At 33.7% G+C, this 249,172-nt stretch overlaps 18 protein-coding genes, 8 long non-coding RNA genes, 3 other non-coding genes and 1 pseudogene across 36 annotated transcripts; 15 read left to right on the top strand and 15 right to left on the bottom strand.

The window, feature by feature from the left end:
- Nucleotides 1–26,357: 26,357 nt before the first annotated feature.
- On the bottom strand, nt 26,358–28,730 carry LOC146959431 (GATA transcription factor 5-like). The gene is made up of 2 exons (XM_085736831.1): nt 28,572–28,730; nt 26,358–26,939 (listed from the first exon to the last, which is right to left on the bottom strand). Exons 1-2 carry the CDS (start codon nt 28,728–28,730, stop codon nt 26,358–26,360), a joined length of 741 nt encoding a protein of 246 aa, XP_085592957.1.
- Nucleotides 28,731–30,089: 1,359 nt separating this feature from the next.
- LOC146959430 (uncharacterized) lies at nt 30,090–30,968 on the bottom strand. Its single transcript, XM_085753729.1, has one exon. It carries the CDS (start codon nt 30,966–30,968, stop codon nt 30,090–30,092), a length of 879 nt encoding a protein of 292 aa, XP_085609855.1.
- A 5,531-nt stretch (nt 30,969–36,499) lies between these two features.
- Nucleotides 36,500–37,646, top strand: LOC146959429 (uncharacterized). Its single transcript, XM_085740958.1, has one exon. It carries the CDS (start codon nt 36,547–36,549, stop codon nt 37,441–37,443), a length of 897 nt encoding a protein of 298 aa, XP_085597084.1. The 5' UTR covers nt 36,500–36,546; the 3' UTR covers nt 37,444–37,646.
- Nucleotides 37,647–40,094: 2,448 nt separating this feature from the next.
- LOC146959428 (SET domain-containing protein) lies at nt 40,095–52,374 on the bottom strand. Of its 4 annotated transcripts, none has more exons than XM_085740956.1 (13): nt 52,067–52,374; nt 51,874–51,984; nt 51,723–51,782; nt 51,474–51,581; nt 50,536–50,605; nt 48,927–49,000; nt 48,771–48,851; nt 48,220–48,255; nt 42,053–42,136; nt 41,773–41,906; nt 41,059–41,147; nt 40,763–40,911; nt 40,095–40,560 (listed from the first exon to the last, which is right to left on the bottom strand). In XM_085740956.1, the coding sequence occupies exons 1-13, from the start codon at nt 52,313–52,315 to the stop codon at nt 40,552–40,554; spliced, it is 1,254 nt and encodes a 417-aa protein (XP_085597082.1). In that variant the 5' UTR covers nt 52,316–52,374; the 3' UTR covers nt 40,095–40,551. The 4 variants fall into 4 exon arrangements, with proteins under 4 accessions (XP_085597082.1, XP_085597080.1, XP_085597083.1 ...); XM_085740954.1 differs by having other exon boundaries at nt 40,095–40,523; XM_085740957.1 differs by having other exon boundaries at nt 48,927–48,967.
- A 6,260-nt stretch (nt 52,375–58,634) lies between these two features.
- On the bottom strand, nt 58,635–60,544 carry LOC146959427 (uncharacterized). 2 transcript variants are annotated; one of them, XR_015024954.1, is made up of 5 exons: nt 60,325–60,544; nt 60,053–60,146; nt 59,694–59,757; nt 59,436–59,608; nt 58,635–59,342 (listed from the first exon to the last, which is right to left on the bottom strand). XR_015024954.1 is itself a non-coding variant. In XM_085740948.1 (5 exons), the coding sequence occupies exons 2-5, from the start codon at nt 60,059–60,061 to the stop codon at nt 59,179–59,181; spliced, it is 396 nt and encodes a 131-aa protein (XP_085597074.1). In that variant the 5' UTR covers nt 60,062–60,146; nt 60,325–60,544; the 3' UTR covers nt 58,637–59,178. The 2 variants fall into 2 exon arrangements, 1 of the variants encoding a protein (XP_085597074.1); XM_085740948.1 differs by having other exon boundaries at nt 58,637–59,342; nt 59,450–59,608.
- Nucleotides 60,545–62,779: 2,235 nt separating this feature from the next.
- Nucleotides 62,780–66,433, bottom strand: LOC146959426 (uncharacterized). 2 transcript variants are annotated; one of them, XR_015024953.1, is made up of 6 exons: nt 65,980–66,433; nt 65,535–65,801; nt 64,884–64,953; nt 64,310–64,410; nt 63,252–63,688; nt 62,780–63,107 (listed from the first exon to the last, which is right to left on the bottom strand). It is a non-coding gene; the product is annotated as an uncharacterized LOC146959426 (long non-coding RNA). The 2 variants fall into 2 exon arrangements; XR_015024952.1 differs by having other exon boundaries at nt 64,884–64,948; nt 65,980–66,431.
- Nucleotides 66,434–67,563: 1,130 nt separating this feature from the next.
- On the top strand, nt 67,564–74,898 carry LOC146959425 (eukaryotic initiation factor 4A-III homolog A-like). Its single transcript, XM_085740953.1, has 8 exons — nt 67,564–67,879; nt 72,041–72,281; nt 72,359–72,439; nt 72,931–73,038; nt 73,117–73,236; nt 73,350–73,517; nt 74,299–74,385; nt 74,496–74,898. Exons 1-8 carry the CDS (start codon nt 67,623–67,625, stop codon nt 74,532–74,534), a joined length of 1,101 nt encoding a protein of 366 aa, XP_085597079.1. The 5' UTR covers nt 67,564–67,622; the 3' UTR covers nt 74,535–74,898.
- A 478-nt stretch (nt 74,899–75,376) lies between these two features.
- Nucleotides 75,377–78,360, top strand: LOC146959424 (uncharacterized). Its single transcript, XR_015023204.1, has 2 exons — nt 75,377–75,896; nt 77,901–78,360. It is a non-coding gene; the product is annotated as an uncharacterized LOC146959424 (long non-coding RNA).
- A 587-nt stretch (nt 78,361–78,947) lies between these two features.
- LOC146959423 (uncharacterized) lies at nt 78,948–80,875 on the bottom strand. Its single transcript, XM_085736750.1, has one exon. It carries the CDS (start codon nt 80,818–80,820, stop codon nt 79,927–79,929), a length of 894 nt encoding a protein of 297 aa, XP_085592876.1. The 5' UTR covers nt 80,821–80,875; the 3' UTR covers nt 78,948–79,926.
- A 3,351-nt stretch (nt 80,876–84,226) lies between these two features.
- On the top strand, nt 84,227–89,931 carry LOC146959422 (uncharacterized). 2 transcript variants are annotated; one of them, XM_085740950.1, is made up of 4 exons: nt 84,227–84,296; nt 84,898–85,161; nt 85,275–87,976; nt 88,121–89,931. In XM_085740950.1, exons 2-4 carry the CDS (start codon nt 85,138–85,140, stop codon nt 89,505–89,507), a joined length of 4,113 nt encoding a protein of 1,370 aa, XP_085597076.1. In that variant the 5' UTR covers nt 84,227–84,296; nt 84,898–85,137; the 3' UTR covers nt 89,508–89,931. The 2 variants fall into 2 exon arrangements, with proteins under 2 accessions (XP_085597076.1, XP_085597077.1); XM_085740951.1 differs by having other exon boundaries at nt 84,227–84,415; nt 88,121–89,696.
- LOC146959421 (uncharacterized) lies at nt 88,650–91,852 on the bottom strand. The gene is made up of 2 exons (XR_015024955.1): nt 91,545–91,852; nt 88,650–91,495 (listed from the first exon to the last, which is right to left on the bottom strand). It is a non-coding gene; the product is annotated as an uncharacterized LOC146959421 (long non-coding RNA).
- Nucleotides 91,853–104,807: 12,955 nt separating this feature from the next.
- On the bottom strand, nt 104,808–105,562 carry LOC146959420 (FKBP-type peptidyl-prolyl cis-trans isomerase). The gene has a single exon (XM_085740949.1). It carries the CDS (start codon nt 105,531–105,533, stop codon nt 104,961–104,963), a length of 573 nt encoding a protein of 190 aa, XP_085597075.1. The 5' UTR covers nt 105,534–105,562; the 3' UTR covers nt 104,808–104,960.
- Nucleotides 105,563–109,653: 4,091 nt separating this feature from the next.
- On the bottom strand, nt 109,654–112,462 carry LOC146959419 (ABC transporter G family member 1-like). Its single transcript, XM_085740947.1, has one exon. It carries the CDS (start codon nt 112,156–112,158, stop codon nt 109,888–109,890), a length of 2,271 nt encoding a protein of 756 aa, XP_085597073.1. The 5' UTR covers nt 112,159–112,462; the 3' UTR covers nt 109,654–109,887.
- Nucleotides 112,463–126,302: 13,840 nt separating this feature from the next.
- On the top strand, nt 126,303–133,605 carry LOC146959417 (uncharacterized). The gene is made up of 4 exons (XR_015024951.1): nt 126,303–126,624; nt 132,979–133,077; nt 133,234–133,274; nt 133,361–133,605. It is a non-coding gene; the product is annotated as an uncharacterized LOC146959417 (long non-coding RNA).
- On the bottom strand, nt 130,017–131,579 carry LOC146959418 (uncharacterized). The gene has a single exon (XM_085740946.1). The coding sequence runs from the start codon at nt 131,577–131,579 to the stop codon at nt 130,017–130,019; it is 1,563 nt and encodes a 520-aa protein (XP_085597072.1).
- A 26,432-nt stretch (nt 133,606–160,037) lies between the features above and the next one.
- LOC146959415 (uncharacterized) lies at nt 160,038–162,512 on the bottom strand. Its single transcript, XM_085740945.1, has 3 exons — nt 160,797–162,512; nt 160,589–160,669; nt 160,038–160,507 (listed from the first exon to the last, which is right to left on the bottom strand). The coding sequence occupies exons 1-3, from the start codon at nt 161,442–161,444 to the stop codon at nt 160,217–160,219; spliced, it is 1,020 nt and encodes a 339-aa protein (XP_085597071.1). The 5' UTR covers nt 161,445–162,512; the 3' UTR covers nt 160,038–160,216.
- LOC146959416 (protein FAR-RED IMPAIRED RESPONSE 1-like) lies at nt 161,829–162,386 on the bottom strand. Its single transcript, XM_085753718.1, has one exon. It carries the CDS (start codon nt 162,384–162,386, stop codon nt 161,829–161,831), a length of 558 nt encoding a protein of 185 aa, XP_085609844.1.
- A 5,056-nt stretch (nt 162,513–167,568) lies between the features above and the next one.
- On the top strand, nt 167,569–167,675 carry LOC146959414 (small nucleolar RNA R71). The gene has a single exon (XR_015025207.1). It is a non-coding gene; the product is annotated as a small nucleolar RNA R71 (small nucleolar RNA).
- A 5,648-nt stretch (nt 167,676–173,323) lies between these two features.
- On the top strand, nt 173,324–173,430 carry LOC146959413 (small nucleolar RNA R71). The gene has a single exon (XR_015025206.1). It is a non-coding gene; the product is annotated as a small nucleolar RNA R71 (small nucleolar RNA).
- Nucleotides 173,431–175,149: 1,719 nt separating this feature from the next.
- LOC146959412 (uncharacterized) lies at nt 175,150–177,104 on the top strand. The gene is made up of 2 exons (XR_015024950.1): nt 175,150–175,375; nt 176,806–177,104. It is a non-coding gene; the product is annotated as an uncharacterized LOC146959412 (long non-coding RNA).
- A 9,681-nt stretch (nt 177,105–186,785) lies between these two features.
- On the top strand, nt 186,786–186,892 carry LOC146959411 (small nucleolar RNA R71). The gene has a single exon (XR_015025173.1). It is a non-coding gene; the product is annotated as a small nucleolar RNA R71 (small nucleolar RNA).
- Nucleotides 186,893–201,251: 14,359 nt separating this feature from the next.
- LOC146959410 (protein RDM16-like) lies at nt 201,252–207,460 on the top strand. 2 transcript variants are annotated; one of them, XM_085740939.1, is made up of 6 exons: nt 201,252–201,784; nt 202,335–202,622; nt 202,766–203,212; nt 203,302–203,496; nt 203,605–203,765; nt 206,212–207,460. In XM_085740939.1, the coding sequence occupies exons 1-6, from the start codon at nt 201,326–201,328 to the stop codon at nt 207,092–207,094; spliced, it is 2,433 nt and encodes an 810-aa protein (XP_085597065.1). In that variant the 5' UTR covers nt 201,252–201,325; the 3' UTR covers nt 207,095–207,460. The 2 variants fall into 2 exon arrangements, with proteins under 2 accessions (XP_085597065.1, XP_085597066.1); XM_085740940.1 differs by lacking the exon at nt 201,252–201,784 and having other exon boundaries at nt 202,335–202,418; nt 202,501–202,622.
- A 3,825-nt stretch (nt 207,461–211,285) lies between these two features.
- LOC146959409 (cationic peroxidase 1-like) lies at nt 211,286–213,605 on the top strand. Its single transcript, XM_085740941.1, has 4 exons — nt 211,286–211,664; nt 211,875–212,066; nt 212,168–212,330; nt 212,985–213,605. Exons 1-4 carry the CDS (start codon nt 211,449–211,451, stop codon nt 213,404–213,406), a joined length of 993 nt encoding a protein of 330 aa, XP_085597067.1. The 5' UTR covers nt 211,286–211,448; the 3' UTR covers nt 213,407–213,605.
- Nucleotides 213,606–216,189: 2,584 nt separating this feature from the next.
- LOC146959408 (chalcone--flavanone isomerase 2-like) lies at nt 216,190–219,290 on the top strand. The gene is made up of 4 exons (XM_085740943.1): nt 216,190–216,624; nt 217,253–217,520; nt 218,513–218,742; nt 218,891–219,290. Exons 1-4 carry the CDS (start codon nt 216,466–216,468, stop codon nt 219,077–219,079), a joined length of 846 nt encoding a protein of 281 aa, XP_085597069.1. The 5' UTR covers nt 216,190–216,465; the 3' UTR covers nt 219,080–219,290.
- A 4,958-nt stretch (nt 219,291–224,248) lies between these two features.
- Nucleotides 224,249–225,732, top strand: LOC146959407 (chalcone--flavanone isomerase 2-like). The gene is made up of 3 exons (XM_085740944.1): nt 224,249–224,563; nt 224,955–225,184; nt 225,318–225,732. The coding sequence occupies exons 1-3, from the start codon at nt 224,302–224,304 to the stop codon at nt 225,498–225,500; spliced, it is 675 nt and encodes a 224-aa protein (XP_085597070.1). The 5' UTR covers nt 224,249–224,301; the 3' UTR covers nt 225,501–225,732.
- Nucleotides 225,733–225,936: 204 nt separating this feature from the next.
- On the bottom strand, nt 225,937–234,621 carry LOC146959405 (chalcone--flavanone isomerase 1B-1-like; annotated as a pseudogene).
- On the bottom strand, nt 228,756–232,819 carry LOC146959406 (uncharacterized). The gene is made up of 3 exons (XR_015024949.1): nt 232,430–232,819; nt 231,567–231,840; nt 228,756–231,268 (listed from the first exon to the last, which is right to left on the bottom strand). It is a non-coding gene; the product is annotated as an uncharacterized LOC146959406 (long non-coding RNA).
- A 145-nt stretch (nt 234,622–234,766) lies between the features above and the next one.
- LOC146959404 (uncharacterized) lies at nt 234,767–235,863 on the top strand. The gene is made up of 2 exons (XR_015024948.1): nt 234,767–235,109; nt 235,469–235,863. It is a non-coding gene; the product is annotated as an uncharacterized LOC146959404 (long non-coding RNA).
- Nucleotides 235,864–238,119: 2,256 nt separating this feature from the next.
- LOC146959403 (cationic peroxidase 1-like) lies at nt 238,120–239,859 on the top strand. The gene is made up of 4 exons (XM_085740942.1): nt 238,120–238,494; nt 238,806–238,997; nt 239,089–239,254; nt 239,385–239,859. The coding sequence occupies exons 1-4, from the start codon at nt 238,267–238,269 to the stop codon at nt 239,768–239,770; spliced, it is 972 nt and encodes a 323-aa protein (XP_085597068.1). The 5' UTR covers nt 238,120–238,266; the 3' UTR covers nt 239,771–239,859.
- Nucleotides 239,860–243,254: 3,395 nt separating this feature from the next.
- Nucleotides 243,255–244,514, bottom strand: LOC146959402 (uncharacterized). The gene is made up of 3 exons (XR_015024947.1): nt 244,407–244,514; nt 244,211–244,299; nt 243,255–243,582 (listed from the first exon to the last, which is right to left on the bottom strand). It is a non-coding gene; the product is annotated as an uncharacterized LOC146959402 (long non-coding RNA).
- Between the last annotated feature and the right edge of the window lie 4,658 nt (nt 244,515–249,172).

Genomic DNA, 249,172 nt, shown 5'->3' with positions numbered 1-249,172 from the left:
TAAAAGTAACTCTATAATTTGTTCTCTCTGGCATTTGTAAGATCTGCAATAAAGTTTATAATTAAATAAATAATTGACTTTTTTTAAAAAAATTAAATAAATAATTGTTGAAATGTAAGAATATCAAGCTAACATAAAGACTGATTTAGTTTGTACACAAAAAAAAAAATCGACTCACACTTAGTAAGATATAGCACAACCGGCCAAGTTGATTACTAAATCGACTCACACTTAGTAAGATATAGCACAACCGGCCAAGTTGATTACTAGGTAAGATACTTTAACTCGAGTTTAAATTCAAGACCTTATTGTTGTGTGTATGAGTTTCAAGTGATACTTATCATTTTGTCTACAATTAAAAAATAAATTAAAAGATAAACTCACTTAATACATTTGTAGGAGTGCTTTATAAGATACATTTTCTAATTCATTTGAGTTGGTTTGATGGTGTTGACTTGAGACTTTAGAGACTTCTCTTAAAGGTTTCAGGTTCGATTTTCCCCGATGTAAATTTGCATGGGCTAGTTTAGTTTATTTTTTATTTTTATAAAAAAAAAAATACTTCTTATGACCTACGATGAATGACAACTTTGTAAAAAAAAGTTGACTCAAAATAAATGACATTTAAGTTTCAGCGAAATATTAATTTCTTTTTTTTGAATTATTATCTAATTAATCCTACATGCATCACTTACAATTCAATATCTTTCTTTTTAAATTAATCATAATAGTGAATAGTACCTCATTACTTGATAAGGGTGAAGTAGTCACACGAATCACTTATTAATTAAATAATAATAAAATTATGTGCACACACATATCCCATTCACACATCTAAATGGAGGAGCTTCATTGAAGATGCACCGCAACGATATTAGATATGAATTTTTAAGCGATTCTTTAAAAAAAGTAAGCGCTAAAAACTTAAAATTCATATTTTATTCATCCTTTGTTAAAAAAGTTTAAGCTTCCGCATGTGAGATTTCTATAAACATGGACTAAAAGTCGGGCGAAGTTGAGTTCACGTGGTATAAGTTGACAAATTCAAAAGATTAATATGTAGGAAGATTATTTTGTTTGAAAGAATATGTAAAAAGATTATTATATGTTATTGATTAACACATACTCAAATAAACACGTAAAATGGGAAAATATGGTTCCCTAATTTTTTTTTGGGTGGAAATACAGTGGTACGTACTTAGCGATATCTTTATTTTTCTTCTTAGAGGATTACAACCGTGCAAAGACAATCAACCATTACCTTAATTATAGTTAACGAGTAAAAGTAACTCTACAAATTTTGTTTTTTTTTTAAAGAACTCTATAATTTGTTCTCTCTATCATTTGTAAGATCTGCAATGTTTTTTTTTAAAGAACTCTATAATTTGTTCTCTCTATCATTTGTAAGATCTGCAATAAAGATTATACTTAAATAAATAATTGACGAAAGGTTGGAATATCGTCAAGCTAGCATAAAGACTGGCTTAGTTTGTACAAAAAAACAAAAATGACTCACACTTTAGTAAGATAAAGCACAACCGGCCATGCTGATACAAGATAAGATACTTTAATTGAGAGTTTAAATTCAAGACCTTGTGTGTGAGTTTTAAGTGATATACTTATTACTACTTTGTCTATAAATAAAAAATAGTAAATTAAAAGAAAGACTTACGTATACATTTGTTTTGTTGGAGTGCTTTATAAGACCCTTCTTTTGACTTGCAATGAATGACAACTTTGTAAAAAAAGTTAACTCAAAATAAATGACATTTAAGTTTCAGTGAAATATTAATTTCTTTTTCTTGAATTATAACTATCTAATTAATCTTACATGCATCATTCACAATTCAATAGTTTTCTCTTTACATTAATCATAATGGCGAATACAAGATGAGACCTACATTACCCCTTGATGAATTGGAGATAATTTACCTCTAATGACAAATATGATTTGATTATGGAACGAAAGAGATAAAAATCATATGTTGAATGAAGGAAATGAAGAAGTTTGATGTTTTTGAGAAGAAAATGGTAACTAATTCTAAGAAAAAAAAATCATTTTGGTGACGCTTTCATTATCCCTTAATGAATTGAGGGTAATTTACCCTGATGGTAAATATGCTTCGATTATAGAACAAATGAGATGGAAATCACTTGTTAAGTGAAGGAGATAAGAAGTTTGATGTTATTGAAATGAAAATGGTAATTGATTGTAAGAATAAAGATGAAAAGATGAGATTATTCTTTGATAGAGGTAAATTACCCCAAATTCATCAAGATGTAATGTAGAAAAAACCCGAGCACAACACTAGTTGATAAAGGTGATTATGTTGACATAGTACTCCCTCTTTCATTTATACTCTATCCGTCTCATGTTATAAGTCTCAAAATATTAATATTTTATAGTTGTTCTAAAATGACCTACAATTTGAGACAATATTTTTTGTTGTTGCAAAGTGACATATAATTTTGAAAGGAGAGAGCATATGGATGTCAAAAACAAGGTTGTCATCAAATGGATGTCAAAATATCATTACTCTAAGAAAAAAAGTAATGATATTTTGACATCCATTTGATGACAACTTTGTTGACAACCTTGTTTTTCTCACTTCTTATTGGTCAAAAACAATGGAGAGAGAAAAAGGAAGAGAGAGGATAACAACATCATGTGAGTATGAGAGAGAAAGTTGTCCAAAAGTTGTCAAAAAGTGGTTGTCAAAATATCATTTCTCTTTTTCTTAATATGTGTGAAGTGGTCAAATGAATCACTTATTACATAACACAAAAATTATTAAATAATAATAAAATTATGTGTACACACATATCCTATCTACGCATCCAAATGGAGGAGCTTTGTTGGAGATGCATCGGACCGATATTAAATGTTTAATATGTATAATAAAAGTTTTTTTTCTTCAAATGGTTTAGTGATTGAAGCTCACATATTTTAAATGTGGAGAAGTGAGGTGTTTGGGGTTCGAACCCGACCTCTGCATATATTATGCAATGTCCATATCAATTGAGCTCAATTCATAGGGACAATGATAGTATTTTTTTTATCGTTCAATAAAAATGCATTATTATATCATAAGGGCAATTCATATTTTGTACAAAAAAAAAAGTTGTTTGTCCTTATAAAAATTTCAAATTTCATTCTTAGTGGTTCTAAAAATTTTCAACAAGTTTTGGTCCACCGAATATTTTTCCACTCGACTTTTGGTCTCTTCTTTAAGTCAACTAATATGCATCTTTTATGTTTTTGATTAAATTTTTATAGAGATGTTTATAATAGTATAAAAATATTTCTCATAACAATTTATATTTTTTCAACAAAATATGAATTGAATATGAAATTTCTATAATGTACTAACGTTTTCTTTTTCTAAATTTTGAAGAAGATGCCGCATGAATTTACATATGAGCATGGACTAAAAGTCGGGGAATTTTTTTTGGTGGTTGCTGGGGTTTGAACCCCAGACCTTGCATATTTTTATGCATTGTTCATGCGAACTGAGCTAAGCTCACGAGGACAAAGTCGGGGAAATTGAGTACGCGTGGTATGAGTTGAGAAATTCGAAATATTATTATGTAGGAAGTTTAGTGTTCAGCTTCTATGACTAATAAATTCCTTTTTTTTTTTTTAGGGATTTCTATCTTCCTAGCAAATTGCAAGTAAATAAAATATATTATATATTATGCATAAATAGAAGTAGAACACTCTTCATTCATGTAAATTAACATTAAGGTTCCACACAGGGCCGGACCCTGGGGGGTGCAAGCAGCGCTATAGCACCAGGCCTCCCCAAGGTATGGGCCTCCAAAAAATATTTACAGCCTAGTACCCCCCACTAACATATCAGTTCCTATGCTGTTGTAGCATGCTTTGCTGTTGCTGTTTCGGTATTTTGGGAGGGATTTTGTTTATTTTTCTTTTGGTGTATGGCTTTTTGGTTTCTTTCCTGTTGCTGGCCTTTTTTTCTGCTGTGTCCTTTGCCGCTGTTTGCTTTGGTATAGTAGGCTGGGCACCTTATTTTATCTGTTGTAACAGTTTGCCATTTAGTGCACTCCTGGTGCTTGGCACTTGAAATATATGCAGTTTCAAAAAAAAAATTAGCGTTTTCCCCTTTCCAAAACACATTGTATGAATGAGCCTCATTTTACTTCCGGCACCGAGCCTCCAAATTCGTTGGAACGGCTCTGGTTCCACACTGTAACACCATTGAAAAAAGAAAGTACATATAGTAGAATAATAAGAAATTAAGAACCAAATATTTATTTATTGGTACAAGAAGAGGGATTAACAGTGGTACCAAGTTGACTTACGACTCCATATGCCGCTATCATCCAAACTGTAAAACACACCTTGGTTAGTTACCATAAAAACTATGTCATGATGGTTTCCATCAATCTTAGGATCGTACACATGAAAAGAGGTACAAAATTGATCCATATACATTACACATGTTATAGGATCAAGATTCGAAGTTTCAGTTATCATTTCTCCAGGAGACAAAATCGTTCGAGTAGTAATTAAGCCGTTGAAATAGAATTCCACGTCCTTACCAGACATACGATTGTAAATGGAAAACAAGATTGTGTTGTTGTTTCTGTCAATAGACTTGGATTCGAAATGGATAGGGGTTGTGAACCTATTGAGACAATTTGAGAACCCTAAGTCATTGATACTCCCTATAAGAAGAAGCAAGAGATTTACATATTGAACGTTCTTCATCTTTTTGTTGAATATTAATTATTGATTGATTTCTCTATTGACCTTCACTAATTAGCATACTAAACCTCTATTTATAGTTGTAAGAGGTTTAGTAAAAAAAAAAAAACTACAATTAAAGGTGACGACAAAAATGAACACGCACACGATGAAACGTTTGAATTATTTTTTTTATTTGATAAAATATTATGACATCGTTTTATCTATGCAATCAATTTTATTTAGTGGGATAAAACACGTCTTTTTTTTAAGTGTGATAAAATGTTGTTGGTGCATAAAAATTTTCAAATTTTAAAATGTACTACCTCTATTTATTTTTTTTTGACAAACATACTACCTCTATTCTTGTGTGTAAGATTTCAACGATCAAATTAAAATATTTAGTAATTTTTACATTAAATTTGTCAATAACGTGTATATTCAGTTATTAAGATTGAGAAAGTATTGGACTTTTTACTTTTCTATTTAATTTGTTTTGACCAGCTATTCTTTTTACCCAATTCGATGTATTTTTATCAAAATAATAAGGGTTAAATAATGTTTTTTCCTTGTCAATTGGAAGAGTTTTGGTTTATCCCATATAAAAAAAAAGTTTTAGATTTTCCCTTGTCATAAAGATTCTTCGAATTTAACCCCTCATGACATTTGAATGTGTAATGAAGCCGACCTGGCGCGCTAATTGTGTAAATTTTAACATTTTTAATTAGTCAAACTGTCATTATAAGAATAGTTATTCTAGAGGAGCTCAAATAAGATCCGCGTCTTATATATATAGTGGAAGTACATAGCAAGCAATGTTAGTGTGAAGTGAAAAACAACCGTTTGGATTAACTTATTTTAGAGCTTATGTAAAACAACTTATGCAAATAAATAAGTTTTTATGTATTATTTAAGTGTTTATGGTAGTTTATGAAAAAATTGTTCATGTAGATACAATTTTCGTTAGTAAGAGCTAGGGGTGTTCAAATCCAAACCGATCCAAAATAAAACCGCAAACCGATCCAAAAAAACCGAAAACCGCAAAAAACCGAATATATTTGGATGCGTTTGGATGTTGTTTTGTAAAAACCGCTAAGATCGGATCGGATTTCGGATCACTTTTTCAAAACCGAACCGAACCAAACCGAACCGCAAAAATAAATATTAATACTTATTTATTCTTTTATTAGTATTATAGATTGCATTATTACGTTGTTTGTTAAATTTTAATCTTATACATTGCACTAATTTAATCTATATTATTATTACTTCATATGTTTCAAAAATAATCGATAATTTTCATACTATAATTTTATTTTTTTAATATATTTTGCATCAAACCTATTATTTTACCGTGTTTGTGTAATATTAATATTAATAAAAAATTACATTCTTCAAAAAAGAGTAAATAAAAAAATATATTTTGCATTTTGGACATCCAAAAACCGATCCAAATTAAACCGCATATATTTGGATCGGTTCGGTTCGGATTTTTTTAGAATACTCATCCAAACCGAACCGAACCGCATGTGATTTTTATTTTGGATCGGTTGACATTTTGCCTCAAAACCGATCCAAACCGCACCGCGAACACCCCTAGTAAGAGCTTATAGATTAAAATAATTTTTTTTATTGACATAAGTTATTTTTCATAAACTCAAACCAAGCAGGACCAAAATGTCAAATTTAATGCTTGTGTCAATCTTGGTACTTGTGTGTTTGAAAATTTCAACAACTTCATGTGAACAAAGGAGTGTGAATGGGTCAACAACAAGTCCACCCATTTATGAACCTCATCTAAACGAATCCAAAATCAACATACTCTTTGTTTCAATAGTCAATGACCTACCCCTTGCTCCACAAAGTTAATGATGGTTTGTAACTTTGACACATGAATAGATCGCCACTATATGGACAGGACAATCTTATTCCATGTATTCTAACTTTGATTTAAAAATATATGATTTGCACATGTTTCAACAAAAAATATCATTCGATTTTTATAATTGTGACAGAAGGTGGATTAGCCCATCAAAAAGTATTTTCATGAATTATAAGATTTTTCTTCTAGTTTTTTTTATCATTTACAAATTAAATAAAAGAACAAATTATCATTGTTCTTGTATGTATGAAAGTGATCGGTGTTGATGTGTGTTTTCTTAGGTTTTGTTCAATTAATCATCAAATAGAAAGCACACAGATCCAGTGTATAGCTAGTAATCTTGTGAATGTTAACACACACACACACACACACACATATATATATATATAGAGAGAGAGAGAGAGAGATGCATGCACACACAAAAGGTGTTTACGATGTCCGCATATAATGATGATTCGAAGTGATCATCTCAAACAGGACCAAAAGAACATGATTAAAATTTGAATGAATAGTCAGTTTAATCTCCAAACTATCCTTATCTCTTCAATTTGATTCTTGAACTATTAAAATCAATTAAAAAGTTCTTAAACTATACTTTCATCCGTTAGCTTAGTCTTTTCAATTTTTTTAAGGCACAAATGGGATAAGCTAAGCCTAGAGCCATGCTCTTTTTTGTTGTTGTTGATAAACCACTTTTTATTTCCTAAAGGTACAAGACACCGTCACTTTGGTGATGAAAGTTTTAGATTTTTAGCCATAGATCACTAGATACAAATTATAGCATATCATCAATAACAAAGAAAGAACTAGCGATTGTGTACCTTTGAATTAGGTTGATGAGGATAACCGTAGACAACGCCGACAACTATGAGAGGGGTAACTACCCTCATTCCGTCTAGCTCTAGGTTTTCACCAATATTCAGAATAATTAACTGTCTAATGGGATGACGTTTAAATAGCTAAACGGCTGAGGGCAGGGACCTCTCATTGGGCTTATCTAAATGGTCCAACCCATCACGGTCCATTTAGTAACAAAAGCCCAATCACTCAAATTCATCATATAATTAGTGCTTAACACAATAGACCATAATTTATATTATGACATCAACTTATAATAATTGATTATTGTCAATCCATAATTGATTAATTAAATAATTAATCCAACAATCTCCCACTTGGATGACAATACTCAATTACTGAAAGAATAAAAAATTCACTTGTCATAAAGAATTTAAAATTTAAAATTACATGTATGGTCAAAGCACTAATCATTCAAAAGAGAAGTAAGCTTTAATGCTGCAGAAATTGAATCCGATAGGGAAAACAAATCATACAGATCAAAGACTCACTTTTCTAACAAATGATGAATCTATAGTGACACGTTTGAATTAAAAAGAATATGTCACTAAAGAATAGCCCAAACATTTTAAAAAATGCTATAACAAACTCCCACTAACCCAAAATAACATAGACTTGATCAAATCATTATGAGTTACAATACTCATATATATAAGTCTGTGGTTAATGGTTCTGCCAATGAGTTTTCAATTCCATAAAAGTCATATATCCACATAGGTATAAGAATAGTAATTACTTATAGGGATAGCCTATAAAGAGAGAGTAATTACATTTAGTCAAAGTCGATAAATGTTCTATGACATTCAATTAATCCAAGTTTTATTAAAAAAATGTGACTATGAAAATCCATAAAAGCAAAATAGGAAATTCAATAATCCCCAAATTGGATTAACATAGACACTTAGTTTAAAGAAAAAAATGTGGATTAATGTGGCCACTAGAATGTCAATAACAAAAGAACATTTATGATTATCTCAAATTATAAGTACCACAAAAAACACAATATCATACTCGATAGGAGTATTGATATTATACATTGTACTTACTATTTATGACCTCATAAAATGTGGAATGTTGGTAAAACAGAAGCACAATGTATATTTGCATGCCAAGAAATTATTGTGCATATTCCAACAAAATTGACTTAAGCATCCAATTATGATGCTCATTGAGATCGATAGAATTTTAACATATATCTCAATATAATAGAATGAGACTAAAGTTTAAAGTCTCTTAAACTATGCCATATTTTATAGTGTGCACAAGAGTATATGGCGATAACGAGAATAATATTGTGTACACATTTCTCTTGATCTCACATATATATAAACAAGAGTGAGATTTCTCATTTTAGCTCATAATATATAATGTTGTGTACACACTCCCACTGATCCCGCATATATATAAACAAGAGTAAGTGGGATTCTCATTAGTGATCACTGATACAAAAAAATATTATAATAATGTAATATTCAACAGTGGGATACTTAATTACCAGTGCAAGATTATCAACATAAGTGGTTATATAATTTTAGCCAATAGAGTTTCATGAACTCAACCACATATTTTGCACATGAGCATAGCAGAATTATTAACACAAGTGGTAACTCAAGAATAATATGAAACCCCCATAAATACATATTTTATCAATAGCAGATATTATCAAGAATTGGGTTTCGTAGTTAACCACATATTCTGCATTTAGAATTAAGGAGAACGTAAATTTTCATTTAAGAATTTTATAACACAAAATCTCCTTTTTCACAACTAAAATTCCAAAGAATTTTATAAATATAGTAACCTCTATACGACAAATATGATGATTATATAAAAGGTTTATCATCATATGAGTGAGATAAGTCACTATTATTATAAAATAGGATATGAGACTCTATTCACAATTTTAATAACTCACTCAAAACTCAAATGTTATAATTATACTTACACAAATTTGAGAAACAATTAGGTTACAAGCAGCGGAAATACACAAGACTTATATTTTATTATTATTGAGGATATAAGAGAAAATAGTCACAAGCTTCCATAAGTATTAAAGAATAGCAATAGCATAACTAATATCCTCAATATAAGTCTCTACAAAAATTTCATATCTAAAAATATGAAAACAAATAAATATATTTGTTTATGAGATATAGTTAGTTGACATGTAGAATTTTTCTCACTTGTTGAAGAATGATATTTTCTCCACTTGGTGGAGAATGATAGTTAAACTATCTTACCCACAAAAGGATGATTATGTTAAGTAATGTCATACCGATAGGGTATGTCCATCACGTTACACAATACATAGCAACGATTCTCCCACTTGATAGAGAAAAAACAATGATAGTTGAATTAAAAAGTTTGAAAATATTTAAAATAAATTATTCAACTATTTCTCTATCACAAAATGATATGTTAAGTAACGTCACACCGATAGGGTATGTCCGCCACTCACATAACAAAGGGATAGTGGCAATCCAAAATATATTTATATATATATATATATATATATATATATAATCACATATAGTTATAAATTTAATTCAAAATATAATAATATTGGATTGCAAAATTTATACAATTTTCTACATGTCTTTTAACAAAATAACTTACTTATATTAATCTCATTCAAAGATCTTAAGGATAATAAGTAAGAACTATATCATCACAATGTACCATTCTTATGTCTTACAAAATTTAGACATTGATAGAGTATTATAATTGACATAAGTATAAACATTTTAGGTACATTGAATAATAACAATTATATTAATAACAACACACTGATAGGGTATGACTGTTACCAATATAATGCTAATCTATTTAACAAAATTCGCATAATTGTACCCACGATAGGTGAGATTACAATTATACAAATAAATAATTTTTATGCTTAAGAGAATATGATATAATAATATCATGCATAAACAATTGTACTTAATTTACTCAACTTCGGTCATATTCAAACGATAGAAAAATGTGCTTAACAAAATTTTAAATTAGCACATCATAAATATGACTTTAGAATTTCTTTTATATGAAGTAGTATAATAACAAAAATTGTCATTTGGAATAGAAGCGTGTCAAATAGTTTTCTAATTTATCCAGAATAGAACTCTTAGAATAAAATTTTCAATACTCCCACTATAAATTAGAAAGAACACAGATACAAAATGGAGCATTATAGTAAGAAAATAGTATATAACAACAGAGATCTGTTTAGAATATTCTGAAAAAGGATTTCACTTCTATATAGGATATCATAATTGCTCAACAAAAGAGAAGAAAGACTAAGTTTCTTCATATATGCAATAATAAGCAATAAGTCACAAGAGGATAAAATAATTAAATCACAACATACCTCGGAGAGTGTGGCATTCATCCTTATACTTAGAGTCAATGACTGTTGATGACTTAACGAGAATATCTTATAATATAGTCATCTCAAAATATTCATCAATGGAGAATAAGCAATTGTAAATAAACATATGTGAGACTCTAATTATAAATCAATATGATTTCTATAAGACTTCAGATATAAGGATGATACATATTTTCAAAATTGCCTCAATTCTTAACAAGTTGTTATGATAATAGTTAACAGATAAACAACAAATAGGCTTACAAATTTTAATTCATCATTAGAATTTTAGCATAAAAAAAAATGTAACCACGCCTCATTCATAGTTCAACATAATTGTGATCCAAATATTTAATTGCGACAAGACACATAATTAGATAGTTAATGGTGTTTCTCACAAAATTTAGAGTAATAAATTAAGGGTCTAGATTAGAGAGTATAGCAGAAAACATAATGTATATTAAAGAGAAATATGTCAATTTTAGATTCAATTAATATAAATGACATATATAATATACAACTTACTATACTCCTTTTGAAAACAAAATATTATTAAGACCCTTTAAATCAATTTGTGACAAGAATCAGGCATAAGTGTCTAAGTTCAAATATGTCGCCAAAAGAATGATCAATTAGTGAACTTTGGATTTTTATGCTAAGACAATATGAATTAAAGAATATATTAAATTCAATATATTTGGCATTAGAATTAATAAAATTGAACCTTCTAAAAATTCACAATAGTTTAAGCTCAAATATTGAGAATACATGATTTGAAATAAATTATTCTCAATTTAATTGATATCTAATCCTTACAAGATTTGACAAAATTTTGAAATTCATGCATCAAAAATACAATATCAACAATTCTCAAAATATATTAGTTTATACAAGATATTTGAGACAAGAATATAAGACTGAGTCTAAAGATTTTTCACAATACTAACACTTTAAAAGAATAATTTACATAAGTGTTATATTTTAGACTCAAATCTAAAGAATGCATGATTTAAAAGAACATATGATTCTCATATCAATTTACATAAAAAAAATTAGAGATTTCAAAAGTAATTTAAATCCCAAATTTTAAGGGTATAAAATAAATCAAATCTTCCGAATATTTTGGGTACAAGATAAATTATATTTTTATCCCAAAATAATATAATCTTTACTAATTAATTTAGGGATATAAAATTTTCCATTGACACATTAATCGCATATGAGAAAGTGAGATTTCTCATAGTGTCAAATAAGAGTAAGGAATCTTACCATAAGAGAAAGAGAATATGATATTTTAGGAAACAATTTATCCCAAACAAATTACATAAAACACTCCGGGGTCATAAAATTCCAAAATTTTTACCAACATGTGTAGAATAATAAAAATAACCATTATTTGGTAAATAATACATGAAATTTGGAATTTTCTAGCTATCTCACGCGCCCCCATAAAGCTGAAGCGCGCGCGCGGCTATTAGCAATTTTTTTTTTAAATAAAAAATAAATAAACAAACTGGTCTTCTTCGCCCAGAAAAAGGAAACGGGTCGAAACGACCCGCGATTAACCCGATTCGATATGGTGATTTGCGTGGTTAAACGCGGCGATTTTTGTATGGATCTGATCGAAATTGAGAGAAGAAAAGAACCCACATATCAATTTTACGGATTATCAACTTAATGGCAGTTTTAAGAAATTAGGGTTCATACCAAAATCTGAAATTGAAACTGATTTCTCATAGAATAATACACAGCGATCTACTAATTTGGTTTTATGAGGAATACGATCGCATTCGAGAGAAAATTTCAGATTGAAATTGCAGGGTTGATAATATCGACAAACATCGATTTCTTATTATTCATATAATATACTAGAAACTGCCGATTTCAATTATGATTTATGTATACAACATCAATTGACAAAAACACTCAAATGATTTTTCTATGAAGGACGTCGATAGCAGAATAAGTTGGCATAATAAGTCGGCGTTCAACCAAAACTGTACACAAACACATGACCATATATAGATTTTTGTGCATCGTAACAGTTTAAATAAAAGGCATAAGAAAGCTTTATGATTTAGTGTATGATGCCTCTATGCTTCTAGCAATAAAACAAGAAAAAAAAATACGATGCACATAGCATATAATCACAAACAAGAATCATCGATCTACGACAGTAAATAACAAAATAGGATCGGTGTTGTGACTTAACAATAGCCATAAAACGTATCTAGTAGGCTCTGATACCAATTGATGAAAGTTTTAGATTTTTAGCCATAGATCACTAGATACAAATTATAGCATATCATCAATAACAAAGAAAGAACTAGAGATTGTGTACCTTTGAATTAGGTTGATGAGGATAACCGTAGACAACGCCGACAACTATGAGAGGGGTAACTACCCTCATTCCGTCTAGCTCTAGGTTTTCACCAATATTCAGAATAATTAACCGTCTAATGGGATGACGTTTAAATAGCTAAACGGCTCAGGGCAGGGACCTCTCATTGGGCTTATCTAAATGGTCCAACTCATCACGGTCCATTTAGTAACAAAAGCCCAATCACTCAAATTCATCATATAATTAGTGCTTAACACAATAGACCATAATTTATATTATGACATCAACTTATAATAATTGATTATTGTCAATCCATAATTGATTAATTAAATAATTAATCCAACATTTGGTCCCAAACCCTATTATAAACTTTGACAAAAAAAAAGACTCTACTATAAATCCAAATCAGTTATACAACAGTCATTAAAACATCAGCTAGTTTAGCTCCTGACATTATAAAGCTCTGGGTCTATTTTAATAAATATATATATATATATTTTAGAGAATTTTATGATAGTAAGTTGAATCATTCATGGACTTTTTTGATGATTTGAGGACCGATTTTAAAAAATTTCCCGTCCTTTTAGACCTTATCCAACCATCTTCACTTTTAAACTTACAAACATCTAGCCATCATACTCAAAAAATCTTCATCGCCTCTTTAGACCCTCACCAAGAAATCTTTCTTACCAATGAGGTGTCTACTAAATAGGTCTGACTTTATAAAGTTAAGAAACAAAAGATCACATTTCATATGAGACACTATTCATTATCCAATTATTAAAAAAAAAAAAAAAAACTGGTTGACCGACGTTGTAAAAAATCAATGATTACCGTACATTTAAATTAGGATCCCCAAAAAAAAAAATTACGATCTCATTATTCTTGCATGTTTGAAATTTACACCAGTTTTTTTTTTCTTTTTTTGTTTTATACATAGAACCCTCTAAAATCGGTGATCACATTTAAAAAAAGGAAAATGCTACTTCTCAAGAAAAATAGCTTCAAGAATTTTTCAAGAAATAGTTGGCAAATTTTAATTGGATGATTTATTTGTCCACTTCCTATTTTTCAGCCACACCTCCTTGAATTGTGGCAAATAGTGCATTGTGATTGGCTATTCTTTATTCTTGAAGAATTCTTGATGATATTTTTCTAGAGATATAGCATTGCTCTTAAAAAAATTCTCGCCCCTTTCTCTCCAACCCTCTTCACTTTTAGACAAAAAAATTTATGCAAAGGAGATGAAACCTGAGCACAGCAACAACACCTGACTGTAACTTTCAAACATGCAAGAATAATGGAATCCTAATTTATATGTACAATCAACATTGATTTTTTACACTGTCGGTCAACCAAAATAAAAATTGTCTCATATGAATTGTGATCTTCTGCCTCTTAACATGACCCAAATTATAAATTCAAACCTATTTATACTAGACACCTCATTGGGAAGAAAGATTTCTTGGGGAGGGTCTAAAGAGGCGAGAAAGATTTTTTTGGGTCTGGTGGCCACATGTGTGTAAGCCTAAAAGTGAAGAGGGGTGAAGAGGGTCTAAAGGGGTGAAACATATTTAAATTGGTCCACAGATCATCAAAATAGTTCATGAATGATTCAATTTACCAACGTAAAATTCTCTAAGCACCAAAGTAACAATATCTTATACATTTAGGAAATAGAAAAGTGGTTTATCAACAACAACAAAAAAGCACGACTCTAGGTTTAGCTTATCCCATTTATACCTTCAAAAAATTGAAAAGACTAAATTAATGGATGAAAGTATAATTTAGAAGCTTTTTAATTGATTTTTAATTTAAATATTTTAAGAATCAAATTGAAGAGATACAAATAGGTTGGAGATTAAATTGTTTTATTCAAATTTTATTCAAGTCCTTTGGTCATGTTTCTGACGATCACTTTGAATCATCATTATATGCGGATATCGAAAACGCCTTTTGTATATATCCTAACATTCACAAATCACAAGTAGATTACCAGTGATACACTGGATCTGTGTGCTTTCTGTTTGAAGACTAATTGAACAAAAACCAAGAAAACACACACATCAACACCAAGCACATTCATACATACAAGAACAATGATAATTCGTTCTTTTATTTAATTTGTAGATGATAGAAAACTAGAAGAAGAAAAATCTTATAATTCATAAATCAACCCAATTTTCCCTTTTATCCCAATTGACATTATCCCAACTATGATATAGACCATCTTTCCTCACGGACCAAAATACTTTTTGATGGGCTAATCTACCTTCTTTGTCGCGATTATAAAAATCGAAAGATATATGTTGTGGAAACATTCTTAAATCACATATTTTTAAATCAAAGTTGGATACAAAGGAATAAGGTTTTCCTAGTTCTAAATGGTGTGGAGTACTCCCTTTGTCAAAGCTACAAATCATGGTTAACTCTCCGGAGCCAGAGGGTAGGTCATTGACTATCGAAAGGAATAGTATGTTGATTTTGGACTCGTTTAGGTGAGGTTCAAAAATGGGAGGACTTGTTGTTGCCCCACTCACACTCACTGATTCACATGAAGTTGTTGAAATATTCAAACACACAAGTACCAAGACTGACACAAACACTAAATTTGACATTTTGTTTTCGGTTTTTCACTTCACACTAATATTGCTTACTATGTACTCCCCCCTATATATAGGATGCAGATCTTATTTGAGTTCCTCTTCTAGAGTAAGCATTCTTATAATGACTAAGTAATTACAAATGTTATTCTCTTAGAAACCTGGAAACTTTGGTTCACATTGTGAGAGTTTATCCTTTATACTCTCTTGGGTCTTTGTTACTAAAAAAAACATCACAATCAATATAATTATTATTTGTTATTAAGAAATTTAATTAATTTTGTATGGAAAATAGATATTATGAGTTGGTTTAAAAAATTATCCTTTAAAAATGGTATGGAAAAGGTAAATTAAAGAATTGAAAGAAGACAGAGTAATAAATAGTTAAGGGTGGAATAAGAAAAGTAACATTAATTTTTCATTGGTATTGTAAAACAACTTATAATTTGGAACGAAGAGTATTATTGTTTTTTTACAACATTTATGGATTACATTTACTACCTCCGTCCCTAATTATAAGACCCTTTTGAGAAATTTTTTTGTCCCTTTTTATAAGACCCCTTTGCTATTTCCAACTACATTAATTATTTCTTTACATACATGCCCCTATTTATTATACATCTTTTTCTTCAATCAACAATAAATAACATGTTGAAAACATAAACAACCCTCTCTCTTAAAGGATAAAATTGTAAAAACAATAGTAATTACAAACATATTTAATACAAATATCCACTATCTTAATTCCCGTTATTTTTTCAAAATGGCCCTATAATTAGGGACGGAGGTAGTAGTAAATTAGTGTTTGTCAAACATGTGCAAGATTGCACTTGTTAAAACAACTAAAAGTATCAAATTTTTTATTGAAAAACAACAACCATTTATTGAAAAGTTATATATTTAATATTAACATAAAACAACAAAATGCATAAGCATACAAATACGACTATACTTAATTGTCCGGAATACCCATGCCTATGTCAACATTGGCGACAACAAATTCATTGATTGGATCTGACAATCTATATCAAACATACATTGTAACAAACGAAAAATAAAAATAACGCCGCACAAAGACAAGAAAACAAAGCAATGTCGCACCCAGACGACAAAATCACGAAAGAACTAAATATATGTGATATTCACTTATTTAAATAAAAAATATATGGTAAAAGTCTCTTAGAAAAAACTAAATATAAGTGAATATCACATATATATGGTAAGACTATTACCATATATTTAGTAGTGTCTCTAAGAGACTTTTACCATTAAAATTAATACTAATAATCATTTTTAATGGTATTAGTATTAATTACTAAATACATTAAAATTAAAATAGTCTCTAAGAGTCTTACTATATTTTAAGAGACTTTTACCATATATTTACTATCTCTAAGAGACTTTTACCATTAAAATTAATATTAATAATCATTTTATAATAATCTCATAGTAAAAAAATTATAAGTGAAGTTTACACAGCAAAACGATTACAGAGTTGGATTGGAGTTTTTTCAATTAGACCTTTAAACATATTTGTTTATATTGTTGGTGTCATTCAAAAAGATAAAAAATTAAAATTTATTTGTTATATTGTTGGTGTCATTGAAAAAAATAAATATAATTTATTACAATATGAATGTGCAAAATAGCTATACATATACTTCTAATCAAATTTAAAATTTCATAAAGATTATTATTCGTAATCAATGTGCATTAGCACGATAAAAATGACGGACAAAAAACCACATAGTGCCAGCCATAACACTAGTATAATATAAAAATGGCGGACAAATTATTTGTATATAATTCATATGTACGCACAGATATATATTTATATATGTGTTATATTAAATTAAAGTGTGGTATATTATGTGTATTTTTGTATTGAATTTTTATATTAAGAAAATGGTGTGGTATATTAAATTAAGATATATCAATTTTATGTAGGTTCAATAATGTCATTTGCTAAATATATCTCTTTATTTTCTTTTACTTTCTACTCACTTTCACTATTATTAAATAACCAATAATTCGTCCTCATGAGCTTATCTCAGTTGGTATGGACAATGCATAAAATATGCAAGGTCCGAGGTTCGAACCTCGATCACCACAAAAAAAAAAACCAATAAATCATCTCACTTTCTACTCACTTTCTTCTTACATTCTTTATGATTCAAACAAAGTCTTAATATGTGAAATGAAAAACCTGAAATGAAAAACCGAAAAGAAAATATCAAATTCATTGCCTATGTCAATCTTGGTACTTGTGTGTTTGACTTTTCAACAACTTCCGCCGAGTTTTAGTGGATCAACAACAAGTCAATGCATTTTAGAAAAATTGTCATTATTGTTTGATTGGATAATTATTTATGGTCAATTAATTCAAATCTGAAGAATTTATGTTACTCCATCAATCTCAAAATAAATGTTCTTTTAATTTTTCTTTGTTTCAAACTACTTATCTCTTTTACGATATCAATACACAATTTATTATTCTTTTCACTAACATACTTTTATTTACTCCATCCGTTTCAAAATGAGTGTCGTTTTAGGTGTTTACACACATATTAAGAAATACAATGATTAAGAGAAAGAGAATGACTATTTTACCAAATTATCCTTATTAACTATTGGTTAGTTTTAAAAGTAATACTTTGAAAGTAGTGTGCAGAGTATTAATTGGAGGGTACAATTGAAAAGAAAAAGTTATTATTACATTGGAAACTGAAAGCAACACTCATTTTGAAACGGAGGGAGTATTTCATTTTAATCATCTAATTAATCCACTAACTATAATTAATAAGATTGTTTTATTAAATGAAACATATTTTACCATTAGAATTAGGCTAATGTTAACTTGTGCCCTCAAGACACATGTTAAGATACTCATTATAGAAATACACATATCAAAAGACGTGCATTCAACTTCTTAAAAGTTGTTATATTGTGTTTTCCAATGCAAAATTGCTCTATTTAGGTTGCTTAACATGTGCCCTAAGGGCACAAGTTAACATGACCCTTAAAATTAATACTAACAATCATTTTTTAATAATCGTTTAGTTTAAAACTCAAAAGAGACACCTAATATGAGACGTAGTAATAAGACGCGTCTTGCTAAAAATTACCGTGGGACACTTGCCCAAAATCAAATATAGTAAGATTATTTTGAAATTTGTCTGGCCAACCTGTTAAAATTATAAAAAATGATCTTTTCAATTCAATTTTGTATTTGTTTCTTTAAAAAGTCTCTCAGAGACACTAGTTAGCTTGACATTTTCTTTTTAATATTAGTGAAAATATTCGATTATTCATCATTTTCTATGAGAGTGAAATTATAAGATTATCAAAAATGCTATATCAATTAATGATTACATTAATTTTGTTATTTTTACCATGTAACTGATTTTTTTTAAAAAGTTTCCTGAAAATATAAAAAAAATTACCAACACGTTTGTGATAATTTTATTGTAATAGAATTCTTAGGAAAACTAATCCTATGAAAAAAAATTATTAGAACTATATGTAACAAACACACTTTTGTTTAGAATAGAGTTGTATGAATTTAGCATTGTATTGTTGATGTTAATTTCTTATAACTTATAGGTTAAGGAATCCAATATTAGAAACTTTGTCTTGAAAATATATATATATATATATATATATATATATATATATATATATATATATATAAAGAAAACTACCCCTTTCAGCACACTTTTGGGTTGGACTTTTCTTTCCAAAAATACCCTTAATTTTTCATTTTAATTTTATATACAAATAACACATGTAACTAATCTATACTATATATAAAGAAAACTACCCCTTTCAGCACACTTTTGGGTTGGAATTTTCTTTCCAAAAATACCCTTAATTTTAAATACAAATAGCCAATTATAAAATAACATGTGGATTAATAATCAATGTCACTAATCGTCACCGTTAACTTTCTTTTACCACCGTTAACAACAGATCAAACTCACAAAAAGTTTAAAAATTATATTTGCATTCTTTATGTCTGTTCTCGTGAATTCAAATTGATCCAGAATTCATCATCGTACCCTCTGATCACATCTCATCACCTCTAAAAAATTAGAAAGTTCCAAGGCTCACGAACTTGATTAATACTTCTGAAGCACCATTGAATGGAATATCTTTCTGTTTTATCCTTCGAGCAATTTACTTTCCGCCAACATTACAATTCAAGCTTTGTTTTTACTTTTTTTTTTTGTTAGAAGAATGAATGAATCAGAATTTGAGAAAATCAAAATTGAACAATAATCACTTATGAAAAAAATAATCCAAAGTTTATGTTTTTTCCTGCTTTATTTCTCACGAGTCTATGAGTTTTTTTAATTTTTTTTAAACAAAAATAATAGCCGATGAGGATTGGACTATAAATCCTATAAAAAAAATTAGTAACAAACGTGAGCAAAAAATATTGTTAAAGATTGGACTTTAAATCCTCTAAAAAAAAGATTAGTAACAAACAAGAGTAAAAAATAATGTTAAAGATTAGACTTTAAATCCTCTAATAAATGATTAGTAACAAACGTGAGCAAAAAAAAAAGATTAGTAACAAACTAAGCAAAAAATAATGTTAAAAATTGGACTTTAAATCCTCTGATAAAAATATTAGTAACAAACGTGAGCAAAATATTATGATTCAAAATCTTTTAGAAAAAGATTTGTTAGCACTATATTAAATGAACTATAAATCCTCTAAAAAAAGATTACTAACAAACGTGGGCAAAAAATATTGTTAAAGATTGGACTTTAAATCCTCTAAAAAAATATTAGTAACAAACATGAGCAAAAAATAATGTTAAATATTAGACTTTAAATCCTCTAATAAAAGATTAGTAACAAACGTGAGCAAAAATAAAAAAGAGTAGTAACAAACATGAGAAAATAAGTAACAAACGTGAGCAAAAAAAAAAAAGATTAGTAACAAACATGAGAAAAAAATAATGTTAAAAATTGGACTTTAAATCCTCTGATAAAAATATTAGTAATAAACGTGAGCAAAATATTATGATTCAAAATCTTTTAGAAAAAGATTTGCTAGCACTATATTAAAAATATTAATAAGTAGGGTTCTCACAGTTCATAGTTCGTTCCCGCATTGTTTAGTTTTTCTCAACCTCTCTCCGCCCTCTGCATAAGAATTCAGAATTAACCTGTAAGTTTTTTTTTTCTTTCATGTTACAACTAATCAAAGTTGATTAATTTTATGGATTATTTGACTTTGCTGGTTTATAAGTGATTATGATTCAAATTATTTACGATTAATTTTAAGAATTATTTGACTTTGCTGGTTTATAATTGCTTATACAAACTATGATAGTGTTTTTTTTTTTTTTTTATCTATAAGCACACCTTTGGGTTGGACTTTTCTTTCCAAAAATACCCTTAATTTTAAATACAAATAGCCAATTATAAAATAATACGTGGATTAGTAATTGATTAATTTTATGGATTATTTGACTTTGCTGGTTTATAAGTGATTATGATTCAAATTATTTACGATTAATTTTAAGAATTATTTGACTTTGCTGGTTTATAATTGCTTATACAAACTATGATAGTGTTTTTTTTTTTTTTTTTATCTATAAGCACACCTTTGGGTTGGACTTTTCTTTCCAAAAATACCCTTAATTTTAAATACAAATAGCCAATTATAAAATAATACGTGGATTAGTAATCTATGTCACTAATCGTCACCGTTAACCCTCTTTTACCTCTATTAACTAAAGATCAAACTCACAAAAAAAATAGCACAAAACAACAACTCATGTTACTTTTTTATCAACCGCTTTTATGTTGTACATCTGTGTTGTTCCCCTCAATACAACCGACAAAGATTGTCAAGTATTTTCGCATCCCTTCCACAAAAAACAGTATTCCATATTATTTTATTGATATAAATTACTCATTCTTAGTCTTTGATCAATTCTAAAAAACGTGAGTAATGAATAATGGAAAAGATTGGACTTTAAATCCTCTAAAAAAAATTAATAACAAACGTGAGCAGAAAATAATGTTAAATATTGAAATTTAAATCCTCTAAAAAAAATTAGTAACAAACGTGATCAAAAAATACTGTTAAAGATTGGACTTTAAATCCTCTAAAAAATGATTAGTAATAGACGTGAGCAAAAAATATTGTTGAAGATTGGACTATAAATTCTCTAAAAAAAAAGATTAGTAACAAACGTTAACAACAGATCAAACTCAAAAAAAGTTTAAAAATTATATTTGCATTCTTTATGTCTGTTCTCGTGAATTCAAATTGATCCAGAATTCATCATCGTACCCTCTGATCACATCTCATCACCTCTAAAAAATTAGAAAGTTCCAAGGCTCACGAACTTGATTAATACTTCTGAAGCACCATTGAATGAAATATCTTTCTGTTTTATCCTTCGAGCAATTTACTTTCCGCCAACATTACAATTCAAGCTTTGTTTTTACTTTTTTTTTGTTAGAAGAATGAATGAATCAGAATTTGAGAAAATCAAAATTGAACAATAATCACTTATGAAAAAAATAATCCAAAGTTTATGTTTTTTCATGCTTTATTTCTCACGAGTCTATGAGTTTTTTTAATTTTTTTTAAACAAAAATAATAGCCGATGAGGATTGGACTATAAATCCTCTAAAAAAAATAAGTAACAAACGTGAGAAAAAAATAATGTTAAATATTGGAATTTAAATCCTCTAAAAAAAATCAGTAAGAAACGTGAGCAAAAAATATTGTTAACGATTGGACTTTAAATCCTCTAAAAAAAGATTAGTAATAGACGTGAGCAAAAAATATTGTTGAAGATTGGACTATAAATTCTCTAAAAAAAAGATTAGTAACAAACGCGAGCAAAAAATAATGTTTAAGATTGGACTTTAAATACTCTAAAAAAAATATTAGTAACAAACGTGAGCAAAAAATAATGTTAAAGATTGAACTTTAAATCCTCTTAAAAAAATATTAGTAACAAACGTGAGCAAAATATTATGTTAAAGATTGGACTTTAAATCCTCTAAAAAAATATTAGTAACAAATGTGAGCAAAAATTAATGTTAAAGGGCAGACCATTCCCAATGTCGGAATCTATCTTCCACGACATGTTTTTAGTCATGGTCAATTATATGTAGCTTTATCGAGAGGAGTTTCTCAAAATTCAACAAAAGTTCTCATTAATGAAGGAAAAATTGAAGGAGAAGATGGAGACTTTACGAAAAATATAGTTTTTAAAGATATTCTTTTATCGCAATCATAACAATGTTTCTTTTACATAAAATGTCATTTATACATTTATGTTATGATGTTACTAATTACTATTAGAATAAACAATAAAAGATCATTATTTTTTCTTTATTTTATATGCAGACAAACTAAAATATGTTGAGTTCAAATATTCAAAAAAAAAAAAATATGTTGAGTTCATAAATAATTGTTATATAACTTGACAATATTTTGTTTATAAATCAATATATCAATAATTTCCATTAATATTTAAAAATTTAAAAAATTTAATCAAAATTATACAAACAAACATAATAAAATAATCACATGCGTTAGCGCAGTAGTCGTGCCCGTCTTTCCGCTAGTGTGTGTGTATATATATATATATATATATATATATATATATATATATATATATATATATATTGTCAAGTAGCCTAGTGGCTAGAGCCCACACAATTTAATTGTGGAGAAGTGGGATGTGCGGGATTCGAACACCATTTTTTTTATGCAAATTTATTTATTTTATTACTTTAACCAATTAATGCACCAAGGACACAACAATAACATTCTCCTTATATTAAATAACACAATTAAATATTCCTTAAAAAGAAAAGCACAATTAAATATTATTAAATATGGTCATTAGTTATTTTATTTTTGGGCATGATCATCACCTGCTGCAATGTTAAAAAATAGATTTTAACATTCATTAACTTAAATATTCATTGTTCGAGATTTTACATAGTAAAAATCACATATTTTTTCAAAATGACATTTTTCAAAAATGATTTTTATGAAAAGCTATTTGAAATAGCATTTTTTTAAAGATTTTTTCAAAATTTTAGTATCCAAAAAAAAATATAACCAAATGATGAAATACTTAGAATGACATTTTAAGATAAACTATTCAAACGGATTTTTCATTTGAAGCTTTCCTTACAAATTTCTTTGTTAAAAAAATTATAACAAAAACACATTACACTACCAAAATCTATTTTAAAAAAAGTTATAACAAACGGGCCCATATTAGTTTGGAGTAACTCTAGCACATGTTACTTGCCCCTCAAGGAAGCCTATTTGTATAAAGGGTCTTGTTAAACTAGTGCCCCGGGGCACTAGTTAAGGAAACAAAAAAAGAAATATTTGCATTGAAAACATAATTTTTTACACTTTTTTAACTTTGACTATACAAGTTCCAAGGTTCTTATACTATATTTGGTTTCCTTAACCAGTGTCCCGGGGCACTAGTTAACATTTTCCTTGTATAAATGATCAGCAGAAGGTCAAAAACTTCATTGGGACAAAACCATTTGGTCCCCTGACTTTCCACCTTCTAAGTCTCTCATTGCATGGAGGATTATGCATATGATAGGATGCCTACTGAATCAACATTTCACTTACTCTTTCAATGTGCTTTTGCCATCAAACTTTGGTCTTGGTTTTGCTACCAACAAAAGTTTCTCTAAAAGAAAAGAAAACACAATAACTGACATGTATGATAAAACTTCTCTAAAAAAAAAAACAAATTTCATTAAGATTATTTGAACTTACTAAATGGACTAGCCAAGAAGATCAAGTTATGCAATGCTCTCAGGAATGTAAATAATCTATGAAAACCAGTCTCTAGCCATTAACCTTCCATCTTTTTTTCACAATCAACCATAACTGAACTGAGCCTGGAGACTATCAGACATAATATTTAGCATAAACGATTAACTTACTGCCAAATCATATGGTTGTGGACAGTCCTTTTGTTTCTTGTCTTGCGTTTTCAGCAAATTGCGGACCAGTTTCCACAAAGGATTTCACTGATGACACACAATTGTTAGAAAAAAAAAAGTAAGCATAAAATTTGAAAGATACTGAAGAATACAAGTGAAGGATGATGGTTGAGCATAAGGTATAGAATCAGTGATTACATGATCATCACCTTGCATAAATGCAAATCCCATTGCAGCAGGGCATGTCTTTACTACCTTAGAAGCTCCTGTGCTAGAAACATTTACCTCGAGCTTGGAGAAATCTACCTCAGCTGAAACCATAACAGACCGAAACAAACCAAAATTGGAACAAGCTAATTAGTTCACAATGAGGCAAAATCCTAATCAATATATAGAAACTTGGAGAATGCTCAAAAATCCAATCAAACAAATGATCAATCTCTTGAACCTTGCTCAAATAAGAGTTAATACTCAGAACAGAAACAAGATGACCAACAACATCCAAAGACTCTAAAACACAAATAGTCAGAGAAACCGCTCGACAAAGCTACTGACAACAGAAGAGGAAGAATACCATTCAACAACTGCCTCTCTCCTTCACAATACGCCACATAATTAGCAAAAACACACCACACAGAGACCTAAGACCAAAACTAACAACAGTACAAGGTCCACGAAATGAGGCACCCAGAGAGCAAAAAGCCGCTCCCATGAAAAATAAACTCCACATCCCAGAAATGCAAACTATAGTCACCATGCAGTACAGAAACCCAAAAGGCTAGCTGTGCAACACCAGAGACGAATCCCCTTCAAAATATAAGAGAAATCAAACACACCAGCCTGCAAAGAACCAACAGCGCTGCACTTTATTGGAGATTTAGGTTTTTTTCACTGACTTGGAAACTTGTAATCTAAGGAATTGGAATAGATGCTAATTAATCTCTATCAATTTTATAATAATTTAACTGATCAATTATTATGTTGTCATCTTCTATTCAAAGAATTGGAAGAAGTTGCTCTACTCAGACCTACCCCAGTATGATAGAAAACTTGAAACAAACTTGCATTTGAATAGATTGGTTATTAGACCTAAGAGGTTGGTGATTAAATTTGAACATGCAGTGTCTCCCAATATAAGTAACTTGCATTATAAATAAATAACGTCTTTTTCTCACACTCCCTATTGAAGGAGTCAAATCTTAAATCAATGTAATGATCCCTACAAAAAAATATTGTTAAATAAACTCAAAAGCTTGTCACTATTTCTCACGTTTTGATTGATTAAAACAACATATTTCCTAGCACTTGGAGCCAACTAGCACAGTAGAAATGATTTGGTTATTAATGATTTTATGGTACATTTCTTGCACCACTGAGAATATAAGCAATACGACAAGAAATTAATACTTGCATGCAATCATCAAAACAATCTCCAATTTTCAATGTCAATAAAAAAGAAAAAGACATACGTGACACAAACTCCTGATTACCTAAGTGACCTAAAATTACTAGACATAAAACCCTAATTTGTTTACCAAAAGAAGTAAAATTCTTTAAAAAAAAAAAAAACCTAAGACACGACACTAGATAAAGAGACGAGAGAGAAATATCCATATATAACTTGGATCATTCTCCCTTCACACGTATTCCAAGGCGAGAATACCAGAATTCTTATCCTTGCGTCTCATCACTCTCATTTCAAGGATCTTCTTATGTGAGTTAGAGTGAAGATCCGGAGAAAATGTTGGGCTAGCAGCAGGCCGGTATTCAGGGCAAAGTCGGCCTGACTTGTACCGAACGCCGCAAGCATTGCAGAGTGTTTTCGGCCCCTCTGGTCCTGTCCTCCATTGTGGAGTCTTGGTCGCCTCACAATGCATGCATTTCTTCACAAGTACCAAAGTATTATGATCTCCTGAAGCAGCAAGAAGAGGCGCCTTTGTTTTATTTTTCTTCTTGGACTCTAGAGAAGAGGAAGTGGGAGAAATGAGTTGCATGGTTGAATGATGGGGGCTGAAGGTTGCAAGACGTGTACGCTTGGAGCGTGTATGTCTCACAGTGGTATTTTCACAAGTGGGTGAACTTATGCTTTCAGGGAGCACAAAATCCTCCTTGTTCACTGACGATGATGGTTGTTGCTCAACTTTTTTCAATGTGAGGCTCTCATCAAAAGAATCGTCCACAATATCGGACTGCCATTCCAATGAAAGAATGTCATTTCCCTGTAATAATAACAAGGTTGATCAAAATCACACTTTTATTAAAACTAACAAAGCTTAGGCTCAGATTTTCATACTATTTGTTAAGCCTAGTTTTATGGTGCACAAATAAGATAAGTTTTGCATCAAACACAACTTATTTTTGACCATTGAATCAATAAATCGCATCATGGTATCAACTAAGATATGATGATATTTATTGATTTACGGATGAAAAATCACACACGTGCGGATGATGTAAGACTATTTTACTTGTGCATATTAAACAAAATTTGTTATTACGACTTCTAGTATAATTCAACAATGGATATAACTAATATTCACAACAAAGATTTTTTGTAAATGGTAAATACTTCTAAACTCCAACATATAATTGATTTTTTTTCTTTAATAACTGTATTAAATTTAAATTCTTCAACAAATGGATTGTATATGCAAAAGTATAAACACAGCCATTTATTAGAATACTGCTTAGTAGAGCATATAACACAAAAGAAAGTATATTAGTGTTTATATTCAATCAAGAATAAGAATTAGTGATTTCCTCTAAAAAAAATTGTAATTTGGTATGAATTAAAATAAAATAAAAAATTGTGATTTGGTATGAATTAAATTATCATTGACCAACATTTTGAAAGTTCAATATTTAGTTAAGGTTTGTGTCCACTTCACGTAATCATCACATGCAAAGTAACATAAAATCACCCGGAATATTTACATAGATATTTTAGAAATCTATTAAAAAAGTGATAGTATAGTGTGATATGATTTTTTTTTTACAAGTGGATACAATTAAGTTATACCAAATAAGTTTTCATAAAGATATTTTAAAAATTAAGTTAAAATAGCGACGAAGTGATTTGATTGAATGCAGTATAAAAAATTTAAATTGCTAGAATATATAATGGTAACAAGATATTTTTATTTTTTTTAAAAAAAAAGACATTTTTTTTTACAGAAGACATTGAAGCTTACTGTTGTTGAGAGGTAGTTAAACTTAAACTTAAATATGATGAATGATGAAATAATCTAATTAGCAGCAATTTTTTGAGAGGTAGTTAGCAACAATGGTGAAAGAAAAAGAATCATTTTGGTGTTTTGATTGAATGTGTGACTTTTTTAATGCAGTTTATTTAATTATGGGTGGTGAATGGTGATAACTGACTCAATCAACCATAAGCATTTTTTTTTTACCCTAAGTAAGAATAATAAGTAATAAAAACGGGAAAAAAAAGGAAATGATTGATAATGAATTTATGATAAAGATTTTTTGGCCACTAAGATACTAAAAAAATATAAAAATAAACTAAACCCCTAAAAGAAACCATTTTGTACAAATGTTATTAATTCTAAAAAAAAAAAACGATTCTTGATAACAAAAAATGCTTTTAGGGGTTAAAGGGCAACACAAAACAATGTCCCTACGGAAAAAAAAAATCATGATGAGTCAATAAAAAAGGGAAAAAAATAGTCTTTCCAAAGTTTTTGTGCACCAAACAAGTGACTTTCTCCGTTTCTTTCTTCTTTCCCTCGTCTCAACTTTTCTCTTCGGTAAGTCACTCAAAACAAAGACATCCATCATGTTCAAACAACCTATTAAAAAAAATGCAATCAAGCTAGGTAATGCATACTCACTGGAAGGGAGAGCTCTGCCGAGAGGTCTGAAGTATTGAAGTCATACTCATTCGGCCAAATACTCGTCAATGAAGAAGTGTCAACACTGATGGGGTGGTCGAGGAAGTCGTCGTCAAACAAGTTGTCATAGTCTAAGGCGTTGATCTTTGTTCCAACCATTTTAGCAAAGTGAATTTTTTTTTCTGAAAAGCTTCAAAGATGGTAAAGCAAAAAATTTAGTTTGTAGTATACAATATGAAACAATGGATTGCTTCTTTTTATAGTGAATTATTCCGCGTATATTAATTAATGCCCTTTACTCTTATTTAGTTTTTTTTTAATGTCCAAATTCATGTTGTCTCTTTCCTCACACTGTTAGAGTCATGGCTTGATAAAGAAAATCTTGTTTTTTCTACACAAAAACAATGTTTCCAAACAGAAAACCTATTTAAAAAAGTAAATAATCTTTAGGCTAACAATGTTCCCATAGAGATCCTTTAGAAAAAGAAAAAACGTTTCAATAGAGATACTTGGAAAAAATTAATCCTAAGGATAACAACAACAATGTTGATATTTTGAAAATAGACAGGAGTTTTTAAAATTTGATCATATCGACTTTCTAATATATGTATATAAAAATTTGTTTATGTAGATATAATTACATAAAATCTGCAACTGGTGCGGTGCAAACATTAAACATTGTTTTGCTAAAATAAGTTTTCAAAATTTTTATCAATTTGATTTCCTCACATATGTACTCCCTCCGGTGCTATTTACAAGAGACAATTAATTTTTTAGATACATTAAATAATTTATGTATTTGGTTTAGATTCTTGACTAGATACATAAATTACTCAATGTATCTAAAAAGTCAACTTTCTCTTGTAAATAGGACCGGAGGGAGTACATAAAAATTTGTTTTAGCGCGCGCGCGCACACACACACACACACACACACACATATATATATAAGCAAATAAATTCCACAACTTACGCGATTAAACTATTTAACAAATTTTTGTATATATAAGAGAAAAATATTTAATAGAAACATTACATTAATACTCATAATTTTCATTTAGTTTAAATAGAAAGTTTTTTTTGTTTGTTACATTAAAAGGGGGGCAACACTTATCAGAAACGCACCCATGACCCATCAAGTACTACTCTCGTTCAAACATGTTTAACAGACATTCAATGGGATCTGACATTAGTGTTGATATTATCGTATTTGTACATAAAGTAATTATAAAAAAAAAGGTTTTAAAAAAATTGATAGAAAAGGACTCATTTAATATCCATTAAAAAAATGTTTTTTATGGAAAATATATATATTGTAAACATGATTAACATATCTTATTTACCGTTATTTTTTATGAAATTTTTTCCATTAAATACAGATGAAAATTTTATTATGTCTAGAAATTTAGGAAAATTCTTTCCATATATCAACGGTGAAAATTTATATCAGTTTTTTTTTTTTGGTTACAAAGCTAATCAATAACAAAAGGAAAGAGCAAAAAAACAGGAAAAAGAGAAACTATGCCCTAGGGAAGAAGACTCCTGAGGCGTCGCTCTGGATCAGAGGGAGGAGGTCGTCCGGAGGAACGGAGAGGATGACGAAGCCAACATCTGAAGCGGACCCTAACTTAGCCATGAAATCAGCACTCTGATTACCTTCTTTGAAGGTATGATGCACTGAAAAACTATTGGAAGCCAACATATCCTTTATGTCTTGGATAAGGACATCATAAATATGATAATGCGGAGTGTCCCCCTTTATGAGATTAATGGAAAGGAGGGAATCCGAATAACAAACCAAATCATATATGCCCATATCAATAGCCATGCGCAAGCCGTGATAAATGGCAGTCAGCTCCGCCAACAAAATGTCGTCAGAATGGGAGATCATACCTGAGAAAGCAGAGAGGAATATGCCCCCATTGTTGCGGAAAATTCCGCCAAAACCAGTACGAGTAGGAGTCCCGTTGCAACTTCCGTCTACATTTAGAATGGTGCCCATGTGGTTGTCGCAATTCCATTTGACATAGCGATCAACAGAGGCTGCTGCTGCATCATTTTTGAAGGCCGAAGTTATTGTGTTGACTGAATTATAAATGTTGGTTGTAATGCGGATTAGGGACCAAGTTTCATTATTGAGGCACATGAGATTCTGATTCCTCCAAGACCACCAAAGAGTAGCAAGGAACAAAGCATAGTGAAAAGTATTAATACCATGACGGATCCAATCAGAGGCACTAGAATAAGAGAAAAAATCATGTCCAGAGAATCCGACTTTGTGCCAAATGATTTTTGAATGTCTGCAATCACGAGCGCAATGAAGGAAAGTTTCTTCATGGTCTCCACAACGGGTACAGGTGGCCGAACCAGCTATACGGCGATGGTGAAGTAAGTACATAGTTGGGGCAGCATCATGGCACGCCAACCAAACAAAAATGTATACATGCATAATCATTCTTCATTATTCGCCATATTTTTATGGACATTACTTTCATGTATTTAAATAAAAATCTAAAATGTTCTTGTGAGCTTAGCTCAGTTGGTATAGACAATGCATAATATATGCAAGGTCCGGGGGTTCAAACCCCGACCACCACAAAAAAAAATCTAAAATAGTTTACTCTCTCCATCTCAAAACAAAAGTCGTTTAAAGTTTGTATGCGATTTTTAAGAAAATGATAGCGACTAATTTACACCCACCTAAAAACATTAAGGAGTAAATTAGCAATGAAAATAAATTACAATTGACACACTATTGTTTATATACTTCTTCCAGTCATTATTCTAAAAAAATTAAGTACTTTGAATAATTGATGTACCTATACTATATTATGAATCAGATACATTAGTTATTTCATTAATCTAAAGAAAAAAATTTATTTGCTTATAACAGTGACTAGAGGGAAGAGTAATATGTCAAATTCTAATTCAATCTAAATAAAGTTATTTTTTAATTTATGAATTTAATTAATATACATTGTCAGCGTATACATGTATCCAATGATATGTTTCACATTAAATAATTAATATGATAATATTAATTGATGAATATAATAATATATGAGTTGTCACGAATGACAACTAGTGACAACTATATATGGGTTGTCATGAGTGACAACAAATCACTAGATGCATAAATAAGTTTACACTTTTTCCTTAAAAAAAAAAAGTTTACACTATTACTGCACACTAATTAAACTCTTTATTCATTTAATTTGTTTAATTATATAAATTTAAACATAAAGTTATAAATAGGTTTTATAAAAAAGTTTTTTATGGAAAATAAATATTGTATACATCATCATTAACATATCTTTATTCACCATATGTTTTAAGAACATATCTTTATTCACCATATGTTTTAAGAAATTTGTTCCATTACATACAAATGAAAAAAATTTAATTAGTATAGAAATTTTCGGTAAATTCTTTCCATATATCAAATGAATATTTATATCCTCATCAACGGACAACCGATACTTTATCATGTTTATGCTACTATCATCCAGGATATTAAAGACATGCTGCTTCTCAATAACATGGCTGTTTTGCACACTCTTCGTGAAGGTAACCGATGTGCCGATTTCCTAGCTAAATTGGGAGCTTCGACAGATTCTCCACTGACAGATCATGCTACTCCACCTGCTGGATTGTTGCCGCTCATTAGAGAAGATGCTTGGGGGATTTATTTCCCTAGGGGGCTAACTTAGTGTAGCTGTTTGTTTTCTTTTTCTGTTTCTGTTTTCTGCTTGTTTTTCTTTTCCCCGTGTAACCAAAAAAAATGAATATTTATATCATATTAAATTTGTATATGTATAAACCATTCTTCATTCACCAATCACCATACTTTAATTGTAACCAAAAAAAACAATCACCATACTTTAATGTACATTAATTTCATGTATTCAAATGAAAATCTCTTAAGTTTTTGGAAACATTATTCACTATCATGACTATTGCTTTGAATCGTAAAATAACTAGTGTGTTATGGTTTGGGAAACAAATTATTATTTTTTGTCTTTAAAAATTTATTATTATTTTTATTTATTAATAAAAATTATTTGTTTCGTGTTTTTTTTTTATATTTATTAATGAAAATTATTTGTCTCGTATTTTTTTATGCAATAATTACAAATGTCTCTCGTGTTTTTTATGTTTAATATTGATAAATATGTACACCATTGTTATATTTGATAAATATGTACACCATTGTTATATATATATTTTGTGGTGGTCGGGGTTCGAACTTTGGACCTTGCATATATTATGTATTGTTCATACCAACTGAGTTAAGCTCACGATGACACACCATTGTAATATATCAATGAACAATATATTTCCCTTATTTTTTTTACATTTATCAGCGGAAAATATTTGTTTATGTTTTTTATTTATCTATCACAAGTATTTCTCCTTTTTTTTAATAAACAAGTATTTCTCTTTTGTTTTTTAGATTTATAAATGACAAATATTTCTCTCAATTTTTTTAAATATCAATGACAAATATTTTTACTGTTTTTATGTATATATATTTTTTTAGGAGTGGAGGGGGTTTGAGGGTTTTTTATTTATATTTATCAATGACAAATATTTGACCCATAATATTTTTTACATATTGAAAATAAATATTTGTCTTATGTTTTTTTTTATATTTATCATGACAACCATTGTCATTTTTTTTATCATTAACAAACATTTTTATGTATCAAAGATAAATATTTGTCTTATGTTTTTTTAATATATTTACCAATGATAAAGATTTCATAATAAAATGAGAAATACTTGTCTAGTGCTTTATTATGTATAAGAGAGAAAAATATTTGTCCCGTGTATTTTAATATTTATCATTGACAAATATTTGTCTCATGTTTTTGTAAGTATCAAAGACAGATGGTAGTTTCATGCTATTTTTCTTTTATTTTTCAGTGACATATATATGTTCCACATTTTTTATGTATCAGAAAAAAAATCTTAGATTCGTGTTTCTTTATAAGTATGTGACAAATATAGATCTTAAGTTTTTTTATTGATAAGTGATAAATATTTTTCATGTTTTTTAATAAGTGATAAATATTTGTCTTATATTTTTGACATTATTAGTAATAAATGGTTGTCTTGTGATATTTTTTATATTTATCAGAGGCAAATAATTATCCCATATTTTCTTTATGTGTCAACGATAAATATTTATCATACGGTTTTTATATTTGGGATTTGCTAGAACACACCCACTAGTTTTTATGTGGGAGTGTTTTAGCAAGCTACACCTTAAGGTGTGTTTAACTACTTTTTAGTTATATCTTTGCTAAAACACACCTTCTAAAATATAAGTGGGTGTATCCTAGCAAATGCCTATAGGAGTTGCTAACATACACCCACTTATTTTTTAGAAGGTGTGTTTTAGCAACGTTCACCTTAAGGTGTGTTTAACAACTTTTTAGTTATATCTTTGCTAAAACACACCTTAATAAAAACTAGTGGGTGTATCCTAGCAAACCCCTTTATATTTATTAGTGGATCCAACATATCTTAACTAAGTATGTTATCCGTAAAGACAATATATATGTGATGTTGTCATGACTTTTTGTATTTCATTAATACGGACTTAAAATCATATGAATGGTCTATAATTTCTCAAAACTCTTTGATCTATTGATTTTCATAGCATAACAATTCTAGCAAAAAAAACACCATTTACTTTTGTTACTGTAAATTTCAATCGGTGAATCATAGTTGCGAGTCATTTTAAAAAACGAACGTAAATGTATAATAATATAATATTAATGGAAAAACAAAAGGGGGACTTAGATTAGAATAATTGAGTGAGTAGTACAAAATGGTAGAGAGTGAAACTTATTTATAGGATGAATGGGGTAGGTGCTAGAATGGTAAAGAGTCAAGCCAATTCGTGTGTTGTTGTCAGATGTATAAGAGCATCTATAATGGAGAACCTCAATTTAAAGGTCTTAAACGGGTCTCACTTGTACACATAACTTTTTTATTTTTTAATAACAGTACCTAATAGGTACTCATTCACTCCAATGGAGACCTTCTTGCAAAAAGTCTAAATGGGTCCCACAACTAACTCTTCCTCATTTACATTCCACCACTAACATATTATTTTAATAAAAAAAAGTGTGTTGGGACCACTAAAAGATGGGGGTCTTAACTTAGACCCTATGTCTTATAAGACCCTCAAAAAAATTTCCCACAATGAGAGTACCTATTAGGTACTAGGTCTTAAATGGTGAAGACCTCACCATTGTGGATGCTCTAACAACATTAAGTCAGGTGCCTAATAAAATAACAGTGATATGTAAAACAATAATGTGTAATTAAAATCATTTTTTTATGAGGCAAGAGTCCAAAGATATAAAAAAAGGAATAGAAGAGAGTCCAATATAGTTGGAATGTGTTGCAGATTCCAGACTATATCAGGTGCTCATGTATATAATTAAAAAAAAGGAAAAAATAAATACAAAAAAGAATTGGGGACATAAACCTAACTCAATCAATCCACACAAAGTGCATGTCAACCCAATCGGGTGATACAACGAAATAAAAACAACACCGGTGAATGTCTAATGTGTGGTGTATGGACCAACCGTCAACACGAAATGGATCCAAGCACCAACAATTCCTTGCGACAACAACAAACATAACGTCTCTTTCAAACCAAACAGTCTAACATCAAAGACTGGTGAGGATTTTGAAACCTCCCCCAAGATATAAACTGCCAAACTTCGTGAAGGCGAGAGATTCGACCGCCAACACGGATACACAACCCCACGCCTACAACCCACTATGTTGCGACATAGTTTCACGACCATTTCTAGCCAAATCCAATAGAAAACAACTCAAATCCAATTGAAGGCTAGATTGAGGGATGGTCAATCAACGAGTCTGAGTACCACGAGGACCGCCAACACGGTAAGAAACTCCTTTTTCTCATTCGATCAAATGGTATTTTAAGTACGTCACATAACATCTCCTAAAACAATAATAACATAATATCAATTTTTCTAATAGTATTATAATTGCAATAAAAACGTATATTTAACAACGGAGAGAGTAATAATTATAATAATATTATTTTTTTATGAAGTTAAATTAATCAACTGAAATTTGTTTAGGAGAATCAAATCTGAAATTTTGAAAAGAACACACTCCAAGAACTAAATAGTATGAGAAATGATAACGAGTGTCCTGAACATTTTTTAAAAACCTTAAATGATAAGTTTTTATGAAAATTTATGAATTTAATGCATTGAAAATCAAATTGTTTAACTTTTTAAAAAAACTATTTCTTAATTATGAATGCTTAAAGTTTGTCCCAAAGACACTTATTAGTCAGGCTTTTATAATATTGATAGGAAGAGTTGGATAGTTCAACTTATTTTAACTTCAACTAAAAAAATTCTAACAAATGGACACTTACTAAGAAGTTTAAAATATAAATTTTGCCTTAAAAATTATGTATTTAACAAATTAAAAAAAAGAGTAATTTTTATCTAAACAAAATTCATCGATAATTTCTAATTTTGAATCTAACCGGTACTAAGAACATTATCTCCATCCACAATGGAGACATCCATTTTTTGGTACTTAAATGGTCTCACATGTACAGATCACTTATTTATAATTTTTTAATAGTAGTACTGGGATAAAAGAGTAATGGTCCCGCTTAAAAGTGTGGGTCTTAACTAAGACTTCGGGTCTTATATAACCCTAAAAAGATTCTTCTCAATGGGGTACCTATTATGTCATTAGGTACCGAGTTTTAAATGATTAAGACCCACATTTAAGACCCTCGCGTCAAGATGGTCTAACCCAAAAACTTTGCCGTTTTAAATAAAAAATATCAGTATAATATTGATATTGACAAGTAGCAAAGTGGAAGGAAGCATAGATCTTATAATTGATGATGCATTCATTCATTCATTATACGTGATTGTTAACAACGAAAAGAAAAGAAAATGTTGACAAAAGGAAAGGGTGGTTTTTGGACAGTGTTAGAAGCAGTGAGAGTTATTCACAACAAGAAGCTCGTATTCTTGTTCATCTCATTATTCACAACACTTCCACTCTCATTTCTCTTCTTCACACTCTCCATCACCACACACACCCTCCGTTCCCATATCTACCACCTCGAAGCCCTCGCTCTTTTCACCTCCACTCTCATGGAAGCACGTCACGTTTGGCACGAATCACGTGACAACGCGGTTTATCTCCTCCGTATCAGAGCTCTTTTCTTCCTCATCTGCCTCCCGCTCTCACTCGCCGCCGCCGTTTCATCCGTGCACACCACATACAACTTCATTAAAGGCAAATCGGTTACTGTTAACTCCGTTGTTAACGCCGTTAAAGATAATTGGAAACGGCCGTTGGTCACCGCTATTTTTGTTTACGTCATTCTCTTCGCGTTCTCACCCGTGCCACGTATCATCGCTTCGGGATTCTCATCACCGGAATTGCGATTCATGGTTATGACGATCGGGTTGGGTTTTGAGGTTTATTTGATGGGGGTTATGGGTTTGGGCATGGTGGTATCCGTCGTGGAGGAAAGAACCGGTTGGGAGGCTATCACTGTCGGGTCGGGTTTGATGCGGGGAAAGAGGTTAATATTTGGGTGGTTACTTTCGGCTTTATTCGTTTTGGTTTCAGGTTTTATGAATGGGAGAGTGGAAGTGTTGTTGGAGGGTCCGAATTCGGAGATTAGTGTCTGGGATAAAACGGTTTTGATTTGTTCGTATGGGTTTATTGTACTTTTCAGTTATGTTGTTACTACTGTTTTTTACTGTCATAGTAGAATTCTTCATTCACACGAAATACAAAATGATGATGATTGTATTTCACTCTCATCCTCACTGTAATTTTTATTTTATTCTTTTAGATTAGAATTAATTACTTTACTCCTTCCTTGTTATCTAGATTTGAGTTAATTTGTAATAGTATAGGAGTAGCATATCTTTCTTGTTCTTTAAGTGGAAAAAAGTTACTACATTGTAATTGTACATGATGTAAACAATGGGTCCAACACTTTGTTGAATTTCATCCGGCAACTACTTTGTTGTAATTTTGATTGTCTTCGATCCTCCCAAACAAAAATGACAGACAGACAGACAGACAAAGTACTGCTATCCTATGCACTTTAACAAGATCAGCTGTTTTGGAAGAACCCAAAAAACACACAGCACCTATAATATAAAGAGAGAGTAGATTGTGGTTTTACATTTCTGGAAGAAAAAAACAACTGATATCTAACTTCAATATTTTCTGTATCTAATGCGATATAAAATGAGGGTCACATAATGCATGAATTTGAAAACGGTATGAGCTCCTAGCAGGCCTAAATCTCATCTTCGGGCCGGTTGTAGCCATTAACTGACCATCAGAGAAAAAGAGTAGTTCTCCAGCCAGTCAGAAGTAGATTTGAGAATGTAGGAAATCTTGAGTCATTTGTCTTCTAACATTAATTAAATTCTTTCATACAAAGGAGGAAGAATCACAATCAAATGGCTACATACAAGCGTGGAAAGCTCATTTTATGTCCAAAGTTGGATAACGGTAACGTTTGAAGTTAACATATGGAACATAAATTTTTACAATCCTTATATTTATTAGACTAGCAATCTCAAAAATGGCAGTTCTTCGGTTGCCACGTTGTTTGGATGTTTAACCAGTAACCAATACTTAGAAAACAATAAATTAGTTTATATCTTTGAATATTTATCATAAGAGTTGCATTTGCGCTCCTCAATTAATTGGATGGATAATGAGGATAACATCTTAAGTGCTTGTATCTCTTTGTTCATATGGCGCCTGGCCAGCCTACCATCAGATTGTGCAGCCTCATGACTAAATGGTTAAGCTCTGATATTCAAAAGTGAATAATGTTGGCAGAGGTGATATTAGAAGCTTGACCAATATTTAGGGTAGGAAGATCTGTAACAACTAACATTTCAAAAAAAAAAAATCAAAAAAATAAGATTTTTACCCACACTTATGCGTGGTACAAGATAGAACAATTTTGTGATCAAACCTCCATCAGATTGCCAAATACCATGTAAGCAAAACTTTACGGAAGTGTCGCATCAGAAATCCCATGATATCAAGTATAAAAAAAATATATGAAGGATTACAATTATTTAACATGCACATTCCATGCATCAAGACACAGATAAAGCCTAAGGCAAGAAAGCAAAAGGAAATCTTGTGCATGTAAATGTGAACGGTTTGATTAAGGAATCATAAAAAACAGATCAAAAGTAACATTGTTTGCCATCATCACTCATTACAATTGCTTCTGAAATCCCATCATGATTTAAGAAATCTTCAGATGGAATCTATAAAATAGTTTTAGCAAATTAATTAATAGGGGTCAAACATAAAAAAAATTAAAAGAAGTCTCCATTCAGTAACAATACCGGAGATAAACCCTTTGTGCTTCCCCGTGCTCTAGAGCCAACGAGTCGTTTGAAATTGAAGTGGTTAAATAGAACTAAACAAATTTTCAATGCTCAAGAAAAATTCATGAGAGCCAAACATTGGACTACGAGATTGAGAGCTAACGAAGTTCATAATTTTTTAAGGTTCAAGATACTTGAGCTTCTTTGGCTATTGGAGTGACAAGAAGAAATAAGTTGGGTTCGTCATATTCATCGATCAGTACCAAATAAGGCATCTAAATTCTAGGTTCTAATACAACTTATAGTGCTTGATACCAGACCACTGACTTTTGAGGTGGTAAGTTATAGTTGCACGGTAACATAGACGGTCTGTTAAAGTTTGAATTTATAAAACAAATTTGCAGTTGGTAGAATTTATTTTCAGATTAGTGCAAAATTCTAAAACAAACCGATACTTAGCCTTCTGCAACATAAGAGGGGGCAAGAAAGGCTTGCAAGAAACTTAGTATCCCGAGATTTGAACAGTTGACACAGCTGTGTTATGTTATCTCTTTTGATAATCACTGCTATCCAATAGAAATAAATTTTAAAATTCAAGTTGAAACTTGACTATAAAATGACAATTCTCAATAATTCTGAGCCTATTACTTAAAATGCTTGGGGATATATAACTTAAGCCAGAAACTAGGCTAGATAGCACTATGGAAAAGTAGGCCATTTTGATAAATTGTTTTCAAAGTAGAACATTTTTATCAATTTTTTTGGAACATAGGGCATCAAAAAAACAATTCCACAATGGGTCCAACAATTTCAAGTTGATATTTTAGTTGACTTTCTAACTAGGGGATAAAAAACCGGTTTTAAAAAATGGGGTATCAAAAGTTAAGAAATTTAAAAATAGGGGATCAAAATTGCATTTAAGACATTTAAAAATGAATGAAAATACAGGGTGCCCAAGTTGGTCGCCACTTTGCATTTAAAAAGAATAAATAACTTCAGTATAGTATTTAGTTTTTTTTTTTTTTTTAAGTTCCCTAGAGGCTAGAAATTCAACCCCGACCCATGCATATATAATGCAATGTTCCTACCAACTCAGATATACTCACGGGGACGTATTTAGTATTTACTTGTCATTAAATAATTATACCAGTACGTACACTAATATGTAAGACCAGATATATATCTCTCTGATTGTGATATCAAATGGAGGAAACACATCATGCATGAATTAGAAATTACAAAACTAGTAACATTGAACTACACAAAATGGTAGATTACAATATGTAACATCCCAAAAAATATAAGAATTCCCAACCCAGCGGAATTCAATCTCACCTTCCATTTGTGTTAATTCTGGCCTACTTCATAGTCCTCCTGTGGCTGTAGCCATTTACTGACCATCAAGTCAAGGAAAAACAGTAGTTCTCCAGCCAGGTAGAAGCAGATTTGAGAATGTGAAGCTCGCCGTGCAAGAGATCTCGAGCCATTCGTCTTCTAACAGGAAGTCTTTCACTCGAGGATGAAGAATCGCAAGAATCTAATGACTGCATACACGTGTAGAAAGCACATGTTTCATGACCACTGTTGGAACAAAAAGATCTTTGAAGTAACATATGGAACATTGTAACAATCCTTATATTTTTATTTGACTAGCAATCTGAAAATTCTCGTGTGATTAAAATGTCCAACCAAATACATACACACTTAAGTAGCCACCTTGTTTGGATATTTAACCAGTAACCAATAGTAAACAATAAATTAGATTAAGTCCTTGAAAGTTTACCATAATAGCTGCATTATGCTCCGCAATTAATTGGATGAATAATGAGGATAACATCTTGTGTGCTTGTATCTCTTTGTTCATATCCTGTAAAGGGCGCCTAGCCAGCCTACCATCAGTTTGTGCAGCCTCCGTGACCAAATGGTTAAGCTCTGGCATTCCATCAATACAAATTCCAAAAGTGAATATTGTTGGATATAGGTGATATAACAAGTTTGACAATTTTTTTGGGTGGAAAGACCTGTAATTATTAACAAATAACTCCTAAAAAAATTAAAAAAATAGTATTTTTTACACACCCTGAAGAGTGGTACAAGAAAGAACCCGAGCAAGTGCACGAAGTGATTGTGGCACACCCTTCCCTTTTCCTCCAGCAGACTTCACCTCCCTATGTGATCACAGCTCCATCAGATGGCCAAATACTGGCAAGTATGTAAGCAACACTTTAGAGAAACACCACATCAGAAGGTCCAAGATATCAAACATAAAAAATATGCAAAGGGTTACAACAATTTAACATGCATGTTCCATGCATCAAGACACAGACAAAGCCCAAGGCAGGATAGCAAAGGATGTTCCATGCGTCAAGACACAGATAAAGCTCGAGGCAGGATAGCAAAGGATGTTCCATGCACAAGTCACAGATAAAGCCCAAGGCAGGATAGCAAAGGATGTCCCGCACACGTAAATGTCAAGATGTGATAAAGGGAACAGATCAAAGGTAACATTGCAATTTAACCATTGAATGTCGCTAGCTGGGTTCATTGAATGTGCTTAATATTGGTTGAAAGGGAAGGGAAAGGCAATTGACACACACACACACACACACACACACATATTGTTTTTCTGCGAGAACTACACCCATGAGCATTACGGACAGTTTGGACTCACAATGCAAAATCTTATTATTATATTAGCCAAAAGACCCCACTGCCAAGAATCAGGAAAAAAATCAGAATATATTATCTAAATTATTCAGCAAAACAAATATAAAATTAGGAATAAGTGCAAACTTGATTGTGAAGGAATTCACAGAATACTCCGAGCCCTTTGCATCTTTGGTTGGAGGCACAAAGTATTGCTGCAAGAGTTCCAATTTTGTGTGACGCAGAGGATCATGCTTAGGTATATCGTACTGGATCTGAACCTGAGAAGTGAGAATGATTAGCATTATTATGAATCAAGATAGCTGGTGCAATCAAGTCATATTAACAATAAAAGCCACAAGCCAAAGGAGAAAAAAACACATCAGCCCGCATTGTATGATACTTGAAATCCAATTGAAAGGAATACCTGATCATAAATGTTGTATGGAATTGTAAAACCAAAGTCCAGCATCAATGTAGCATTTGAAAACTTTCCATATCTTATAAGCACCTGAAACAAAAAAATGCACAAAATTGTCAACTAGGTAACAAATTTTATAAATTGATAATCAAACAATGACAGGTGATTTGAATATCAGATTGTTGTTTAAAAATATAGTAACAGGAAGCACAGGTGGATAAAAAAATGTAATATCACAAAAGTCCTCTACTACCATATCGCCTAGCCACCTATTTTTGTAGGTCGCTGTGAAGAAAGTACATGATGTTTGAAGTTGAATTCCATGAAAACAGTTAGAAAAGCTTGAAAGAGAGAGAGAGAGAGAGAGAGAGAGAGAGAGAGAGAGAGAGAGAGAGAGAGAGAGAGAGAAGAGAGAGAGAGATTGTAACAGAATTCTGTTATTGTGTTATTCAATTCACAAATGAAGAGGGAATACAATATTTATAGTATGTTCTAATGACAGCTGTACAATATAAAGAGCTTAGTCATTAGCTTAGAATACTAAACTGTATTAGCTACTTAAGCTGACTTAGCTTAATCTACATACTCTAACATTCCCCCTTCAAACTGAGGGTGTCACAAACCCTCAGTTTGTCTCTAAGATAGATGAATCTGGCAGTGGACAGAGGTTTAGTGAGAACATCTGCCCACTGATCTTGAGCAGGCACATGAGAGACCACCAGCTCCTTTTTGATAACCTTTTCTCTGACAAAGAAAATATCAAGTTCCATGTGTTTTGTTCTTGAATGAAGCACAGGATTGTGAGCTAAAGAAACTGCACTCAGATTGTCACAAAAGATTTGAGGGACTTTACTTTTTACTTGTAGTTCCTTAAGTAAAGACTGTATCCAGATTATTTCAGCAGAAGCTTGTGCAAGACTTCTGTACTCAGCTTCTGCATTGGATCTAGCAACAAGTGTTTGTTTCTTTGCCCACCAAGATACCAGATTAGGACCCAAAAAGATGCATTCCCCAGAAGTACTTCTCCTGTCATCAGGGTCTGAAGCCCAATCAGCATCACAAAACCCTGTGATTGCAAGTGGCTCAGTAGTACTGGCAGGTGTGAGAAGCAGGCCATGATGCAGAGTTCCTTGTAAGTATCTAAGAATTCTTTTAACTGCTTTCCAGTGCTCCTCCTGAGGTGCAGATAAAAATTGACACGCCTTGTTCACAGAGAAGGAGATTTCAGGCCTTGTAATAGTGGCATACTGCAGAGCACCAACTATAGACCTGAAGTAGGAAGGATCAGAAACATTGTTGGAACCAAACTTTGATAATTTTGTGTTGGATACCATAGGTGAGGCCATACTGTTTGCATTTATCATGTTGGCTCTTTGAAGCAGATCCTTAATGTATTTAGATAGGGACAAGAGTAGAGAACCTGATGGTGAATGGTGAACCTCTATGCAAAGAAAATAGTCCAATTTTCACAAATCCTTGAGAGAAAATTCTGAGTTAAGCTGATGCACCAGTTGTTGAATGGCAGTGGTAGAGTTCCCTGTGATGATAATATCATCCACATATACTAGAATAAAAATACATTGAGTTTTAGTATGTAGGGTAAACAATGAAGGGTCACATCTGCTTGACTTAAAACCAAAGGTAAGAAGAGTTGCTTTGAGTCTTTCAAACCAAGCTCTAGGGGCCTGTTTCAATCCATAGAGTGCCTTATTTAGCTTACACACCAGGTTCTTGTCAGAGGCTTCAAAACCAGGAGGCTGCTCCATGTATACCTCTTCAGTAAGCAAGCCATTGAGAAAGGCATTGTTTACATCAAGCTGTTGGAGAGGCCAATGTTGAGTAATGGCTAGAGTTAAAACTGTTCTCACTGTGACTGGCTTAACAACTGGTGAAAATGTCTCTGTAAAATCAAACCCAGCTTACTGATGAAACCCTTTTGCAACCAGGCGTGCCTTATACCTATTAACAGTACCATCAGGGTTCTCTTTGACTCTGAAAACCCACTTGCACCCTATAGCATGTCTGTTGGCAGGAAGAGACACAAGTGTCCATGTTTGGTTATTCATCAGGGCATTAAATTCATCTTTCATAGCCAGATGCCACTTAGGATCTTTTAGAGCAGTTTTGTATGATGTAGGTTCAACATGTGTGAGTAAGAGAGTGGGATGAAGTCTGGCTTGGACAATACCAAGCTTGCCTCTTGTTCTCATAGAATGAGTGTTGTTAGGATGAATTCTATGAGGAACAAGAGGAGTAGACAAAGGACTAGTAGAGTGAGAGTCAATAGTGGTAGCAAAAGACTCAGGAGGAGAGTTTTGTGAAGGAGAAGGAGATAAAACAGTAATGGGAGTGGGATTTAGCACACTCATAGGTGTGTATGAAAGAGCAGGATGATGAGATGTAGCTGATGAGTTGACAGGAGTATGAGTAATAGGGGATGCAGGTTCAGATTCAATAGATGGAGGGTGGTGAGCAGACAAATCTGAACCAACAGATGAAGAAGAATGAGAGTTTGAACTGACAGTTGAGATAGGTATTGAGACAGGTGTACGTAAGAAGGCAGACAAAGTTGGACCATCTGGTTTAACATGGTAATCTGATTGAGAAGGAAACAGTTCATGAAAAGGAAATTTTGCCTCATTAAACACCACATCTTTGGAAACAAATATTCTACCAGAAGCATCTAGACATTTGTAACCTTTGTGATGACTGGAATACCCTAAGAACACACACTCCTTGGAATGAAAATCAAGTTTGTGAGAGTTATAGGGTCTTAAAAATGGGAAACAAGCACACCCAAAACTCTTAAGAAATTTATAGTCTGGAAATTGGAAAGTGAGTAAAAAGAAAGGTGACTTGTTAGCTAAAACTGGTGTAGGCAGTCTATTAATGAGGTAAGTGGCTGTGAGAAAAGCATGATCCCAGGATTTGAGGGGCATTTGAGCATGGGATAAAAGGGTGAGGCCTGTTTCTACTATGTGCCTATGTTTCCTTTCAACAGACCCATTTTGGTGATGAGTATGAGGACAGGTGAATCTGTGTGATTCCAAGATCATTGAGATATTTGGTGAAGGGCAAAAACTCACCACCTCCATCAGTTTGAACAAATATGATTTTGTGGTTTAATTGAAGCTCAATCATAGTCTTAAAATTCTGAAATGTGTGGAGTGTGTGGGATTTAAGTTTCAAGGAAAATATCCAAGTGTATCTAGAGTAGGCATCTACACAAATAAGGAAATATGTATATCCACATGATGACTCAACAGGTGCAGGACCGCACAAGTCACAGAAAATTAACTCAAGTGGTTTAGTATATGTCATTTTAGATGCATAAGAAGGAAGTCCATGAACCTTACCAAGACAGCAAGCATTGCAAAAATCTGAAATATTTTTATTTGGTAATTTGACATTACAAAGTTTGATAATGCTTTGAAGCACCTCATGATTAGGGTGTCCAAGCCTACTATGCCAAATGCTATACAAAGAAGGAAAGGACTTAACAGAACTACTAGTTGAACCATTTGATAAGTGTTCAACATTATTACATTGAAATTTTTTAAAGCTGAGACTATGATTGACTTCTAAAGGAGTAAAAGTTGAAGAAGTATATTGAGCTGAAACTTTATTGCTGACTCTAGGAGTATGGCAGATAGGAGCAGGAACCTTGAATGACTTGGTGTCCTCAAACTGATAGAGGCCATCAGGTCCAAGAACACCTCTTAGGAGCACCTTAGAAGAGTCCTGAGATTTTACAAAACAATGATTAGCATGGAATTCAAAGTAAACATTATTGTCTTTTGCAAACTGACTGACACTAACAAGATTTTTGGTTATAGAAGGAACAAGCAACAGATTATTGAGTTTTAAAGTAGTAGTAGGGTGTAAAGGAGAAGGAAACTGTAATGAACCAACAGAGGTGATGGCCAGACCTTGTCCATTTCCAATATGAACTTGATTAGAACCTGAGAGGGACATAGAATCCATTAGGTTAGAGGCATCTGGTGTGACATGATGAGTTGCACCTGAATCTGGATACCAAACATTGTTGAAAGAGTTGTGTGCTTCAGAACCTGTCAAGTAGGCTTGAGCAGGGTATCCTTTCTGACTACCAGCTTGAGAGGGTGGCCTAAACTGACCAGGTGCTTGAGCACGAGGAATAGGCTGCATCCACACATTTGAAGGAGCCCCATAGGTTGAATTTCCACCATAACCATAGCTTCCTGGCATTCCATAGGGACTGTAATAGTCAGGTTGAGGTGTGGAGAAGCGAAAATGGCAGTAACTGGCATCATGTCCAGTCTTGAAGCATATCTGACATTGAACATAGGGTCTACCACCAGAATTTCCAGCAAAACGGCCACCACGGCCTCTAAACCTGCCTCCACGGCCACCACGACCTCTGAACTGACCTCTCCCCCCAAAATTAGGGTTAGGATTGGGAAATTGATTATTTCCATGTGCATCAGAACTGAAACCTTGAGAATTAGGTTCAGGAGCACTTGTTTCAGTAAGATTAACAGACACAGGTTCAATAACAGCAGCTTTCTTAAATTTCTCATTGCGAGATTCCTGAGCGAGAAGCTGCGATTCAAGCTCGTCAAGGGAGATAACTTTGGAGTTTACGCTAGCAACAATAGCGTTGAATTCTTCAGGAAGTGCTTCAAGCACAGTTTCAATTAGATCCCTATGAGATATAGGATCTCCAATTGAAGCAAGAGACTCTGATATGGTGCGAACACGAGCAATAAACTCAGCAACGGTGCGTGAGCCTTTGGTGATGGATCGGAGCTCCGATCGGAGTTGACGCGAACGCGTCTTCATCTGAGTGTAGCAATAGGTATGGATCTCATCCCAAACTTGATGCGAGAAACGAAGATGAACGAACCGCGAGAGAAGCGATGGCGAGATCGTTGACAGAATCCACGTACAGAGCAAGGAGTCTTGCTCTTCCCATGCGGTGTACGCCGGATTTTCGTTTCCGGCTTCACGCACCACGTCGGAGAGGAAAACCGGTGGAATCGACGGCAAGACAACGTGTTTCACCATTTTTGTTCCACGAAGCACACCTTCCACCTGCTGCTTCCATTGAAGATAATTCGTATCATCAAGTTTCACCGAAATCACTTGTTTGAAGGTTTTGGATGCTGCAACGGTAACGCGCTGCGTAGTAGCATCAGAAGAAGAGGAATCGTTTTGAGAGGCCATGGCACTGGATCAATAAGCTCTAGATACCATGTTTGAAGTTGAACTCCATGAAAACAGTTAGAAAAGCTTGAGAGAGAGAGAGAGAGAGAGAGAGAGAGAAGAGAGAGAGAGAGAGAGAGAGAGAGAGAGAGAGAGAGAGAGAGAGATTGTAACAGAATTCTGTTATTGTGTTATTCAATTCACAAATGAAGAGGGAATACAATATTTATAGTATGTTTTAATGACAGCTGTACAATATAAAGAGCTTAGTCATTAGCTTAGAATACTAAACTGTATTAGCTACTTAAGCTGACTTAGCTTAATCTACATACTCTAACACATGATTCCGAAGCACTTTGAGTCTAGGATTCTCATTTAAGTTTTAGTAGGAACGAGAACTAATCTTTTGAAGCTCAGTAAGAAGCTTGTGGGGCTCTAAAAACCAGGGCCACATAATGGAATTTATCTTTTTCTTTTAAGTTTCCAGTTCTAAGTGAAAAGGACATTTACCATTATTATTGAGCTATACTGGTAGTTTGGTTGAGCTTCTATAATCGGCTTATGCAATAGCATATTTCAAAAGTCTCCAACGTACATGCATTGACAGGGGAATCGTTGACAGTTTAGCTTGGCGTACTATAATACTTTACACTATATCTTCTTTCTATAAATTTTATTCAAAAGTGAGATACAACACAGCACAAAATTTAATGTAGTGCTGGTTTGTACAATCATTAAACAGAAGGAATCAACTATGAGTTTTTCAGAAGCAATCCACTGGTTAATTTAACTGAGAAAAATAGGGAAAAGACAAATATGAGAAGAGGCTGTCCAAATCTTAATGGTAAATTATCCAATAAAGATTCAATATTCAAGCTTGCAGAATAGAGAAAAAATAGGTACAATTTCATCACTCAACTACTAGTACAAATGCAACGAGAATAGGTGACAATATATGCCATATAGTTTTCAATAAAATAGTATTTGACCTGTTCACCAGGAACATAATCACGATCAGAGATCACCTGCACATAATTGCAAAATTAAAATTGAAGTGTTGGAATATCTTCACAAAATCATATCATATGTATATTGTAGAATCTAGTTATCATTTATTTGAGAAGCAGTGTATTGTGTACTTTGCATATTTAATTAGATTTAAGAGTCTATTCTAGCGATCTTAGGCTTGTACTAGTGGTAGTATAATACTTGACCTAAATTATTAGAATACATAAGCGTTGATGCTAACCATTTAGTTTTCTTTTTCTGTTTCATTTTTTGTTTTGTATTTTATACATATCAAAATATCAAATGATTTGAGTATCCCATCTCTCGTTTTCTCCTACACAAAATTTTCGATCTATGTTCTAGAACAAGAATAACTGTGTAGCATGAGATTTAATATGACAACGGTGAAATATTAACGTCCAGGACCATACCGATGGAATTTGACTTATATGTAGTGGGAAAAATGTTAAACAACCAATTAATTAAGCTTCAATAACCATTGATAGATATAATGAAAGGCAAGAGAGGGTACTTCTGAGCATTTATTGTCGTCATCACTCATTACAATTGCTTCTGAAGTCCCGTCATGATTCAAGAAATCTGCAAATGCAATCTATAAAATGGTTAGCAAATAAATTAATAGGGTCAAACATAAAAAATAAAAGAAGACTCCATTCAGTAGCAATACCAGAGATAAACCCTTTGTGCTTCCCCATGCTCTAGAGCCAACTGGCCATTTGAAATTGAAGTGATCAAATAGAACTGAACAATTGTTCAAACTCAACAAAACAAAATAAGTTATGTTTATAAACACCTTTTAGAGTTCAACTTGAGTAAAGTTACAAAAGAGCCAAAAATATGGAACTAGCATGATCAGGAAGGTCAGACGCCACCAAACAAAGTCAGGACATAAAAGATCAAAAGACTGTCAACTAGGAAAACTAGGAAAACTAGGAACACCCTTTGTGCCTCTATTAAAGGAATTCTCTAAGAAATCTCAAAACCAGAGTTCGAAAGAGAAGCCATAAAAACTAAATTACTCCAATTTGAATCCTAGCTTTACCCAACAACACAATTTCATCAAGAAAACATGTTTAGAAAACCCCGCCCACCCTATTTTTACACTGTTAAAATCCAATGCTCAAGTAAAACTCCTGAGAGCCAACACGGGACTATGGGATTGAGAACTACAGAAGTTCATAATTTATCAAGATTCAAGATATTTGGCTCTGTTTGGCTTTGGGGTGAAAAAAAAAACAGTAGTGTTCATCATATTATCAATACCAAATAAGGAATCTAAAATTTGAGTTCTTCTAATACATTTTAATATTTTATAGTCTGTTTGATACCAGAAAAATCATGTCTGCGGTAGTAAAATAGAGCTGCTCATTAACACAAACGGTTTGTTAAAGTTCAAATTTTTAAAAACAATATTGCAGTAAGTAGAGTTTATTTCCAGAGATGTGCAAACTTTTCATTTTGCCATCGAGTATAATTTATTGAACGTGGGACTTATAAATTTATTCTTTTTTTGAAGGAGTTATAAATTTATTCTTATTAATACTTTAAATTAATTTGCTCATCATCCAAACAAAATTGATTCTTTAAATTCATTTTTAAAATGTTATTTCCAAATACAGTTTTCGTTTAATCTCAGTTTTTTCATAATCAACTCTCTCAGTAGTAATTCTTTCAATGTCAGTTCTATCAAGATCTAAAGCAAATGGATACTTGGACTTCTGGTACAGATAAAGTTGACAGAGCACAAGTTGACACATGTGTTTTGACATATTATTCCATATTTCACCACTGCTACCCAATAGAAAGAGAGTTAAAAATTCAAGCTGAAACCTGATTATAAAATGATGATTCTCGTAAAATTCTGAGCCAATTAATTAATAAAATATTGGGAAAAATATGACTTAACCAGAAACTAGGAAACTATTGAGTCAATTTGCTGATATAATAGTCAGATAATCTGGCACGTGCCAAGTCAAATGCACAGTGAGGGAGGGTGTGGAATGATAGAATGCAAATAAACAGTAAGTAAATGAAAACTGCTCACTAAGATGTTACAATGGCAACAAATTCCAAGGCAGTGTTTGAGGTTTCACAAGTGATGATGTTAACAAAAAGATATGCAGAATTTTCAAGACATCAACGACGTGAGAGGCTCTAACTAATTCAATGTCAAGCTTGCTTGTTTGCAGCTCTTTCATATTCTCATTCTCATACACAAAGAATGTACTTTATCAAGCATACTGGAGAAGGACAAATTTTTCAAGTGCCTGATTTACCTAGTGCGCATGCATGCATGAAGTCCTTCCAAGTAAAATCTCCAAAACATTGACAAAATGATTGAAAAACCTGAAATAAAAGGACAAAATTGGTCGTAAATAGTATTCAGAAGCTAGAATATTCAATTAGCATCTTTCAACTCAGAATAAAATAAAGAGCAACAGCCAAGCTTTTTCACACTAGCTGAGCTTGGCTACATGTATCAAAATAAGACTATAATACCCAGTCGTGAATCAAGTCCAAACTCTCAAATAATAAACTGACACACACACACACACACACGTACAGGACACACAAGATTGAGAGATGAAATATTTCACTAAAAAGATCTCTGAGGAGAGAGAACAAGGGATATCAAAATGTAAAAAGCTCATTGAATGTTCACAAGTGAATTAGACACGCGTGCTCGTCTTTATACTATGAGTTCAACTAAATACAACTTGATTGATTGTTTTCCTCGAGCTGTTAGGCAGTCTAACTATAACCTACAACCTGAAGCCCAACTCCAATATGCTAAAAAAATGCCTAGCCTAGGCATTAATAAGGCTAAAAAGTGTGCTGAATGTTGTAGCTCTTATATTAATTACACACAAATCAAGATTTAGGAGCCAACTTAATTTATATACTTAAATGAATGAGATTCTGAGTGTCTGACCCAATCCTAATTCCTATAACATTGTAAAGTCCATTTAATTTAATTTCTTCATTCTAATATAAATAATCATCAGATTTTCTATTAAAAAAAATTAATTAACTGTACGAGAAAATATCTTGTTATATCCCAAGATAGGTAATGCATTACTCTAGCCAACTGCATAACTACAAATGCAAATAAATGCAGACATGGACAATATATGATAGATAGAATCATAATTCACGTATATGGATCAAAACAACTCATGCATTCAATAGACAGGTAAGTATGCAAAGTACTCACGGGCTTGATTGCCAAAAAGTCCTTTTCAATTTGAGACTTTTGGTAAATAGTTTCCTGATAAACTGAACTTCGACGGATCATCTCCAACTCGCTTTCATTCCAAAATATCTATAAAAAAAACAACCACAAACATAAATAAATTATTTGAAAACATAAAATTGACATTTAAACAAATAAGCTGGTATTAAAATAGCTTATAGTAATGCCTTACACCATACATTGTAAACATAAATAAAGTAAAAAACTTGCCGTATTATGCATCTCGGCTTGCGGGGGAAGACAGCTGACATAAGGATGCCATTCAGAGTCCTGTCATACAATGGCATGTTGTTTTGTAAAATTTGCAAGAGCTCGAAAACTCGCAAAAATGTAGATGAAAAGTGTGATACAATACAAGTACCTGGCCCAAATTCTTGTGGATTAAAAGAACAGTAGCAAGTTTTGCAATATTTCCAACATGTTCACTGATAAAAGGTTTGATTTCAGGAGGGAGATTATCCGGAGTTAATTGCTGCAAAATCAATCATTGTGTTGTGAAAGTGATGTACTATATGATAACAATTAACAATAGAGAATTGAAATGGGAAGCGTACCACAGAATAAGGAACTTGTAAAATGCAATCACCGGGGTGTATTGATTTAGAGGCAAACAAGGAGTTTCCATATGAAGAATTGGAAATGGAAAGGGAAGAAGAAATGGTGGAAGAAGCTTTGTTCTCCAACCATGGCAAAAAATTGTGGAGAACGGAGTGAGATTGAAATTGGGGAGAAGGAGAAGAAGAAAAATTGAAAACAACGGTATGCAGAGACCAGCGACGAAGGGTTGCAACGCGAAATGACATTGCAATGCGTTCAGTCACAGTGAGATGGAGAGTGTCTCTCGGTCAAAATGGATAGACATGTTGGATGGATTGATGGAATGCGTAATTTATAGAATTATAGTAGTTTTTTTTTTTTTTTGATACATAATATAATATGGTTTTATTGTATTAATTAATTGTCAAAATATCTTTGATAATAATTATAAAATAAACAATTTATTTAGTCATTTTTACTTTTTAGTCAAACTATAATATATTTTGTCAAATAGTTAGTTGTTAAAATTCAACATTAACATTTAGGTATCCCATGAGTTTAGCTCATAGTTGATAGGGACATGGTCGTTCCTATGAATCCGAAGGCTCGACTTTGTAAGCGAAAAGAGACCCGTAATAAAATAAAAATGAATTTTTTTTAAAAGAACAATGTTCTATTTAAATTTTTTAAAAGATAAATACAAGGTGTTGTATATATGTTGTACACGCAAAGATGAAAATCACTCATGTATACATAAGGAACCTCAAACTACCATCCCAAAAAAACACCCTTTGGAGACCCATATCTTGGGGAGGCCCAGTTCCATTGAGCGGTTTGCACACCTCAAAGTCCGGCTTTGGATAGGACATTACATAATATACATAGAGACTAGAGAGAGTTCGAACCTTAAACTCTTCACTTTTTCATATTTAAAATGTGCGAACTTCAGCCACTATATTAAAGTCATTGTGAGCATAACTTAGTTGTTATATGTGAGGGATGAGGCGACTCGAAAAAGGAAGAAAAAAAAAGGCCGAATGAATATATATTCGGGTGAAAATTATCTTTTTCTTTAAAAAAAATGGGATAAAATATTTGAGTAAAAATAGAAAAAATAATAAAGGGTTAATATGTCTTTACCCCCTGTAATTTGGGCGAGTTCCGGTTTTCCCCCCTGTAAAAAAGATTCTTTCGATTCCAACCCTGAAATATGAAGATTCCGTAGAAAACCTCCCTGATCCCATTTGACACACTTCAGCTGATGACGTGGCATGACGTGGCGCGCCACTGTGTTTATATAAAAAAAAAATTGCCTGCCACGTGTGCATTTATGATTTTTTTTAAAAAAAATTAAAAAAATCTGGAAAAATGAAAAATAATGAAAAAATATTAAAAAATTCTGGAAAAATGAAAAAATAAAAAAAAATTAAAAAACGAAAATCATTTTAAAAAAACATTAAAAACTGAAAATCTTTTAAAAATAACAAAAAATCAGATTATTTTTAAAAAAAAAAAGATTGTTTTTTTTTAAATTTTAAAAATAACAAAAAATAAGATTATTTTTTTCGAAAAATAAAAGAAAAAAGCAGAAAAGACATTTAGATTTTTTTCAAAATTTAAAAAATTAGAAAAAAGTTCGAATTTTTCTCGAAATTTAGAAGATATTTAAAAATACTGGAATTTAATTTTCAAAATACTGAATTAAATGCCAGTGGAAAAAAATCTGAATTAAATTAAAATTATAAAAAATTGAAAATATATTATTATATAATTATTTTGATTTTGAAAATTAATTTCTAGAATTTTATTTTATTCGAAAATATAATCTAGATGAACAACAGGATACAATGGATATTGATTGACACCAGTATATAAGTCATGTTATACAATGGATATTGATTGACACCGGTATACAATTAATTTCATGATCTAATGTTATGTTTTTTTAATTATGAAAATACTTTCCAATATTTTGATTTTTTGTATAAAAAATAAAAAAAACAAACTTTTAAATTTCGAAAGAAAAATCTGAACTTTCATTTTTAATTATATTCTTATTATATTTATAAATTTCAAAATATTTTAAGTTCCTGAATTTTTCATATTTTTATAAAATAAAACTTCTTACTTTCGAAAAAAAATATATTAATTTTTTTCATTTTTCCAGAATTTTTTAATTATTCCGCTATTGAAAATAATATGGAAATATGAATTTTTTGAAATATATTAATTTTTTAATTTTTTTAATTTTTCTAGATTTTATTTTATTAAATTTTCTAGATTTTTTTTCATTTTACCAGATTTTTTAAATTTTTCCAGATTTTTTTACTAAATTTTCTAGATTTTTATTAATTTTTCCTTAATTATTTTCGTTTTTTAATCATTTTTATTAATATTTTTATTTTTGAAGAAGTTATTTAATTTTTTTGTAATATTTTTTCAAGTTTTAAATTTTTTTAATATTTTTTTTATTTTTTCATTATTTTTCACTAGCGGAAAGACGGCCACTATCGTGCCAGTCTGTCCGCTCTTTCTACTGCGCTAACACATGTGATTATTTTATTATGTTTGTTTGTATAATTTTGATTAAATTTTTTAAATTTTTAAATATTAATGGAAATTATTGATATATTGATTTATAAACAAAATATTGTCAAGTTATATAACAATTATTTATGAACTCAACATATTTTAGTTTGTCTGCATATAAAATAAAGAAAAAATAATGATCTTTTATTGTTTATTCTCATAGGAGTAATTAGTAACATCATAACATAAATGTATAAATGACATTTTATGTAAAAGAAACATTGTTATGATTGTGATAAAAGAATATCTTTAAAAACTACATTTTTCGTAAAGTCTCAATCTTCTGCTTCTATTTTCCCTTCATTAATGAGAACTTTTGTTGAATTTTGAGAAACTCCTCTCGATAAAGCTACATATAATTGACCATGACTAAAAACATGTCGTGGAAGATAGATTCCGACATTGGGCATGATCTGCCCTTTAACATTAATTTTTGCTCACATTTGTTACTAATATTTTTTTAGAGGATTTAAAATCCAATCTTTAACATAATATTTGTGCTCACGTTTGTTACTAATATTTTTTTCTAGAGGATTTAAAGTTCAATCTCTAACATTATTTTTTTCTCACGTTTGTTACTAATATTTTTTTAGATGATTTAAAGTCCAATCTTTAACATTATTTTTTGCTTACGTTTGTTACTAATCTTTTTTTTAGAGAATTTATAGTCCAATCTTCAACAATAGTTTTTGCTCACGTCTATTACTAATCATTTTTTAGAGGATTTAAAGTCCAATCTTTAACAATATTTTTTGATCACGTTTGTTACTAATTTTTTTTAGAGGATTTAAATTCCAATATTTAACATTATTTTCTGCTCACGTTTGTTATTAATTTTTTTTTAGAGGATTTAAAGTCCAATCTTTTCCATTATTTTTTACTCACGTTTGTTACAATTGATTAAAGACTAAGGATGAGTAATTTATATCAATAAAATAATATGGAATACTGTTTTTTGTGGAAGGGATATGAAAATACTTGACAATCTTTGTCGGTTGTATTGAGGGGAACAACACAGATGTACAACATAAAAGCGGCTGATAAAAAAGTAACATGAGTTGTTGTTTTGTGCTAGTTTTTTTGTGAGTTTGATCTTTGGTTAACAGAGGTAAAAGAGGGTTAACGGTGACGATTAGTGACATGGATTACCAATCCACGTATTATTTTATAATTGACTATTTGTATTTAAAATTAAGGGTATTTTTGGAAAGAAAAGTCCAACCCAAAGGTGTGCTTATGGATAAAAAAAAACACACTATCATAGTTTGTATAAGCAATTATAAACCAGCAAAGTCAAATAATTCTTAAAATTAATCGTAAATAATTTGAATCATAATCACTTATAAACCAGCAAAGTCAAATAATCCATAAAATTAATCCACTTAGATTAGTTGTAACATGAAAGGAAAAAAAAAACATACGGGTTAATTCTGAATTCTGATGCAGAGGGCGGAGAGAGGTTGAGAAAAACTAAACAATGCGGGAACGAACTATGAACTGTGAGAACCCTACTTATTAATATTTTTAATATAGTGCTAACAAATCTTTTTCTAAAAGATTTTGAATCATAATATTTTGCTCACGTTTATTACTAATATTTTTATCAGAGGATTTAAAGTCCAATTTTTAACATTATTTTTTTCTCATGTTTGTTACTAATCTTTTTTTTTGCTCACGTTTGTTACTAATCTTTTATTAGAGGAATTAAAGTCTAATATTTAACATTATTTTTTTCTCATGTTTGTTAGTAATATTTTTTTAGAGGATTTAAAGTCCAATTTTTAACAATATTTTTTGCTCACGTTTCTTACTAATGTTTTTTTAGAGGATTTATAGCCCATATAATATAGTGCTAACAAATCTTTTTCTAAAAGATTTTGAATCATAAAATTTTGCTCACGTTTGTTACTAATATTTTTATCAGAGGATTTAAAGTCCAATTTTTAACATTATTTTTTGCTTAGTTTGTCACTAATCTTTGTTTTTTTGCTCACGTTTGTTACTAATCTTTTATTAGAGGATTTCAAGTCTAATCTTTAACATTATTTTTTGCTCATGTTTGTTACTAATCTTTTTTTAGAGGATTTAAAGTCCAACTAGAACATCGACCCGTGCATCGCACAGGTCAAACCAACCAAAAAAAGTCATGAATAAGTTTTACCGGATAACTAAAATGTAATTGAATATATATTTTTTTTTTAGGGGAATTGAATAGTTCACATGATGATTATGATGTATTACACAATTCATATTAAATTGACATCGTTAGAGTTTGAGGCTTGAACAAAGAGAGACATTAATATATTTTAGAAAATTGCTATTTAGAATGATGCAGCCACAAATTTTAAGCGCGATACCTAAAGAAACTTATATTGAATAGTTAACAAAACTTAATCATTTTCCGTCACTTCAAATAAGATATTCAAAACATGGTAGGGTTTACAAAACTTGAAACTTAAAAGTAAATTTGCAAGTTGTTACTCGTTAATCATTCCAACACATGTAACCAATAAGATCAACATGCCTCAATGACTTATAAGATTCCAACTGTAACCAATATCTTCATTCTTATGTGGAATGTGTTAGGATTTACTTTATTATTTACATGATATCAAATCCTCAATGACTTATAGTGACACGCAAAGCAATTTTAAAAATGAATAATAGTATCATAGTAAGCTTAGAGAAGGCATCATACTATGAATATAACTCGATCAACTTACTATTAACGAAGCCTCAACAAATTCACATCTAAACCCTACAAAATATTCCTTTGGATGACTTAAAAATACTAAACCAATTGCCTTCCACAACCTCATAATCTAGGGTTATATACAAAACAATCCAAAGCACTACAAATGGAAAACTTCAAAATACTGTAAAGATCCAATATGCAGACCAATTAAGAGAGACTGACAACATGACGATCCCCAAACTAATTAATTTATTCGATAAAGAATAGACTGACATGTTAAAAGATGCAGGAAAAAAATGTGACACTTCATTCCAGCTCTCTCCACAAAAACATGTCTACTCTTAAAATAACAAAAACAGGACCTCAATATCTCTAAAAATAACAAACACAGAATCACAATAGTGCCAATTACTGCTAGGAAACAATAACAGAGACTGATACAAAACTGGGCGTGGGATTTGGCTGCTCCATTCAAGACATACTCGTAGACTGCTACTGATGAATAATTTGCCCAAAACTCCTGAACATCTTTGGCAAACTGCTCTGAACGAAAACAATTTCTTCTCGAATGAGTACGAATTCTCACCTCCTAATACTGATGCAATTGTTGTTTGTCGTCCATGTATCTGCTAAACCATCAAGAGTATGAATGAAAATAACGTACGGCAGGGAAATTAGAGCAACATATAAGTATTTTGAATCCCCGAATATTAGTTCACCACTTATGCTAAAAATATATACAATCTCACAAAAAAAAGTTGTTGAGCATGAATCCATTGTTTAAAATCACAAAAAGAAGCTATTCCAAAATAAGTCTCATCTCAATCCATCAAAAAATAATTATGTAGAATCCAACTAAAGTGCACTTAACCTATGGATAATGAAGCATACGACAGGATGGTTACAACTTACAAAAAACAAAATGTTGATACATCACTATTGAAAAACCTAAACACCACGAAAACATAAGTGTCTCTGATATGAACATCATATCATATTAAATATAGAACACAATATGAAATTTCATAGCATAATATTACCTTATGAGAAGGCAATCGATTTATTTGATATTTTTAATTATTTTCTTTGTTGGTATACACCAAATATGAGCTACTCTAACTTTCATCTTAAAATCTCTCTTTCCTCTAGTAACAGCTATAAGAGCGGAGTGTAAGTGTTGGCCATACTTTCAAATCAAAAATCACCATGTATAACCTTTGTTTTTCGTTTCCAAGCTACTGCAAGTAAAGAGATGAGTACCTTAGATATATACAGGGAGTTGATACATACAAATAAAGGTGCAAGTGATAACAACTAATGTGCATTGAATACGCATTACAGCTGTGTCTTTGTATCCTTTGATAACTAAATAATAGGCTTAGAGTTGCGACATCAATGAGAATAACTAAAATTGAGCAAAATTAGAGTTCCCTTGATAACTAAATAGTAGGCGCAGAAAAATTGGCCAAAATATAGTGTAACTCAGATTGTAAACTATACACCAACAAACTACAAATTTGTTTGAGTATATTAGTACATGAAATATAGTGTAATTCATGCTGGCTAGTATCTAATCTTCCTACACACAGGTTTGCAATACGAATTAAGCATGTAGTACAATGTCGATGCATAAGTTTCGCCCTCTAAATTAACCGGCCATAAACAAATAAGTGATATATTCAGATTAGCTATCCAGACAGAGAAGTAAATTTAACCTATAAAAAAAACACTACAGTTTTAACAATCAGGCTTACCATGCGCACCAAGTACACGTCTTTGTTTGTGCAAATTATCATCAATTAGATTAGGCGAAGTGTTATTCCAAACAACCTCTGGTCTGGACAGCTAATCAGAGACCATCAATGCTGCAAAAAGTCTTCGCAAATAATGTATGTTTCGACCTGAACTCTTTTGCATGAAATTAATGTCGGATACCACTGTCTCTTTAATAAAATCACCAACAACCGGATTTTTGGCTAAAACTCCATTGTCCACGCCTGAACCATGGCCTATATGTGATAAATTAATAATATATAAGAAAGAATGTCAAAAAATAGAAGTATAACTCTGCCAAAAATTAAAATTGCTTAAAGGTCCGTAACCGTAATCTGCTAACCCGAGTTGTTTGGTTTACTGCAACCTTCAATATTCTCAGTAGAGTCTGCATAAGGGCAAGATATGGTGAGGTTTCTCTGAAGCTTTGCATTTGATAAAACATGTTTTCCAGGTCCAAGAAGCTTAGAAGACTCTATGCTACAGCTGCTGCGTTTGAACACTGAAAAAATACATCCTTAGTGCCAGTTCCTTGAACCTTAAAAAGGAGAAGCATAATTACCATGATTAGTGAAAGCTATGCTTACCACTTGTTATATCACTCAATGGAAATCCTAAACCAGAACCTATGCGATTTTGGCACATTAATTCCTGACCATTGAAATACAAATCATTTGTAACCACCAACTCTAAGGTAAATACAAATAAGAAGGGCGATGGTGCGATCAATGCTAAATGGCTTAATGTAAAATCTTCCTTTGAAATATTTCTCCCTATGTTGCCATCTTAATTTGATGACATACAGAGCTTTGAATCTCTAACCCAAATCTCAAAACTATAATGTATGACCTTTGAAATATTACTCAATACTTCAACCTAAATACCAAATGAAAAAAATTAAACAGCAAAAAACCTATTAACAAATATGAGCTTTGCTATTTTTTACCGTAAGCATAAGTTATAGACGGATTATACTCGTTTCTCACTATAGTATCTCCATCTGTATACCAGCAATCTCTTTGCCACGAATTTCCCTCTGACTGTCACACAAATAATATATCACACATCAATCAAATTAACATCAACAGCTATCGCACAACACAATAACAAAATTTACAATCACATACTTTAAAGAACAAAACTGAATAGTCATAGTTATATTCTCTTTGGTTTTTTGAGAATCCAAAGGCACATTTTCATGATAAAATTGTGGCTTACTTCGCATTGACGCCGACGCCGACAATGTTTAGATGACGAAGTTGTTGAAGAGGACGACCCATTCACACATTTCTTGCTCCAATCGATCCCAATCGTTTCTATTTAGCTACTTGTTTCGATGCCATTTACAGTTCTCGCAGAACAAACAAAAATCAACAAAATAATTAGAAAAAATAATAATAATCAAAACAATTGAGTGAGATTTCATCGAATTCAACTATAATCGCAGGCGTGTTAGTGAAAGTTATTAGAGTGACAAAAATTGATGAGAAATGCATAAGGAATATTATTAGCTTAAGATAAGAAGAATTGAAAACTGACCTAAAAATAATGACGGAGCAATTTCATGAATCCGAAGTTGGCAGAATCGGGAGAAGAGATTCGAAGAGGTGAACCGCAAGCAAATATAGTTTTAGTGATATTGGTAGATAGTTTAGTGAATGCAAGCAAATATAGTTCTACTTTTATGGATCGTGTGATGCGTTGCTTCACAACTAAAGAGATGGAAATATGGCAAAATTATAGCAAACTTCGTAACAAAATTCGTCTGGCCAAAATTATAGCAAACTTGATAACAGAATTCGGCTGACATTAATTAAGTAAGATGACCAATGGCTAAAATTGAATGGCGCCTAAATGTGTAAGATCCAATGGTTCAGAAAAGTAGAGGGAGAAATGGGGGGAAAATATTAGGGTTAGAAATAGCTTTAGGGGTTAAACTTTATTATATATATAAGATATATAAGATATAAGATTGAAAGAAACAGGTTTAGGGCTTCGTATATATAACCAAAATATTTGCTTCATAAAAAAAAGGCAAGAGGATAAGAATAAAATTTGTGCGATGCATTTTTTTAGATGGAATTTGTTATGTTAAATTGCAATCGTAAAAGTGTAGAAAATATTTGTTTCAAAAAAAAAAAAAAAGGAGGATACGAATGAAATTTGTTAGGTTAATTTTTTATTTTTTTTTGAAAGGGAAATTTGTTAGGTTAATTAATAAATAAGGATTCGGATGGCCAAAACTATAGGAAAACAAATTTCGGATTTAAGTGAATTGATAACAAATTTCGGATATGACCAAAATTATAATTAGAGATAAATATGAAATAGTTGTTTCGGAAAATAGAAGAGATAAATACGAAATAGTTGTTTCGGAAAATAGAAGAGATAAATATAATATGATCAATGGCTAAAATTGAATGGCGTCTAAATGCGCAAGATCCAATGGCTTAGAAAAGTGGATGAAAAAATGGGGGAAAAAAATTAGGTTTAGGGTTAGCTTTACGGGTTAAGCTTTAGTAAATAAGATATAAGATATAAGATTGAGAGAAACAGGTTTAGGGCTTCGTATATATAACCAAAATATTTGCTTCATAAAAAAAAAAGGCAAGAGGATAAGAATAAAATTTGTGCGATGCAATTTTTTAGATTGAATTTGTTATGTTAAATTGCAATCGTAAAATTGTAGAAAATATTTGTTTCAAAAAAAAAAAAGGAGGATACGAATGAAATTTGTTAGGTTAATTTTTTTTTTTGAAAGGGAAATTTGTTAGGTTAATTAATAAATAAGGATTCGGATGGCCAAAACTATAGGAAAACAAATTTCGGATTTAAGTGAATTGATAACAAATTTCGGATATGACCAAAATTATAATTAGAGATAAATATGAAATAGTTGTTTCGGAAAATAGAAGAGATAAATACGAAATAGTTGTTTCGGAAAATAGAAGAGATAAATATAATATGATCAATGGCTAAAATTGAATGGCGTCTAAATGCGCAAGATCCAATGGCTTAGAAGAGTGGATGAAAAAATGGGGGGAAAAATTAGGTTTAGGGTTAGCTTTACGGGTTAAGCTTTAGTAAACTAGACCATCGACCCGTGCTAACGCACGGGTCTTACCGAGTAAAATATACACAAATAAGTTATACCATACTAAATAGACCGTAATCTCAATGGTAAATATAAATAAATCTCAATGATAAATATAAATAAACATGAATGGCTAAATTAGTCTATTAGTCATATCTTTCCGGTCCAAAACATATAGACTTGTTACTATTATCATTGTTATCGGTTGAAGACTTTGTAACTGGATGCATAAATGATCATAAAAAGTAATAAATAATTTTAGTTGCTCAATTTGTCTCTTATAAAAAGGACCGGAGGGAGTATATCGTAAGTTCCTATCGATGTCATTTGCTTCATATATGTCTTTAGGCGCAAGATCAAGTTTAAAAACACTGCTACCTTTTTATTACGTTGATTTACCAAGCATTTTGTAAATATGAAATTGACCTCCATTTATTTAAATAAAAATCGACATATGTACTTTTTTATAAGCATGGCTGTATCAAAATGAATAATATCACTCAGTTGGAATTTTAATCCAAAATTACAACTCATGGATAAATTTATATAAAAAAAAATTAAAAAATAAAAAACTTTCGATTTTGGCTTGCAAGTTTCAAGCATAGTCCATAAACGATGGTTGATTGCTCAATATCCAAAACATTAAACAAAGAATAAATACATGCAAAAAAAAAAAAAGACAAATTAAAACAAACACATTATTATTTCATAAATGTGCAGTAGAGCATTCCATTGTATCGCAGACCACTTATTCCAAACCTTATGCCCTTTCCCTCATAGAGTTGTCTTCCATTGCAAAAGAGCCTCCAATCTTCTCCAAATTTGATAGACTTATATTCATCCACAAATTCCAATTTCAACAACCAATAATGTCCTGAATCATTTAGAAGACCAATATCTTTACACTCTTTGTGGATGATGTCATCAAAAAATCCAGCATAAGTGAAAATCCAAGGAAAAAGAAAAATGAAAACACGTTAGACATGACAATAAGGAATATTAGATGGTTTGCTAAAAAAAATTCTAACTTAAACTTAGATTTCTCAAATACCAGATAATCAGACGTAACATCATCAAGAGTCAACCATTTGGTGATGGAATACTTAAAGTTGTTCGAGTCATGGCGATAAGGGATTGGTAAGGTGATACCAGCGAATGAAAGGGCTGCATCTGGACTGTAAATTGAACGCTCCAGTCTTAAAGTCAATGGAGGAACATACATGGGATACTTAATCTCATTGTCATGGCGGTCATTCACCCGAATAACAAACAATTGTGGTGGAACAGCTATCAAAGTAATCGAAGCAACATGCTTAAGTTCTATTCAATTCCAGTTCTCCTATACCATGATTAAAACACAACTTCCAATTTTTTTGTCCACAAAAACCTCAAACTGTTTGAAAGCTGGATCAACTAACTTCACATACCGATACAACTCATGTCCAATTTCCTTCCTGAGATTTAATTTGTGCCTAGAAGTAGATAATTCTATTGAAGGTATAAAAATCATCAATTAATACATGATTTAACTGTAGTTGCATCTAAGCTCTAAGGTGCCACAAATAATAATAAACGACCATGTTTTGAGCCAAAATAAAATAGCAATGACGAAAAGCATAAATCATGTGAAATTGACTGGTACACATCGAACGTTTCTTATGATCTTATATGCATACAAATGGAAACAAAATGGGCACATATTTATGTTAATATAAAGATGGCAATTCAGAAAACAACAACCCCATATATTTTAAGTTGAATACAAACTAAACTTATTTAATTTTTTAAACAGAAACGTCGTAAAGGTACATATAGAGGCATGGGTTGCAATATTTTTTTCTAAAATCGATTTGTATGTCAATAAAACTAATTCTATACCTGAATATGATTTAAAATACCAACTCAAACAGCAAAAATCACTTTTGCTTTACAACTATTATCCTCTGGCAAAAATCCTATCATTTCAATTGATAATCTTATTGCTTTTACAAACCTTGAACGACATCCCATATAACTTACTCGACATAAAATCTGATTACTATAGACTCAACAAAAAACACAGCTTGCATCAAACAAAACACAAAAAGAAATAGTTCTTATTGCACAAACCTCATTTGGATGGACTCGACATGATAGGTACACCACTTAAGCCTCAAGATCTACTTATAAGTCGGATCTGTTATGTCATATACATTTCCATAGTGCAACATCTGTGAAAGCATGATTCAGACAAAATACATTAGAAACAAATAACAAACCAATGTGTGATAGATACACGAACCAGCAAAATGAAACAAAAAATGCTAACTAAAAAGAGCTCTTCAGCTTTTGAGAATGACAACCAATCCAATCCTCTATCCATTTAGTTGTTCAAATTGAAAAATGTGTGTCAACCTGCAATTCTCTATTTATGTGATTTTGCAAAATAAAAAGACAAAATAAGTGAAAGGGAATAAGAATAAAAGTGACCTATCAAACACTAAGAATGCAAAGTAGCTTTCTCTCACTGCTTAGTACAATGTTTTATTTGAGAACAACACAATTATTAGCATGTAAACTCACGACGTGCATAACTGAAAATTCAGACGTACAAAGCTTAAAATTCAAATTGGAGAAATAGAATTGAAGGATTAATTAATAATGAAAAATAATGCACGTTTCAAAATAAAGCAAAATCACTTACATAAGTTCCATAAGTTCGCAGCTTTAACAGGTCTGTCCGTATAGACTCATCAAACTTGTCACCATCTTTACTTTGAATTGTTAGTGTGAGGAAGACAAAAATAATATCAAAACTCCTCATGCATAAAAATACTTGAGTAAAAACAATTAAAAAACAAAGGTGTGCATAAAGCATACACAAAGATAAAATGGATCAATCAAAGTAACTATCATACTAATTTAAATTGGAGAAATATATTTCCATGTCATAAGCATATTCGTTTATGTTTAAGTTTACCCTTTCTATTAAAATGATAGTGCAATCAAAAATTAAAAAGAAAAATGTCAACAAAAACCGTAATCAGGAATTTCTCACGAAACACAAATGGAAGGCAGTATTCTCAGAAAAATACTCAAATCACAATATAAGCTAAAAAACAAAAGCAACAAAAAAAAAATGAAATAAAAAATTAAAATGTTTAGGTTTTTCAAATTCACACCATGGTTTGAACTTATTGGAAGAAATTGAAGCCCTATAAAACAAATTTTAGATCATCATATGAAGACATGATTCTTATGACCATCACAAAACCATTCGGTAGCAGAAACAATGTCCAAGGTGGAAGATAAAATCATATAGCTTCTCAGCAAGTTTATGTTCTCATTAACATACCTTGATAACATTCTGAGATAGCTTTTCTCATCAATATCCAATTTCCATTTCTACGTACCCGCTCATATCATCGTCGTAGCTCATTCAATATTTACAGAGCATAAATTGAGACACCAAAGAAGAGGGAAAGCAAAAAGAATATTAAAAAGATGAATAAAAATGGAATAATAATAGTAATTCAAATTTTGCAAAAATGAACAAAAAGCTCACGACTGTAACTTCAAGCGTTGATCTTCCCGTCCATTGCAACACCATGTGAGATGCAATCTAAGCCCCCAAAATAGAAACGAATCAAAAATCAAAATCGTAACCGAATCATCAACCAAAATCGATTTTAGATAGTATAACCAACAATGGAATCATTGGTGAAATCGTTAATGAAATCGTTAATCGAAATGAGAAAGAACAAACCGAATATGAAATTTAGAAAGAACAAATTGAATACCTCTACAAATTAGGGAAAAATTGTGGAATCTTGAAGCAATTTTGATTTAGTAAATAGAGAGTTGATTCCGAAAAGCTACCACCGTATCTTAATGTATGTGAGAATTGAACCTTGCTTAAATTTTTTGCCTTTTACATAGAGAGAATTTGATGGAAGATGGAAGGATGGAAGTAGAGGAGGATTAGCCACCCAAAATGCCAAAAGATTGCAGAGGAGGATGAATTACACTTTGAGCAGTTCGTGAACCCAAGAGAAAAGGGAGTGATGTTGCTTGCAGTTCGTGAACCAAGAGAAAAGGAAGAAATAAATATGAAAGTAAACAGTTTTTGCGTAAAATTAAGATGAAGTTTAGGGCTAATTTGTTTCAACAACAAAACAGGGTTATAGTTGTTTTGGAATTAAGCTTTAGGTTAGGGGTAAAACAGAAATTTTAGTCATTAGGGTTTAGGAAAAATTAGGGCTTCAAAATTGGCTTGGGGCAACTTTTATATATAGATAAGATGTTTAACAATATTTTTTGCTCACGTTTGTTACTAATTTTTTTTAGAGGATTTATAGTCCAATCCTCATCGGCTATTATTTTTGTTTAAAAAAAAATTAAAAAAATCTCATAGACTCGTGAGAAATAAAGCAGGAAAAAACATAAACTTTGGATTATTTTTTTTCATAAGTGATTATTGTTCAACTTTGATTTTCTCAAATTCTGATTCATTCATTCTTCTAACAAAAAAAAGTAAAAACAAAGCTTGAATTGTAATGTTGGCGGAAAGTAAATTGTTCGAAGGATAAAACAGAAAGATATTCAATTCATGAAGTGGACCTTAAAGATATTCGATTCAATGGTGCTTCAGAAGTATTAATCAAGTTCGTGAGCCTTGGAACTTTCTAATTTTTTAGAGGTGGTGAGATGTGATCAGAGGGTACTATGATGAATTTTGGATCGATTTGAATTCATGAGAAGAGACATAAAGAATGCAAATATAATTTTTAAACTTTTTGTGATTTTAATCTGTTGTTAACGGTGGTAAAAGAAAGTTAACGGTGACGATTAGTGACATTGAATATTAATCCACGTGTTATTTTATAATTGGCTATTTGTATTTAAAATTAAGGGTATTTTTGGAAAGAAAATTTCAACCCAAAAGTGTGCTGAAATGGGTAGTTTTCTTTATATATAGTATAGATTTTTCCAGATTTTTTAAATATTTTTTTAAAAAAAATCATAAATACACACATGGCAGGCAAAAAAATGTTAAAAAAATAAATACACAGTAGCGCGCCGCGTCATGCCACGTCATCAGCTGAGTACACAGTGGTGCGCCACGTCATCAGCTGGAATGTGTCAAATTGGATCAGGGGGTTTTCGACGGAATCTTCATATTTCAGGGTTGGAATCGAAAGAATCTTTTTTACAGTGGGAAAATCGGAACTCGCCCAAATTACAGGGGGCAAAGACATATTAACCCAATAATAAATCCAACGAATGTTGGCATGGGGCCCAAGGTGGCAAGTGGGTCTTCTTCTGTCTATAAATATAAAAAGCGGATCCCCAACCGTGAAAAACGATTGTACTTCCAAATTGCGAGCGAACATTCCAACTTGATAGAAACCCTAAACCTTTCTTCTACTGTCACTCAGCGGCTATGGCTATGGAGATTCAAAGCTTCGAGACATCGAAGGGTGTGAATGCGATTCAGAGCTTCGATGAGATGGGAATCAAAGACGATTTACTGCGTGGAATTTACCAATACGGTTTTGAGAAACCTTCATCCATTCAACAGCGTGCCGTTCTACCTATCATTCAGGGTCGTGACGTCATCGCTCAGTCTCAATCTGGAACCGGCAAGTCCTCCATGATTGCTCTCACTGTTTGCCAGGTTGTTGATACCTCCGTCAAAGAGTGAGTTCCTCTTTTCATCTTCTCTCTCCTCTCTGTTATGTTTCGATTAGCATTCGGAAACTTGAGTAAGTTTTAGGTTGAATTTATTGGTTAGGGTTTTTATATGGTTGAAGTTTTTTACTTTCTTTAGGTTTGATTTGATTTATGTTTCTGTGACACTGGATGACCTAGATTTAAGAAATCAAGGTTAGAAGAAAAAAGTAGTATAAACAAAAAGTAAAAAACTCCACTCCACAAACGTGTTTGGTATTGTTCAGGTGAGAACGCTGCAAATTTGTCTTGTATTAACTTAAACGACGGCTATGTTTGTTGACGGGTAGCGCTTTAATATATCTTTGAATAAGGCACTATATTGGAAGACTGAAATTTATAGGTCAAAAACAATTTAATTTTTTTACCAACAACGAAAGAGGTTAAGGAGTATGAAGAGAATCCCTTATCATCATATAATCACAACTAGACTGATTTAGAATAAGATGTATTTCTCAATACTAAGAGACTTGCATATGTATATAGAACAGAATGCATAACTCAATTAACTATCTGTCAATGCAGAAACCATCTATATCTTGAAGATCCTTCCCCAGTGACAAAATGTTTAAAACTTTTCCAATTTCCATCACGCACAACATGGATTCCCACTTTAGTATATGGTTTCATGTTCATAGTGATTAAGATTTAGAAAAGCTACATGTGTGCATATGTTTTAGTATATCCCTTGTAAACCAAATTTCAGCTGTCAGAATTCAAATACTCAGATAAATATAATATATATTGAGAACAAAGCTAAAAGGGAAGCATCTTAAGTAGTTAATATATTTGAAGTACTGTTGATATTCTTGTAGTAATCTCTCAACTTCATCACTGTTTTGCCTTCCTGCCCACATATTCCAACGTAAGCATCAGTCATTTGGATCTGATACAATTTAGTATAAGAAGCATTTTCAGTTGCAGCAATTGCAAATTAAATATGGCATATGAAAATAATTCTTTAAGAAGATAGTCAGTTCATGATGAATCCTATGCTTAACATAATGAGACTACTTTTTCTAGTAACATAATTGTAAGTGATGTCTGTGACCTCTTTCAGTTTTCTTTCCATAATTTCTATGTAATTTACTTAGGATGTCTTATTTAGAATCTAAAACCCACAAATTATATTTTAAAAGCAGACTAATTGGCAACAAAGCAAAATCTATTTCAGACTACAGTTTTCAATGAAGGAAATTCATTTTTTTGGCATCCTAACAGGTTAAATGTGAAACTGTGGCATAACACATAAACAAAGTAGTTGTTGATATCAATGATTTTTCATAATGAGAAACTAAAGGCAAGGCAAAACGAAATAAAATCGTGACAATAGAAACAAGTTGTGTACATCTATGAAAAATAAAACATTACTTGTCATAAAAAGTGACAAACATGACCTAGATAGAAACCAATTCGTATTAAGTAAATGCACCATCATCTTTCCGAGTAAGTGGTAAAATAAATTTTGGCAAGTCAATACAACATGCACATACAAAAAATATTTTTGTGCAAAGTCTTGAAGCAGGAAACATCAATGCGACTATATTTATTATGAAATTTGTATTAGTTTTGCGGAGAAAATGAAAAGGATGAACTCCATAGTAAAAATATATAATAATGAGAGTTTTAATTTTCTTTGGGAAAACAGTCAAAACACTAAAAAATGGCTTGAAGTTTTTCAAAAACAGAGCTTAACCACACAAAAGTGTCAATGACACAATGTGAACATAATACACAACTCATATTTTGACCTTCTTCAAATGTGGATAGAGACAAAGGAAACCGAAATTCAAAAATCAAGTATAAGAAGCAATCCATACCAGAAGTTGTCTTCCCAATCTTCAGAATAATGCCTACAATTAATTTTTTGCACAAAAAAATAGATGAATATGGATTAAATGAAACAATATTTGATAAAAATGAGTTCGGAAGAAGAAAAAAGTGTTGATGAATATGGACAAAAAAAAAAAGAGTTGCGGGAAGGAGATAAAAGAAGACTGAAATCCAAAGTTGTTGAAAAAAAAACACCTCTGTCAGTTCAGCAGAGACAACTTCAGCAGAGGAGAGAAGAAAAAGGCTTATGTTAAGCTCGCTCAATAGCCTTAAGTGTATTTTCAAGTAATTTTAAAGCAAATCAATGAATAGAACTTAACATGACTTTTAGCATGAGTGTACTGATACCATTGAACGAAAACCATGAATATATTTTATGACCTAAAGCTTAATTTGATCATGACGGTTGGATTTGAATAAGGAATGTATTTGGTATTTCCATATGAGATATTGAATTGATTCTATAGTCAATTTTAAAAAGAAATTCTTCTACTTAACCATCAGAGATCTATTCTATAGTTAATTTTAACAAGAAATTCTTCTACTTGAACCATTAGAGATCGTGTAAAACAAAGGTCTCTGTCATTTTGTTGAAGGCTTTGTTTCTCCATCAAATTATTAATCTAGCTTAACATTAGAGCATCTTTTGAGTAAAATAACAAAGTGATGTTATTTTAACATTAGTATATATTATCCATTGATCTGTCACAATGCCGAGGGGTAACCTTGGCGCAACTGGTAAAGTTGTTGTCATGTGACTGTAAGGTCACGGGTTCAAGTCCTGGAAACAGCCTCTTGTGTAAAAACAGGGTAAGGCTGCGTACAATACACCAAATGGTGGGACCCCTTCCCGGACCCTGCGTATGCGGGAGCTTCAGTGCACCGGGTTGCCCTACTATCTGTCACAAGTCTTGTATCACCGCAAACACACATTTGTGGAGTGAGTCCTTCATGTTTTACTTATATTACTTTTTAGGAATCAATAGAGGGTAATTTTGGGTTGAATTAACAGATTAGGGTTTTCCAATGGTTGGAGTTGTTTCAGGGTTTTTAGGTTCGTGTGATATTGGATGATGTGGATTTAAGAAATGAGGGATTTTCGAGTTTTTTTTTTTTTTTTAATTTGGCTCCTCCAAGAGTGAGTGAGTGGAGAGCAAAGTGAGAAAATATTTCAAGACATGGGAGTCGATTCTCTCTAGTGCGATATAGTATTCCCTTCAAGACACATGATTTGTTATAGGTGCATATAATACCCACATGTGGTTTGTTAATGAATGAATACAAATACTCACTTTACACTATAAAGTGTGTTGTTTGCTTGGTCTGTTTGGTTGGAGGTAGGTGGAGGGGAGGGAATATTTAAGTTATATTTGTTTGACTCAACTTTCTAATAGGGGAAGGGAGGGAAGAGGATCAAAATCCAAAATTGGATTTGGAGGGAAGGGAGATGAGTTTTTAAAATTTTAACTAGACCTACAAAATTACCTCTAGTTTTATGTTAAAATCCAATATTTAACTCGTGCGTCTCTTTTGTTTTTATTTTTCTATTTTTCCGTCACTATCTTTAATCATTTTGTTCCCCTCTCTTCATTGTTGTTGTAGTTGACACTTTGACTTCTCGGTATGTTTCTTTTTTACGACATTTCCTTATTTCTATTTGTGACAACATTTCCTTTTTTGACAACATCTTCTATATATCTTATTGTATGCTTTTTTATCAAATTGTTTGTTGTATTCTTCTCTTACTACAACACTATTTTCATTTATTTTATTTAAAATTCTTCTTTTGCACAGAGTGCATGTTTTGTACCACGGTGGTTTTGCAGAAATCATGGCGAGCCGCCATGATGTTGCCAAAGCGGTCTTATGGTGGCTCACCTTGATTTGGGCATGTTGAACTATGGCTTTCTTTAATTAATTAAAATATAGATATTAATAAATTATTTAATATTCTTAATGTACTTATTTTAAAACATGGATCATCGTTATATTGACTTGTATTTGAGAATGCCCTGTGATGGTCAGTTGGGCTGTTCTTTTGGTTAGCCTGCTCAGAGGTCCCTCACTCATCTGGTGAATATAAATTGTGACCATTCCATTGGGTCAGAAGAACCTATCAATAAATTTCATAAGTCAAGAGGGCAGCAACTCTCTTAATTTTTCTCTGAATGCTAATGGAGCCTATGACCATGACAGGTATACTGTCTATGATTTTGGTATTACTCTCAAAATTCCAACAATTGCAAACTAATTGACACTGAACAAAGTTCACCGACTGAAATTTTGTAATTTGAACAGGTTGCAGGCTTTAATTGTGTCTCCGACAAGGGAATTGGCCTCACAAACTGAAAATGTTATTTTGGCAATTGGGAGTTTCATTAATATACGAGCACATGCATGCATTGGAGGCAAAAGCGTTGGAGAAGACACAAGGAAACTTGAACACGGAGTTCATGTAGTGTCTGGGACTCCTGGCCGAGTCCTTGACATGATCAAAAGGAGAACATTGTGCACAAGAGCTATCAAGTTGCTTGTGCTGGTACTTCATCACTTCTATTGATTTTTTCTTTCTTTTTCTCGTCAAGGATTATCTTATATTTTTCTTTTTTATTGCAGGATGAATCTGATGAAATGCTGAGCAGAGGATTTAAAGATCAAATTTATGATGTGTATAGATATCTCCCTCCGGATCTTCAGGTTCACCTTACCTTCCCTGTCATTTTATTTGGAATGGAATTTCTGCAATTTGAATTTTTTTCTCCAATTACAACTTTGCTAAGTAGACTTCACAAGGTGTGACATACCAATTTCTAATTCAGACAAATTTAGGTGATAAATAGGGTTAAAGAGGCATGTGATGTGTCTGTTTGATGATTGGTTTTAGTGACCTGACACCATATGAAGGAGTGGAAATGAGCCTGAGGGGAAATTATGTTGTTAAATAGCCTCTATAGCTGATACAGATTTTTATGAATATGTTGTCTTCATTTGGATTTCAAACTTATATTAGCCCAATCATCTGAAACTTTACCTCAATTTATAACTTAGTTGGATGTATCTTTAGGGTCCGTGGTCCCAGTTACTGGAGTGATGTGCGTTTTACTCTTGTTGTAATCTTGTGGAACATTCCTGTCTGCATTCTTTCCAAACTTATGTAGTCTCTGAATTGTTTAATTTTTAATGTGTAGGTTTGCTTGATTTATGCTACGCTACCTCATGAAATTTTGGAGATGACAAATAAGTTTATGACAGATCCTGTGAGGATCCTTGTAAAACGTGATGAATTGACATTGGAGGTAAGCAATTGCTTTAATTGCCTGTGTTTTCTGATATTTAACTGGATATTGATGTAATTACCCGCCTCATGATTACAGGGCATCAGGCAATTTTATGTTGATGTTGAAAGGGAGGAATGGAAATTTGATACTCTTTGTGATCTTTATGATTATTTGACCATCACTCAAGCTGTTATATTCTGTAACACCAAGCGAAAGGTAAATGAAAATTATAAAGGTTCTTTAGGAACAGGATGCTAGATTATTAGATTATGTACTCTAGTCTTTATATTTACATATGGTGATTGGTTATATATATCCTTTTGGAACAGGTGGACTGGTTAACTGAAAAAATGCGTAACAATAATTTCACTATCTCATCAATGCACGGTGATATGCCTCAAAGAGAAAGAGATGCAATTATGGATGAATTTCGTGCTGGAACAACTCGAGTATTGATAACGACTGATGTTTGGGCTCGTGGACTTGATGTACAGCAGGCAAGTTGTTAGTAGTTTATTCTTGGATTCCTAACTTGTTTGACCAGTGACCAGTCCATGTGTTTTTTTATTTGTGCCTCTAAAATATGATGAATTCAGACTGCTTCAATATCTAGTAAACATACTGCATGAATTATGAAATGATTCTTTACCATGATTACTTTGAATCAGTATTAATCTTTCTCATCAAATACAGTATCTAGTTATACTACAAGTGATAAAAACTAGCCTTTTGCAGTAGGTTTAAAATTTCACGCCCAGTTTTACACGGAATTTGATCCATGTAACCGACCCCACTTAGTGGGATAAAGCTTGGTTGTTGGTGTTAGTTTACACAGAACTTGTTTTTATAGTAAAAATATCCTAAGCAATTTTAATGTAGTCAATTTTACAAAATAAAGTTAGTTCAAAACAACATTTGTCAAATGCTCACCCAAAACACAGTAATTGCTGACCTGAGCAGAAGTAGGAAGATATTATTATTACATACAGCAAGGAATATCAGACGTTCACAATTGCTTAAACTAGAAACCATAAATATTGATGTTGACTTGATGTGCTCAAGCATTCCAATTGGGCATGCACTTGTGCTTCTTTATTTAATATTTGTTTGTTAATAGAGGTATTAGTTTTGTGCCCTGTTTGTGCTTTTATCTTTTGGGTCGGGGTGAAGGTATCACTCAGCACTAATACAGTAGCATTTTTTTGTTGTTAAGAAATGTAACAATTAAATGGAGGAATTAATTGTTGATACTTACTGTGCACTTGTTTCTGTTATCAGGTTTCTCTAGTTATTAATTATGATCTTCCAAATAATCGAGAGCTGTACATTCATCGGATTGGCCGTTCTGGACGTTTTGGACGAAAGGTATTGGAAACGTTAAATTAGTTGAATTAACGTTTCTGAAGTAAGTAGTTAGTATGGTTTTCAATTCGTATTACTTGTTTCTTATAGTTGGGCCTAATCATGGTTTGCAGGGTGTTGCTATAAATTTTGTGAAAAGGGATGATATCTAGATCTTAAGAGACATCGAGCAATATTACAGTATTCAGATTCTTGATCTGCCGATGAATGTTGTTGATCTTGTATAAAAGGGCAATGCAGTATATGTTGGTCAGAGCGTGTTTGTCAAATTTATGCTAGGAATTGGCGTTTGATTGTAGTTGTGTTACTCTTATTTCATGATCTTCTTATGAAACTCTTGACATATGGTCTGTTAGATTTTTTGTTTGCTCGACTGAACCCAGAGATGAAGGTTTATTTTTTTTGCCGATACGGCTGAGATTAATTTTGTAAACTGGTTTGATTGCTTTTTGTCCATTATCTTACACTCAAGATGGATGTCTAATTTTATGAATCGAATGACACGTTATGTTTTGACTTTGTTTATTATCTAGCTATTCTATGGTAGTATTTTTCTTTTTCTACACTAACGAAAAGTCTGTTTTTCTGTTCTTTTTATTGTGTTAACGTTTGAAAATTATATGGTGTTTTTTTATGAAAAATTTGATTTTGATTAAAAGTAAAAATATAAATGTTTTTTGCTATTAAATTATAACAAATCAAACTAAACATTATTCTCTATTTCAATGACACCAACAATATAACAAAAAATAATATAATCTAAATTTTGTATTTTTTAGTAATACCAAGAGTATAATTGGGATAATGAAAAAGTAACTAGTTTGTTACACTTTCTAAAAGATAAAGGAAAAATGGGACATGTATACGTTGTGTTTGTTATTTTTTGTTTAATATTTAAATTTATTTTTATCTATTTAGACAAAAAATTGAGGGAGTTTTTGAAATATACATAAGATTATGAAAGTGGTATTTAAGTGGGCCACACCTTGTCGACGGGTGTGGTTATCATGCATAAGCCAAAACTTATGCACCATGCATAAGTCCAGCCCATTAACACCTAGCCCAACAAAATTGCTTTCTACACACCAGAAAAAACCAAAATTGCTTTCTTCCCCAAAACTGAAGAAAACAAACTCCCACCGGAACCAAAAACAAACTTCTCTGAAAACACGACCGTCGTTCAACTCCCACCAACTCCCACCACCGTCGTTCACTGTCGCCGTTCACCAAATCAACACCACTGTCATTCACTATCATCATCACCACCGTCGTTTTTCACGCAAGCATAAGGTCACGCAAGCATCATCATCATCATCATCCTTCGCATCTTCGCGCAACCGTAACTGTAACCGTAAGCATCTTCACACAACCGTAACTGTAACCGTCGTTCACCACCGCATTTCCGTCATCTTCGCACAAGCATCAACACCGCATTTCCATCATCTTCGCGCAAGCATCTTCAACATTTCACCATTGAAACTCAACAAAACTGCAAAATGATGAAAGCAAAACAGGTTTGAACTTATCTTGTGCTTTGATGTAATTACAAAGTGTTTCTGTTAGTAATTACAATGGTTTTTGTTTAGATTGAAAGTAATTGCATCTGTGTAACCCTAAATCGAGATTTTAATTTCGAATTAGGGAAAATCAACTCAAACAAATGGTTTCAGAGTGTTTAAATGTGCTTATTATAGTATGTTTTTGTTTAAAAATTATGTCAAAACCAATGTGCTGTGTAAATGGTTTTTGCAAGTTTTACTCTGAAACCATTTTGCTGTTGAAATGGTTTTAGATTGTTGATTTGCTTTAAAACTATTAAAGATAAAATTCTTGCATTATAATTTAGAGACAAAGATAAAATTCTTGCATTAGATTTGGTTTACTCCTTTGTGAGCGTTTGTGTTACTTACACGATAAGAAGTGTAAAGTACCCTGGGAGGAGGATCTCCCAAAAATTGATAGGAAATGTGTTGTAGGACACTCTAGATAGCAGCTCCTATTCAAAATTTGCTTGTAGAGTGAAACCAAGACAATATTTTCCTGCCCTGTAAAAATACATTACCTGAGTTTACAGACAGGATGGAAAAACTTAAAGAATTAGACAAATTTGAGTTACTTAGTTCTTCACTTTTGTTAGAAAGAATCAAATTATAGAATGTTTACAATCCCAGCCTTAACCTACATAAATTAAAGAGTACACAAAACTTATCCATTTACATTTGTAATACAAAGAAAGCTTTTGGAACCAGTTTCAACGAAATCTCATATACACTACCAAATCTAGTGGATTTGAGTATACTAATGTAATGATATTTTAGAATTTCCTTCTAATATCAGTAAAATTACCACCTTGAAAAAACTTAGATTAATCAATTGGAAGAATCTACTATATGCTACGATGTATGACTGCTAAACATCACATAATTACCTGAAGACATTGGTGATTTTCCTAGTCTTGAAAAAATTTGTGTTGAGTTGCTCAATGTTAAGTGAAGTTCCACGTTATGTCAAGAATTTTGGATTATTAAAGTATGTAATGTATGCTATCTGTAATGATGAAGTGGCTGCTTTGTTTGAAAATTTATCTGGTTTTTCTAATATGGAGATTGAGATATCCAATACCGATTTTAGCTTCAAGTGGCTTCCTGGAGTTTGACCCAAATTTTAATTTAGTGAAAATGTTGCTTGGAGGACTTGTGTAGAATTCATGATTTTAATTATAAGCAGGGGATAGATGTAAACAATCAAACATTATAACTTTGTGACGAGCTTAATTGAACCTTACACACACGCGCACGCATTATAACTTTGTGACGAGCTTAATTGAACCTTACACACACACGCGCACACACAACCCAGTATTATAAACAATCTAACATGATTTTAAGTGAACAAAAAAGTCTGATTCTATACTCTTTCCCTGAACTTTGTTGTTTTCCAAATAGTATTTACAACTTCCATCTTATTCGTACTAATAACTTCAGTAAATTTATAGAGGAATGGAATAGAAGAGGGTCAGCTATTCCTCACACATGATATAGAGAAAGTGTCTAAAACATGCATACACTAACTACGGAAGTGTCTAATAAGATGCACTGATTAGACACTGATTTAAAAATGTGGTTGTGTGTTAATTTTTGGCCGAAGCACTGATTGCCCTGCCAACAGTTGTTTTCTTTTAATGCTTTTGCCGCATTTCACTTACTTGCTCCATCTTTATGAAGCCTGACACTAATATGTTTGGTTTTATTGTATGTGTGTATGAATTATTTGAATATAACAAAAAAATTCATTATTGTTATTTTTGTTAGGAAAAAATACACAAGAGCCAGAAATATAAGTGAAAATAAGATGTAATATGGACATAGAGATTTAGAAGCCATACACCACAATGCACTTAGTTAGAACTTTGTTAAACTCTAAAAACTATGCTAAAACCATTGTGCTGTGGAAATGGTTTTGGTGAGTTGTACTCCAAAACCATTAGATATATTTAATGGTTTTCTTTGATCATGCAGGTGAAAAAAACTAAAAAGCTAGAGCCATTGCCATCATTCAGTTTTGGGCTAACACAAATGGATGAGGAGGAAAGGAATGACACAGCTTCATCATCTGATGGTGGTAAAAAGAAGGAGCAGAAAACAAGAAAGTCCAAGGGTAAAGAAAAGAAGCATCAAATAAAGAAACAACAACATGTTGCACAAGATTCTGATGAAGGAAGTTGAGATGATGAAGAATTGATTCAAAAGCTAGCACGTTAATGTTTTTTTTTTATTGAATTTCTGGATTTCTAGATTAGTGTTAAGTTTCTTGTTAATGTTTGTATCAAGTTTATGAATTTCTGGATCTGTATAAAGTTTATTGTGAAAAAAACTTAGGGGTATGGAATACTGAAACCATAATTATGGTTTAATGGTTTTGATAGTTAGGTGTGTCTTTTTATAGTATCTATCATATTATACTATTCATCTTATTTAATTTTTGGCCCAATAATGTTCAATTTAATTTAATTTTACTAAAATTAGGGGTATGGAATACTGACACCATAAGTACGGTTAAATGGTTTTGATAGTGTTCTATGTGAAACCAAAATAACTGCCTAATGGTTTTAAATGAAATTATTAATTTGTTTTAAACAATTTATCTTCTAGAAAAAGAAAACATACTTTTGCTTTATTTTATGTTTGTTTTTCGTGTTAAACCTCTCGAGTTTCTACGAAAAGTGACATAATCAGTTGGTTGTGTCTTTTTATAGTATCTATCGTAGTATACCGTTCATTTTATTTAATTTTTGGCCCAAGAATGTTCAATTTTATATAGTATCTATCGTAGTATACCGTTCATTTTATTTAATTTTTGGCCCAAGAATGTTCAATTTTATTAAAATTAGTTTTCAATGTAACCACTTAATAATACACATTTTGATAGTTTTCAATGTGAAACCAAAATAATTGTCTAATGGTTTTGTAATAAAAAAATGTGATAAACATTAAAATCATTATTAAGTAACCACTTAATAGTACACACTTATAACCTATTAAATAATTGTCAAATGGTAAATAAAATAAAAGAATAGTGAAAATTATTATTGATAAATGGTTTTAAATAAAAACTATTACTGAAACCATAAGTATGGTTCAATGGTTTTGCTAGTGTTCTATGCGAAACCAAACTAATTGTCTAATGGTTTTGTAACAACCTATAATCATGAATACATAACAACAAAGAATGTGAATGTTATAATTTCCAATAACAAGTGCTCCACAACAAGTGCTCCTAAAAGATGCTAGTTATGTCAAAAATGCTAGCTATGTCTTCCGCAACATCAACTTGGATGTCATAGTAAAAAGATGGTTTTGAGAGAGCTTCATTTCTAAAGAATTCTTGAATTACAGTTGCTTCACCAACCACCATCTCCTTTTGACGAATTGTCATTAGATAGTTCTTTAAGTCTAAAAACCGAGAAGGACCCAAGAATCTTCTAAAGGGAAATATGTTTTATTACAACACTGCAACAACAAAAAAAATGATACAGGTGCTGCATGAAACAATATGTATTACAAACTTGGATCACACTGTTCTTACTTCTTTGATTCTATCAGCCCTGGAATAGCTTGCCTGCGAAAGCATGATAGAACTCATACAATCAGTTTACCTCGTGAAAGTGCTTTAGCGAACGTGATTAAAATTGACAGTTTCAATACAGACATAACCATGTCAAAACTCACAAGCTCATTTTACCTGTCATAATTTCATACAAATCTTCTCTTAAGAAACTGCGACTATCTCATCAAAATTCCAGATGAGAAGTTAACCCTTAAAATAATCAAATCAAACCTTTTGATTTAAAGGCCGTCTAAAACAATTTCAATGGAAAAGCAATGCCAGAAGGTCACTAGCCAATATCAGAATTGAAGTAAAAATGCCTCTTTTTTCCTGATCTTGAAGGCATGACGAACATGTCGCAAGTGAAATATAGCAATAACTTTCCAGAATTCAGTTTTATTGTGCAAAATGTATGACAACTAGTGTACAAATCAATTATCATTCTGTTAAGGAGCTTATTCCTTGGGTCTCTTCTAACTCTTCCTTTGGCCACTTGTCCCTCTGTCGTATGTTCCCTCTATTGTCCAACTCCCCCATTTCTCCTACTGGTGTCATAACTCTTTCATGAACTTGAAGTGGTCGCCCAAATATTGCCATTTTCTGCGTCAAGTTTTGAATAGCCTCATTTTTATTTGCTAGTTCCATAAGAACCTTGATTCTCTTGAAGGAAACATTGCTTGGCCTCTGCCCCTTCTCAATCATCTCCAAGAAACATTTCTCCGCTTCCATCAATTTCCCCATATCACAAAGCATGTCAAACAGCACATCAGAAACTAAGGTATATGACCCGAAACCCTTCTCCACCATGTCATCCCATAACTGCAATGCCATCTCCATCTTTTCATGCCTTTTCAACAACCTTATCAAAAACATACAAGACAGCGTATACGGAAGACATCCCTCACCCATCATCCTCTTGTATAAGTTCCATGAACTCTGTAAATCATTAGACCAATAAAAAACCCTGAAGAACAAATTGTAAGTAGTTGCATTCGGACTCAAACCTTTGCTCACCATCTCATCCACCAATTCATAAGCACTACCAAGCCTCTTTGCAATACAAAAGTTTCTAATAGCAGCATTGTATGCTGGAACATCAGGGTAAACACCATACTCCTTCATTTCCTTCAAAACATCTCTAGCTTTATCAGGCTGACCAACCAACCCCAACCCACCAATAACACTAGTATAAGTAATCACATCCGGCGACAAATCCTTCTCACACATTTCATCGAACACCTTATACGCCTTCTCAATTTCCCTCCCTTTGCAATAAACATCCACCAAACTATTATACGTTACAACATCCGGTTCAACCCCCATTTCCTTCATCTCGTTAACAAACAACTCATCATCTTCCACATTTTTCCAACCAGAAAGAAGTATATTAAAATCTGCAATTTCGGGCGAAAATTATGCTTCAGTAAATTGATCCTAAGAACCAAAAACAATTAACAAATCCGAATTTTGAATCAAAACCTAAATACAATTTACTGATTACCTCAAAATGCAAGGGTGAAATTCGTGCAAGCTAACCGGAGCGGCGAGCAAGGGTGAATGCCGATGAAATCAAGCCGAAAAACCACGTCGGAGCAAGCGTAAACGTGAGCAAGAGAGCAACGTCGGAGCAATTGAGTCGGAGCAACGTCGGAGCAGTTGAGTCACGCCGTGACCTAGCCGGAAAACCACGTCGAAGCAAGTTCCAGCGCGAGCAAGAGAGCAACGTCGGAGGAATTGAGTCGGAGCAGTTGAGTCGTCGTGACCTAGCCGGAAAACCACGTCGGAGCAAGGGTCAGCGCGAGCAAGAGAGCAAGGGAACGTCGGAGCAGTTGATTCGGAAAACACGTGCTAGCAAGAATGAGTTTTCTGCGATCAAAGTGTGGGGTGTGGGGTATGAGCTGTGAACCGTAGGATTATGCATGATCTGATGGTTGACAAGTCCTTATGCATGGTGCATAAGTTATGGCTTATGCACCATAATTGTTTAATATTTAAATTTATTTTTATCTATTTAGACAAAAAAATTGAGGGAGTTTTTGAAATATACATAAGATTATGAAAGTGGTATTTAAGTGGGCCACACCTTGTTGACGTAAGACATTCCTTTGTTATGGGATCTAAACGATGAATTAGCTTGTTGGATGGTTTCGCTTTTGTATCTATAGTATATATAAAAAAAAACAACTACTTTCAGATTTTTTGGGTTGATTTTTTTCTTTTTTCCAAAAATGCTTTTAATATTCAATACAAATAACACCTGTAACAAATGGATAAGAATAAATTTAAATATTAAAAAAAATGTAAAATAAATAGATAAGAATATATTTAAATATTAAAAAAATGTAACAAATACGATATGAATATATATATATATATATATATATATATATATATATATATATGTTTGGTTTTTTCTTTATATTGTTATTGGTGTCATTAAAAAGAAATGATTTATGAATCAAAAAAAAAAAAAGAAAAAAAAATGATTTAGATTATATATATATATATATATATATTTATATTGATGTCATTGAAATAGATAATTATGGTTAATTTGATTTGTTATAACTTGAAAACAACACACATTTATACTTTTAGTTTATCAAAATCAAAATTTTATAAAAAAATATCGTTCATAATTTTCAAACGTTAGCGCAATAAAAAGAGCGGAAAGAGTGTCCGTCTTTTCGCTAGTGGTTAATAATGCAATGAAAAATTCACTACTTTTAGCAAGTCTTGTCAAGGTGGCAATAATTTTTCACTTACCTTGGGTAAAATCCAGTTTAGATTAATTTTACGTTTATAGAAGTTTTTTCACTTTTTCACTTACCTATCTTTGGAGCGATTTTTACAATATTCTATATATTTTTGCACAATTTTATTAAAAAATATAAAAATTTACTTAAAAATAAGAAACAAAAATAATGATTGAAAATTTGATATTTATTAAAAATTTAAAAGAAAATTTTAGAGAAACTAAAACGAAAAATTATTGGAATCAAAAACATATTTAACCCTTAATCTTTTACATTTTTAATTTGTCTACTACCATACGTCACTTCTTTCTTTCGAGAGGCTAATCTTTGTGTTGATACATAGCTAATCTTTTTGAAAGAACATGCTGCCACTTTTTATATTGTTTTGGTTGATTCCAACTGTAATTTACTTCATGCACTCCTTTTGTTGGATTGTAGGGGTCACTCCGTTTAATTGGTTACTGAAATTTTCTTGGGTTAAATATGTTTTTAGTCCCTATAAATATGTTAATTTTTCGTTTTAGTCCCTCTAAAATTTTCCTTCCACTTTTAGTCCCTTTAAAATTTTCAATCACTACTTTTGGTCCCTATTTTTAATTTAATTTTTGTATTTTTTAATGAAATTGTGCAGAAATGTGTAAAGTATTCTAGAAAAAATTTGTAAAAAAAAATTAGAATTTTTTAACAAAACACAAATTAAATATGAATTTTTAACCGTAAAAAATATAAAAATTCATATTAAATTCATGTTTTGTTAAAAAATTCTGAATTTTTTTTCGAGTGATTCTTATAATATTTTGAATTTTTCTAGAAAATTTTATTAAATAATATGAACTCTACATATGAGTTTACTTTAAAAGAGGGACCAAAAGTGAAGATTGAAAATTTTATAGGGACTAAAAGTTGAAGAAATTGAGATATTTATAGGGACCAAAAACATATTTAACCCAATTTTCTTTTATATTAAAATTAGAAAAACAAATTAAACCATTTTTTATACTCCCTCCGGTCCTAAATACAAGAGAAGAATCTTTTTTTAGGTTCATTGAATAAATGATGTATTTAGTTCATATTATAGTCTAGATGCATAAATTAAAAATGATGTATTGAGTAGGATATACTTTTTCTAGTTGACAAGTACACGAAAACGTTCTATTATCACTTATCATTGTTATTTCTCTTTTGCCCATAAAATATAGTATTTAAATAAATAAATAAATTTTTATAGTCTAGATGCATAAATTAAAAATGATGTATTGAGTAGGATATACTTTTTCTAGTTGACAAGTACACGAAAACGTTCTATTATCACTTATCATTGTTATTTCTCTTTTGCCCATAAAATATAGTATTTAAATAAATAAATAAATTTTAGTTGTACCAAAAAAAAAAACGTAATTGAGTGGAAGGAAGGTAACTAACGAGAGAAGATTAGGTAGAAGGAATGCAACACGTGGGTAGGGTCCAGGAAGAAAAGTCTATACTTTTGATCGAACGGACAGAATTAAAAGATAAGGAATGAACGATGAAGTATTGAGCACGTAAAAAGAAGAATACGTGGCAATGTATAGTTGACGCGTCACGTCGGTGGAAAAAGAATATAAAGCCTCCACTAGTTGTTGTCTAGTTGCACAAAGCCACAAAGTCAATAATAATAATAATTTCATTCAATCAATAAATTCGGCGTAAAATCACAAACCCTAGTTTAGTTTTTGAGCAATGATAGGTTGACATGCAAAAATCTACAACCTTCCTTACACCGTATATATCCCACCAAGCAATTCCAAGCATGCACGGATTTCAAGATGGAAAGGAATATTAAAAAATTAAATTTGTACTCAAAACAGTATAAAAATATGGTGTGGGACAACTTTTTGGTTGTCAACTTATCATTTCTCTTAGTTTTTTTCAAAGAGAGCGAGCGAGTGTGTACGCGCGTGAGAATATTCGTTTATATCTCTTTCTTCGCAGTTGTTTCGTGGAAGTTGCAAAACAACAACACCCCAAAACCCTTTTTCTCATATCACAACACAACCTTGTTTTTCTTATCAGGTTTTTATTATCTTCTTCTTCTTCTTCCTATTCCTGTTTTTCATCGTCAAGATCTGATTTTTATTTTTCTTATTTTTTTATTACTCTCTGTTTGATTCTTCCGTGGCCTGCAATTTACGGTATATATTTTAACGATGATGATTCTTTCCCCTACACATTATTTTCCGCTTTTTGTTTATAGCTTTAGATCTGTTTCTTGCCTTGTGGGTTTTCTCGGTTCACGCCACTTGATTCTTCGTTTTGTGTTTTTAAATCCCCTCAATGGGTTTTATTTTTTCTTGTTCTGTTTTTCAACGTCACAGATCTTGTTCCAACATATGATTATATTTGGTTGGTAAAGTTTGTTTTTTGTTGGGTAATTTAGAGTGGATTTTTTGTCGGTAGTTACTAGTTTCATAATAGTACTTAACTTGGTCTTTTTGATGTTTTCGAAGTATTATTAATTAGTTAGTTTGTTAATTGTTGTGATCACGTGGTTGATTGATTTTGGATCTATTGTATATTATTGATATTTTGGTGTAATTAAATTTTCATAGGTTGTTTGTTTTGTTTTGATCAATGGTTTAAGGTGGTTTAAGACTTTACATGTTTTGTTTTGCAGGTTCTCGCTACTTTATTTGAAGTGAGGCTAAGGATAGTGGAACAAGTATTTTAAAAGATTGAACAGATCTCGAACGAGATGGATGTTTAAGAATAGTTTATTCGATACAGGAATTTTTTGTTAACTTGAATATTATTTTTATTGAGGATTTGTTGCTATTGAATCATCATCATAACTGAAGTAGTTTGAAATAAAGAAAGTTTTTGACTTGTGAGCGTTCTTATAGCGAAGATTGGAATCATGCCCATCTCAGGCCGTGAAGAGGTGTTTATTTCCTTTCTGATTGATTTACAGCTAACTACGATTGATTGATTGATTAGAGAACCATGACAATTTGTTCTATTTTGGATATTGATTACTTGATCTTATATTGACAGAGTGGGATAAAGTCCTTTGCTGGGCAGTTTAGTGATTTAGTTGCAGGTGTGCCAATCAAGAAAAGGAGGTACCCTCCTTTGATTCGGTCTCCTTCACCTCCTCGTATGGAAGAAACTGAGTTACAACAAAAAGAAAACTCAAGCACTTCTCAAGGATCAACTCTATCAAATGTCAGTATTGCAGGTGCACCTATCAAGAAAAGGAGGTTCCCTCCTTCACTTCAAGCTTCTTTGGAAGAGGCTTCGGTTCAGGAAAAAAGTCATGCTTTGCGAAAGGAACATTCAACCACATCACTGAGTTCAACCCTTTCTACCAGTTCTGCCGGGTTATCTGATACCATTGGAAACCCGGTAATTGAAAAAAAGAAATCAAGTTCCGATGTTACCAAAATTGACATGGTGCAAAAAAGTTCTTTGCTTATGCCGAAGCGGGAGGAATCAAACCCTTCTTTGGATGTTGTGAATAGCAAGGAAAAGGTGATGCTCAATGAAGGTAATGAGAAAAATTCAGGATCCCAAACAATTAAGGCAAATCCTGAACTCTTATTGGCTGCAAAAGATGGTCTAGCACTTAGCATTGGAGCGGATGTGAGTAAACAAATTGTTCAAGACACAGTTAAGCAAGAGAGTCCTATAGTTCCTGGAAGTACTACTTTATCTTTAAGCATGAAGAAGCACTTGTTTCCGTCTGTTACAAGTTCGGATATTAATAAGATACAACCCAATATGGAGAGAGGAGAACCTGTCTCATTAGAACTATCTTTAAGCAAGGACGAAAGTAGTACTCACAGTTCAAATACCGATGCTAAAAGTGATAGTGACACTACTCGTGTGCATTCTAGCAGGGCAAACTGGGATCTGAATACTACAATGGATGCATGGGATGAAGGGAGTGATGCCAGTTCTGTTAAAACTTCTATTGATGGGTTGAATATTACTCACAGTGCACTTGGTGAGAAACAGTTTACGTGCTCGACTGGGATGACACCACCAACAAGTGCCGTGTCTGTAAATCAAACACGCAAAGAGAGTCAGAACAAAGCTTTCGTTACTTCAACTGGTCTGTACGGACAGCAGTTTAAATGTGCGGATCCACGTAATCTATGTCTTTCGCCTTTTGTTCAGAAGTATGTCGAGGAACCCTCTAGAGTATCTGTTAAACTAAATTCAGGTGTTGCTGCTCCTATTGTTAGTTTGCCAAGTCCGACAGCTACTGCTGGTGATGCAAATACTTCTAGTGTTAGGTTGGTAAAGCCAGAACCGTATGATGAGAACTTGAAAAAGAATTTGAAAGAAGCCAATGCCCGTCTTCTAGGTTCATTAGATAGTGTTGCTGTCAAAAAAGAATTTATTCAGCATTCAGTTATCAAGCCATCTAATGTCGATTCTACATTCATTAAATCTGAACCAAGTCATGAGGGTAGTCAAGAAAGATCCAAAACAGCAGAGAGTACCACAACAAATCAGTTGGGTAAAGCGTTGCCTCAAATGTCATTATGTTCATCTTCCATGACAGTGCCAGTCATGTTGAATTCAACACAAGTTTTTGCAGAGGCGGTTCATCCTGCTGTGAAACCTGTGTGTACAGCAGTATTAACTACCGGTAAAAATATAGTAGGTCAACTGGAGAATTATAGTTGTGCTAAAGGAGTCAATGTTGAGAAAGTATGTGACGCAGTTTCCTCAAATTCTGAGCAGGTTCCGCTGGTAACAGTTGCTATTTCTAATCCTATGGTTACTCCTGGCTTGAAATATTCTTCTATTGTAACCAAGAAAGAAGTTGCCGATGAACATGATGGTTGCAGATTGAAACTCATGAATGAGCCTACTGATGCACGAGACAGTGGTGTAGGCTGTGTTAGTGATGAAGAAAAGATAACCTTGTCAACTGATATGTTGGAAGATGATTCTTTTGGTTCTGGTCTCGAGTCCGATGAAAACCATGCTGTAACTGTTGCTGTAGACACTGAGCGATACACTGAAGATGATGATTATGAAGATGGCGAGGTTCGAGAACCACTGGAACCTTCCAAAGTGGAGGATACCATATGCGAGGTAAGAGAAACAGAACATCCTGACTCAGGTAATTATGATAATAAACCAGTGGAGAAAGGAGTGGTGGTGAGTAGTGATTATCCCACTTCATCTCGTGTGGTGGAAAATGACAATATGACTGTAATCCACAATGAAGTAGTTAGTAAAGATGACGTGGACATTCAAATGAATGAGAAACCTGGTAAAGTCATTGATAAAAATGTGTGTGTGCAAGAGTCGATGGATGGTGAAAAATCTGATATTGCTGCTGATAAGAGACCAGTTAATGTTTCGCAAGGGAAGTCATTAGATCTTTTAGAAAGAATAATTGTCTCTGAAACTCAGGAGACTGAACAACCTTGCAATCAAGCCACTGATGGAAGACATGTGATAGATGTTCTATGTGCTGATGAGGTTGTGAAAACAACTGACACTGTTAGAGAAACTGACTCAGATTTTCCGAAGATGGAAGGATCTGCTAATACTGAAGATATAACCAAAGATGTTACTAACGGTAGTAATCAAGGAAGAATCATAGATCTGTCACGAGCTGCCAGTTCGTCATCCCCTAGTAAAACTAGGCCTATTTCAGGCAGATCGCTGCCAACTCGAGCTGGAAGAGATGTATTTCCTGACACACTTGATGGTGACAAGTTATACAGAGGAAGGTAAGCCTTTTAGTCCTATCTATACTACTACTATTTTCTCCCTATTAGCTTTTTAGTCCTATATATATACTACTACCATTTTGCCCTTATTAATTGAATTGTATTCAGTTGCTTAAGTGTTCCCTTCCTTGCTATGATTTTCAGGGATGAAGTTTACATTGATGGTCCGCACAGATTTTCAAGAGACAGACATCAAGACATGTCCACTAGAAATTCTAGATTGAATTTTGGGCGTGGTAGAGGAAGAGTTAATAGCCGAGGTCGTGGTGACTGGGAATCTGAGCGTGAATATTCTGGTGAATTTTACAATGGTCCAAATCAACAATACCGTGGCGCAAGGTCAAAATATTCATCTGCTATTGCTGATACTGATCTAGAGTACAATAATGCTGGTCCTGATGATTCATATGTTAATGGTCGGTTAGGTAGAAAGCCATTGAATGATGGCTCATATATTGCACCAAGGAGGAGGTCACCAGGAGGAGGAAGAGATGGCATTCAAATGGGTCATAGGAATCAAAGACCTGTTAGTCCTAATAGTAGATGTATTGGAGGGGATGGTTCAGACTTAGGTGGCATGAGGCATAGTGAGAAATTTATGAGAGGTTTTAATGATGATACTCTAGATTCTGTGTATACACGTCCCCAACAATTTGAGGGAATGGATGGTCGGTTTTCAAGAGGAAGAGGACGGGGTAGGAATTTTTCTTCCATGCAGAGAAGGGGTGGTCTTTCTCGAATGCGTTCAAAATCACCCATCAGATCGAGGAGTCGTTCACCCGGTCAATGGACATCTCCTAGAAGGAGGTCCCCAAGAAGAAGATCTCCAGATGGTTTTGGTGGACATCCTGAAATCACTCATAGAAGATCACCATTATACAGGGTTGACAGAATGAGATCCCCTGATCGACCTGTTTTCACTGGGGAGAGAGTGGTGAGGAGACATGGCTCACCTCAATTTATATCACGACCTTCTAATGATATGAGGGACATTGACTCTGCAAGGGACCATGGTCATCCAAGGTCTGTCATTTCCAATAGGAGTCCATCTGGTAGAATTTTAATCAGAAACAGAAGATTTGATGTTGTAGATCCCCGAGATCGATCTGATAATGATGATGAATACTTCGGTAGTGGAGGGCCTATGCATTCCGGTAGGATGGTTAACATTAACAATGGTGAAGGAAATGGTGAGGAGAGGAGGAGGTTTGGTGAAAGAAGAGGTCCTGTGCGTTCTTTCAGACCTCCTTATAACAATGGTAATAACAATGTTGGTGAGAACTTTCATCTAAATGCTGAAGACGGACCTAGACATTATAGATTCTGTTCAGATGATTCAGATTTTCATGAGAGAGGCAATAACTTGAGGGAAAGGGACTTTGATAGAAGGATCAAGGGTAGGAATGGAAATGGGCCACCTAGAAGAACAAGAAACATGGATGAGCAAGAAGATAATTTCAGGCATGGTGGACAAGTTTGGAGTGATGACAGTTTTGATGATATTTCCAGAGTGAAGAGGAAAAGATTTTGAATGATTTCCCCTTAATCCGAATAGTCTTCTGCTGGAGGACAATGGAATTTGTATTTTGCAGTTTTTCATCTTCAAGATTAGACTTAGTTTTTAGTAATAAATTAATCAGTTGTTGTTATTCCTTGCTGCATTGCTTTAGCTTAAGCCATTCTAAGTGGTGGAAAAAAAAATGAAGTTCTGGTTGTAAAAGCAGCGTGCATGAAAGTGCGAGCAGATTGTCTTGTCAAGGAAGGAATTTGAAAACGAAAGTTGCTCTGAACAAGTAAAATTTAGTTGGGACTTCAGCATGGGACCAAACTTGCTATATCTAGAAACTGAACCTATAAACAAATGGCAAGGGTGGGTGGGTGGTGTGATTGAAGAGAAGCTATTCCTGTTCCTAATAATTTAGTACTTATTTATTGGAGTGCTTTGCTGTTGGTTCTTTTCTGGTTTCCTACCAACATTTAATCATTCAACCAACCGATTATCATTGCTATGACTTGGTCAGTTTTGGCCCTTAAATGAATAGACACACCAAAGTAAAATAAAGCGACTTAAAAACGAGTAAATGCAGAAAAGTAAACAGATGTGGAAAAATCTCTCATTGATTGACTTGTCTTTTACTGCTACTTTAGACTTATTATTTCAAATGGGGATAATAACGAATTAATTCAATAGAAAAATCTATTGATGACTTTTGTATTGTAGTTTAAATTTGGGGGAGGATGAGAAGTGTTCAAACTTTTAATTAATTAAAACCTTGACTATTATTTAACTTGACATTTGCATGTTATAATGTAAATTTCCACCGAATGCCGGCCAGGATCTTTCGAGGTAATTAATTAGCATAATTTAGCGGCTGTCATAATTAACTAAATAAGTCATGACAATCGAGTGACACTGACTTGTATTCATAACAGAATGGTCAGATGTTGACGACTTATCCTTAATGACACGGTCTGAATGTCGTTGCGTGATGTTAGTGCTTACCTATTTGTAGTTAGCTTAGCTCCTATAACGGCAATGTCAGAATCATCAATGTAATCTGTAAATACTAATCAACGATCCAAGTCTAGTTTGCATTTTCATTTTTGGTGAAATTGTCGTCATTTTACTTTAAATGATTGTTTTGGTAGTTACATGAAAAGTCTAAACAAAAAACAAAAAATTAATTTATTTGTATTATAGGATAACAAGAAATATCCTTGTTGAACCCTTCTTTTGGAAGAAAGTATTTTCCTTGCGCCGCTCCCACCCTTTGCTAGGGCTTTAAGGAGTTATGGTGTATAGCATCCTCTTCATCCGTTTCAATCGTGCTATCCAATTGGTTTATCCTGCCTCCCAATCACCTTCACCATGTCGTCTTCGTAGCTTCATCCTTAATATGATTTCAACCCCAAATCGCTGTAATTCCCAACTTACCTCCATGAAATCACCTTTCGTCCCAAATCTCGTTCATCCCCAAATAGCTCGCCACCACCATCGCCATCACCACCAAATCGATTTCAGCGTTAGTCGATTCTCCCTTAACGGCTCCGCGACCGCCGATTGGTGTTTCCCCTCTTTGTGCTATGGAAGTTCCTCTGCACCACCGTCAGATCGCCCACCGCCGCATCCACTGCCTCTATATCTCGCTGTTATGGATGTTATCACAATCGTTGAAACGTCAACTAATCGTCTCTCTCGAAAGCCACCATGGTATTCCTATTATTGGGTTATTCCATCATCATTGGGTTTGGTGTCTAATAAATTTGTGGTTGTTTTTCTCCTTTTATTGTTATGTTGTTTCGCTTGGGTTTTTTGTTCCTTATTTAAGTTTAAGTTTGTACTTTATATGTTTGCTAAAATGCTTTTGAGGGACTTGTTTCATAGGTACTGTATTACAAGCAAGAGACTTATGGCGGTTATCGCCGAACTCATTATCCTCACAATCACACAAGTGCCTTCTTAACATGTGGTAGAATTTGTCATTTCAGAGACCATTTATGGTCGATATGTGCGAACACCTGTAATAATCTTTTTCAGAGACCATTTATGGTCGATATGTGCGAACACCTGTAATAATCTTTTTCCGAAGTTGGATGAAATTAAAGACTGTGGATCTCAAATTATTAGTAACATTTGGCCATATGTGAAAGATCTTAGCCTGGTTGTTACGATTTGTATTTTGGTATGTTACTGCCGTAATGTTTTTTGAAAGTACTATATGTATCCTTAGGGGGGTTTTAGCTATCTTGATAACTTGTACTGCTCTCAAACTATGGATGGGGATTGTCCCAATTCATGATCATTTTGATTGTAATTTTGCTATTTTAGCTGTTGAATGAATGAAGTTTATTTTACCGTAAAAACAAAAAAAGAAATATCCTTGAAAATGAACCTAGAAGTTGAAAGAAACTATGAAACTGATTTGGCCTTCATCAAATTGAAAAAAAGTCACCAAAATAACTTTCAATACGAACCTTTTAACACCCCGTCTTAGGAGTGTAAAATCCAAATTGAACTAAAATAAAATTGCGCAAAATTGAACTGTATACATCAATAAAAATACTTATTATTTTTTTTTTATCAATTTTTAATACTTAACTTTAATCTGTTAATTTATAGTGTGTTATAGTTTACATCAAATCTATGAGTTTACCATGTCTTTATAATATTAATTTTAATAGATTTTTTTTTCCTTGCAAAATTAAAATTTGAATATCCTAAAACCTGATTCCAACTAAATTGCATAAAATCTTTATAAAATTAAAATTTGAATATCCTAAAACCTGATTCCAACTAAATTGCATAAAATCTTTATATATCTAAATGTTAAACAGTCTTGAAAGCAACCCTAATTAACCCTAATCCCGCCCTTTTTGATTAGCTTAAAAAAGCTTTGTGAAAAAATTCCTTGGTGGGAGTTGAACCACGTTATTGATGGTCATCTTTCATTGTTTTTGCCATTACGCCACACATGTTTTTGTTAAATTTATTTCGCTTTCAAATTCTAAAACCGCCTCCCACTACCTATCCCACCTTTTCCACTTCCCATAAACTGTTATTTTCTCTCCCTTTTATCATGAGCATCATTTTTTGTTCTCAAATAATTATTTTGGTGTGTTAATTGTTGTTAGAAATCTGGTTGCACCCCCCATTTCTTATCCCACCTTTTCCACTTCTCATTAACCGCTTCTTATCCCATTTTTTCCACTTCTCATAAACTGTCATTTTCTTTCCCTTCAGTTACGCGTATCGTTTTTTGTTCTTAAATATTTGTTCAAACAATTATTTTGATGAATTGAAATTAAATAGTTATTTTGGTGTATTAATTGTTGTTAGAACTTTGATTGCACGGGTTGAATGACTTATATTGAAATACATAATTTGAAGTGATCTGAAGATTCATCATGATTTTTAGATTCTTTTCCTATTCTCTAAATTCCGTGAATTGATTTTTTTTCCTCTTTTTCTTTTATTGTTTCTTTCTATGCATGTAAAATTGTTCACAATAACAATGACCATAGTTAAATATGTTACTGAATTTCAAATGCATAAGAATTAACAAAAAACCCGTGCATCGCACGGGTTAGAGTCTAGTTCCTAAAAAAAACTAAATCGCATATAATTGGAGCGGATCAATTTTTTTAAAAAGTCGTACAAACCAAATTGTGTATTTATATTTTTGGATTGGATGTTTTTCGTCTCATAACTGATCCAAACTACACTACAAGACACCCATATCCGACCCCACAAAAGAAAATTCTAACACTCTACAAAAATTTTCAAACCTAGATCAAGAGTATCCAACCCAACATCTACCCAAGAATGATATGAAGCAATAGATGAAATCGCAAAATGTTATAATTGGCAAATCTCACTAGATCAAGTAATCAATAAAGTAAAATAGTACTACTTCATATTGATACAAAAAATATGCAAATAATTTCACTCAGTTCCACATTCAAATCCAACAAAAAAGAAGAGGAAAAAAAGGAAAGAAAAACCGAAAAATTGAAGCTACGAAATCCAAAGAGCAAGATAATCAACAAGAATAAAAAGAAAGTACGAAAATTCAGAAGTTGGAAAGGATTTAGGGTTTAAAAAGAAAGTAACTTAACTGCACCAAAGAGGAAGGGTAACCAAGACGAGTTGGGACCCTCTCCATTTAAACTATTCTCCAGACCCTTTTAGATCTGTCAATCTCATTATTTTTTGTCATAGACGAGACCATTCTTTTGTTAGTTCCAATAATTTCACCAATGTCATTTTGAAGCTCATATAATCCATGAATGTTCTTTGTTGAAACTCATTTGTGTATGATCACAATTTTAGGGTTTCAATCAATTTCTAGATTTTATTGGAGATGATACGAATGAAGTTGATGAAAAGGATGAAATGAGCAATATATTTTTTTAGAATTTTATTTTTAATAAAAATTAATCAAAAAAATGTAATTGGATGACTCAAATTTGTGATTTAAGGCATCATAATGACAACATAAATACCTTTATTGGAAGTTGGAACGAAAAGAGTAACAATAGAAAAATTTAAACAACTAACTTATTATAAACATCTAATTTAAAAGACTGCGTAATTTAGTTGTTTAAGTCATAAAATATTTGTATCGTTATTATTTTAAGGAAAATGTTAACAAGTGCCCTTTTGACACTTGTCTAAAAGTTCAAAGAAAAAACTTTTTACTAGGAATTGTGTATTTAACCCAATGAAACTTTTTTACATAAAATTTCTAAATAATTTCCTCTTTTGAATCTTTAACAAAGTGCCCTTACTTGTTAGCATAACCCATATTTTAAACCCAACTCTTTAAAAGGTGCTTACATCAAGTGTCCAAATCAACAAATTCTATTTTTTAAATTTATTTTATTAAAAATAAAAATATCTAAAAAAAACCTACAAATTGAAAGAAACACAAACATTGATTTGAACTCCATCGTCCTGATAATCTTCATCAACTTTCATCCTCTTCATCAAATTGAAAATAAAATCATGAAAATCACTTAAAATTCAAACCTCCCCAAAATCAATTCTAACACTCCCTTTTCTACAACGATTTTTAAATCTAGATCAAGAATATCCAATTCAATAATTATTCAAGAATGATATGATGCAATGTATGAATTCAAAAAGAAAAAAAGAAATATATATATATATATATATATATATAATTGACAAATCTTACTAGATTGATCAAGACTATCAGATTGATCTTGCAAAGGAAGGGTAACTTGTGCCATAAGATTTCTCACATCAGGGACTATTTGGATCAGCTCTTGAGGGAAATTTCACTGATTATTTGCAATGTTGCCACTCAGAGTTGTAGGAAAGGTCAGTAATCATATCAGGAGTAGCATTCAGAGTTTGAGCCAAAGGATCTCCATCACCTATAAAAGTCTGTGTAATATATGTGATATTTTTTTATAATAAAATTCTAGTTTGTATTGACTTCTAGCTTTTTTATTTTCTTAAAGAAAAGTATTTGTACAGGTTGATGAATAGGTCAAATACAGGTCAAAAATATTTTTTAAAAGAAATTTCATTTTGCAGGGCATAAATCATTTCTTTTTTGCAAATACCAAAATCAAAACATGTTATATCTGCAAGGTTCAAATGCATATTTTAGCCAAAAGAAAACATTGAATAAAATAGTCTAAATCAACTCTCTCTCTCTCTCTCTCTCTCTCTCTCTCTCTCTCTCTCTCTCTCTCTCTCTCTCTCTCTCTCTCTCTCTCTCTCTCTCTCTCTCTCTCTCTCTCTCTCTCTCTATCTATTTACATGAGAAATAGAGATTAATCGTAATATAATTGTTTAAAAATGAAAATCCGAAAATGTAGGTAATAAAAAGATAAGAAGAAAGACTTGTCATACATTTCGAAACACTTCTTTACAAACGTATGTTGTACTTCTTTTGGAAATTATATTTTCATCATGTATCAATATCTTTATCTTTTTTGCTTTTTAATCTTGAAATTGAAACATATATTTGTTCATGACTAAAATTGTCCCTTGGCAAATACAATTCAACACAATCCATATATAGAATCCGTGACTTGTTTATTGTCATTGCATATATATAAGAAGATTATTAAAAAATGTCTCGTTTAATTTAAAAGGTTGTGGAGACTCTGATAGTGACATATCAATATGTGGAAAATAAATTATATTTCCATGATTTTTTTCACGCATAGTTTTTGCTTCAAGTGCATGGTTTGACAACTTGGTAACAACTTCAGATTGGTATCACCTGCTAACATATCATTACAATATTTTCCTGCATAAATTTCTAAATAGTCTTTGAATTTTAATTTCTAAATGTTGTATAAATTTGACATTATTTATGGATATATGTTGCCACAAAGATTACGCTAGTTTTATGGGTATATTTGGATTGACTTTTTTGGACTTATATACTAGTATAAGTGCTTATAGAATTGTTTGGGAGATAAAATCATAAGAGCTTGTGACCTCCCAAGAGTTGTTTTTTCATAAGCTCCCTAAAGAAGCTTACAACATTATAAAGACAGTTGAAACACGCACCCCCACATGATATTGTCCCTGTTAAAATATATTTTCCCTGATCTTTGCTATTGATTTGCTTGTTTGTTTCTGTGATTTATGTTGCTTTTCAATTTTCTCTTTCCTTTACACATGTTTGTAGAAGAAAAGATTAAAACTTATATAGCAAATTAATTTGGAAACACTAGTCATTTCAAAAAGATTATGCTTTAGGATTAACCAACCATTGAGACAACGAAAAATGCTTACATCTTAAAATCGATCCATTTCCAAACTCCTATTTTTGCATCCTTCCTAAAATCATCTTATTGCTTGAAGAAAATCATGGTCAATGATTTTCTCTTAGCATAGTAATGACTCCCAAAATCATGGTGCAATTTATTAAAGGACAAAACTTATGCGCATTTATTATGTGTTTTTCGTATGATTTTTTAACCTAAAATTCACTTTTTATGTTGATAACAAACTTTAGGAAAATTATGAAATTAAAGAAGTCATAGTTAGTTATGTTAAGAATACAAAAAACATATAAGTTTTATCTTTTATGAAACCGTGGTTTAAAGAATCCACGTGGAGCTTCAACATTAAGACGACATGAATAAATTCCTCTTGGAAACAAGAATCATTGTCATGTGTTTGTGTTTGTGTTTGACTCAAACAATATCGTTGTTGACAATGCTTATGTTATACGTTATATTATAACTTTTTTTACTTGGTTTTTATACTGTGGTTTTCTGTAGAGATACTGGGATAGTGAAACTGAAATATGCTGATATATTATGTACCTGAGGTAACAAGTTTACGAGTATTGGAATTGATCGGAATCCTCAACTTCTCTTCCTTCCAAAATGAAGCAGTTTTACCTCTCCTCTGACATGCTTAAGTTGATTTTAAGTGGATCTTACAAGGATAAACTTGGAGACCAATTAACTTATAGGATTTGCTTGTTTGTACATTGAATTATATTTTTCATCTGTCTGACATGATTGATTCCAAGTTATATGAATTGTTCAATTATATTATGTTGTAATTTTTGTATATTTCAAAAGTTAATTATTCTACGATTTATTTCGATCCAATTATTTTGTTTTATTTGAGAATTACTTTTGATTAATTTATTTGAAATAAAAAAAAATTGTTATATTTGACTTGGTATTTTACATGTTCACTATGTATTCTCTTTTGTTGACCATGTTTTTCTCAATTCCTAAATGAGCACCATGACTCAGTATGTTTACTTAGTCAGTCAAGCCATGCCTTAATCTTCTCAACTGAAAAAATGGTTTTATTCATGTTGCTATTTATGTGGAGTAAGTGGCATGTTCTCACAATATATATACATTGAAGGCTTGACACTAGAGAAATTGATGAGAAGCACATTTTCTACATTCATCCACGAAAACAAAACAACAATTACCTCTGCACAGAAAATCAATTTCCTCTTCATTAGAAAAGTCTGAAAATTGAACCTGCACATAGCATACATTTATATACTCCCTCACTTCATATTTATCTATACACACATTATTTTCCCTCATAAAAAATATTGAGTTTCTGGGTTACATCTCCGGTTATCTTTGAGATAAATTTGAGTTGTTCTGTCACCTCTGATTCATAACGGGGAAGAACTGTTGTATCCTGGGAGGATATGCGCTTATGAGGCGGATAAAATTCTCAAGGACATTGACTATGTCACGCCTCAGGTTACTTAACAGTGTGTTGTTTTGCAGGTTTCCTCCAATTGAATTTGTGAAGATTTTGATGGAGCTGTGTCTACAACCAAATTCGATAAGTTCCTTTACTTTATTTCTCTTTATTACTGGTCTTAATTATTTGTTATCATATTTCTTTTAATTTCTTCTTATACATGATAATTCCACATCTAAATTTACAACAATCTTGAGGATTTTAATTTTAATTGATGAAACCTATTATTCTAAAATTTATTTGTTCTCCTGCTAGTAGATGTGAAAGAAATTGCTTAGCTTAAAAGGATATCAAGCCGTCTGTGAAGCCGTGAAGAAAGAAGAAAAAAAAAAGGCCAACTTGTATTTCAAGCCCAAGCTTCTCAGCACTTCGGTGTTATGTAGAAAGCCTTTGATAATCAGGTTTTATCAATCCTTTTATGACGCCTAATTTTGGTGGAATTCTAGCTCTATGTTTAGTTACGCTTATGAATATGCTATGTGCTTCATTAATTTGATAATTATTTAATTTAATATATGAGACTTGGATGATTATTAAAGCTGATTTTTTTTTTTTACTAGCGCATGGTGATTTTGGTGTACAAGGGAATTGCAAATGAGTCTTTAATATCGTCGTGCAGGTTTTATCAATTTAATCTTACTTCTCATAGCTAATACTCAGCAACATAGTTTTGGATACTTGTTTTTTCTAATAACAAAGTCACACATCATAAACTAATGATAAGTTCCCATAGAACATTATATGTTGCATTATGAGATTGATTTAAATGAGTTGTGTGTTTTAGCATTTAATCATATTATTAGCAAGTTGCTATAGTATTAGTTGAGGAACTAAGTTGCATGATAAAAAAAATTGGTATATTATTTTTGTGTGTATAGTTTCTGTTTGCATTTGGTATTTGTAACTGTCATATTTGTGAAAAGCTAAATTCACATAATTATATTGTGTATGGTTCCCTAAACAATTAAGAGAGTAATAACCATATCATAAGGTCATTGGAAACTGTTCAATGAGTTTATTTTGAAAATATTTTATTTTGAAATGTTGGGTACTAGTTTGTAATATTTATTCGTATTTCTTGGTACATTGATGCTAAGCACCTTATATCGACTGCATTTAACCATTAGTGTACTGTTTTGATATGGCTATTTCAGTGATATGCTTCTAACTAACACACAATTGATCTTTTGGATTATTTGTGGTTAATGCCTTCCTGTTTAAAAATAATAAACAATTAGTACACAATGATTAATTAAGGAAATCATGTTAAAATGCTTGATTAAATTTTTAGTTGTAGCCAGCATCTTCTCAATCTTGTAAATGTTGAGTATATTTCTATATACATGTTATTGAATTCAATTCTATTATGGTGCATGATGAATTTAGAGATCTTATGATTTTTGCAAGACTTGCATTTTGTCAGACTTTGATACATGAAAGAGAAAGAAAAGAAAAAGGTTGCATGGTACGTTATGGATTATTCATTGTATTAGAATAATATGTTTATGAGAAAATATATATTTATCGGATTTATTTTCCATTGTGGAACTGTTGTCACTTGAAAATTATTCAAGTAGACATTATAATAAATCTATACATAGTTATATTTTCACAATGTGGGGGTTTGTCGCTTAGAATTTATCTAAGTAGACCCGATGACATATATCAAAAAGTCAATTTGACAATATATGAGATATTGTTTAAAAGTGGATAAACCATTGTATTCAAATAATACAATGACGTTAATTAGATATGAATCCTAAATTTATAAATAAATTTATCTTATTGATGAATATGTTGTCGCTTAGTAAACAACTAAGCAGACCTGTATGAATTTATTATGAAGAACAAGTTTATAATTGTTAACTTGGTAAATATGAGATTAATTGACTGAGAGACGTCTTAGTCAATATTCTTTGATGAAAGAAATTTTTGTCTTCATCAATGTGTGTAAAGTACGTACTAATAAAGCCCCTGGGATGAAATAAATTTGTGGACATCGAGGGGATTGAGTCTTAAGCCAATCGAAATTGACATGTGATAGGAACCCAACCTTTGTGATTGGAGATCCCATGAAGAAGGTTCAATGTGGTAAGAACAAGTCACATGTTAGTTCTGCTAGCGTAAAATTTAATCCTAGTCTCTTTCCTATGGTGTATTTGAGTAAGTGCTAGACACTGCAATATTGAGAGGATAAGCTATAATGATTTCAATGATTATCATATCCCTTATGGGTGGTGTATGACTTGCAGCATACACTTGATGAAATCGCCTATATGGGTGTCGAGTGGGGCCGCTTGCATGAGACCGTGGCGGGTCTCTAGAGCACTCATGAATACCAGGCACGCGCATGGCCTATTTGCGCACAACCGCGTAACAGCAAGAATTGTGGGGGTGTAGTGTGATTATAAGACCTCTAACATACAACAAGTGTCTTGGGTTCCATAGCTTGCTAAACCAATTCACGTGTGTTAAGTCTTATTAGTTTAGGACGGGTTCCATAGCTTGCTATACCGTTCCGATGCATTACATCTACGATGTTTACCCAGAAAAACTATTTTTAACTTTTTATTTTAACTTTTGAAATATGTGGGGGATTGTTGTAATTTTTGTATATTTCAAAAGTTAATTATTCTACGATTTATTTCGATCCAATTATTTTGTTTTATTTGAGAATTACTTTTGATTAATTTATTTGAAATAAAAAAAAAATTGTTATATTTGACTTGGTATTTTACATGTTCAATATGTATTCTCTTTTGTTGACCACGTTTTTCTCAATTCCTAAATGAGCACCATGACTCAGTATGTTTACTTAGTCAGTCAAGCCATGCCTTAATCTTCTCAACTGAAAAAATGGTTTTATTCATGTTGCTATTTATGTGGAGTAAGTGGCATGTTCTCACAATATATATACATTGAAGGCTTGACACTAGAGAAATTGATGAGAAGCACATTTTCTACATTCATCCACGAAAACAAAACAACAATTACCTGTGCACAGAAAATCAATTTCCTCTTCATTAGAAAAGTCTGAAAATTGAACCTGCACATAGCATACATTTATATACTCCCTCACTTCATATTTATCTATACACACATTATTTTCCCTCATAAAAAATATTGAGTTTCTGGGTTACATCTCCGGTTATCTTTGAGATAAATTTGAGTTGTTCTGTCACCTCTGATTCATAACGGGGAAGAACTGTTGTATCCTGGGAGGATATGCGCTTATGAGGCGGATAAAATTCTCAAGGACAGTGACTATGTCACGCCTCAGGTTACTTAACAGTGTGTTGTTTTGCAGGTTCCCTCCAATTGAATTTGTGAAGATTTTGATGGAGCTGTGTCTACAACTAAATTCGATAAGTTTCTCTTGTTCTCTAATTTAATTTTAGTTGTAATTGTTTGTTTGTACATTGAATTATATTTTTCATCTGTCTGACATGATTGATTCCAATTTATATGAATTGTTCAATTATATTATATTGAGAAACGTTCTTCCAATGCTGCTTGCAGCATTTACTGGTCAAAGGCGTGGAACAAGAATTGGATGCCGAGGATGAGGAAGCGGCATTAAGTGAGAAAATGGAGTAGCTGATCTCATTTTTTTTCTTTCTATAATTGCGATCTGCGTTTAATCTTTACATTTCACACTCAACAGAGACGTCAAAGTACAAGAGCAGTACACGATGAAGACATAAAATAGTGTATACAAAAAATTATATTTAATAAATTGTCAGTTGGGTACATTGCAGTATGACATGAAATTGTAAGATCTAGCTAGATCTCACCGGCATAGTATGAAGGTAGTAAATAACACAATGTCCATTGCATTATTTGCTATGGTCCTTGGTCTTTCCTTCTCCTCAGTCAAGGTTCCTAGAAAAGTACAAGGCATTATTTGCCTATTGGCAACATCATTTTTGAACTTAATTGCAAATAAGTTGTTGATGATCTACACATTGTAAAATTTATTCTTCACCTCGATCATCTTAGAAACTTCTTGTTTTAACTAGGCCAGAGTCATTCATGCTGTTCAAACTATAATGAACCCCTTTTTATATGTTGAAGTTCTATTAACAACGAGCTGCATAAAGATAATTAGGTGATTTGCATCAAGAGCAATGTTGTTAAACTTGAGATTCTACTTATAACCCAGTGATGTCAAGGTTAAATTCTTAAAAATAAGCAACAGATTTATAAAAATATAACTTAAAGCCCAGTTGCGCAAGGATGGGAAGAATCATTGATCCCACCTTCAACCTCATGATCCCACATATATTTCGACATTCTGTTCCTAGGTGTAGCACAACACGGAAACATGGTTGAGGATCGTAAAATTGCAAATGATTCTACGAGCACCCTCGCAATCCTGATGGCATGATCAAGAGCCAGTTTTACAATGGAGTTTCAGTGCGGATGTGGATTTAATCGTGCATAACTTATTGATTTATCTGTGCTGGTGTATGACTTATGTAACAATGCAAAGTGGAGTATTAAATTATACATTTCAAATCATTTGTTTTGGAAATAGGATCGGTCTGTTATAGACGTTGAGGATGTTTTTTTTATCTTACAATTGATGTTTAAATATTGACATTTGCTGCTTAAAACTTGCTTTGTGTTATAATGCATTCAAGTAATTACGGAGAACTCCTATCATCAATGGCAAGGTAAGCTTTGTGTTAAATGCTTACATAATTCTTCCGTCGTCTTCAAAATTCTTGGTAGAACTCTTATTATGAATCTCAGAATTTTGGGCTATTATTATTAATACCGTAATGTTTACTGGGATTTTTAAATTTTCTAGTAGCTCTTGCCTCTTGGGGAGTTGGGTCCCATAAATATGCATTATCTTATTTCACAAGATTTTCAATTTTGAATAAAGTGTTGTTTGACATTATCTGCCTAGGTGATTCTTTAATGGCCCTCTTCTGGTGGATAACTGACTGGTTTATTGAGAAATCTTGCGTCAGACTTAAAAATAAATGTTCTGTCACGCATATTTTATCTTGAAAGTATTATTGGTAACTGGTGGTTTGAAAATGAGAAATGATAACTAAACACAAAAATCCAGACACAAATACGACATCAGGGGCAATTTTGTAATTTCCGTCAAATTTTAATGGCATTATTGTGATTTTAAGTGAAAAAGAGGGGTGATTTTGTTAATAACTTCCTCTTCTTTCTCTCTGAGAACATCCACCGTCATCAACCATTCTCCCACCATTACCGTCACCACCAGCCCTCCGTCCACAAACCGTCTTGACCTCTCCATCACCGTCTCTGTCCTTGCCACCGACCACCGTTCAGATTTGTCTTCACCGCCTACAACAACAGTTTGGTCTTCCGCGACCACCAAAACACAGATTCGTCTCCGACCGCCTACAACCACTGAAACTCACAGATCTACAGTCACAAAACGTATATGAATGGTCGGGTGAGAACAATATGCAGAGAGAGATCACCGGTGAGTGGTCTCGCGAGAACACGGTGGGAGAGAGAGATCACCGCAGTGAAAGAGAAAGTGACGCCGGTGAACCGTTGTTGATGAGAGAACTTGTAGGTGAGACAGTGCTGCAGAGGAGAAACCTGCAGAGGACAAACGATTAAGAAAACGGAGAGGAGAGAATGTTTGCAGATGTGAGAGGAGAGAGCGTTGTACTGTTTTTTTAGACAGTGTTGTACTGAGAAGAGGAAAAGAATTGTATCAATGAACAGTAAAATATACGATGGTGTCGTATTTGTGTATGTTATTCTGTGTCTATTTATCATTACTGTTTGAAAATTTATAGCAATTATGTCTAGGTAATACTAGTTTGGAAGCAATAGTAGGGGTTATTAAGGCTCAAATTTATGGCTGTATGGGTGAAAATTACTGATTCAGTGTTCACATCTGACAAACAAGATAGAGAATTGGATGGAAATAACCAAGTCTTTCAATCACTATACATTGTATTAATGGTCTCAGTCATTATTTTTGTATCAGTTATTGTGTCGGAATGCTTCCAATGTTAATGTCTAATGTTGGCTTTGCTAGGTTATCTGACGAAGCAAGGAAGGATGAAGCTGTAAAACATGCCTTTGCGGTTCATGTAGCTGTTTCTTTGGGAAATTACTGTATGTTGCATTCTTTAGATTGTACAAAGCAGCTCCAAAATTCGACTCTGTTTGGTTCCGCAGCAAGATTTCCACGTTAATGTAGAACCTTCGTTTTGTAGCTTCTTGAAATCACAAGCTTTGCCTCAAACGTGCAACCAAACACATACTTAAACACCGGCCTTATAGGGTGAGTATTTTTTTTTTTTTAGAATCAGCAAATTTATTAACAACGAGCGCGTGCAAGGAGCACAACAAAAACTCTCGGACAGCAGAAAACAATTACAACAGGGACTGATATAGCAGAACCCCAACTGTCATGACAGCAAAACAAAACAAGCCTAAACCAAGCAGAAAATGCGACAGACCGCAAAAGCCTGGAACCGATCAGCAGCCAAAAAAACGAAAACCTGAGGCTAGCATATACAGAACCACTGCACACCAGAATTATATACAAACAGACACCGCACACCACAGCATCAACCTCCGCAGTTAACGAATAAGGCACTCCCTTGGGTCTTATAGGGTGAGTATTGAAAACATTTTTTCATGTATAGCTAATTAGTTGGTAACATACATTTTAAGGGAGACGAACGCAAATGATTTATCTAATTTCTACAAATCTATATGTTGAAAAGATGCATTATAATGTTGTGTCCTGATTGTCCGATCATATCGGCCAACCATACCAATTTCTAACGTCTCTCAAGTTCTTGGATTCTCTACGGGCATTTCCAAAAATGAAGCAGAAGATGAGAAAGAGGCCGCTGCTTTGAAAGCGCACAGTGCCAACATAATCCCACTCTTTGTATTCGCAAACCAGTATGTTTTAGCATAAGCCGAGTTTTTGTTCCCATCCTGTAATCTCAACTGCATTTGATTGATTCATCATCACTCATCTCATATCATATTAGTCTAGAATTTCCCTGTCACTTATCAACACATAATTTGATACATACATAAAATGTTTCAATTGACTAATGTAACAAATGAAGCAAAATAAGTACATCTATAAACATTATCAAGCAAATACAAACAAGGGGAGTATATATTTTCATTGTAGTATGGTACAAAATACAAATCGAAGCTGAACAATATTAATTAATTAACATGGTTTTTGAATTGAAAATGCTGAAACATTAATTAATTAGTTGAAGAAGAATTATCAGGCCAAACACTGATTTTCTCTTTTTCAAGCTTAACATAAATAGCAGTAACAGCAGCCATAAAATATAACTGAATAATCACAGTCCCAGGTGTGTGATAATTGATAACACCTTTTCCAGTTGCAAGCTCCACCAACAACAGTGCCGTTAATCCAAGTAATGCAATTCTACCATTCAATCTCTCACTGTATCTGCTAAACCCTAACTCCACCTTCAACCCACCGGAAACCGGTTCTTTCAGCGGCACCGGCGGAAGATACACGCCGGAACCCGGTCCCGACCCCGATGTAGCCTTGTTAGATTTTTTGCCTTTTCGGATTTCTGATTTCTTGCCGGTGCCTCTCTTGTAACGGATACGGAGTTGGTTAATGCGGTCGTCGAAGTCTTCTCCGGATTCGGGTTTGGATGGATCCGAGTCGGAGGGTGGTGTTTGAGGTTCGGTGGCTCGTGTGGTGAAGAGAAGGAAGGGTCTGCGGAGAAGAGATTTGGAAGAAGAAGAAAGTGGAAATGGGTTTGAGAGTTGAACAGATGCTGTTGCTAAGTTCGCCATTTTTCCTTCTCCTTTCTCAATCTCACGTCTTTGTTTTTGGATAATACACTTTTCTTTATTTTTTGTGGTAGATTTCTCTCACTTCCCTTTCCCTCAAAAATATATATATATATATTTTTTTTTTAATTTTTTTAATAAATGATATTCATTTATTCAAATGGACACCGTACATTAGATAATGTAAATTTAAAATTGTTAAAAATGAAAAGAATGAGTTTAGGAACTGATCGTACCTGATTAGAAGGTGATTGCCGGTGCTTTGAATGCGGTGGTTGTGACGGTGGTAGATTACGTCAGAATGCTTCTTAGGCTTCATACCATTTCCTACTTAGAGACTCAAGAAATTATTAGATTATTTTTTTTTTTAAGAAATTATTAGATTAATTTTTGACATGCGTATCAATCTGAACCAAAATATTTAACTATTTATCTTTGTACTTTATCATGTCCCATTCAAGTGTATGGAAAAATATTTCCATCTTTTTTAAGAAAAAGATAGAAAATTGCTTTTCTGACATTGAAAACTTCACATTGACACAAGTAAAATACTTAAATGTCCCCAGCGGTAGTTAACTACCGTTGAGGACCCGACAACAATTAACTACCATTGGCCCCAGCGGTAGTTAACTACCGCTGAATTCATCTCTTATATTCAGGATGTGCATGAGTTTAGACATCCTTCTGATTCACTGTGTTTTCTGATGTCATTGTTTTCACTATATGCAGGAAGCACAATAAGAGGAAGAGCCGCAGAAACTTCAGTCTATTGATCTTAATGTCCCTCCTTCAAGATCAAGGAGAAATTCAGGGCAACTACAACTATAATTCTTATGTTTTTTTAATTAATCCTTCAAAAAAATGTTTTTTAATTAAGTAACTTGTAATAAAAATTCTTAAACAATTGCTATTATTTTCAATAAGAAATGACATGTTTCTAACTTAATTTAAAATATAATTTTCTTTAAAAAAGCAAAGAAATGTAACACTGTTTCCAAACATGGTGTGAGCAGGGGCATATGAACTTTGAATGGGGTCGGGTATGATTTGTAAAATTGTAAATCATAGTAGCTCGTTTTATTTATAGAGGTTGGGATGGTGACGATTGGGTTTTGGAATCAAGATGAAGCTTTGGGGTTTTCTGGGCTATTATTTTGACCTTGTAGAAGAAAAATAAGTTGTGTGTGTTGTGTTGAAGAGATGAATTCAGCGGTAGTTAACTACCGCTGGAGGCCAGCGGTAGTTAACTGCTGTCGGGTCCTCAACAGTAGTTAACTACCGCTAGGGGCATTTAAGTATTTTACTTGTGTTAATGTGAAGTTTTCAATGTCAAAAAAGCAATTTTCAAAAAGATATCATAATACGAAAAACAGCAAATTTATTTTTGCTTCTTTTCTTTAACCTTCTCAGGAAACACGTTAGCTAATACACCAATATTTATTTTATAAGGGAAATGTTAAAGAGTTTTCTTGAGACATTGGAAGAGGATAAAAATAGAAATATTGCATTGAAATATGATGAAAAATGAAAATTTAACTTTTTTAAAAATTAAAATGTTGTTGAATCCAATACAAACATACTATTTTTTGTTTCCTTAACAAGTGTTCTTAGGACATTCGTTAGCATAACATATTTTATAATCATAAAATTGTTTATACCTCGCAAAGAAAAGAGATATTCATATTTCGGTCTAGACTCCATCATCATTGACTTAATATTTTTTTGTGTGCAAGTCATAATAGTTATTTTTTTTTTTTAAGAATATTATTGTTGGTGAATCATATGATGTTTTTATGTCTAATAATTTTTAACAATACAAAAATTCGATCATTTGTTTTAAACTTTGAAGTTTTCATTTTCCAATGAAATTTATTCAATAGCATTATGTAAACAATATTATTTATAACATTCATTGATTGATAAATTTTGGTAGTTTATTATGAAAATCCTATGGCTTGTTTAGGCAAGAGAAATAATGTTTGAACCTAAAAAAAATTGATCAAATACGGTGTGAGGTATTTTATTTTAAGTATTTTTAAAATGTGCTTGAAGTATAGAAAATAAAAAAATATATTATGAAAGAGATAAAAATAAAGACAAGAGAAACATATGATGTCAATATTGTAATGTTAAAATAATAGTTTATACACGGAAAACATGGTTGATGTCTTCAAAAGCCCAGATACTTCAAAATGGATGACGTACTGTATATCCTGCACCGATACCTGCCTGATACTTCCTGATACGTATCAGAAAAGTACCCAAAGATTTTTTTTTAAAAAAACAATTATCCAATACTTTTCAGATATATCTGGGGTACGAGCGATATGCGGTGGAAAACAGATATGTGCGGGCTACCTTGTGTTTCTATTATATTTGGTATATATGTAATTGACTAAGTAATGATATTTTCTATTTAGGATATATCATATATGTAATTGACTAATTGTCGCTTTCTTTATTATCAATATTACTTACATTTATATTTCTATTGTTATGTGAAGACAATTTCATTGTTGTGCCTTATCGTTTTTCTATGTATGTTTAGTCTAGGTTTTGCGCCAATTTTTTTGCTTGAGTTTTAGTCCATATTTTGTATTTTAAGTTTGGGTCTTGTTAACGAGTGCCCCCGGGGCACTCTTTAAACATACCAAAATAAGTAATTATTCTTTGAAAAAGTAAAATATTTCGATTTTCAATGCATTAATTACACACATTTTTATAAATACTTGCTATTTATAGCCCTTAAAGAGTGCCCCGGGGGTACTCGTTAACATTTCCCTTTAAGTTTTAATATGTAGTTTAAATTTAAATTTTTATTGAAGTATCTCAGCCGTATCATATCTTAAATTTTAAAATTTTCCTTTATCAGCGTATCGGTACCGTGTCGTATCATGCATATGGGCTTCATACTTTATGTCCATTAAAAACTACGATCAGATAAATTGAACAATTTGATAGATTTATAGGACAATCACATTGTGCTACACGCCATTTTCTCTTAATGCAACCCAATAGAGTGAAGGAGAAAAATATCGAGAGGAGGAGCACAACTCTTTTAGCTTGTGTCTTATTCTTTTCGTCTTTTGCTCTCCATTGTTGGCCCATTTGTTCACCCCATCGCATTTGATTTGCCAAAAATTACCCCATCGCATTTAATTAATCATTCAAATGATTAATTAAAAGTTGTATGGTTGCTTATTTAGATTTGCTAAAGTAAGAATAATAATAATAATAAAAATAAGATTTTAGCACATGCATACGTTGGATGGAACAATGGTCTTTATATTGATCAGCTAATGTTTATCTCTTAAAAAATTAACAAGATTATACTAATTTTTCGGTTCAACTATTTTTTTCATCCCCATAAAAATTGCATTAATTTTTTTAGGGTAAGAAAATTGTATTAATAATGTTTTGGAATTGGCAAAGTTCAATCTTTATTTGGCAAAGTTTTGCATCACTACCGATCAAAGGTCTACCATTCAAAGTTCACTCATAACTACCGATCAAAAATCACATATAGTCCTGAAGGACAAAAAATAAAACGATGGAAATTTAATATTTTTTGATTTTTTTTTTGGGCACTACAAACATTGTGCGACCAGTTTAATTTACGTACGTTGGTGATCATTAGATTAAGAAGTTCATTGAATTTTATAATACACTACCTATATCATATCTTATGATGGCATATGGAACTACCAGCAAATGAATGTGAATCTAAATTGCAAACAAGTTGTTGATGACACTCTCAGTGTAAAATTTAAAAATCGGAATATGTTCTATCATGGAGGATTATAGAACCATTTTAGCTAGCTACAATAGTTTTCATGTTGGTTTACCAGGCGGCAAACTAACGTAATGTCTATAATTTAGCAAGAGCGTCTGTCTCGTATATACAATATCATCGCAATGACTCTTTTTTTTTTTTTTTTCCCATTTGATAGTATTCTAAATTTTATTAATAAATCTTGAGTTAACTTGCTGGAGTAAAAAAATGCTTGCACAGGAAATAGTGTGTAAGGGACATTAAAGTGATAAACCGTGACGCATTTCCTTTTGTTTTCTTCTGATCGTAGAAATCAAACAAATATCTTCCAAGTAAGATTCATCAAATATAAACTTAAAATTTTTACTTTATTCTATTGAGTATTAGACGGATGTTTGTCATAAACCAAATTCTAAAAGTAATCAACTAAATGGGTATTACACTTTTGTACCACAGCGTACCCCCCAGCACTTGCCAATTAAAAACAGGTTACAAAAGTAATTAAAAAATACTAATAATAGTAAAATTTACCAAGGATAAACAAATTCAAACACAGACAATATGACGGTGTTCACCTTGTTCAACTTAACTCCTCTTGTTCTTGCTACCCACCAACAAAGATATATAGAATAGAATCCTGAAGAAGAAACCCCAAGCCACGGTTACCCACAAACAATTCCACTTGCTCAAATCCGTCACCGCATTTTGCTTCAACAAATCAGTACCAGTTGTTAAACAAGTAGACGCTGTGATTTTCATTCCTAGTGTATCACTCATACTGTCCAACAATTTCAACTTCAATGCATCAGACACTGAAGCAAGAGGTGAGTTATCGAAAATCTGCACCCCCCTCACAAAACACTTAGCTGCATCACTAAACTCGTTCTGCAGAACTGCTTCATATGGGTACTTAACCAATGACATATAATGGAACCAAATCCAATACCCAGGGATTCTATCCCTATTAATAAAGAACCCACTGAACAATAAGAAATAAGCAAGAATTGCAACCACAATAGTGTAACCCAACATCACATGAGGAACCACACCTGAAAGAAATGAAACGAACGAATTCCCGGCCCAAAATGAAGCAAGAATGATAACAAAGTAAAACAAAAAACCTGAGAATCCACCATCAAGCCCCACAGCCCAAAATGTTATGCAGGCAAAAGCAAGTGAGAGAAACAACAAAGCAGGCAAAGCAACAATAGCATGAGAAATCACATAGGACCATCTCCTATAAGCATTGTGAGAGGTTTCTCTCATGAAAATGAACCGTTCTTGAATGAAAACTGGTAGTGCATCTGCGGTGGTGTAAAAAGTAGTTGACATAGCAAAAGCAAAGAATCCAAGCCTTTCTTGTACTCCTTTTGGAGAGTTGTCAAGTTGCCAAAACATTGTTGCAAGAATGAAACCAGTTACCATAACAGCACCCAATCTTATCCCAAATAGTTCAGGCATTCGCCTTGAATTAGTTATTGAACGCTTTGAAAGTGTTAATAACTCAATCCAAAATGGATTTGCATAAGTAGGCACGATTGAGGATGACGACGAAGATGGTGATGTGGCTATTGCATTGGAATTAGTTGCAGCAGCTGTTGCGCCAGAAACTAGTTTCCCTCTTGAAATGCTGGCGCTGATCGCTTCCTTCAATGATAATGAGGGCATTGCATTATGTGAAGAAACATCATTGTTGTTGTGAAGTTTAGTCATGCTTTGCCATGATTTGTTGAATTCAACTAAGCTTTTTGTTCCTCCAGGTGAACCTTCTAATTCGCGAATCAGGTCCAACGCGAATTCTGTTCGGTTATCACCTTCAGGTATGGGATGGCCGAATTCTGCAAAGTATGAAGGTAACTGCGATGGTGAACCGCTGTAAACTGTCTGTCCACGTGATAAGAAGATCATACGATCAAGAAGACCTAAGATTCTGTAACTTGGTTGATGAATTGACATGATCACAATGCTTCCACTTTGTGCAATTCTTTGAAGCACTTTCACAACCATGAAAGCACTTGTTGAATCCAATCCTGAAGTTGGCTCGTCAAGAAAGAGCACTATTGGATCATGGATTATATCAATTCCGATTGAAACTCGACGCCTTTCTCCACCAGAGACTCCACGGTGACCTTCATCTCCGATAACTGTTTTTGCAGCGTTGCGGAGTCCTAGTTGATCAATCAAAGCTTGAACACGAGCATTTTTCTTTGATTTTGAGAGTGATCGCGGTAAACGGAATTCAGCTGCAAAGGTGAGAGTTTCTTCCACTGTGAGCATTGGAAAGAGGAGATCATCTTGCATCACATAGGCAGAAATCACCTTCAGAAGACGAGACTCCACCGACTCGCCGTTGAGCTTTACAGTTCCTTTCAATTTTCCTTTTGCGATCCTGTTTGCTAGAGCATCAATCAGAGTTGATTTCCCAGAGCCACTAGCTCCAAGAAACGCCATGATCTCACCGTCACGTGCTTCGCCGGAGATGTCATTGAGCAGAATCTTACTCCGTGTAAACGCCGTCTCCCCAAGTGCAGGTGTCTCAGCCACCGGAGATGCACGGCGGCGGGAGAATAAGTCGGTGAAACTCATTTTATGCCGTATCTTAACACTATAGGTAAGGTTGTTGAAGGAAAGAACGAAAGGAAGTGATCGAACCTCCATTCCGTTGATGTCGAGAGTGTGATGCACCGGCGTCTCACTGCCATCCCCGATAGCTTCCTTCCTTACATCTCCAACGTGTTTGAGAAGCTGTCCGAGAGTCGGCATATCACCGGCGTCACGGCGGCGCGTGAAGTCGTCCATTTCCATAAAATCAAAATAAGAATCGGGAACATCTTCAGCTACAATGCGAGCCGACATAGTTTGTTTATTGAAGAAGAAAAAATTGGATTGGTTGAGTTAACAGCGTTTGAATAAGAAGGAACAGTTATTGAGTAGTAGCATACGGTGGAGTTATGGTGTAATAAAAATTTGAATGAGAAAGAGAGAGAAAGAGAAAGCAGGTGGTAGTGTTTAATGTGGGTAGGGATGAGAACAATGAAGAATGTGCAATTGTATGTGTGAATATATAAGTAAGTATTTATGATGAAGTTGAGAGAGAGAGAGAGAGAGAGCAATGCAATTAAGATAGGAGGATGCAGTGTATGTATGGTGTGGAAGGGGTAGTTTATGGACGTGGGGCTTGTTTGATATTTATTGTGCGGTTTTGACTTATTTTTTAGGTTTTTGATTTTTTAGCTGTTATGAGGCGTGAGAGTGGTGACCTAATTATTCATCAATTACCTATACGTCTCCCTTCCCTTTTTACTAGTATTTCATTTCCCTCCTTCAACACAAGGTGGCTGGCTGTGGGAACATGTGAAGATTTGTTATTGGCACATTCAGGACACATGGGTTACTCTTTTTTACTTGTTCTTTCAATTTCCATGGGAGTTAGGTTGGGCGTTCATCTACTGTTGCGTAAGCATTGCCCTATACAATACTACTGTTTATTTCGGTCCAGTCCTGGTATATACTTATGGACATTCATTTAATTATTAAAAACAATTTGTTTTCAAAGGGTTAAAGAGCTAATCACTGTTGATGTGAAATTTTCAATTATTTCTCCAAACCGGTCCCTCCTTTTTTATTTTATTCATTTTTTTTTTTTTTTGAATCCTAGTTTCAAATTATAATTCATTCCACAAGATAAAACTTCCTACGTGGATAATATATTCTAGAAAGGTTCATAAATTTCTTGTCAAAAAAGAAACGTTAAATAAAGTTAATTGATATTTTGTTTAAGAATGTCTTTTGATAATATGTGCTCATGAATAATGTATCTAGTCTAGGAATAAAGTTGGAAGACAGCTTGATCATTAACACAGAGATAAGGTTCTCATTTTCTCAACGAACCTCCATTTATTAGATTTTGGAACTGCCTCTAATTGAATTGACACCTCACCAATATCAGCCAACGAAGATAAAGAAGTCATTTATATGGATTTAAATATTTCCGTATATTCTGATTGAATGCAGTAGTTTTTTTTGCTACAAGATTAAATGCTAGTTAATGAATTCTAATACTCACCCATCAAGCATATGCTGCAATTTGCCAAAAACCATACCTCAAAATTACTACTACTATATTTAGAGTTTTTCTATTTCCTCCAAATTCAAATGGCAAATGCTACTGTGAATCAGGTATATGTTAAGAAACTTGTTATAGAAATATATATATCAAAAATCGTACATTCAACTTCTTAAAAGTTAAAATATTATGTTTTCTAATGCAAAATTGTTCTTTTTGGGTTGCTTAACATGTACATTTAGTGCACAAGTTAACATAACCAATTCAAATACGTTAATAACTTCAAAATAGTACTAAGTTTGTATTGAAACTTTATATTTTATATTAAATATATAACTTTTTAATAAATAATTGTTGTCTTTTCAATAAAAAAATTGCTATATACAATCCTTTAACATGTGTAATATTATGATGATACCAAAATAAAAATATCATATTATGATTATATAGCTTATAAACTCATATGCTAAAAAAGATCCGCTTAATAACATTTTTTTTTTTAAATTCTGTATCTGATCCAAGACCGATTAATCCGAGGGACCAATCCAACCGCACACTTGCGGTTTTTTTATCACGAACTTATAACCTTTTAATTACTAACTTATAGTTTATTTTGTTAAGCTCATTCAATTAGCTTTTAGCTTATCGTCTTTCTCTCAATTTTACCTCTGGATTCTTATTTGAAAAAAATATTAAGGCTATGTTTGGTAAAAAATTACGAATAGCTAATAGGCTACCATAAAGGGGATAACCTTACAGCTGAAGTTAATTGATTGAATTTGTAGTATTTATTAAAATAAGTGGTTGAACTACCTTATAAATATGAAAAGACATAATATAATATATATACTTCCTTCGTTTCTAAATGCATGTCGCACTCAATCACTTCGCATATGTCAATACACAACTTTGAGCATTAATATTTTTAATTATCTGTAATATAAAATTATAAAAATTAATATTTTAAAAAATATTCACAAACCGAGCATCTCACACGCTAACATTTGTATTTAGTATTAGTTAAAAAATATGGTCAAAGTAAATTATGTAAATAGTGAACATTGTTAAACTGCGACATGTATTTATTGAACGGATCTGGTACTTAATTAATATTTAATATTTTCAATTAAAATTATAGGTTAAAACTGAGATAATAAATGATAAGTTATAAGTTATGTGAATTAGCTTATCAAAAAATGTTATAAGCTAGTAAAAATAAGTTATAGGTTACGGGAAAGTAGCGGTAGTCAAGTGAGATTATATGATTTAACCTATAAGTTATAAGCTCAAAATTATGTCTTGCTAAATAAACCCTAAATATTAATTAAACATATATTTTAAATGTCGTCTATATTTATAAATTAGTTCAACCGTTAATTTTATCAAACATTATAGATTTAATCGAGTAGTTTATCCGCTATAAACTAATTTATAAGTTATTCACTATAACTACATCTTCTATAAACTAGTTTTTCAGCTATCCATTAGTATTTTTTTTTCTTTCAAACAGTCATGTTTTCTTTTTACGGTAAAAGAAAACTTCATTCATATGCTAAAATAAAGATCACTACAGCAAATTTATGAGCCATATTTAAGGTTGATAAGGTTTCAAAAATGGCCAACGTGTTTGTTTATGAAGCACCAAGTGTGTATATGTCTCCGAATAATGTTATTTGTGAAGTCTTTAGCAGTTCGTTTGACACACAAATATGCATTTTAGTTAATGTTGTTCATACCGTTAATCAACTCCCTGGTATGGTTGGATGTCGAAGAAAATGCCACTACTATCGAATATTTATTCAATTGAGTTGACGTGATTTAAAAAGAGGAACAACATGTAAAAGTAATTTCTGATATACATACATTATTGGTCTTCCTTAAAGAAAAAATATGCATTATTGGTCTTAATATTGATGCAATGACAGAATATAAACTTCCTAGTAGATCAACTTAGCTGATATGATTCGAAGAGAGAACAACGTGTAAAAGTAATTTCTCCCATGTTTTTTTTTCCTCTTTACCTTAAACATATTGCAAACTTATAAATATAATTCATTTATCATTTTATTTTAATAAAAAATTTATTCAATACTTTTACAATTATTTAATTTAACTTTTTTTTAGTGGTAATTTAATATTTGTAAATAATTTTTTGATACTCTCCAGTTTACATTTGACCAAAAAGACGTGCTAGTAATAGACTCTCTAACACATACTCTAACATTTCCCTCAAAAAAAAACACATACTCTAACATATTCTCTTTTATTAGTTAAATTTTTTTATGAATGAATTCAAATTTATGAGATTTTGTCTAAATTTCAATCAATAGAAGAAGGTGTATTATGTACCTGAAAAAAGAAGAGAATGTATTATAATGTGTGTTAGAGAGTGCATTCCTATCATTTATTCTTGAACAAACGAATAATAACTCAGGTTTGCATGAGTTTCTAATATTTTATTGATAATAATATTTATATAATAAACATTAATTCTTTTTAAGCAAAAACAAACAATGTTAGAGAGAATTGATTAGTTCATCTAGGTCAAAAAATCACGATGATACCTATAAAGTTTAAACTTGGTTGGATGTGTACCCCTCATCCAATCATTCAACGCTCATATTTTTATATTAATTTATATTAAAATAAATTCAATTGTTAAACGGATTTTGTCTAAAAGTATCAGTACCGAATCAAACTCCAAAGTACTTACCTAAGAATGTACCATATAATAACACAAATTAATATATAAAATTATTTTCTTAAATCTTTATTATTTTTTATTTTGAGTACTCACTTGAATATTTTATCTATGGGAAATGTTAACTTGTGCCCTTAAGGCACAAGTTAATGAAACAAATATAGAAATAACTCATTGGAATGTGTGCAATACATTTAATCTTTAACTTTTTAATGAGTTGAATGCACAAAATTTTATAAAATATTTCTCCTTTTAGGTCTCTTAACATGTGCCCTAAGGGCACAAGTTAACACTACCCTTTATCTACACTTAGTTCTTGTATGTCAAAATCAAAATTAAATTTGTCATCAAATTAAGTTAAACACTTTTAAGTTGTCAAATCGCGAGGCAATTTAATTGATGTTTTAGAGGAAAAAATTGACCAGTAGCACATTAGTACTTATTTATAATGAGTGAACCATCAAATTAGTCCCTGAATTTTCACGCGTCGGCCAACTTAGTCCCTCAATTATGCGAAATTTCCAATTAGTCCCTGAATTTGTCAAACGTCCATCAAAAAGGTCCCTCCGTCCAAGTGGTCCGTTAGCCATGCTGACATGTTGCCCCGCATGCTGTGTTGTCTTGTACGCGTGGCAAGAAGGAAGCCACGTGTTCAGGGACTAATTTGATTGATTTGGAAAAAGTTCATTTTTCACTTTTCAATTTTTTTTCCTGCTTTTCCCATTTTGCCCCTGCATTACATATTCCTCCTTCTTCACATTTCAGTCAGAACCATCAAAAACATCCTTCACCCTTCTCCTTCCCGCTAAAAATTTCTCCATTCTCACCCCTCCAAAATCATCATCATCTCCTGCGAAAATGTTGTGGATGAAAATGCTGGGAATGCTCCTAATGAAGTGCCAGAAAATGTTGTGCCAGAAAATGCTCCTAACTTTGTGCCAGAAAATGTTGTGCCTGGAAATGCTTCATACTCTGTGCCACAAAATGTTGTGCCTAGAAATGCAGAAACTGCAGGAAATGTTGTTGCAAATGCTGGACAGGTATGACTCTTAATTTTTAAGGATCGTTTTGGCAATTAGTATATTAACTGAAGGACTGATATGATTGATTATGTTATGATTTTAGGGACTAATTTGATTGATTTTGCAATTTCAGAGTGTTGCACCAAGGAGGTATGGCCTTAGAGGACCGGTTCCTTCAGCTGATAGGCCTAAGCAAACACCAATGAGGGGTCCTGCACCAGCTCATCAACCTCCTGCTGGCATGATTAGGGTTCCATATCCTACCTATGGTCCACCCGGTTCGACTCAACCTACTAAATTCATGGACTTTATACCAACTCCCGGATTTCCAAAGAAGTGATGCTTCCTGGAGTTTAATAGATGTTTTGGATTTGTAATATTTAGGCTTGTTTGAATTATGCCCCATAGTTGGGTTTCTTTTTGCTTAACTTGCCGTTTAAGACTTATGACTTGTTAATGCCCCAAAATTGGGTTGCTTTTGCCTATGTAATTTCTCAGACTTATGACTTATGACCTATGACTTTTGCCTATATAATATTTCAGTTTCAATTTGTGTGTTCTGTAATTTCAAAGATCTATTTGATATATGATTAAAAAATTCAGGGACTTATTTGATGGTTTATAATATTACGTAGGGATGTATTTGAAGGTTACATTTCTGAATCATCTTCAACCTCTTTTCATCACCATTAAAGTTGGAGCTTGAAGATGAAGCTCGACTTTAATAACAGTTTTTTCCCATATTCCCACCCCCATCATTTGAGATTCAATTTAAATAGTTTTGCTTCAAGAAATTTTGTGGATTTTGGCTTTCAAATTCAATACGAAAAAATTAGGGTTTCAAGTTTTTTAAATTGGTGAAGAACTGGAACTGGACCACTTATTATTGGAGGAAATTTAGGTGATATTAGAATGTAGATTGCAGATTGTTTAATTAGGATTCCAATTTTATACAATTGGGGAAGACAAATACGTTGGGGAAGAAAAGAGTTGTTTGGGAAGAAGCCAAAAAAATTTCTGCAAATCAATCAATTTACTAGTATATTGGTAGAGGAAGTGAAATGGAGCACAATTAAATAGAAAGTAGAAAGTAATTAAGAATACTCTAACCGGTTATAAATATATTTTTTCTGTTTTCGAGAGCTTAATGGATACTCCCTCAGGTTCTATTTATAATAGAAAGTTGGGTCAACAAAAGTTAATGTATCTGGTTAAAAATTCAGTCTAAATACATCAACTTTTGTTGACCCAACTATTTCTTATAAATAGGATCGGAGGGAGTAATGCATAATATACGTAGGGGTTAGAGTTCGATCTCCAGACACTCCATTAATTCACATTTAATGTAAATTTTTCTAACCGCTAGACTACTTAAATAAACTTTTTTGGCCTAGACAAATTAAAATAAATATCAGAAAAAAAGAAAAAAAAAAGGCCACTAAAGTAGCAATAAAATTCAATATTTGGGAGAACAACACTTATGAAAGAAAAAAAAAACAACCAAAGTGGGAGAGGAAATAAAGAATAGAAAAAACAAGGGTTAATTAAGTTTTTAGTCCCTATAAATATCTGCAGTTTTGTTTTTAGTCCCTATAAAAATAAATCACACTTTTTAGTCCCTACAAAATTTTCCGTTAGTGTTTTTAGTCCCTATAAAATTTTCTGTCAGCATTTTTAGTCCCTATAAAAAATTTCCATCAACATTTTTGGTCCCTAAAATGCTTAAGGAAAATGTCACAAGGACTAAAAAGTGTGATTTTATTTTGTAGGGACTAAAAACAAAACTGTGAATATTTATAGGGACTAAAAACTTAATTAACCCAAAAAACAAACACCTCAAAAGATGGAAAACAAAGAAAAACCACTCAATGAAGACTTGGAGCCCTAATTGTTTAAGCAGCATTGTCCACTCGTACAAGTTGCAAGAGAATCTATAGGCCTTTTTTAAGAAAGGATTTTAAGAATGATATGACGTATTTGTGCAAGTTTTATGCTCCTCTTTCTCTCCTTCAAGAAAGCGAAACCATATTGCTGAGAACTAATTACAATGGTGGAAAATAATCTCCTTGGTGCCAATCTAGGTAGGTAAATTTAGCTTCTTAAAAAAAAGTGAAAAATAATAAGGAAAAACAACAATTTTGGCCTATGAATATGCACCTCCTGGTTATACTGGTCTTTGACTCAGAAAAAACACAAAACAGTCTCTGACTCTATAATACATTAGCCACTTTAATCTTTGACGTTAAATTGATCGTTAAATTCACAAAAAATCTGAGCTGGTGTATTTTTATGACATGTAAGGTGTAAGGTGGCATCAAAGACGAAAATGAATGAAACACACATTCGAATTCTTTTTAAATCCCTAGAATCCCAATTTTAAATACTCCTTCATCAAATCTCTAATCCTACTCTTTCATCTTCATCATTATTCCATCCATACCACTAGCATAAACATTATCCATTTTTTCCTCACCTTTGAGGCATGTTAGATATGTAAGCTCAAATAATTTTTTGATGTCTAAATCTTTTTCTTTTGAGCAGTTTTTTTTGTCTAAATTAATCTAGAATAACTAAACTATACTAGTAAGTGTCCTTGTGAGCTTAGCTCAGTTGGTAAGGACAACGTATAATATATGATAGGTACATGGTTCAAACCCCGGTCACCACAAAAAAAAAATATACTAGTAAGTAATAACTTTTGGTGTTTCTCTAGTGTACCGGGGGTGAAGGGGTGCCCTTCTAATTTGGTCCTAAAGTCTGGTTGACCGATCACTTTTGATTCGAGATCAGGAGTCAGGTTTTTGGCTCAAGTTGTGGTTTTGGGCTTTTTATGGTTTCTTTTGGTGGATCAGAGGTCGAGAGGTGGTTGAAGCGGATTGATCTTTTCGGATAGGAGCTTTTCGGCTGTGAATTAGCTTTCGTATTGAGGTATTGGAGTTTATTTTTTAGGGGTGTTTCTTTGGGGGTGAGTAGTGACGACAGATGGTGCGGGATTTCATTTTTACAGTGATCATTTTTGTTGAAGTGTCTGTTTTAGGTACTAACGTGTATTTCGATGGGTGTTGTCCTCAAGGGTGTTTTTTATGGTGTTTATTTTCGGGTGTTCCGTCTATATACGGATCATTTAATTTATATTATCATTTTCACCGGTCTCTGTCTGTCTTGAGCAGAGACCTGGTGGTTAAATAAAATTTGTTGTTAAAAAAAAAACTTTAGCTGTAACTGCCACAAACAGTAATTGGTAACTATTTTATGACAGCTTTAACAACTTTCATACTCTTCACTCGTTTAATCTTCGAATTTTACTCATGGGCTACATTAATTTGCTATTAGCAAAACTATACTTGGTTTGAAATTAAAGATCATTAGTGCGAGGTTGTATGTACGTGTGGGGTCTTTGCTTAACTTAGGCTTGTATTTGCAATAAACACACGACTCTGATGAAGGCATACAGTCAAGAATTTGGGGCCATTTGGAAGTGGACTATCAATATCAGTGTCCTTTTTGCCCACACACACGGCTATGAATCCGTAGATAAATTAGCAAGTAGTCAGAATTTTGCACCGCTGAATAACTGCGCAATCACTCTCATCATGTCCTAACTCCAGTAATACACAATAGGAAGACATGGATTGCTTGGATTTGGGTTAATATCACATGGTCTATTTATTGCTAGCTTGAAATATCTGTGAGGGCATATGCATTTAGATTTAGATCAATTTTGAAGTAAAAAAAATAGTGGACTTAAAAATTAAAATATTCATCAGTTTGAATTATTTTGGGTGGAATATTATAGCGAGCATAAATTTAAGTGTATGTTTGTAATAAGTGAGTTTGTCGAAATTACAACAAGTGACTACCGTGATTTTTAAAAGCTACATTTTGTACATTTAAGATTGTGGCCACATAAATATTTCTTATGTTAACCGAATAGTCGAATTAGCATCTTAAAAAATATAAAATCAAAGTTTTATTATGGCAAAAAGGTATTCACATAGTCAACGGTGCCCTTAAGTGACCTCTATACAAATTTTGTTTTTTAAAATAACAAATTTCGTTTTTCTTTTAAAGAACAAATTTCTTTTTTTCCTCCATTATCCGTAGTCTTCGGCACAGGCTACACCATACTGCAATAATATGCAAATTTGTCAACTTTGTTGTCAATACCCGGAATGTTTACTTCCATTGTTACACATTTTATGATTGAATCTAATCCAATTTAGTGTAAACGATTTTAGGGTTATGCTAACTAGTGTTTGGGGTGTGTTCTAATTTATGACGTGCGTTTAAGACATTTGTTAAAAAAGGAGAAAGAAAAATTTATATTAAATAAACACTTTCTAGATTTTGAAAACATTTCCCTCAAAAAAAAAAAAAAATTTGAAAACATTGACTATACACATTCCAAAACATAATTACTACTATCATTCTTTAACAAATGTTTTTAGAGTCACTTTTTTTTGTCAAATGGCTTATTGATCATAATTTTATTCTATAAGGGTATATTTGTAAGGGTATATTTACAGTGGCGCGTATTTTAGAAATTTGTTAGCATTTTTCATAATTTTAATTTATTTTATTGTAAATTTTTACTATGTATTTTTTAAAGATGATTTTTACTATGTTAGTCAATGATGAATTGACACATCATATATTTACTTTAATTATAGGAACAACTTTAAAAATCACACATAATTAGTGATCGTTTGACATATGTTTTTTCCTTTCAAAATTAACCTCTTTATATTTTACTCCCTCCAGTCCTTAATATAAAAAAAATTTCAAAAAAAGTTTTGGTCCTATTTATAAGCAAATGTCACAACTTTTAAGGATAGTAATTGTTTAAAAGACTTTTTTATCCCTCATTTAATATTTGTCTTTTTAATATTAGTTGATGTATTTAATGTTTCACAACATTCTATAAAGGTATATTTGTAAAAATGTTTAAAAAGTTACAACAATTAATGTTGACGTTGGTTTTGATGTTTTTTGGGTTTTCTTCTTATATTAAGGACCGGAGGGAGTATTTCTTTTCTTTGTCTGAGAACACATTAGAGAAGAAATATTAATTTTTTTGTGCTATCTTTTGTTTCTTATGAAATTCAAGTTTTATGCACATAGGAATTTGGTTTATCCGTTGTTTTTGGAGAATTTTTTTGTTCTTATTTAAGTGTCACTTTACATAGTTCAATGCAACATTAAATGTTATTTTACCAATATTACCCTTATTTATTATTGTGGAGAGAGAAATATATGTAATGAGATATTAAATAAATAAGGTTATTATAGTAAAAATAGAAATTATTGTATCAAAAGTAGCAACATTTATTGATTGTCTTGGTTTGTGTACAATGTTAAAATGTGACAATTAAAAAGGAACGGAGGTAGTATAAAAAAGTCAAACATAAAAAGGTAGTACATTCAGATTTGGGCCATAAAAAAATGTTTATGTGAATCTAAAAAACTTTTTGAAAAGTTTAGCATTATACTAAATGAGGAGTATGAAAAAGAGGATTGTCTTGTCTTGTTAGGAAAAAGGTATAAATTTAAAGAGTTCACATTGACAACCGCAGGCAACTTCTAAGAAGAGCAATTTGAAAAATGCACAAATAGCAAAATGGGGAAAGCAAGCAAAGTCTTAATATTAGTATTATTTAGATTAGATATATTATTTTTTTGGCATTGAGATTTGATGAAACATGGTAGTTAATGCAGATGGGCTACCTTGCCCATCATTCAGTTACCGACTAACAAGCTAACTCTTACCAATAAACCAATTCATTTTTGTGGGATGCGTATATCAATCAAAGTCAAAAACAGAAAAATTGGGTAGGAGCATGTGCATGTGTGCATGCCCTTCATTCATTCATGTTGTCCATACCATAAAGCGTATGTCATAAAACAAACCCTTGAATCGTAATTGTGAGGTTGTATTTATTTAGATTATCTTTGGAGTTATCTATACTATAAGTGTTTGGTCATCTAGTTAACTGTCAATGTCTTGTATGTTTGGCTCGTATTCCGTTTCAGTTATTGTATTTTGTTTCAATGATAATATGGTTTTAACTAATTTCTCATGGACACTAGTTAATGACCCATTTAAGGTGTTTCTAAAAAAAGAAATGTTTTTCTCGTAAACAATGACAAGAAATGCACTATTCCTTACTTTCTAAAATCATAAATGTTAAATAAATAAAAAACTTAGGCTGTGTTTGGTAACATAAATAAGCTAGCTTATAGCTTGTTGGACTAGCTTATAAGCTTGTTTTTGATAGAATGAGATGTGTTTGGTAAAAAGTTTTTCTCACTAGCTTATAGCGTTTTTTAAGAAGCTAATCCAAGTAGCTTTTGAGCTTATAACTTGTAGCTTTTCACATTTATTCCATTTTTAACCTTTAATATTATTTTTTATTAAAAAAACTACCCCACGTAAAAGAAAACCTTCCCACGTAGTCTTAATTTTTTTTACGGTTTGCACTTTGCCTTACGTTGTTTCTATTTGATTTTTTTTTTGGTACCTGTTCGTTAAAATATTCTTCTAGATTAGATTTTTTTTTTATACGGTCTCTTTCTATCAAATTAATATCTAAATATTTATTTATTCCTTCAAAAAAATATATCATCATTATTTTTTTCTTTGAACATATTTACCAATATAAATCAAAAGAAATAATTTTCCATAAAAATATTTTGAAATAAATTAAAATTATTAAGATAAATTCTTAGTTAAAATATTTATGGGTAAAAAAAAGTTAAATTTTTTTATAAATTAAATTTATAATATATTAAACAAACATGTACTTTTAAGTCATATTATATTTATTAGTAACTTCAAAAGCTAATTTTACCAAACACTTTAATTTAAACCAGCAAATTTTTCAGCTATAAGCTAACTTTTCAGCTATCAGCTATAAGCTAGCTTATAGCTTAATTTTACCAAACACACCCTTAAAATATAACTTAGATGAGTTGGACTTTACCGTCAAAGTAGATCTCAATGCGCAACGAATACTAACATGAGTTTTATAAATCATCCATCAAAATATCTTCACATTTGCCCTGAAAGTTGAATGTATATACAACCTTAAAAACAAATCAACTCCCTACTAACTAATTCGACCCTCATTGGCTATAAGAAAATTGTCTATTACTTTTTTGTTTTAAAGAAAGAAGATTGTCTATTACACATAGTACCTAAGTTTTATCATTTTTATTTTTCTAGAACAATCACGAATCCTTTTATTTCCTTCATTTTGACACTTATTATTATTATTATTATTATTATCCCTCAAAGTACATATATAGTTATTTAAGGTGTTCCTAAAGAAAGAAATGTCTTTCCCATAAGCAATGACAAGAGGTCAAGATCTAATTTTGTTTTTTTTGGCAACAAAGGTCAATATCTGATCTAATCACATGCATACGAGACTCATCTACCAATCGGTTTACACAAATGTTTTTTTTTTTTAGGTAGTTTAATGACTAGAATTCACCTTTTTTTAAGGTGAATAAGTGGAGTGTCTGGGGTTCGAACCCCAGCCCCTGTATATTATAATGCATGTCCCTGCCAACTGAGCTATGCTCACGGGGATGGTTTACACACATGTTAATTGCTCGCTTTCCATTACGTAGAGTTTGTTTGAATTGATTTATTTTTTAGCATACGGAAGAGAATTTATGCAAATAAATAATCTTTTATGTATTACTCATAAATTTGTCAAGATAATTAAAAAAAACAGTTATTGAAGATACAATTTTGGTTAGTGAAAACTTATGAACCAACATAAAAACTTATTTATTTACGTAAGCTATTTTTCATAAGCCTAAAAATAAGTCAATCCAAACGGACCCTTGTTTGTCTTTTATTTTTCACATTTTTGCGGGCTAGCTACTCTCAAATTTTGAAGTGACAATGAGTTTTAGTAAAAGATAAATTATTTGTTGTGTAAGGTTTAATTCAACTGACGATATTAATATTGCTTCTTTGAACGCTTTCATCGTGTTTGAATCCCAAGTTTTGTGAATGTGTGGGTATTTCAATAATGTTTGACACTTCATCCATATAACCCAAAAAAAGTTTTTTTTTTTTACAAACCCAAAAAAAGTTTATTTAAAAGAATCCAAACTTAATTAAATGTCGATCGAAACCAAATTTAATTAAACTTTACGCATCTCTCAGCCGATTTTTAGATTAATTATCATAAACTACTCCCTGTAAATTCGAGGTTGAAACCAAAATATAAAAATAAATATAGATTTCCCATTTTTCATGCAGAGAAGAGAAAGTAAGACATGCATATATATCATTTTTTTATAGAAAAGAAAAAAACATAATCGTTCAAACATGCAACTCTAAAATAAGATTCAAAAAGTTTTTTTTTCTTCAAAAAAAAAATAGTTTTTTTTTTTTTTTTTTTTATAGGAGAGTTACCAAATAGTTTTTTTCTTCCGCAACTAACTTGAAATCAAAATAGAACTAGACATTATATTCTAGACGGGTGTTAAAAGCACCATCCCACTGTAATTTTTTTTTCTTCTTTCTGACAAATCGTGTGTGCATCTACACTTTTTTTTAATGGCATTAGTATATATATATATATATATATATATAAAGATGCAAGAGTTACAATAGACGGCCAAAACTCCTTTCACAAAAATAAAATAAAATTGGCGTCCGGAACTAAAAAGAGAACCTTCTGTCTTGAATATAAGAGAAAATTCTTTTCTTTTCTTTTTTCTTTATAAAGGTGAGGTCTAGTTTAATTTTAAAAAATTGTGAATAATGTATCCAACAATCAATGACAATTAGTCGCATAAGTGGATTTACAAGTGGTATATACACACTAATTTTTTTGCCTTTCTCGCCTTCCAATCTACCTTGTATGGATCTTGGACTTCGAGTTTATCTATTTCATGAGACCATCCATTTTTAAATTGGGGGCTTCTATGGTGCAGTTAAAAAAATGACTTTTTTAAAAAAGTCATTTTGTTTAACCAATAACATAGTTGTTCATGCCATGTCAGCTAGTGTCTTTGTGATGGACCATTGTAAAACTAAATTTTAATTTATTACAAATCAGTCCTTATACAAAATATTAATTACTTTTGATTCATTAACTTATTTTATTTAAAATCCTAAAAAAAAACCTTATTTTATTTAAAATAAAATCATTTTTTGTTCATCATCTTTTCATTTTGTTCGACCCTTTTCTTCACCTTCAGCATATTATCCATTTTTATTCATCTTCGTCCATTCAAACCTTGTTCGACCCCTTTCTTCACCTTCTGCATATTATCCATTTTTCTTCATCTTCGTCCATTCAAACCCAATTCAAAATCGAAATCGAATCCATTCAAAATCTTCAGTTCTTCATATCAAAATTGAAATCCATTTGAAATCCAATTATTCCATTAAAAATCGAAAACACGTTCTTCCATGCGGTTTGAAATCGAAATCCAATTCCGGTTTGAACCAGTTCGTATCATTCACTCCTCCCTTGTTCCCAAATTGTTCTCAAATCACAAAGATTGAGGTGAGTTTCAGTTTGTTCATTCCAGTTTGTTTGTTCCTTCAATTAGGGTTTAATGATAATATTTCCCTTTAAACCCTAATTTCAAAACTACTGGTTAAATTACTTTTAATTTTGAAAGTGTTGTGGTGTTTTAATTAGTTGTTTGGAAGGGTTAACTCTTTGGTGTGTTTCTATTAAGAGTCACAATACATTTGTTTGAAAAAGAAATTGAACACTTGATGAAGAATAATATGGAAGTCTCTAGAATGGTGAAGAATAATATGGAAGACTTTAGAATACTAAGGAATAATGTGGAAGCTACTAGACACTAATAAATAAGCATTAGGGAAGTCTTAACTTTCCTAATCTAGCTCAGGGACAAAGGGAAAGGTAGAGAAAATAGAGAAAACTCTCTAATGTTCTCAAAGAAAGTTGTTATTATTGGAATTCTTCAATGCTTGATGATGCCAAAACACTAGGTGGTGAGCCTTATTTATACTACTCTAGGAAGGCTCTCCATTACCAACTAGAAATATCTAGAAACAAAGAAAAGTCTAGAGATGTGGATATTTTAGTACATAAGCCTAGAAGGATCTAGGAAAGTTAAGACTTCCCTAATGCTTATTTATTAGTGTCTAGTAGCTTCCACATTATTCCTTAGTATTCTAAAGTCTTCCATATTATTCTTCACCATTCTAGAGATTTCCATATTATTCTTCATCATTCTCCCCGGGTTGGAGAAGACTCGTCCTCGAGTCGAAAGTCTTCTTCATCGCCAAAGTATGGTGAAAGATCAGCAACATTGAAGGTAGCAGAGACTCCATATTCACCTGGTAGCTCTATTTTGTAGGCATTATCATTGATTTTCTGTGTAACTCTAAAAGGACCATCAGCTCTTGGAGATAACTTGGCATTTGGTTTGTTAGGAAATCGTTCCTTTCGCAAGTGGATCCATACCAAGTCTCCTTCCTTGAATGTGTGCAATTTGCGATGTTTGTCTCGCTGAGTCTTATACCTTGAATTTTGTTTTTCAATTCTTCCACGAACTTGTTCATGCAACTTCTTAATTTCATTAGCCCTTTGTTCCGCATCTGCACTGTACTGCTGAGTGCTAAATGATGGAGTTAAATCCAGTGGGCTAAGAGGGCGCAAGCCATAAACCACCTCAAATGGACACTTCCCGGTAGCTTGATTGGTGGAGTTATTATAGGCAAACTCAATCTGTGCAAGGATAAGATCCCATTGCCTCAAATTCTTTCCCACAAAACTTCTAAGTAAGTTCCCAAGAAGTCTATTAATTGCTTCTGTTTGCCCATTTGTCTGAGGGTGACTAGCACTGCTGAATTGGAGTTTAGTACCCATCTTCTTCCACAATGTTCTCCAAAAGTGGCTTATGAATTTAACATCTCGATCGGAAGTGATGGTTTTTGGGATGCCATGAAGACGAACAATTTCCTTGAAGTACAAGTCTGCAACTTGGACAACGTCATTAGTCTTCTGACATGGTATGAAATGGGCCATTTTAGAAAACCTGTCGACGACTACCATTATGGAATCCTTTTGTCGCTGAGTTCGAGGTAGTCCAAGGACAAAATCCATACTAACATCTTCCCAAGGTGCCTTAGGAACTGGAAGTGGCGTATATAACCCCGTGTTTTGACTTTTGGATTTGGCCAAGTGACAAATTTTGCACCTTTGGATGTGTCTATTGACATCTCTTTCCAACTTGGGCCAATAGAAATTCTCCTTGACTAAGGCTACTGTTTTACTCGCCCAAAATGTCCTGCTAGTCCGCCATCGTGAGCCTCCCAAATAATTGCTTCTCTTAGAGAGCATTGGGGAATGCATATAGTTTTTCCTTTGAACAAGAATCCGTCATGTTTGTAATAACCTTGGGTTGACTGCGGATTAGTGGAACTCCAAACTTTACCAAAGTCGGGATCATCTGGATACAACTCCTTGATAATCTCAAATCCAATAACTTTTGTTTGGAGAGTAGTAAGTAGACTATGACGTCGGCTGAGGGCATCTGCTACAACATTCTGGACTCCTGCCTTGTGCTTGAGTAGAAAAGGATAAGATTGTAGAAACTCACTCCAAGCAGCGTGTCTGCGACTGATCTTTTGTTGAGAGTTCAAGTGCTTAAGGGCTTCATGATCAGAGTAAAGAACAAACTCCTTATTCAACAAGTAGTGGCTCCAATGCTGAAGAGCACGAACAACTGCATAAAACTCCTTGTCATATGTAGAGTACTTGAGCTTTCCATTGTTGAGTTTCTCACCGAAAAAGGCTATAGGATGTCCTTCTTGGCTGAGAACAGCTCCAATTCCAGTGTTCGAAGCATCGCAACTAACTTCGAATACTTGGTCAAAGTTAGGAAGGGCTAGCACGGGTGCCTCGGTCAAACGCCTTTTAAGCTCCTTAAAGCTCCTATCAGCTTCTTCGGACCACCGAAATTTATCTCCTTTGATGCATTCTATTAGTGGGGTGGCAACCAAGCTAAAGTTTTTAATGAACCTTCTGTAGAAAGAAGCTAAGCCGTGAAAACTCCTTATATCATGGACAGACTTTGGAGTTGGCCAGCTGTTGATTGCTTCAATCTTGCTTGGGTCAACTTTTATTCCTCCAGCAGTGATGATGTAACCAAGAAAATTCACTTCATTGGTCAAGAATGAGCATTTCTTGAGGTTGGCATAAAGTTTTTGCTCACGAAGAGTTTGAAGCACTTGTCGAATATGCCATAAATGCTCTTCTTTGCTTTTGCTATAGATCAAAATATCATCGAAGTAGACAACAACAAATTTACCAATAAAGGGCCGAAGTACCTGATTCATTAGTCGCATAAATGTACTCGGAGCATTTGATAACCCAAAAGGCATAACAGTCCACTCATAAAGGCCGTCTCTTGTCTTGAAAGCAGTCTTCCATTCATCTCCTGGACGAATTCTGATTTGATGGTAACCGCTTCGGAGATCAACCTTAGAGAAGATATTGGCACCATGTAATTGATCCAACATATCATCTAGCCTGGGGATTGGAAATCGATACTTAATGGTGATCTTGTTGACAGCTCTACTGTCCATGCACATTCTCCAACTACCATCCTTCTTCGGTACTAAAAGTGCAGGCACAACACAAGGACTGACACTTTCTCGAATCAATCCTTTCTTGAGCAACTCTTCAACTTGGCGTTGGACTTCGACATGCTCTGTTGGACTCATCCTGTAAGCCAGTCTATTAGGAATGGAAACTCCGGGGATGAAGTCAATTGCATGTTGTATGTCTCGCATCGGAGGAAGTCCTGATGGAATTTCTGATGGTACAACATCTGAGAATTCAACGAGAAGATGCTCAACCTCCTTTGGAATGGTGTATTCTTCATTGGACTCGACCAATAGGACAAAGCTCATGTCTTAGACATCCTTTGTTGTCACCTTGAATGGTTCTTTTGAGACTAGAGATACTATTGGCTTGGAATCCTTTTTGCCTTCATCAAATGCATTGGGTGGTAGGGGCACCAACTTGATCTTAGCACCATCTTTCACAAAGGTGTAAGTGTTGGCATGACCGTCGTATATGGCATGACGATCATATTGCCAAGGTCTCCCAAGAAGCAGGTGACAAGCATCCATGGGGATGACATCACACCATACATTGTCTGTGTACTTTTGCCCAATGGAAAATGATACAAGGCAGCGCTTAGAGACTCTAACCTCGTTACCTTTGTTGAGCCATTGCAACTTGTATGGATGAGGGTGCTCCTTTGTCGGCAACTTCAATTTTTCCACCATATAGTTGGATACAACATTCTCACAGCTTCCACTATCAATGATGACATCACAAACTTTGCCTTGCGAGGTGCAGCGAGTGTGGAAGATATTGTGTCTTAGCCATGGTTCTTCTTTGACTGTTGTGGTGTGTAAGCTTCTTCTAACTACCAGTGATTCGCCGCAATCGGCAAGAACAGGCTCTTCGTCATATATTGGCTCGCCCATCTCTTCTTGTTCTAGCGATTCATGAATATCTTCTTCTTCAGAAGCTTCATGTATCTCCCCTTTGATGATGGTGATGGTTTTGCGATTTGGACAATCAGAAGCAATATGTCCAAACCCTTGACATTTAAAGCATTTAGGTGTCTTAGAAATGTTCTCTTTGGTGGTCTTTTGTGGCGGCTTGCTTGAGGAGCTAGGTTCTTGGGTTGGTGGTTTATTGCGATGGGAATAATTTCTGGTAGAGGAAAAAGGTTGGTATGATGATTTTTTAGGTAGTTGTTTCTCAACCCGGATGGCTAGACGAATAACCTCGTCCAAGCTCCAATATTGTTGAAGTTGGACTGGGTGTGCAATGTCAGTGTTTAGCCCTCCAAGGTATCGAGCAATTGTTTGCTCTTCCTTTTCTTGGATATCACATTTCATCATCAACTTCTCAAATTCTCTAGTATATTCTTCTACCGACAGAGATTTTTGGCGAAGATTTTGTAATTGAATAAAATTGTCTTGATAATAATGAGGAGGTAAAAACTTATGGGTGAGTTCTCGACGCATCTTCTCCCATGTCTTGATTTTGCTTTTCCCTTCACGCTCTCGTCTCCTTTTAACATTTTCCCACCAAATTGAAGCGTGTTTCTTTAGCTTGACAGCAACAATCTTTACCTTTTGCTCCTCTGGAATCTCCTTGTACTCAAATACACGTTCAACAGTTTGTAGCCAATCCACAAACTCATCAGGTTGTAGCTTCCCTTCAAAATCTGGAATGTCTACTTTGATATCATTCATCCGAGTTTGACGTCGATGTGAGCGACTACTTCGGGAAGATGAAGAGTCACTACCAGAGCCATCATCATCATTTCTTCTTCGTTGTGCTTCCAATAATGCTTGCTGGGCATTGACAGTTTCCTGGAGTAGTTGAATTTGTCGCCTCATTTCTTCCATCTCCATCTCTTGCAAACCTCTTGCATTCTGTCTTCGAGGTGGCATTTTGACGATATTAGTTCAACAAATTATTTGGTGATGATTGTGGTGGTGAGTGGTGGTTTTGTTGGTGGTGAAGACTTGTAAACCAAGGGTTTTCTTCACTTCCCAAACAAAATGGCGGTGTTAGTTTTGCGAACAAAATGGCCGCAAAGTGAAGTTTTACAAAGGCAACTCCTTGCTCACTTGAAAACTCACTTTCCGTTGATTTTTTCGCACAAACTCAACTCCGAGGTATCGTAACCAGCTCTGATGCCAAATCTGGCTCAGGGACAAAAGGAAAGGTAGAGAAAATAGAGAAAACTCTCTAATGTTCTCAAAGAAAGTTGTTATTATTGGAATTCTTCAATGCTTGATGATGCCAAAACACTAGGTGGTGAGCCTTATTTATACTACTCTAGGAAGGCTCTCCATTACCAACTAGAAATATCTAGAAACAAAGAAAAGTCTAGAGATGTGGATATTTTAGTACATAAGCCTAGAAGGATCTAGGAAAGTTAAGACTTCCCTAATGCTTATTTATTAGTGTCTAGTAGCTTCCACATTATTCCTTAGTATTCTAAAGTCTTCCATATTATTCTTCACCATTCTAGAGACTTCCATATTATTCTTCATCAACACTTGATTTGAAAATGTTTGATTACGATTTGAAAATGTTTGATTACTTAAGAATGGATTTGGATACACGGCTGTTAAATAAAACTGCTGTCACTGCCGCAAAGTTTCATTCTTTTCGTAAAAATTTCTCATTGAATGATTCACAAAGAAAATTAACCTGGGATCAATAACATCTAAAAATCATTTCACTGATATTGACATGAACTGAACAATAACAAAACTAGCGGAAGTCCTCTGCAGTTCAGACAGAACTCTACGGCGGCGGAAGGTCGCAGATTAAGGCACCGATTATAACATAACCGCATTGAACCTTCAACAATGATTTCCGTTGAATACAATTCTGGGGTGACTATAGCACCGCCATGATTAAGAGCGGAGATCGTCGGCGCCGCCATGGTTAAGATCATTGATGACCAGCACCACCACCATCACCTCCATTACAATTGTTAAGCTTCTCAATGACCATCACTCAGAGTTTTGCAATTTCTGTTTTGAAGTTAGAGATTTAATTTTTTTGTTTTGTTTTGGCGAAATAATATGGAACGTTTAATTCATCATATGGTCAAGATTAGGTGACAACAGTGGCAGCAGGTTTAATACGACAGCCGTGAATCTAAATCCCTTAAGAATCAGGAATTACGATTTGAAGAGATACTCGGTTTACACACAAATACTTTAGCAGTTATTTTCATGTCATCGATGTAATTTTCATTTATTGACTTGCCAATAAATAAGGTTCAATTGCTTAAAAGATCTTATAGACTTGAAAATAATTTATACCTTGCAGGCAAATCCTAATTATAAAGGTGTATGTCAAGTTTTTGTCAAAAAAAAAGGTGTATGTCATGTTGCTCTTGCACAAGAGGGTCATTGTCGACCTGGAGAGGTGACTTCTGTTACCATTTAACAAAGCTATTTACATTATAATAAAATTTGTAATATAAAGCTTTCAGAAACTGTTTTAATTGCACCATATGAAGTGCTTGCGAGATATGGTCCATGTTAGAATCCACCATTCTAATTGCTTGACATATGATAACAGGTCTTGCTCGGTACAGATTCACGTTTAGGATAGTATATGAGGTAGCATAAAGTTGCAGTTCATTTGCAGGGTCAAACTGATTCATGTTTCAATTTGTTACTCATTCATTCATGTTCGGTGTTAATAGGTGTTGCTGGTGTCGTGTGCAATTTTCTGCTAATTTTCGCATGCCAATGTCAGTCTTCTGCTGCCTTGCAGTTTGGTTACTTGGTGTTCCAATTCTGTTCGGTTTTGGAAGGGTTGGGGGCTGCTTAGTTCGACATTTTATCTATGTTTGGGGAAATATGTTGTTGGCAGCAGTGCTGCGTTTCTGTGTTGGCAGAAGAGAGGGAGTTTGCATGTTACCGGGACTCCTTGTGATAGGGATTTTGAGGCAGGGGTATGCCTCGTCGAGAATAAATTTTCCGTTTCAAAAAAAGAAAACGCGACAAAATGTAAATAATCTATTTTAGTTCGACTGTCATGTGCGTTGTGCGGATTATGTATGTGATATTTTTGTCTTTATACTGAAATTAGAACTTGAAATTGAAAAACAAATGACTTATTTTAGCATCAATAGACAGTGTGGAACCAAAGGAAATGTACAAACAAATCTGTCATTTTATTCTTTATATAGTTGGAGCTGTTTTAGTCCTTGTCTACGTTTTCACCGTTGTTACTTGTTGATAAATTCGAGGAACCAGCAAATGATGGTAAATGAGTATGTTTCTCACATAATAGTTAGTTCAATGTGGTTACTTATGTGTTCATGAGGTGCTAGCTTAGTATAGAAGTTTTATCTTGTTATTTTAAGGGACAAAGTTTAAATCCACAACAGAAAGTTTATAAAATGATTATGGGTAGTGTTAACTTGTGCCCTTAGGGCACATGTTAAGAAACCTAAAAGAAGAAACTTTCTATAAAATTTTGTGCATTTAAATGATTAAAAAGTTAAATATTAAATGAAATGCACACATTCCAATAAGTTTTTTCTATATTTGAATCATTAACTTGTGCCTTAAGGGCACAAGTTAACATTTCCCAATGATTATTAGTTAATCATAATATATTATGTATGCTAAGCTTGAAATTTTGTGCTTATTAATCCTCTACAGGAACTGGTATAGCTTTTCATGGTGTTTCTCTATTTTTGAGGATGAAGAGAATTAAGCCAAAGACAGCCTAATATTCAGGTATTCATTACTTGTTCACTACAATTACACAGCCACAAGCACAAGCACAAACTACATTAGGATTATATGTTGTCATGATATATGCTTATATGTTGTCATGATATATGCTGTTAAAACTGTACATGATATATGCTATCATTGTCTTATTTAGTGTTTTAGTGTAAAAAAAAAACTGATATTGACATCGAAATATAGGGCAAACAATTCAAACAAAAAGTCAATCCAAAATTAGGATTATCCAAACATAGTCTGAATTCTCTATCCATCAACCTATCCAAAAGAAATCACAATTATCCATGTAGAAACAAAACATGCAGGCGTTGTAAAATTGTCTCAAAGTAGATAGAAACAAAACATGCAGAAATTGTAAAATTGTCTCGAAGTAGGTAGTAACAAAACAAATAAACGCAGCTAGTGATGTGACATCATAATTCATCAAACTTTCACCAAAGCTTTCCTTTTCTTTTCCTGAACCTTCCAATAACTTGCAGCCTTTGGCAATACTTCATTGAACAATATATTGTTACTAGAATTGACCAAATGAAGTGCAAGTTTCATCCTAGTTGCTGTGACAACCTGAAAAAATAGTAAGAATTATGAATTCTTCCATGCTAGTTATAAAGGATAGCTTGTGAAATAATTAAGATAGTGACATGGAATAAACTTACATTGATATTCTGATAATCACTTTTGAGTGCACATTCAATCATCCATTTAGCAACCCACACTCCACAGTCATTTCTGTGGAAAATTGTAGTACATTAGTGACTCTGACAACACCCATAGTTTAAAAATAGAAATAAACAAAGTATAATGAATGCGAATTATGATCCGGTGCGCTGTGTTGGAAGGGATCTAGGTTGAATTATACAGAAGTTTGATATTGAATTGGATGAATCCACATCATCAACAACAGAATCATTACTCAATATTTCCTCAATAAAAATACCCTGCAATAAATTACAAACCTTAGTAACAAAAGCATAATAATAAGTTATAAAGTAACAAATATGTAGGATACATACCAGCTTCAAAACCTCCCGACGTCTTAGGTAATTTCTTTCAGGACAAGGCAAAGAGTCTAACAACACCAACTTTCTTTCTATAACATCGACGACCATGAGATACCAGTGCACCCCTTGATCGTTAACAGGACTGAAAATCTGAATGAAATAAAAAAATAATTCAGTTGATGCTTTAATTTTGATATGGCAATAATCATACAAACAGAATCAACATAAAACAACCTTTGTAACAGCTTGACCTTCCTTTGGCAGGAAATCCTTTTGAAAGATTTTCCGCACTTCTTGCGGAGTGTGTCGACAACTGAATGCGTATCGCTGCATAAGTAACACAGAAAATAATTGATTTTAATAATGGTACGAATAAATAAAAACTTCTAGTAAGATCAGTAGTGGTGAATACCGCAAACGAAGTGGGGAGATACCATACTCCTTTGGTTTTGGATAACGAATCCATCACCCATTTTTGTTGCGAAACAACCAAATTAATAACCTGTATAATGTAATATCAAAATTATAAACATATACAATCAGAATGCAATGTGATGTTTTAAGTAGCTATTATCATATTCAAATTACCTCCTAATCCACAAAACTCCTTGGCATCAGGGACTTTAGGGTTTTCCTACACATCTGTAGTTGAGCGAATCAGTTCTTCCTCCCTATAATGAGAATTAACACAACCATCAGCTAAACTGATATAAACGAAACTAAAAAAATGATATTCAAATGCATTAGGATATGTTTTACCCATTCAAGTCTTCAACAGGCATAAAAACATACGCAGCTATGTAGGCACAAAGATCATTTAGATTCATTGCTAGTGGTGGTCTGAATGTAATTGGCATCCACTGTCAAACAAGTTTTAACATTTCATAAATTAGGCAACAATCAGATTTTGAGTTGAAGTTAATGCTTTAGGGTTGAATGATTACTTACTGTAGGAATTTCAAAAGCAGCAGCATAACCTTCATATCCAATCATCTGACCTGGATGATAGTTCAGGAAAAAATCGTTATCATCTTCCTCTTCAGGTTTACAAAAAAGGTTTTTCCTAACCCGATTAGTTCCAAATCAACCATTTTTCTCTTGCCTTCACTTTTAGTCTTAACATGTGGAGGTGCGGAATTGGTTCCAAGATCAGCAGTAAAGTTAGTCTTGGAGGCTTTCCTTTCAGTTTTTGCAACTTTATGAACTACTTTCCTCAAAACTTTTGGCGTTGAAGTTGTAGAATCATAGCCTTGTACCTTTTCATCTTCGCTCTCATCATGGCTACTTTGACAATTACCAATTAAAACCATAAAAAGGTGTAAGAACTTAACAGATCATTTATCAAAAGAAAGATATAATAACATATCAGAATCATATTGCATCAATTGATTACTTAACATATGTTATTTATTAAGAGTCATGAGTCTATGAGACCTTACAAATATCTCACTTTCTTTTTAGTCATTGAATTTTTAGAATTAGTAAATTTTGTTCCCTACAATATATAGAGTATTTGATTTTAGGGTGCCCCATTCTTGACATGACACAAATCATAACCAAAACTATTGGAAAGCACCTCTTATATACAAATTATAACCAAAACTAACCAACATGTACGAAAGCTCAATATGCATCATCTCAAAAAACACAAAAAACAATCAGGAATTCTGGAAAGTGTAAATTTGAAAACAAAAAAAATTAACAAATCTGGAAAGTTACAAAGGGAACATGGTAACTCACTGATAGAAAGCAAAAAAACAATTTGATTAGTTAACCAATATTATAAATTGATTAAGTAAATCTATCTCGTTTATGTAGCAATAAGAGGTGGTTGGTTCATGGTTAAATTAACATTAGCAACTCAGTGATCCAAGACAAATAAAAACAACACATATCAACTTATCAGAAACATATTTATTCAAATTCAGCAATCTAACAATAACTTATCTGATTAATATTTAACAAAAAATGATTATCCAACATATTTAAAATGGTTACCTGGTTGAAATGACCACTAGTTCAGGTGTTTTTGTCTTCGGTGTCTTCATCTTCCTTTCGTTTGTTTCATGATTCTGTGGCAGTGATCTCTTGGTTGTGGCTTTCTCCATAATAGTGGATAGAAGATATGATGTGCCCTAAAGTTTTTTTTTTGTTGTATTTTCAAGCAGGTATTTTAATGATAAAAGCAGTTAGCAAGAAAGCATGAAGGAATTGGAATAGCCTAGTACGGTTTACTATGTGGAGTTACCTTGGTATGCTAGTTGCTGAGTGGCTGAATCAATATTTACGGTTTTGAATAGTCTAGTACGGTTTACTATGTACTCAGGATTTATGTACTATTTGTTGATTTTACTCTTTAATTATATTATTATTTGATTTATTAGATTATTTTACATACAATTTTATTATCTGGGTCATTATTTTACTATTTGTTAATTTTACTCTGATGCACTGACTAACAAGACTGAGTGATGAAAAAAAAATTAAATATCTGGGTCATTGTTAATTTTATTCTGAGACACTGATTGACACCAACTAAGCGATGAATAATATTTAAATATCTGAATCATTGTTAAATTTATTCTAACACACTGATTGACACGATTTAGCGATGAAGAATATTTGGTATCATTAAATAATGTTCTACAGTGAGGATGAACATTGTACGATGAAACTTTAAGGCATTCTATATAATCCCTAAACCCTAAACCTTGATAGTAGTTAGTTTTTTTTGCTAGGAAAACTATCCTCTAAATAAACCCTAAAGTAGTTAGATTATTTTATGTATACTATTTTATTATCTGGGTCATTGTTAATTTTATTCTGAGACAATGATTGACACCAACTGAGCGATGAATAATATTTAAATATCTGAATCATTGTTAAATTTATTCTGAGACACTGATTGACACCAACTAAGCGATGAATAATATTTAAATATCTAAATCATTGTTAAATTTATTCTGAGACACTGATTGACACGATTTAGTGATGAAGAATATTTGGTATCATTAAATAATGTTCTACAGTGAGGATGAACATTGTACGATGAAACTTTAAGGCATTCTATATAATCCCTAAACCCTAAACCTTGATAGTAGTTAGTTTTTTTTTCTAGGAAAACTATCCTCTAAATAAACCCTAAAGTAGTTAGATTATTTTATGTATACTATTTTATTATCTGGGTCATTGTTAATTTTATTCTGAGACAATGATTGACACCAACTGAGCGATGAATAATATTTAAATATCTGAATCATTGTTAAATTTATTCTGAGACACTGATTGACACCAACTAAGCGATGAATAATATTTAAATATCTAAATCATTGTTAAATTTATTCTGAGACACTGATTGACACGATTTAGTGATGAAGAATATTTGGTATCATTAAATAATGTTCTACAGTGAGGATGAACATTGTACGATGAAACTTTAAGACATTCTATATAATCCCTAAACCCTAAACCCTGATAGTAGTTAGTTTTTTTGTTAGGAAAACTATCCTCTGAATAAACCCTAAAGTAGTTAGATTATTTTATGTATACTATTTTATTATCTGGGTCATTGTTAATTTTATTCTGAGACACTGATTGACACCAACTGAGCGATGAATAATATTTAAATATTTCTGACATTGTTAATTTTATTCTGAGACACTGATTGACACGATTTAGCAATGAAGAATATTTGGTATCATTAAATAATGTTTTACACTGAGGATGAACATTGTACGATGAAACTTTAAGACATTCTGTATAATCCCTTAACTCTAAACCCTGATAGTAGTTAGTTTTTTTGTTAGGAAAACTATCCTCTGAATAAACCCTAAAGTAGTTAGATTATTTTATGTATACTATTTTATTATCTGGGTCATTGTTAATTTTATTCTGAGACATTGATTGACACCAACTCAGCGATGAATAATATTTAAATATCTGGGACATTGTTAATTTTATTCTGAGCCACTGCCTGACAATACTGAGCGATGAGAAAAACTTTAAATATCTGAATCATTGTTAAATTTATTCTGAGACACTGATTGACACCAACCAAGGGATTTATTCTTAAACCCTAAAGTAGTTTTTAAGGGAAAACTAACCTCTAAACAAACCCTAAACCCTAAAATAGTTACGGGGAACCAAATATTCATAATATGTATACAAGTATTTTCTTGAATAGACATGAATTGTAATTTGGAGTAGTGGCGCTACTGCATTGATATTGCCTCAGGCTCGACGGTTCGAATCCTGGCATATGCTTTTTGTGAATAAAAATAAAAATGCTGCTCAATTCAATAAATATACAGAAAAATTATACAGAAAAATGAAGCAGAGGGGGATTCGAACTCACGGCCTCGCAATACCAACAACCTTCCATTTCCGCTACAATGCTGCTCAATTCAATAAATATACAGAAAAATGAAAAAATGAAGCAGAGGGGGATTCGAACTCACGGCCTCACAATACCAACAGCCTTCCATTTCCGCTACAATGCTGCTCAATTCAATAAATATACAGAATTTTCTTGAATAGACATGAATTGTAATTTGGAGTAGTGGCGCTACTGCATTGATATTGCCTCAGGCTCGACGGTTCGAATCGTAATTTGGAGTAGTGGCGCTACTGCATTGATATTGCCTCAGGCTCGACGGTTCGAATGCTGGCATATGCTTTTTGTGAATAAAAATAAAAATGCTGCTCAATTAAATAAATATACAGAAAAATTATACAGAAAAATGAAGCAGAGGGGGATTCGAACTCACGGCCTCGCAATACCAACAGCCTTCCATTTCCGCTACAATGCTGCTCAATTCAATAAATATACAGAAAAATGAAAAAATGAAGCAGAGGGGGATTCGAACTCACGGCCTCATTGCTCAATTAAATAAATATACAGAAAAATTATATAAAAAAAATGAAGCAGAGGGGGATTCGAACTCACGGCCTCGCAATACCAACAGCCTTCCATTTCCGCTACAATGCTGCTCAATTCAATAAATATACAGAAAAATGAAAAAATGAAGCAGAGGGGGATTTGAACTCACGGCCTCACAATACCAACAGCCTTCTGATAGATCTCTGGCAAGTGCACCAAATACTATCGAAGTAGTAAAAATATCGATCCCACGAGGACTGTTTTTAACTTCAATAATTCAATTGCGTTATAAAAAATAGGATGTATAAAAGTTTATTTTGTTTTGCCACTAGGCAGTAGATTTGGTTTGATTTTAAGAAATCAATTAAAAGAATAAGATTTGATTAAGAAAATATGGAGAGAGATGAGATCAGGTCTTCGAATCCTCTATGTTTCCCCTAATTGGTTACTGCACCTATTATTACTAATGAATTTCTAGTTTCACGATAGTTAACAAATTAGCCCTAATCAATCCCTTGAGTTAGGACCCTCTTCTTAAACTACAGCCCCTAATTCCTTAGGTGGTCTAATAATCCTTGAAGGTTTTATGAACGTTAACCTAATATCACTAACAAACGATTATCTATTCCTAGACTAACCATGTTTATCAGAACAATTCAATTAGGTCTAAGTCGAAAGCTATGGTCAGTAGTCATTCGATCTCACAAAATCATGTTTATATTTGATCAGGATATAAAAAGCATTAAGAACAATTGAATTGAATAAAGACTAGAAATTCATTAATAAACAATAGAGTTTCACAGCAACATATGATCAATTAGGGTTACATAGGTTCATCTCCGACCTAATCTCTAAGAGATTTAGCTACTCATAATTGAGTTTACAAATAGCATAATCAATGGAAGAATTAAAACATACATAAACTGGGTTAGAGATGATGAAATCCTCTCCGCTGCAGCCTTCTGGGTGTTAAAATTGCACTCTAGCTCTCCAAAATCGTAATCCCCTTTGTTTGAGACTGACTTCAGCTTAAATAGGCAAGTTCTGATCGCCCAAAATCGTACCACGATGGCACAAATCGTACCACGATTGGTACTTTAAACCCTAATTTCCTTTAAAGCCCTTCTTGAAATCGTATTACGATTGGCTGGATCGTATTGCGATCCAGCACCTTCAAAAACATGCTCTCTGACTTCAAGAAATCGCATTGCGATTCCAAAATCGCAGTACGATGGCTTCATTCCAGTTCTTCCAATTTTGATGCTTTTAACTGCTCCTGGACACTTAATGTTGCTTAGAACTCTATCAAAATGTCAAAATAAGTCCTAAAAATTACGTAATGACAGCATGTCATCACAACCCCAAACTTAAACCATTCTTTGTCCTTAAGGAATTTGCTTGCAACAGTGACAAACGACAGTAAAATAACAGTTACCTGACAAAACGATAGTACCCAAAAGTTCATTCTCCTTCTAGCTAAAGATGAGCTAGTCTGACTTGTTCGCATCCACCAATTCACAACTCCTCGCATCAATTTGAAATAGGGTTCTACCAGTCGACATGCAGGTCTACATATTACCATACGCTTGAAAAGTTTCTAAATATCAATCAAAGTCAATATCATTACACACTTTTGAGGTCTTCAGGGTTATAACGGGGCTTAGGTGAAAGGTGGGATATATTTGGATAAGTAGGCTACACAAAATTTGAGTTAGGCATTCCTACGAAAGTTAAAGTACAAAATTCAATCCTTCCTTCATTCACCTTGTGGAATAACAATCAATGCAAAGGTACTAGAGAATATTTATAACATTAGGGACAATCGAGTTTGAAGTTACTCGGATTTTCAATGTTTTGTCCCTTTCTTTTCATCATTCATTTTCATTTTTCATTTTTTTTTTCATACACCATATTTTTGTGTATATTTTGCATGACAATTTCTTTTTCTTTCATTTTTGTTCTCTTATTCTCTAGTACCCCCACCCCAAACTTAATTGGTTGCAAATTCCAATAGCAACCTCAAACTTAATCTTTAGCAACATCCTACAATGCCTTAACTCAGAAAATACATTAAGGGACAAGTCCTAAAGGTCTCTACGCTTGTAATGTAGTTTGTCACCGAACAAAAAGTTCTAATCCTACCGGCTCAAATTGGCTAAGAAATGGATAATATATAACAATTAAAATCAGGGTAGGCTTCAAAAAGGCTCAAAGGACCAAGCACTTTTGCCTCAGTGTGTATATGACAAAGACCAATCAATAATAGAGAAACAATGCAAGTTCTAGAAATGTAGTTGCATGGAAAACTATTCTAAATATAAGTAAATTGAAAAACAAAATTTGGCAATGAACCTTATGGCTGAGATTTCTGGGAGTATGTGACTACCTAGCAACGCCGTACACTTCACCTTTGAATCAAGTCACCCCTCCTTTAGAACTTTTGGAATACCGTTTCATCAAACAACTGTTACTAAACTGGAATAGGTCACATGAAACAAAACAAATTCATTAATAATAAACAAGTGTAGGAGCAATTACAATAGGGAAATAAGTTCAATGGACTTCGACATTAAAAAGAAAATAAAGAAAAATACATCAAAAGAAAAATAACTGAAAATAAAATACAAAGCAGAAAATGCTAATCCATCAGTAGATCAGCCCATGTTCACGTCATCATCCGAGTGTCCAGCCCCCCAGTGTCCTCAATCCTTCAAAGATGTCATCCCCTTGATCTTGCTCGGTGGCATTGAAATCATCAGTGATTTCCCTCCTCAGTTTCTCAACCCAACACTCCTCCGGTGGTTGAACATTCAGCCATTCATTAAGAGCTTCAGGGCTGAAATCAATGGTCTTGCCTCGAACAAAAGATTGAAAGGGTGTATCGGATACCCGTGCATTTAAAAAAAATTGACGATCACGGTTTTGTTGTTCGCTTCAACGATCATCTCATTCAACTTCGACCACCCTCACCTTTGTAATTCAACCTCAAAGACCGGATACTTTCCAAGCTTTGTGAAGTCAAACTTCCTCTCCCCCACAACTTCAAAAATTTTCATAAATTGGTGGAATTCTTGGGCTTGGTCATTGATGAAATGGATGGCGTTTTCGGGTGGTTCGGATTCGGCACGAGGGCGTTTGGCTTTGCTTGTGGATGGCTTAGGGTTGGTGGCTTTCTTTGAGCGGGTGTTTCGTGGATTGGAGGCCATTTGTGGTTAAGGAAGATGGTGAAAGGGAAGTTTTGTGAAGTTTGGGAAAATTATGATGGATTGTGATGGATTGCAGATGATAATGGTTTGGATTGATGAATTTGTGATTGGATTGTGGTTTGATGATGTTTAGGAAGTGGTAAAGTAGATGAAGATGGGAAAAATTCGTGAATGGGAAGTTTAGGGAAGTTTTGGTAGAGAAAAGTAGGAAGAATGGAATGAAAATGATGATGAACAGTGAGGTATTTATAGGCTGTTTGGGCAAAATCGCGGCACTCCATATATAAGGCGCAACGCGATTTTGATCAAACAGGGAGCTTCCTCAGGCAAAAAATTTGGTTTTCTTGAAAAGTGCCTGAGGTCAATGAATTTTTGAAAAACTTTTGAGGAGAGAATCGTGCAAGACATCAGTACCTTGCATGATTTTATTGGCATGAGGTACACTTGAACAAATTTTTAAACTTTCCTGCCTCGTATAGAAAAGAAAAATATTTTTGTGTTTTTGTTTTTGAAAGCAATAAAATCATACCTGAAAAATAAATAGTGGGTTGCCTCCCACCAAGCGCTTTCTTTTACGTCATTGAGCTTGACGCTTCAACCACTGTTAGGGTGGCAAATATGTCAGAAAGAACACATCATCCTTCTTCTTCCTCTTGTTTGGTAGGAATTCCATGAATTTGTAACAAATAAGTAGATGCTCCCATGAACTCACAGTTAGACCTTTGGAATTTAAGCTCTCCCACCATAGAGAAGGACAAGCAACCATCTGTACACGAGTGATTTCCTTAACCCCTGTTTGTTCAGACTTCGGGAAAATATCAGCACTCCTCACTTTTGGATTTTCTTCCACCACAACCTTGTGACACTCAATCTCCATCTGAACCAGCTTCCTCTGAGACTCATGTGCTTCCTCAACAAGATTGTTGGAACAAAATGTGTTTAACGATGAACCTTAAAGAGTTTTGATGATAACAAGGTATTAAAAATTGTAAATTGGACTAGCTAATATTTGTTCAAGTGTACAGGACCATAATTATAAAGTTACATCATCATTGGTTCTGAATGAGCAAATAAAGAGCTATGGAAACAACAAAAATTTGAAGCTTGGACGCTCCTAAAGGCAACTTGCTCCTGAAGAAAAAGCGCTCCTGAAGTCAAGCTGCTCCTGAAGAAATAGCGCTCCTGAAGTAAGCTGCTCCTGAAGAAATAGCGCTCCTGAAGTAAGCTGCTCCTGAAGAATAGTGCTCCTGAAGACAAGAGGTCCAGAAGCCACATCATCAGAAGCTGCATCATCAGAAGCTGCAGAAGTCATCTCATCAGAAGCTGCATCATCAGAAGCTGCCTCATCAGAAGCCATTTCACCAGAAGCTGAATATCAACTGGATTTGCAAAGAATCAAGAATTAAAGATTTATCAATGCAAAAGCTGTCTATTGGATTCGAAAACACAAACAAAGGATTAGTGGAGTTTGCAACGGTCATTTCAAAGGTGTTTGAAGGCGTTTGTTTGCAATTTGGACGAAAGCGTTGACATTGTACTTTGTACGAATTGTACAACCACGTTCTCCACTACTCTGTTTTGTGTCCGCGCTACAAGACAAGAAAACAGCTCCAGAATACGGTCTCGCCTGCATATATGTTCCTTTGGATAAGGAATGGATTTCAAATTGGTTCTTCATAGGACAACAACCAAATCAGGCAAAAGATCATTGGTGAAAGATCAAGCTTCAACAACGACTCTTTGGTGTGCTGGCAATTTCACAACGTCTCTTTCACACCTCTATATAAAGGAGTGAAGACCTAGAGAATTGGTAATGCAAGAACGCTGAACGAAAGACTCACAAGATTTTCACAAGTACCAAACCTCTGCTGAAATTGTTCTGCATTCACTTAGAATTTCTGTGTCTCAAAGTCATATCCTAGAAATTCTTAAGTCCATTGAGTCTGTATCTGATTTGTATTGTGAGCACCTCTGATTGTATATCAAGTGTTCAACCTTAAACAATTTTCTGTGTAATTTTGTTTAGTTAGGAAGTCTCTTGCAGTTGTGCTTGAGCAGGAAGTCTCTTGATTGTGTTCTTGAGCAAAGGAAGTCTCTTGCTTGTGTGCTTGAGCAAAGGAAGTCTCTTGCTTGTGTGCTTGAGCATTTGTAATCAGATATTACTCATAGTGAAATCTCCTTGGAAGTGCAAGGGGGACTGGACTACTTCCGGTTTGTGGAAGGAACCAGTATAATTGCTTTGTGTCGTTCTTCTTCTCTCTCTCTGTTTTATTCCGCTGCATTTAGATTCTGATTATCACTTCAGAAGCTGTCTCGCTTAGCTTCTGATCAGTGTGTTCAGTTTTTAGGAGAAACGAAGAATTTTTCTAAAACACAATTCAACCCCCCTTCTTGTGTTTTTCTCACCTTCATTTGGTATCTAGAGCCTTGGTCTGTTGTGTATCACTTAACCGTGCAACAGTCAAAGATCTGAGAAAAACATGACTACTCCTCCTCCAAATGGTTCTGGTTCTAGTGATACTAGCTATAAACATGTCTCACATGATTATAGTGATAGTAAGAAAACCAGTGTTGGAAAAGTTCCAAAGTTCAATGGAGATGCTGAAGAGTTCTCTTGGTGGAAGACCAACTTTTACAGTTACATCATGAGCCTGGATGAAGAATTATGGGATATTCTGGAAGATGGTGTTGGTGATTTAGTCCTTGATGAAGAAGGAGCTGCTGTGGATAGAAAGAAACATACTCCAGAACTGAGGAAACTTTACAAGAAGCATCATATTATCAGAGGAGCTCTTGTCACTGCCATACCCAAAGCAGAATACATGAAGATGAGTGACAAATCCACTGCTAAAGCTATGTTTGCTTCTCTCTGTTCAAATTATGAAGGGAGCAAGAAGGTCAAAGAAGCAAAGGCTCTCCTGCTTGTACATCAGTATGAGTTATTCAAGATGAAGGATGATGAAACTATTGAGGAGATGTACTCAAGGTTTCAAACCTTAGTTTCTGGGCTACAGATTCTAAAGAAGAGCTATGTTGCTTCTGATCATGTAAGCAAGATTCTCAGAAGCTTACCTGCCAGATGGAGACCGAAGGTGACTGCCATTGAGGAAGCTAAAGATTTAAACACTTTAAGTGTCGAAGATCTTGTTAGTTCTCTCAAAGTTCATGAGTTAAGTCTTAATGAACATGAGTCTACTAAGAAGAGTAAATCAATAGCTCTTCCATCCAAAGGCAAGTCATCAAAAGCTCTCAGAGTGGTTGAATCTGAAGAGGAAGAACAGTCAAGTTCAGATTCTGAACCAGATGCTGCTGAAATGGCCATGCTCTCAAACAGACTTCAATATCTGGCCAAGAAGAACAGAAAGTTTCTCGCCAAAAGGGGTAACTCCAGAAGCTCAAGGAAAGAAGATCAGAAGGGATGCTTCAACTGTAAGAAGCCTGGACACTTCATTGCTGAATGCCCTGATCTTCAAAGAGAAAAGTCAAAGGATAAATCAAAGAGGTCTACATTCAAACCAAGCAAATTCAAGAAGCAGATTAAGCAGAGTTTAATGGCAACCTGGGATGATTTGGGTAGTGAATCTGGATCTGATAAAGAGGAAGCTGATGAAGATGCAAAGGTAGCTGTTGGGTTGGTAGCAACAGCAACTTCAGAAGCTGGATCAGATTCAGACTCAGAAGATGAAAAGGAGGTATATTCCAAAATTCCCAGAGATGAACTTGTTGAGTCACTTAAAGAACTTCTTACACATTTTGAAGTAAGAACCAATGAGTTGAAGGATTTAAAAGAAAAATATGCTGATTTGGTACAACAGCAAAAATCAACTCTATTGGATCTGAAAGCTTCTGAACAAGGACTTAGGGGCTTTGACTTCATGTGTAAAACATATGAAGACCAGCTCAGGTTCTTATGTCAGAAGCTACAAGAAAAGTGTAATGAAAAACCTTTAAGTAATCATGAAATTGCTCTTGAAGATTTCATTATATCTGGCATTGACAGAAGCAGAGTGGCTTCTATGATTTATAGCATTTACAAGAACAATGGCAGAGGAATTGGTTTTCCAGAAGTGAAACTGGAGAAAACCAATCTAAAGTCTTGTTGTGAATGCATCAAGGAGGGTCTGAAAACATTCTTTGTACCAGAAGGGGCTGAGTTGGAAACTGTTGTTCAATCAGAACCTGAAGCTTCTAGTTCTAAAGCTAAGATTACTTCAAAGCCAAAGAACTCTAAGTCAAAGGCTATGATCAAATCTGATTCCAAGACTTCAAAGGTTAGGATCCTGAAAAGATCAGAACCTATTCCTCAGAGTCTGGTGAAACCAAAATCTGGGGTTCTGAAGTCTAAGTTTCAGAAGAAGACAGTTACTGCTTCTGAAGTACCAAAACCTAAGGTGATGGTTAATCAGAAGCAACCCAACTCACAGCACAAGGTACAAGAAGTGAAGAGTAAAGCCTTAAGTACTAACCTTCCAGGACCCATAGAACAATGGGTACCTAAATCTAAAAATGTCAATGATGCAGGTATGTCTAAGAGCAGTGCCAAAGCAAAGGTCATGGTACCTAGACAGCGGTTGCTCAAGACACATGACAGGAGACAAGTCCATGTTCCTCAGCCTAACAATGAAAGAGGGAGGAAATGTGAAATTTGGAGGCAACCAGTCAGGCAAGATCATAGGTACAGGAACTATTGGTAATTCCTCTACCTCAATTAATAATGTATGGTTGGTAGATGGTCTTGAACATAACCTTTTGAGCATTAGTCAATTTTGTGAGAATGGTTATGATGTGCTTTTTGAAAAACCCAACTGTACAGTAATCAACAAGGAAGACAAATCCATTGTGTTCAAGGGGAAGAGAGTTGACAATGTCTATAAAATCAATTTTTCTGAACTGGCTGATCAGAAGGTGGTTTGCCTACTATCAGTGAATGATAAGAAATGGATGTGGCACAGAAGGTTGGGACATGCTAACTGGAGGTTAATCTCTAAGCTTAGTAAGTTACAACTTGTGAAAGGGCTACCAGACATTGACTATCATTCAGATGCACTCTGTGGTGCATGTCAGAGAGGGAAAATTGTGAAATCATCTTTTAAAACCAAAGACATTGTTTCAACCTCAAGACCTTTAGAACTACTCCATATTGATTTATTTGGACCAGTGAGTACTGCATCCTTATATGGAAGTAGATATGGATTAGTCATTGTTGATGATTACAGCAGATGGACTTGGGTGAAATTCATAAAGAGTAAAGATGTTGCGTGTGATGTATTCAGTAGCTTCTGCACTCAAATTCAATCTGAAAAAGAATCAAAAATTTTGAAAGTCAGAAGTGATCATGGTGGAGAATTTGAAAATGAGACATTTGAAGCTTTTTGTGAAAAACATGGAATTTTCCATGAATTCTCTTCTCCTAGAACACCACAACAAAATGGGGTTGTAGAGAGAAAGAATAGAACTTTACAAGAAATGGCCAGAACCATGATTCATGAAAACAATTTACCAAAACATTTTTGGGCAGAAGCAGTGAATACAGCATGCTATGTTCAAAACAGGATCTATATTAGACCTATTTTGGAGAAAACAGCATATGAACTCTTTAAAGGAAGAAAACCCAATATCTCTTACTTTCATCAATTTGGATGTACTTGTTACATTCTGAACAACAAGCTCTACCTAAAGAAATTTGATGCCAAGGCCCAAAGAGGAATCTTTTTAGGTTACTCTGAAAGGTCAAAGGCATACAGAGTGTATAATTCAGAAACACTATGTGTTGAAGAATCTATGCACGTTAAATTTGATGACAAGGAGCTTGAAGATAAATCTTCAAAGCAAAGTGAAAGTTTTGCAGAGATACAGGTTCCTGAAGCTACTCCAGAACCTGATCAGATAGCTGAGTCTGAAGATAGTCCAGAAGCTGAACCCACATCAGAAGCGCAAGATGAAACTGCTTCTGATGAAGCACAAGATGGCTCACATCAAGCAGATCCTCCCAGAAACACATTCAAACACAAGTCTTCACATCCTGAGGAGCTAATCATTGGAAACAAAGATAGTCCAAGAAGAACAAGATCACATTTCAGACAAGAAGAGTCAATGATTGGACTAATCTCAATGATTGAACCTACAACAGTTGATGAAGCACTTTCAGATGATGGATGGATCCTAGCTATGCAAGAAGAGTTGAATCAATTTCAAAGAAATGATGTGTGGGATCTGGTACCCAAACCTCAGCACAAGAACATTATTGGAACAAAATGGGTATTCAGAAACAAGCTGAATGAGCAAGGTGAAGTAACAAGAAACAAAGCCAGACTTGTTGCACAAGGGTATAGTCAACAAAAAGGCATTGATTACACTGAAACGTTTGCTCCAGTTGCAAGATTGGAAGCAATCAGGTTACTTCTTTCCTATGCAGTTAATCATGGCATAATATTATATCAAATGGATGTCAAGAGTGCATTTCTAAATGGTGTCATAGAAGAAGAAGTGTATGTCAAGCAACCTCCTGGATTTGAGGATATTAAATATCCTGACCATGTTTTTAAACTGAAGAAATCACTATATGGCTTGAAACAAGCTCCCAGAGCTTGGTATGATAGACTAAGTAATTTCTTAATCAAAAATGATTTTAAGAGAGGACAGGTTGACACTACACTCTTCAGAAGGACCCTTGGGAAAGATATTCTTGTTGTGCAAATATATGTTGATGATATAATATTTGGTTCTACTAATGCATCTCTTTGCAAGGAATTTTCTGAGTTAATGCAGGATGAATTTGAAATGAGCATGATGGGAGAGCTGAAGTTCTTCCTTGGCATTCAAATCAATCAATGCAAAGATGGAGTCTATGTTCATCAATCAAAGTACACAAAGGAGCTTCTGAAGAAGTTCAAACTTGAAGATTGTAAAGTGATGAACACTCCAATGCATCCTACGTGCAACCTGAGCAAAGAAGATGAAGGAGCTAAAGTAGATCAGAAGCTGTATAGAGGTATGATTGGTTCTTTGTTATACCTCACTGCATCTAGGCCAGATATTTTATTCAGTGTATGCTTGTGTGCAAGATTCCAATCAGATCCTAGAGAATCTCATATGACTGCTGTCAAGAGAATCTTCAGGTATTTGAAGGGAACAACTAATCTTGGACTCCTTTATAGGAAATCCTTAGATTATAAGCTAATTGGATTCTGTGATGCTGATTATGCTGGTGATAGGATTGAAAGAAAGTCAACCAGTGGCAATTGTCAATTTCTGGGTGATAATCTTATATCCTGGGCTAGCAAAAGACAAACAACCATTGCTATGTCTACAGCAGAAGCAGAATACATTTCAGCTGCAAGTTGTTGTACACAACTACTTTGGATGAAACATCAGTTGGAAGATTATCAGATAACTGCTAACAGTATTCCCATTTATTGTGATAATACTGCTGCTATTTGTTTGTCTAAAAATCCAATTTTGCATTCAAGAGCGAAGCACATTGAAATCAAACACCATTTTATCAAAGATTATGTTCAAAAAGGAATTTTAGATATACAATTCATTGATACTGAAAATCAATGGGCTGATATATTTACTAAGCCTTTAACTGTTGAAAGATTTGATTTTATAAAGAAAAATTTGAACATGCACTTTGTATCTGATTAAATGCTTGCTTGCTCCTGAATAGGATTTTAGGTTCTGAAGTTAGTTCAGAAGCGGTAGTCCATCAGAAGCTCTTTATTGAGGTTCTGAGGAAAACTCGCTTCTGATGATGACGTCAGCATCTGAAGTCCAAAAGCTGGATTTATTGCTTCTGAATAGTTGAATTAGTGGAAACGTTGGAAGTTACCTTTTAAAAAGTAACTTCTGGCCCACTAACTTGGTAGTTACTCTGTGAACTTCTTACGTGGCCTGTATGTGTTGGTGTATAACTAAAAGGGCAATGATGATTTAAAAGCTTTGAAAGTACTTTTCACGCGCCCCCAATTTTGTCATTAATGTTATGTTTGTTTGTCTCTTTTGAATTGCAATCGTTTTACTTTTAACACTTTGACAATTCACACACTACTCACTCACAACAAACACATTTGCTCTCAAACCTCTTGCGAAGTAAGCGCATTCTCTCAACCTTAGAACCCTAAAATCTTCATCTTCTTCAAATCTTCGTCAATCATCAAATGGCATCATCAAGCTCAAAAGTTTCAGAATCTACATCAAACAAGCAAAGCGTATCAGAATCTGGGTCCATCTACAAAGAAAAGACTATGGATATTCCATGGGAATCCTTGATAGTTCAAATAGAGTCACCGGTGGATTTCACTTCACTCAAGAAGTACGAAGTAAACATGGAAGGATTGATAGAGACACAGGAGCTGTCTGAGTATTTCAGGATGCTAAATGGGCCAACATATGTGAACTTGGTCAAGGACTTTTGGTTAAAAGCTGAAGTGTACAATGAAAAGCCTGCAAAAGTCGTAAGCAAACAAGCTGGGTCAAAGAAAGGGAAAATGGTCATGGATATGAATCCTACATCTTTTGACAGCTTAGAAATAAGGTCTGAAGTGATGGGCATTCCTATAACCATCACTGAGGAAGTTATAGCTAAAGCTTGTAAAAGGCATGCAGAGGGAAGATTCCAAGAAATAGTCAGGAAGGAAGATGTCCTGCTACAAGGTTACTTCAACACTCTTTTGGGTGGGAAGAAAGATGCAAAGCCTTCTGAAATGGAGATTCACAACAGAATGTTGGTGAAATTCAGTAATGATTGCTTCTTTCAAAGAGCAGGAGGATCTGACCAACCCAACAATCAACAGAAGCTAGCAATTTACTTCATGGCTATTCTGGAAAAGATAAACTTCCCAAGATATGTAATGGATCATCTCTGCTGGGCCATAAACGAAAGCATTACAAGAGGAAGAAAACAAGTACCCTATGGAAGATTGCTGTCTGAAATCTTTCATCAAGGAAGGGTGCTGGAGTTCTTAAAAAGGACAAGGAGTGCTTCTGATAGATGTTTCGAAGTCTCTACTGCTGAAAGGACTATCAGTAGCAGGAGCTTATGCTCTATGAAGTTCATCAAAGAAGCCCCTAAAGATGAAAAATGGTTAGAGATGACAACTGCTGAAACTGAGATAATCAGGGACTTTCCTCACATCTTTAAGGAAAGTGACTCTGATTTCCTAGTTCAATCAGTGGCTGAGTACGTCTTGGAGGAAGCTGCTCATGCTAAAGGGAAAGGCAAGAAGGCCAAGGCAGTTGCTGTGTCAGAAGCTGCTGCTTCTGATGCACCTAAAGGGAAGAGGACCAGAACTAATGCAGAATCTGATGCTGCTCCTGCTAACGGAAAGTCAGATGGTGCTAATGTATCCTGAATTAGAAGGGAAAACAAGAGAAGAAATGGGTCTTGCGCCATTTGTTGAAGATGAAATCAGGTCCAGCATCTGTGGTATTCCAATAAGAATTGCACAATGGCACATAGAGTATGTTCTCAAGGCTGCAGCCTCTGGATACTACTCTGGAATTGATCTTTCAGATGCTGCTGAAAAACGCATTTGGAAAAAGCAAGCCAACTTGGTGATATACAATTCTGAGAAGGAGAAGAAATATGCTGAATTGAGCATGGAAACTAAGATGCTTCTGAAGATTCAGAATGAGAACCTGTTTCCAAGTGGTGACTGTGTGAAACCAAATCTAGCTCAGAAGGTCCTTCTCCAGCACTTCATCAAGAAGGAAAAGGTGAATGTGCCCAAATACATGTTCAAGTACTTGGTAGAGTGTTTGAAACAGAGTCAGCTACTGGATAAACCCTGGGTTCCTTATGGAAGACTCCTCTCAGAGATATTCTATCAAGGAGGTATCTTGGACAGTCTCAGTCAATCTCAAGGCTTCACAGATCAGCTACTTGACACAAAAACTGGAAAATTCATTAATGCTCATACTCTCTTGAATATGAAGCTAATCAGTGAAGTCACCAAACTTCAAACTGATTTAAGTGAATCTTTTGTTAAGTCTGATCTTATGAAGGACTTTCCACCCATCTGCAAGAAGGATCCCATTGAAGTGCAGATGTACTATATCAAGGAACATTTTGAGGCAACCAATGAGAGAATCAGATTGGAAGATATTCCAGAGGAAATGTATGGTGGTGCTCTGCCACGAGCCAGAGGCAGAAAGTCAAAAAGGAAGATGACTGCAGAGCAATATCTAGAGGTTGAACAACCTGCTAAAAAGGCAAAAATTGCTACTGACAAGCTCAAAATTGGTAGTTCATCAGTACCTTCTATTGAAGAAGCCCTTGAAGACATGGATTCCAGGATGATCATGGGTGTTGGCATTTCTCTTGATCAACCTGCTATACCAAAGAGGAAGAGGAAGCCAGCCTTGAGGAGAACCAAGGATTTTCCTCATATCACCTTAACAGCTCAAGCTGCTTCTGATTTAGAGTTAAAAGAGTTACAAGAGAAGAAGGCAGCAGCTGAAAAAGTCTTAGAAATTGCTGCTGAGCTACAAGAGTCTGTAGTATCAGAAGCCAAGCAACTGTTGCAGATGTCCAGTGAGTCTGCTAAGGAGGATTCTGATCCTGAACCAGAAAAGGTAATTAATATATCATCAGATTCCGCATCCAAATCATTATCAGATTCTGATGATTCTGATGATGATATACCCTTAGCTCAACTGTTTCGAAAACCAGTAAAAAGCCAATCAACATCAACCAAAACCAACGATAAGCCCTCTCAGTCAACTACTTATGAACCAGTTGGTCACATAATTAATGAGAAGTTGGCTGAATTGGCTGAGCAGAGAGAAAGAGTCATTGACACTTTTTTTCGCCTTCACCCTCAACCTCTTAACATTCAACCTCTCAACATGATTCCTCCAGAAAATGTTGAATTTACTTCAGAAAAGGCCTCTGAAACAACTCCAGAAGCAGCTGCTTCTGAAAACGTTGTTTCGGAAAACCCCCATCAACAAACACCTGAACCACATAAACCCACAACACCCCCACAATCACCAATAGCTACCATTGACCCCCAACTCAACACTCAAACATCATCTTCACCACAACAACCATCAACTGAAACTGAACTTCAACCTTTACCTGAACACTCCCCAGAACCAACTCCCATGGATGTTGACATCTCTCTAGTCAATGTTCAAGCCTCAACCTCCACCACACACATTGATTCTGACCAGCCCTCATCTTCTAACACACAAACACTCCTTACCATTCCAGTTCCTAACCCTATTCAAGATTTAGAAATCAGTGATTCTGATCTTGAAACCCTTGATCATCCACCCACAAACATCCTGGAATCTGGATATATTAATTCTGAGCTTCTCACAATCTTGAGTCAGATGCATAATCTGGTGGATCAAAGAAGGACAATTGATCTCACAGGTGCATATGAAGACTCCTGGGCATCTCTTCAGAACCGGGCAGCTGGGCTTATTGAAGAAATCAAGGCTAAATGCATCAGAGTCAAGCAAGCATCAGTCAGAAGGGTAATGGAGCATGTGAATCAGAGTCTGAGAGTAAGAAGCTCTACACTGCTCCTGGCAAACCAGCCTTTCTTCTTTGAAACGGATTACTTGACCAGAGAAGCAAGGCTGTGTAAGCTTCTGAAGAAACAGATGGCACAGCAGCAGCAAGAAGCTAGAGAAAGGGAACAAGCTCTTCTTCAGAGGCAACAACAACTTGAAGAACTGTTGAAGAAGAAGGTTGAAGAAATGGAAGAAATGAAGAAACAACAACAAACCAACCCTTAGTTGCACACCCTTGTGTTTTACTTTTTGTTTGTTGTTTGTTTTATTTTCTTAGTCCTTGCTTCTGAAATCATCTTGTCTTATTTCTTTTGCTTCTGAATGCTTACTGATTCTGACTGTTTAGCTGCTTCTGACAATTGAATATACATGATTTTTGCTCTGATTTATTTAGTTCATTGCTTAGTATACTCTCTCACGTTTGAGTTTTTCTCATATCTTTTTGTCTTTTGTGCTTAATTTTATTTCAATCTTTTTTGATAATGACAAAAGGGGGAGTATATGTGACAAGTATTTAAAGGCTCTGAGCCCCATTAATGGCATTTGAAATTTTTGAAAAACTTCTATCTTTTTACCTTATTGGTATAAGCTATGAACGAACGAAGGAGTATCAAAATTCAAGTAAAGTTAATTGAACCATTCTTCTTATCTATAAGTTAATTCTTTCAATGATTCAATTTTGCTTTTAAGCTCTGATAATATTATTGCGCGAAAAATGAATTTAATTAACCTGGATAGAACTTAGGGGGAGCTTACAAACCTCACCTTAAAGACTATCAGACTCAGGGGGAGTTTGAGCTTACAAACCTCAGATTCTGAGCTTACAAACCTCAGAACCCCAAAGTCAACTTGTTAATTAGATTAACAACAATTGATCAATTTTAAATACTTTTGTTTGTCATCATCAAAAAGGGGGAGATTGTTGGAACAAAATGTGTTTAACGATGAACCTTAAAGAGTTTTGATGATAACAAGGTATTAAAAATTGTAAATTGGACTAGCTAATATTTGTTCAAGTGTACAGGACCATAATTATAAAGTTACATCATCATTGGTTCTGAATGAGCAAATAAAGAGCTATGGAAACAACAAAAATTTGAAGCTTGGACGCTCCTGAAGGCAACTTGCTCCTGAAGAAAAAGCGCTCCTGAAGTCAAGCTGCTCCTGAAGAAATAGCGCTCCTGAAGTAAGCTGCTCCTGAAGAAATAGCGCTCCTGAAGTAAGCTGCTCCTGAAGAAATAGCGCTCCTGAAGTAAGCTGCTCCTGAAGAATAGTGCTCCTGAAGACAAGAGGTCCAGAAGCCACATCATCAGAAGCTGCATCATCAGAAGCTGCAGAAGTCATCTCATCAGAAGCTGCATCATCAGAAGCTGCCTCATCAGAAGCCATTTCACCAGAAGCTGAATATCAACTGGATTTGCAAAGAATCAAGAATTAAAGATTTATCAATGCAAAAGCTGTCTATTGGATTCGAAAACACAAACAAAGGATTAGTGGAGTTTGCAACGGTCATTTCAAAGGTGTTTGAAGGCGTTTGTTTGCAATTTGGACGAAAGCGTTGACATTGTACTTTGTACGAATTGTACAACCACATTCTCCACTACTCTGTTTTGTGTCCGCGCTACAAGACAAGAAAACAGCTCCAGAATACGATCTCGCCTGCATATATGTTCCTTTGGATAAGGAATGGATTTCAAATTGGTTCTTCATAGGACAACAACCAAATCAGGCAAAAGATCATTGGTGAAAGATCAAGCTTCAACAACGACTCTTTGGTGTGCTGGCAATTTCACAACGTCTCTTTCACACCTCTATATAAAGGAGTGAAGACCTAGAGAATTGGTAATGCAAGAACGCTGAACGAAAGACTCACAAGATTTTCACAAGTACCAAACCTCTGCTGAAATTGTTCTGCATTCACTTAGAATTTCTGTGTCTCAAAGTCATATCCTAGAAATTCTTAAGTCCATTGAGTCTGTATCTGATTTGTATTGTGAGCACCTCTGATTGTATATCAAGTGTTCAACCTTAAACAATTTTCTGTGTAATTTTGTTTAGTTAGGAAGTCTCTTGCAGTTGTGCTTGAGCAGGAAGTCTCTTGATTGTGTTCTTGAGCAAAGGAAGTCTCTTGCTTGTGTGCTTGAGCAAAGGAAGTCTCTTGCTTGTGTGCTTGAGCATTTGTAATCAGATATTACTCATAGTGAAATCTCCTTGGAAGTGCAAGGGGGACTGGACTACTTCCGGTTTGTGGAAGGAACCAGTATAATTGCTTTGTGTCGTTCTTCTTCTCTCTCTCTGTTTTATTCCGCTGCATTTAGATTCTGATTATCACTTCAGAAGCTGTCTCGCTTAGCTTCTGATCAGTGTGTTCAGTTTTTAGGAGAAACGAAGAATTTTTCTAAAACACAATTCAACCCCCCTTCTTGTGTTTTTCTCACCTTCAAAGATCACCACACTGAACATCAAACTTTTCAAATAAAACTTGATTTGACACCAAGAAATCATCTAAAATATTCTGAAGTTGAGTATTGTAATCGATGTTGATCACCTCTTTATTCCCTTCACCATCACTACCTGGTTGATTCGCCTCATAATGACCACAACTCGAGATTTTGTTGTCCAAAATTTTGATCTTAAAAGATAGCATATATTTTTCATACTGCAACTTAGCAATCTCTTCTGTGTCATAGAGGAGTAACCTGTCTATCATAGCTGCAAAACTTGGATAAACTTTTCAGTAGCACAGTACAATGAGAAGAAAACAAAGAGCATAATATTTTTTTTATAAATATATATACAAAAATATAAAAGACAGAAATCCTAAATAATAACGTAATTGCCTTGTTGAAATAATTCAACAGTCCCCGGCAACGGCGCCAAAAACTTGATAGATCTCTGGCAAGTGCACCAAATACTATCGAAGTAGTAAAAATATCGATCCCACGAGGACTGTTTTTAACTTCATTAATTCAATTGCGTTATAAAAAATAGGATGTATAAAAGTTTATTTTGTTTTGCCACTAGGCAGTAGATTTGGTTTGATTTTAAGAAATCAATTAAAAGAATAAGATTTGATTAAGAAAATATGGAGAGAGATGAGATCAGGTCTTCGAATCCTCTATGTTTCCCCTAATTGGTTACTGCACCTATTATTACTAATGAATTTCTAGTTTCACGATAGTTAAAAAATTAGCCCTAATCAATCCCTTGAGTTAGGACCCTCTTCTTAAACTACAGCCCCTAATTCCTTAGGTGGTCTAATAATACTTGAAGGTTTTATGAACGTTAACCTAATATCACTAACAAACGATTATCTATTCCTAGACTAACCATGTTTATCAGAACAATTCAATTAGGTCTAAGTCGAAAGCTATGGTCAGTAGTCATTCGATCTCACAAAATCATGTTTATATTTGATCAGGATATAAAAAGCATTAAGAACAATTGAATTGAATAAAGACTAGAAATTCATTAATAAACAATAGAGTTTCACAGCAACATATGATCAATTAGGGTTACATAGGTTCATCTCCGACCTAATCTCTAAGAGATTTAGCTACTCATAATTGAGTTTACAAATAGCATAATCAATGGAAGAATTAAAACATACATAAACTGGGTTAGAGATGATGAAATCCTCTCCGCTGCAGCCTTCTGGGTGTTAAAATCCCACTTTAGCTCTCCAAAATCGTAATCCCCTTTGTTTGAGACTGACTTCAGCTTAAATAGGCAAGTTCTGATCGCCCAAAATCGTACCACGATGGCACAAATCGTACCACGATTGGTACTTTAAACCCTAATTTCCTTTAAAGCCCTTCTTGAAATCGTATTACGATTGGCTGGATCGTATTGCGATCCAGCACCTTCAAAAACATGCTCTCTGACTTCAAGAAATCGCATTGTGATTCCAAAATCGCAGTACGATGGCTTCATTCCAGTTCTTCCAATTTTGAAGCTTTTAACTGCTCCTGGACACTTAATGTTGCTTAGAACTCTATCAAAATGTCAAAATAAGTCCTAAAAATTACGTAATGACAACATGTCATCACCTTCCATTTCCGCTACGGCACATGCTAAACATCTTTAGAAGAATGCATAATATAGTATTTATAAGATAACTCGGGGGAGCCATGGCTACCATGGCCTCCCTTGAAGATCCGCCACTGGATATATTCGACAAATTCATGTTTACTGATTGTGTCTTTAATTATGAATTATGTATTTGTAATACAACTGTTGAATTAAATTATGTACTTTTAAATATGTACCCTTTATAATTTCATATTTTCTAATCTTAATTTTAAATATGTACCTTTAATTTACAACATGAAATTGCCACATAATGTTGAACAAATTTGCCAAGTGTGTTTTGAGTACAACTATGAAGGACTATTTCAAACAAACAAGAACATCAAAGGAAGAAAAACAAAATGGCAGTATCACTAGGTAAGCTCCAACACTAATTAAGCATGATACAAAGTCCATGAATCCTATATTCCTACTGCTCCAACAGAACAAATCTGCCGCAACAATCCTAAAGGCACGCAGCCTTACTGTCCACCGAGCAGCAGCTCTAAAAAACCAACACATACCGCCAGCGAAACCTGCCACACCCGAACTGAAGCTTACCCAATCCACCAGTGACACCACCAGTTGTTTTTTGAATCCAAATAAAGGAACTAAACAAAACATTCCTTATTGACCTTGCCATTAACAAAAACCTGCAAACAACACAGGAGCCAAAACAATAGAAACCCTTCCTATATTCACTAATTGAACTGATGCCCACGTAAATATACAAATGGCGCCACAAATATACAAAACACCAAAATATCCATAAAAAGTATTTTGAACCACAAAATACACCATTATATACTCCTAAAGCCAAGGCAGCACAAAACGCAGCCAACAATATACCTGTTTCTACTGCCAAGTGAAACATACCTGTTTTTGCTGCCAAGTGAAACATACAAGAAACTATAAAAAAAACCATATATCAGATCATAGCCTATAAATAAAATCAAAGCCTTTGTGTCATCATAATAAAATGTAACAAGTGTAACAGTAAGACCAACATAATATTTAAGAATTCCAAAACCAATAACAAGTGTACCGGTGTTTGCAAAGACTGAGAATTCCCATCAAATTCCATTCAAAAGGGAATAACTAGACTTAAATTCAATTACAAAATTATTTATCTAAATTATTATTCAACTGTAATCCATGACCAGTTAAATTCATGACTTGTGCCAAAAGCCCAGAACAGGAAGTTGATGATTCACCACCATGAAGTCCATAATTAGGGTAAATTGGCTGCATTTGCATTTGATTAATAGTAGGCTGGAACACATGAACAGTAGGTTGAACTGCAGTTGTAACCGGCAAATCAGCTGTCTCCGAAATCTCTGTAATCTGTGCTGCCTCTTTATATTTCTTTTGCTTGCTTGTGCTAACATTACCATTAGGTTTCCTTTTATTTTTCTGTGAATGACATATAAATTAGTACACATTTTCTTAAGATGTAATTCTGACGCATTGTAAAAACATAACAAACAAACATACCTTTTCTTTTTGGCTTAAAGAATCATCCATAGAGTTAGAGACCAATTCTGCATCATGTTCACGTTCACCGTTCTGTGTATCCTGCATACATATATATATATATATATATATATATATATATATATATATATATATATCTTTTATCATGCACATTATAAATCATATTTCGTGAAAATATTATTCATCAGATCATTTATAGACAAATTACCGAACAATGCCTTGCGGTATGACTTGTACTTTTGCATTTTGAACAGTGTCTGACACTTTTTATTACCTTTTTCTTCTTCTTTGGAGCACCTTTGCTCTTCACAGGGATTGGATCACCTACCTGATCATCTGTTAATTTCTCAGACCGAGTAGAGTATTCAGTATCACAATACTTTTTTTGAAGATTCAAAATATCATCCATTATGTCCCTAAATACACCATTCTTTTTTGAGGCTTCTTTACAGAATGTAGTAAAAGCATAACAGTAAGCACCAAATCTAGCAACTTCAATCATATCAGAATCTATTTCCCCATTGGAATCGTTGTTCAGACACGCATCTTTTGCGTTCTTTGTCCAACGTGTCATAACCAAACATTTTGGTATGTGATCAACGTCCTCTTCCTTCATCACAAAAAAAATATGACAGCATGGAATCCCACGTGACTCAAATAGTCTACACGAACACTGAAATTCTAAACTTGCAGCATCGTATACAACCTCTCTTTCAATGCCTTTCTCACGATATTTTCGCAATGTGTAAACCATGGTATCCGCCACACATTTTTTGTTATTGAAACTTACTGCACGCCTCAATAATTTCATCTTTAACTTCTTTAAAGATCTCTGCTGTGTAAATCTTGGCAGCATCACTCTCAATCGAACGCAGGTGAGTCGTCAACACAGGTTCTGTGAATTTTGATTTAAAGTCAGTAGCAACCTCATTGTTTCTGTAATCTCTCAAAACCTGTTCAAAATTATGCATAAATTCAAAAATGTTGCCTTTCGCTCTGACATATGTCTTGACAATTGCATTGATAGCTTCACATTGAGATGTGGTTCTAATACGTCCAAAGAACTTATCACGTAAATATGTGGTTGCCCACAGTGACTTGTTCGCGTATGTCTTCTTAACCCAATCATTTCCTTCAAGTTCATTATTCTGAATTAACTCTGACCAAAACTCCTCAAATTGCTCCGGTGTAAAATTTGAGTACATTGCTTTTCCAAAACCCTCCAGAAATGGTGTTTTCTTTACATTTTCTTGCGCATTCTTGTGCAGATGCCAGGAACATAAGCGATGAGATGCATCGGGAATACCTGTTTAATAGCTTCCTTCATTGATCCATCTCCATCTGTTACAACTACTTTTGGGAATTTATTTTCCATACATTCTAAAAAACAGTTCAAGACCCACTTATATGACTCGATTGTTTCATCCTCCAACAACGCAACACCAAATATAATGGTCTGTGAATGGTGGTTACACCCAGAAAATATACACAACGGATAGTTGTATTTGTTCTTCTTGAACGTTGCGTCAAACGCCAAAACGTCGCCAAAACAAAAATAATCAGACCTACTACTCCCATCAGCCCAAAACAGACTTTTCATTCTTCCATCATTGTTGACATCGTATTCAGCATATAACATTGGATCGGTGGAAGACTTCACATTAAGATGCTTTAGAGCAGCAACAACATCACCGTCTTTAATGACATCACGCATCTTTTTATCAAAATAGTTATACAAATCTTTCTTAGTAAATCCTACATCAGCGTATCCACCCTTCTGAGCAACCATATATCCCATTATATGACAGGTTATGATTCCATGTGATTGAACAGCATCAAGTTGGGCACTATCTGCTTCAGAGATTTTACGATATAGTGGGTGCAAGTGTGTAAATTTAGGTGGGGTTAATCCATGGTTATGCCCCTTGATAGAGCCAAACCGCAAGTGCACGGTCTATCGAAGTAATAGTAGTAAAAGAGAGTATCGTTCCGACAGGAAGTTATGAATTCAATTAACTTTAGATAACGATTAGATGAAGGTTTTGAGAATAAAGTTGGATTTTTAATTATAAGAAAATAACAATAATAAAGTAAAAGTGCCTTGGGATTATTGGTTCATCCTAATGACAAATCCTTCACTAGCCAAAACCTTAACTTCTAGTCTCATGTTTTACACCTTAATTTCTAAAGACCGGTTTCCCTTTAGCCCCTCACCTTTTTCGGTAAAAGTTCGGTGAGAGTTTACCCCTAGTAATCAAGCATATTTCGCTGACTTGATTACTAGAAGAAGCTTATAAGGATTGAAACTACACATGTCTCAATAATTGCAAAGACTATTTCGTTGCCTTTGCAATTATTGTCTAGATTCACTTGTTCCAATATCAAAGCTCCGCTTTCGCTTTATGAATTGATATTTGGGATGATGGATTAACAATTATCAAACCCTCCACTTTCGCTTCTACAGTTTGATAATGGTTAATCCATGTTAAAAAGGTGAATCTAAATTAGAAATTACGGCTACATGAAATTAGGGTTAAAGCTTGGTTCGATTAGGATTATGTCATTAGACTTATCCAACAATCCCAAGACAAGAGAATTCTACTCACTAACGTTCATCGTAGACATGGGGGAAGAAGAGAGAAAACAATAAAATAAATTGCGAGAAAGAAATAAAAGAACTTTATTGAAATAATTCACTAAAATATTCTAAGAAGAGATGAATGTTTATGATGGAATGCTACTCTATTTATAGCTTTACAATTGACTTAAAATCTAAGCAACTATAAGGGCAAATCAGTAAAGATGCAACAGGGTAACTTGGACTTGAAGAAAAGCAGCAAAAGAGTATCCTGCGTGCCACATGTTGGCACGGGCCGTGCCACATGTTGGCACGGGCCGTGCCAAGCTTCTGACTTGGTAGAGACATATTTTTGTCTCGTATCTTCGTATTTTTGCACTGTATTTGCTCCAGTCCTCTTTCTTTTGCTCCAAGACACCTTCAGCCATATATTCGTTCCTAAAATAAAATAAAAAGCAATTTAAAGTAAAATATTCAAAAAGGAAATAAATATGCAATAAAATAAAATCAAATCTTAATAAAACTAAACTAAATAATGCATTAAAATAGACTAATTAATGACTCATCAAACTCCCCCACACTTGAATCTTTGCTTGTCCTCAAGCAAAAGGCAATGGACATAGCAGCAACTAAAAGGATTAATTTTGGCAATGCAATTGAAAACACAAGTCTCTTTGAAGGTTTTGTTTCAAGTACACTAATCACAATTTCAAACATTCCTCGTGAACCTATTCAACCCAACATCAAGTCTCAAGTGAGTGTGTGTGTGCAGTCCAACCTTTTTCTTGCTCCTGTATAAGACAGATATTATAAGGAACAGGTTCTATCCTTAATGCTAAAGTAACCGAGAAAAGTCCTTTCTTCATTTCATATAAGAGTGATGTGAATTTAAGTTAAAATTGAATTAAATTAACAATTAAGCACAAGGGGCTGCAGATGCTTAGGGGCTATCTATCCTCATAGGAAGTCTTTTTGGATGTAATTGTCCTTTCCCCCTAGATTCAAAATCACCCTAAGCAGTGCTGCAAAATTTTCTTTTATTTCATCTCCGCGTAGGAAGTCTTTTTGGATGTAATTTTCCTTTCCCCCTGGATTGATGAATTTATTTTTCTTTAAGTTCAAATTAGGGAGTCACCACCACAATTAGGAAGTTAGGGATTGTCCTTTCCCCCACATGTTGGTGCCATTCTCCCGCCCCATTTTAACTTTAACAATTAAGAATATAACAATAAGGCACAATTGATTAATTTCCCACACAAACTTATACTACTTTTACTCTGAAGACTTTTAAGGGTCTAAGTTTACACTAAAGATAGAACGTGCTCCTTAAAATACCTACTCATACATTTACTCAAAGATTGCAACCGGGTGCTTTTCTCATTGGAGAATTTTTCACAATAAAACAAGATATGGGTATAGCAAGAACACAAGAAACACAAGAAACCATTTTCATGTACAAGAACAACCTTTAAAGAAGGGACAAAACAAAAAAAATTATGCCATATTTTACATTAAAAACAAGCTACTAATCATGCCTTTTGCTATAAAAACAAAACAAAAGAATAAAGTTCAAGGGAGTTTGGAAACACTACGACTCTAGACACTTTATTAGACCCCCCCCCCCCCCCCCACACTTAGGGGAAGCATTGTCCTCAATGATTCAAAAGAAAAAGAAATTAAAAGAGAAGAAGAAGGAGGAGAAGTAGAAGAAGGAGTAGAAGAAAGAGTAGAGATAAAGGAAGAGAGGAAGCGGAGAGCTCACAATTTATCATTGAGGTCCATAAGGAGGACCTTGGAGATGAAAGTAGTGCATCATCCTCCGGAGCATCTCATTGTTTTCTTCAGTCATGCGGTTGCCCCTCTGGACATCATTTCTTAGCCCGGAGATTTCAACACCTTGCTTTTGTTGCTCGGTGCTTATCCTTTCAACCTCATTGTGCATCTATGCCCATCTTTCATTGTCATTTAGATTATTGGTTTCATGGTCATGGTGCTCTTTCTCATGGTGCAAGTTAGCACCTTCTCCTTCATCATGGTCTTGTGAGCACCTTCTCCCTCATCCAGATTTTCCTCCTCAAGTACCTGCACATCAACATACAACAAATTTGCTTTCACCTCGGTGGTAGTCCGAGATGGGTTAGGAAGTAGTAACAAAATATGCACATTGAGTATAAGTGAATATTGCATGGGCGGACGATGTTTTATGAAATTCAAAGTTATAAGGGTCTCTATGTTTAAGCCTATTGTTTTCCTCAATTGGATGTGTCCCCTCATTTGCAAAGTCTAATGCTGGAAACAAACTCTATGGTTATCATTATCAAAATTCAACCTTTTTTAGTAAAAACAATTGAACTTAGAAACTCATAGGTTAAATTTTCATAAACTCTCATAGGTCTCAGCATATCAATCCATATCCTAGGTTTCCTAGCAACCTATACACATCATCTCTAATGCCTAGCACATTCAAACTATGAGAATCAGGATATCTAGATGGATGCAAGGGTTTAGAGATTAGAACTTTATACCTATCCCTTTGCTTGATGTCTTTGAATTTGATTCCATGATTCTTTTCTTGTGCTTGCCTCTTTGAGGGAGGTCCTCCGGAAGAGCTTGCTTGTACTTTCCCACTTCTTCTTGAAGCCATTAGACCTTAGGTTGACTTTTGTGAGGTTTGGGTGAAGGTTAGGGTTTGGAAGATTTTTGGTGAAAATGGTTGGTTTGGGGTTGGGGTTGATATAATGAGAATAGGGTTTTGGCGAATTATGGGTTTGGGTGGATGAAAGTTATTTTTGAATGGTGGTTTGTGTTTTGAATGAGGTTTGGGATTGATTTGTGGAAGAATTGGATTGATTTGGTGGAGTCTTGATGGAGATATGAAGGTTTGAGGTTTGATGGTTATGGAGGTTTTAGAGAGAAGTTTGAAGGTAGAGAGAGGTTTGTGTGTGATAATGAATGAAGAAGAAGAAAAATTTTGAGGTTATGCTTACCTAGAGATGTGGCACGGCCGTGCCAACATTCTGACTTCAGCCTTCAATTTTGCTTAAAACACCTGGCACGGCCGTGCCAGCCTTAGCACGGGCCGTGTCAACCTTCTGGTCAGGGGGCTTCAAATTTTTTTTAGTTTTTTCGAATCACACTTGGACAATTACCTACAAAACAATTTAAAACAAAAAACAAACAAAACAAAAGCAATTAAATGCGTGGGTTGCCTCCCACGAAGCGCTCGTTTAGAGTCATTAGCTTGACGGATAGAAAGTGGTTCATCTAACCTATACCCAATCTTTCAGAAAGGGACAACGACATCAAACTGACATTCTCTCCCAAATCACACATGGCTTCCTCAAAGGTTTTAGATCCTATGACACAAGGTATGGAAAAACTTTCTAGATTCTTAAGTTTAGGTGGCAATTTGTTTGGAAGTATTTCAATAGAATTCCTAAATTGGTCATCTAACTTGGATTTAACAAGACCTTGTGTTTATGGAATTTCAGGCTCATGAGATGGTGAAACAAATGGCTTGTCATTCTCTCCTATGGTTTTCTCACTTTGAGGCTCATCACTCCCTATCTCTCCTTCATTGTTCTTAACTTTCACAACGGGGTCCTCTAATTGTTTACCATCCCTAAAAGTAATAGCACTTATATGGTCTTTGGGGTTGGTTTCGGTTTGGCCTAGAAGGACTTCATAGGTTTGAGAGGAACTAGCCATTTGAGATGTCTGAGTCTCAAGCATCTCACTGTGAGTAACTATGGAGTCTACTTTCGATGTAAGTTTGGCAAAGGAGTCACTCATAAATTTAGTTTGATTTTGAAGCTCTTGAAGCTGCTTGGATTGATTTATAAGAAAATTTTCTAAAAAAAGTTCCAAGCTGGATTTTTGAGGGACTCTTTGGTTGTTTGCATAACTGGGTGGTGTTGTTTGTTGTCCAAAAAGATTTTGAGGGGTTTGAAAAAAAAATTGATTGTTTCTAAACCCTTGATTATATTGAGCATAGTTTACTTGCTTAGGACTTCTAACAACACTACCTAGTTGGCAACCAATGCCAATATGGCCAAATACACCACAAATTTCACAAAAAGGAGATGCAGAAGAAGAAGAAGAAGAAGAAGAGATGGCACTAACATTTATTTTTTCAAATTTTTGGGTTAATGCATCAATCTTAACGGCAAGGTGATCATAGTTAGAGACTTCATACATACCTGCCTCCTTTTTGGAGGGTGAAGAATTAGTGATGGCTCTCTCGTCGGTCCACTTGTAATGATTTTGAGCCATGTCTTCAATCAAGGCGTATGCTTCTGTGTAATTCTTGTTCCTTAAAGCTCCACCTGCAGCTGCATCAACATAAATTTTTGTGGTATATAAAAGACCATTATAAAAAATGTGAATAATAAGCCAATTCTTTAAACCATGATCGGGACAAAGTCTAAGCATTTCTTTGAAACGCTCCCACGCATCGTAAAGAGATTCTCCATCTTTTTGAGTGAATTGTGTGATTTGATTCCTTAATTGAACGGTTTTAGAATAGGGAAAGAATCGGGCAAGAAAAACTTGCTTCAATTGTTGCCATGAAGTGGTAGAACCAATTTCCAATGAATGAAACCAAGCACTAGCTCTACCCCCTAAGGAAAAAGGAAAGAGGTGCAGCCTTACGGCCTCTTGGTTTGCATTCAAGGTTCCACTGAGTCTTAAAAAAGTTGAAATATGAAAATTCGGATCCTCAGTGGGTGATCCAAAAAATTGATTTTGCTGCACTAAGTGAACAAGTGCAGGTTCTATTTCAAAATTGTCCTCAACCGTTGGGTACACAATAGCATCGTATGACTCGTTTGAAGATGGGATTGCATACTCTTTGAGAGAGCGTTCCTTAGCCATATCGTTATTATCTTCCCAAGAAGTTAAAGGAAAAAGAAGAAATAGAAAAAGAAAGAAATGAAAAAAAAATTAAAATAAAATAAAATAAAGAGAAAGATTTTTTTTTTTAGAAAGAAATATAAAAAGAAAAACAATAAAATAAAATAACGAAAAAGATTTTTTTTTCAGTCTAATCGTTAAAAAAAAGTTAATCAAATTGCAATAACTCCCCGGCAACGGCGCCAAAAACTTGATAGAGCCAAACCGCAAGTGCACGGTCTATCGAAGTAATAGTAGTAAAAGAGAGTATCATTCCGACAGGGAGTTATGAATTCAATTAACTTTAGATAACGATTAGATGAAGGTTTTGAGAATAAAGTTGGATTTTTAATTATAAGAAAATAACAATAATAAAGTAAAAGTGCCTTGGGATTATTGGTTCATCCTAATGACAAATCCTTCACTAGCCAAAACCTTAACTTCTAGTCTCATGTTTTACACCTTAATTTCTAAAGACCGGTTTCCCTTTAGCCCCTCACCTTTTCCGGTAAAAGTTCGGTGAGAGTTTACCCCTAGTAATCAAGCATATTTCGCTGACTTGATTACTAGAAGAAGCTTATAAGGATTGAAACTACACATGTCTCAATAATTGCAAAGACTATTTCGTTGCCTTTGCAATTATTGTCTAGATTCACTTGTTCCAATATCAAAGCTCCGCTTTCGCTTTATGAATTGATATTTGGGATGATGGATTAACAATTATCAAACCCTCCACTTTCGCTTCTACAGTTTGATAATGGTTAATCCATGTTAAAACGGTGAATCTAAATTAGAAATTACGGCTACATGAAATTAGGGTTAAAGCTTGGTTCGATTAGGATTATGTCATTAGACTTATCCAACAATCCCAAGACAAGAGAATTCTACTCACTAACGTTCATCGTAGACATGGGGGAAGAAGAGAGAAAACAATAAAATAAATTGCGAGAAAGAAATAAAAGAACTTTATTGAAATAATTCACTAAAATATTCTAAGAAGAGATGAATGTTTATGATGGAATGCTACTCTATTTATAGCTTTACGATTGACTTAAAATCTAAGCAACTATAAGGGCAAATCAGTAAAGATGCAACAGGGTAACTTGGACTTGAAGAAAAGCAGCAAAAGAGTATCCTGCGTGCCACATGTTGGCACGGGCCGTGCCACATGTTGGCACGGGCCGTGCCAAGCTTCTGACTTGGTAGAGACATATTTTTGTCTCGTATCTTCGTATTTTTGCACTGTATTTGCTCCAGTCCTCTTTCTTTTGCTCCAAGACACCTTCAGCCATATATTCGTTCCTAAAATAAAATAAAAAGCAATTTAAAGTAAAATATTCAAAAAGGAAATAAATATGCAATAAAATAAAATCAAATCTTAATAAAACTAAACTAAATAATGCATTAAAATAGACTAATTAATGACTCATCAAACTCCCCCACACTTGAATCTTTGCTTGTCCTCAAGCAAAAGGCAATGGACATAGCAGCAACTAAAAGGATTAATTTTGGCAATGCAATTGAAAACACAAGTCTCTTTGAAGGTTTTGTTTCAAGTACATTAATCACAATTTCAAACATTCCTCGTGAACCTATTCAACCCAACATCAAGTCTCAAGTGAGTGTGTGTGTGCAGTCCAACCTTTTTCTTGCTCCTGTATAAGACAAATATTATAAGGAACAGGTTCTATCCTTAATGCTAAAGTAACCGAGAAAAGTCCTTTCTTCATTTCATATAAGAGTGATGTGAATTTAAGTTAAAATTGAATTAAATTAACAATTAAGCACAAGGGGCTGCAGATGCTTAGGGGCTATCTATCCTCATAGGAAGTCTTTTTGGATGTAATTGTCCTTTCCCCCTAGATTCAAAATCACCCTAAGCAGTGCTGCAAAATTTTCTTTTATTTCATCTCCGCGTAGGAAGTCTTTTTGGATGTAATTTTCCTTTCCCCCTGGATTGATGAATTTATTTTTCTTTAAGTTCAAATTAGGGAGTCACCACCACAATTAGGAAGTTAGGGGATTGTCCTTTCCCCCACATGTTGGTGCCATTCTCCCGCCCCATTTTAACTTTAACAATTAAGAATATAACAATAAGGCACAATTGATTAATTTCCCACACAAACTTATACTACTTTTACTCTGAAGACTTTTAAGGGTCTAAGTTTACACTAAAGATAGAACGTGCTCCTTAAAATACCTACTCATACATTTACTCAAAGATTGCAACCGGGTGCTTTTCTCATTGGAGAATTTTTCACAATAAAACAAGATATGGGTATAGCAAGAACACAAGAAACACAAGAAACCATTTTCATGTACAAGAACAACCTTTAAAGAAGGGACAAAACAAAAAAAAATTATGCCATATTTTACATTAAAAACAAGCTACTAATCATGCCTTTTGCTATAAAAACAAAACAAAAGAATAAAGTTCAAGGGAGTTTGGAAACACTACGACTCTAGACACTTTATTAGACCCCCCCCCCCCCCCCCCCACACTTAGGGGAAGCATTGTCCTCAATGATTCAAAAGAAAAAGAAATTAAAAGAGAAGAAGAAGAAGGAGAAGTAGAAGAAGGAGTAGAAGAAAGAGTAGAGATAAAGGAAGAGAGGAAGCGGAGAGCTCACAATTTATCATTGAGGTCCATAAGGAGGACCTTGGAGATGAAAGTAGTGCATCATCCTCCGGAGCATCTCATTGTTTTCTTCCGTCATGCGGTTGCCCCTCTGGACATCATTTCTTAGCCCGGAGATTTCAACACCTTGCTTTTGTTGCTCGGTGCTTATCCTTTCAACCTCATTGTGCATCTATGCCCATCTTTCATTGTCATTTAGATTATTGGTTTCATGGTCATGGTGCTCTTTCTCATGGTGCAAGTTAGCACCTTCTCCTTCATCATGGTCTTGTGAGCACCTTCTCCCTCATCCAGATTTTCCTCCTCAAGTACCTGCACATCAACATACAACAAATTTGCTTTCACCTCGGTGGTAGTCCGAGATGGGTTAGGAAGTAGTAACAAAATATGCACATTGAGTATAAGTGAATATTGCATGGGCGGACGATGTTTTATGAAATTCAAAGTTATAAGGGTCTCTATGTTTAAGCCTATTGTTTTCCTCAATTGGATGTGTCCCCTCATTTGCAAAGTCTAATGCTGGAAACAAACTCTATGGTTATCATTATCAAAATTCAACCTTTTTTAGTAAAAACAATTGAACTTAGAAACTCATAGGTTAAATTTTCATAAACTCTCATAGGTCTCAGCATATCAATCCATATCCTAGGTTTCCTAGAAACCTATACACATCATCTCTAATGCCTAGCACATTCAAACTATGAGAATCAGGATATCTAGATGGATGCAAGGGTTTAGAGATTAGAACTTTATACCTATCCCTTTGCTTGATGTCTTTGAATTTGATTCCATGATTCTTTTCTTGTGCTTGCCTCTTTGAGGGAGGTCCTCCGGAAGAGCTTGCTTGTACTTTCCCACTTCTTCTTGAAGCCATTAGACCTTAGGTTGACTTTTGTGAGGTTTGGGTGAAGGTTAGGGTTTGGAAGATTTTTGGTGAAAATGGTTGGTTTGGGGTTGGGGTTGATATAATGAGAATAGGGTTTTGGCGAATTATGGGTTTGGGTGGATGAAAGTTATTTTTGAATGGTGGTTTGTGTTTTGAATGAGGTTTGGGATTGATTTGTGGAAGAATTGGATTGATTTGGTGGAGTCTTGATGGAGATATGAAGGTTTGAGGTTTGATGGTTATGGAGGTTTTAGAGAGAAGTTTGAAGGTAGAGAGAGGTTTGTGTGTGATAATGAATGAAGAAGAAGAAAAATTTTGAGGTTATGCTTACCTAGAGATGTGGCACGGCCGTGCCAACATTCTGACTTCAGCCTTCAATTTTGCTTAAAACACCTGGCACGGCCGTGCCAGCCTTAGCACGGGCCGTGTCAACCTTCTGGTCAGGGGGCTTCAAATTTTTTTTAGTTTTTTCGAATCACACTTGGACAATTACCTACAAAACAATTTAAAACAAAAAACAAACAAAACAAAAGCAATTAAATGCGTGGGTTGCCTCCCACGAAGCGCTCGTTTAGAGTCATTAGCTTGACGGATAGAAAGTGGTTCATCTAACCTATACCCAATCTTTCAGAAAGGGACAACGACATCAAACTGACATTCTCTCCCAAATCACACATGGCTTCCTCAAAGGTTTTAGATCCTATGACACAAGGTATGGAAAAACTTTCTAGATTCTTAAGTTTAGGTGGCAATTTGTTTGGAAGTATTTCAATAGAATTCCTAAATTGGTCATCTAACTTGGATTTAACAAGACCTTGTGTTGATGGAATTTCAGGCTCATGAGATGGTGAAACAAATGGCTTGTCATTCTCTCCTATGGTTTTCTCACTTTGAGGCTCATCACTCCCTATCTCTCCTTCATTGTTCTTAACTTTCACAACGGGGTCCTCTAATTGTTTACCATCCCTAAAAGTAATAGCACTTATATGGTCTTTGGGGTTGGTTTCGGTTTGGCCTAGAAGGACTTCATAGGTTTGAGAGGAACTAGCCATTTGAGATGTCTGAGTCTCAAGCATCTCACTGTGAGTAACTATGGAGTCTACTTTCGATGTAAGTTTGGCAAAGGAGTCACTCATAAATTTAGTTTGATTTTGAAGCTCTTGAAGCTGCTTGGATTGATTTATAAGAAAATTTTCTAAAAAAAGTTCCAAGCTGGATTTTTGAGGGACTCTTTGGTTGTTTGCATAACTGGGTGGTGTTGTTTGTTGTCCAAAAAGATTTTGAGGGGTTTGAAAAAAAAATTGATTGTTTCTAAACCCTTGATTATATTGAGCATAGTTTACTTGCTTAGGACTTCTAACAACACTACCTAGTTGGCAACCAATGCCAATATGGCCAAATACACCACAAATTTCACAAAAAGGAGATGCAGAAGAAGAAGAAGAAGAAGAGATGGCACTAACATTTATTTTTTCAAATTTTTGGGTTAATGCATCAATCTTAACGGCAAGGTGATCATAGTTAGAGACTTCATACATACCTGCCTCCTTTTTGGAGGGTGAAGAATTAGTGATGGCTCTCTCGTTGGTCCACTTGTAATGATTTTGAGCCATGTCTTCAATCAAGGCGTATGCTTCTGTGTAATTCTTGTTCATTAAAGCTCCACCTGCAGCTGCATCAACATAAATTTTTGTGGTATATAAAAGACCATTATAAAAAATGTGAATAATAAGCCAATTCTTTAAACCATGATCGGGACAAAGTCTAAGCATTTCTTTGAAACGCTCCCACGCATCGTAAAGAGATTCTCCATCTTTTTGAGTGAATTGTGTGATTTGATTCCTTAATTGAACGGTTTTAGAATAGGGAAAGAATCGGGCAAGAAAAACTTGCTTCAATGGTTGCCATGAAGTGGTAGAACCAATTTCCAATGAATGAAACCAAGCACTAGCTCTACCCCCTAAGGAAAAAGGAAGGAGGTGCAGCCTTACGGCCTCTTGGTTTGCATTCAAGGTTCCACTGAGTCTTAAAAAAGTTGAAATATGAAAATTCGGATCCTCAGTGGGTGATCCAAAAAATTGATTTTGCTGCACTAAGTGAACAAGTGCAGGTTCTATTTCAAAATTGTCCTCAACCGTTGGGTACACAATAGCATCGTATGACTCGTTTGAAGATGGGATTGCATACTCTTTGAGAGAGCGTTCCTTAGCCATATCGTTATTATCTTCCCAAGAAGTTAAAGGAAAAAGAAGAAATAGAAAAAGAAAGAAATGAAAAAAAAAATTAAAATAAAATAAAATAAAGAGAAAGATTTTTTTTTTTAGAAAGAAATATAAAAAGAAAAACAATAAAATAAAATAACGAAAAAGATTTTTTTTTCAGTCTAATCGTTAAAAAAAAGTTAATCAAATTGCAATAACTCCCCGGCAACGGCGCCAAAAACTTGATAGAGCCAAACCGCAAGTGCACGGTCTATCGAAGTAATAGTAGTAAAAGAGAGTATCATTCCGACAGGGAGTTATGAATTCAATTAACTTTAGATAACGATTAGATGAAGGTTTTGAGAATAAAGTTGGATTTTTAATTATAAGAAAATAACAATAATAAAGTAAAAGTGCCTTGGGATTATTGGTTCACTAGCCAAAACCTTAACTTCTAGTCTCATGTTTTACACCTTAATTTCTAAAGACCGGTTTCCCTTTAGCCCCTCACCTTTTCGGTAAAAGTCCGGTGAGAGTTTACCCCTAGTAATCAAGCCTATTTCGCTGACTTGATTACTAGAAGAAGCTTATAAGGATTGAAACTACACATGTCTCAATAATTGCAAAGACTATTTCGCTGCCTTTGCAATTATTGTCTAGATTCACTTGTTCCAATATCAAAGCTCCGTTTTCGCTTTATGAATTGATATTTGGGATGATGGATTAACAATTATCAAACCCTCCACTTTCGCTTCTACAGTTTGATAATGGTTAATCCATGTTAAAACGGTGAATCTAAATTAGAAATTACGGCTACATGAAATTAGGGTTAAAGCTTGGTTCGATTAGGATTATGTCATTAGACTTATCCAACAATCCCAAGACAAGAGAAGTCTACTCACTAATGTTCATCGTAGACATGGGGGAAGAAAAGAGAAAACAATAAAATAAATTGCGAGAAAGAAATAAAAGAACTTTATTGAAATAATTCACTAAAATATTCTAAGAAGAGATGAATGTTTATGATGGAATGCTACTCTATTTATAGCTTTACAATTGACTTAAAATCTAAGCAACTATAAGGGCAAATCAGTAAAGCTGCAACAGGGTAACTTGGACTTGAAGAAAAGTGTAACGCCCCATTTTTATTCTAATATTTTAGTAGATGTGTGAATATTTTTATATGACCTTAATTGCTATATATATATGATTTTATGTGAAATATATGTTTTATATGATTTTTATATGAAATATGTTATAATGCTATTTATTATATGAATATTGGGGTTTTGTATTATTTAAATGAATGTTGTTATTATTGGATAGAAATAATATGAGAAATAGAAATATTATAGAAATAGTATTTATTTTTGGTTAAGGGGAATTAAGTGGAAATTAATAGAAATTAAGGGAGTTAGGTGAGAAAAGAAAAGAGAGATATTTTTGAAGTAAAAGAAAGAAAAAGGGAGAGAAACATTTTCACGTAAAAACATTAGAAGAAAACAGGTTTTGGAGAGAAAACCTAGAAGAGGCCAAGAGAGAGCTAGGAAGGAATCGATTGCGGTAGCTTGACGTTTGGTGTTGCTGAATTAAGGTAAGGGTGGGATTCCTTTCAATAATCATGGTATATAATTCTGAAATTTGATGAATTGTTGTTCTTGGTTTTAGGGTTAGAAGTTTTATGTTAATTGAAGAAAATATGATGAATGGTGTTGTTTGATGCATGTTTCTATGTTGTTTTAGTTACTATGTTGCATATAGAACCTGTAAACATTGTTCTAATTCATTTTGGGTGATTAGGGGATCAGAAAATGGGTTTTTGGGGTGAAAATGGTGTTAAAATCGTAACAATAGATGAAAAACTCGTCAGAAATTCGCTATTAGCGTAACCCTATGGAACAGGTACGCTATTAGCTCAATTTTCGCTATTAGCGAAATTGTCCAGTGACAGCATTTTCTGTTTCGCGTTCTTGTGTCTTTTTCACCCGTTTCTATTTTGAATTAGCTTTAGGTGTAAACATAAAAGTTGTAGATAATTGAGTTAGCTTTCTAATGGCTTTGGAGTGACTAGAAAATTATTTGTAGATTTAGAGTTATGATGAAAATAGTCCAAGTGGGTCTTCAGAAAATTTTAAGAAAACTTAGCATAATTAATCTCTAGTTAGTCCAAAAACTTATGGTTGGTTTCCCAACTTCAAACTTAAGTGTTAGGGATTTAGTTGAGGTGTTTATGGATATTTGACTTATGTTCTATTGATCAAAACTTAATTGCTTTTGGGGGATGTTTTAGACTTTGAGATGAATGTAATTGATTTATATATATGTTATGTTGTTGATTTCCGTTGTTGATGTCGTTGTATCATCTGATGTCGAAGTTGGGGAGTGTGTCATAATTGTTTTAGGCACATATGTTGTTGTTGCAGTCGCTGTTGAAGTTGTATGTTGATATACACAAGTTGAGTCCATTTGCATACTCACAATTGTTGGGGGCTTATGCCCTGGAATGTTCATCATTCAACCCGTTGGGGGCTTATGCCCTGGAATGTTTATCATTCACCTGTTGGGGGCTTATGCCCTGGGATGCTTTAACCATCCAAATTGTTGGGGGCTTATGCCCTGGAATGCTTAGCATTCAACGCGCGTAGATTGGTACCACCTGCATGATGCATTAGTTGTTGTTGTCGTTGTAGCATTGTCGAGTTGTTGTCGTTGTAGCATTGTCGAGTTGTTGTCGTTGTCAAATTGTCGAGTTGTTGTCGTTGCCGAATTGTCGAGTTGTTGTCGTTGTCGAATTGTCGAGTTATCGGTGTCGTTGTGGATAATGTTGTTGTTGTTGTTGTTGTTGTACCTTGTTGCCGAAAATGATTATGTTGTTGTTATATGTATTCTTTATATACATTATTAATGATGCATGTTGTGATATATTGTTATTTTCATTAATTTGATGAATTATATATTATCATTATTGGATAAGTTTCTCACCCCTTCTGCGTATATGTTGCCTCGACCGTGGGTAATGTGCAGGTAATGATGGCTTGTAGGTTGATTGGCTCAAGTGTCTAGGGCTCTGATACATATTAGGATGGGGATCGTCGCGAGTGTCTTCTCATTTCTTTTATGTATCACATATTTTGGAAAAGACTTGCTATTAGAATAAAGTTGAATTATGTTGTGGCCTTATGCCAAGACTTTTATTGATGTTGAATTAGGTTGAATTTATATTTTAAAGAATTATTCCGCTGCAGTTTGTAAGATAATTTAAATGTCGGTTTTTAAATAAATAGACAATTTTCTATTATGAAATTTTGAAAAGTAGTGTGACACTCCGTTGTGTGATTACTCTGATTTTATTTATTAATATTAATTTGTTGGGAGAACGGGGTGTTACAATTGGTATCAGAGCAGGTTGGTCCGTCCGGCCAATTAGTAGAGTCGTGTCGAGCCTAGTAGTGTTGTGTGACAATTTTGTATTGTCCTCGTTGTCCTGTTTGTTGTTTGTTGTGTAACCCTTAGTATGAACTGGTTGGAGGACAACCATGTTCATATTTATTGTTTTAGTAAGTCGGTATATTTTTCTTCTGCTGAAGAAGAAAGTGGAGCGGGGTTTTTGACTACTAAGCAGCTGAAGCAATTGGAACATGAAGGGAACTTAATGTTTTCCTTGATGGCGTATTTGTCTGTGGAGAATCAGGCTGTGATTGATAGGTTGCTGGTTGTGAATGAATTTCCTGAAGTCTTTCCTGATGAGATTCCAGATGTGCCACCGGAGAGGGAAGTTGAATTTTCAATTGATCTTGTGCCTGGTACGAAGCTTGTGTCGATGGCTCCTTACCGAATGTCAACTTCAGAGTTGGCAGAGTTGAAGAAGCAGTTGGAAGACTTACTTGATAAAAAGTTTGTAAGACTGAGTGTTTCACCTTGGGGAGCGCCTGTGTTGCTGGTTAAGAAGAAGGATGGTAGCATGAGATTGTGCATAGATTACCGTCAGTTGAATAAAGTGACGATAAAGAATAGGTATCCACTTCCGAGAATTGACGATTTGATGGATCAGCTAGTGGGTGCACGTGTGTATAGTAAAATTGATTTGAGGTCAGGTTACCATCAGATTAAGGTGAAGGATGAAGATATGCAAAAGACGGCCTTTAGGACACGGTATGGACACTATGAATATAAAGTGATGCCTTTTGGTGTTACTAATGCGCCTGGTGTGTTCATGGAGTATATGAACAGAATTTTTCATGCTTTTCTGGATAAGTTTGTTGTTGTGTTTATTGATGATATCTTGATTTATTCTAAGACTGAAGAGGAGCATGCAGAGCATTTGAAGATTGTTTTGCAGGTGCTGAAAGAAAAGAAGTTGTATGCAAAGTTGTCAAAGTGGGAGTTCTGGTTAAGTGAAGTAAGTTTCCTTGGCCATATTATTTCTGGTAGTGGTATTGCAGTTGACCCGTCGAAAGTTGAAGCGGTATCGCAATGGGAGACTCCTAAGTCAGTTACAGAGATTAGAAGTTTTCTTGGTTTGGCTGGTTATTAAAGAAGATTTATCGAAGGATTTTCGAAGTTGGCACTTCCATTGACTCAGTTGACCTGTAAAGGTAAAACATTTGTGTGGGATCCTCAGTGTGAGAGTAATTTCAATGAGTTGAAGCGAAGATTGACGACGGCCCCAATTTTGATTTTACCAGAGCCGGATAAACCTTTTGTGGTATATTGTGATGCGTCTAAGTTGGGTTTAGGTGGTGTGCTTATGCAAGATGGCAAAGTAGTGGCTTATGCGTCAAGACAATTGAGAATTCATGAAAAGAATTACCCTACACATGATTTAGAGTTGGCTGCTGTGGTTTTTGTGTTGAAAATTTGGAGACACTATTTGTACGGTTCCAGATTTGAAGTGTTTAGTGATCATAAGAGTCTGAAATATTTATTTGATCAAAAAGAGTTGAATATGAGGCAGAGAAGGTGGTTAAAGTTGTTGAAGGATTATGATTTTGGTTTGAATTATCATCCGGGTAAAGCCAATGTGGTTGCAGATGCCTTGAGTAGGAAAACGTTGCACATGTCGGCAATGATGGTGAAAGAATTTGAATTACTAGAACAGTTTAGAGACTTGAGTCTTGTTTGTGAATTGGCACCTCAGAGTGTGCAGTTGGGTATGTTAAAAATTAATAGTGATTTCTTGAAGAGTATCAAGGAAGCACAGGAAGTTGATGTGAAATTTGTAGATTTGATGACTGCTAGTAATCAGAATGCAGATGGTGATTTTCAGGTTGATGATCAAGGAGTGTTGAGATTCCGAGGCAGGATTTGTATCCCTGATAATGATGAATTGAAAAAGTTGATTTTAGAAGAGAGTCACAAAAGTAGCTTGAGTATTCATCCGGGAGCTACAAAGATGTATCATGACTTGAAGAAACTGTTTTGGTGGTCTGGATTGAAGCGTGATGTCGCACAATTTGTTTATGCATGTTTGACTTGTCATAAATCGAAAGTTGAACATCAGAAGCCTGCTGGTTTGTTGACACCATTAGATGTGCCGGAATGGAAATGGGATAGCATCTCCATGGACTTTGTGACGAGTTTACCAAACACTCAAAGAGGGCATGATGCCATTTGGGTTATTGTCGATAGATTGACGAAGTCGGCACACTTCATTCCGATTAATATCACCTATTCAGTAGCTCAGTTGGCGGAGATCTATATTCATAATATTGTGAAGTTGCATGGTGTTCCATCGAGTATTGTGTCGGATAGAGATCCGAGGTTCACTTCGAGATTTTGGAAGAGCTTGCAAGAAGCTTTGGGCTCTCAGTTGAAGTTGAATTCAGCGTATCATCCGCAAACAGATGGTCAGTCAGAAAGAACGATTCAATCATTAGAAGATTTGTTAAGGGTGTGTGTACTTGAGCAAGGTGGAGCTTGGGATAGTCACCTACCGTCGATAGAGTTCACATACAACAATAGTTACCATTCGAGTATTGGTATGGCACCTTTCGAAGCTTTATATGGTCGAAGGTGTAGAACTCCTTTATGTTGGTTTGAGTCGGGTGAAAGTGTTGTGTTGGGACCTGAAATAGTTCAGCAGACTACGGAGAAGGTCAAGATGATAAGAGAGCATATGAAAGCGTCGCAAAGTCGACAGAAGAGTTATCATGACAAGCGTAGAAAAGACCTTGAGTTTCAAGAGGGTGACCATGTGTTCTTGAGAGTCACTCCTATGACCGGTGTGGGTCGTGCATTGAAGTCCAAGAAGTTGACTCCAAAGTTTATTGGTCCTTATCAGATATCTGAGAAAATTGGCACGGTGGCTTATAGAGTTGGTTTGCCACCACATCTTTCGAACTTGCATGATGTGTTTCATGTGTCACAACTTCGGAAGTATGTAGCGGATCCTTCACATGTCATTCCCAGAGATGATGTGCAAGTTAGAGACAACCTTACGGTAGAAACTTTACCTTTGAGGATCGATGATCGTAAGGTGAAGACGTTGAGAGGCAAGGAGATACCTCTAGTGAGAGTTGTTTGGGGAGGAGCAGCTGGTGAAAGTCTTACTTGGGAGTTGGAGAGTAAGATGCAGGAGTCTTATCCTGACTTGTTTACTTGAGGTAATATTTCGAGGACGAAATTCTATAAGTTGGGGAGAGTTGTAACGCCCCATTTTTATTCTAATATTTTAGTAGATGTGTGAATATTTTTATATGACCTTAATTGCTATATATATATGATTTTATGTGAAATATATGTTTTATATGATTTTTATATGAAATATGTTATGATGCTATTTATTATATGAATATTGGGGTTGTGTATTATTTAAATGAATGTTGTTATTATTGGATAGAAATAATATGAGAAATAGAAATATTATAGAAATAGTATTTATTTTTGGTTAAGGGGAATTAAGTGGAAATTAATAGAAATTAAGGGAGTTGGGTGAGAAAAGAAAAGAGAGATATTTTTGAAGTAAAAGAAAGAAAAAGGGAGAGAAACATTTTCACGTAAAAACATTAGAAGAAAACTGGTTTTGGAGAGAAAACCTAGAAGAGGCCAAGAGAGAGCTAGGAAGGAATCGATTGCGGTAGCTTGACGTTTGGTGTTGCTGAATTAAGGTAAGGGTGAGATTCCTTTCAATAATCATGGTATATAATTCTGAAATTTGATGAATTGTTGTTCTTGGTTTTAGGGTTAGAAGTTTTATGTTAATTGAAGAAAATATGATGAATGGTGTTGTTTGATGCATGTTTCTATGTTGTTTTAGTTACTATGTTGCATATAGAACCTGTAAACATTGTTCTAATTCATTTTGGGTGATTAGGGGATCAGAAAATGGGTTTTTGGGGTGAAAATGGTGTTAAAATCGTAACAGTAGATGAAAAACTCGCCAGAAATTCGCTATTAGCGTAACCCTATGGAACAGGTACGCTATTAGCTCAATTTTCGCTATTAGCGAAATTGTCCAGTGACAGCATTTTCTGTTTCGCGTTCTTGTGTCTTTTTCACCCGTTTCTATTTTGAATTAGCTTTAGGTGTAAACATAAAAGTTGTAGATAATTGAGTTAGCTTTCTAATGGCTTTGGAGTGACTAGAAAATTATTTGTAGATTTAGAGTTATGATGAAAATAGTCCAAGTGGGTCTTCAGAAAATTTTAAGAAAACTTAGCATAATTAATCTCTAGTTAGTCCAAAAACTTATGGTTGGTTTCCCAACTTCAAACTTAAGTGTTAGGGATTTAGTTGAGGTGTTTATGGATATTTGACTTATGTTCTATTGATCAAAACTTAATTGCTTTTGGGGGATGTTTTAGACTTTGAGATGAATGTAATTGATTTATATATATGTTATGTTGTTGATTTCCGTTGTTGATGTCGTTGTATCATCTGATGTCGAAGTTGGGGAGTGTGTCATAATTGTTTTAGGCACATATGTTGTTGTTGCAGTCGCTGTTGAAGTTGTATGTTGATATACACAAGTTGAGTCCATTTGCATACTCACAATTGTTGGGGGCTTATGCCCTGGAATGTTCATCATTCAACCCGTTGGGGGCTTATGCCCTGGAATGTTTATCATTCACCTGTTGGGGGCTTATGCCCTGGGATGCTTTAACCATCCAAATTGTTGGGGGCTTATGCCCTGGAATGCTTAGCATTCAACGCGCGTAGATTGGTACCACCTGCATGATGCATTAGTTGTTGTTGTCGTTGTAGCATTGTCGAGTTGTTGTCGTTGTAGCATTGTCGAGTTGTTGTCGTTGTCGAATTGTCGAGTTGTTGTCGTTGCCGAATTGTCGAGTTGTTGTCGTTGCCGAATTGTCGAGTTATCGGTGTCGTTGTGGATAATGTTGTTGTTGTTGTTGTTGTTGTACCTTGTTGCCGAAAATGATTATGTTGTTGTTATATGTATTCTTTATATACATTATTAATGATGCATGTTGTGATATATTGTTATTTTCATTAATTTGATGAATTATATATTATCATTATTGGATAAGTTTCTCACCCCTTCTGCGTATATGTTGCCTCGACCGTGGGTAATGTGCAGGTAATGATGGCTTGTAGGTTGATTGGCTCAAGTGTCTAGGGCTCTGATACATATTAGGATGGGGATCGTCGCGAGTGTCTTCTCATTTCTTTTATGTATCACATATTTTGGAAAAGACTTGCTATTAGAATAAAGTTGAATTATGTTGTGGCCTTATGCCAAGACTTTTATTGATGTTGAATTAGGTTGAATTTATATTTTAAAGAATTATTCCGCTGCAGTTTATAAGATAATTTAAATGTCGGTTTTTAAATAAATAGACAATTTTCTATTATGAAATTTTGAAAAGTAGTGTGACACTCCGTTGTGTGATTACTCTGATTTTATTTATTAATATTAATTTGTTGGGAGAACGGGGTGTTACAAAAAGCAGCAAAAGAGTATCCTGGAGGGTGGCACGGGCCGTGCCAAGCTTCTGACTTGGTAGAGACATATTTTTGTCTCGTATCTTCGTATTTTTGCACTGTATTTGCTCCAGTCCTCTTTCTTTTGCTCCAAGACACCTTCCACCATATATTCGTTCCTAAAATAAAATAAAAAGCAATTTAAAGTAAAATATTCAAAAAGGAAATAAATATGCAATAAAATCAAATCAAATCTTAATAAAACTAAACTAAATAATGCATTAAAATAGACTAATTAATGACTCATCAAACTCCCCCACACTTGAATCTTTGCTTGTCCTCAAGCAAAAGGCAATGGACATAGCAGCAACTAAAAGGATTAATTATGGCAATGCAATTGAAAACACAAGTCTCTTTGAAGGTTTTGTTTCAAGTACACTAATCACAATTTCAAACATTCCTCGTGAACCTATTCAACCCAACATCAAGTCTCAAGTGAGTGTGTGTGTGCAGTCCAACCTTTTTCTTGCTCCTGTATAAGACAGATATTATGAGGAACATGTTCTATCCTTAATGCTAAAGTAACCGAGAAAAGTCCTTTCTTCATTTCATATAAGAGTGATGGGAATTTAAGTTAAAATTGAATTAAATTAACAATTAAGCACAAGGGGCTGCAGATGCTTAGGGGCTATCTATCCTCATAGGAAGTCTTTTTAGATGTAATTGTCTTTTCCCCCTAGATTCAAAATCACCCTAAACAGTGCTGCAAAATTTTCTTTTATTTCATCTCCACGTAGGAAGTCTTTTTGGATGTAATTGTCCTTTCCCCCTAGCATTGATGAATTTATTTTTCTTTAAGTTCAAATTAGGGAGTCACCACCACAATTAGGAAGTTAGGGATTGTCCTTTCCCCCACATGTTGGTGCCATTCTCCCGCCCCATTTTAACTTTAACAATTAAGAATATAACAATAAGGCACAATTGATTGATATCCCACACAAACTTATACTACTTTTACTCTGAAGACTTTTAAGGGTTTAAGTTAACACTAAAGATAGAACGTGCTCCTTAAAATACCTACTCATACATTTACTCAAAGATTGCAACCGGATGCTTTTCTCATTTGAGAATTTTTCACAATAAAACAAGATATGGGTATAGCAAGAACACAAGAAACCATTTTCATGTACAAGAACAACCTTTAAAGAAGAGACAAAACAAAAAAATTTATGCCATATTTTACATTAAAAACAAGCTTCTAACATGCCTTTTGCTATAAAAACAAAACAAAAGAATAAAGTTCAAGGGAGTTTGGAAACACTACGACTCTAGACACTTTATTAGGCCCCCCCACACTTAGGGGAAGCATTGTCCTCAATGATTCAAAAGAAAAAGAAATTAAAAGAGAAGAAGAAGAAGGAGAAGTAGAAGAAGGAGTAGAAGAAAGAGTAGAGATAAAGGAAGAGAGGAAGCGGAGAGCTCACAATTTATCATTGAGGTCCATAAGGAGGACCTTGGAGATGAAAGTAGTGCATCATCCTCCGGAGCATCTCATTGTTTTCTTCCGTCATGCGGTTGCCCCTCTGGACATCATTTCTTAGCCCGGAGATTTCAACACCTTGCTTTTGTTGCTCGGTGCTTATCCTTTCAACCTCATTGTGCATCTATTCCCATCTTTCATTGTCATTTAGATTATCGGTTTCATGGTCATGGTGCTCTTTCTCATGGTGCAAGTTAGCACCTTCTCCTTCATCATGGTCTTGTGAGCACCTTCTCCCTCATCCAGATTTTCCTCCTCAAGTACCTGCACATCAACATACAACAAATTTGCTTTCACCTCGGTGGTAGTCCGAGATGGGTTAGGAAGTAGTAACAAAATATGCACATTGAGTTTAAGTGAATATTGCATGGGCGGACGATGTTTTATAAAATTCAAAGTTATAAGGGTCTCTATGTTTAAGCCTATTGTTTTCCTCAATTGGATGTGTCCCCTCATTTGCAAAGTCTAATGCTGGAAACAAACTCTATGGTTATCATTATCAAAATTCAACCTTTTTTAGTAAAAACAATTGAACTTAGAAACTCATAGGTTAAATTTTCATAAACTCTCATAGGTCTCAGCATATCAATCCATATCCTAGGTTTCCTAGCAACCTATACACATCATCTCTAATGCCTAGCACATTCAAACTATGAGAATCAGGATATCTAGATGGATGCAAGGGTTTAGATATTAGAACTTTATACTTATCCCTTTGCTTGATGTCTTTGAATTTGATTCCATGATTCTTTTCTTGTGCTTGTCTCTTTGAGAGAGGTCCTCCGGAAGAGCTTGCTTGTACTTTCCCACTTCTTCTTGAAGCCATTAGACCTTAGGTTGACTTTTGTGAGGTTTGGGTGAAGGTTAGGGTTTGGAAGATTTTTGGTGAAAATGGTTGGTTTGGGGTTGGGGTTGGTGTAATGAGAATAGGGTTTTGGTGAATTATGGGTTTGGGTGGATGAAAGTTATTTTTGAATGGTGGTTTGTGTTTTGAATGAGGTTTGGGATTGATTTGTGGAAGAATTGGATTGATTTGGTGGAGTCTTGATGGAGATATGAAGGTTTGAGGTTTGATGGTTATGGAGGTTTTAGAGAGAAGTTTGAAGGTAGAGAGAGGTTTGTGTGTGATAATGAATGAAGAAGAAGAAAAATTTTGAGGTTATGCTTACCTAGAGATGTGGCACGGCCGTGTCAACGTTGGCACGGGCCGTGCCAACATTCTGACTTCAGCCTTTAATTTTGCTTAAAACACCTGGCACGGCCGTGCCAACCTTCTGGTCAGGGGGCTTCAAATTTTTTTTCAGTTTTTTCGAATCACACTTGGACAATTACCTACAAAACAATTTAAAACAAAAAACAAACAAAACAAAAGCAATTAAATGCGTGGGTTGCCTCCCACGAAGCGCTCGTTTAGAGTCATTAGCTTGACGGTTAGAAAGTGGTTCATCTATCCTATACCCAATCTTTCAGAAAGGGACAACGGCATCAAACTGACATTCTCTCCCAAATCACACATGGCTTCCTCAAAGGTTTTAGATTCTATGACACAAGGTATGGAAAAACTTTCTAGATTCTTAAGTTTAGGTGCCAATTTGTTTGGAAGTATTTCAATAGAATTCCTAAACTGGTCATCTAACTTGGATTTAACAAGACCTTGTGTTGATGGAATTTCAGGCTCATGAGATGGTGAAACAAATGGCTTGTCATTCTCTCCTATGGCTTTCTCACTTTGAGGCTCATCACTCCCTATCTCTCCTTCATTGTTCTTAACTTTCACAACGGGGTCCTCTAATTGTTTACCATCCCTAAAAGTAATAGCACTTATATGGTCTTTGGGGTTGGTTTCGGTTTGGCCTAGAAGGACTTCAGAGGTTTGAGAGGAAGTAGCCATTTGAGATGTCCGAGTCTCAAGCATCTCACTGTGAGTAACTATGGAGTCTACTTTCGATGTAAGTTTGGCAAAGGAGTCACTCATAAATTTAGTTTGATTTTGAAGCTCTTGGAGCTGCTTGGATTAATTTATAAGAAAATTTTCTAAAACAAGTTCCAAGCTGGATTTTTGAGGGACTCTTTGGTTGTTTGCATAACTGGGTGGTGTTGTTTGTTGTCCAAAAAGATTTTGAGGGGTTTGAAAAAAAAATTGATTGTTTCTAAACCCTTGATTATATTGAGCATAGTTTACTTGCTTAGGACTTCTAACAACACTACCTAGTTGGCAACCAATGCCAATATGGCCAAATACACCAAAAATTTCATAAAAAGGAGATGCAGAAGAAGAAGAAGAAGAAGAAGAGATGACACTAACATTTATTTTTTCAAATTTTTGGGTTAATGCATCAATCTTAACGGCAAGGTGATCATAGTTAGAGACTTCATACATACCTGCCTCCTTTTTGAAGGGTGAAGAATTAGTGATGGCTCTCTCGTCGGTCCACTTGTAATGATTTTGAGCCATGTCTTCAATCAAGGCGTATGCTTTTGTGTAATTCTTGTTCATTAAAGCTCCACCTGCAGCTGCATCAACATAAATTTTTGTGGTATATAAAAGACCATTATAAAAATGTGAATAATAAGCCAATTCTTTAAACCATGATGGGGACAAAGTCTAAGCATTTCTTTGAAACGCTCCCACGCATCGTAAAGAGATTCTCCATCTTTTTGAGTGAATTGTGTGATTTGATTCCTTAATTGAACGGTTTTAGAATAGGGAAAGAATCGGGCAAGAAAAACTTGCTTCAATTGTTGCCATGAAGTGATAGAACCAATTTCCAATGAATGAAACCAAGCACTAGCTCTACCCCCTAAGGAAAAAGGAAAGAGGTGCAGCCTTACGGCCTCTTGGTTTGCATTCAAGGTTCCACTGAACCTTAAAAAAGTTGAAATATAAAAATTCGGATCCTCAGTGGGTGATCCAAAAAATTGATTTTGCTGCACTAAGTGAACAAGTGCAGGTTCTATTTCAAAATTGTCCTCAATCGTTGGGTACACAATAGCATCGTATGACTCATTGAAGATGGGATTGCATACTCTTTGAGAGAGCGTTCCTTAGCCATACCGTTATTATCTTCCCAAGAAGTTAAAGGAAAAAGAAGAAATAGAAAAAGAAAGAAATAAAAATAAAAAAAAATAAAAATTAAAATAAAATAAAATAAAGAGAAAGATTTTTTTTTTAGAAAGAAATATAAAAAGAAAAACAATAAAATAAAATAAAATAACGAAAAAGATTTTTTTTTTCAGTCTAATCGTTAAAAAAAAGTTAATCAAATTGCAATAACTCCCCGGCAACGGCGCCAAAAACTTGATAGAGCCAAACCGCAAGTGCACGGTCTATCGAAGTAATAGTAGTAAAAGAGAGTATCGTTCCTGTTGAGATAATATTCATAAATCCCTATTTTAGTTTTAAAGATGAAAAAATATATTTAGATTTTATTTTATAAATGGATTCTGATATTATTGTATTTAACATCTTTGTATGAGTATTTTTAGTTGCAGGAACTTGAACTCAAAAGGATTGATATAACTAAGTTCCCTAAAAATTATTGAAAATTGCTGTTGACACATTAGAGAAGGCTGGGACACACATGTAAAATACGTTTTTGCCCCCTCGGCAGTTAACTACCGAGGAATTAAAAATCCGGTTGCAGTTAACTGCCGAAGAATTCCTCGGTAGTTAACTGCCGAAGTTTTCTGCTACAAGTCTGGCAGAAGCTCTCTCATCTCCATTATTCATCACATCTTCAAATTTTTTTTCTCAAATCTCTCTCACAAATCTCTCTAAAAAACCCAACCAAATCCAACCAAATTTATTCAACAAAATCACAAGTAAGTAATTATAATGCTATTAACTTAAATTTTAGTTGTTATAAATGTTTTTATTTTTTAGTTTTTGAGTATATTTATTTTATTTTAGTTTTTGAGTAGATTTACATAGTATAATTCATTTTTAGAGTAAAATGTTTGTATGATGTTTATGTTATAGTTTAAAGTTTATTGGTTATATTTTAATTTGGTGTTTTAAATTAATTTTTTATTTTAGTTTTTAATTAGATTTACATGTTATAAATCATTTTTAGATTAGATGTTAGTTGATTAATTTTGTTAAAATGTTTGCATGATGATTATGTTATAATTTAAAAATTTTAGGATTATTTTTTTATTTGGTGTTTTATAATTTTTATTTTATTTTAGTAAGACTATATGATTTATTTTAAGAGTAAATATAATTTGAATAATTTTGCTATATTTTACGTTAATTTTTTTTTTTAGACAATTACATTTTAGGGTTATTTTTATGATTTTTAGAGTCTATGTATAATTTGCACATTAAGTGTTTGATGAAATGTTTGAATGAGTTTTTCATTGATTCTTTTAAATTTCTATGTGTGTAGATTTGAAACAATGGCCGGATGGATCGACGTTCATGCAACATTCAACGGCGGAGAACCTCAGAGGTTGAAGGTTCGCTGCCTTGATGTAACGTTAAGAGATCTCAAGGATCAACTGAATGAATTCAACCAAGGAGTCAACCCAAGAGACACAAGAAGGGTGCAAAATGTTCGGTATAAACGTCCAAATCTCGACGAGGGGAGCGTATCATTCACTTGGGTGGAGTTAAAGAACGACGAAAACGTGACGAGTATGTTTTGGGAGCACACCAAGTTCCAGTGGATCGATATGCGGGTGACGTTGCTGAGATCAACTGAAGATATCATCAACAGTTTGATTCCGCCAGAAGATCGTCATTAGTTAGGGTAAGGTGCATTCCAACTACAACAATTGTCTTACCTCTGAAATGGGGTGATTCAAACTTGCCAAACGGCCAGGACTCAAGCATTTCGCTGGGCATTAATGTTTTTCCTTTGAAAAGATTAAATTTTTGTAAGGCTTGCTTAGATGATGGTATTAAGTGTCAAGGAATGGACCTCATTTCGTTGGCACTTGAATTTACCCCATTTCAGTTCCGACAGGGAGTTATGAATTCAATTAACTTTAGATAACGATTAGATGAAGGTTTTGAGAATAAAGTTGGATTTTTAATTATAAGAAAATAACAATAATAAAGTAAAAGTGTCTTGGGATTATTGGTTCATCCTAATGACAAATCCTTCACTAGCCAAAACCTTAACTTCTAGTCTCATGTTTTACACCTTAATTTCTAAAGATCGGTTTCCCTTTAGCCCCTCACCTTTCCGGTAAAAGTCCGGTGAGAGTTTACCCGTAGTAATCAAGCCTATTTCGCTGACTTGATTACTAGAAGAAGCTTATAAGGATTGAAACTACACATGTCTCAATAATTGCAAAGACTATTTCGCTGCCTTTGCAATTATTGTCTAGATTCACTTGTTCCAATATCAAAGCTCCGCTTTCGCTTTATGAATTGATATTTGGGATGATGGATTAACAATTATCAAACCCTCCACTTTCGCTTCTACAGTTTGATAATGGTTAATCCATGTTAAAACGGTGAATCTAAATTAGAAATTACGGCTACATGAAATTAGGGTTAAAGCTTAGTTCGATTAGGATTATGTCATTAGACTTATCCAACAATCCCAAGACAAGAGAAGTCTACTCACTAATGTTCATCGTAGACATGGGGGAAGAAAAGAGAAAACAATAAAATAAATTGCGAGAAAGAAATAAAAGAACTTTATTGAAATAATTCACTAAAATATTCTAAGAAGAGATGAATGTTTATGATGGAATGCTACTCTATTTATAGCTTTACAATTGACTTAAAATCTAAGCAACTATAAGGGCAAATCAGTAAAGCTGCAACAGGGTAACTTGGACTTGAAGAAAAGCAGCAAAAGAGTATCCTGGAGGGTGGCACGGGCCGTGCCACATGTTGGCACGGGCCGTGCCAAGCTTCTGACTTGGTAGAGACATATTTTTGTCTCGTATCTTCGTATTTTTGCACTGTATTTGCTCCAGTCCTTTTTCTTTTGCTCCAAGACACCTTCCACCATATATTCGTTCCTAAAATAAAATAAAAAGCAATTTAAAGTAAAATATTCAAAAAGGAAATAAATATGCAATAAAATAAAATCAAATCTTAATAAAACTAAACTAAATAATGCATTAAAATAGACTAATTAATGACTCATCACCCCTCTTCAAAATTAGACACTACATATCTCCCATTTTTGGCTTTGTAAAGCACACGAAGCCTTGCTTCACAATTTGTTCGGGTGAGACGTCTATGATCTCTTTTTCTATCATTCCTAGTTAAGTGCTTCTTGTCTCTTAAGCCTTGCTTGTTGCACACAAACTCTCTCATTATAATTATTCCACTACTATTTCTCCTAACATCATCTTTCCTAATGGCAAAACCTTTGCATTTTCCATAACGATAATAAAATTGATACGCTTCATCAACAGTACCAAATACAAGTTTAAGAATTTCATCAGAGGCAATGGAATTTACATTCACCAACCTGTCACCTACTAATGCATCGTTGATTGAACCCTCTTGTTGAACTAATTTATCATGAACATCATCATCAGCATTACCATCAACATCATCTTCAGCATCAGACGAACTATAATGTTATTCATCATCATATAAGTCATCTGTGTATTCTACTTCACTGGAATCGGCGTCCAAACAATCTTTGTGGTGTTCCATGACAACCCTAAAATTTCGAAAATTTAAACAAAGCATGAGTTTTTTTTTTAAACAGCATTATATTATTTCAAAAGATGCAGCCTAGTACAAGACATAGATTTCATAGTTTGTCTAGGTAGTTACATGGAAACTATTTCATGTATATATTTTTTTTTAAAATAGTCAATATATTATTGAAAGCAAAACCATCTTCCTAAGACAAGAAAGAAGGTGCTAAGAAAACAAACAAAAACCCTAGCGTATATGTTACAGGGCCACCCAAATGTACACATAAATAGCAGCACACAAAATGGAAACAAAGACGATATAAGATGCTCTTTTAGGTTGTGAATGCCAACGTAATTCTTGCCTCCAATACTAAACAAGTATATAACATTGTTGAAAACCTTTTTTTTTTGTTATAACCTAGTGTCTGCTTTAATATCTACACTACATCCTTGAAGTAGCTCAATTGTGTTATAAGATTGATATGAAAAGTGAAATAACAGTCTTTGAATTACACAATGAACCAAATCAATATGGCTTGTTTGGGCATATCAAGAGCAAAAACACCAACCCTCAACAGAGTCATATCAACAACAATAACAACAAATTAGTACCAATTTCGGACCCAAAAAAATAATCTCCAATTGCATAATCACAAAATCCCAAATTTTGGTCATATCAAAACCCTAACAATGGTTTCACAACACTAATATATTACTCATAATCCCAATTTCATATTCAATCAACCAATTAAACACTATTACATTCATATAAAAGAATCCAAAATCAAAAAAACCCTAAATAAAAAAAAGGAGATTCATTCATTCAGATTGTTCTGTCGAGTGTTAGAAAACGAACCTGAGGCTTGGAGAGCTAGGTGGTGGACGGAGTGAAAAGGTTATGGAGTGGGTCGCGCTCACGAGAGAGAAAGAAGAGGCAAGGGAGTGGGTCGCACAGGGTGTTGGTGGTGGAAGGTGGCGCTGCTGCAGTTGAGAGAATGTACTGAGAAGTGTGGATAGTAGAGAGAGACGCAAGTGAAATTGGTCGTATCCAATTATTTTGATGAAGAGGAATTTAGATGCATAAGTTTTAAGAATAAAAAATAATAACAAAATTGTTTAATTTTAATTTAATCAGGGACACAATTGCAATAAGTAAAAATAGAGTGGTACACCATATAAGCAAATGTACAATACACAGTAAAATTTGATGTGGCATGCATTAAATACACAAATCTATTATGATTGGTCATTCTAATGACTTTACCAAAAAAATCATTTTAACAACTTCACCATAGAATTTTCCTTTTAAATTTTGATACATCCCATTCTACATAGTGTAAAATTACTATAATACCCATGCCTCCAAAAGAAATTCTATACTAATCATTTTCCTCTTCCCACCATCACCACAACCATCTCCCCCAAATCCACCCTCCATATAATCTCCCACCTTCATTTGCTTCCCAAACCCCCCACTCCCCAACCACAAACATCTCAAATGTGTTCCACCACCGTCTCACCCATCACATGCATTATTTTTCCTCATAATTTCAGACACTCTAAAGGCTTATTTTCAAACGCGTAATTTGAAATAAATTCAATAACGTGTAAAATTTTATTTTTTTGCAAATAACGTGTAAATTTTATGAACTGTGGCAGGTGAAATATTTTTTAACTAGCCATTAAACTTTTTTTTGGAAGAGTGGGAAATAAGGTGGGGGAATTGAATTTTGATATGTTTGCAGGCATGGGATGATAGGGGTTGTAGAGACTCGAGAGTTAGGGGATGAGGGCAGGTTGGAAAAATTAAAAATTGGATGTGGAAAAACTATTTTGGGAGCTAGTTTTAATTAACATTTTCCCTTTCTTTCTTTTTTTTAAGTTTTAGATTAGATTTAACTTAGTCTTACAAAGTTGGTTTGTATTGTACCGGATGATGCTATTATTTATAAACTACTAGACCATCGACCATGCTAACGCACGGGTCATATGGAAGGTAATATTTGACGGTAATAGGTAACAAAATAGTTTAGATGAATGTCATGATTGTCATATAGTATTTCATAATATTAAGAAGCATAGACGTTGGTACTATACCGTAACATAATATTTCCATGACATCGTCCTTGATACCGTAATGTAACATAATAAGTTAAGTATAGCGAGACGGGTTAACATTTATAAGTAAGAGATTAGCTTAAGTATAGGGAGGCGGGTTAACGGTTATTCCTTTCCAAAAAAATAGCATATAATTAGGAACAAAATTTTATTTTACTTTAGATAAACATTAAATGCAAAAGTGTGGAGGGAAAAATTAGGTTAAAATTAGGTTAAGTATAGTGAGACGGGTTAACATTTATAAGTAAGAGATATAGCGAGACGGGTTAACCGTTATTCCTTTCCAAAAAAATAGCATCTAATTAGGAACATAATTTTATTTTATTTAGATAAACATTAAATGCAAAAGTGTGAAGGGAAAAATTAGGTTAAGTATAGCGAGACGGGTTAACATTTATAAGTAAGAGACGAGACATGTTAAATTTATAAGTAAGAGATTAGGTTAAGTATAGCGAGATGTTTAACGGTTATTCTTTTCCAAAAAAATAGCATATAATTAGGAACATAATTTTATTTTACTTTAGATAAACATTAAAGCAAAAGTGTGGAGGGAAAAATTAAGTTAAAATTAGGTTAAGTATAGCGAGACAGGTTAACATCTATAAGTAAGAGATATAGCGAAACGGGTTAACTGTTATTCATTTCCAAAAAAATAAGGAAGAGATATAGCGAGACGGGTTAATGGTTATTCCTTTCCAAAAAAAAAATAGCATCTAATTAGGAACATAATTTTATTTTACTTCAGATAAACATTAAATGCAAAAGTGTGGAGGGAAAAATTAGGTTAAGATTAGGTTAAGTATAGCGAGACGGGTTAACATTTATAAGAGAGATAACCCTGCTTTAATTTATTAACGTGAAGCTTGAGTTTTTCCGTATAAGTTTGCCTTTTATGTAGTGTCAATAGAGATATTATTTATTAAGGTCTGATCTTGGCCAAGAACTTGGGCATCAATGAGCTTGTTTGCTACTCTGATTCTCTTCTCTGCATCAACCTTATTAAGGGCTCCATTGTGAAGTATCATGTCCATGATATGCTTATTCAAGACATTAAAGACCTTTTGGTTCAAAGTAGTGTTACTGTTTGCCACACTCTTAGAGAAGAAAACTAGTGTGCAGATTTTTTGGCTAAGCTTAGAGCGTCTTCAACCTCTAATCTGTCAACTTTTGACTCTCCCCCGAATGATTTGAGACCTTTTCTCAAGAATGATGCTTTAAGGACTTTATTTCCTAGAGAGTAGTTCCTTTGCTTCTTTTCCCTTTCTTTTTGTTTGTTTTTCTAGCATTGTAAAAAAAAAAACAGAGATATTATTTAATTTTAAATTTTGAATGTTAATTTATGTGACGTTGAAATTGTTGTAAAATTTTAATAGTTTGTTTATTGTTGTTGAATTTTAGTTTATGGTGTATTGGTGTTTTTTTTTTGTAGTAAAGAGGACTTACACCCAAAAACGAAAAAACGCTAAAGAGTTGCACGAATATTCCTATGTATGCAAGCTCTATAAATGTCATAAAAAAGGAGACTTAATCAACTAGGAGGAGTCTCCATAACATGAATTTTAAAAGAGTCCAAAGAGAAACTAGAATTAGTCAACCAATCAACACTTATGTTTCCCTCAGGTCAGGTGTGATTGAAATGCACATGTCAGTTCAACTATAAAAGCCCATGAATGCGATGCATCAAGGTTGGTGGTTTGCCATTAATTTTACTTTACTTGTGATACTGTCAACCAAAGTTTTTGAGTCACTTTCCACTCGAAGATGGTGGAAACCTTGTCTCCAAGCAAGTTACATTACCAAGTACATACCCCACGTTTTAGCACAGAAAGCGTCACCTGTTCCAATTTTTTGCGAGTAGCCCTTAATTCATTTGCCATCTGAGTTCTGAAAGAGTCCACCAAACTAGCAAGATCTAACGAATCTTTGTAGGCTCCATCACAATTAAGTTTAACTCACCCCTCCTTAGGTCTATTCCAACCAACAAAAATAGTGTTACATTGGCGAACATTCGGAGGGTGTATTGGTGTTTAACTATGAGTGATGATATATTGTTGTTGAATTATGAGCGAGTTAATTGTCATTGAAAAAATTACTGACTGTTGAACTGTTTGTGTGTCTATTGTATTTAAACATGCCGTTTTCAAACATGTGCCCTGATTTTGCACGTTGTTTTTTAACAACATATCTTCCTGCAACAACATCCTAATTTATGTTCCTGAGAACGGTTTGTAACTTCTAGTGAAGATATTTTCGAAAGTTTAAAGTGCTTGTGGGCAATCTATGGTGCCAAAGGGACAATTTTCTAGTCTCTCTTTTATGAATTTGGATCATTTCCTTTAAGCTCTCTGACTCTCCTTCACTCTCTCCATCCTATCCTTCTCTCTCTTCTTTTATCTCTTTTTAACCTTTTAAATTCATATTCTCTCTTATCCCTCCCTCTTTAATGTGAAGGAGAAGATCCCGATACCTCTTATGTATATGCTTAAATTTTGGGCATGCTAGCTTTCGAAAGAAAATTGCTTTTCTGACCTAGAATACTTCCTATTGACACAAGTAAATGACCAAATTACCCCCAACGGTAGTTAACTACCTCTGGCATATGCGCCGGCTGTTAACTGCCGTTGGCTCCTCCAGAGGTAGTTAACTACCGCTGGCTCCTCCAGAGGTAGTTAACTACCTCTGGCTTTGCTGCTTTTTATTGTGATTTTACGCGTTTCGGTGGAAAAATCAAAATAAATCGAAATTTATTCAGAATTTCACGAAACTTTACATGCCCTCTATATATATTTTTTAGAGCTGTCTGCAAAAAACCAGATCAAAATTCAATTTCTAGGTCGACGTTTTGATGTTTTGGTTTCTTGAGTTATTGGCGCATTAAAAATTAATATTTAATCCATCCGTTGTCGAAAAATTCTAATTTTTTGTGGGAAATGTTTTTTTTATGTTCTTAATATGTGTACAAAAAATAATGAAAAAAATCAACCTCTATATAACTTTTTCGGACGCGACAGTTGGAAAAATATTGCAACTTTAAGCGTTTCAGTAAAAAATTCAAAATAAATTAAGGATTATTCGAAATACTAAGAAAATTTGCAGATCCTCTATATGTATTTTTATAGAGGTGTATGCAAAAAAACAGCTCAAAATTCAATTTTTAGGTTGATGTTTTCGTGTCTTAAATTTTAGGCGCGTTAAAAATTTATATTTAATCCGTCCCTTGTCTAAAAATTCAATTTTTTTTGTGGGAGATGTTATTTTTTTGTTCTAAACATGAGTGCAAAAAAGCGTGAAAAAGTTCAACCTCTAGGACACTTTTTCGGACTCGCACTTGAAAAAAATTGCGATTTTGCATGGTTCGGTCGAAAAATCAAAATAAATCGAGACTTATTCGAAATGCTACGAAACTTTAGAGACACCTCTGTAAAAATACATAGAGATGATGTGCAAAGTTTCGTAACATTCCAAATAAGTGTCGATTTTTTTTATTTTTTCAATCGCGATTTTGCGCGTTTCGGTCGAAAAAATAAAAAAAATCGAGACTTATTCGGAATTTTACGAAACTTTGCACATCATCTATATGTATTTTTATAGTGGTGTCTGTAAAGTTTCGTAGAATTTTGAATAAGTTTCGATGTATTTTGATTTTTCGACCGAAACGCGTAAAATCACAATAAAAAGCAGTAAAGCCAGAGGTAGTTAACTACCTCTGGAGGAGCCAGCGGTAGTTAACTACCTCTGGAGGAGCCAGCGACAGTTAACTGCCGGCGCATATGCCAGAGGTAGTTAACTACCGCTGGGGGTAATTTGGTCATTTACTTGTATCAATAGGAAGTATTCCTTATAAAAAAGCAATTTTCCTTTCGAAAATATAAAATAAGGCCCATTTAATTCATGCAACTTTTCCCAATCTGTTTCTAACCTTATTATTTATTTTTGTGAATAGAAATACTTTATTAAGTAAATATAAATTAAAACTTAAGCCCTTCAAAATATGCACTTTATTAAACTAATAGCTTTCATTTGGTTCGAATCCAAGAACTTCTAGTTGTGAGTGTGTATGTATTTTAGGTGGTGTTCGACACTTCGTTTATCAATTAAAAAAAAAATTAAAATATATTTTTTCATCACAATTAAAGTCAAAGTAGGCTTCATCCATCTTTTTTTCAAGAAAAGAACTCAAAGTATGCTTACCATGGGATCTATCGCAAGTGATTGGTGCGCTATTGTGCAAGTATTATATATATACAAATGACATTATTTATTTATTTCGTTTCAAAAAAAGACATTATTTATTTATTTCGTTTCAAAAAAAAAAAGACATTATTTATTTATTTATTTATTTATTATCTTGTTCAACTAATAAAATTAAAATAATTATCTTGGTCAACAGTGGCTGTACATTGATTCAAAGGTCTTACACGTTGAATCTCTGCTATGATTTTTAAAACATTGTTATGAATGGATTGTTTTGATCTTATTTGTCAATTTTTTTTTTTGGTATATACTAAAATTTTTATTATCTTGCTGCATAAAATAATTTAAATAAAGCGCATTAAAAAGAGGACAATCACTAGAGTTTTTCTGATTACACCATATATAATCCCGGTTACATCCCAAAATGATAAAGTTATCCTTGCATAAAATTTAATTTTCAAAAAGCATCTTCATTCTTTCTTGGTTATACCCAAAAAACCCCTCTTTCGTCTTTCCTCTTCCAAAACCATGCTTCTCCAAGCCGATTTATCCCTTCTATGATTTCAAAGAAAATTCGAAGCAAATAAGGTTAGCAAATTATGTTTTTCAATCGATTATGTTTTTTTTGTCATGGGTTCCCTAATTCTAAGCTTTTCCTTGGTTCAATTTGTGTTTTTCTTGTTTCTGCGATTATATGTTTTTCATGTAAACTTAGTTTCAGTAGGTCATGTGAACTTAGTTTAAGTAGGTCGTGTAAACTCAATTTAAGTAGGTTCATGTAAACTTAGTTTAAGTAAGTCATGTAAACTCAGTTTAAGTAGGTTCATGTAAACTAAGTTTACGTTTTACATGAATCTACTTAAACTGAATTTAAGGTAACCTCAATCATGTAAATTGAAACTGTAGTATAGTGCAGTTGAACAAGAAGAAGAAAATTGAACCTAGCATTATTGAAAAAGAAAAGGAAGTTCACTTATTTATATGCAATCGAGTATGGATGAAAGATATTTTGATTCACTCTTTAATCTTCCATAGAGATTGATTGAACGTCAGATTGTTTGATCTTTTGTTGGTGAAAGAGGGTGAAACTCAGTGACAATGAATAAAATCAAAGTTTTAAGAAAATTTATATAATAGGACAATTTTAGTATTATTAAAATCTTTTAAGAAAATTTAGGTGTAACCAGAAATATATGAGGTGTGAATAGAAAAAGTCTAATCACTAATGTGTCTCTCTATTTGATGATAGTAATTAAACTATTTTGATCTTGCAAAATAATTCTATAAGTTTATGATCGCATGACAAAATCCAAAAAAAAAAAAAAACCCAGAGAAATAAAAAAAAAAACATAAATTCTAACATTAAAACTTTCATTCATTCTCTTCACATTTTCGCTTCTTCAAAAAAAAAAAATCTCTTCACATTTTCAATTATTCCAATTTTTTTGAAACTTCCTCTTTTTTCCTTTTTCTGTTTCATTCTTCACCCACTCCACTGCAACAAACAATGCAAGCATATATACTACGATTTTATTTTGTGACCAAATCAGATTAAGATTCAGATAGAAGATATATCCAAATACGCACACAGTTCTGCACACGTGGCAGTCTTAAATCGCGAGCGCGCCTCCCTCCGCTGTCTCATCTCCACCATCTTTAAACCCGCCAAAGTCAACACTGAATATGAATCCCTCTCCACTGAGATTAAAGCCGATAAAATCTCCTCTGTCATCGACAGCCGCAATGTTCCCGGTCAAGAAACCCCTCTCGACCTCACCGTCCATCTAAGAGATCCAATCGCCACTGAAATTCTTATGTCCGTCGCCGCCGGTTGGATTCTGCAAAACGAACAAGGCTGGATGGCTCTTCAAGAAGAAGAACGAAAATAATGAATAAATAAAATAATGAATTACATTACATGAAAATCATTAATTGAGAGAAAAAGGTAAGAGTGATAATGATAATTACATATTTGGTGCATAAGATGCCGAGGGAATTTTGTGTACGGTTGTAAATGTGGTGTCGTGAAGGAGGGTCAGAGAAAGAAGCAACCATAGATTTGGAATGAATTCGAAAATTTGGAGGGGAAGAGAGAGATGTTTGATGAATTAATGAGAAAGAGAATGATGTTGTTGTGTTTGTGTTACAAATCGCAATGATGGTTTAAATTAAGAAGCAACCATGGATTTGGAATGAATTCGAAAATTAAGAAGCACCATGGATTTATGTTAAGGTGTTTAATTAAAGAGTTTGGATGTTTCAATTTATACTTATTTTTCCTAGGTTTTTTCTGGATTTTTTATGAAGGTTGATGATGAAGATGGTATGAAGATGAGGTAGAAGATGAAGAAATGCAAAACAATTATTTTTTGATGGTATACTGTAAGATATAATGGAACTTCACGATCCAATAATAACTATTTTAATAAAAAAGATCGAGTGGTTGAAATTAAAATGAATTAATAAGGTGTATGGTGGACCAACGTTGTCTGTATTCCACTTTAAATATTTGGAGTTAAAAGTAACGGTTAGGGACCAAATTGACTGACAAAGCCATACTTGAAGGACCAAAATGTAAGGATTAGTAGCTATGAGATCAAAATGAAATTAGGAAATCAAAATGTCCTATTTTCAATAGCCAGCATAACACAAAATCACACCCATCATATTGTTAAAAAGTTTAATTTCATTTTAAATCATAATTTGTAGCATAATACTTCTACTTAAATGATATGTCCACTTAATTGCGGTTTTGGTCCTCCATTTTTTACTATTTTATAGAATTTGTCCAAAATACTAATATAATAGGTTTTAGATGAATATTTTAAGAATTTTTTTCATGGATGTTAATCTTTTACTATCATCATCAAATCATATATCACGCCATTTGATACATATCACATCACCAATATTTTAGTTTTAAAACACGGGAACAATTTTAAAATATGGAGGACATATCGAAACTATAGGATTTTAAAACATAGAGATAAACTTTGTAAAATGATAAAAATAGTAGCAAGAAATATCTTTTATCGGTTATTTCTTTATCCATTTTTTTAAGGATAAAACTTATATACAGTACCCTAGGTACTGTTCATACTGGTCTCCACTAAAAACCTAACACGTACGCTTTCATTCTAAATTGAACTAACACTGTGAGTGCTCCTCCGTTACTAAAACTAAAATAAAGTATTAAACTATACAATATTGGATCATAAATTAGCACAGAGGGTTTGGCACAAGGCAGGGAAGACATTTAAAGGACGTTGTGAATGCTTCCTAGAACTGAAGGACATAAATACTATTGTCAAAGATTTCCACAACGGTAGCAGAATATGGTCAGGTTGTGGTGCAGCAGATCCTGTAATGATAAAATTGTTCTCCTTTGCTTTTCACCGCCTTCATGCCGGCACCGACGATAGCGGATTTTCCAATGATGTCATCAATCTGATTACCTCGTTGTGGAGGATTGGACCGGAGAGCCATTGGTCGGAGGATGGGGAACCGGCAGCGCCGGTGGTTGAGGAAATCAAATCTGACGTTGTTGCTGGGTGTTAACGTTTGTGTAAGAAGTTTGTGGAGTGGTGGGCAACAGAACTGTACCTTCAAACGTTTGTTTCGTAGATCAGAATGAGTACAAGAACCATTTTTTTGACGGAGAAAGTACAGAAGCAACACCGTTAGATTTGAGTTGGAATAATTGAAACGTATCAGGTTTTTATTGGCGACCAATAGGAACAGTACATAGTGTACTGTATATAAGTTTTATGTTAAAATCTAAGGATGACAATGCGAGCTAGCCTGCCTTGTTTAGGTCCGACTTGCCGTTAGCCTGCAAAAAACATGGTGGGATGGGCCAACTTGAGGCGGTGGGTTCAAATACCCGTCCCATCCGGCCAAGAGGTAGTTTGGTTTGGTTTGGCTGTTTGGCCCGTCAAACTTTTTTTTCTTTTCAATGTTTTTTTAGGACAAATGTTATTAAAAAAAATATGACGCCGTTATAAAAAGTCATTTTTATTTATTTTCTCACAATCATTTTACTTTCATTCTAGTTCTATCTAAACTCTAAAGAGAAAAACAATTGTCCAAATAAAGAATTAGCTACTAAAATCTAATCTAAGCTGAAGGGGTTCACACACCAAAATCCCACCCAATTAACGATAGAAAGGGAGAGACGAGTATCTCCCAAACCCTAACATGGACGAGAGAGACAAATCCGACAGGCGAAACAGAGATCGACACTCCGAACGTGACCGCGACCGTAGCCATCACCGGAGCCGCCACGATTCTGATGACCACCGCCATCATCGATCTGACCGGAATCACAGAGAAGACCGAGAAGGAAGCAGAGACAGGGAGAGGGGATACGATAGAGACGAAAGAGAGGGTAGTAAAGGTAGGTCTAAATCGAAGCGCGATGAAGAGAGGGAAGATTCAGCGGAACCAAGATACTCCTCGCATAAGAGGAAAGATAGAGAACATAGCGAGGATCGGGAATTGGATGATAAGAGAATTAGGGTTTCTGAAGCGAAGAAGGAACGTAGGAGATTTGGGGATAAAGTGAAGAAAGAAGACGATTATTATGATAATGAGGCCAGGGTTAAGGAGGAAGTTACTAATGGTGATTCCAAAGACAACAATGATTCATTGCATAACGTGAGCTTCTTTTATGCCTTTATCTTGGTTTTATTTCATTAATTTCACAGTTTTTTGTGTTCTTATGATTACTTTGTTGGAATGTTTGATTTTGATTCCATAGTATTGGTGTTGGATTTAGAATATCACTTCAAATTGTAGGTATTTTATAACCTTCGTTATATCTTGTAACTGTTTACTGAATTTGAATGGGAATATTGTGTTCTCTACATCACCGACACTTCTAATCAAAGGCACCTGCACGATACTTAACACATGTGATTGCAATCAATTTTGTGTCTGTCCCCGGCACAACACTTAACAACGTGATTGCATTCAATTTTGTCATTTTCTTCAATTATTATTGGTTGATGGGTCAGTGTTATGTCCAGTGTATGTGTCAATGCTTTATAGGTGATATACCTGAGCCGAGAGAAATGTGCTTCGTTGTTGTTTCTATCCGATTTAATTTACTTGGTGTTACTTAATTCATTCATTCTCATGTATTATTTGTTTTGGGATACATGAAGAGAGAAATGCATTCATTGGTGTTTGATGTGTGCTGTTTCAGGGCGTTGCCGTGGGATCACCTGCTGTGATGCCTGCTAGTGTGGCTGTGACATCTTTGGCACCTCCTCCTTCCTTTCCTATCAAGGTATCTTCGATTACTACCACAAATGAAAATAAGGGCGTTAGTATTAACAGCTCTCATGAGGATTCTGGAAAATCTAGTACAGATGGATCATCTACAACTGCTGGAAAACTTGGAAGCCTCTCTAGTAGTGATGCCTTAGCAAAGGCTAAGAAGGCTTTACAAATGCAGAAATTGTTGTCAGCAAAGCTGAAGAAAATTCCTCAGGTAAATTGTTTATTGTTTGTACTCATGATTATACTCTGTTAGCTGGATAGTTCTCTGACAGCTTCCTTAGGATACTGATTTATTTCACCATAGTTATACATCTTTCTCTGAATGGATTAAGTGCTGTTCATTTTATTGTGCAGTTAAATAAGAGTTCTACCTCAAATTCAGAAGAAAGTACACAGTTTGGTAACAAGACTGAATCTACAGTGCCCTCTCTTAGTGCTGGAGTGGCATCAAGACCTGCCACCTCAGCTTCTTCAGGGCCTGCTGCAAATATGTCAATTTTTCCTGCTGCTGTTGTAAATCCTCCAGCCAGTGGCACTGGTGCTCCTGGTGTTGCCAATGCAACCAACTTTGAAGCTGTCAGACGTGCTCAGGAGCTTGCTGCCAGGATGGGATTCCGCCATGATCCACAATTTGCTCCTCTAATAAATATGTTTCCTGGCCAGATTGCTACACCAGACGTTACTATCCCTCAGAAACCAACCAAGGCTCCTGTTCTTCGTCTTGACGCCCAAGGACGTGAAATAGATGAACATGGAAATGTTGTTAATGTAACTAAGCCAAGTAACCTTAGCACATTAAAGGTGAGTAGTTTTCTCAATTGTCATTTTATTATTTATCTTTTTCTACATGTGACTATTGTCTTAACCCTACAATATATGTCGTATTCCAGGTCAACATTAATAAACAGAAGAAAGATGCATTTGAAATACTAAAACCTGTATTGGATGTCGATCCTGAATCTAATCCTCATTTTGATGAGAGAATGGGTATCGACAAAACAAAGCTCCTGCGGCCTAAGAGGATGAATTTTCTGTTTGTGGAGGAAGGAAAATGGTCAAGAGATGCTGAATCAATAAAATTGAAGGTTTTTCTATGTTCTTCCTCTTTCTCTCATTATAATTACTCGTCCTTTGACTTATTTCTTTCCAATTGTCTTATATGTGCTTTGCTATTATAATTTTGCCTCATGCAGAGTAAATTTGGAGAAGCTCAAGCAAAAGAGCAGAAGGCCAAACAAGCACAGCTAGCAAAGGCAAAGGCTGCTCCTGATATCAATCCGAACTTAATAGAAATTACAGAGAGAGTTGTAATGAAAGCAAAACTGAAGGACCCAATTCCAGATATTGAGTGGTGGTAAGTTCATGCTTTACTTGGACTACTGGTTTCTATATAAGTATTGTGTTTGTGTAGTTCAAGGATTGTGTCGAAGAAATTGAACTAGTATAGTATGCATTATATGCCTGTTTAACCGTATGGTTGAGTACCTATTAGGTACTATTAATAAAAAAATAATAAAAAAGTGATGTGTCCATGTGGGACCTGTTTAAGACCTCAAATGTGAGGGTCTCCATTGTAGATGCTCTTAGGTGGTGATATATCTCGGGGGAGTGTTATGTGAACTTTTTGATGATTGAGTAGTACATTACAGCAGAGCAGTCTTTCCTTGTGCTTTCCATTCTCTTATGGTTCTAAAATTTCTGGTCCAACTTGCTGTAAAGGGTGAGGCGATTTCACGGACATTTAGCATCCATGCCACCAAAGATGTGTGATGGAGTGGATTTGTTGGAAGGTCTTTTGGTTGCATTGGAAGATGGCATGGGGATTGTTCACTTCTCGCTTGTAGAAATACATTAATCATTTTAGAAACTTATGCATAGGTTTAGAAAAAAGGAGTAGCAGAGTGCACAAGAGATTAGGAGGAGGGGTATCTTTAAATCGTAGATCAGTTTGGTGACAACCCTGATTAGGATAGGCTATCAGTTCGGGAGGTGGAGCTGCCTTCATTTATTGTGGTTGATCCTTTTGATTATATTACAGTCTGTCATCAAAATTCACGACACTTTGGATGAGTGGAAAGATAGATTAGCTTGCTTGAATATTGTAGGCCATATGATAAGTTAGTTTAACCAACTCCCTAATAGTAAAGACGATTTGGTGTTAATAAAATGGAGACGAGCGCTGGTTGCTTGCTATGGATGAAGACATGAAGTTTGATAATCCCTTTGAATAGCTTGTGTGTTTGAAACAAGCTCTGTGTGCCAAACTTGAATATTATGGGCCATATGATTAAGTTAATTTAACTAACTCCCTAATAGTAAGACGATTTGGTGTCCAAGCAACATCAAGAAGAGCTTTTACCGTTTAAGGTGATTACATGGCTACCCATTTGGAACATTGTCCATGTGATCGCATTACAACTAGGAACAAGACCAATAAGAGCATTCACTATGGGAGGGTCTCAAACATTTAAGACCCGATACCTATTAGGTACCCCCATTGGGGAGAATTCTTTTGGAGGTCCTATAGGACCCAAGGTCTCATTAAATTAATCATTCTTGCACACTTTTTTAATAATAATTGGGACCCATACTTTTTTAATATTAAAAAATTGAAATGTAATGATATACAGTTATTGATAGTTGATTAGTGGGTCCCATTTAAGAAATTTGTGTGCTTATTAGGTGCTACTATTAAAAAATTATAAATTAGTGATGTGTACACGTGGGTTCCATTTAAGTACCCTACAATGGGTGTCTCCATTGTGGATACTCGAAGTATCAATCCTTAAAGATATCCTTGTCATCATTATAAGGATGCAATAGAGGCAGGTAAGGGATGTTTCAGCAAGGGAAGATTAGGCTTCAAGCGCCTTTTCAACCCTTTGATTCTAGTCAAAGAGGATACCACGCGTAGAATGTGTCTCGACTAGACCTCTTAATACAATCACTTCATTCTTCTTAGAAACCTATACTTTACAAGGATTCTGGTTGGTATTTTCGATGAAAACTTGTTTTGATTAAATGGTATAACCTCAGTGGATGATAATAATGTTAGCGGAGGTGGTGCATAACACAGAAGTGGGGCTCACTATGGACCAGGTGCTGGTACCTGGTCCTAGCCCAGTGTATGTAAAGTATATTTAGAGCAAGGAGACAGGGTTGTTAGTTAATGAGTGAGGTGTATGGGGATAATAAATACAGGTTGAGCTGTTTTGATAGGGGGCATGCAATTGGTGTGTCAGTTAGGCGGGGATCTTTCCCCCAGGCTGTGGAGAAAATACATAAATCATGTATAGTATTTTAGGTGCTTAGTGTTGTAACAATCTTGGACTTGGCTGCAAAATAAACAATATGACATGAACGGCTACTTGCAAATCTAGTATTGTCCGGCTTGTTATCTAAATAGTAAAAAAATTAGAAGTAGAAAACGTGTTTGAAATATCTCCCCTCCTTGTTTGTTTATGTTTTATAAAGGGAATTAGTCACTTTAGTACCTGAATGAGAAAAGAGTAGTCACTTTAGTCCAGAGAAATTGCAAAACAGTCCTTGAATGTAGACTCTGTTAGTCAATTTGTTAGTCAATTTCAGGGACTAAAGTGACTAATGGAGTCTACATTCAGGGACTAAATTGACTAACGAAGTCTGCATTCAGGGACTAAATTGACTAACAGAGTCTACATTCAGGGACTATTTTGTAATTTATCTGCATTCAGGGACTAAAATGACGATTTCTTTCCTATTCAGGGACCAAAGTGACTAATCTCCCTTTTATAAATCTATTAACTTTTGGATTTTGTCAGGGACGTGGCACTTCTGCATTCTGGAAATTATGGTGACATTGCCAACGGTACTATAGATGAAGGCAATCTTAAAATGGAAAAATTCAACTTTTATGTGGAACATCCTCGGCCTATTGAACCGCCTGCTGAGCCTGCCCCTCCACCACCTCAACCTCTCAAGCTAACTAAAAAGGAGCATAAGAAACTAAGGACCCAAAAGCGTATAGCTAAGGAGAAAGAGCGACAGGAGCTGATTAGACAGGGTCTCATAGAACCGCCAAAACCAAAGGTCAAGATGAGTAATTTACATAAGGTACTAGGGACTGAAGCAACTCAAGATCCCACCCGGCTTGAAAAGGAAGTACGTAATGCAGCTGCTGAGCGTGAGCAGGCTCACATAGATAGGAATATTGCACGCAAGCTTACTCCTGCTGAGCTGCGTGAGAAGAAGGAAAAGAAGCTCTTTGATGACCCAAATACATTGGACACACTTGTCTCACTTTACAGGGTAAATGACCTCTCTCATCCCAAGGCCCGCTTTAGAGTTGATGTTAATGCTCAAGAAAACCGTTTGACTGGATGTGCGGTGATTTGTGATGGTATTAGCGTTGTTGTGGTTGAAGGTGGAAGCAAGTCAATTAAGAGGTATGGGAAACTTATGCTTAGGCGCATCAATTGGACTGATGTTTCAAAAGAGAAAGAAGATGATGAAGATTCAGACGATGACAAGCCGGCCAATAAATGTGTTCTGGTGTGGCAAGGAAGTGTTGCCAAATCGAGCTTCAATAGGTTCAGTGTTCATGACTGCATCACTGAAGCAGCTGCTCGTAAAGTTTTTGTGGATGCTGGGGTTCCTCATTATTGGGACCAAGCTGTCAACTATACTGAGGACGATGCTGCTTGAATTGTCTTCTAATGTTTTTGGTCAACCTTATTAGGATGCCTATCCAGTTAACAAAATAAGAAATCTGGTGCTCCCTTGTTTCCTGTGGTCAATGATGTCTACAACAATTATAGATTTTGCTATATCATTTAGTGGTGTGAACTTTCTCGCTTCCATTTAGGAAGTGTCCATTTGTGTGCGGTATCGCTTGGTTAAAAATCTTAGGCCATCATGATATACTGCAATGTTTTTGACTGTGTAAACTACTCTTTTTTTTTGGTTAATACTTTATTTCTCACACTTTTTCGTGTAGGCAATGATATTATTTTGATCCCGCATCTGGTATATCAATATTATCCTGTGTTGCTGAACACATTTCAATGAAAATGGGTGGTGGTATGTAGCACGAGTATCAGGTTCGTGCATGCAGTTACTCTTAATCGACTAGTAACAAGTTGTTTTTATAAGTCATTATAAATGGTTTATGAAAATAAGTTAGAAAACAACGCAAGAACAATGCCATAAGTTATTTTTGTGTTTTCTCAACAATCCCACAAGTTTGAATAAGTTATTTCAGACATGCCTATATTCTAGACTCTACCATATCTATTATTTGTGTTTTTCGAAAGGAATCTATTAATTAAATGACCACCAAAATTCTTTAATTTACTTCGGTTAAACTCATAATTTGGTGGGTTTAATGATCAATTTTAAATAAGATTTTCTAGTCACACCCCAAAAATATATGGTTACACCCGAAATTAAATAAAATTTATGATAATTCCAAAATTACCCTTATTCATGGACATTTCTCAAAAGGAAAATGCTACTTCTCAAGAAAAATAGCTTCAAGAATTTTTCAAGAAATAGTTGGCAAATTTTAATTGGATGATTTATTTGTCCACTTCCTATTTTTCAGCCACACCTCCTTGAATTGTGGTAAATAGTGCATTGTGATTGGCTATTCTTTATTCTTGAAGAATTCTTGATGTTATTTTTCTAGAGATATAGCATTGCTCTTCTCAAAATTCTCTCTCTTTTCATCCTTCATTCTAGTTTCAATCTTCATATCCTCCTCTCTCACAAACATCCATCACCAAATATGATTAAGCACAATAAAAAAAGATCAAAGATTAAGGTCTCTTACCACTACTCTATTTTATAGGTGTGAATTTCTGGGTTTTCAAGGATGATTTTCTAGATATTTTCTTTTTCTGGGTTTGCGGTTCCTACAAGTAGTTCAAAATTCTAATCTTAAATTATATGTAAACTTAAATTATACGTTAAATTAAATCACGCAGCTATATATACGTTAAATGATTTAATCGTACAAAGGTAATAGCCATACGTTAAATTAGTTAACGTATTTCTTATTTTATATCACATAGTAGATCAGGTATGCTTATGTAAAAGAGATCAAAGAATGACATAGAAGAAGCAACACAAGGACGATCAGGGGAAATAATTGGCATCTCAATTCTCAACATAAGAATTAATCACAAGTACTAGTAGTTTAATGGCTCCGACTCTAAGCCGATTGCGTAAACATGAGAACATTAGCAAGGTACCATTAAATTCCAAAACAACCATTACACCAAACTACCTTATGCAAGTGCAATTATCAAGAAATCGAGATTTACAAGAGATATTGATTAAAGATCACCCAGTTCATATAATTGAGTCACTGTCATTGACGATCAAAGACAATTGGTATGGTATAACTCAATGTTGGAAGAAAGCAATACAGGTTGCGGAGAATCGAAGGAGATAATGCTTAGAAGACAAAGAGGATAGAGGAGAGAATGCTCGAGTTCAATTGGACATTTTACTTTTTTTATTTTATTTTAGGCAAATGTCATATGAACAACCAAAAAGGTTGTCCACACCGTCTCTTTCTACCATTTGCTATACAAATCCATTTTTTTAATCATTTTTAATTACATTGGTTTGCATGCCAGGCTTAATTCTTTCACATAAAAGCTACGGTGTGAAAAAGGTTGTAGGTTTTTAGTTGTCAATATAACACTCCTCTTTATTTTAATAGTTCGTAACATAAGCCTTAAAAATCGATAACAATTTATGTATTTTTTTAAAAAATGTATTCCATGTCTACTTATCTTCTCCTTACTATAATAAAACCATTAATTAATAATCACTTTGGTCCTATTTATAAGAGAAAGATTTAGAGGGTCCGCAAGAGTAGAAAGAGTATGATGGAAAAAGATCTTTTCTAATTTTTCTTAGAGAATTCTTGGTTATCTTTGAAGAATTGTGGATAGATTACCCATCAATCAACTGTCAGTTTGTGGGCTGCACTTGCAAATTTATCCATGTAACTAATTTTGATTACTTATGGGTAAATCATTCACAATTCTTCAAAGTTAGCCTAGGCTGAACCAACTTTTTTTACACCCAAATAATGTACTATTTTTTTATTATAAAAATAAAGATATTCATTCATACAAGTTGATAAAGTACATTCATACAACAAAAATTCAAATTTGCTAAAACCAAAAAGGTTGAATCTGCGAACTCGCAACATTCATTTAATAGCGTAAAACGATAAAGTACATAAGTCCAGGGCCGACCCAACAGATTAATAGGCCCTAAACAAAATTTTTAATGTGGCCTTTAAAAATATTTTTTTAACAGAATATTTATATAAAATCAATTGGAGACCAAAATTCGAATTCATGACCAAGAGTAATTGAGGCCTTTTGATAATTAGTTAAGCTATGCAAATGTCTGTAATTTATCTGTCATATAATATACTTATAACCAAATTAATTTTTTAGAGGCATTTTTTTTCATCCAAAATTTTGAGGCTTAAAGTCCTTGCTTGGGTTGCTTGGTCCTTAGGTTGGCCCTGCATAAGTCTACAGTATGACTATATTTAAGTGTGTACAATACCCATGACACCAAATCTATAATATTGACGCCAACATTATTGATTGGATCCATATTATTAACAAGGTTTAACAATATTTGATAACGATTACAACACTTATTAAGGGCATAAGTTAGATAGTCCTTGCTTGAGGTTTAAAAGAAGGAGAAAAGTGTTGTAATCGTTATCAAATAAATTAATTAGTTAGATAGTCTGAAATAATGTACTAGTCTGAAATAATGTACTAGTTAATTAGTTACATTTTCTCTTTAAAAAAAATATTTTTTTCTTGAAGCCCTTAATTTAGGGGCTCTACTCTAGTGTCAGCCAGGATTCTAGTAAATTGTTTGTTTTTTTTTTTTTAAGAATAGTAAATCACTAAATTGTGTTTATGAACAACAAAAATCAAGTTGAGGTATTTTATTTAGGTTTTACTACCCTGTAGTCCCTAAACTATTTTAACCCTAAAATAAAAAATTATAATTAAGTCCCATAATTTTTGTAATTGAGTTATTCTGATACATTAATGTTAGACAACCGTAATGGAATGACCTAATTACAAAAAATATATTAGTTGACCTAATTACACTGGATCACCATGCTTATTCAAGATGACAAAAATGGATCTATAGTTCTATACTGTAATTAAATATTTTATTTATTATGACAAAACATTTATATCAATTGCCGAATTAATAAAAAAATATTGTTACTCATTCCACTTATCAAATTTAAGCAAGGAATCACCAACAAAAAGAAATTTAAGCAAGGAATAGTTAATTTGATTTTTATCCTTCAACACACATGTTTGCTCTTGTTTGCCGGTCTATTTAATATTTCATTCTGCAAAACTCTATTCGTTATAATTAGAGTGCATGATTTATATATTTTATTTTTCAAAAGTTGTACATAAATATAATTAGAGCAGAAGCGTTGACATATAGTAGTTAAGATCTATATATAGTTTTTCATTTTGGCCAGCAAGCAAAAGAGAAATTAAGGATCAGAAACCAATAAAGATGAGAAATTCAAGCATTGTATTAGTGGCGACTATAAACAAATGATTTTATTTCAGTTGGCTGGATCCGGCCTTGTAGGTTAAGTACAGTATTTTGCAATCAAAATATGTGTAAAAAATTTGATGAAGTCAAAAAATTATTTGACACGATATACAGCTATAACATACTTTGCCCTAAAAAAGAAAGGTATAACATACTTACGCGCTTTCTTAATGAATCAATCATTTGCTATTGCTCTTTACAAGTCTTCACATATATCCTCGATCCATATATTGCCTATTGCAATAGTCAAATCAATTTTATTCCATTCTTTGAATTTTGCATAGTTGACTATAAGGGTATGGACAAAACATGTTACAAATTGAAGGTTTCTATATAAACCTTAACATTTCATGCTAATAATCACACCCATATCCAAATATTACCTACAACTTATTACAAACACTACAATTAATTCCATTTTGCAATAATGGCTTTAAGTTCTGTTAAAGGCTTCTTTTTATTGCTATTAATTACATGTATGATTGGGATGAATACTTCAGCTGAGTTATCAGCTAATTTCTATGGTAAAACTTGTCCAAAAGCTGTTCGTACAATTAGGAAAGCAGTTCAGGATGCTGTTAAGAATGAGAGTCGCATGGGAGCATCCTTGCTTAGACTCCATTTCCATGACTGCTTTGTTCAAGTAATTAATTATTCTCGTCTCTTTTCTTATACTATTTGCTACTTTACTACTTTGATACATGCATGCATGCATGCGAATATACATAATATATGTTGCATATACCACTCGTAATTCAGATTATCAGAGTCTTTTTCCCTCGGATTCGAGTTAGGAGACAAATTAAAAATAAAGTTTCACTGATATATATATGTACAATATACATACATGCAGGGATGTGATGCATCAGCATTGTTAGACGACACATCAAATTTCACAGGTGAGAAGAATGCATTCCCAAACGCAAATTCGCTGAGAGGTTTTGAGTTAATAGATGACATCAAATCTCAATTGGAGGATATGTGTCCCAATACTGTCTCTTGTTCTGACATCTTAGCCCTTGCTGCTAGGGACGGTGTTGCTGAGGTAATTAGTATATACATTACAAACACATTTCTGTACATGTATATACAATATTATATTCTTATTAATTAATTTGATAATAACTAAGATTAAATGATGTATAGCTTGGTGGACAAAGATGGAATGTACTATTAGGCAGAAGAGATTCAACAACAGCAAACTTAAGTGAAGCTAACACGTTACCTGCTCCCTTTTTGAATCTTGATGGCCTTATTACTGCTTTCGCCAAGAAAGGTTTCACAGCCGAAGAAATGGTTACTTTATCAGGTAACTAATGCCCTTGATTACTCCATCACATTACATTAATTATCGGTTTAGTGCAAAATATTTTTTTTCCTTCTCATATTAATTGAGACCTTTGACTACATGCATTATTCACATAACTTACATTGCTCATATATTCTTTTACAAGTACATAAAGATAAATGTTAATGTATAAGATGCATGATTTGTCTCAATAAACATAAAGATAAATGTTAATGTATAATTAAAAATATTAACAATCAAAGTTGTACATTAACATGTGTGAAAGTCAAACTGTATCAATTAATATTGAACGAAGGGGTACTTAATATGAAATGCATTATTTCAATAAGACAGTGGATTTTAATTAAGATATGTCTGTTAGAGATTTCAAGTATATTTTAATTTAACAAAATCTAAAATATCGAACTTGAAATCTACACCATTTTATCTTAATCAAACAACCATAGATGTGTCACCTAAATGCATATAACTTCATGCAACCACATGTATGAAAGTCAAACACCAAACACGACACATCGAGGCATTGACACTAACATTGGTTGTATGTAATTTAAGAAAATTAAATAATTAAATGTGATCACATGTACATGGGTCGTATTGGACACCAAAATGTCATTAATAGTATATAACATTTTGATGGTTTTGTTTGATCAGGTGCTCACACAATAGGGCTAGTGAGGTGCAGATTTTTCAGAGCAAGGATATACAATGAAACAAACATAGATCCAGCATTTGCTGCAAAAATGCAAGCAGAGTGCCCTTTTGAAGGGGGTGATGACAATTTCTCTCCTTTTGACTCCTCGACACCACGGCGTCCTCATGATTTTGATAATGGTTACTACCAAAACTTGTTGAAAAGTAAGGATCTGATACACTCTGATCAACAACTATTTGGTAATGGAACATCCACAAACGCTCAAGTAAGAAGATATAGCAGAAGCATGGGAAGTTTCAAAAAAGACTTTGCAGATGCAATGTTTAAGATGTCAATGCTTAGTCCACTTACTGGCATTGAAGGTGAAATCAGGACAAACTGCCATTTCGTCAATGCTCCATCAAACACTACCACTGCTTAAATTAAATTAATCACCATACGTACTAATCTGGTGTCTGTGTCTGTATTCTTTATAATTAATAATAAAGCCTTAAATGTAATTGTATAATGAAATTTCGTTAATTTGCTTCAATGCAACTTGTTAGTAAAAAATATGATTTTGTATTGAATGTATACTAGTAATACATAACTTGTTATAGTATGCCAAGTATTATTACACATGTGAACAGTAATAATATTATCACTTTATTACATACTATAGCTTATAGTGGTAATCCTTTACAATTACGAATATATAAAAAATTTGTTGCTCAATCTGCAGGCAGCTGCATGTGCAAATTAGATCTGATCTCTTGCATGTTTGAACTTGAATTATAATAGACGACTTTGCTTAATTAATTATACTATATTGCATGAACGAATCCCAAAGTATATTTGTTTAGCATTGATCAGCTGGTGCCTGGTTATGGCTCTATAGCCCGCTGCACAGGTAAAGTATTCAAATCCTCAATTGACTTTACAATAAATCCTTATTTGACTTATTCAATCTAAATCTTCTTTATCTTTTTTGATTCTTACATTATAGTGCACTATTTTTTTTATTACTAAAAGGCACTTATATTTTTTCATTATATATTATATGTTAGATACATGTAGGATATCAATAAAGATATAAAAACTAATAAATGATGTTTGCAGTTCTAGCAAGGATGTGAGTTGACTCATCAATTTGTCTCATAGTAAACTCAAAATGAGTTTTAAATAAAGATCATATATATAGTTATTTATTCTCTTCTTTATTTAGAAACCCATGCGTTACTAAAGTTGACTACTCCTAGTTATCTACGATCTTTTATTACAGGTTGTTCCCGCTCATGGCAATAAAAAAGAGTTATCTATGATCTTTTTTATTTTTTGAACAGCCAATATTATAAACAACACATAATATCTATGATATCAACCTATCATTCATGTTCTCCAAGACTATGAGGACGTTCCTGAGTATTGAGACCCATAAATAACTACTGATGATTAGAGTGAATTTTGCAGTTTTGGCATGTATGAGTGAGTGGCTAGCTCCCCTGGAATCTTAAAACTATGGATATTGAAGGTACAAATTTTGACTGGCCTATACTTTTTGCGGTAACCATTTGATGTATTTGGAAGGATAGAAACTCTATTAACTTTGAGACCAAGACCAACCTTGATAGGTGCATAAGCTCAATTTAATCCTTCAAGATAAGTTGAAGCTCATTCCTACTTACTTTGTACATGTTATGAAAATAATTGCACATTACTTGAAAGCCTCTCAAACATGATGTTACTCCATCAGTTACAAAATACATGTTGCAGTCAACCACTACACGCATGTCAATACACAACTTTGACAATTAATATCTTTAATTATATATAATAAAAAGTTATAAAAATTTGATATTTTTAAAATATTCATTGAGACAAATCAAACAATATCTTACATGCTAACATTTGTATTTATAAATTAGTTAAAAAATATGGTCAAAATAAACTATATGAATAATGCATGTTATAAAATTACGACATATATTTTGAAACGGAGGGAGTATTATATTGAGCTGTGTTATTTAAACAACTATTTTAACGACAGCTTTTGAAACAACCAAAATTCTACAAAGAAAGTAAGATATTAGCACATAAACCAAAACAATAGTTGTCACAAAAATTATCAAAAGTAGTTGTATGAATATCATTTCTCTATTATATTATATGTCGTACTTTAAATCTCACGGTTACTTCTTTAAGAAAAAAATCTCAGGGTTATTTCCTCTAGAAAAAAAAGTCTCACGGTTACTTGTATACTTATTAAAAATATATGACCGCTAAACCATAAAATAAAACTTATGAGACACATGGTTAATAGTATTAAATCATCATAAACACATGAAGAGTTTTTTTAGGGCAAACACATCAAGACTTATATACTTACATGTAGTTAGATTTCTATATTATTAAAAATTTGATATTTTACAAAAGGGATTGCTAATTTACAGTCATCTAAAAACACTAAGGTGTAAATTAGCAATCTACACCACTTAATTATATACACTTATTTTTATAAATTTTATCAAATTGTTTACACCCACCTCACTAATTTACACCTATTTTCATCATTTTAAATATTGTTTCTTTAAAAGTTTGTCTCTATTACATGTTTTGTACCTTAAACATGTCATTGTTCTTTTTTTAAGGATATTCCTTAAGATATAGTTACAAAACTGTCATTCTATCTAAATTTAATTAGAATAGAAACAAAATGGTTTTTTTTAGTAAAATATAAGTGAGTGTAACTTGCTAATTTACACCTTAGTGTTTTTAGGTGGGTGTAAATTAGTAACCTTTCTGTAAATATATGAATATAGTCTATACCTATTATACACTTATAATTTAGTTAATGGTTAAATTTAATGATCTTTAAAAAAAATATGAAATTTACAATTACAAAATTTTGAAATTGGGTAACATGCGTACATTTTTTTTTTTTGGTTACATAACATGCGTACATTTGGTTGCACATTGGTAAAAGACACATTTTTTATTCTATTTTAATACAAGGTAGGTTACTTACAAGTTACAAAAGGCCCAATAATTCCCTTAAAAAAAGGACCAATAATTAAATTAACTATAATTTTTTTGAAGGAAAATTAACTATAATTTTTTTATTAATTAATTAATTTATTTTTACTAGTATTAAATCTAGAACTTTCCCATATGCAATGTTATCTATACTTTATCATTTCTATTTTATAAAGATTTTTTTCCTGAAAAAATCCATCACGAGCTTGTATTCCGCTCATACCTTCATCGTTGACTTCCACCTTTTCATCTAACTTCCCATGCATTGTACTTCACTCTCTATTCGTATTTCCTTTTCAATTATCTCTTTCTCTTTTTTTGGTCCAAATCATCAACACTAAAAATATCATAACCTTCTCCTTCTCAGACATATCTCGTCCAAAACACCTGTCTTTTCAGAATAATATCACCTCATAAATACTCACTCCCACGTATATATCCTCTACAAAACCCACAAAAAAAAAAATTATGACTACAACACTTTTGCCGGCGACCACCGCGTCTCATTTCGTAACCAATGTGTCAGAAATTGTAACAACCGTACCGGAAAGTCGATTCGGTTTATGTGTTTCTCTACCTTGCCATAAAATTGGAAATATTTTGCTTCTCATCTATTTTTTTCTCTCTGTAATTTCTCTCTTTCTATACTCTTTCCTTTTGTCATGTTTCTTCTTCTTCTTCTTCTTCTTCTTCTTATATCTAACTAATTCTTACATATAAACAAATAGATTCTTATAGGGTTATGTTACAAGACACCTTCATAAAAAGTAGTGTGGTGTCTTTTATCAAGTCACACCTCAAGGTGTGATTTTCACTTTTTTAGTTATAACTTTGATAAAAGACACCTTCATAAAAAGTAGTTGGTGTCTTTTAACAAATGCTCATAGAGTAACTTGATAAAAGACACCTTCACAAAAGGTGTCTTCTATCATAACCCATTCTTATATATATATATATATATATATATATATATATATATATATATATATATATATATATATATATATATATATATATATATATATATATATATATGTGAAGATTAATGATTTTTTGCCCAAATAAAAAGGTGTACACTTGTTAAAGTAGACCTTAATGTTTTTAGATTGGTCTAAGTGTTGGGTGTACGCATACCCGCTATTCACCATTTTCAATTCCTTCACATTCAACTATCTACCACAACATCACAATTCACAAAACAATGCTATATTATATTGTCAAGAACATAATAATCTTAAAATCATGCTATAATTAGGGAGCAATGGCTATGCCGTCTGTCACCTCATTGGCGATCGAGAGCATAGTATTCCCTCCGATCATGAAGGCACCGGGATCCACCAACAACTTCTTCCTTGGCGGTGCAGGGGTGAGAGGTATCCAAATCCAAGACAAATTCGTCAAATTCACCGCTATTGGTGTTTATTTGCAGGACATCGCTATTCCATATCTTGCCGCGAAATGGAAGGGTAAACCTCCTCACAAGTTAACAGAATCCGCTCCCTTCTTCATGGACATTGTTACAGGTAGCTATACCTCTCTCATTGTCATGGGCATTTTTATAAATTTTAATCATAGACGGTACATATAATTAGTATCATATCCATGCATGTCCATTAAACTATAAAATAATGATAATAATAATAATTTCCCACATAGTAGACTGATAATCATTCCAGAAACAATGATTAAATTTATTAAAATGCATGGATATGATACTAGTATGTACACTATAATTCAATTAGATCTCACCATTTATCTTAGATGACATATGTTTAGAAATAGTATTATGAAAGTGACATTACAGTGAGATATGTGGAAAATTTGAGCTTAGTTGGATTGATTTATTTGTATAATCACTTGTGAGACCGAGACTCTATGAGAGAATGTATGAAACCAATTTATGATATGTACATAAGTTTTATTAGTGTATGTTTGATTCCAATTTAATTTGAAAGAGGTAAAATAGAGTTTAGGGACGTAAAATTGATTTTGATATGTTTGGTTCCTCTATATCAGAAATGATTGTCTCTAAAGTTGATTTTGTTTGAAGTTAAAAATTGTAGCTTTTAATACTAGAATTGATTTTTACACTCAAATTTATTTTTAAGTCACATTTACACGAATGTATCTAAACATAAATCAATTTACCTTCAACTCAATTTTAGGATTGTTTGAATCCCTGTATGTTCCTGTTTGGTAATTCCATGTCCTAACCATGCGAAACTAGAAACAAAGAGAACAACATTACATGAATTTATCTAACTAGAGATTAGTCAACAACAAACTATACCAAACTCATTCAAGAATTCAAAGCTACAATTTATTCAATTGACTATACATTAAATATTAAATCGACAAAGATAGACTAAAAACATAATTAAAAAGACTCTAAAAATAGTGAGCGGTGATAAATCATCACTTATTTTCATAACTTATGAAAACAAAATTAGAGCATGTATGGCAACTGATTTAGTCTTAAACGTTAATAAACTAAGAAAGTGTTATTTGTTTGTAGGTCCATTTGAGAAATTTATGCGGGTGACAATGATAAAACCATTGACAGGGCAAGAATACTCAAACAAAGTATCTGAAAATTGTGTAGCCATTTGGAAGTCTCTTGGGATTTATACTGATGAAGAAGCTAAAGCAATAGACAAGTTTGTTTCTGTTTTCAAAGATGAAACATTCCCACCAGGCTCCTCTATCCTTTTCACAGTATCACCCAAAGGATTAGGATCATTAACGGTTAGTTACGCCAAAATTTAGAGCCTAATTTATGATATGTTCTGCATTTTTATTTGTTGTTTTTGAAATAGCTATGCTGTTTTGAGTAATATTACTACTCTTAATTTCACATTCTTAGTTAAAAAATATATTTGCTAATTTGGAACAGATAAGTTTCTCTAAAGATGGATCCATTCCAGAGGTTGAGGCTGCAGTTATAGAGAATAAACTACTTTCACAAGCTGTGCTTGAGTCAATGATAGGTGCGCATGGCGTCTCCCCTGCAACAAAACGGAGTTTAGCCTCCAGATTATCCAAGTTATTCAAAGAGGAAGATGAAGGTTCTGTTCTGCAATAAAGACCAAGTGGAGATTTTATCTTACTTTCAATTGACTTCATTAATGGAACTTTTTCTTGTTCTAAATCTAATAGTCTGTTTGTTTGTAATATTACTCGTGTGGTATCCGATAAAATTATCTCTTATCGATTGCCATAAAATGAATTATACCGCAATCATATTAACAAATTAAAATATATGAAATAAATTTATAAATTACATATTGTTTAAATTTTTGTTATGTTAAAAATTACATATTTAGTTAATTATCATGTATGACAATACACAAATTTCTTAGTGAATTAACATCACTTCTTGCACTTGTTGGTTACTGGCTTGAAAATCGATGCACTGCTATTTGCTATCTCGAACCTCTCTTGGTTGAGATCCTCAATTTGATAAATGATTGTTCTTGGCGAATTTATTTTAATGTAAGACTAATTCTTGCATTGATTCTCTTGCTAATCTGGGCTATTCTGGTGATTTCGGTTGGACAATACTGGAGGATTTGATCCCGTTTTTTTTTTCCTCATTCTTTTGCATTTTGATGTAATGGGGTCTAGTATCCCTCTTTCTGTTCCTTAGCTTTTTTATCTTTTCCGTTTATCATACAAAAAGTTACATAATAACTCAAGTATATGTAGATTGAAATTGAAAAAGAAATATAAATACCATATCAAACCAACTTTGTTTTCTCTCAAACCTGCGTGGATGGAAGGGAGTGAAATGTATCGCAAAGTTTTGCATCAGGCTCAGTATATTTACCAGTAAAATATGTGCATGGATACTAGTGACTCTACTCTCGACAATTGATCAATGTTGTTTGGCAATCCCCTATTGTAGATTGCTTCAAAATTAACGTCGATGACTCACATATTAACTCTAGTAGAAAATCTTCCCGTGGAAGGTTTATTCGAGACTCTTACAATGAGGCGTGGATTGACCTTTGTGTGTTGAAAGTAGTTATTAATTCGGCTCAAGACATGGATTTGAAGTGAGTTATGTTCAAATTAGCGGATTCAAAAGTTGTTGTGAATATGTTGAAATCGGGTCATTCCTTAAATGCTCTAAAGTTTGTTCTCCAAGAGATGACATCCCTTCTCTAACATTCAAATTAGAGAATTCATCCCATTTGCATGAATTTTAGCATACAAGCAAGTCTTATTTAGGTACAAATATAAATAAAAAAGTTTGAACACATAATAAATGGAAAAAAATTAATGAATTTTTTTTTAGTCACATATTACAATTATTTTCTCATTGATGCTGGTTTCTCCCACTCCGACAATATTTGTGGTTGATGCTTGTAGTTTATGTTACTTAAATACTATGCCACACTTTAAGTCGCACGGTTATTTAGATACTTATTAATTTTTTTTTATAATGGACAAATTTGAACATGTTAAAAAGTTTAAAATAGTAAGTATGCATTGCAACTTATATATTTTATATTAAATATATAAATTTTTAATAAATAAGTGTTATTATCAATAAAAATTTATTATTTTAAGATTCTTTAAAACAAAACTTACAAGAAAACTTAAAGCATTACAAGGCAAACATGGTTAATAGCTATAGCATCATAAACAAATTACCAACGGAAAGTTAATCAAAAGGCAAACATGAAACATGTTAAAAGAAATCGGTTGTTACAAAAACAAATAATCCGCAAATAACTTTTATGGATAATGCTTGAGTGACATTGTGGTTGGTGACATTGACCAACCACAATGTCACAAGTGTATAAGAAAACAAAAAAACCTTATGAAAGAGAAAGGACATTGTGGTTGACTAATGTCACCAATGCCATCAACCGCAATGTCACCCAAGTGCTACCCAACTTTTACACTATTAAAAATATATGGTCATTTTTTTTTGCACAAACCAAAATGATATATATTAACAACGGTGAAATCCCCCGCACAAGGTGTGCTTAGGGAAACACCATTCAAAGAGTACAACCATAGGTGCCAAGAAATAAAGGCACCTCCAACACCAATAGTTAAATAAAAGCAAGCACCCTAACAATGTAACAGGTGTTGCCACCAATTATGATAACATAAAGTAAATGACGGCCTATTAGCTTTCAGCCATAAATAAGAACTCAGTTTGATTTTCTCAATGATAATAGAGGGATTTGATCCCGTATTCTTGAAAACTCGATCATTGCGATCCTTCCATATCATCCAGACACAAACAAACCAAATTACTTTGAAGATATAATGGGAACAACGAGGCATCCCCGCCATTAAAGAAAATTGAGTGTAATGTTCATGCAACTGACAAGGAGACACCGTAGAAACGCCTATCCAATTTTGCACATTTAACTAGGGAGCGGTTATGGTGCATAAGGATTTCCTTATGCGCCGTGCATAAGTCCCAGCACATTAACCATTTCGCAGTGGAAATGGTTTCTGTGAGTTGGACTCCAAAACCATTTTGCTATGGAAATGGTTTCTGTGACTCCAAAACCATTAGATGTACTTAATGGTTTTGAATTTTCTTTTTCATCAATTCACAACAATTGAATAATTCAAGAAATGAATTGAAGCTGTATGAATCTCTCGCCGTCGTGTGAATCGCTAAGAATCCTCCCGGTCGGAGAGTCCCGCATATCTCGCAGGCATATCTCGTCGTGTGAACAAGCATGTTGCATCGCTTCCATAGTCAAAATTTGGGATCGGTAATGGAAGGTTTTCGAATCGAACCATCAACAAACAGAAATTTGTTCTTCATTTCAAGCGCCATTGTCATGGACTGAATCTAATTGTGGTAGTTCGTGCCGTCCAAAACAGGCGAAACGAGAACGAGCGACGGATTCTCGTTTGGATGGATGTAGTAAGGATCTAGGTAATCCTGTTTGTTAGAAAAGGAATTCGGTTTCGAGGAAGAAACCTTCGCCGGAGAAGACAGAGGAGACGAATCCGCAGAATCGGAAGCAAGAGAAGAAGGCGCCATTGAAATTGAGCCAAAGAGAAAGAATGATTCTGTGAATCGAGAAGAATTCAAGAGAAAAATTGTGAAGATCGCAGAGAGCTTGCAAGAAAAAGCAAGAATCAGAGAAAAAATACGCGGAAGATGAAAAATGTTCTACGCGGAAATGGCTTATGCACGGTGCATAAGGAAATGGATTATGCACCATAACTTTTTCCATTTAACCACACCAAATTGGGAATCTCGCACTCTAAGAAGAGGTGATTAGCTGATTCCAAGTCACCGCAACCATAAGCACAAGCGGTATCAATAGTATGAATAACCCTTCGGCGCATTAAATTATCCTTCGTGGGAAGACTGTTTTGAAGCAGACGCCACACAAACAGAGACACTTTTGATGGAATGTATCTATGCCATACATCATCAACAAGAGTTCTATCCACCTATTCACCGGATGTAAGAAAGCGGTATGCTTCCCGAACTGAATAACCATGAATAGGGTCTAAAAGCCATTGCCATGTATCAGAAACATTCTCCTGCAAAACAACGTTATTTAATAATAAAGTGCACTCCCTCACACTATCCTCCTCCCAAGCTAACAATCGACGTCTCCACACCCACCCTCTCCCTCCATCCGTCCACCCTAAACTCGCCATCTCCTCCACAGAACACTCCTTATCACGACAAGATTAAAAAGTCGAGGATATTTATGGCATAAAGGCCTTTCCCCAATCCAATTATCGAACCAGAATAAGGTATTGTGGCCATCACCTGCAACTCGACGCGTGTTCTCCTCAAACCAACTACCCACTCCCTCACCAACCCCACTTCGGATATGACACATATTTCTCCACCACGACGACCCACCTCTACCTCCTTCCTGTAGCCGCCCCCTACCTCACCATACTTAGCCTTTAAGACTTTGTACCACATCCCCTCTTTATCTATCAACATCCTCCAGCACTATTTTCCTAATAATGATAAATTGAAAGCACCTAACCTCCTGACCCCCAAACCTCCGTCCTCCTTTGGGACACAAATAGAATCCCATTTTACCAGACACATAATTAAAGCATAAAACAAAACTTACCAGACACATGATTAATAGTACAAAGCATCTAGCAAATCCCATATGAAATGTTATCTATCTTTCCCATATGCAATGTTATTTTTTTATTTTTAGTTTTTACAAAAAGACCCAAGTCCAAGGAAAAAACAAAACTAAAAAGTCAGCCAACAGAGGATCTCGATTCTCAGAAAAGTGGTTGAGTGTATACATTAAGCTTGAGTGGATGATTTTTTTTTTATGTCCAGAGTTAGAACTTCAGACCTTGCATATATTATGCATTGTACTTACTAATTAAGGTAAGCTCACAGGAACAGATGAAAATTCTTTTAAAAATACTCTATTTGGTCGCATTTATAAACAAATGCTTCTTTTCCATATTCATAGAATAATTAATGCATATAAATTGTAATATAATCAAATAGATCAATTATTTAATTAATATAAAAAGTGAATATTTGCTTATCAATATGAAAAGAGAGAGTATTAAAAGGAAATATTTTGACTGTCTCAACAAGGATCTCTCATTTAAGACTTGGTTATTAGATACCCCATTGTGCAAGAATCAGTGAGTATATATCTAATAAAAACAAGGTCTCTATCTAGAGGTATTCTTCTATGGTTACAAGACCAAATCTATAGTGTTTGAACACACACATAAAAAACCATTCTTAAAATATTCAATCATTATTTTATCAATTTCATCTTTATTATAAAAATAATACACCCTCCGGTCACAAATATAAGCAAAAATTTACTTTTTAGATTCATTCAATAAATGATGTATGTGGTCTATTTAATAGTCCACATACATCATTTACCTAAAAAGTAAATTTTTGCTTATATTTATGACCGGAAGGTGTACTTCTTTATATGTGTGGGACCAAATACTATCTGGTCTTGTGACCATATTAGAAGTTGACCTCCAATCTTAAATGAATTATGTATTGAAACTCATTTACGTATTTAAAAATGGATGTATCCATTATTGATGATAATGACGGTGAATGGAAGAAGAGTAGTAGTATCATCATTATATGTGAGATGAGATGGTAGGTAAGGGGATTTTGATTGGTTGCGTTGGGGTGTACGTGTACCCGACTACCTGTCGTTCTCTTCTTTATACATTTTCAACTCTTTCACGCCTACCTACCTACCACTTTCATTCATTCCTATATAACATACAACCTCTACAACCACTACTATACATGAACTCTAAGTTCAACTTCAACACCGTTAGTAAATGGCAGTTCCGTCAGTGACAGCTTTGGAGATCGAGAACTACGCATTCCCTCCCACCGTGAAACCACCTGGATCCACCAACAACTTCTTCCTCGGCGGCGCAGGAGAGAGAGGTATTCAAATTCAAGACAAATTCGTCAAATTCACCGCCATTGGTGTTTATTTGCAGGATATAGCTGTTCCATATCTCGCCGACAAATGGAAGGGTAAATCTGCTGACGAATTAACGGATTCCGTTCCCTTCTTCAGAGACATCGTTACAGGTATGTATGTATGTATGTACCTATTCTCGACTTGTTCGAGAGAACCTTATCAAACAGTTTATGAAAGCAATTTATACCTTATGTTGAAACAGTTTCACTTTTTTTTTAAAAAAAAAAAAAATATAAACAGCTTATGCATAAACGCTTAATCAAGCTCTTTATCCAAACATGAGTATTTTGGCTCGTGACTTCCTCTTATTACTTGAAAATCATCCATCTTCATTCATTCAGCATGAGATCTAAGCCAATGGACGCTGCTAGCACCAAGCGATTATAAAAACCTCTTGATGAGTATATTAGCAAAGAAACCGTCTTCATTTACGGCATCGCATCTATGGGAAGTGACTTAGCCTTAAATGTTAGCAAACTAAGAAAGTGTTATTTGTTGTAGGTCCATTTGAGAAATTCATGCGGGTGACAATGATCTTGCCGTTGACTGGCCAACAATACTCAGAGAAAGTGTCTGAAAATTGTGTAGCCATTTGGAAGTCTCTTGGGATTTATACCGATGAAGAAGCTAAAGCAATAGACAAGTTTGTTTCTGTTTTCAAAGATGAAACATTCCCACCAGGCTCCTCTATCCTTTTCACAGTATCACCCAAAGGATTAGGATCATTAACGGTTAGTTACGCCTAATTTATGACATGTCCTGCGTTTATTTGTATGGTTTTTGAAATGGCTATGCACTTTTCAGAAATACCAGTGCTCTTTATATCACATTCTTAGTTAAAAATCTATTTTTTAATTGGAACAGATCAGTTTCTCTAAAGATGGATCTATTCCAGAGGTTGAGACTGCAGTGATAGAGAATAAACTACTTTCACAAGCTGTGCTTGAGTCGATGATAGGTGCGCATGGTGTCTCCCCTGCAGCAAAACAGAGTTTAGCCTCCAGATTATCCGAGTTATTCAAAGAGGGTGGTGATGCTAACAACTGAGTATATCAACAAATGGAAGAAGATGAAAGTTCTGTTCTGCAATAAAAGACCAAGCGGAGATTTTATCTTGGGTGTACTTTCAAATTACTTCATTGGGACTGGCTTCTCAATGTACTAATAAAGATCCTTTGTCTGTGTTTGTTTGTAATATTATTTTAGAAAAAAAAAAGGTAAGATATGTAACATTTATATATGTTTATATCAATTTCTGAAAATTTATTTGCAGGTTTAATTAATTTCCACAAATGTTTTTCCCCCAAACATCCAATGTTAGTATTATGGTGGGAGTTGGGATCAAACTTTGCTCCTTAACTCTCCACCTTAGCCACCAAATCATCCTTACGCATTTTCATTTTCCATTCCATGTTGAAAGAGTGACTGAGTGAGAATCCTGCATTCTCAATCAAGCTATCAGAAAACTTTTCCACTAGTCCTAATCCTAATTAATTCTGGCTATGTCCTAGGCTTTGAATCGTAGGACTGTGAAGTACGGGAATTCACAACTTAAACTTTAACAACTTAAACAACTCCCAAACAAATTAAAGAAAAAACAAACAGGAATTTTTAAGCCAATCCAAATGCTGGGAAAGGCATTAAAAATGAAAGTACTAACATTAAACCTATGACTTATAGATAGATGTCACATGGATTGTGTGTTTATTATATCCTGGATCAAAGATCACTTCGCCTTCAAAATTCATAGCAGCTGCTTACAGTTATCAGTTTCCAATGTTGAAGCTGTCAATCTTCATAAACTCACAAAATCTTGTAGCCAAACTCTCTTTCAAAGCAGGGGAAACAGGAATTTCTACAGTCCTACACTGCCTCCGAAAGTGGCTTGTTTATAATTGTATGCTCATGTTCAGGTATTGTCTCATCTTTGGAGAAACTAAGCTGTGATTAATTTGTAGAAATAGAATGTAGCTTATGAAAATGTGTTGATTGAAATGGAGAAAAGTAAATAGTAAAATGTCATTTTGTAGATGAAAATAAATAGTCCCTAACGTTTTGTCACACCCCTCGTTTGAGTAATTATGTTATTTGTTAGAGAAAACATTACGGATGTGACAAGCATTAATGACTAATTACTTGTATTTGTCTGAGAAACGAAGTACTCCTAAAAAAGAGTAAAAGTTTAGGGATAAAATTGGTGGTTTACTCTAAGTGTGTTAGACTATTAAATTTGAGATGCATTATATTGGTGTTTTGAATTATACTGACCCCTAATGCTCCATTTGGTGATTGTCTATAAAAAGCAGTAGTCCCTGGTGGAAAAAATTGATCCTTGAAAGCTTCTCTGATATCTTGAATGGCTTTTTCTTCTGCATCACCGTATGTTCCTAAAGATTTCGGGTAGCACTTCGGTGTCTTTGGCTTCGGTGTCTTTGTTCCTATCTCTCTCTTAACCATTTATTCTCTCTCATCTAAATAATTTATGGGGTAATAACCATTTATTCTCTCTCATCTAAATAATTTATGGGGTAATAGTCACTTTAGTCCCTGAATATGTAATGATTAGTCATTTTAGTCCTTCATTGTATCAAAATTTCAAAATAGTCTCTGATTGTGCATTCTGTTAGTCAAAATAGTCATTGACACTAAAATAACCTCTCAATGTTCACAATAACTCTTTCATATAGGGACTAAAATGACAATAAACATGTACTTATAAGGACTAATATGACAATAAGTAAGTATATTGAAGGACTAACCTGACAATATTAATGAAATATTTTAACATTAAGGACTATTTTGACTAACAAAATGTACAATCAGAGACTACTTTGAAGTTTTGATACATTGAAGGACTGTTTTAACTACTCATTACAATTTCAGGGACCAAAGTGACTATTACCCCATAATTTATTTTAATCATTCATCCAACATTCTCTCTCATCTAAAATGAACTAAAGGCACCGAAGCTAAAGGCACCGAAATGCCATCCTCAGATTTCATATGGGCAATGCAATTTTCTGACACATTTCTCACATATTCACTACCTTTAGTGTTCTCACCTTTGTACTTCGAACGAATTTCTCAAAGTGACCTAAACACTCCCATAAATACGTGAGTACGTATTATCAACAAACTAGATCGTCTACCCGTGCTGCCGCACGGGTCATATATTGCTAAAAACATTAGTTGAAATTCATTGTCATATGGCCGACGAAACTAATTTATCTTGTTTCAAAACTATGCGTTTTAACTTAATGTGATTAATTGACAAACGAATGTCATTATACATAAGTTCAAATATTTGTAGATATAACAGACATACATAGCCATCAATGTCCGGCATATGCCACTCCTCCCTCAATTTAATTGCATCAATTCCAAGCAAATTGACTAACACAGTTGGCTTGTAACATGTGTATCTACCGTAAAAACTGCTAGCATCAGCAACAATTCACCTGACAACATTAAAAAACATATATAATGCACAAATATAAGTGTATTTATAATAGGTATGCATATCAAATTGCAGGTAATGACTTAATTAACAATCTATTGGATTCACAATCGAACATACCAAAAAGCTGTATTATAGTTATAAGCACAAACCAAGTGTTTCATTTGCCTTGCACATCGATGTTAGCTTAAGTCAAATGTATCGAATACCATCCAAGTTAGTTTGTGCAAAACACAAGACATCAAAGCTACCAAATAGGCAACTGTAACTGATCAGAAAACCTACGTAAATTTTTCATATCAGTATGACAATTATAAAGATACTATAATTATAACAATATTTAAATATATTGAAGTAGCAATAACCTTTTCTTAATGCCAACTTTGCTCCTAACCTTCTACAATACAGCTGATTGCGTTTCAAAAATCATAGATGATGGTAATTAATAGGTTACCTAATTTTTTTCATCCTCTAATGTGTCCCTAATAGGATGGAGTCTTTTACCTCACAGGGACTCCATCTCCATTGGAGATGCTCTTATGATAACTATCTACTATTGCATATATTATTAAGAACAATTGAATTCCTTAATTACATCAAAAGTTGATCTTTAACAAATTATAATTACAAATTAAACTTCCAATATCAGAAATAATTCTTTCAATTTTTTCTATATTCAATATTGTGCTCTTCGAAACAATAAGAAACCATTGCCATGTTATTCCCATTAAATGTAGCACTTATATCAATCTTAGAAGTTATAATACTAAGCAGTATCCATACTTATCAAATCCAACATTCCTGCAATATAAGAATTGAAGTAAAAGGCAAGAAAAACCATGACATCAAAATCATCTTCATCCCAAAATTTTGTACTAATGAAGTAAAAAAACGTGTTTTCCGTTCATATCAGTAGAATAAACAGGTACCATTTTTAGTATCTATTAAAAATGAACCATAGTTTGTTGGACCCATATTTGCTTCCTTCATATGCTATTTTTCTGAACAGCAACATTTTATTAATCAACCACCCCACAAGAAGTGAAGGGAGCGATATACAAACAAAACACCCGAGCAAAACCCACCCAAAACTCAAAACAGAACATCAAAATAAACAGACCCCTGCCCCTAACAGCACAACAAAATCGCAGCACCCCAAAAACAGAAGGTCCCCGGCTGCTGATCTCCAAACAGCACTAAAAACCGCAGAAAACTGAAAACAACACAGCATCAAAACCAAAACCGCAGCTGAAACAGAAAATCCGCCGCCCTGCCCTCCTTCTTCCGCTACCTCTTCATACATTCCCCCAGATCCCAGCACCATTCATAAAACAAACACGGCGCTGCTTTAATACGGTGTAAGACTTCCTTCATATACTTCTTCAATAACAACCTAAAGACGGTTATGAAAAAATGTTTATTGTAACAAATTCAATGGCATAGAGTCTCAGCAAAAGACTTTTGTAGTATCTTCAGAAAACATCTCTTCCCACACATGTTCAACAAAAAAACTACGTTTTCCAGCTAGGTTCAAGGATGTCAAATAATTACATTACAAACTACTCTTCAAGAAGTTTTGCACAAAGAACATGTCATCAAAATTGTTCAATTAATCTGCTCCCGTGTTGTCTTTGGCTTTTAACATGGACTCAAAGCCATATGAATCCATTACAACCAAATATCAAATCAGAGATTGAAATAGATGTTGAGAAAAAAAACAACTACCTGAATAAAACCTAAGGGTGTTGAAGACATCATCATCGTGGTTAGAAAATCAAGATATGAGAGGGTAAATAGACAACTCAGAATAACAAAACATCATGTGGGAAGGAGGAGGCTTATCAAATATCATACTTTCACCAAAAGTGCATATTAGAGCTAACTTAAAATTAATTCAATGGAGTAAGAGATCACAATGATTTATCATAACTAAACCTGCCCATAAATTATGATATTAACAATTCCAAATAGTTCAATGAAAAAAGAAATTGAAGAAATTTGTGAGAAGCAAAGCCTGTATGATTGTAGTTTCCCCACAAATGTAAATGAAGAGGACTACACCAACGATAAAGTGGGGAATCAAGAGTTATAAGCATTGAAAGAGTAGATGATCAACAACCTAATAGTTTGAAAGTGAACAGATTTTTTATTCTTTAAGATGTTTAGAAGTCAGTCAATGTACATTCCTAGAGCTCTTTACCTGCAAACTTTTATATGAACACTTGAGTTTTAAAATATTTTACAGAATAAATAGTTCCTGTTGTGTATTGAATTAGAAATTTAAATTCTACAGAAATCAAACACAATAACTACAAAAAGTCTACCTAAATTTGATAAAATGAGTGAAAGAGAATAAGAATAAAAAAGACCTATCAAACACTTAGAATGAAAAGTGGCTTTCTTAAAAGGGAATGACATGTAACTGATGCTAAATTTGACAAAATGGTAGATGCACTATCTGCATAGCATGGAATCTCTCTCATACTCACTTTCACTGTAGGCAAACAACACCATAAAGCAATCAAATTTGATATCATATAATTTCACAATGTCAAAATCAAAGAAAAATAAACTATTTAGTTTTTCTCAAATTCACAAAGAATGATTTGATCCCATATGATAAGCACGTCCGAGAATTACCTCAATGGTGGAAACTAAATCGTCACCAAGATGCTTTCGAAGGCGTAGAAGAATCTAAATGGTAACAACCATGCACACAAAGCAGACATAGAAACTGAGGGGAAAAACTCTTGCCCAAACCACAACAATGCAATGGAAGGCGTAGAAACAGTCATGAAAAAAATTTCCTATGCACTCTGATTCAGGTTTCACATATCAGAGCACACAACATGACCAAATCAAAGCGCTTAATTACCAAAACAAATCTTTCTTTTAACTATCGAATACCAAATCTGAAGGAGATATTATCAAAAAATTGAGGTATGAGAGTAGCATTAAGATAGCAGCAAAAACATTAAGTAACTAATCCTCACCAAATTTCATCATTCACTAAATCAAAAGAAAAACTGAAGTCCATTATATAACACAATCGAACTAAGAAACACGATTTCAATAATTTGAAAAACTAAGCAACAATCATTAACAAAGAATGCACATTACCTTTGCATTTCAACACTAAATTAAACTTCCATGCACATCAATTGAGCTATAAGACCTCAAGGAATGACCTTATAAAATAGAGATGAGTTCCTTGGAACTTGAAAATGATGGTGCCATGGAAGTAGCTTGAAATGAAGTAGTCTACAACTTTCACATGACAGGAATCCAATAGTCTTACTATGAATTAAGTCCACAAATACTTATCATGTGAAGGTGGTTGATCAAAATATACACACACCTAAACAAAATATTGAAAGTGATTCAAAAGAGAAGGAGTTTTAAGAAACAAACAAATATAATTATGATCCTATCACATCTACCAGACACTTACAAAAGAAACCTATTTTTCTCTCATAGTGATGAATTAAAAACCGACAATAAGAAAATTAAGTTTCTTTTCTCAGTTCAATATATTTTAAAAAAATAAAAAAACATGAACTTTATATCCATGTCTTCAAAACTGAAATTCATTTCAGTTGGCAAGCTATCATAAGAAATCACAAAAAGTAAAAGGTAGTGAGCTTTCGAAACGTTACCATCAATTCAATGTGTCCTTTAACGCGGTTGATCAAATCAGATTCAAAACGAAGAATCTCAGGGGCTGCCTTTTCATTATGCCAAGCTCGCTTGAGAAGCTCAACATCAGTCGTCGAAATCAAGGCATCATAATCGTCAGCGAGTGATGATTGTTCTCCTTCCACAGATCTAGAACCCATTGATCAAAATTTACAATGAAAATGTTCTGCAAGTGTTATTTTTCAATTTTGTTGCTCAGTGCTAGTCAATAAAAAGAACAAAGAGCATGGCCACCTGAAAAAAGTTAAATGAGAGAATATGTGTTAACGTGTTTTCTGTTCTAACCTTGTCAGAATGATGTTCGACAGCGGGGTCAAACTACTGATAATTAAATAATTTTAATTTTTTTTAATACAATATATATAAGGTTTTAAATAGAGGTCTGTGACCACAGTCTAGACTGCGACTTGGTAACCTTTTATGTTACCGAAACAGGAATGCGGCCGTGACTGAAACCGCATTGACTGCATCTCACTGCAACACTAAAAATCGTGACACAACCACGACATTTACCACAACTAAAATTTAAAACATTGATAATATACTAATTAAACAAATAATATAGAGACATTTGATACACTGGGCCGCGGTTTCAAATCCACAATTCCCAACTTCTTAGCACTTGGTTTCTCTGAGTTTCACGGTTCTTTAAAACCAATCTTTATATCTAATCAAATCAACTACAAAATATTGCCATCAAACCCACATAATATACTATCAAACCAACTACAAAATATACTACCCAGTACCCATAAAACACATAATTCAACCAAATTGGAACAGACCCAATCCACTAAATTGATAACAATGATTGAATGAATACCTGCTCGTTCTCAATTGACTATTTAGTACACCTCCGGTGCTGATAAGGTCGGGACCGTGGTCGTCCGTCTCAGGTTTGCCGGCGCGGAAGAGAAAAAAAGGTGATGCTTTTTTAGGGATTTGAATTTGATTTATCGGAAACAAAGTTCAAAGAAATACATGGTCTTAAGAAAAGGAAAAACGACGGCGGTGTGTTGAGGCTGAGGCAGACGACCGACGGTGGCGGTCAAGTCGACGACGGCGAGGGATGAGAGGAGAAATACGTCTGTGAAAGTAGGAAAGTCATATGGAAGAGTGAAAATTTTCATTGGCATGGAGAGAGAGAGAGAGAGAGAGAGAGAGAGAGAGAGAGAGGTGTAGTGAAACGAAGGAAGGCAGAAAAGAGTTTCACAAAAGTAACGTCTTGGAAAACAAAAACAAAAATGCGTGGAAAAAGGAAATTTGGTGTTAATGCAGAGGGGTAATAGGGAATTTGAAATTCAATTTTGAAAGGAGGATGGCGCCACATTTTTACGTTTAGGGTTAGAGAATTAGGGTTTGCATGTTTGCTAGGATTACATATAAAGATTACAACTGTTGATGAAAGTTAAGCTTTAAGGTGCATGTGCAGTTGTGCAATTATATTCACATTCATGTATACACGTGTATATTAATTCAGTATTTGTCAACAACTAACTAATTTCTATACATATTCAATAAAGAATGTGGTCACACTCAATCTGAGCAATAGTTCGAGACAATTTTTTTACTGCAATGTGGAGAATTTAATCCTGAAGTTTACACTTAATTAAAAATTAGTTAAAATTTTGGCCATTATCTTAGTGTAGCAATTCAAAATTAGTCGTATAGATAGATATAGGGTGCGTTTGTTTGGGATTTTTTTGAAAAAAAATCTATTTTTTAAACTAAAAAAATCACTTTTTTTATTTTTGTAGTGTTTGTTTCAGATTTTTAAAAAATCTATTTTGTTAAAAAAATCATTTTTAGCCTCAAAATGAAAAGCTATTCCTAGTAGTTTTTTCAAAATCTATTTTTTTTTTTAAATACAATGAACTCGAATGTAAGAGCTTCAAATCTTCCAAAAATGATTTTTATGATAGTAAGCAAACAGAAATAGCTGTAGATTTTTTTAAAAATCTCTAAATTCTTTTACCCCAAAATCTATTTTTTTTCTAAAGCCGAAACAAACGCACTCATGGTATGTTGTTACCTTTGATGATATCTCGGTAGAAATCAAGGGATTCAAAGAGCTCAGATGGAGTCTTGCCCTTCCACTTAGTAGTGAGTGATGCTACAACCTTTTCTTCCGAATAAACTCCTATTCCAGTGAACTTAACAAATTCTCCATCAATATCTAACCCCCTCACCCCAACATATATACCATTACCAATAAAAAAACAAAATGTTTCTCTAGATAACTTGATTGTTAAAAAAACAAAAGCAACAATGCCTCAATCATATAGATAAAACTAAGGATGCATTCGATCCGTTGAAAAATAAGAGACTATATAGGACAACTTCAATTGTACTTTGTAAAACTGTTTTAGGGACTGTACGAGAGGGTTGGAGGGTGAGAAAAAAACACTCTAATATATCCGGTCTAAGTCCTGGGCATTGAAGCCCTTCTTTGAGATCACCAGAGCTGCAGTACTGCCAACCTCTTTTAACCTTACTTGCCCCAAAGTACTTACCCAAAAGTATTTGTAGCTACGGTACCCTATTCCTCAAGCTCTACATGCTAGAAGTGATCTTGTTTGGCCTCTTTTTTATAAGTTAATGAGAATTCTAAAAACCTTCACCTAGTTAATTACGTTCAGACGTTCATTTTTTTAAATCAGTTAGACCAGTTTAAAAAATTATTTTATCCGATTTAAAAAGTGATGAACGGTAGTTACTACCGTTAATTCGAGTGTTCTTTTTAGGGTGCCTAAAAGCAACCCCATAAGTTAATGCATCCAAGGGCGAGGGAGAAAAGAGATCCTAGGTCATTTTTTCCCTTGAGCATATTTATCTTATTTTCCACTTTTCCTTACAATTTTTATTCTTTGAAAATATATATTCGATTGATATCTTTTAATGGAACAATAAAGACATTGAAAACAAATAAGAAAATTAACAATTTGGTCCCACTTTAAAAAAAATGCTAACAACCAAACTAAACCAAACTGATGTCGATTAGACCAGTTTGGACATTATTTCTACAAAAAACTTAACTGTTATATCACTATTGGTGAACCATCAGAGTCCAACTCACCTAAATCTATTATTACCAAAATATGTTAAAAGTAATTGTTTTAATGAATGTTAACTTTGAATCCTTTTGCGTTGAAATCAGGGGCGGACCTATAGTGAAACATGGTGTGGCAGCTGCCACACCAGATCCTAGCCAAATTTTTTTTTTTTATATATGCTGCATATTATATACATATAAGGCATGTCACGTGAAGGAAAATGAAAATTAGAAAACACACCCACCCAACACAAACCAAACAAAACGTGTTTTCTCCTCTTCTCTCCTCTCAAACAATCGGTCAGCACTGCTTCCATCAGTAAGCAACAAACAAATCGCAATTCACAATTGCCTTTCTTCTCACAACAAACAAACAAACTTCTCCTTCTTGCACTCTCATCAGTCAGCAGCAACAATTGATTCTCAGTTCTCACTCTAACTCTAAGCCAAGGTAAGTGAAATAATCAATTGATTCTTTACTTTCTCATTCATTCTACAATTGGTTTTTTAGGGTTTTAGAATTGTGAATTGAGAATTGGGTATTTTTAGGGTTTGAATTGAGAATTGGGGGTTTTTTTAGGGTTTGAATTTAAGCAACTTTAGGGGTGATGTTTGTGAACTGTGATTTCTTTGTTTCTTTTGCTACTGTCGGTGCTCAAATCATACCAAGCAGGAAGAAAAGTTCACCAAATCTGGTGTTTATTTTGCTACTGCCGAGTTTTATGGCTTTGTTTGATTTGTTTTTATTAATAATACAAGTTAAAAATTGCTTGTTTATAATAATTGATTTTTGTACAATGGTGTTTATAGGATGAAGAAATTCTTCCCTGTGTTGTCTAGAGACAAAGCTAGTTCTGGTGCGAGTTTTTGGGTGTCATCAGGTGCTGTTAAGTGCTGCAGGTGCTGTTTTTGGGCTGTCATCAGGTGCTGTTTTGGTTCTATTTGGCTAGGTGCTGTCATCAGGTGCTGTTTTTGGGCTGTCATCAGGTGCTGTTTTGGTTCTGTTTTAGTTCTGTTTTAGTGTTTTTTAGTTCTGTTTTAGTTCTGTTTAAGTGTGCCGCCTATATACGGTCACTTTTAGCTATTTCCTGCCTTTTTCCCGCGAGTACTGGGTGTATCTTACACCCTCTCGACGATGAATAATATTTGCCGTAAAAAAATGTTATATATTATTTTCAGTATAATTGTATTATAGTTTCTTTAAAGATTTTGCCACCCTAATATGAAAGGTCTAGATCCGCCCCTGGTTGAAATATTTTGAATCCTTTTCCATGGAAAATTTGAATCATTTTGTATCGGGGGAATATAATATATTTTCTTATTCTAACATTTTTAAATTATTTATATTTTAACTTGTGGTTATAGCTAAGTGACTTGAGTTTGTATTGTAAATTTGAGGTCATGAGTTTGAATCCTGACGTTGCAAATCTCTACTTGAATTAATAAGAAAAGAACTTTCTTGATTTTTTTATTTTATTTTAAATTTATTGTAAAATTTGTAATTCCAATATTTTTGTTAATGGAATTAATGCTTTTTAAGGGAGATTGTGGTGTTACCACGTTAGCATGTTAGAGTTTGTGAGACATCTATGTAGACCTTAAAATGTATTATTCATCACGTTTCTTTTTAAGTGTCGTTTGAGTACGAATTTTGTGTTTTTATTTAACGGTGTTTTGATCGTTTTTATATGGTTTATACGGCTTCTTCAAATTTAATATATGTTTTTCGAATAATTTGTGTTGTTTTAATGTAGTGTTTTTTCACAAATGAAAAGTATTTTATATTAGAAAGAAAAATAAAATTCAAAGTTCTCCCCTCGCAATTTTCTCTTTTCTTTCGGTTGCTCCTTTCTAAAAATTATTCTCTCTCTTTCCCTCAAAACTCACAAACAAAGAATAAAACAAACCTTAAAAATAACAATGGAGAGAATATTACATAGATATGACTTGAATTTACAATTATTAAAATTTAGTGCCCAATTAAAAAACTAGCATCTTCTTAATGACATGTCAAGTTGCATATTTTCAAACCATTCTAATTGAGACAATTTATTTGAGGAACATTGCTAAACTTTTTTTAAGGTACGAAGTTGGCACTGGCACCGTCTAAATATGTTGCTCTCTCGATCCGCAGCCGGCTGCATTTGCAAATTGGATTCTCTTTGCATGTTTGATAGACGACTTTGCTTAATTGTGGAGTACTGCATGCACAAATCCCAAAGTATATTCATTTAAAGGAGTGTTATTTGAACAACCAATTTGGTGACAACTTATTTGACAATGACAACCATATTTTACAAAGAAAAAAGTGGTATTGGCACGGAAACCATAGCAATAGAGAGATAAAGTAAAAAGTGATGTGAGTATGAGAAAGAAAGTTGTTGCAAAAGTTATCACTAAATGGATGTTCAAATATCATTTCTCATTCATTTATCCTTCAATTAACTCGCGAGAGATAACTTTATCGTATCATGTATTAATCTAGTGTTTGATGAAACAACAAGATATGATAAGTTAATCTTAAAACTTACTCGTATCATATTTTATTTTTTCGTCAAGAAAACTTATTATATTTACGTAGCTATAATTTTTATATTGAGTATGAATTGAGTTAGAAACCAACATGATAGGAAAAAAAAAAACGAATTACGGTCAATTAACTCATGAGAGATAACTCTATCATATTCTTTCTTAATCTAGTGTTTGATGAAATAACAAGATATGATAAGCTAATCTTAAAACTTCTGGTATCATATCTTTTTTTTTCGTCAAAGAAAACTTATCATATCTATCTATGTAGTTATAATTTCTATCCTTAGTATGAACTGAGTTAGAAATCAGCAGGATAGAAAAAGAAGACGAATTATCAAAATATTCCCTAAAAAATTACATTGCCTCAAAATATTCTCTCATCCAAACACAGTATGTTTTAAAGTAATGTAATTTTTTTGAGTGAATTCAAATCCTTCTAATTAAGTTCCTTTATTTGGATGATTAATTTGGAAAATTTTTATAATCAAACAAAGGACTATCTCTCTAATATATCCAACATTTTTTTTTTGTGTGTACAACCGAGGCAATGTAGTTTGAACTTAAGAGTCCATGCTTACTGCCCAAACTTCTCCCCATCCAAACCAAATGTAGTAATTATGTACTTTTACTTTTTCGACTTTTTAGCTATTTAAAATGGATGAAATATCTACTTCTTGGCACAAAAAAAAAAAGTTTATTCAAATTCCATGTGTGATACTCACACATGAAGCAATTAAAAGAGAAATAAAAATGAGAAATTGAAGTGTTCTGTTTAATTAACATGATACAACTAATCATGTCAATGGATAAAAAAAAATGATACATTGATGAATTCCATATCTCAATCAATTGCAATTGCATGAGTGGTATTTGCATGTGATAGTATTTTTTTTTAGAGGTTTGCATGAGTGGAATTTGCATGTGATAGTTGACCCTGAAGGTATGGACGAAATTACAATGTTATGTTGCATACTAAGGCTTCTATATAAAGGTCCATAACCACACCCAAATTACAACATACACAACAATATATATTTTCTCCTTTAAAAGAAACAATATACACCTTCCATTTTGCAATGGCTTTAAGCTCCAAAATTATGATCAAGTTTTGGTTGCTACTGAATATTACATTTCTGATTGGGATAAGTACCTCAGCTGGTCAGTTATCCAATGAAATGTACTATGATAACACATGTCCCAATGCTCTTGTCGCAATTCAACAAGCAGTGCAGAATGCTATGTTAGGAGAGGCTCGCATTGGAGCATCCTTGCTTCGACTCCATTTTCATGACTGCTTTGTTCAAGTAATTTATTTGCAGCATGCATATGATCATTATTATATTTAGTTTCCCTAGCTGACATGTATATAAAAAATGTTTCATGCACACTCAACTTTTCCTACATTAATTCTTGAAATGTAAAATCGTATAATTTAATTCAAATATATGATTAATATAGATAGCATTGAAAAATTATGAAATTATGGTTAATCATAAGTTCATAACCATATGTTTAAATGTGATTAACCAAATACAATATGTGTACGTAGAAAAAATTAGATGGCTCTAAGTGTCATTACTCATGTATATAATGAATGTGTTACTATTGAATGCAGGGATGTGATGGATCAGTATTGTTAGACGACACGTCAAGTTTCAAAGGCGAGAAGAATTCTTTACAAAACGCAAACTCTCTAAGAGGTTTTGAGTTAATTGACGGCATCAAATCTACATTGGAGACAATGTGTCCTAATGTTGTCTCTTGTGCTGACATCTTATCTGTTGCTGCTAGGGACGCTGTTGTTCTTGTAAGTACACAAACACAACTACATGATCATTTCATCATTTGTATAATTAAGATGAGATTAGTAATTCATATGTATTCATGTATTTATATAGCTTGGTGGACAAACATGGAATGTACCATTAGGCAGAAGAGATTCAACAACAGCAAGCTTAGATGCATCAAATTCTGACATTCCAGCTCCCTTTTTGAATCTTGATGGCCTTATCACTACTTTCGCCAGGAAAAACTTCACGGCCCAAGAGATGGTTACTTTATCAGGTAATTCAATAAATATTATAAATTCCCACATTATTAATTAGTGATCAAGAATTAAAGGAACAAAACTAATTAAGAAATGAAAACATGATCAATTAATAATTAATTAATTATGAAATTAATTTTGGTTCAGGTGCTCACACAATAGGGGATGCAAGGTGCATTTCATTTAGAGGAAGGATTTACAACGAAACAAACATAGACCCTTCATTTGCTGAATCAAAGAGGCTATTGTGTCCCTTCAATGGTGGTGATAACAATATATCTACTTTATCCAATAACTCAGTTAATTTTGATAATACTTACTACATTGACTTGGTGAGTAAAAAGGGTTTGCTACACTCTGACCAACAACTACTTAATGGATTATCCACTACCAATCAAGTCATAGCATATACCACAGACAATGAAAGTTTTAAAAGGGACTTTGCAAACGTAATGCTCAAGATGAGTATGCTTAGCCCACTTACTGGCTCTGATGGTCAGATCAGGCAAAACTGCAGGCTCATCAATGCTTAAATTAATCACCCAAATATATATACTATTTGCTGTGTTTCTTCTTTGAATTATGAATAAAATAATCAAAAGCTTTGATTTGTAATCTGAAATTAATTTTGTGTGTTCCAGTACTACTGCAACTTGTTCATAATGTGTTTCGCATGCAGCAACATAATGTGTACAGTCGCAGATATTTACTCCCTCCGTCCCTTAATGTAACCACTCATTTGATTTTATTTTTGTCCCTAAATGTAACCCCCTTTTCAAATTACTAGATGCATTTATTACTTTTTCCCTAAACATACCCCTAATTAATAATACTAACTTGTCTTGAAATATGAATAGTCAAATTTAATACACATACAAACAAAGGACAATTTGGTAATATTAATACACAAAACAGACACATTAATTACACTGACAATTTTTCTTAAGAAATGTGAAAAATGCAAAGGGGGGTTACATTAAGGGACGGAGGGAGTATGTAATAACATCATCACTTCATATTATACTCTCTTTCTTCCACAATCACCTCACTACTTTTTTTAATGACAAATGTTATCACATGTTAATTTGTTATGTTAGTATTCTTCTTTATATTCGATAAATGATGTGTTGGTCTTTGAACTAATATCTAAACGTACGAGAAAATTCCACATAAGTGGAAAGCAAGCGGACAACAAACTATGCGGCTAAACTTTTTTGGATGGTAAAATCAATTATCGTAAACACAAGATTCATAAACTTAGGAAACATAATATTGAACCCCTCAATTCATCAATATGAACAATAGAAACTCTTGAAAAATATATAAATGAAAGGGACAAAATAATACTTTCATCGAATTACTCTTATATTCAACTACATATGATGTATTCTCGATTACCAAAAGTGCAATGTAGAGTATATTAATTAATTGACGGTGATTCAAGTTGTGTTGAAAAAAATAATATAATTTTTAGACTTTTAAAGAGTTGGCTACGCAACTTTCAAGACGTTACTACTATATTTGATTCCTAATGACTTTTTTAAGACCATCGTTAGCATTTTCCTATGAATAAAAGCGTTGGTAATGAATCTAACCTGTCCCTTTTGCGAGGGAAGAAAAACATAAGCTATGCTACACATTATTGTAGTGTTAAAGCAAGTGCATTGAAAAGAGAAATACTTCCCTTGAAAACTATATCTACATCCCTACTAGCTTGAGGGAGGCTCTTAAATAGTTGGAAGATAGGTGGAGTTAGTTAAGGTAGTTAGAATTGGTTAAGTGTTAGTTAATTAGAGAGTTATAGTTAGTAACTCTAGCATGAGGTCTATAAATAAGACCATCTTTGTAAACATTACTCCTCTTTTATCAATCTATACATTTTTACTTTGTTTTTATTTGACCTTCTACCTCATGAATACACATGTGTTTCCTATCTTGCTTACATCTATGATCTTTATCCCTCTGGCCCTATGATTCTTCACATTAATCAGTGTTTTATAGGATCATTCGATTGTATCTTATCATATATACTACGTGTGGTTATTTTTGGATATGTGGGGTGAGGAAAATTGCTCCCCTCCTTTATTCCTTTCTGGCCCAAAAATATCAACAACTATGTAAGAGTAAGACAGTACCCTGAAAATAACCATATATGGAAATGAAAAAGTAAGTGTTATGAAACTCAAAGAATGGAAAAAGTATCATTTCTCATTACTTGTGAATGAAGTTACAAGGAGTATTTATAGGAATAAAGTGTAGTACAATTGAACTATCAGTAAGCTAAGTAAGTACAAAACTGAAATGTAAACTAGTTAGCTTGGGATCCAAGTAAACTATTATTGCTTTGCTTATTTTCTTCTTCTTTCTCTAATAGCCCCCCACAAGCTGGAGAATGGTAAATATCTAACATTCCCAGCTTGAATAAGAGAGTGTTAAAAGGTCGGGGAAGTAATGGCTTAGTGAAAAAATCTGCCAACTGATCAGAAGAAGAAACAGGGAGCAGCTTCATGATGCCTGCTTGTAACTTCTCTCTCACCAAGTGACAATCAATCTCAAGATGCTTGGTTATTTCATGAAATACTGGATTGGCTGCAATATGGAGGGCGCTTTGGTTGTCACAATAGAGCACAGGGACTTGAGCAAGTGTAACATGCAAATCCTGAAGCAAATATAGAAGCCATTGCAGCTCACAAGTTGCTGCACCTAAAACACGATACTCAGCTTGTGAAGAAGATCTTGAGACAGTCAATTGCTTCTTAGTTCTCCAAGAGATCATGGATTGGCCAAGAAAGAAGCACTGGCCTGAAATGGATCTTCTGGAATCTAAACATCCAGTCCAGTCAGCATCTGAATATCCAGTCAAACACATAGATGAATCTCTGGGAAAGAACAAACCTTGGCCATGACATTTCTTGAGGTACCTTAAGATTCTAGTGGCTGCATGAAAATGTTGTTCAGTTGGAGCTGTGAGGAACTGACTCAACTGTTGAGTGGCAAAAGTGATATCTGGCTTTGTATTGGTTAGATAAATGAGTCTGCCAATCAATCTCCTATATGATGGTACATCACTATAGGGAGCACTAGAATCAGTATGAAGCTTGCAAGAGGGGTCAGAGGGAGTAGAAACAGGCTTGCAAGCAAGATGGCATGTGTCAGTCAGTAAATCAATGCAGTATTTTCTCTGACAAAGAGAAATACCTGAAAAGGAATGTGCAACCTCTAAGCCAAGGAAGTACTTCAATTGACCAAGATCCTTGATTTTGAATGAAGCATGCAGAATGGCCTTGATGGATTGAATCTCAGTAATAGAATCACCAACAACAATCACATCATCCACATAAACAAGTATCACTGTGAATGAATTATTGGTCTTTTTGGTGAACAAAGAGTGGTCAGAAGTGGATTGAGTAAACTGATGATGAAGAAGAAGGGATGTTAGTTTCTCATACCACTTTCTACTGGCTTGTTTCAATCCACACTACTAGAAAAATTGAGAATAGAGACTGGCGAAATCTGTCTCTAAAACAAGAAACATCTATCTCTAAATAAGTCTGAGACGGAATCAGAGACAGAACTAGGCCTGTCTCTATTTTCGTGGTCGCTAAAGACTTTAGAGACGGAATTATAGTTTCCGTCTCTGCTAGAGACGGAATAAATCTGTCTCTATTTTTTAAATTCCGTCGCCAAGAGTTGAATAAATTTTGAGGTATTTCCGTCGCAAATAGAGACGAAAATCACCGTCTCAAATAGGCAAAATTCCGTCTCTAAATCCTGGCGCAAAATTAATGAATTCCGTCTCTGTTGAAATGAAATTCCGTCTCTACAGAGACAGATAAAAATTCCGTCTCTAAAAATGATTTTTTATTTTTTTTTATAATAAATCCAGCCTCAATATTTCAAATGTTTAGTGCAAAAATAATGTTTAAGATATTCATTATGTCTATCTAACTATCAAGAATGTCACAATTCTATTTTGATAAACATCAAATTTGCAAAAGTGACAAGAAAGTACACTCATACAACAAAACATTACCACATGATATTAAAATACAAAATTTATCATCAATTCATCATGTAATTTTACCAATATAAAATTGTCCAAAATGTAAAATGATCATGATATATGTTTGATCTAACAAAAAATATATAAACAACAGTAACCAAACTAAAGTTCATCCATCTCGCTGTTACCATTATCACCCTCTCCTTCCTGTTGAATTGAAGAGTGTATAATAGGCATGAAATTCCCAAACATTCGCTCCTAGCGCTCCATAATAGCAACTTTTCAACGCCAAAGACCACCTACTATTACATCTCTTTTTAATAATAGCTCCATCAATTTAGCCTAAAAACAAAAATCATGAAGTTGTGTATTTTGAAAAGAACAATCAACTTTAAAAGTATATAAAGAAAATAGTATATCCCCTAAATAACTATATCTCTCTATTTAAAAGTATATAAAGAAAATAGTATATCTCCTAAGTAACAATGAAGCTTGACGTTTCATATCATATACAGAAAATAGTATATCCCCTAAATAACTATATCTCCCTATTTATGTAACTGCCACTATTTGTAACAATTGTTTCAACCATTTGCCATTTCAACTTTTCAACCTAAGTAACAACAATATTGAAGGTTCATATTTCATATCATAAAAAGAAAATAGGTTCAGAGAGAAACAATTGCAACTGGACCATATTTTGCATGTAAATAACTATATTTTGCCATAGAAGGTAGGCGGCCAAAAACAACCAACTGGCCGCAACACAACAAACAACCATTAAACAAAGTCAAAAAGACAGTTCATAGAGATAAAAATGTCTAGCAACACAACTAAATCAACACTGCTGACTGCAAACAATAAAACCAACCAAAACTGAAACAAAAAGTGCTGCCACGCCCTCTAAACAACCGCACGAAACCTATGCTACCAGATAATAAATTTTAAGAACCTTATATCATAAAAATACCTTGAAATCCTTTGGGTTTGTTTGAGAAGATGTGATATGTTGATGAGTTGTAATTATTCTTTTACCTCTTCCGCTGCCTATACCTCTACCTAACATTCGTGAACAATACAAAGTAAAAAAATCAAGTCGAGTTTAATTAAAATATAAATGACATAAGTCATGCAAGAATAAGAGGGTAGAAAATTCAATAAATTACCTGGTCAAAATATGTTTCATCATCATCATCTTCTTCTTCTTCGGCACTGTCTTCTTCTTCTTCTACTTCAATATCTTTATCCCATTCAAAGGTAACTGATGACATGCTGTCATTACGTAATTTTTAGGACTTATTGTGACATTTTGATAGAGTTCTCATGCAATTTATACTGTTCTGGAGTGCAAAAAGCTTAAATATTGAAGTCTGTTCGAAGGAAATCGCGCCACGCCAATTTCAAGTTGGCTGCGATTTTTGAAGCAAAATTACATCCTCCCTGTTTGAGGGAAATCGCGGCACGCCAATTAACAAGGCGCGGCGCGATTTTGATGGGTCAGGCCCATGACTTTTATAAATACTGCACTAATCCTGAAGAACAAGAGTTACGATTTTGGAGAACGAAAGTGCGATTTTAACACCCAGAAGGCTGCAGCGGAGAGGATTTCATCATCTCTAACCCAGTTTATGTATGTTTTAATTCTTTCATTGATTATGCTATTTGTAAACTCAATTATGAGTAGCTAAATCTCTTAGAGATTAGATCCGAGATGAATCTTTGTAACCCTAATTGACACATGTTGCTGTGAAACTCTATTTTGTTTATGAATTCAATTCTAGTTTATTCAATTCAATTGTTCTTAATGCTTTTTATATCTTGATCACATATAACTTGATTTCGTGAGAATGAATGACCACTGACCATGGCTTTCAACTTAGACCTAATTGAATTGTTCTAATAAACAGGGTTAGTCTAGGAATAGATAATCGTTTATTAGTGATAATAGGTTAACGTTCGGTAAAACCTTCAAGAACTATTAGACCACCTAAGGAATTAGGGGCTGTAGTTTAAGAAGAGGGTCCTAACTCAAGGGATTGATTAGGGCTATTTTGTTAATCATCGTAAATTAGAAAAGGATTCATAACAAATAGGTGCAGTAGACCAATTAGGGGAACTTAGAGGATTCGACGGATCTGATCTCATCTTTCTCTCCATATTTTCTTAATCAAATCTATTCTTTTTTATTTGATTTCTCAAAATCAAACCAAATCTACTGCCTAGTGGCAAAACAAAATACGCTTTTATACATCCTAATTATATAACGCAATTGAATTATTGAAGTTAAAAACAGTCCTCGTGGGAACGATATTTTTACTACTTCGATAGTTATTGGTACACTTGCCAAACGTCTATCAAGTTTTTGGCGCCGTTGCCGGGGACTGTTGAATTATTTCAACAAGGCAATTACGTTATAATTTAGGGTTTTTGCAATTTACTTTTCTGTTTTTAGTTTTTATTTTTCTGTTTTCATATTCACTTGATTACGTTGCGTTGTGCAGTGCTACTAAGGTATTTTGTTGTTTATGCGAGGTAAACAGAGCTCAGACGACCTAGAGTACGATCCGGAAATTGAAAGGACTGCTAGAGCACTTCGGAAAGCTGTCCGGTCGCAAAGGTTAGCTCAGTCCGTTCCACCGGGTGTTCGAGAACAAATACCGGAGCCACTCTCAACTGAATCTGAAACAATCTCTTCTCCTAAATCTGCAACTATGGAAGGAGAAGGAGTTGTACCACCGAGACCTAAGCTAGGAGACTACGGGTTAGCCACTCATCGCGGTCAACTGACCCACACTTTTCAACCAGCTAACCCCGTAGCTTTCGACATCAAGACAACTGTCCTCAACGGTTTGAGGGACAAGCAATTCGATGGGACTGAAGCTATGAGTCCTCATGAACACTTGAGCCGCTTTGCTGAAACCTGCGAGTTTTGTGTGCAACCAGCCACCGTGACTGAAGCACAAAAGAAGCTAAGGCTATTTCCTTTCACCTTGACGGGAAGAGCAAAAGATTGGTTGCTAACAATACCAAACGGGACTGTCCAAACATGGGAAGAGTTAGAGCTGAAGTTCTTGGAGAAATATTTCCCTATGTCTAAATATTGGGAAAAGAAGATGGAGATCTCTAACTTCAAGCAAGGAGAAGGCGAATCATTGTATGATGCTTGGGAGCGATTCAATTTGCTTCTTAAGAGGTGCCCTAATCATGAGTTCACTGAGAAACAATACCTCCAAATCTTCACCGAGGGGGTAACACCAAACACTAGAATGTTCTTAGATGCTTCCGCGAGAGGTAGTCTCAAAAGTAAAACTGATCATGAAGTTCAAGCTCTAATTGAAAACATGGCTGGAAATGAGTATCGTGATCAAGCTAAAAAGAAAGAAAGAGGAGTGTTTGGGGTGAGTGAACAAACTGCTATCCTTGCTAACCAAGCAGCTATGAACAAACAAATCGAAACTCTAACTAAAGAGTTTCAAGGCTTCACTTTGGCTCATAAGCAACAACAAGTGGCTGCAATCAAATGTGACTTATGTGGTGAAGAACATCCCAACGGTGAATGTGTTCCGGAAGGATCAAGTGAAGAAGCTAACTTCATGGGAGGATATCAAAGGCAGAATCAATACTACAATTCAGGCATTAATAAGCATCCAAATCTAAGCTACTCAAATAACAATGCTTTGAACTCTCAGATGCTCACTCCTCCTCAACAACAACAAAGGAAGCCATCAGCTCTTGAGGAAACTATGATGAATTTCATGAAGATGACTCAAGGCAACTTTGAAGAGATGAAGAAGAGTCAAGAAGCTGAAAGAAAGAACAATGAAGCTTCTAGGAAGATGCTTGAAACTCAACTGGGGCAATTGGCTAAGCAGTTGGCTGAACAAAACAAAGGCGGATTCTCAGGTAACACTAAAGATAACCCTAAGAATGAGTCTTGTAATGCTATTGAATTGAGGAGCAAAAAGGTTTTGACACCTTTAGTTCCAAAAGCTCCAAAGAAGGTTGATGAAGTAGTTGAGGTGGAGGAGAATGATGTAGTTAAAAAAAATGATGAGGGTATAGTTGAAAAAGAAAATGATCATGGAGTAGTTGAAAACGAAAGGAAGAAAAAAATAGAGGGAGAAAAAAGTGAGAAGTTAATTGATGAAGATTCAATCTTGAGGAAGTCGAAGAGTCAAATTTTGAAAGATGGAGACAAACCACAGGTTATTCCATCATATGTGAAGCTTCCATACCCTCACCTTTCGAAGAAGAAAGAAAAGGATGAAGGCCAATTCAAGAAGTTCATGCAACTTTTCTCACAACTTCAGGTGAATATTCCTTTCGGCGAAGCTCTCGATCAAATGCCGTTATATGCTAAGTTCATGAAAGACTTGTTGACTAAACGAAGGAAGCCTAAGGATGATGAAAATATTGCACTTTCTGAAAATTGTAGTGCTATTCTTCAAAAGAAGCTGCCACCTAAGCTGAAGGATCCTGGTGCATTTACTATCCCTTGTTCAATTGGACCGGTAGACATTGGAAGAGCTTTATGTGACTTGGGAGCAAGTATAAATCTGATGCCACTTTCAATGATGAAGAAGCTTAAGTGTGGGGAACCAAAACCAACAAGAATGACCATTACTTTAGCTGATCGGTCAATCTCTTATCCTTTCGGTATACTTGAAGATGTGCTAGTCAAGGTTAATGACTTGGTGTTCCCAGCAGATTTTGTGGTCCTAGATATGGCTGAAGATGAAAACATGCCACTCATTCTAGGAAGACCTTTCCTTGCAACTGGTCGTGCTTTGATTGATGTTGAACGTGGAGAGCTAATGTTGAGGTTCCATAAGGAGCAGGTAGTCTTCAATATCTCTGAGGCAATGAAGCACCAAGATGAGAATCCCAAGTGTTACCGGATTGACGTTGTGGAAGAAACAGTCGAAGATAAATCCCTTGAATCTCAACCTATTCAATCTACGGAGGTGGAAAGTGTGGAATCTATAGACAGACAAGAAGTGATTGAAGATGTTGGAATGATAGAGGGTGTTAAGCAACTGGAAGTAAGCAAAGAACAGATGCAACAACAATCATCAGGAGACATCCGTGACAACAAGTATGGGGGATTGACAACTGGTAACAATGAAATAAAGACTACTACCACTGGTCCAGGTGGTAAATTGGCTTATAAGAGGATTCCCTATGGGCTGTGTAATGCGCCGGCAACCTTTCAAAGGTGTATGCTTTCCATCTTCTCTGATATGATAGAGAAGAACATTGAGGTATTTATGGACGACTTTTCTGTTTTTGGTAAGTCTTTTGATCAATGCTTGTTCCATTTAAATGCTGTACTTAAAAGATGCACCGAAACTAACCTTGTTTTGAATTGGGAAAAATGTCACTTTATGGTAACTGAAGGTATAGTTTTGGGACATAAAATTGAAGGTGAGAAAAACACAAGAAGGGGGGTTGAATTGTGTTTTAGAAAAATTCTTCGTTTCTCCTAAAAACTGAACACACTGATCAGAAGCTAAGCGAGACAGCTTCTGAAGTGATAATCAGAATCTAAATGCAGCGGAATAAAACAGAGAGAGAGAAGAAGAACGACACAAAGCAATTATACTGGTTCCTTCCACAATCCGGAAGTAGTCCAGTCCCCCTTGCACTTCCAAGGAGATTTCACTATGAGTAATATCTGATTACAAATGCTCAAGCACACAAGCAAGAGACTTCCAATGCTCAAGCACACAAGCAAGAGACTTCCTTTGCTCAAGAACACAATCAAGAGACTTCCTGCTCAAGCACAACTGCAAGAGACTTCCTAACTAAACAAAATTACACAGAAAATTGTTTAAGGTTGAACACTTGATATACAATCAGAGGTGCTCACAATACAAATCAGATACAGACTCAATGGACTTAAGAATTTCTAAGATATGACTTTGAGACACAG

The sequence above is a fragment of the Medicago sativa genome, chromosome 1, assembly GCF_051527215.1.
Source record: "Medicago sativa cultivar Bolivia chromosome 1, Bolivia_mono, whole genome shotgun sequence".
Taxonomy (NCBI): Eukaryota; Viridiplantae; Streptophyta; class Magnoliopsida; order Fabales; family Fabaceae; genus Medicago; species Medicago sativa.
Note: the sequence above shows the minus strand (reverse complement) of the source record. Positions and strands in the feature narration are given on the sequence as shown.

What these genes read in the sequence shown, in the direction of transcription:
- LOC146959425 (XM_085740953.1), top strand. Translation starts at nt 67,623, where the DNA reads ATGGCTATGGAGATTCAAAGCTTCGAGACATCGAAGGGTGTGAATGCG. An exon ending in CTATCAAGTTGCTTGTGCTG is followed by an intron (nt 72,282 to 72,358) that starts GTACTTCATCAC and finishes TTTTTATTGCAG; the next exon opens with GATGAATCTGATGAAATGCT. An exon ending in GTGATGAATTGACATTGGAG is followed by an intron (nt 73,039 to 73,116) that starts GTAAGCAATTGC and finishes TCATGATTACAG; the next exon opens with GGCATCAGGCAATTTTATGT.
- LOC146959423 (XM_085736750.1), bottom strand. Translation starts at nt 80,820, where the DNA reads ATGAAGGAAATGGGGGTTGAACCGGATGTTGTAACGTATAATAGTTTG.
- LOC146959416 (XM_085753718.1), bottom strand. Translation starts at nt 162,386, where the DNA reads ATGGGATATATGGTTGCTCAGAAGGGTGGATACGCTGATGTAGGATTT.
- LOC146959410 (XM_085740939.1), top strand. Translation starts at nt 201,326, where the DNA reads ATGGACGAGAGAGACAAATCCGACAGGCGAAACAGAGATCGACACTCC. An exon ending in GTAACCTTAGCACATTAAAG is followed by an intron (nt 203,213 to 203,301) that starts GTGAGTAGTTTT and finishes GTCGTATTCCAG; the next exon opens with GTCAACATTAATAAACAGAA. An exon ending in CTGAATCAATAAAATTGAAG is followed by an intron (nt 203,497 to 203,604) that starts GTTTTTCTATGT and finishes TGCCTCATGCAG; the next exon opens with AGTAAATTTGGAGAAGCTCA.
- LOC146959429 (XM_085740958.1), top strand. Translation starts at nt 36,547, where the DNA reads ATGTTGACAAAAGGAAAGGGTGGTTTTTGGACAGTGTTAGAAGCAGTG.
- LOC146959407 (XM_085740944.1), top strand. Translation starts at nt 224,302, where the DNA reads ATGGCAGTTCCGTCAGTGACAGCTTTGGAGATCGAGAACTACGCATTC. An exon ending in CTTCAGAGACATCGTTACAG is followed by an intron (nt 224,564 to 224,954) that starts GTATGTATGTAT and finishes TATTTGTTGTAG; the next exon opens with GTCCATTTGAGAAATTCATG. An exon ending in AAGGATTAGGATCATTAACG is followed by an intron (nt 225,185 to 225,317) that starts GTTAGTTACGCC and finishes TAATTGGAACAG; the next exon opens with ATCAGTTTCTCTAAAGATGG.
- LOC146959418 (XM_085740946.1), bottom strand. Translation starts at nt 131,579, where the DNA reads ATGCCACCTCGAAGACAGAATGCAAGAGGTTTGCAAGAGATGGAGATG.
- LOC146959431 (XM_085736831.1), bottom strand. Translation starts at nt 28,730, where the DNA reads ATGGTTGGAACAAAGATCAACGCCTTAGACTATGACAACTTGTTTGAC. An exon ending in CGGCAGAGCTCTCCCTTCCA is followed by an intron (nt 26,940 to 28,571) that starts GTGAGTATGCAT and finishes TTATTATTACAG; the next exon opens with GGAAATGACATTCTTTCATT.
- LOC146959408 (XM_085740943.1), top strand. Translation starts at nt 216,466, where the DNA reads ATGACTACAACACTTTTGCCGGCGACCACCGCGTCTCATTTCGTAACC. An exon ending in TCATCTATTTTTTTCTCTCT is followed by an intron (nt 216,625 to 217,252) that starts GTAATTTCTCTC and finishes TGCTATAATTAG; the next exon opens with GGAGCAATGGCTATGCCGTC. An exon ending in AAGGATTAGGATCATTAACG is followed by an intron (nt 218,743 to 218,890) that starts GTTAGTTACGCC and finishes AATTTGGAACAG; the next exon opens with ATAAGTTTCTCTAAAGATGG.
- LOC146959409 (XM_085740941.1), top strand. Translation starts at nt 211,449, where the DNA reads ATGGCTTTAAGTTCTGTTAAAGGCTTCTTTTTATTGCTATTAATTACA. An exon ending in CTAGGGACGGTGTTGCTGAG is followed by an intron (nt 212,067 to 212,167) that starts GTAATTAGTATA and finishes AATGATGTATAG; the next exon opens with CTTGGTGGACAAAGATGGAA. An exon ending in AGAAATGGTTACTTTATCAG is followed by an intron (nt 212,331 to 212,984) that starts GTAACTAATGCC and finishes TTGTTTGATCAG; the next exon opens with GTGCTCACACAATAGGGCTA.
- LOC146959427 (XM_085740948.1), bottom strand. An exon ending in ATTGAGTGATATAACAAGTG is followed by an intron (nt 59,609 to 59,693) that starts GTAAGCATAGCT and finishes GTATTTTTTCAG; the next exon opens with TGTTCAAACGCAGCAGCTGT. An exon ending in CAGTAAACCAAACAACTCGG is followed by an intron (nt 59,343 to 59,449) that starts GTTAGCAGATTA and finishes TATCACATATAG; the next exon opens with GCCATGGTTCAGGCGTGGAC.
- LOC146959415 (XM_085740945.1), bottom strand. Translation starts at nt 161,444, where the DNA reads ATGCTGCCAAGATTTACACAGCAGAGATCTTTAAAGAAGTTAAAGATG. An exon ending in ATACCGCAAGGCATTGTTCG is followed by an intron (nt 160,670 to 160,796) that starts GTAATTTGTCTA and finishes ATATGTATGCAG; the next exon opens with GATACACAGAACGGTGAACG. An exon ending in CTTTAAGCCAAAAAGAAAAG is followed by an intron (nt 160,508 to 160,588) that starts GTATGTTTGTTT and finishes TGTCATTCACAG; the next exon opens with AAAAATAAAAGGAAACCTAA.
- LOC146959420 (XM_085740949.1), bottom strand. Translation starts at nt 105,533, where the DNA reads ATGGCGAACTTAGCAACAGCATCTGTTCAACTCTCAAACCCATTTCCA.
- LOC146959403 (XM_085740942.1), top strand. Translation starts at nt 238,267, where the DNA reads ATGGCTTTAAGCTCCAAAATTATGATCAAGTTTTGGTTGCTACTGAAT. An exon ending in CTAGGGACGCTGTTGTTCTT is followed by an intron (nt 238,998 to 239,088) that starts GTAAGTACACAA and finishes GTATTTATATAG; the next exon opens with CTTGGTGGACAAACATGGAA. An exon ending in AGAGATGGTTACTTTATCAG is followed by an intron (nt 239,255 to 239,384) that starts GTAATTCAATAA and finishes ATTTTGGTTCAG; the next exon opens with GTGCTCACACAATAGGGGAT.
- LOC146959422 (XM_085740950.1), top strand. Translation starts at nt 85,138, where the DNA reads ATGCCCATCTCAGGCCGTGAAGAG. An exon ending in CCATCTCAGGCCGTGAAGAG is followed by an intron (nt 85,162 to 85,274) that starts GTGTTTATTTCC and finishes TTATATTGACAG; the next exon opens with AGTGGGATAAAGTCCTTTGC. An exon ending in GACAAGTTATACAGAGGAAG is followed by an intron (nt 87,977 to 88,120) that starts GTAAGCCTTTTA and finishes TATGATTTTCAG; the next exon opens with GGATGAAGTTTACATTGATG.
- LOC146959419 (XM_085740947.1), bottom strand. Translation starts at nt 112,158, where the DNA reads ATGTCGGCTCGCATTGTAGCTGAAGATGTTCCCGATTCTTATTTTGAT.
- LOC146959430 (XM_085753729.1), bottom strand. Translation starts at nt 30,968, where the DNA reads ATGTACTTACTTCACCATCGCCGTATAGCTGGTTCGGCCACCTGTACC.
- LOC146959428 (XM_085740954.1), bottom strand. Translation starts at nt 52,315, where the DNA reads ATGTCATTTCGCGTTGCAACCCTTCGTCGCTGGTCTCTGCATACCGTT. An exon ending in AAGCCGAGATGCATAATACG is followed by an intron (nt 51,582 to 51,722) that starts GCAAGTTTTTTA and finishes TTTTTTTTATAG; the next exon opens with ATATTTTGGAATGAAAGCGA. An exon ending in CATGCATGCATGCGCACTAG is followed by an intron (nt 49,001 to 50,535) that starts GTAAATCAGGCA and finishes ACAATTGTTCAG; the next exon opens with TTCTATTTGATCACTTCAAT.